Genomic DNA, 249,391 nt, shown 5'->3' with positions numbered 1-249,391 from the left:
CCTACTCCAGGGGATCTCCCCAATCTAGAGATCTAACCCGCATCTCTTGTGTATCCTGCACTGGGAGGCAGATTCTTTACCGTTGTGCCACCTCGGAAGACTGAACTCTTTCTTACACTCTCTTAAACCAGGGTAGATTTGCAAAGGTATGACAGAAGTTAAAATTAAAGCAGTTGGGAAGAAACATCATTATTAATCATCAATGTCATATCATTTCCTCCAGGATAGAGTAATGGCACATTGAGAATGCCAAGGTCACACTGCCTAGTGGAATTCTGTGCCCTGTGAGGATTATGGTAACATTTGGGTAGGGGTGCAGGGTGCCAAGGTTGGAGAGTGAATGAATAAGCCCCAGGTGGGGTCACTATGCTTTGGGTCATTAATGTTGACTCTAAAGTTTATTCTAAAACTGCACATTTTCAAAAAATTATACTTTACTTTGTAACAGATTAACAATATTTGCTCATATCATACTAAAATATCTATGGCTAAGATAACAAAGAAGAATAATAACATTATGTTTGCATTTGATGTTAGTTCTCAGTTACTCGCAGCACTATTTCCTTACTCGCAGCACTATTTCCTAGCCCTAAAATTGTGGCATCTTAAGGGTTCTTTAATCACATTAAAGAGTGTTGTGAAATGTTCAGAAATCTACCGAAACAAAATAATTTGGGTTTGCAATCATCTGTGCAATATTTTTGGAACTCTACTAATATTAGGTAGAATCTACAGCTCTCTTTATCTCACTCCTTTGCTACTCTTTTAAAACTTTTAACTTTGAAATGCTTACAGATTCACATATGGTTGTAAGACAAATACAGAGAAACTCACTGTATACTTTTCTTAGTCTTCCCAGTGGTGATATATTTTATTTATGTATCTAAATTGATAAGGGATATTGGTCTGTTGAGTGATATTCCATTGAGGCTTGGACATCTGAGGTATGATGTTGTGAGATTCCAGATCTTACTGAAACCTCCTGTCTTCCTTGATTTGAGGACAGTGCTCCGCCAGGGAGAGCGGTGTCACCCTTCACTTGGTCTCCGCTGACACTGAGGTGGGAGGGGCCCCTTGTTACCGCAGAGCCAGAGCGGAGGCAGCGGTTCTGACTCCCCACGAGGCCTCCACTGGTACCCTCCTGGCCTGGCAGAGAGGGAGTGCATTGTTTCAGCTCTCCACGTGGTCTCTACTGACACCGCAATGGGGAGGGAGCCTTGTTACTGTCAACATCAAAGTCCTGAGCCTCCACCAGGCCACCGCTTCTCAAATCCCAGAGGGGAGAGGAGAAGGTGCCTTACGGCTACTAGGGAGGGATGAAAAGTCAGCTCCCTGCTGGCAGGCAGTGAAGCTGGGGTGCGCTTGTTATGGCCTCGTGAAGGTGGAAGTCAGGGCTTGCCCCTCAGTCTTTTCAGGCGTGGGTCTGGATGATACCACAGTTTTTCCTCTGATGTCTGGCTAGAGTGGAGGCTGCCATCCACACATTTTCTATTTTGCTGGGCTGCCCCTTTCCTGGTCCTTTGGCTCGAGAGAGCTGGCTTTTGTTGGGGCTTTTTTGGTCTGTACACACTGACATTTCTGGATTTTCATCTTCTTCAGCTCCAAGCGGACATATATAAGGCAAGAATAAAGCAAAACAAGACAAAAACATCAGACAAAAAAAAGAAATAAAAGATATCAAAACTGGAAGGAAGAGGTAAAATTATCATAGCATACAGATGATATGATGCTCTATATAGAAAACTCTAAAGACTCCACATGAAAACTATTAGAACTGATAAGTGAATTCAGCAAGATAGCAGGATTCAAGATTAATATGCAGAAACTGGTTGCATTTCTTTACAGTGATATGAACTACCAGAGAGAAAAAAAAAATCCCATTAAAATCCCATTAAAAAAATATCTAGGAATAAATCTAACCAAGGATGTAAAAGACTCATACACTGAGAACTGTAAAACATTGATAAAGGAAATCGAATATGAATCAAAAAAATGGAAAAATAATCATGCTTTTGGACTGGAAGAATTAATATATGTAGTTAAAATGGCCAAACTATCCAAGGGAACTCTACAGATTTAATGTGATCCTTATCAAATTACCCATGACATTTTTTTCATAGAACTGAAACAAATAATTCTAAAATTTATTTGGAAACACAAAAGGCCCAGAATTGCCAAAGCAATCCTGAGGAAAAAGAACAAAGCAAATCTATGGAACAGAGTAGACAGTCCAGAAATAAACCCACACACCTAAGGTCAATTAATCTTCAACAAAGGGGGCAAGAATATAAAGTGGGAAAAAGTCCTTTAGTAAGTGGTATTACAAAAGCTAACAGCCACAATTAGTGAAGTTAGAATACACCCTCACACCATGCACAAAAATAAACTCATAATGGCTTAAAGACTTAAATATAAGACATTACATCATAAAACTTCTGGAAGGGAACATAGGCAAACACTTTCAGACACAAATCATACCAATGTTTTCTTATGTCAGTCTCCTGAGGCAATAGCAATAAAAGCAAAACTAAACAAATGGAACCTAATCAAACTTACAAGCCTTTGCTCAACAAAGAAAATCATAAACAAAATGAAAAGATAGCTTATGGAGTGGGATAAAGTATTTGCAACCATGCAATATGGTTGCAAATTTTATTATTGGTTGGTTAAACCATGTAACCAACAAGAGCTTAATTTTCAAAACATACAAACACCTAATAAAACTTAATTTCTAAAACATATAAACAGCTAATAAAACCAACAATATTACTGGTTGATTAAACCATGCAACCAACAAGAGCTTAATTAATTTCTGAAATATACAAACAGCAAATAAAACTCAATAACAAAAAAAAGAACCATCCAATTAAAAAATGGGCAAAAGACCTAAAGAGACATTTCTCCAAAGAAGACAAACAGATGGTCAAGGAGCACATGAAAAGATGCTCAACATCATTAAATGTTAAAGAAATACATATCGAAACTACAATGAGTTATTACCTCACACCAGAATGGCCATCATCAAAAAGTCCACAAGTAATAAATGCTGGAGGGGGTGTAGAGAAAAGGGAATCCTCTTGCACTATTGGTGGGAATGTAAATTGCTGCAGTCACTATGAAAAACAGTATGGAGCTTCCTTAATAAAATTAAAAAATAGTTACCATATGATCCAGCAATCCCATGCTATGCTGTGCTTAGTTGCTCAGTCATGTCCAACTCTTTGCAACCCCATGAACTATGGCCCACCAGGCTCCTCTGTCCATGGGGATTCTCCAGGCAAGAATACTGAAGTGGGTTGCCACGTCCTCCTCCAGGGGATCTTCCTGACTCAGGAATTGAACCAGAGTCTTCTGCATTGCAGGCAGATTCTTTACCAGCTGAGCTACCAGGGAAACCCCCCAGCAATCCTACTCCTGGTCATACATCCAGGAAAGACAAAAGCGCTAACCCAAAAGATGCATGCACCCCAATGTTCACAGTGATTTTTAGCCAAGACATGGAAGCAAAACAAATGTTCACTGACAGATGAATGGATAAAGAATATGTGGTCAATCTGTATACAAAGGAATATTACTTAACCATAAATAGAATGAGAATGCCATTTGCAGCAACATAGATGGATCTAGAAATCTCACTAATTGAAGGAAGTCAGACAGAGAAAGACAAAGATTATATCACTTACAGGTGAAATCTAAAATATAGTACAATTGAACTTATTTGCAAAACAGCAATAGACTCATAGACGTAGAAAACAAACAATGGTTACCAAAGGGGAAAGAGGGGAAGGGTAGATGTGGAATATGAGATTAACAGATGCACATCACTATATATAAAATAAACAACAGGATCTGCTATAGAGCAGAGGGAGCTATACTAAATATACTGTAATAAATTGTAACAGAAAAAGAATATATACATATATATATATATGCATGACCAAATCACTTTGCCGTACATCTGCTATGCAACATTATGAACTATACTTCAATTACAGAAAAACAAAAATCCCCACAAGCCAAAACAAAAATGAGGAACTCAGCACCACGTCATTCTTTGGATTCCAAGTTCCTTGGCTTGGTTGTCTTCTTCTCTTCACTTCTCAGAGTGTTCTTATGGTTGTTTTAGAAATAATGTTCTGTGTTTCTAGTTGTACTTAGCAGGAGGAATAGGGAAAAACTAGTCTCCTCCATCTTCTTGGAGGTTGCTGCTGGATTTTTAAAATCCATTTTCTCTAATTGGATGCCAAGGCAAAGGAAGATTGTGAAACCAAATGAGCAAATCTTTATATTTGTTCATCAGTAGAAAAAGGGATATGAAGTATTAGATTAAAAGATTTCTCTAAATTAGCTGCTCACTCTCCTCCTCCACACTCTCTCACCTTCTTAGTAACACCTAGTAGATGATAGCTACTTACAAAAATCTATGTTTTTAAATGTAAAATATGCAGGTAGGTGGATATTGCCTGGCCTTAAACTTACTCTATAGTAAAATACGAAGTCAAATGCTGATAATTATAGGGCTTATCAAAATAGAACAATGAGGTGCCACTAAAAAAGCCAGGGTAGGGATTTTGCTGGTGTTCCAGTGGCTAAAACTCCACGCTCCCAATGCAGGGGGGCTCAGGTTCGATCCCCGGTCAGGGAACTAGATCCCTCATGCCACAACTAAGAGTCTGCATGCCACAACTAAATATACTGTATACTGCAACTAAGACCCAGCACAGCCAAATGAATAAATATACATATTTTTAGAGAAACCAGGGTACAAGATCTTCATAGTTTTATCTTATGCTGTATTATACTGCCTTAATTATTCTAACATCTTTTTCTTCCCACTAGACTGATTGCCTTAAAGAAAGCGGATGAACTAAATTTAGTACCCAGCATATTGCAAGCACCTGATAAACACTCTTCTCTACCTTCTCTCCCACTTCTCTTCCACCCCCAGCTGGTTCAGCAATCAACAAAGAAAGCCCAGAGGAGAAACTCCATCCACAAATCATCTGGGCTTCAGGGCTCAGGGAAGACCTCTGATTCGAAATCCAAGCACCATCAATCAGTCCCTCAAACTAAGTCTCGCAGGAAGTGCGGGTCACCTCCCACCCCACCACACACATCTTGCAAGATTCTGACACAACAAGCACTGATGGATTAAAAGGAAAGGGTGACGGATCCTGTCTTCCATGTCCCTTCTCTGAGAGTTCTGACCAGTTTTGTCAATATTTGTTCAATAAATATTTATGGGGGAAGAAAAGGATGGATTTTAAAGAGCAAAGTTTTCCAAACTGTGACCTGAGGAGCCCTACCACGTGCTTAGATAACCAGGCTCCCTGGTCACATCAGTTTAAGAAGTGCTGGCTACAGGCTGCTCTCTCGGAGGTCAGGAGGATACCAACGTTCTGAGAGTTCTATAGTAACAGGTCATTTAGCTTTTTTAAGATGCATTTCTTTCCTCCACTCCCAGACCACAATATCCATTGGAAATACAAAATCCATATTCTCTAATCTCACGCGTGAAGGTCATCTAAAAGAAATAATTCTAAAAGTCCAAAAGCAGGAAATAATACAGAAACAGATAAAGTGAAGAGTGGAGCTGGGAAGGAAGAAGGGATGATCTGACTGAGGCAAAAGGCAGATAAGGGTGTGCTGGGGTGTGTGGTAGAACAGATTAGGTGGGAGTCTAGACTCACAACCGTTATGGAGAAGGTTTTTAGAAAGCAGTCATTATCTTGCCAAGAATGGTGGCTTCTTTTTGAATAGCTGTAACTGTCTTTTATCAGTTGAAGTCCCACAAGGAAAGGCATAGCACACTCTAATTAGGATAATCAAGGCGCATGTAACACAGTGACTATTCACAAAGGCATGAGCAGAACACAGGGTACCGTGGACACACCATGACGGACAGGAAGGACGTTGGGGCCATGAGAACGGGTTGGGGGCTGCTGCCCAGGTCAGCATGGCTGAGGGGAGGGAGGGAGGAGGTACCAGATCACTTACGAATGTCATGTCAGAAAACTGCTCTGAGAAGGGCAGTGATCCTCTCCAACTGTACCCCAGGTTTTCCTTTAGCTGAACCCACAGAAGTCAATCTCCCAGGGCAGAAGCCATGTGGAGAGAAGGGAGGACAGTTAACATACAAGGGCAAAGGGAAGATATCTGGTGCTTGTCTCAAGTAGAAGAATCTGGAGACTGGCGACTCTACCATTTCCTGCCTAGCTATGTCTATTCATGATTCACACAATGCTTTTTTTTTTTTTCAGTGGGTTTTGTCATACATTGATATGAATCAGCCATAGATTTACACGTATTCCGCATCCTGATTGAAGAAGACGTGTACTAGGTCAAGATCCTGCACTGAGCACAGAGAAGATATATAGACGACAAGATCAAGAGCTTGCCGTCAGATATATTAAAAACTGATAAACAGAAGAAAAAAAAAGCAAATAATTAAAACATTGTGAAACATAAAAAGGTGTAGAAAGTATATGGTAGTTTGATGCTGACCTTGCCCTTGATATGCAATGCTAGTATGTAAAATTGTCAGCCAAAGTGGACTTTCTGGCATAAATGCAAATTTTGAGAATCTAAAAGGTACTTGAAATTTAATTCCATCCATTAATAGCCAATAAAAATTTTTGCTTCTCCAAAAAATTGCCTTCAGAATTGAAGTACAGGCAAAAGATTTATTCATGAATTCGAACTTTCATGAAACATCCAATATTTTGTATTGAGCCTCTGACATTCTTAAGTATTTGTTCTCACAGAGGAAATTCATAAAATTGTTTTTTTCATTTCAACCCAACCATTTCCCTTTAGCATGTTGCTCTCCAGGTTCTATTTATATGTACAAGTTCCAGACCTGGGCTCCCTGATTCCAAACAATTTCACACCATTTTTTAAAATTAATTTTTTATTGAAGGATAATTGCTTTACAGAATTTTGCTGTTTTCCGTCAAACCCCAGCATGAATCAGCCATAGGTCCACATACACCCCTCCCTTCTGAAGCTCCCTCCCAGCTCCCTCTCCACCCCACCCCTCTAGGTTGGTACAGAGCCCCTGCTGGAGTTTCCTGAGGCACACAGCAAATTCCCGTTGGCTGTCTATTTCACACAGGGTGATGTAAGTCTCCATAGAGTCTAAGGAAGCAGATTATTGTGGCCTTAGTGTTCCTCAAATAATTCAGGTAGGTTCAGCCATAGCCTGGCAAGAACTGCCAGTCTTGCAGGCAACACAGACCATCCATGGAAAAATGACTTATTGCCTGAGTCATTTATTTAAAGTCTAAAAAGAGTGGGAGCAACAGGGTCATTGCCCACAGTGACAGACATGTTTTGCATAAGAGGGGATTGGATAGGGACAATGAACTCTTTGAAGTGTTAGTCACTCAGTCGTGTCCGATAATTTGCGACCCCATGGACTGTAGCCAGCCAGGCTCCTCTGTCCATGGAATTCTCTGGGCAAGAATACTGGAGTGGGCTGCCATTTCCTTCTCCAGGGGATCTTCCCAACCCAGGGAGTGAACACAGGTCTCCCGCATTTCCAGCGGATTCTTTACGGTCTGCGCCACCAGGGAAGCCCAATGCACTCTTTGGGAAATGCAAAAACTGTCACACTCAAATTCTGACAGAACAGAAAAGCTTCAAATGCCATTGTTTAATGATAAAAATAAATATTAGAAGTATAATCTTGACAACATTGTTTAGTTTTCTCTATCTCTTCACTAAAATGAGAAAAAAAAAGCCCTCTTCCCCTCACCTTGCCTTTCCCCTCCTTCCCGAAAAGAACAGTGTGATTTCTGGCCTGAGATGCTAGGATGCTGTGGCCCCTGATGCTTGTGGGTGAAATATCCCGATAGCAAAAGCGGTCTTGCACGTTACCCACATGTGCAAGGGTAGCAAGCTAGGTCTCTATAGTGTGTTCTTTTCTTCCTTTAGGTAAGGAGTTTGTAAAAGGCTGATATGTCCATCTGCATAACAGAAATCAAAGAAGTTAAATGTGATTTATTTCATAAAATCTCACTGCACAGGTACCCTTGTAGGAATGTGGACACCTGAAAGTCAGGCATATCTCAACACTCTCATTATTGTAAACAAACTACAGCAAGAATAAAAATATATCTATTCTGGGACTTCCCTGGTGGAGCAGTGGGTGGGAATCTACTTATCAATGCAGGGGACATGGGTTCAATCCCTGGTCCTGGAAGATCCCACAAGCTGTGGAGCAATTAAGCCCCTGCCCACAACTACTGAAGTCTGTGTGCCAAGAGCCTGCAAACCGCAACAAGAGGAGGCCCTGCAATCCTAAGTCTACACACCGCAAACAGACAGTAGCCCCTACGAGCCGCAACTAGAGACAGCCTGCACACAGCAACAAAGACCCAGCACAGACAAAAATTAAAATAATAATAATAAAAATAAATAAATAACAGCAATTGTGTCATTAAAAAAATAAAGCATTAAAAAAAAAAACTACACCTATGCTGGCACACCTGGCCCTTCAGGCTCAGTTCCTGACTTCCTAGCCTCATCCCGGTGGTGGCCACCACCCACTGCTCCCAACCCAGCACCTGAAACTGACCATGAGTCACTTCCGACGCAGCCTTCTGGGATGTTTACACCGCTCGCCCTGTGCACAGATTTCCTCCAGCGTCCATCTGACAAGTCGGTGCTCAGTTCTCCAAGAAACTTTTTTAACCCTCAGAGCACTCCCAAGAGAAGTGCTGGCGTTCTGTTTAGTTCCCCAAAAGTCTTGTGTAATGGAACCTACACATTACTAACCTTATTTCCTGTCTCCTTAAACCGTGAGCTCCTTGTCACTGTGCTCCTAATATCTAGCCCATAGGCACTTAAGAAAATTGTTAGGTGAAGAAACACAAAACAGAACTTTCTTTTCATGCAAGAGAACAGGTGGCCTTGAAGAGCAAGAAGTGAAGGCAACCAATATTATTATTGTTTTTGCAATATTCTATCTGATAAGCATTGTCCTAAATATTATAATATCTAGTGTTCAAATAAGCCAGTGAGGTAGCTATTGAAATTCCATAAGGCCCAATGAGGAAATAAAGACTTAGAGACCATCAGTAACTTGCCCAAAGAACGACATATGTAACAAACAGCCAGCCAGGAGAGAAACCCAGGGTTTTTGGCTGGAGAACCTTGATGCTTCTCCACAGAACAACCGACAATCAATAAGAGGGAAAACATTTAAATTGAGCTGCCTAGTACAGAAAGCAAAAATGTTCCATTTCCAATTCAAAGGTCACTTTTCCTTATGGCCTAAACTGGCTCTTTTGAAAGAGTCCTGGTGAAAACATTTCATCATGTATCTTTGCCTCTTGCACACATCAGTAAGCATTCCCGCTTTTCTCTTTGCTATCCTGATTCCTCCCGGCGCCAAGAGCAGAGGTCTTTGACCTTGGTGTTATAAGTTCCAAGTGGGACAAAGGACTACAGCTACAGATGGTGCTCCTGAAAATCTCTTGTCTAATCTCTTTCCTAAGATCAACAGATCTTTTGCTGTTTTCACTTAACAGATATTCTTAGTGAGGACTTCCAATGTGCAAGATGCTGACTGGGGTGTTGTGACAGCCTACAGGATACTTTTGAAGTTTTCAAGAGTTAAGGTAAGTGAAAGTCCTTTATAGGCTTTCCAACTCAGAGGGGTATTACTCGCTCTAGTTATCAATTGGCTTAAAATACTGGGTTTTTAAGACTCAAGGTTCTGTGGATTGACTGGGCATGGCGGCTGGGTCTTGTCTCATGAGGATGCAGTTAGCTGCTAGCTGGAGCTAGTCACCTAAAGGCTTGAGTGGGTTGAAGTCTGTGGTGCCTCCTCACGTGGCTGCCACTTGATAATGGCTGTGGGCTCTGCTGAGTCCAGTCACGTGGCCTGCCTATGTATCTCGGGCTGCTTCCTATGGCACGCTGGCTAGGTGCTGAGAGGGAAAGGCAGTCATAGTTCAAGATCTGATCCTCAGCTTACATCACTCTCAAGCTCCATTCTGTCAGCAGGGCTCCCAGAGGACGCAGGCCAGTGCTCCTGCCTTCATGCCGCCCTCGGCCGCGCTCAGCCAGCTCCAACAACAGTACCCTTCTGTGTGTATTTCCAGTGCTTTTAAGCAGAGGCTGAAAGGCGCTACTGAAATTAGAGTAGACGCTGGGATTCCTCCACCTGAAATGCTGTCCCTGCATCCCCAGGGCCTGTCTTCTCCACTCACACCACTTCTTGCGTAACTCATTTTTCATTTTAGCCCACATAATTAGCACTTGAAGAGCAGCAGATCTTTATGTTTCACCACATGAGTCTATCTTTAACTTTTTGTTGTTAAATAATCATAGACCCACAGCACATTGCAAAAGTTGTAGAGTCCCGTGTACCCCTCATCCAGCCTCCCTAAATGACAGCAGGTAACAACTATAACAGGGCTTCCCTGGTGGCTCAGACAATAAAGAATCTGCTCACAATGCAGAAGAGCCAGGTTCAATCCCTGGGTCAGGAAGATCCCCTGGAGAATATAAAATCAAACCCAGGCGGTGATATTGGTATCATACTGTTATGGGGTTACTCTCACTTCATACAGATATTTTTCTTTTACAAAATTATGGACACAACTCCTAAAAGGCTTCCCCCTTTATTTGGTAGAGTAGGTAAAGCTGGGTCACTGGTCTTATAGTAACAATGGGCTTCCCTCCTTATTTTTTATGTAAAACTATATGGCCTTACAAAAGAGTACTCTTAATGTATCTTATATGAACAAATCACTTTTCAGATCTTAATTTTTGATAAAACTAACAGATAGGAAGGTACATACTAGATTTTTAAAAAACTTAGCAGATGAGCAGACACTTACTGAACCGTACTGAGTATATACTAAGGACACTGCCAGATAAAAGAACAAAGTGATGCAAAGACACAGTCCTTTCTTCAAAAGGTTCATAAACCAGAGACAGGCACCTGAAATGAAGATGTGAGTATGAAAAAGGAATCAAAAATACTTCTTCTAACTGAGACCTGGGAACAAATGGCTGCTGTGTGCATCAGGAAACAGAAACACATTTTGACCTAAATTCAGAAGTCCATTCTGGTGAACAAAAAAATCATCATCATTGTTTAAAGTTGGACAGAGCTGGGTAATCCTAGGATGGAACCAAGAAAATAAAACAGCTGGACGTCAGGTCGCGCCGCCTGGACCACCGAAATGCGCTACCTAGAAGTGCAGTGGACGCCAGCGCTCGCTTCTGTGTGGGCTGTGAGAGTGCTTCTTGGGGTTCGGAGGGGAAGAGGCTTGTAAGGTTCTTGCTTTTCCAAACCGGGAAGAGTGCACAGAGCCAGGGGACATCAGCCATGCTCCAAATCACTTGGCCTCAGCTTGTAAGGTTCTTGCTTTTCCAAACCGGGAAGAGTGCACAGAGCCAGGGGACATCAGCCATGCTCCAAACCACTTGGCCTCAGGAGCCAGTGACCTTTGAGGACGTGGCTGTGTACTTCACCCAGAACCAATGGGCCAGCCTGGACTCTGCGCAGAGGGCCCTGTACAGGGAGGTGATGCTGGAGAATTATGCAAACGTGGCTTCCCTGGTGTCTCCATTCCCCAGACCTGATCTGATCTCCCAGCTGGAGAGAGGGGAAGCTCCATGGGACCCCAATCCCTGGGAAGCAGAGGATTTGAGAGGCATCTGTCCAGGTGGTGAGAGGGGCATCAAGACAGAAGAGCCAGCAGTAGAGCAGCAGGCCTCTGAGGGCACAGAGGCCCACGGCAGGCCCGTGGGAGGGCTTCTCACGAACGTGTCTCAGCACTTGGATTTTGAAAGCAAGGCAGTGTGGCAGACTTTCAATCTGAATCCCAATCTGATACTTCGAGGCAGCATGAAGTTCTACAAATGTAAAGAATGTAGGAAGATCTTCCGATACAACTCAAAGTTCCTTCGGCATCAGAGGAGCCACACTGGGGAAAAGCCCTTCAAGTGCAAGGAGTGTGGCAAAGCTTTCAAGTCCAGCCAGAATTGTATCATACATGAGAAAAATCACATTGGTCAAGGACCCTATGAATGTAAGGAGTGTGACAAAGGTCTGAGTTCCAAAGCCGCCTTGACCCAGCACCAGTGGATCCACACGGGGGAGAAGCCCTATAAATGTACGGAGTGTGGCAAAGGTCTGAGTTCCAGCACTGCCTTGACCCAGCACCAGAGGCTCCACACTGGAGAGAAGCTCTCTAAGTGTAAGGAGTGTGGGAAGGCGTTCACCCAGAAGATCACCTCCATTCAGCATCAGAGAGTTCACACCGGAGAGAAAGCCTTCAAGTGGTACCCCAGCTTTCTTCAGCATCAGAAAAGGCACCGTGTGGAGAAGCCCATCAGGGCGCTCGGGCCGCCCCTGCTGCGTCCCCAGGGCCCCTCTGCACCCTCAGCTCCCGGGCGTCTCCAGGGCCCGGACTCTGCTCCTGCTGTGGCCGTGGCCTTGCCACACGCCATCCTCACTCCTGCCTCCGGGCCCGTGTTCATGCTGCTGCCCGCCGCTGGGGTGCTTTCGTCCCCTGTCCACGTAGTTCTTGTCTTCCAGGGTCTTCCTCCCCCTGTGAAGCCTTCCCCAGTTATTCTGACCCCTGCTCCTCACCCCCCGTGACCTCTGTCTTGGCATTTCTCTTGCTGTTACAGCAGATCTCTAACCTACCTTCAGCTTGATTATACTGTACCTGTGTTCCAGCTATTTGAGCATAAACCCTATTGTAATCGAGATATATTTAAAGACTGTGTTATATACAATATATTCTCTTCTGGGTAGAAAATGGAAACGCTTGACTTTGATATTGGTCCCTTTCAGACTTGAACAGTGATGACCGTATCTGCATCATGGGGCTGCTCGTGGGTGAAGTGCTGGTAGGACGCTGCGGTGAATTACGGACATTTGAGAGAAGATATCCCCGTGTCAGGTCCCTGTGATGTGAGAGAAGCTGCCTGGGAGAAACAGGAGGCATGTGAGATCTGTCAGAGTTTAGAATTGGCCTGAGTTTCCAACCAGGGCCTCTAGAAATTAATGCAGGTGGTTCAGTGGTTGAAGGTTCATGGTGTTTTCATGCAGTTGAAGTTGGGTTATCTTTGACACAGATCATTGAGGATCTCGTACATCTGCAAAAAAATCATGTGAAATAACCAGTTAAAAAACATGTATTGGGCTTCCCTGGTGGCTCTGGGGTAAAGAATTCACCCCCAATGCAAGAGAAACGGGTTCAATCCCTGGTCCGGGAGATCCCACATGCTCTGGAGAAACTAGGCCCCTGTGTTGCAGCTACTGAGCCCACCTGCTTCAGCTGCTGGAGCCCGATTGCCCGAGAGCCCATGCTCTGCAGCAGGAGAGGCCGGTGCCGTGAGAAGCCTGTACTGCAACTAGAGAATAGCCTCTGATTGCTGCAGGTAGAGATCAGCCTGTGCAGTAAAGAAGACCCAGCACATCCAAAAAAAAAAAGAAAGAAAATACGTGTACACAGTGATAGCAATTATTTATATGATTGATAGCAATCATGTCGTGAAAGGTTTTTTTTTTAATCTTTAGTGTTGCTCTTGATACATAGTTGTTTCCTTTTAACTTTGGTTTCCTAAGCACACATACACCAAAGCATTTGTCTTTGCTCCACCTATTGTGTACATTTTTCTTGGTGGTGGTTCTAGTTTGCTGTTTGCAAGCATTGGTTTCTGCATTTCCTTTTCTCCAGATAGCATAAATTATGAGTTTGGCAAATTACTGAAGAAATAGGAGCAGATGATTTGGGGGAAATCTGAATATGCCTGTGTCATGTTTTTAAAATAATTATTTATTAGTTTTTGTTGGCACTGGGTCTTCATTGCTGCACATGGGCTTTCTCTACATGTGGTGTGTGGGCTTCTCATTGCAGTGGCTTCTCTTGTTGTGGAGCATGGGCTCTAAGGTGTGTGGGCTCAGTAGTTTTGGCACATAGCCTTGGTTGCCCCATATTATGTGAAGTCTTCCTAGACCTGGGATCAAACCTGCAGCCCACCAGGCTCCTCTGTCCTCTACTGTCTCTTGGAGTTAGCTCAAATTCTTATCCATTGATGGGTGAAGCTAGTTAACCATCTAATCCTCTGCCTTCTCCTTTTGCCTTCAGTCTTTCCTAGCATCAGGGTCTTTTCCAGTGAGTCAACTTTATATCAGGTAGCTAAATTATTGGAGCTTCAGCTTCAGCATCAGTCCCTCCAGTGAATACTCAGGGTTGATATCCTTTAGACTGGCTGGTTTGATCTCCTTGCAGGTCAAGGGACCCTCAAGAGGTTGTGACAGGTTCGTGAAGTAGAACTTTGGACTGCTCTTGCTTTTGACTTTAGATGAGGTCTTTTATAACTATGCAAAGGACTATGTGAAGTAATTCCTGGGAAAAGAACTTGAGTTATGCATTACAGGCACTCCTTATTTTATTCCACTTCATTATATCTGTTTTGCATATACTGTGTTTTTTACAAATTGAAGGTTTGTGACAATACTGCATTACTGGAAAATGGCTAATATTTTAGCAATAAAGTAATTTTTAATTTAAAAAAATAAAATAAAATAAATTAAAAAAAAGAAAAGAAAAGAAAACAGCTGATTTCAAGCAAACAGCACACAGTGGGACCCATCTGTGTTTAGTTAGTAACCAGAGGCCACACTTTAAAAAACCTTCTACTATGATGTCACCTTCAAGCCATACGAACAAACTGTCTCCATCCGTGTCATAGCGTTTTCCTAGCCAGTTTCTTCCCCTCCTTCCACCATTCATGTCTAGACTCTGGATATTTCTCATAGCCACTGGTTCTTCTCTCTTCTCACTAGCCCAACTCAGAGTCTCATTACCCTTCTTTTTAAAAAGTAAAATAAAATAAAAGCATCATGTTTAGCTTCCCCGATCTGAGGTTTCTATTAGTTTCCCAATGCTACTGTAACCAATTAACACAACTTTGGTGGCTTAAAATTAGGGAAAACAGTGTGAAGGTTTCTCAAAGATATAAAAGACAGGGACTTCCGGGTGGTCCAGTGGTTAAGACTCCACCTTCCAATGCAAGGGACGTGGTTTCGATCCTGGTTGGGGAACAAAGATCCCACATGCCTCGGGGCAACTCAGCCGGTGCACCACAACTAGAGAAAGCCTAAGCACGACGACAGAGAGCCTGCATGCCACGACCAAGACCCAGCGCAGCCAAAGAAACATTTTTAATTAAAACTAGAACTACCACGTGATACAGCAGTTCCACTTCGGGGTGTGTACCTGAAAGAAACAAAATCAGCGCTGCATGTTCATTGTCACATTGCTCACCACAGCCAGAATATAGAGACAACGTAAGTATCCATCAAAGGACGACTGGATAAAGAAAACACAGTAAATACTTACAATGGAATATTGTTCAGCCATAAGAAGGAAATCCTGCCATTTGTGGCAACACAGATGAATCTGGAGGGCATTATGCTACGTGAAAGCAGCCAGGGAGACAAAGACATTTTCTGGTAGAATCCTTAGGGTTTTCTATATGTGTATATGATCATAACGTCTGCAAAGACAATCTAACTTCTTCCTTTCTGATGTGGATGCCTTTTATTTCTTTTCTTGCCAGATTACTCTGGCTAGAATGCCCAGTACTATGTTGACTAGGAGTCGAGGGCGGCGACTCTTTTCTCTTTCCTGATCTTAGAGAAAAAGCTTTCAATCTTTCACCAATGAGTACGATGTTAGCTGTAGGCTTACGACATACGGCCTTTATTCTGTTAAGGTATACTCCCCCTATGGCTTCCCTGGTGGCGCAGTAGTAAAGAATCCGCCTGGAATGCAGGAGACATGGGAGATGCAGGTTCAACCCATGGCTCAGGAATGTGCCCTAGAGGAGGAAATGGCAACTCATTCCAGGATTCTTGCCTGGAAAATCCCATGGACAGAGGAGCCTGGCAGGCTACAGTCCATGGGGTCGCAGATGCAGACACAACTTAGTGACTGAACAACATATTTCCTCTATAAACAATTTGTTGAAAATTTTTTATTATGAAAGGATGTTGTATTTTCTCAAATTCTTTTCTACATCTCTTGAGATTTGATTTTTATTTTCCATTTTATTAATCTTATTTAATAGAATTAATTTATTACTATTGATTTGCCTATGTTGAACTATCCTTGTATTCTATGGATAAACCTCCTTGATCATGCTGTATGATCCCTATAATGTGCTGTTAAATTCAGTTTGCAAGTATTTTGTCAAGAATTTTTGCACCTATATTGATCACACATATTCATCTGTAGTTTTCTTGTAATGTTTTTGACTTTTTAATCAGGACAATGCTGGCCTCATAAAATGACTTTGGAAGTGTTCCCTCCTCCTCCATTTTTTGAAAGAGTTTGAGAAAGATTGGTGTTATTCTTTAAATGTTTGGTAGAATTCACCAATGAAGCCATCTGGTTCTGAACCTTTCTTTGTTGGGAGGTTTTGGTTTACTGACTTAATCTCCTTACTCATTATTTGTCTATTCAGATTTTTGATTTACGATTCAGTCTTGATATAGCGTATGTTTCTAAGAATTTATCAGTTTATCCTAAAGTTATTCAACTTGTTAAGTGTGTAACTGTTGATGGTAATCTCTTATGAAGCTTTCTATTTCTGTGGTATCAGCTATAATTTCTCCTCTTTCATTTCCAATTTATTTGATTCCTGTTTTTACTTCTAGCTAAAGTTTTGTCAACATTGTCACCCTTTGGTGGTATAATGTTTCCTTGATTTTTCATGTCCCTTGAAGTTTGCATTGCAGTCTTCCCATCTGAAGTAATATTCACCTTCTCCTGTCTTTATTACCTGGTTCAGGAGAGAAGTATCTTCCATCAGCCCTGCCAGTGATTCTGAGGCTTTCTGACTTCCTCTGATTACACCTCATCCACATTTCTTTTTTTTTTTTTTCCATTTATTTTTATTAGTTGGAGGCTAATTACTTTACAATATTGTAGTGGTTTTTGCCATACATTGACATGAATCAGCCATGGATTTACATGGGTTCCCCATCCCGATCCCCCCTCCTGCCTCCCTTTCCACCCGATCCCTCTGGGTCTTCCCAGTGCACCAGCCCTGGGCACTTGTCTCATGCATCCAACCTGGGCTGGCGATCTGTTTCATACTTCATCCACATTTCTTGCTCCCTCTTGTGGCAGAACCCTTAGGCTTATCTGCCTTCTCTTGATCAGCAGGGCAGCCGACCATGTACTGGCTGTCTTCCTCCTGTTTTGCCAAAGGCGGCACTAAAGCTCAAGTTTGTGGTTTCTCCCTAGCCGGTAGATTTGGCTCAGCCGTCTGTGTGTGCTCTCCAGTCATCAGCCAGCTAGACCCTGCTCTTGCCACTGCTGTCGGGAGCACGCAGGGGGCTGGCCACAGGGTCAGGGGCTATTTGTGGGCGAGGTATCCTGAGCACTTACGGCTCAGAGGGTAAAGAACCCACCTGCAATGCAGGAGACCTGGGTTTGATTGCAGGAGGAAATGGCAACCCACTCCAGAATTCTTCCTGGGAGAATCCCATGAACATAAGAGCCTGGCAGGCTACAGCCCATGGGGTTGCAACGAGTCGGACACGACTGAGCGACTAAGCACAGCGCGGCATATGCTGAGCACGCAGGAGAGGCATCCCTGCAGCCTGAGGACAAGCCTCTTGAGTGCGGTCAGCTGGACCCGTGTGCCTTCGATGCCCTCTGAGGGGGCTACCTGCCATCTCCACCTCTTCCTGCCTCCCGGTCATGCAGTCCACGTTTCACGACTCTGGATGTGGGGAGAGAGAAATGAGCTTCTGTGGCAGCCTCCCGCATGGACTGGGAAGCCACGTGTCACCCACAAGCTCTCACTTGCCCCGAGAGAAAGTGCAGGATGAGATCTCTCTGGCCCTGGGCTGTGTCCCCTGGGGGCGGGGTGGTGCAAGTCAAGGGAAGCTGCACCTTGCGCTCTCTCAGCGCATCCAGACTCACAGTTTTGGGCCCCAAAGGTGGGCTGAAACTTCTCTTCTGGAAGCCCGGACTTCTCAAAGGCTCTCTGGTCTGTGGGTGACTGTTTTAGACAGGGTTTTCCAGGGGCTACTGGACCAAGGCTGGGGAGGGGGGTGCGGGCTGCTCGAGCCAGTTCACGGGCTATTTCAGGGTCCAGCCAGAGCCCAAGCTGTATCCCTGTTAGTCGCCTTGTGGGGAAGCAAGACTCCTCTCAGGTCCCCTTGGCACAGGGTGCCGGAGGCCACAGCTCCCAGACGGTGCTTCTGTTCGTGGTTCAATGCCAAACTACTCTCGCTGAGGGCAAAACAAAGGACGTCTTATTCTGCCACAAGGCTGACGTCACTATTCAAGGGTTTGTCGTTTTAATCTGCATTGCTTTGAGACCATGCACTTTCTTTCTCCTGCATTTCTTCCTTGGGAATTTCTGGACCATGTTCTCTTCCCATTTTTCCTTGGAGGTGATGGCATTTTTGGTCCTTTTAAAATTCTTCGTGTTTTCAGGATACCAATTGTTCATAATAAATATGGCAAATATTGCTCCCAGCTTGTGCCTTTCAGTCATGTTTATAGTGCTTTTTGGCTTGTCTTTTCATAGTCAGAGCACCATTTTCTGATTGTATTTAAACTTATGGCACATTTTAATCATCTGCCACCAGAAGGATCAATTTGGAAGAGATCAGTTTACTGGGAAGAGTGATTCAATATCAAAACAAAGGAAGAGTTTTATTGTTAAAAGTGCAAAAAGGAACTTCTTGGTGGTCCAGTGGCTAAGAGTCCGTGCTCCCAAGACAAAGGGGCCTGGGTTTGATCCCTGGTCTGGGAACTGGATCCCACATGCCGTAAGTAAGAGTGTGAATGCCACGAACAGAAATCCCACATGCTGCAACTGAGACCCAGAGCAGCCAAATAAATACATACAAATATTTTTCAAAAGTACAAAAAGATGAAAATTCTGTAAAAGCCCTTTATAAGAACAATGCAACAGTCAACATACATGACAGTATATGCTTCACAGCTGTCCATCCTCTGCCCCATTTCAGCCCCTACAATCCTGTTCTGATCTATGTGACTAGTCTGAGAGTCAGCATAATGTGTAAATACAAGAATCAGCAGGATCAAGTTCAAGAAGAACAAAGCCATATGGCTTTGTAGAACCCAATGTGAAAAGACATGTACAACAGGAATTAATACACAGTTTAACCATTCTTACAAAATTAACGGGAGTTTTTAAAGAATCCCTTTTTCTTAAGTGAAGAAATGATCTTCAGTAGTCCAAGTGAGAGATGACAGATTTACAGGCACTTCAGACAAGATGACTCCAGTCATATAAAAGTTTACTTTTATTATAGGCACTATATGCAAACATTCAGTACTTTTTGCTACTTCTATAATCTTTTAGCAGGGTAGTCAGTTACAGTCCGAATAAGAAAATATAAACAAAAATTTATACACTTTATTAACAAAATCTACTTTGAATGATTCTATAACCTTTCTAATGCCATCAAACCCATTGTTTTACGCCCATCGATGATGCTTCTTTCTGTTCTTTCAATTATAAAGTCTCTGAAGACCCAGAACAGAGTGGAGTGGATCTTCCATTGCGGCAGGAAATGTTGAATAAGTAACTCTACATAGTTTCTCTGGTAAGTGTTTGCTTTTTAATTTTGACTAAATGCCACATTTAAACACAAATACTATAAGACACCATTTAACAGCTTACACGGTCACAGCTCACTAGCGCTTCGTTCCGGCCTGGACGCTGACCATGGTGAAATAGATGCCTTTCTGCGCCAGCAGCTGCTGGTGCGTGCCGTGCTCCTTGATTCTGCCGTTCTCAAACACCACGATCATGTCTGCGTTCTGGATGGTGGACAGGCGGTGAGCGATCACGATGCAGGTGCGGCCTTCTCGGGCTTTGTCCAGGGCTTCTTGGACAACCTGTTCAATGACCACACAAATTACCTCTGGTCAGGATAATCCTCCCCCTTGAATTTCTCCTTCATAACAAGCCTCACCGTTAATGTATCCAATGATAAGTGTTCCTTTAACAGTGTCAGTGGAATATAATACATATTTTACAAAGCAAGGGATCTGTTATACTGGAAGATACCAAATCCTAGTTGTGTTACTTCTCGGGTAGGGGCTATCTCCAAGTTGTGACTATAAATACAGCCCCTGTGATCATTTAAAAGCATTCAGTGGTGGGCTTAGCCACGCAGCATCCTTCTGGTCTAGCAATACAGTTAAGTCAGGAAGCCTAGGCATGGGCCAAACACAGATTCTTTGAAATAATTCTCAGTACAACATTATAAAATAACTATATTTCAATAAAAGATTTTTTTAAAAAAAATCTCAGAATGAGTTCATCATTCAGATACCTGAATACTCAACTTTTTCTCAAACTAAAAACAATAGCTAGTATTTACCTTAAGAAACAGCCAGGTTTAAACATTTTTCTGTGCTTCCACTTTTTTATATAGTTGTTGAGGAGATGCTGTCAGGAGAGATGGGACCATGCCTCCTGAATGCAGCTTCTTGGATCAATACAAAATGATCCAGGGCTATTTTTTGGAGCACACATGCTATAAAACTAATCTGCCTCATTTCATCTTAGTTCTCTTGAATGACAGCTACAAAAAGTATTTAAATTCCACTGAAAGTAACAAAATTTGTTATCAGCCTGTATTTTCTTCTCTACTATAGAAGACAGTAGCACAAATTTAAACCATCTAAGGACAGATGCTTCAAGTGTGAATGAGTCCAATTTAAATTCTCACCTTTTCACTTTCTGTGTCCAGAGCCGAGGTAGCTTCATCCAGAAGCAAGATGTGAGGCTGTCTAACAAGGGCGCGAGCTATGGCAATGCGCTGTTTCTGGCCACCAGAGAGCTGAGTTCCTTTGTCCCCTACTCTGGTGTTGTATTTCTGTAAACAGGGTTTTGTTATTATGAAAAGTAGAACTGATAAAGCTGTGAGAAAGAGTCTGCTTATAGAAAATAGGGTAACCATTTCCATATACACGAAAACGTTGAGGTTCAGAAGCTAAGAATGGGTTGATGAGTTTAACAGCAAAAACAGCTCTAAATGGCAGGATTTATTTCTCTTCTTGAAAATAGACACTTGTGTCTTAAAAATTATGTGTTAGTGTGGACAAATTAACCTGAGGAAGACTACTGTTGCAATGTCAGGCTCTTCAAGCCTTTTGGTTTCATTATATGTGGGACAAAGACTGGTCAGAGGAAGGAAATTTGATTTTAACAGGCTATGCATAATAATATAATTGAAGCTCATTTTATTTATAACCAGTAGGTGATGCCCTCTGCATTATTTCAAAAAGTGAGGAAGGGAAGATTCTTAGAATGCTAACCTTTTGCTGTCTGTTTTTATAAGACTATTTCCAAAGCTTCAACAATTTTAATGGATGCTAAGAAATTCTATTTTGCTATCTAACTTGAAAAGCTGAAATTTCCTGATTTACTTTTGTTTTTAAAATTCTCCTGAGATTTTTCACATATTGTTTCCCACAGTAGATAATTAAGTATTAAATATGACGATAAGGACTAGAATTAAATAGGGTAAATAAGTGAGAGCAGAAATGCAATATATAACCTAGAAAACAACATTATCTTTTTCTATTCTCAGATCCTTGGCAGGCTGAAATTTTGTAAACTGTGGGCTCTGATTCTGACATCCAGAGTTTGATTTTAAATCACATCCTACCTCCTACTCTGTTGGTGAGAAGGTAAGCTGGTGCAGCCACTATGGAAAACAGTATGGAAATTCCTCAGAAAACTAAAAATAGAATTAGCATGTGATCTAGTAATCCCACTCCTGGGCATACATCCAGACAAAACTCTAACTCAAAGAGATACGCGCACCCCTATGTTCACAGTAGCACTATTCACAATAGCAAGACATGGACCCAATCTAAATATTCACTGACAGATGAATAGTTAACAAAGGTGTGGTACATACATACAATGGAATATCACTCAGCCATAAAAAAGAATGAAATAATACCACTTGCAGCAACATGGATACAACTAGAGATTATCATACTAAGTGAAGTCAGTCAGAAAGAGAAAGACAAATATCATAAGCTATCACTTACATGTGCAACCTAAAACATGACACAAATGAACTTAGCCGTGAAGCAGAACAGGCTTGCGGACACAGAGAGCAGACTTGCAGTAGCCAAGGGGAGAGAGGTGGGGGAGGATGGAGTGGGAGGCTGGGTTGAAGCGGAAGTAATTACTATATACAGGATGGATCCCCAATAAAGTCCCACTGTTTGACACAGAGAACTAAATTTAGCATCCTATGAAAACCATAAGGAAAAAGAATATTAAAAAAGAATGTGTACATATACAGGTAACTGAATAACTCTGCTGTATGGCAGAACTTAACACAACATTGTAAATCAACTGTACCTCAATTAAAACAAACTCATGTTCTATGCAGGGCTGCCTGTTCTTGCTTGCTATTTCTAGTAACCCTAATTCTGTGGCACTCAACATAGAGCTCTCCACCTGCAGAGGCTGTGAGCGAGCTTGGGGGAGGTTTGGTCAGACGGTTGCAACAGGCCCACCCCAGAGCTGCAGCCCCCGGGGAGCCGATGCACTGAAGTGAGTCCCACGCGGGTGACAGATCCCACTGAGGCAGGTAAACGCAGGACTGTAAACCCTGAGAGAAGGAAACTAGACCAGCCCCGCTGCAGGATGAGGTAACTCCTAGCATGAACTGCAAAGGTGAAGAAAGTAGGACTTCAGGGGTTTTACCTTTTCCTTCCACATGTAGACACTGAGGAAAAGAATTCTGATGTGTACAGGTGTAAAGAGCCCAGAGCCCAGAAACATGGGTCCCTGTGGCAGACAAAGTGAGAGGCGGCAAGATACATTTCATAAGCTGGATGATAATCCCTCTCAGTATTTGCCTTTGTTAACCCCTAGCCCACCGGTTCTCTAACTGCACCTGCATCAGTTATCACCTGCGGTATTAGAACAGAGACTCCTAGACCCCAGATCCAAGTTTCTGGTACAGCAGGTCTGGGGTAGGGCCTGAAAACCTGCATTTCTCACAAGATCCCAGGTGACACGGAGGTGCTGGCCCATGCCCAGACTAACGGACCTCATCAGTAGTGAAGGAAACTAAAGTTATACATTGAATGTTCCAGCCTTGGGAAGGGCCAATTATCCACAGATGGGCTAGAAGGTTAAAGGAGGGGAGAGAGGGGACACTGCTTCTTCCTGGGGGGCTGTAATGTGTGGTGACGGCAGTGATCCAGAGAAGAGCCTCAAGAAAAGGCCGTCTAGGGAGTGGGCTAGGGCCATAGGGCATTGTCATCTTTCCCCACGAGGAGAGGACCTTCTCTGCCGGACTGAAGTTGAGCTTTGTTTTCAGGGGGCAATTCCTTATAATAAAGAACATAACTTGTGATAATGGGGGGCATTAGATAAGACAGGTCTAGTGTATATGTGTTGTCGTGTCTGAGTCTTGCGACCCTGTAGACTGTAGCCCGCAAGGCTCCTTTATCCATGGGATTTTTCTGGGCAAGAATACTGGAGTGGGTTGCCATTACCTTCTCCATACAGTCTGCTGCTGCTGCTAAGTCACTTCAGTCATGTCCAACTCTGTGCGATCCCACAGACAGCCCACCAGGCTCCCCTGTCCCTGGGATTCTTCAGGCAAGAACACTGGACTGGGTTGCCATTTCCTTCTCCAGACAGTCTAGATGCACTTAAAATATAGGACCTCAGTGGCTTAAGAGAAGGTAAGAGGCTCCACTTCTCTAACTTTCTAGGAGGAATTCAGAGGGCATCAAAGGGACAACAGCCCAGGGCAGGCTTCAGTATCAGTCCTGCAAGTGAAGCGTGGGGCCCACGAACGTGCAATGGTGAGAGACGACACCGTACCACGGACACCCCAATAACTCACCCTGCTCAGAGCCTTTTTTCAGAATGGGTCCAGCCCCCTGGCCTGGCCTGACTCCACAGAGAGAGGCTTGAGGCTTGGGGGAGAGCTGCAAGGAGGCGGAGGGAGGAAGGCTGGGAGAGAAATGACGGGGGAGGGTCACGCCTGCTTCTGTGGGCCCCATGCCCTGATGTGGAGGGAAAGGCCCCCAAGACGTGTACTTTTTAGTCAGACTGCTCACAGGGAGTCAGGCAGGTGATTGGGTCAACATGACATAGATGGGGATGGGGAGTGTCGGGTAAACATGACATGGATGGGGATGGGGAGTTTCATATAGACATGACATGGATGGGGATGGGGAGTGTCAGGTAAACATGACATGGATGGGGATGGGGAGTGTCATATAAACACGACATGGATGGGGATGGGGAGTGTCGGGTAAACATGACATGGATGGGGATGGGGAGTTTCATATAGACATGACATGGATGGGGATGGGGAGTGTTGGGTAAACATGACATGGATGGGGATGGGGAGTGTCATATAAACACGACATGGATGGGGATGGGGAGTGTTGGGTAAACATGACATGGATGGGGATGGGGAGTGTCATATAAACATGACATGGATGGGGATGGGGAGTGTCATATAAACATGACATGGATGGGGATGGGGGAAAGTGTCATAATAAACACGAATGGATGGGGATGGGGAGTGTTGGGTAAGCATGACATGGATGGGTATGGGGAGTGTCATATAAACGAGGCATGGATGGGAGGGGAGTCTGGTAAACATGAAACATGGATGGGGATGGGGAGTGTCATATAAACATGACATGGATGGGGATGGGGAGTGTCGGGTCAACATGACATGGATGGGGATGGGGAGTGTCATATAAACATGACATGGATGGGGATGGGGAGTGTCATATAAACATGACATGGATGGGGATGGGGAGTGTCATATAAACATGACATGGATGGGGATGGGGAGTGTCATATAAACATGACATGGATGGGGATGGGGAGTGTCATATAAACATGACATGGATGGGGATGGGGAGGGTCATATAAACATGACATGGATGGGGAGATGCTTATCCACAGCAGGGGTGTGTTTTGGTAGCTCATTTCTCTTCACCTTTGGGATCCAGCCCTTTACAAATCACAACCACAGGCTCCCAGGCACCGCATCTGGTGAGAGACTTACGTCTGGCAGCATCTCAATGAAGGGGTGGATGTTGGCCGCCTTGGCCGCGCGCTCAATCTCCTCCTGGGATACGACGCGGCTGTTGTCTCCGTAGGCAATGTTCTCGCCAATGCTGCAGTCAAACAGAATGGGCTCCTGGGACACGATGCCCATGTGTGCTCGCAGCCACTGGACATTCAGGTGCTTTATTTCCTTGCCATCGACTGACTGAAAACAAGAGATCATGGATCAGCCTCAGAACCAGAACATTTTTGAATTTAGCAAAATTAATATTGTTATTTCCTATGTTAAGACTGCCAAGTTGTTATGAGACTTTTGTTGTTGCTTTTAGTTGGATTGTCAAGGTTAACTGAATCAGGTTATAATTGCATGCTTTGGGGAACCATCATGTTTCTTCTATTTTAACTCTGGCTTCTGATATATGCATCTGGTAGGCAGAATAATTGCTATCCCTTAGACTGCAAGATCAAATTAGTCAATCTTAAGGGAAATCAACCCTGAATCAACCCCTCACCGCCATTGGAAAGACTGATGCTGAAGATGAAGCTCCAGTATTTTGATCATCTGATGTGAAGAACCGACTCACTGGAAACGTCCCTGATGCTGGGAAAGATTGAGGGCAAGAGGAGAAGGGGGTGACAGAGGACAAGATGTTGGATGACATCACCGATGCAATGGAATGAACTTGGGCAAACTTCGGGAGACAGTGAGGACAGGGAGGCCTGGTGTGCTGCAGTCCATGGGGTCACAAAGTCAGACACAACTCGGGGACTGGACAACAGCAACAAGGCATGGTGATGCCCATCTCCTCCATCCAAGATATCCACGCCCTAATTCATGAAGCCTGCTAACGTTATTCACACGCAGAGAGAGAATTACGATGGAAGGTTGCTCATCGGCTGACCTCAAGATGAGGAGCTTATCTTGGATGATCCACGTGGACCCAAGATAATCATAAGCGTCCTTAACTATGCGGGGGTGGAGGGCAGGAGAGTGGGGGTCACAGCGAAGCAACATGAGGAGGACTCGACCAGTCGTTGCTGGCTTTGAAGATGGAGGAAGGGGCCATGAGCCAGAAAGGATAAGCAAGCAGATTCTCCCTAAGGGCCTCCAGAAGGCGCACAGCCCCGCCGACACCATGAGGTTCACTTCGGACATCTGACTTCCAGAATTTGTAAGATAGATTCTGTGGTGTTTGACTCCCCTAAACTGGCTGTAATTTGTTGTAGGTAGCAGTCACTAGAAACTAATAACACATATTCTATTTCTGGAATGTATTCTGGCATTCTTTATTTTTTTTCTTAAATAAGATGACTTTTTCATTTTAGTTTTCTGGCCATACCATATGGCACATAGGATCTCAGTTCCCCAACCAGGGGCTGAACCCTAGTTCAACTGGAGTCTTAACCACTGGACCAGCCAGGGAAGTCCCTCATCCTTACTGCGATGCATTGATTTTTCACAGGAAAAGTAGCCACGATTCGATTGTAAATAAGTAACTGCTATGACCACATAACAGGCCTGGAGGTCACATTTCTGATCTGACCTGTTAGGATCAGGTTTTTGAGGACTCAAATAAAACAGAAGTGAGCGTGGGAGGACGCCGCTCTCTCTCTAAATAGTTGTGGATCTTAGGAAAGTGAGTTAGTATCTCAGTTTTTTGCACATAATCCCTAAACTCCAGAATTGAGGATTAAGTGATGTCAGTATGGACCCCACTGAACACAGTGCTAGGCACAGAGTATGTGAAGGACTGTCTGTGGTTTGGAATGGTGTCTGTGTGATGTACTTGGAACCACAGCAGATGGATAGATGTCTGAGGGGATAAAAGGAAGGACAGACATCTACAGCTGACCTAAAGGAGCAGGAGGGAGAGCCTAGCCTTTCTCTTGGAACCTGGCTCCCCTAGGATCACCCTGCAGAAGCCTGGTGCGTGCCCATTACAGCCTCACAGATAAAAGCCTTCCTCTCTGATGTAGACGTATCTGCCCCAAAGATCTACTTTGCAAGAGAATGCTGGCATTCAAGTGAGAGCTGCCATAACCGCTGAAGACATCAGTGACTCAGCTTCGAGCTTTTCTAATACTGAGGAGTATATCCTGAGCTATAAATATACTCTGAATCCCATGAGCCTGACTGCACGCCTCTGGGAGACAGCTGGCCAAGGACAGGGAACATACGGGCTTTGCTGCAGGAAGACGGCTTCTATTTGTGAAACTAGCAGGTGCAAAGATGGATGGAAAACACAGCCATGACCTTACCAGTACCAAACCCAGTTGCCATGGAGACTATTCCAAGCATCTATGCTCTAGGCTTCCTCATGGTGTTAAGTGAAAGTGGCAAGCAGAGGCTGGAGAGAGGAAGGAAAACCCACACGAGGATGGTTAAAAGCCGTATAGCAGGTCACGTTAGATAGGACACTGCGTACTGGAGAAATGGAGAACTGAGGAAAGAAAAAAAAAATTTTTTTTCCCCATACTTATAGCCCTAAGGGGCTTCCCTGGTGGCTCAGATGGTAAAGAATCTGCCTGTAATGCAGGAGACCCAGGTTCAATCTCTGGGTTGGGAAGATCCCCTGGAGAATGGCAAGTCATTCCAGTATTCTTGCCTGGAGAATTCTATGGACAGAGAAGCCTGTGGGCTACAGTCCACGGGGTTGCAAAGAGTCGGACACAACTGAGCAACTAACACACGCGCACACACACACTGCTAGGGAAAAAAACACACTGTTTAACTAATATAATCAGATGAATATGACTGATCCCTGCAAGCTTCAATGAGTCTTTCCATCAGACATATAATAAGATGCTTAGAGCTCCTCATCCCCACACTATACACAGCTACTGCTAACTATTTAAAACTTTTTTGTTTCCTAAAGATCCTTTCTTGAGAGAAAATATGTTTAAAAGTCCAAATGTAAAAAGATCAATGCACATCTTCTTTGGCTGAGGCACGGGTGATGGTCTGAGGAAGACCAAGGAAATCCAGTGAGTCTGTGAACACTGCTCAAAAGATACTGGCCTAAATGAAAATCTCAAGTAACACACTGGCAGTAACAATGAAAGGCTAAATTAAATGATGAGCCATCCCTATTCTAGACTTAAATCTACTGCCTGATTTCAGTGGCACAATCAAATGTTAAAGATGTATCATTTTCTGGTATGTATTTACTCTGAAATAATCATTTTAGATAAGTTACTGAGCACTGATTATTATAGGTCCTGTGATTAAGTACATTAAGAGTACCTCATGCACTCTCTCATTTCATCTTGACAAAACTTGCAAGATAGGTGTGACTTTAATGCCCATTTTACTGATGAGGACATGAGCAGAGTTCGGTCACTTGTGCAAGGTCACATTCTTAGTGACTGAGGGAGCTCAGATCTGCACACTACAGGTTAGATTTTGGCTACACAATGGTTGAGAATCGAAAAATACTTTCTGTCTTCTTTCAAAAGAACAATGTGTACATCTTAGCCCAGGTACCTAGTGGGTAACAGCCAGACGACAGGCTTCTAGCTGTGTCCTAAGAGGGAGAGAGGACTCTGATGGTGGTGTGTAGGATAGGCAAGGGGAGAAAGAAAAGGTCAGGGGAAGACTCAAGACTCGAGGGAGTCTCAGTGAAGCTAATGAATGCAAGATTCAAGGACCCTCATCTGCAGGCAAATGCTGGGAGTTAAACAATGTCCTGGGTGAGGGGAGGCCAGGCTTTTCTGGGTAAGCCTTCAGGATAACTTGCCTAAAAAGGAGAGGGATCAGCATCCTTAAGGCTTTAATATTTTGTTGTGAATTTTTTTCATTAGAAGCAAATATTTACTCTTGTGACTAATTCTGTATTCCTAACTTTGGACTCTTTCAAGTATAGTCCCTGAAATTGTACCACTTTCAGGCCCCACAAAACTCAGAACCTCTACTCTCTGAATAATCCCATAGCTTCATTTTCTAAGACTTGCCACAATGTGACCTGAAACTTGCAAAGTTACCAGTTCAGTGGTTCTCAAAGTCTGGGTGGCATCAGAATCATCTGGGAAAGTTTAAAAAATGAAAAGGCCGGGTCTTAATCTTTGTGAGTGAGCCAGGGTGGCTGCATTCTTTGTGAGCTCTCCAGGCCATTCTGACCCACACCAGTCTGAGAACCACCGCTCAGGTCAATGTTGCTAAGTGTGACGTCAGGCTTGCTGATGGTCACGAGGATTTCCTGACCTCAGGGTCAAGTCCTTGCTTCAGTTCTTACAATCAAATGATGCTCCAGTCCCGAGACTCATTTTTTTTTTCATGGCAGTAAGACCTAATTGCTAATAACCTATTAGCTTAGTCTTTTTCAAGATCACTAACTGATGTTCATAAACAGAACTTGGCACATTGACTAGCCGTTATTGTGGGCACTTCCACTAAGAAGTCTGGCTGCGGTGTGGCACGTGGCGGTATCTCAGAGCTCCAGTGCAAACACACAGGAGCAGATCACCGTATTCCTCCAACAGATGAGGGCGCTTTGTTTCTGATCCGAGCATCACCACTGTTGTCCGGAGAGGGTTATTCTCCTATGCACACAGCATTCATTTCCATATTCTTCTGTGTCTGTCCTCTCATCTATCAGGGGACTGGAGGACTAAAATCTATTTCCTAGGCTCCCTTCTGGTGCCAGAAGTAACTGAGATTCTGTCAGTGAGATGACCTGTGCAAAACCTGGAAAACAGAAGCTGTGGTAAACTATCACACGTGTTCCGACACAGAGGAGCTTTGCAACCGCCAGATTCTGTTCTTGAGTCTTTAGGTTTGGAGCAGCTGTGACATGGGCATAAGTTCCGGCAACTTCCTGGCCACAGAGTTTTGCTGGGAGCACTGACTTTGACTTCCACTCTTCCAATGATTATGTAAGGACTGAATCCCCCTCATTAAACATGCAGCTGCTTGAAATACCCACAGCACTTGGTTTCCTACACCAAACCATAACTGATACAGTTCATGTCTTTAATTTTGCTCCACTGTGTTAATGTATGTGGAGAATAACCATTTATTTCTTTACGTTCTTGTAGTCTGATTATTTTACTGTTTACCATTATTGCTGCTTTGTTATTAACACTTTGTTATTACCAAGAGTTTTTCCCACTACAGTGACTACAAGTGGTTAGCGGGGCAAGGTGGGGAATGAAAGTTTTTGCCTTTCCTAACTGGGTTATAATGAAACAAGTTTGAGAGTCATTATTCTAATTAAATCTGCTATTTCAATCAACTTATGCTGCATGTGTGCAAGATTAGTTGCTTTTGTTGTGTCCGACTCTCTGTGACCCCGTGGACAGTAGCCTGCCAGGCTGCTCTGTCCATGGGGATTCTCCCGGCAAGAATGCTAGAGTGGGTTGCCATGCCCTCCTCCAGGGGATCCTCCCGATCCACAGATTGAACTCATGTCTCCTGAGACTCCTACATTGGCAGGTGGGTTCTTTACCCACCTGGGAAGCCCAACTTATGTTATGCTACATTAGGAACAAGTCACTCATCAGCTACAGCTCACATTATCTTTCATCAAACAACATCTCAATTGCACACCCTTATAGCCTTATGCCTCTAGTTCTAGTTTTCCCTTAAGAATCAACTCTAGATCTTTCATCTGTTTAAAAAAAAATTTTGGCCACTCTGGGTGGGATCTTGGTTCCCCCACTAGGGATCAAACCCACGTCCCCTACATTGGAAGCATGGAGTCTTAACCAATGGACCACTGGAGGAGTCCCAAAGTCTGTCTTCTTAAGTCATGGAAGGATATGCCCTAACTCTTCAGTTAAAATCTTTAAGCATCCCCTCTAATTCATTAGAGATTAACATATAACACGCTGCTGAATAAATGCCTCTTAAGGACCACGACCACTGTCTCAGAGTCAACATTTCCTCCTCTGACGGCTTCATTCGCCAGGAAGGTCTTCATTGAGTTCTCTGTCCAAACTTCAATCATGAAACTGAAGCATGAAGTCAGAATTCAGAAAATATGTCATAAGGTAGTGAAAATAAGGAACCGAGCTTAAAGAAGAACAAGCATACATAACTGTCACAGAACAGACTCACTAAAGGCACAACTGTCTCTGGATACAGTAAGAAATACTTATGATCATTGTGATCACTGTGAGGAAGTGAAAAGAGCCCTCACCTACAGGAGAAAATTCTATTTCCAGTCCATCATTAATGCAAGTAGGACCCACAAGGAGCTGGCGGGCATCAGTCTCACTGTACAAAGCAGGTGTCCGTCCTGGCTGGGCAGCGCCCAGGCCATTCCAGTTGGTGAATATTTGGATGTCACCCCTGAGTATAACCAATAACTCAAGGCCAACATAATGGAAATGTTTTGGTATAAATTTCACTCCTTCCTAATTTGATTCTTTTCTAGTCCCCATTACAGTCATTTAAAAATTCACTATTTGGGGGAGTTCCCTGGCGGTCCAGTGGTTACAACTTTGTAATTTCACTGCAATGGCCCAGGTCCCATCCCTGGTCAGGGAACTAAGATCCCACAAGCTGCACAGTGCGACCAGAAAATAACAATAAAAAATGTCCCTACTCCTTTCACAACTCCTATCTCGTTCCCAGTACCTAGGATAGTCCCTGACAAGCACTCATTGACAGTTTACTGAATGCCCCATGAATAAATCTGACCCTTCACTTATCCTTTTAGTTTAGAAAGAAAAGAGAATCCCTCTATGTTCTTTATCTGTTTCCCAAATTTGTTGATATCGCTTTTTTTTTTTCTTAGAATGTCATCTGAATTTCCTTTCTCCATCAATGGTTTTATCCCATCTTCAGCCATAAAAACGTTCACGAGTCCCCACGATAAACGCCTTCCCTGAGCTCTGCCCCCTCTTACTTTGCTTCCTTCTCCTCTGATCTGCACTAGTCTACACACACTTCGTCTCCATGTCCCTCCCAACCACACCTCAGCCATGCTCAACGCTTTTCTCCCAGCACCACTTCCCTGAGAAGACTGTGAAATATCAGAAGCAGCCCATTAACTGCCAAGTCCTCCCATGTCTTTTCAGCCTTCATCTTACCCCGTCTCTCCATGGCATCTGTCACTGGTGACCACCTTCTCCTTGCCATCCCTGGCTTCCATCTTGTTTCTCTCAGCATCCCTCCTCTGCCTTTCTGGATTTCCTCCTCCCCCCCGGATCCTCTCATGTAAACTGAGACCAAGGGAAGGGGGACAGCAGGTAAAAAGGCTGCTTGCAGAGGAGTGGAGGGTGGTAGAGCTGAGGGAAAGGTTGGACAAATTGGCTGGAACAGTGGACACAGCTCTGAGACTGTATCAAGGAGGTCAGACTTTAAGTGGAATCATTGTTGAAAGGTTTGTAAAGCCATGGCTTATAGTCGAGAATTAAATACATCTAGGCATTAAGAAGACGAAAAATCTGGAATGAGCTGAACAAGAAAGGATGCTCAGAAGGATCTAGAGATTATTATACTAAATGAAGTAATTCAGACAGAGAAAGGCAAATATCATATGCTATCACTCATGTGGAATCTAATTTTTTTTTAAATTATACACATGAACTTTACAAAACAGAAAGAAGACTGTCAGATTTCGAAAACACACTTATGGTTACCAAAGGGGAAACATGTTGGAGAAAGATAAATTAGGAGCTTGGGATTAGCACACACAACCCTCTCTATATAAAACAGCTAACAGACAAGGACCTACTGTTGAGGGAACGCTACTCAATATTGTGTAACAAGCTGTATGCGTGAAGAACCGGAAAAAGAGTGGAAATATGTATATGTGTAACTGAATTGCTTTGTCGTAAACCTGAAACTAACACAACACTGTAAATCAACTACACTCCACAAAAAAATAAAGAAAACAGTGTGCTCACCACTGTGCCAGCCAAGGGATCGTAGAACCGCTCCAGGAGCTGGACGACCGTGCTCTTCCCGCAGCCGCTGCTGCCCACCAGGGCCAGCGTCTGGCCCTTCTTCACCTCCAGGCTCAGCCCCCGAAGCACTGGGATGTCTGGTCGAGTGGGGTAGTTGAACACGACTTCATTAAATGCCACATTTCCTTCCATTGTACTCTAAAATCAGGACAATAACAGTACATTTGATTGTTGCAATCCTGAAAACTGACTTTAGAGCCAACCCTCTGGACTGCCAGGTATCAGAAGGCAGCGATCTTGGATTCCAACCAAGCTTCAGTTGAAACTGCTAGAAAGTAATACAGATCTAAAAGGGTCGGTGTTTCCACAGCATGTCTCATTAACACAATACAGATGTGATAACCCAAAGCTATAACAGAATAACCTACACATAATAAAACCTGATTCGCAGGATTTGTGTATAAAATGGGCAGTATTCCTATATCCCTGTGGCTTTGTTATATAAAAGTACTAGATGTTAACATGTATAAATATTATCAGCATTTATTAAAATGAACCCATGATCAAAAAAGTTTTATTTTACTACCAGCAAGTAAAAGCACAGCTTTTATTAAGCTTCCACATAGAATACATTCATTCATCAGTTAGGAGCAGATCACAGAATCAAAACATGAAACTGACCGGCTTTAGGCCTTCTGTGCTGTAGCTGTCGATCAGAGGAATTTTTTCAATGATATTGATGACGTGGGCCGCTGACACCTTGGCCTTGGCGTAGTCAGGAGCAAATGAACTGACCTGTCCCACAGCCATGGCACCAAAGACAATAGCTGAGAACACTCTGCCAACAACAAAGACAAACCGCGTTAAGAGTTAACGACTGCAATGCCAAAAGCGTGACACGTCTACAACCTGAGAGCGCTGCCGCGACGAATCACAACATGTTAGTAAAAAAATAAAACAACCGCTTCCTTATAAGTTCATTATCAGTGTGGCTACCTGATTGCAAAATCACCCCCTGCTTCATCTCTCTTTGGGTTTTCGCCTTCTTATAATGTGACCTTGCAGTTTCTCCATAGAAGAAGTGGCATTTGTCTTCCTACCCTTGGAATCTGGGTTGGCTTTGGGACTTGCTCTGGCCAACAGGATGTGGTGGAAGTGACGGTTTCCAGCTCCAAGCCTATGACTCAGGGGGCCTTGCGTGCTCCTGTCTCTCATTCTGCCACAACCACAACCCCGGCTGGCCTGCTGCAGGACAAGGCACAGACAGAAGAGTGTCGTGTGGGCCCAGCCAACCAGCCCACTGCTCATTGCACACACGCGTGAGCCCAGCTGAAATCTACTCTGCCTAGCCCAGATCAGCAGAACTGCCTGGCTGACCCACAGACTTAAGCACCAAGAACAAATGTTCACGACTGTATATTCCTGGGGGTAGTAGGTGGCTGTCTTGCAGCAGTATCTGTGGCCATTGATAATGGATACAGGCAGTTTTGCTGGAATTGGATCAGAGTCTTAGAAAACCCATGAGCCATGCAGCAAACAAGAGAGTTCCTTAAACAGCCAGATAGTATGCTCCTCTCAAGAAGCACTGAGTTCTTTTTGGCTTTTTTTTGGCCATGCTGCAGCTTCTGAGATCTTAGTTCCCCCTAGGGATCCAAGCCAGGCCACAGTACTGAAAGCAACCGAGTCCTAACCACTGGACCACCAAGGAAGTCCCTGCATCACCATTCTTAATCTACAACACGAGAATTATAGCAGCTTCAAGTCGGGAAGGACTTCACAGGATGTCCAGTCCAGCTCTCCAAGTTTGTGCCAGGGCACACACCCCAAGCCAGCTCCCGCCCTTTGTTTTAGGAAGGAGGAAGTTTGCTGGAGGAAGCCTTTTGTTAAAAAGTTCCTTTTCAAATCAAAGAGAAATGTACATCCTTTTGCCTAATACTGCCCTTCAAAGAATTTGAATTATTATTTAAAAAGACCTTTGCATCTTTGGTAACTCCTTTCACTCCCAACATTCCAGCTGCCCTTCTCTGGACACATTGATCAAAATGTCTTTTTAAACAGTGGGCCTAGAACCGATACCACATTGGGGATCTTCCCAGGATAATATCGTGAGCCCATCAGGTCCGTTTCTTTGGGCTCTATGCCTGAGCTCACGGAGCACCCAGCGCTGTTTCTAAACACCTCTGAACAAATCACTCAGATGGTTCATGTGGTCTTCTTATCTAGACCTGTGGGATCTTTTTCAAACATAGCTCTTCAGACAGGTCTCCCCTATCTCCTACTCAGAAGACTGATTTTCCGAATCTAACAATCCAAGAGTCAGCAACTTCCATCAGTTGAATACCTCAACCTCAGAGTAAAGCACTAATTTGGATTCTCTGGTGACTCAGACGGTAAAGAGTCTGCCTGCAATTTGGGAGACCTGAGTTCAACCCCTGGTTCCAGCAGATCCCCTGGAGAAGGAAATGGCAACCCGCTCCAGTATTCTTCCCTGGAAAATCCCATGGACAGAGAAGCCTGGTGGGCTACAGTCCATAGGATTGCAAAGAGTCGGACACGACTGAGCGACTACACTTTCATTTTCAAAGCAATAATTATCAGATAATTATCTAATCAAAGCACCAATACCAGTGATGCCTGAATACAATCTTTTGGTCATAGTTATAAAGAGCACCTGCATATCCTCTGTCAGATAGAGGTTGAGTGGAAATTTTACAGTCTTCTGTTGGGGTCATCCTGAGAACCTGGAATGCACGCACAAATCGGTGTCTAAGTAGGGTGTAAATATTATACTGATACACACTTCCAAGTTTCAGTGATGCTGGTCTAAATGTAAACCTGTGTCACCACTGACTATGGTATGCTATCAAAGGGCAGCTCAGACATCACCAAATCAAGACACTCAGAAAAATTATACTCACTTTTCACTACCAAACCACATATTTTAGTTTAACTGTATATTCAGTATTTTAGAAGGAAGTCCAGGCCTGTCTTCTGATTCAGGTACAGTGTTCTGCATTTCATGGTGATGAGCCAGATATTCTCACAGAGCTTTCCTTTTTCATTCCTCAATTTCTCCAGCTCTTACCTTCTAATTCCTTTTATCAAGCAAAGCAAATGTATCCTAGAATATTCCAGGACTCCCAGAACAGTGCTCCACATCTATTCTTTAGCTGCCCTGTTCAGAATCTTGTCAAAGGAACCAGGTACTTGACTCTGGGTGAGGCTTCTTCCCAAACACCCAGGCCTGCTGGAAACCCCTCGCTGAATCACAACCCCACCTAGCCATGGATTTGAGAAGGTCAAATGTGTGAGTCAGTACTGGGGAGAAGGGCAGATACCAATTCCCCAAGTGAAATGGGATGCTTTCAGAGTAACACACGGAGACTCAGAGGCAAAACGCCAACTTCTGAATCACCAAAATCTCTTCATGAAGCTTCACAGTAAGGCTTCCTATCCAGGCATGAAGCACATGCACCTTGGTTTCATCTCTAGAGCCCGAGTGTCAACAGCCCATACTTACAAGAGAACATCCTGAAACTCCATCATGCCCTGAGCTACTAAGTAGGCACCAAACCGGAAACAGCCAGCATAGGAGAAATACATCATTGCCTGGGTGATGGAAAATGTAATTCCAAAGACATGTGCTTTCCTCAAAGAGTTTCTGAAAAGAAGACATTGTGACATTTACTTGACTTTCATTTCTCAGTCCTTAAAACATAATCTTTGATGCGTTAGCAGTAGGGGATGGTGGCATAGCAGACAAAGTGGGTTTCATTTCCAAAACACTAAGTTTGGTCCTCACATCTCCACTTCAATGGAGAACTAACCACACCTCGAAGTGTTGAGGTCAAGGTAAAATAAGCCAAGGACAAGAAGAACAGTTTGTTTAGGGTTAATGCACTCCTTCCCTTTCCCCCTACCCGTGGACATGTAACATGTATATACTCTACACTGAACAAACGCTCAGCACGTGTTGACCCAACACCCATAACAAGCTGCAGGGACGTGAAGGGCCACGCAGAGGTGCCAGGTGTGTTCTTGTCCTTGGGGACTCAGGAGTTGAGCTGGATTATTCATGCAGTGGAAGATTACCTTATAACATGTTACAGCAAGAAAGGAGGAGGCACTAACCCTCTAGGGGGTTTAGGGAAGGTGCCACCAGGCATTTAACAGTGTGGTTTTGAGCCACATGGAACTGGGTTATGTGGGCGCAGACTGGTGAGTGGGCCTGTTTCAAGCAGGGCAGCTCAGCTTCTGTTTCGAGTACTGGGATTTAAACAATTTTTTTCCTATAAAAAGGCTCTACTATAAGACCCAAATCTGCTCCTTTCATCGTATAAGGAACAAGAGAGTCAAAGAGGTCAGGCCTGCTCGTATCCAGGTCACTTTTTAGAGCACTCACGATGAGTTCATTAAAAGACAAAGGGTCTGCACTGGAGACAGGTAAAGAGAAGAAGGAAGGGAGGGTGTCCTCAGGAAGCACCACCCCCTCAAGCCTCACAGACGCCCCAAATTTCATGTTCCACAAAGAAGTCATTCCCAGCAGGGTCATGTGGTAGGGTCATCACACAAACACAGGGTCAGAGGCATTCTCAATATCCTCACTCCCTCCTCCACCCTCAGATACCTGCTCTCATAGGTTCTACCTCAGAGACATTCTTGCCTTAGGTCAGGTCCTGTGATTCCTCTCTTGGAGAATTACAACTGCTTCCCAATTGGTTCCCTTCTAGAAGCCTCTCCACTTACTCCCTACCTTCTGGTCAAAGTAATTTTCCTGAAAACAAACCTGATGATTGAAAAACTCCCCATACTCCCCTCCTAATCGTCAGTGGCTATTACCTGTATGGTACCTGCAAACTCTGGGCATACATATATTCAAACCTCTCCTCCCGAGTCAAAGAAACAACAGTCCGGAAATTTTCTATCGCTTCGGTGGCAATCTGCAACAGAGAACACTCCGTCACTAAAGGTACAAAAGTAAACAGTGGCAATGAGTTGGAATTCCACTAAAGAGATTAATATTATATATTAAACAATATTTATTATGACCTCCGAGTTTCTTTGCTATGGAAAGAGATACTAAGTATGTTATCAAACTGAGTTTTAGATCTGGAAAGAACATGAGCTAATTTAAACTCCTCTCTGCAGAAAGAGATTCTCAAGTGCAACAGATGAAGGCCCTTACCTAAAGCCACATAGCTTAACTGGAGCAAAAGTAACCTGAGAACTCAGTATTTTACCTCTATTGAAGTGCTCTTTGTTCTATGATGGTCACATTTTAAGTTCATAATTATTATATATAAATTATTATAATATCATTATAATTGCTATTATTAAAAATATGTAATGTTTATATTTTTCTCTGCATAACTGTCATGAGACAACTAGAGAATATTTGGAAAATACTAAAAAGATAAAGAAGGTAATGAAAAGTTACATATTGGTGTATTTTACATAATAGCTTACATGCTGTTTGTTATTTTCTAAAAATATACCTGTTTAACAAAATTGGACTGAAGTTCTATGTTTGGCTTTACAGCCTTATTTTTTACTTTAACAAATATCAAAAGCCTTTTTCAAGGATGTTAAATATATATATTAACAATGGGTTGTTTAAAGGGCCTCTGAAAAAAGCTTTTACAGAACAAAGTTTTCAATTCTTATTAAAAAGAATGCTGTGAAAACATCCTTACACATTTATGTCCCTATTAAATTATTCTTTTAGACATTCTTAAAAGTGAATTAACAAGATCAAAGAAAATAAACTAATTTTTAAGGAGTATAGCATATATTAACAATTTGTTTTCCAGAAAGTTTCTATCATTTGATTATGTTTTAGTTGAAAGTTAACTTCCAACAAGGCTATCTCATTAGGACAAGTACACCATTACCACCTTTTAGAGTCTGGGTAAAAAGGCTATACAAAATACAGAAAACACCAGTGTACAATACAAAATGATATTTCAGCCTGCTTCAGCGTGGGACCTTAAAACATCTCTCTGTCTTGTTCTCCTCATCTATAAAATGAGGATAGACAAGAGGGTCTCTGAAGTCCCTTTTAACTCTAATTTTAAGACAAATAATTTTTAGATTGTAAGTCTAAACTATAAATCACTAAGAAAAATTACCCATATTAAGATGTTCTTCCTTTCTCTGGCCTCTTCCTGGTCAGAACTGACTCTAATACAGGCAAATTCAATTATATGAGAGTGATTTATGGCACAAAAATCACAAATCCAAAATCTCACTTATTCTTTACTGAATCCTACACCAATACCTAACTTCAAAGATAATAGTGAATATTTGATAGGACATTGTTGGTTTTAATGACTAATGCGAAAGAAGAAAGAAATTAATACCATGTTCTTAAAAACAAAAAAAGTATTTAAAAAATACAGTTAAAAATATTATATTCTATCTCAATTACACGAAAAAAATTGTTAAAAATTCAAACATATGGAGGCTAAATAACACACTTCTGAATAACCAACAAATCATAGAAGAAATCAAAAAAGAAATCAAAATATGCATAGAAATGAATGAAAATGAAAACACAACAACCCAAAACCTATGGGACACTGTAAAAGCAGTGCTAAGGGGAAGATTCATAGCATTACAGGCCTACCTCAAGAAACAAGAAAAAAGTCAAATAAATAACCTAACTCTACACCTAAAGCAACTAGAGAAGGAAGAAATGAAGAACCCCAGGGTTAGTAGAAGGAAAGAAATCTTAAAAATTAGGGCAGAAATAAATGCAAAAGAAACTAAAGAGACCATAGCAAAAATCAACAAAGCTAAAAGCTGGTTTTTTTGAAAAAATAAACAAAATTGACAAACCATTAGCAAGACTCATTAAGAAACAAAGGGAGAAGAACCAAATTAACAAAATTAGAAATGAAAATGGAGAGATCACAACAGACAACACTGAAATACAAAGGATCATAAGAGACTACTACCAGCAGCTCTATGCCAATAAAATGGACAACTTGGAAGAAATGGACAAATTCTTAGAAAAGTATAACTTTCCAAAACTGAACCAGGAAGAAATAGAAGATCTTAACAGAGCCATCACAAGCACGGAAATTGAAATTGTAATCAGAAATCTTCCAGCAAACAAAAGCCCAGGACCAGAGGGCTTCACAGCTGAATTCTACCAAAAATTTAGAGAAGAGCTAACACCTATCTTACTCAAACTCTTCCAGAAAATTGCAGAAGAAGGTCAACTTCCAAACTCATTCTATGAGGCCACCATCACCCTAATTCCAAAACCAAACAAAGATGCCACAAAAAAAGAAAACTACAGGCCAATATCACTGATGAACATAGATGCAAAAGTCCTTAACAAAATTCTAGCAAACAGAATCCAACAACATATTAAAAAAATCATACACCATGACCAAGGGGGCTTTATCCCAGGAATGCAAGGATTCTTTAATATCTGCAAATCAATCAATGTAATACACCACATTAACAAATTGAAAGATAAAAACCATATGATTATCGCAATAGATGCAGAGAAAGCCTTTGACAAAATTCAACATCCATTTATGATTAAAACTCTCCAGAAAGCAGGAATAGAAGGAACATACCTCAACATAATAAAAACTATATATGACAAACCCACAGCAAGCATTACCCTCAATGGTGAAAAATTGAAAGCATTTCCCCTGAAATCAGGAACAAGACAAGGGTGCCCACTCTCACCACTACTATTCAACATAGTTTTGGAAGTTTTGGCCACAGCAATCAGAGCAGAGAAAGAACTAAAAGGAATCCAGATAGGAAAAGAAGGGAAACTCTCACTGTTTGCAGATGACATGATCCTCTACATAGAAAACCCTAAAGACTCTACCAGAAAATTATTAGAGCTAATCAATGAATATAGTAAAGTTGCAGGATATAAAATTAACACACAGAAATCCCTTGCAAGTGGTTGACCAGCTTTCCCAGCACCACTTGTTAAATAGGTTGTCTTTTTTCCATTGTATATCCTTGCCTCCTTTGTCAAATATAAGGTGTCCATAAGTTCGTGGATTTATCTCTGGGCTTTCTATTCTGTTCCATTGATCTATATTTCTGTCTTTGTGCCAGTACCATACTGTCTTGATGACTGTGGCTTTGTAGTATAGTCTGAAGTCAGGCAGGTTGATTCCTCCAGTTCCATTCTTCTTTCTCAAGATTACTTTGGCTATTCGAGGTTTTTTTGTATTTACATACAAATTGTGAAATTATGAAACTAGAACACTTTCTAACACCATACACAAAAATAAACTTAAAATGGATTAAAGATCTAAATGTAAGACCAGAAACTATAAAATTCCTAGAGAACATAGGCAAAACACTCTCCAACATGAATCACAGCAGGATCCTCTATGACCCACCTCACAGAATATTGGAAATAAAAGCAAAACTAAACAAATGGGACCTCATGAAACTTAAAAGCTTTTGCACTACAAAGGAAACTATAAGTAAGGTGAAAAGACAGCCCTCAGATTGGGAGAAAATAATAGCAAATGAAGAAACAGACAAAGGATTAATCTCAAAAATATACAAGCAACTCCTGCAGCTCAATTCCAGAAAAATAAATGACCCAATCAAAAAATGGGCCAAAGAACTAAACAAACATTTCTCCAAAGAAGACATACAGATGGCTCACAAACACATGAAAAGATGCTCCACATCACTCATTGTCAGAGAAATGCAAATCAAAACCACAATGAGGTACCATTACACGCAAGTCAGGATGGCTGCTATCCAAAAGTCTACAAGCAATAAATGCTGGAGAGGGTGTGGAGAAAAGGGAACCCTCTTACACTGTTGGTGGGAATGCAAACTAGTACAGCCGCTATGGAAAACACTGTGGAGATTTCTTAAAAAACTGGAAATAGAACTGCCATATGACCCAGCAATCCCACTTCTGGGCATACACACTGAGGAAACCAGATCTGAAAGAGACACGTGCACCCCAATGTTCATCGCAGCACTGTTTGTAATAGCCAGGACATGGAAGCAACCTAGATGCCCATCAGCAGACGAATGGATAAGGAAGCTGTGGTACATATACACCATGGAATATTACTCAGCCGTTAAAAAGAATTCATTTGAATCAGTTCTAATGAGATGGATGAAACTGGAGCCCATTATACAGAGTGAAGTAAGCCAGAAAGATAAAGAAATTACAGCATACTAACACATATATATGGAATTTAGAAAGATGGTAACGATAACCCTATATGCAAAACAGAAAAAGAGACACAGAATACAGAACAGACTTTTGAACTCTGTGGGAGAAGGTGAGGGTGGGATATTTCAAAAGAACAGCATGTATACTATCTATGGTGAAACAGATCACCAGCCCAGGTGGGATGCATGAGACAAGTGCTCGGGCCTGGTGCACTGGGAAGCCCCAGAGGAATCGGGTGGAGAGGGAGGTGGGAGGGGGGATCGGGATGGGGAATACGTGTAAATCTATGGCTGATTCATATCAATGTATGACAAAACCCACTAAAATGTTGTGAAGTAATTAGCCTCCAACTAATAAAAAAAAAAAAAAAAAAAAGAATCCCTTGCTTCCTATACACTAACAATGAAAAACAGAAGAGAAATTAAGGAAACAATATCATTCACCATTGCAACAAAAAGAATAAAATACTTAGGAGTATATCTACCTAAAGAAACAAAAGACCTATACATAGAAAACTATAAAACACTGATGAAAGAAATCAAAAAGGACACAAACAGATGGAGAAACATACCGTGTTCATGGATTGGAAGAATCCATATTGTCAAAATGGCTATTCTACCCAAAGCAATCTATAGATTCAATGCAATTCCTATCAAGCTACCAACGGTATTTTTCACAGAACTAGACCAAAGAATTTCACAATTTGTATGGAAATACAAAAAACCTCGAATAGCCAAAGTAATCTTGAGAAAGAAGAATGGAACTGAGGAATCAACCTGCCTGACTTCAGACTCTACTACAAAGCCACAGTCATCAAGACAGTATGGTACTGGCACAAAGACAGAAATATAGATCAATGGAACAGAATAGAAAGCCCAGAGATAAATCCACGAACTATGGACACCTTATCTTCGACAAAGGAGGCAAGGATATACAATGGAAAAAAGACAACCTCTTTAACAAGTGGTGCTGGGAAAACTGGTCAACCACTTGTAAAAGAATGAAACTAGAACACTTTCTAACACCATACACAAAAAAAAACTCAAAATGGATTAAAGATCTAAATGTAAGACCAGAAACTATAAAACTCCTAGAGGAGAACATAGGCAAAACACTCTCTGACATAAATCACAGCAGGATCCTCTATGACCACCTCCCAGAATATTGGAAATAAAAGCAAAACTAAACAAATGGGACCTCATGGAAACTTAACAAGCCTTTTGCCACTACAAAGGAAACTATAAGTAAGGTGAAAAGACAGCCCTCAGATTGGGGAGAAAATAATAGCAAATGAAGAAACAGACAAAGGATTAATCTCAAAAATATACAAGCAACTCCTGCACCTCAATTCCAGAAAAATAAATGACCCAATCAAAAAATGGGCCAAAGAACTAAACAGACATTTCTCCAAAGAAGACATACAGATGGCTAACAAACACATGAAAAGATGCTCAACATCACTCATTATTAGAGAAATGCAAATCAAAACCACAATGAGGTACCATTACACGCCAGTCAGGATGGCTGCTATCCAAAAGTCTACAAGCAATAAATGCTGGAGAGGGTGTGGAGAAAAGGGAACCCTCTTACACTGTTGGTGGGAATGCAAACTAGTACAGCCGCTATGGAGAACAGTGTGGAGATTCCTTAAAAAACTGGAAATAGAACTGCCATATGACCCAGCAATCCCACTTCTGGGCATACACAGGAAACCAGATCTGAAAGAGACATGTGCACCCCAATGTTCATCACAGCACTGTTTATAATAGCCAGGACATGGAAGCAACCTAGATGCCCATCAGCAGATGAATGGATAAGGAAGCTGTGGTACATATACACCATGGAATATTACTCAGCCGTTAAAAAGAATTCATTTGAACCAGTTCTAATGAGATGGATGAAACTGGAGCCCATTATACAGAGTGAAGTAAGCCAGAAAGATAAAAAACATTACAGCATACTAACAGATATATATGGAATTTAGAAAGATGGTAACGATAACCCTATATGCAAAACAGAAAAGGAGACACAGATATACAGAACAGACTTTGGACTCTGTGGGAGAAGGTGAGGGTGGGATGTTTCAAGAGACAGTATCAAAACATGTATATTATCTAGGGTGAAACAGATCACCAGCCCAGGCTGGATTCTTGAGACAAGTCCTCAGGCCTGGTGCACTGGGAAGACCCAGAGGGATGGGATGGAGAGGGAGGTGGGAGGGGGGATCGGGATGGGGAATACATGTAACTCCATGGCTGATTCATGTCAATGTAAGGCAAAACCCACTGCAATGTTGTGAAGTAATTAGCCTCCAACCAATAAAAATAAATGAAAAAAAAAATTATATTCTGACCCAGCAGGCCAACAAGACTGAACTAAGGTTACCCTAAGCTACTAACAAATACAGGGAAATGTCCAGATTCAATTTATGTTAGAATATTTTATGCAATTATTTACATATTATAAAAATTATACTTATTTTAGAAATACTAACAGTGAAGAAAGCAAAAAGTTAGAGGAAAAAATCTCTCCAGTCAAACCCTCAGAGATAATTGGTGGTAGAAATATTTTCATTTATGAGGCTTCAAAGAAAAGAGGCTTTTTGTGCATTAGTTAAGAAAATTCAGCAAACTTTAAAACTGTCTGCTAAAAAAAAAACAGACCTTACTGTGAATTTCAATGTAATGATTTTAAGAAATATTTATTTTCTAGGCACATTTTTTCTAACGCCAGTGAGTACTGTTTGGTTTGTAACGTCATCACTTTATAGAGTGTGTGGACAGCCCAATAAAAGTGAGAGTTCATGAGTTACACACCTTGAATAGTGAGTAAAACAATATAATCACTGCACAATCATCTTCATCTTGTCACAAAGAAGAAATTAGGAAAAGGCTTAATTAGTATTCTGCATCCTCACAGCTTCATTTACTCCAAATTTTACATAGAGACCCAGTAACCACTATAGGAGAGAGAAGTTGTAATTCAAGAGGAGGAAATCAATAGCACTGGATTTCCCTCAGAAGTCATCATGTACTCAAGAATTTTTAGGAATGCAAAAAATATGCATAGGTTTCCTGAAAAACCTCACACTTCTCTTCCTACCCTTGTAGCAACTCAAGTGTCATTACAATTTTCTTTCTAAAAAAGAAAAAGCATCTATTCTACAAAAATGTTCATTCGTGAATAATGTAACAGAAATCAATGAAGCAGAGATCACGAGCAGTGTAGAGGTTTTAAGAGCTGGCTCTGACATCACACAGTCCTGCTCTGCACTGCTGGACCTGCTCCGTCCTAAGGGAAACCAACAGATATGATACTGGTCCCCACCTTAGTAGGGAAGGTGGTCATTAATCATAAACAAGTGGGAAAGAAACATCAAGTGCTGAAAAGTGTTAGCAATGAACTCGAATGTCAGGAGAGACCTCTCAGAAGAGCTATGAAGACCAGAGGGAACCAGCTTGGAGTTTTCTAGGAACTGAAAGAAGGCCCGTGAGGCCAGGGCAGGGTGGATGAGGGAGACAGTAGTGCAAGACAGGGTCAGAGAAGTCATCATGGGCTGGGTCATGCAGAGTTTTATAATCCAGGGTTGATTTTACTGCCAGTGTGATCAGAAGTCACTGGAGGGGTGGAGGTTCAGTTCAGATCAGTTCAGTCAATCAGTCATGTCCGACTCTTTGCAACCCCATGAACTGTAGCACGCCAGGCCTCCCTGTCCATCACCAACTCCTGGAGTCCACCCAAACCCATGTCCATTGAGTCAGTGATGCCATCCAACCATCTCATCCTCTGTCGTCCCCTTCTCCTCCTGCCCCCAATCCCTCCCAGCATAAGGGTCTTTTCCAATGACTCAGTACTCCACATCAGGCAGCCAAAGTATTGGAGTTTCAGCTTCAGAATCAGTCCTTCCAATGAACACCCAGGACTGATCTCCTTTAGGATGGACTGCTTGGATCTCCTTGCAGTCCAAGGGACACTCAAGAGTCTTCTCCAACATCACAGTTCAAAAGCATCAATTCTTCTACACTCAGCTTTCGTTACAGTCCAACTCTCACATCCATACATGACCACTGGAAAAACCATAGCCTTGACTAGATGGACCTTTGTTGGCAAAGTAATGTCTCTGCTTTTCAATATGCTGTATAGGCTGATCATAACTTTCCTTCCAAGGAGTAAGTGTCTTTTAATTTCATGGCTGCAATCACCACCTGCAGTGATTTTGGAGCCCAGAAAAATAAAGTCAGCCACTGTTTCCCCATCTATCTCCAATGAAGTAATAGGACCAGATGCCATGATCTTAGTTTTCTGAATGTTGAGCTTTACACCAACTTTTCACTCTCCTCTTTCACCTTCATGAAGAGGCTCTTCAGTTCTTCTTCACTTTCTGCCATAAGGGTGGTGTCATCTGCATATCTGAGGTTATTGATATTTCTCCCAGCAATCTTGATTCCAGCTTGTGCTTCCTCCAGCCTAAGGTTTCTCATTATGTACTCTGCATATAAGTTAAATAAGCAGGGTGACAATATACAGCCTTGATGTACTCCTTTCCCTATTTGGAACCAGTCTGTTGTTCCATGTCTTGTTCTAACTGTTGCTTCCTGAGCTGCACACAGGTTTCTTAAGAGGCAGGTCAGGTGGTCTGGTATGCCCATCTTTTTAAGAATTTTCCACAGTTTATTGTCATCCACACAGTCAAAGGCATTGGCATAGTCAATAAAGCAGAAATAGATGTTTTCCTGGAACTCTCTTGCTTTTTTGATGATTCAGCAGATGTTGGCAACTTGATCTCTGGTTCCTCTGCCTTTTCTAAAACCAGCTTGAACATCTGGAAGTTCACGGTTCACGTATTGCTGAAGCCTGGCCTGGAGAATTCTGAGCATTACTTTACTAGCGTGTGAGATGAGTGCAATTGTGCAGTAGTTTGAGCATTCTTTGGCATTGCCTTTCTTTGGGATTGGAATGAAAACGGACCTTTTCCAGCCCTATGGCCACTGCTGAGTTTTTCAAATTTGTTGGCATATTGAGTGCAGCACTTTCATAGCATCATCTTTTAGGATTTGAAATAGCTCAACTGGAATTCCATCACCTTCACTAGCTTTGTTTGTAGTGACGCTTCCTAAGGCCCATTTGACTTCACATTCCAGGATGTCTGGCTCTAGATGGGTGATCACACCATCATGATTATCTGGGTCGTGAAGATCTTTTTTGTACAGTTCTTCTGTGTATTCTTGCCACCTCTTCTTAATATCTTCTGCTTCTGTTAGGTCCCTACCATTTCTCTCCTTTCTTGAGCCCATCTTTGCATGAAATGTTCCCTTGGTATCTCTAATTTTATTGAAGAGATATCTAGTCTTCCCCATTCTATTGTTTTCCTCTATTTCTTTGCATTGATCTTATCTCTCCTTGCTATTCTTTGGAACTCTGCATTCAAATGGGTGTATCTTTCCTTTTCTCCTTTGCTTTTCGCTTCTCTTCTTTTCACAGCTATTTGTAAGGCCTCCTCAGACAGACATTTTGCCTTTTTGCATTTCTTTTCCATGGGGATGCTCTTGATCCCTGTCTCCTGTACAATGTCATGAACCTCTGTCCATAGTTCATCAGGCACTCTGTCTATCAGATCTAGTCCCTTAAATCTATTTCTCACTTCCATTGTATAGTCTTAAGGGATTTGATTTAGGTCATGCCTGAATGGTCTAGTGGTTTTCTCCATTTCTTCAATTTAAGTCTGAATTTGGCAATAAGGATTTCATGATCTGAGCCACAGTCAGCTCCTGGTCTTGTTTTTGCTTGACTGTATAGAGCTTCTCCCGGAGAAGGCAATGGCACCCCACTCCAGGACTCTTGCCTGGAAAATCCCATGGACGGAGGAGCCTGGTAGGCTACAGTCCATGGGGTCGCTAAGAGTCCGACAGGACTGAGCGACTTCACTTTCACTTTTCACTTTCATGCATTGGAGAAGGAAATGGCAACCCACTCCAGTGTTCTTGCCTGGAGAATCCCAGGGACGGGGGAGCCTGGTGGGCTGCTGTCTATGGGGTCGCACAGAGTCAGACACGACTGAATTGACTTAGCAGCAGCAGCAGCATAGAGCTTCTCCATCTTTGGCTGCAAAGAATATAATCAATCCGATTTCAGCATTGACCACCTGGTGATGTCCATGTGTAGAGTCTTCTCTTGTGTTGTTGGAAGAGGGTGTTTGCTATGACTAGTGCGTTCTCTTGGCAGAACTCTATTAGCCTTTGCCCTGCTTCATTCAGTACTCCAAGGTCAAATTTGCCTGTTATTCCAGGTGTTTCTTGACTTCCTACTTTTGCATTCCAATCCCCTATAATGAAAAGAACATCTTTTTTGGGTGTTAGTTCTAGAAGGTCTTGTAGGTCTTCATAGAACTGTTCAACTTCAGCTTCTTCAGCATTACTGGTCGGGGCATAGACTTGGATTACCGTGATATTGAATGGTTTGCCTTGGAAACGAACTGTCTGTCGTTTTTGAGATTGCACCCAAGTACTGCATTTCGGACTCTTTTGTTGACTGTGGTGGCTACTCCATTTCTTCTAAGGGATTCCTGCCCACAGTAGTAGATATAATGGTCATCTGAGTTAAATTCACCCATTCCAGTCCATCTTAGTTCGCTGATTCCGAGAATGTCAATGATCACTCTTGTCATCTCCTGTTTGACCACTTCCAATTTGCCTTGATTCATGGACCTAACATTCCAGGTTCCTATGCAATATTGCTCTTTACAGCATCAGACCTTGCTTCTATCACCAGTCCCATCCACAACTGGGTGTTGTTTTGGCTTTGGTTCCATCCCTCATTCTTTCTGGAGTTATTTCTCCACTGATCTCCAGTAGCATATTGGGCACCTACTGACCTGAGGAGTTCATCTTTCAGTGTCCTATCTTTTTGCCTTTTCATACTGTTCATGGGGTTCTCAAGGCAAGAATACTGAAGTGGTTTGACATTGCCTTCTCCACTGCATTCTGTCAGATTTTATTGCCAGTATGATCAGAAGTCACTGGAGGGGTAGAGGTTAGCAAGATCTTATTTGTGTTTATAAGAGATGACTGTGGCCTCTGTCAGACAAATATAAAAAGTAGACAGACAGACCAATTAGGCTGCTGCTATGTGACTTTGGGCAAGTTACCTGACTCCTCTGAACCCTGAGATTTATGATCTAACAGGGTAATTCAAAAGGGTTATTTAGAGTATCAAGTGAGAACATGTAGCATTCTTCGTATGATGCCTGGTACATAATAAACAATCAATAAATGGTAGCCTGAGAATGATGATCAGATGGGAGCTGACTTTCACTATTTCATAGACTGGTTGGTGCAGCAATCACTTCCCCTGCCTGCTTTTATCTCTCTCACGAATCACCACTGATTTAGAGCATTTAACTCACTCCTGACCTTTATCCAGAAAACCTGCTCTACCCAAACATATTCGTTTCCATCTGCACCCATTCACCTGCCCCACCTCCAACAAATTACCAGAGTCTTAAAGCTAATACAATACTTCGAAGGTGAAAACCTGTGGCTTGCAATGAATCAGCTTCTGACTGCTCATCTTCCTACAAACAACCTAAACCTCCTCTCTGGGACACTTTGAACACCTCCATAAACAATGACACTAGAAGCAGTAATGCACTTTCTTTGTATGCACATTTTTTCATCTTCTCACTAGATGAATCAACACATAGGGGAAAATCCCACAAATTAAAGGATTAAATGAAGTGACTGGTCACAGGATGGTTCTCTGCCAGGGGCCGATGTCACCTGGGCCTGACCATACCCAATGTCTGAGGACCAGCGCCATCCTACTGGACTTCAGGACCAGGCCTCAGACTGCGCAAAGGGAAACCTCACACGAGGACTTTCTCCCCCAGACAATCACCGAGAAGCACTAAAGCTGATCCAAAGAAGTTTCCTGAAGGAATCCCAAGGACACAGAGTACAAAGTCAGAGGAGATAGCAGGGAGGCAATGGAAAAAGTGTGAGTGCTGACACCCAACCAAAAGAACCCCTTTCATCATCCTTATCGGTGAGGTGCCTGGTCCAGAGACAAAGTACCCAAGGCCATGGGATCTGGGCCACTGGATCTGCCTGGGTCGCTGCCTTGACTCTTAGGAACCTTGGAGGGTCCACGGGTAGATGTATCCCTATCCTAGACGGTAGGCCTGGTTCTGAGGGAGCTCGGCTCTGACCGCTCATTTCTGCAACGATACAGATGATGTGATATCAGACTGTGTCCCGCTGTCAGCAGGCCTCTGTTTTGTTTTTTTAGTGGAGGATAATGCTTACACTGCTGTGCTGGTTTCTTCTGTACAACGTGAGTCACTCTAAGTGTACGCACATCGCCTTCCTTCTGAGCCCCCCCTCCCCTCCGTCCTGCTCCTCCAGGTCAGCACGAGCACTGAGTTCAGTCACCTGTGGTAACAGCAGCGTCCCACCAGCTGTGTGTTTTACAGGTGGTGGTTTGTATGTGTCTAAGACCTCTTTGTTTCTTAACTGAGGTACAACTTGGGAGCATGACTGTCTGGGTTTGAATCGAGGCTCTGAAACTTCTGAGCTCTGAGGCACTGGGGGCATTAGCTGCCTGTGCCTCAGCCTCACCTGCGAAAGCAGCTGACAGAGGAACCTCTCTCACAGGTCACCCTGAGGAGGAAAGCAACTGCCGTATACGCACCTGTTCAACAACAACTCTACTCAAAACTCGGTAATAACCTAAATGAAGAAAGCATTTGACAAAGAACAGACACATGTATAACTGAATCACTTTGCTGTACACCTCAAGCTAACACAACAGTGTTAATCAACTATACTCCAATATAAAGTAAAACTTTTTGGGGAAATAGGGGGGAGATTCAAAATGCAAATCAAACAACGATAACAAACAGGCAAGCAAGCAACATGCTCCCCCTACGCCCAGCAAAATGTGTTAGGATAAAGGGTAAACGGGGTTTCCCAGGTGGTTCAGTCAGTGGTAAAGAATTTGTTTGCCAATACAGAAAACATAGGAGACGCAGGTTCGATCCCTGGGTTGGGAAGACCTCCTGGAGAAGGAAATGACAACCCACTCCAGTTATTCTTGCCTGGGAAATCCCATGGACAGAGGAGCTTGGCAGGCTATAGTCCATGGGGTTGCAAACAGTCGGACACGACTGAGCGACTAACAACAACAACAACAGACGGCAAACACAAGTAACATGAAGGGAGGAGGTGTAATGAAAGGGAGACAGCGATAATATTTTAGCCAGGTAGACTGAATACCTTTAAGACTTCAATTTTTAAAAATCTCCCCTCCCCACATCTAATTAAATAGGCCTCCTTTCCTCAATAAAGCAATGGATTTCTGGAGAAAGGGGAAGGAAGGAGAAAAAGTGATATGAAAACAATTGTCTGTAACTAGAAAAGCCCCACAAAATTAGTCGTCAGTCTGTGAGTCTAAGAATTTGTTTTGCTACTTTTCTTCAGATTGCAATCTGCTGAATAAGTGTCAAATAAGACTGTTTTGAGGAATGGTTACAAAAACATTCTCAGGGACTTCCCTGGTGGTCCAGTGGTTAAGACCCCTGTGCTCCTAATGCGGTGGGTCAAAGTTCAATCCCTGGTCCAGGGACTAAGATCCCACATGCTGCAACTAAGTTCACAGGCCACAACGAAGACTCAGCACAGCCAAATAAACAAACACAAAAGCCATCCTCAGAGCATAGAAAGTAGCCACGACTAACAGAACAACACGGCTTTGAATAGTTCACTCTACCCAGGTCAGAAATTTTATCTCATCTGACTCACCTTCCCAGCACCTTCCAGTTCTTTCTTATCTTTCAGGGCTTGTCCAGAGAGCATTTTCATTTCAATAACTCCTGCTACTGCAATGATGGGTACAATTGCTAACAGGAGAAGTGTCAACTGCCAGCCATAGATGAGGGATATAATAATGCCTGTGCCAAGATTTGCAATATTCTGGGTAATTACAGCAAGCCTGGAACCTATAGCCTGCAAAACAAAAACGGAAAACACTGTTAGACGCCTTCGGATCTTCTCTAAAGTTCATGCTCATGTATTTTCTTAGGGACTGTGAAAATTCAGCTTTGTGAAAATCTCATCTCCTCGGTTATGAGCTAATAAGTTAGTAAAAGTTTACATGTAACCTTATTTGGTTTCCCAGATAAGGATTTCCATGACTTCAGAATAAATACAGAAAGTAGGTCAATAATTCAGAGTTCAATTACATATTTCTATCTCATTTGATTTTTTAATACCACAAAACTTTTCATTACACAATGACACCATGATCCCTAATGTAAGCTCTGCAAATTAGCAAGATAAAAAAGTCTGACAATTATGTTCAACTGGGACTGTTGGAAATTTCCAATGTTAGATGCATGACTACCCATAATTTAAGCCTAATATTGTCATTGAGGGTATCCAAATATTTTGTGGCTTATTTGAGATGCTTATTGTGTTTAGATGGCTTGCCAGGTGCTACAGTGGTCAAGAATCCACCTGCCAATCCAGGAGATGCAGGTTTCATCCCTGGGTCGGGAAGATGCCCTGGAGTAGGAAATGGCAACCCACTCCAGTATCCTTGCCTGGAGAATCCCATGAACAGAGGAGCCTGGTAAGCTACAGTCCATGGGGTCACGAAAGAGTTGGACATGACTGAGCTAGAACTAGAGAGACTGTGTTCAGAAAAAATACACAGAGCTGAATGTTATGGAATTTAAATTTACGATACTAAGCAGGGATCAGAACCTTCAGTTTACATGCCAGAAGGAGCCTGAAGCATAACTGTCAGAAGCATTCAGTTATTTCCAACTGAAAAGTCAGAAGTCAAAATACAAAGTCAATTCACTTCACTACTCTACACTTCTCTCCCTTACCCTGGAAACACCCCACAACCTCAAGCCTTTCCAAATTTCTGCTCTGGCCCATGTCTTATCAACTCTCCAAATTTCCTCTGCCTGAGTGGGGCCATTCTCAGGGAAAGATTAATGATGGAGACCAGTCTAGAATGGTCATTTCCACCTCTGGGTCCGGGTCAATATTTTCCCAACCCCAAAATGACTGGATACACTGAATAATAACCAAAGCTTCTGGCGGCCCTGAGTTTTAAGACAGAATTCTTTCCAAGCCCCCTGCCTCAATGTCAACCTTATGAAATCATTTGAAACTTATGTTGGTATAAACACCAAATCAGTAACTAGGGGGAAACAGTATTAAAAAACTACCAATAGCTCTATAATTAAATTCCTTATCAAGGAATTGCACCAGGTCTGCAAAAAACGGCATATATAACAGAACATTTATTTTTATCTGATGCCATCACTGAACTTATATAAAGGGAGGTTCAGCCATATCTGGCATAAGTCAGAGTGGAGTGGCCTTTCAAATCAGCTATGTATTTGTACATTTTCAATTTCAAAGTCAAGGATTATAATCTGAAAAGAGTCTGTGGCGCAGGCAAGATGGAGACTGTTCCTTTTTCAGTATCCACCAGCCCTACTCAGAACTCATTTCCCACAGCACCTGACTGAAAGAAGCACTCAGAACATCCCCCAAGTTCACAGCAGACAAATTACTCCAGTATCTAAGCTTCCATACACATAAATGTTTCACCGAGGATGGCAGCCAAGGCCACAGAAATAAGTAAAATGGATCAAAGATGCTTCTTTAATGTACATGAAAGATGATCCAAAAAACCTAGAACCTTAAGTTGGTGGGGAAGTAAGCCCCTTGGCACAGTATGATTAAATGCTTCCGGTGACACTGCACAGGTTCCTGTTCTTTATTCTAATGACACATTCACCGTCCCAGTATCTATTCCTCATACAGAAAAAGTCTCCAGAACATTCCATGGGAGAGCATAGATTACTAGAAGCCAGAAACTTTTCATTTCAACAATGAGGAGGAGGGTAGGGAACATTCTAAAGCCAGAGCCCAAGAGTGAAACAAAGTTAGGACAAAAATGCTTCAATATCTGAAACTCACAAAGTCTTTCCTCAAAATCTCTCCACCCCACTATGCTATCACATTTTTCTACCCACCTTTTCCTGTTCCTCTCTCTCCTGTTATTTATTTCCTCCTCAGAGCACCATCATATCACTTGAAACCCAATTTTAAAATATGTGAGTTTACTAGGAAAAAAAAAAAAAGCCTATTTCCCGAAACTCCTTTTGAAATTAAGAACATTTCATCTTTCTCTCATTCCCCTTCTCCAGAAATTTTTTTCTAAAATATAGTTTCTTTTGACTTTTGCTGCTGCTACTAAGTCACTTCAGTCGTGTCTGACTGTGTGACCCCACAGACGGCAGCCCACCAGGCTCCCCCGTCCCTGGGATTCTCCAGGCAAGAACACTGGAGTTGGTTGCCATTTCCTTCTCCAATGCGTGAAAATGAAAAGTAAAAGTGAAGTCTTCTGACTTCTATATGGCTCTCATTTTCTTTTTTTCTCAAAATTCCAACCCTTTTATGAAAATTAAACAGCCCACCATTTCACAGGCAAATATTGAGATTTTTGAAAGAAAATAAAAGTTTTCTTCTGATTTATGATTAGCAGGATTAAGCAAGCTACTTACTCAAAAATATCAATACATCAGAGAAAATCATTGATGGTGAAGTTAAATATGAAAAAATTAGATAAACACTAACTATATACACACAGACCTGAGTTTGCCCTGTTTTATGTGGCAATGATTTTTGACAGCATTGCTTGCCTAACATATTTATATATTATAAATTATATACTTATATATTATATAATTATATATTATAAAATATACTACTTTCTACTGTAAAATAGATACACACATGTATATGTATATACATATTCTGAATTCAAACATGCTCAGTCGTGTCCAACTCTTTGCAACCCCATGGACTATAGCCCGACGGGCTCCTCTTTCCATGGACTTTTGCAGGCAAGAAAATTGGAGTGGGCTGCCATTTCCTCCTCCAATGGATCTTCCCGATCCAGGGATCGAACCCGTATCCTTTGCATCTCCTACACAGAAGGCAGATTCTTTGCCACTTGGGCCACCTGGGGAGCCCCATGTGTGTCTGTGTGTGTATACATTTGTACATATAAACACACACATCCACCATCATAAGCAGGTCAGTTGGTGGCATGGAGGGGATTCAACTGTCCTCTCTCAGCCAATTTGTGACAACAGCTATATTTTATTTTGAAAGTTATGGGTATTTGCATTTATGAAATTTTACTTTTTTTTTTTCAACTGGAGGATAACTGCTTTACAATGTTGTGTTCATTTCTACTGTACAATGTGAATCAGCTATCACCTTATGCTAGCTTAAATTAAAAAAATAGAGTAATACTTTACATCTTCTTCCACCTACCATCCCATTTCCCTGCCCCACTTACGAGAAAGTCTTATGATGATTTGTCCAACTGTGTCCTATTCCTCTTTCCCTCTTTGTCTTAAATTCATTCCCATCAGGCTTTCATTCCCGTCACACCATGGAAACAGGTCTTGTTTGAACCATAAGCACTTCCATGTGGCTACAACACTGTACAACATATGCTTGTCTTGCATGCTTATCAGCAGGATTTGAGACCCTAGACTGCTCTCTCCTTAAAATGCTTCCTCATGTTGTTCTAGGATACTGCCCTTCTCCCTCAACAGCCAAGAATTCTTGCTCTTCTTCACTGGGTCATCCTCGTAGCTGTGCTCACACTATTCTCTTTTCTCTATCCACCCTTGCTCCCTTTGCTATCTCCTCCTGACTCGTGGCTTTAAAAGCCACCCATGGGCTGAAAAATCTCCTAATGTTTATTTCCAGGTGTCTCTGCTAACCTCCAGACTTGCAAACCTATTTGCCATCAGGACATCTCCCATCTACTGTGGGCATCTCACATGCACCATATCCCAAACACAACTCTTTTCACAGGTTTCCTGGTTTCATTAAAAAGTAATTCCATTTCTTCAGTTGTGCAGATCCAAAATTTTGGAGTTATCCTTATCTCCTTTCCCTTATATCTCACAACCACATTCAGCCACTCAACAAATTCTGTTGGCTATTTCTTCAAACTATATCCAATTTGATTTTGTCATCACGTCCTCTATGACTATCCTAGTCTAAAACACTATCTTCCCTCCCTCTGGATTACTGCAATGATCCCCCTGTCTCTCCCTGGCCCCTTTAGCCTATCACACAGCAGTCTTCAAAAATTTCAGATCATGTACCTACTATGTTCAAAACTCTACAATGGTTTCTCATATAATTTCAGATATGATGTTGATCTCAACTTATGACATTTCCTTTCACTCCTTTTATTCCCAGCCATACTATCTTCCCTGCTGTTTTAGGACCAGTTGTGGAAATAAAGGCTCCAGGAGCCTCAGGGGCTTTGCCCTTGCTGATCCTTCTGTTACAGAACATGCCACTCTAGACACCTACAGGGCTGGCAAATTTCCTTCCTTCATGCCTCTTGAGTTTGTCACCACATCACTGAGACTGAGGCCTGCCTTCCCTACCATGCCCTAACAGCGTACCCTGCAGCCATTTTTCTCATAGCACTTACGACAATCTGACATCCTGTGAGGACTTCATAAGGGCACGATTATTGTCCGTTTAGGAAGTTCAAAGTTATTTCAAGTGATGTTTACCTTCTGTTCTGTTAGACTCTGTACAGTTTGACCTAGACCTCAATTTCTGTTGATGTGTTTGCTTTAAGCAGAGATCTGTATTAAAATAACAATGCCTTAAGATTTTATTGGGATGTTATAACTCTGTATCGCTTCCACACTCATAACTGAGTTTATTCTTACAGAAGCCCCATGTATTAGTAGAAGAAATGTAATCACAGTACTCTTACAGAAAGATTAAGAGCTAAAGACTGATATGGTTCAAGGGAGGTAAAGCCACGGCAGAGACCACATGCTTCCCCCGCCCAAATCCCACATCCTCCTGTAGATTCTTCCCATAAACAGACCAGGTGGCGCTGGTGGTAAAGAACCTGCCTGCCAATGCAGGAGACATAAGAGATGTGGGTTCAATCCCTGGGTCAGGAAGATCCTCTGGAGGAGGGCACGGAAACCCACTCCAGTATTCTTGCCTGGAGAATCCTCATGCACAGAGGAGCCTGGCGGGCTACAGTCCATGGGGTTGCAAAGACTCAGACACAACCAAAGCAACTTAGCTTCACCCGTGGTGCAGTTAAGGAAGAAACTGTCACTTTACCCACCGATCAAAGCCTGCTGGCTTAACAGTTTCTAGTGTTATTAATTACAGAGATTCATGCAGTAGCAGAACTTAAGCTTTATAGTCTGATAGAACTGTTCCTTTTACCCTTGTTTTAATTTTTTCATACTCTTTTCATTTCTTTCAACCTTTGTCCAGATATTCTTCCCTCCCCTCTGAATTCAGTGCCCCTAAACTTTCTTACAGCAACCACACACACTTTTTTTCAGGAGCAATTACAATTTTCTGGGGATTTGCAAAGCATTAAAACAGACTGAAAAGATTAAAAAAAAAAGACTGGGCTTGCATGATACACTGATAAATACTTTCTTTTTAAATAATTATCCTTCTACATGTATTTAGATAATAGCATGAGTAAGATGGAAAATAACAAACAAAGCTCAAAAGTTATCACTGTTATAGTGATACAGCATATGATATTTAAACAGATAGTATTTTGTCCATAAGGCACATGATATATTGCATAGGTTAAAGGTTTAACATTTTCTAAATGATGATGAAAATTAACTGTGGGGAGAGAGTTTCATGCTCAAATTCTAAATGGCCCATTAGGACAATCGCAGCAGAAAGGAGGCTGTCATACCCCTTTAACTTGAGCGGCGTCATTGGCAAGTCTGGTCGTCAATGCTCCCGTGGTGTTTTTAGGGTCATCGAACCAGCTCACATCCTGTGGCAGAGAAACTGATTTCATTATCTTAAAGCCTGACGCAGGAGACCTTCAGCTCAAGAGCACTGACACGGTGCCCTTATTCTCCTACATTAAGCACTTAGGATTTGACACTGAATAGATAAGAAAGGGACTTAATAAAGTCATAAAGAGATCATGTCACAAAAAAAGTTTTTTGAGTGCCTGCTCTGTTTCAAACATAATTGCTATGTGTTGGACCTATTCAACACTGAACAAAAATGACAGAATTGCTGCTTTCCTGAAGCCCAGATTCCAGCGACAGAAGCCACAAATTAACATACACCATGCCAAGGGGTAATACATGCTAGGAAGAACACCAGAATGGGGTGAGAAGGAAAAAAATGTGGGGGGAGGCACCATGTTATAGATCGGGGAGGTGAGAGAGAAGGCCTTGCTCAGGGGACATTTGAGCAGAGACCTGAGTACAGACAGGGATGAGCGTATCTGGACAAGGAAGGAACAGCATGTGCAAGAGCCCCGAGGCAGAGGCATTTTTGATCTGCTCACATACAAGCAAGAAAGCGTAAAGGTTGTCATCAGCCTTAAAAGCACCTCTATGTAAACGTATGAGGTGAAGCTCTAGGAGACGAGGTCTGGGGAGGTCGTGGGGGCACAGAGTTTGTGACTTTATTGGCAAATGCAAAGATTCCAGATTTGGGGAGTGGCTAGGACTCCACGCTTTCACTGCTGAGGGCCCAGATTCAATCCCTGGTCAGGGAGCTAAGATCCTACAAGCTGTATCACATGGACAAAAAAAAAAAAAAAAACCCAGATTTTACCCTGAGAGATATGGGCAGCTTTCAGCAGCTTTTAAGCAGAGGGATGTGATTTAACTTTTATCTTGGAAGAATGCTTCTGGTTCTTGGGCAATGAAGCTAGTGGACTAGGATAAGGATGGAGGCAGTGAGACGGGTTAGGCGGCTGTTGTAATGTCGGACAAAGGAGAGGGGACAAGGACAACTCCTGGGACTTTAACATGAGCAACTGGCAGAATGGAGGTGCTGTTTATTGATATTGGGGAGATCTAGGGAAGGAGTAAGCCCTTCGGCGAAGGGTGGGAGGGGTGTCCAAAGCTCAGTTTTGGAGACATTTGGTGTGAAATTCTTAACAGACATTCAAAGAGAGAAATAAAATAAACAGCTGACTATGGTTTATGGCCAAATAACTGAAATGGGTTTTAAAAAAAAATCAACCAAAGAAATCTAGATTAAAGTTTAATATTCTACATAAAACAGAATTTTCTTTATAAAACCACTTACACTTTTAAATACAAAAATAGTAAAAACATTGTGAGTTTGAAGTCTCAGTTTGTGTCTGTTACAAAAATAACTAAGGTCCTAAGAAGTTATCTCAACTGTGATTTGCAGTTAAAGCAGCATTTATCAAATATTCAAGAAAAAACTAATTATAACGCATTATAATTTATTATAGTGCATATCCACTTGCTTTTTTAAAACTGTTAAGTGCTTAAGTGTCTCCCCCATTGGAACATAACTGCCATATATACAGGAACCACTCTGACTTGAAGACCTTTACAACACCTAGTATTATGCCTTGTAAGCAGAAGGCGCTTAATGCACGATGGCCGGACTGAATAATTTGTGGAGAGGGTATGACACAAATCCTCAACTCAGCTTCCAAAGTATAAGGGGCCTAGGAGTTGGCCTACGGCCTGGCAGGGGAATGGGGCATTTAGCCCTGGGTCCAGGCCCTGAGTCTAAGTCAGATCTGTTATAAATACTTTCTGACTGAAAACCCTGACAAGAGGCCCTACACCAAACAGGGCTCTCTCACTCACTGGACTTGATCCTGGCTCTGTCAGTCCCACGCCAGCAATCCCCATGATCATGTCTTGGTTTTAAGTGGCAGGGGGTCACCATGCTTATGAGCCAGGGTTCAAATCCCGCCCCATGCCCCCAGATATATCTGAGGCATTCTTCTGAAGCATCACTGTATTAGTGATTTTTAAATGGAAAGTTACAAAGTCACAGGCAAAATGTGCGTGATTGTTAGATACCTTCCCCTTTGAACTGATCTGCTTTGAGTGACATGTCTTGAACCCCCCTCCCCCTTCCCCTAAGAAAACATTCACACCCATGTGTTGTCAAGGTCTGGAAGGTGCCCAGTGTGAGAGACCTAAGTCATTATCAGCTGTAACACTGCAGCTTGAATGAGTCTATCAGTCAAGCCCCAGCAAAGAAACCAAGCAGCAGGAAGTGGGCCACGGGGATGCCTTTTGATCTGTGGAAAGAAAGGGTTCAGAGGGCACTTCTTGGCAGGAATAAACATGAGCATCATGGGTCTCCCGGGGAGAGAAGGAAGGAAAGAGAGGAAAAGGATGTGGGGGCATGGAAGATCGCTTCCATCTCCTCTGCCTACAGCTGCTGAGATGGAGGGTGGAGGTGAACCTGCCTTGGAGACGCCATCTGTCTCGCGGGCACCCTGGTCCCCGCGCGCATCCCCAGCAGAGCACCCAGGGGCTCACTCTACGTCACCCGACAGCAACCCTGCCGCCTCCCCACAGGGCACAGTGCACCCTCCCGGGCACCGTCCCCGACAGACACACCTGTCTCAGCATGGACCTGAACACCATGTACCGCAGCCGCCTGGTGAGGATCTCTCCCGCCTTGCCGAACGTGAAGCCCTGTGAAGAGAGACACGCCACAGGGGATGGGACGGGTCAGAGACCTGGCCGCCGATGACGCCACAGGAAAGGGACTTGGGGGTCAGTGCCAAGGGAGGACACCGAAGTCAGAAAGCCCGATTTCAGGGCTTGGCGGCTCTGTTTCTCAAACAGCATACCATGTGCGTGGCCACACCACCAGCAGAGGTGGGAGGATCTGGTTTTGAAATCGACACTGCTGCTCCCCAACCAGCGGGCGGGCCCATCGCGGATCTACAGGAAAGTGGTTCCTCTGTCTCCCTTCCCACTCCCGCTCCTCTCTCTCAGGAACCAGGGTCTGTCACTCAGGAAGCTGGGGAGTTCTTCCCAAGGCAAGGGGAATTCTAACCCAGGGGTTTATATTATGAATCATCCCAAGCAGGAAATTTTTGAGAGTGAATGGGGGGTGGTGGGTGGGTGGTGGGCACTGGTCACAATTACACGAGACCTGAGGTGCAACCTGGAAAAACAGGAATCTGCAGCCGCTCCAGCCATAAAAGATGCAGAGAACAAAGATATCAAATTCTTTGTTTCCAAGTTAAAAGAAAAGCCAAAGTCTAGGAGAGAAATAGGTTGGAAAGGAAGGCGTACTGGAGAGAGAGTTTTCTACACTGGTCTCCCCCTTTCCCCAACGACATGACCTGGCAGGAGAGAAGAGAGGAAGGTGTGACTGCATGGCCACGCCGGGCCACATCTGGGGAGGAAGGGGGACAGACCCTCGTCCCGGGAGCCTGGGGATATATAGCGCCAGACTGAGGCCCTGCGTCGCTTTCTGTCTGGAGCTCCGGGAAGGGGAAGTTCACACAAGGAGCCTGCCACACAATGGGCCAGGGAGAGCAGAGTGGAAATGGCTGGATGGTGCATTAGAAGAAGGGAAGCCCTAGGAAGAGCCCAGAGTCTCCTGCAGCATCTGAGACACGACAGAAGGCAACCGTAGCTCCTCCACACTCGCAGGTGGCAGGCTGGACATCATCGAGAGAGAGAGGAGAAACACGGCAAAGAGCCCAAGTGAGGAGAAAGCGAGCTCTGCCTCGTGGTCCTGGCCAAGGGGCACAGCAGGCTGGCCCGTGTAACTGCAGCCAGCAGCCCCTCCGGTCACCTGTGTGAAGCGGGGGCGGGGGGCGCAGACCAGCACCCCCACCCAGGGCTTCAATGCTGCGTACCCTCTCTGCTAATACACACCAAGCCAGGGACAGGGGGAGACAGAGACCCTGGATTAACTGAGCTGAAGCCTGCAGTTACCAAAACTATTAACTTGACTAGGAAACGACCAGATGGAGGTTTCCACTTGTTAAACTGAATGAAACCTGAACTATCCTGCCCACTATGAGAATACTACTCTTGTCATTTGGCTGAGAACTAGCCATTGATAAGTATGTCAGGAACATTATCTCTACAAGTCCTCAGGACAAACCTATAATTACCACTTTACAGAAGAAATGGAGGTTGAGGGGGGCTGGGAAGTGGCCAGAGGCTACAGTTCTAAGGCGGCAGACTTGGAATCTGATGTGCATCTAAGAGAACCTTAACCAGAATGAGCACCCAGAGCCTGGGCTGTAATCCCCGGTGAGCCCCTTCCTTGCTTTTCTAAATGAGGGGCCAACTCCATCTAACACCATGTTCTGATCCCACTGCTGGACATGCCACCTCTGCACTTCTGAGGTCCTGAGCTCACAGCCTTTGTTCTCACCTGGGTTTGCCAGGCAAGCCAGGCTCCACTCTCCTGGGCATCACTGTGTGACCAAGGTACCGCTTTAACTGCCTTTGCGTCACCAACTCAGATTTCCAGCTCAAAGCCTATCCCGCTCCAAGCTCCTTAACCAACTGCAGCCTCAGCAACCTCTACATTCTCCCAACTTCTCTGGCATTAATACTTGGTATGACAATCCTGTATACAAGTTAGAGTGTCACATTTGTTCTAGTATGATCAGATTCCCCGAAGAGACTTGAAGGACTCAGTAACAAAAGAGTCCAGGGTTTGGGATCTCCTATCACGTCCAGAAAAGTGTCCTGTCTATGCAAAATATATAAACATGCTCACACCATGCAAAATAAAGAGATCTATTGCGAGTTCTATCTTAAAAAATTACATGTGACTAACCACTCATTCTGGAGAAGGAAATGGCAACCCACTCCAGTATTCTTGCCTGGAGAACCCCAGGGACAGAGGAGCCTGGTGGGCTGCTGTCCATAGGGTCACACAGAGTCAGACACGACTAACGTGACTTAGCATGCATGCATGCATTGAAGAAGGAAATGGGAACCCACTCCAGTGTTCTTGCCTGGAGAACCCCAGGGACAGAGGAGCCTGGTGGGCTGCCATCTGTGGGGTCGCACAGAGTCAGACACGACTGAAGCGACTTAGCAGCAGCAGCAGCAGCGGCAGCAGCAGCCACTCATTCATTTAATAAGTGATTATGTTTATAATCATCTCACACACAACTAGGAATTTACCTCTTTTCATCATCAAGAGTCAGCTACCATTATCACCATTTTAACAGAAGAGGGAACTGAGGCTTACACAGTTTAAGTTATTTACTTGCCCAAGGACACAAAATTAGGAACTGGTGCAACTCACACCTGACCCTACACCTAACACCAAAGCCCATACTGCCTTACCATGTGGAGCTTCTAGAGTGCTTAAACTCCTGGCAACTTCATTCCAGCCAAATGATCTGCAATCTGTAAAATCTGATACTTTACGTATGCTAACTACAGTTTTTGTTTGAAGACTGACATTCTTCCATCATTAGAAAGGTTCCTTCTTCTTCAGGAAAAGAAGGACAAACTCTTCAAATATTTTTAAAATCAGCATGACTGGCTTGTGGGGCTCTAAGGTTTCTTCTTGCTTTTAGAACACTGGGAGATACTCGAGTGTCAGAACTGGATGGCAGTACTTACATATCCAAACATATGTCCACAGCTCCCCTAGATCCCATTTTTAAGACCCCTGCTTTTACTTCTAATCATTGTGTTAGATCAGATACTCTCTGTTCTCTCTGACTTCATGAACATTTCCAGTCAGGGGAGAAGGTGGGGAGAAGGAAGGAAGCAAGGGTTTCTTCCCTTGGGGTGTAAGAGGAAGCCAGAGGAAGAAAACATCTTTGATTTAAGTCAAGGTAACTGACTGCTAAGAGCCCAGTGACTAGAAGAGTGACTCTACTAAAAAGCAAATCACACAGATGTTGAATAAATTCCCCCAGCTGGGTAATGATACATTTCTCCAAATGGAAAAAAAAAGTGAAAATGCAGACACTTACCTGAAGGAAAAATGTAATAAAAGAAATAATTCCAAGGATTAGAAACAACAGTGAAAACAAGTTACTATTCTGTCGTTTGGTTTCATCATCCTCATCTCTGGTGAAAATCTGGCAAAAAAAAATATTTAAAGGGTATTCAGTACCACTGAAGAAACCATTCAAAATCTGACCCATTTTACATCTAGTTATAGTATTTGGGGTCAAGAGGGCCTTAGCATGTGGAGGTCAGGCAGGCTTCCATAAGGCCAGACTTAAATGGGGCAGTATTGTGGGGGACACATCGGGGGGCGGGACAGTTGCCTGGTCAGTGCCATGGGCTGTCTTCCAGGGTCTCATTCCCAGGGCCCGAGGACAGAAACCAACTGACATGACAAAGGGAGTTTTGAAAAATCGGTTTTCCTATCACAAATAAAACTTCCACTCCTACATCTTCGAGCTACTAGATGAAGGTGCAATGCATGGTTTTGTGGCTTTTATATAAATTTACATACACAAACAGTTCATTCTTTAGTCAGGACTCACAGGTAAGTCCCGGAAATGAACATAAACACTTACTCCTATAATCCTTGAAAATATGACTGAGAATGCTGGTTGCAGACCTCCATTTATAATGGCGCAAAATACACCAATCACAAAATAAGGCCATTCAGTTATATTCAGCTTCAGAATCCTCCAAAAGGAAACTGGAGGTACACTTTCATCCTGGAGAACACAAAATATTACAACAAACTAGTTAGGAAAATAACTGATCTTAATGGATTGAACTGATGTACAGTTCTTCTGTATGCACAACAATTTTTAAACAAATATATCTTATTCCTACTTCCTTATCCATTGTTGGCTATGTAACTTTTTTTAAAGAGTGCTGACAGATTCTGTTACATTGTGCCTTCATTTTTAAAGAAATACATGATGAGTCCATAAATATTTAAGTCTCACCTGACATCTGGAATGTGACAAGCGTATTTGTAAGGATGAAAGAACAAAAATGTTTGTATTTGAAGACCCACTATTATCTCTTTACATTATAAGCTCTAATTCTAAAATTCTTATCCTATAAATTACCATTCATAAATTCCACCTTAGAGTTAACATGTTGAGATTTGGGCCTGTGGACCAAGCTAAGGGATAGGACAGGGAATTCTGGATAACCCTTTCTTGCTCCCACTCCGATCCCAGCCTTAGCCCACTGGTAAAGACATCAGTCTGCAGCCTCCTCTGTACCAAAGTTTCTTCTGTACTGAGCTTTCTGTCCTGGCTTTGGGATCCACGGATACTCCTGCGAGTTGATTTTCTTCTGATTAGACTGGATCTTGAATCTTGGAAGGACGTGTACAAGTCATCAATTTCACTTAGGGATTCACCAGGGGTATTTTCTAATTCAAGTTCATTTCCTTTTGTCTAGAATAAACAAGAAATATGCATAAGTTGGTTAGGTGGAGTTAACCAATGGAATCTAATCGTTCAATAGCAGATATCAAGGAAAATGGTAATTTAAGTCCTTATGGGAAAGGATGAAGTGGAACTGCCATTTTTTTGGTGTGATTATATTTGAAAATTAAAACCATTAAATAAGTATCCCCATAAACTATGCTGAAACAACATGGCATCCATTCCAAGTATCTCATCTAGTCACCTCCTTTGTGTGAGTGTTTTTGGCTCAAACAGATTTGCTTTGGACCAGTGACATCAACACAAATAATGGTGCAAGTCATACTGTGAGACACAATGTTTTCAGTAGACATGTCAAAAAAAGTGATAGGTAAAGTTAGTTTTAATTATATATTTTATCTAACCTCAAATGTATTTAAGATTAACCCACTTAATGGTGGGTTAAGAGTATAAAAACTTTTTGAGATAGTTTGCATTTTTCTTTGGACTAAGTCTTTGGACTCTGGTATGCATCTTCAACTTACAAACACTTCAGTTCAGATTAACCACCACTAACGTGCTCAACAGCCGTGTGTGGCGAGCAGCTGCTAGAGCGGATACTGCCGCGGCTGCTGGTTAGTCGCTCAGTCGGGTCCTACTCTTTGTGCAACCCCATGGACTGTAACCTGCCAGGCTCCTCTGTCTGTGGAATTCTCCCAGCAAGAATACTGGAGTGGGTTGCCATTTCCTTCTCCAGGGGATCTTCCTGACCTAGTGACTGAACCCACTTCTCTTGCCTGGCAGGCAGATTCTTTACCACTGAGCCACCTGCGAAGCCCTAGAGTGGATAGCTCACTTGTAAGCCTTTTTAACTTCACCTTTCTCTATCCTTCTTCATTTCTCTCCTTTCAAGAGGGGGAAAAAAATATCTAAATCCTGGTGTGATCCTCAATCCCCGTGCTTCCCACCCAAGAATTTTTTTCCCTCTTCTCAAGATAATTAATAGTAACATACATTTATAGCACCAAATACAGCAAAATCAGCTCATGCCTGAGATACTTGAGGAAACTGCTAGAGTCAGACTATACCTGCATTGTGACAAGTTTGAAGTAAATGCCTCTCTTCCCCATGAGCTCATCATGACTGCCTTTCTCCACAATGACTCCATCATCAAGACCAGCGATGACATCAGCATTACGAACCGTGGACAGACGATGCGCTATCACAATGGTGGTCCGGCCTTCCCTGGCCTAAAGGGAGAAAAATCTCATTTTTGAATACATGAACGATTATATGAAAAAAATTCAGTAATTCAATGTATATTTACTGACCACCAATGCCCTGGACATTGCAAAACTGTGTAAGCTATATGAGGCTGTCTCTGGCTTCAGTACATGTATTGTTAATGGTTTAATATGATGTTTTAATAAGTATAAACACAAATATGACAGTCTCATATTAATACTATGTAAGCCTCTAAGATTTTACTCAATCTCTACTAGCCTAAGTTTATGTAATAATCAAGGGCTTATACAGAGGTAAAACACTCGAAAGCCCAGGAATCAGTCAACTAGAGCAGATACAGGCCCGCTGCTATCCCATGCAAGCCAGCCAGGACCAAGTCCCCCTGAAGTCACTCTGTGCTCTCTCACAGACATCTGGATGACCAAGACAACAATAAATGTGAGGCAACAGAGGCCAGACTTCAGCATCACACTGATCTGAACTCAAATCTTAGTTCTGCTCTATATGAATTCCAGGGTCTTATACAAGTCTTTAAACCAGTGCGAGGTTCAACTTATTCACATATCAAATGGGGATATTAATACAATGCTACTTTCTGGAGTGGTTGTGATATACAATAATGCACAGGTAGCACTGTGATGTACACAGTAAGTGCTTAATAAATGATGCTTATTTCTAGGGAGAAGCATTATGAAAAAACTAAGAAGTAAATGTCTTAAACACCCAATCTCATTTTTATTTTCATATGAAACAAAGCCAGATAACCAGCACGTGTCTGAGATTTCTTTAACCTTTATAACTTTCCCAATGCTTATAATTTTTCCTATTCATATTTCTCTCCAGGAACTAGCAATAAAATTCTCAGAATAAGCTAGCAAAAAGAGGTATAAGGATCAGTATGAAAAAGAGAAGTGAGAAAAAGTCTAGGAAGAGAAAAAAATGCACATCAGAAAAATTAGGTGGAAATAACTAGAAAGCGAAGACAATGGATCAATTCTTTGGATGTTTTCAAAGGATGAGGTGTGGAATGCCCCCTCTAAAATGTGCATTAAAAGGAAAAGGTATTTTTAAATGCAACCTTTCTAAATTCATTTTATTAATAATTTAATACATAGTAACATGGTAGAATAGAAAGAAAACACAGATAAGCAAAGTGAAGAGGGAAAAGCAGACTCAATCGCATCTCCATCTATTTTGGTCCACAAAATTCTCAGGGACCTTTTTTCTTTTTCCTTTCTCAACAATCTGTTACGCACTCTGACAGGATGTTTAGAGAAACAGAGTTGTTTTGTTATTGGAAGAGGGAGAGAGTTGGGGCAGAAATGAGTTAATCTTTTAATTCTACTGGGAGCACAACTCAGAGCACTTATGAGTGAAAAGGTTTCCGCGTTCCGTGTCCTCACAGAGCGAGCCTCGCTGTCATCAGACACCAGAGGCCAAGCGCACAGTGACTCGCATGGCACACGCATCACGTCCATCAGGTGAGTGAGTCACACGGACTCAGGCACTGCAGGAAGGGCGACCTCTGTTGATGGTCAAGGACATTTCATTTCATTCCCAGCGTCATCAACTCTCTGGCATTCTCCTCAGGGTAAGAGGTCTCTCATTTCCCATTGTCTCTGACAGGCATCTGACCTCTTGAGAACTAGATGTAAACCTTCCTCGTGCTGACAACAGTAAGAACTCATAAAACCTAAGTATCAGGGTTATCTCTAAGGCTAAGTTTTTAACATCACAATGAAGACCAACTTTCATCTGAGTCTATGTTTCTCATTGTTTAACTTAAAAAAACGTGCAAGCATCTTTCAGTGAAAGTTTATTCATCTCTACCTAAAAATATACCAGAGAAATAGAAGTTACACAGATCCAGAGAGGCCTCATGGTTCTAATAGCTTAAAGAATTACTTTAGGAGAGATTTCTTTAAAAATAGTATTAAGAAGAATTAACAATGGAATGCTCTTATGCTCATAAACCAGCTAGGATTGAACTGAGGTTCACCCACCTTATCCAGGGCCGCCTGAACCACCGCTTCACTCTCCGTGTCCAGCGCTGAGGTGGCCTCGTCCAGCAGGAGGATCTTGGGGTTGCGAACCAGGGCCCGGGCGATAGCGATTCTCTGCTTCTGTCCACCGCTCAGCTGGGCTCCTCTCTCTCCAACCAGGGTGTCAAATTTCTACAGCACCGAAAACACAGGAGGATGAAACAACAGAATAAGCTATCTCAGCTCAGATTTGTAAGATGGGAAGTAATCCTATAAACAACCCAAACCTCACAGGCACATGGTCCAGTTGTGTGTGTGTGAAGTCGCTTCAGTTGTGTCGAACTCTGTGACTCTGTGGACTGAAGCCACCAGGCTCCTCTGCCCATGGAATTCACCAGGCAAGAATACTGGAGTGGGTTGCCGTGCCCTCCTCCAGGGATCTTCCCAACCCAGGGATTGAATCTATGTCTCTTATCTCTCTTGCATTAACAGGTGAGTTCTTTACCATTGGCACCACCTGGGAGGCCTCAAAAATTGGCAATAATCAACCCTAATCAAAAAAAAAAAAATGTCAGGGCTTCCCTCGTGGTCCAGTGGTTAAGAATCTACCTTGCAATGCAGGAGACACCTGTTTGAACCCTGGTCCAGAAAGATCCCACACGCCAAGGAGCCAATACCGTGAGCCACAACTACGGAGCCTGTGCTCCAGAGCCCAGAGCCCAGAGCCCCAGAGCCCTGGGTGCCTAGAGCCCGTGCTCTGCAACAAGAGAAGCCGCCACACTGAGATGCCTTCGCCCGCAACTAGAGCAGCCCCTGCTCCCCGCAGCTAGAGAAACCCACCTGGCAGCAATGACGACCCAGAGTAGTCAAAAAATAACTAAATATTCTTAAAAAGTATGTCTGCTACTAGTTGATGCTACTAGAGCTTTAAAATCTGGAGTCATCTTGATTTGCCACCTTGGGAAGTTCCTCCAGTTTATATTCCTTTCCTGACTTCTGATGCATCAGGCCAGCATGCCATGACTCTCCAAGCACAACAAAGATGGAGAAGGACTTACATTAGGCAGTTTCATGATAAAGTCATAGGCGTTGGCTTCCTTCACAGCTTTCTGAATCTCATCCATGGTGACATCTTCACGGCCATAGCGAATGTTCTCGGCTATTGTGGTGGCAAACAGCACAGGCTCCTGACTCACCACCCCGATAATCTCCCGCAGATACCTTACATTGATGGTCCTGATATCCTGTCCGTCGATACTGACCTAAAATAAAAAGGAGCTGTGATATGCACACAGCGCAGATTTGTGACGTGTGATCTGCTGAGCTAAGTCAGTGCTGCAGCAGCTGGCTGAACAAGAGTCATCTCACCATGCCCTCCGTGGGGTCATACAGCCTCTGCATCAGCTGGACGGTGGTGCTCTTCCCACAGCCGCTGTTCCCAACCAGGGCCACCGTCTGCCCGCTCCCTACCTTCAGGTTGAGGCCCTTCAAGACCTATGAGAATGAACGAGAAATAAACTTAAACCGCAGATTTCAGGACTACATACATTGCTGAATTGTCGAGTAATCATTTCATTGTACCTTAACTTCACTTCGAGATGGGTAATGGAAGTGAACATTTCTGAATTCCAGATTTCCTTTAATATTGTCGGGTTTGTGCCCAGTCTTTGAATAGCTGTCAATGCTTGGTTTCTAAACAGAATACAATGTCAGAAGGTTATGGCAACTACTAGGTTACAATAAATACTTTCAATTACATTTGTGGAGAGCTGAATAAAAGTGATAAAGAAATGGACTGTTTTAGACAGACAGATAAATGGCCAGCCCAGACTTACGTTATCAATGATCTTGAAGACTTCATAAGCTGCTCCTCTTGCGTTTGCAAATGCCTCAATGTTTGGAGATGCTTGTCCAATACTAAAAGCTCCAATTAATACAGAAAAGAAGACCTGAGGAATGTGAAGTAAAAGCATCGAGTTACTTAGTATTTAGTATGCTTTTTTCATAACTTTCACATCGCTAGTTAAATTTTTACATGGCAAGATAACATATGAATACTGACTATTAAAACTATTTTAAAATTGAAGTACTCTTCAGTTGAGAATGCTGAATTCACCTTACTGGATCCATGAAATAATAAATTCTATACGACTGGAATACTTTCATATGTCTTCAGAGGCCAAGAATTTTGGGTTAGAGCATCAGCAGGGTATAGTGGAGATAAACTCTATTATGAGAGTCAGAAACCTGAGGTCTGAACCCTGGATTAAGCACTAAATGGCTGTATGTCTTCAGGTGATTCTCTGACAGTCTGGACTTCAATTTGTTTATTTGCAAAAAAACAGACAAGATTCTGTTTTCCCTACCAAGCAATCTTAGTGTTGTATCAAGTAGAACGGTACATCGGAAAATATTTTTTAAATGATAAAGCACACATTCTCCATCAGATGGAATCTTTTTATCCCCCTCCACCAAACTCTATTCTTTTTGAAGTCTGATGAACAGATTTTTTTTTCATTTTGCCCAAATCAGTTTCTTATCGTACATTTGACACTGTTTCTCTGCCGGTGTTAAAGAGGGCTAAAGTCACTGTTCATTTCTTTGTAAATCACACAGTAGTTATATTATCCAACAACTTACAGAGAAGAAATTTTGCTAAGTGTTTGTATATTCACTTTCTCGATTAGTCCTTACAACAACACTAAAAGTTATGGCGTCTTACTCCTGTCAATTCCATTTTGCGGAAGACGTAACAGAGTCTTCAAAGGTCTAGGTGGCTGAACCAAATCATACAGTCAGTAAGTGGCACAGCCAGAATTTGAATCAAATTGGCCTGATATCAAATCCCAGGCTCTCACTCACTCTTCTTGGTCATTGTTTAATAGTTATTCAAAAATATATTCTCTAACAGTCAAACCAACACCACTAAATTTCATTGACATTTTAAAGGTGATTCATCTCTTACTATAACATCACTTACCGTGAGCACTTGTCCAATGGAATATTCTTCTGAGAGGACCAAGGAGGTCCCATACCAGAATGCCAGGGCATAGGATGCATAGATCAACAGAAAAGCAGCACCCATAGAGATGTTGGCCGTGATAGCTTTCTTTATTCCAATTCTCTTGGCTTCTTCCAAATTTTTGTTGTACCTGGGAGAAGTAACAAATTATCGCACATGCTTGTAAAATCTTACAAAATGGGTCAATACAGCATGATGGTTGTTGAGTACTCAAGACGCACCAAGGCCTCTGATGGGCACTTCGCATGTATTTTCTCCCTTTGTCCACAGGTTGACCCTACGGTGTTAGTACTATTTTAATCTCTTCTTGTAGAAAAGGAAACTGAGGCCTTATGGAAATTAAGTAATCTGTGGAGGCATGTTCTAAAAGCACCTTCTCTGGCCTTAGCAATAGTGAACTAAAAGAAGTAATACTTAGCACACTTACAGCACTTGCACTGTTTCATATATAAGACAAAACACAAGCTATGAAAACACTTTTGTTTTCCCTTTAAAATCTGCATGCATTTGAAATGTATTAATAAAATGAAGATATAATGCTAGGAAGTCCTCAATACAGATGTTTGTGGAGATGTGGACCTAGAGACTGTCATACAAAGCAAAATAAGTCAGAAGAAAACAAATATCATATATTAACACAAATATGGAATCTAGAAAAACAGTATAGACGATCTTATTTGCAAAATAGAAATAAAGACACAGACGTAGAGAACAAACATACAGACACCAAGCGGGGGAAGAGATGGGGTGGGATGAATTCGGAGGTTTGGACGGACACATATACAACTACTGATACGATGCATAAGACAGACAACTAATGAGGACAGGCAACTCTGCTCACTGCTCTGTGGTGACCTAAAGGGGAAAGAAATTCAAAAAAGAGAGGAAATGGCGGGGGGTTGGTGTCTGTGTGTGTGTATGTCTGATTCTCTTTGCTGTATGACAGAAACTAGCACAACATTATAAAGCAACTATAGTCCAATAAAAATTAACTTAAAACAAAGAAAGTACTCAATACAAGTAAGTCCTTGAAACCTCTGCACATCAAGGATGGAGGCAGTTTGCTCCCTGTCCTGCCTCCCTCTGGGCCTGCTAGAAGGACCATGTGAGAAAAACACATGTGTAGGAGCAATCTGAGTGCTGTGAATTGCCATCTAAGACTTTTTACATGTAAATAAACTGTGTCCTTTGCTAAGTCCTGCCCAACTCTTTGCAACCCTAAGGACTGTAGCCCGCCAGGCTCCTCTGTCCATGCGGTTTCCCAGGCAAGAATACTGGAGTGGGTTGCCGTGCCCTCCTCCAGGGGATCTTCCTGACCCAGGGATGGAACTCAGGTCCCCTGTATCGCAGGCAGATTCTTTACTATATGAGCCACCAGAGAAGCACCCACGAGTAATTCTTACAGCAAATACAGGGCGTTACACGAAAGAGGGCAAAGCCAAGGAAGCAAACAAAGCAAACAAAACCGAAGCAGTGCTGGAGACCATTGATAGACATTTCCCTCTCATTCTAATCACTTAACATAATTTGAGCACTTTTTAAACCCTGGGGAAGTGGTTGATTTCTGATATTCAAGTTAAAGGAGATAGATACATAGCAGACTGTTCCGCTTAAGAAGAGCGATATGGAGGTAAGTGAATGGGGATCAGACTTAAAGAAAAAGAAGGATCTTTGCAGATACAGAACCATGGTAAAACTATCAGAGAGAGAACAGATTGTAACTGAGCCTTAAATCTGTCCTTATTCTCTTAATACAACTCCCTACAGGACGTCAGAACATTGCCTTGCTGAAAGAGGAGCTCATAATTGCTGAAGTGAAAGAATTTATTTCTAATAGGATGTATTTTGAGTTCTTTGATCCATAAACACATCATGGTATAAACATTATACAGCATTATATTAATTTTTTGGAGTATTTGTTCCATTTGTTAGAATGTACAAGCAGAGGCCAAGCCCTGCTCAGGTATGAGCACGTATTCTTTCACGCCCTCATGACATTTAAAACTACTTCAACAATAACCAGTTACCAAACCATGGCATAGCCCAATGAAATTTACATGATTACTTCCTAAAGAATAAATTTAAACAGAACTTTATAGTGATAAAATGGTAAAACATTATTAAAGTTTCTCCCTCCAAAAAATGTAAATCAACTAGCCAGTTATAACCCTTGACCAGAAAATTATTTTTGAGAAATGTCCTTCAGTGGTTGAATATACACGTCTCCCACTTTATGAGCTGATGTGATGTGAAAGTACCACCGGGCATAAATTGCACATGATTACATTTAAGGAACTTTAATGCTTATGACTCACACTTTGTTTTGCCTTTATTTCAGTTCTTGCTTACCGAGACTAATGTAGAAATCACTGTGATATGCTGTGTCCCAAGCAGCCAGAGGAAACTTTTGCACAGGAAGAAGCAAGAAGGAAGAAAATCACTTAGATGCCAGAAAAGATAAATGAAAAAAAGAAGGGGGTAAGGAAGGAGGAGAAGCAAACACTACTCCTTTTGTATAGGCTTTTTGATTAGCTTGTCAACAAAAATGTAACATGTACAAAATCAGATATTAAAATCATCAATTCATTAAAAACTCTAGTATCAAAATGGTAAAGTAGGATTTCCTAAAAGGGGTCAAAGTTACATAACAAAACACTGACAATTAGAAAAAACTATTCTTCTTAAGTAATATGAACACATTTATCAATGACGCAAATAGCCACCTATAGAGCAAGGAAAAATTTCTGCTGTGTGTGTGTGTGTTAGTCACTCAGCTGTGTCCAACTCTTTGCAACCCCATGGACTGTAGCCCGCCAGGCTCCTCTGTCCATGGGATTCTCCAGGAAAGAATACTGCTGTGGATAGCTACTCCCTTCTCCAGGGGATCTTCCTGACCCAGATATCAAACCCAGGTCCCCTGCATTCCAAGCAAATTCTTTACTGTCTGGTCCACCAGGGAAGCCCCATTGTATACTATTGAATTAAATTCACTTTAAATTCTGAGAGAATTTGAGAGATCCTACTATACCTAGATAGCATATTAAAAAGCAGAGACATTACTTTGACAACAAAGGTCTATCTAGTCAAGGCTATGGTTTTTCCAGTGGTCATGTATGGATGTTAGAGCTGGACTGTGAAGAAAGCTGAGCGCTGAAAAATTGATGTTTTTGAACTGTGGTGTTGGAGAAGACTCTTGAGAGTCCCTTGGACTGCAAGGAGATCCAAGCAGTCCATCCTAAAGGAGATCAGTCCTGGGTGTTCATTGGAAGGACTGATGCTGAAGCTGGAATTCCAATACTTTGGCCACCTCATGTGAAGAGTTGACTCACTGGAAAAGACCCTGATGCTGGGAGGGATTGGGGGCAGGAGAAGGGGACGACAGAGGATGAGATGGCTTGATGGCATCACCGACTTGAAGGACATGAGTTTGAGTAAACTCCGGGAGTTTGTGATGGACAGGGAGGCCTGGCATGCTGCGATTCATGGGGTCGCAAAGAGTCAGACATGACTGACTGAACTAACTGACTGACTATACCAGCTAATTTGAAGAGAAAATCAAAGTAAGACCTTAATTACCTGTCTATGTGGAAGCAGCAAAGGGAAGGGTAAGAACTAGAAGGAAAAGTGAAGAATTATATTTGGTCTAAGAATAGCTTTAATAATTCTATTATTGCTATTGTTTTATCACTAAGTCGTGTCTGACTCTTCTGCCATCCCATGGACTATAGTCCACCAGGCTCCTCTGTCCACTGGATTCTCCAGGCAAGAATACTGGAATGGGCTGCCATCTCCTTCTCCAGGGGATCTTCCTGACCCATGGATCAAACCTGTGTCTCTCACATTTTCTGAATTGGCAGGCGGATTCTTTACCACCGAGTCACCTGGGAAGCCCCTTAATAATTTTACTTCCAAATTAAATCCCAAACCCAGGGACTTATCATCCTTCTTCTGGACCACTTCAACGGTCTTCTGAGTAGTTCAAATTTTTGACAGCTCTCATCCATTCACCGGACCAATTAGAGACAGAGAAATGATTTTAAAACATCAAGTAGACAGTCATTCCCTTGCTTAAATCCCTCAACTGCTTCCCTGTGCCCTTGGAGTTAAATCCTGACTCCTTACCAGGACATGCAAGTCCCCATGTTCTGGCCCCCACCCACCCTCAACAGCCCCTCTTCACCTCAATCTCCTCTCACTCAACCGAGCTCCAGTCACACAAGCCTTAGGATATTTTCTAGAATATACCAAAGTCTCTGCCATCTCGGGAAACCTGGAAGACTCTTGTGTCCCTACCCTACCACAGCAGGCTTTTTCTCCTCCCTCAAGCACCAGCCTCCAGGACACCTCAAATGTCCAACACGCATGCCTTCCCCGACCGCCATGGCTAAAGCAGACTTGTCCTGCTCACCCTCATCAGCACATTCTTTGATTCCTTCAGAACACGTTTAAACAGTTCATGGTCTAGTTCATGCCTCTGACGATTTTCTTCTTTCTTCCTGCTCTCCTCCCTCCCTTCCTTCTCTTTTTTCCACCTCATGATTTTGACCAGGGATCATATGAGGGCAAAAAAGGCAAAGTAGCATATCAAGCTGTCGAAAGACATATAGACTTCCTATAACTCATAGCCTGAGGAAATGTGCTAATTCTTTTACAAGGTTCGCATCAAGAGGGAAGGTAAGTGTAGTGTTCTAAATACAAACTGATGAAGCATTAGGAATTATCTGAAAAGTGAAACAGAGGAATATGATTATGACCTGAAACTTCCTTTTCTTAGGTTTTTAACTGTTTAAAAAACTTTTACATTTACTTTTTGAATAATCATTATAAGAAATAGTTAATAGAAACAGCTTTTCAAGGAAATTCTAATATGAATACCAAACAACATCACCTAATGCATAAGTAAAATTAAAATTGAATAAAATTCAGAAAAGTATTTCTGTCATATTCTGGAGGGTTTAACATAATTATATCCACATTTTGAGAAAACATTTCTAAATTTTCATTTTGTTTAACAGACAATTGATTTTTAAGCTTCTTGATGTTAAAAAAAATATCCAGTGAGGTCTACTTTGGTTTTGAAAGTTTATTATAATTTTTGAAGACCTGGTTACTTATTTGTATCAACTTAAAAAAAAACAAAACACTGCTTAATTGAATCAGCTTAATACCAGAATTAAAACTCAATAAGAATGCCAGCATTTAATATGTGAATAATGCTAGAATGTATAAAAAAATCAGCCTGAGCACTGATTAAAAAAGATATTTTTCTTCCTATTTTTTATTCAAAGATTGGAGAAGGAAATGGCAACCCACTCCAGTATTCTTGCCTGGAAAATTCCATGGACAGAGGAGCCTGGCAGGCTATAGTCCATGGGGTCGCAAAGAGTCGGACACGACTGGGCGACTTTCACTCACTGCCAATACACAAGTGAAAACCCAGAGCCTAGCACAGTGCTTGACATGCTGGATAAATTTGCCAAAAGAACTGAACGTTCAAGAAATGGCCAAGCTGGAGAGAACCTTAGGCCATCAGGTTGTAGTCTTGAGTCTACTCCTGATAGTCACGAAAAACTATTTTCCAATAATTCCCAATTTTCCAGGGGACCTTGCAAAGACAGAATCCAATAAACAACATCTTCTGAAGGAATAATTCTACGCATAAAGTGAATCTTTGAATATAACTGTGTAAGCCCATTTGCTTGTTAAAAAGTTGATCACTATCTTCTCTAAAAAACAAAACAAAAAAACCTATATCTAATTTCTTCAGTTCACTCAGTTGTGTCCGACTCTTTGTGACCCCATGAACTGCAGCATGCCAGGCCTCCCTGTCCATCACCAACTCCTGGAGTCCACCCAAACCCATGTCCATTGAGTCGGTGATGCCATCCAATCATCTCATCCTCTGTCATCCCCTTCTCCTCCTGCCCTCAATCTTTCCCAGCATCAGGGTCTAATGAGTCAGCTCTCCACATCAGGTGGCCAAAGTATTGGAGTTTCAGCTTCAACATCAGTCCCTCCAATGAACACCCAGGACTGATCTCCTTTCGGATGGACTGGCTGGATCTCCTTGCAGTCCAAGGGACTCTCAAGAGTCTTCTCCAACACCACAGTTCAAAAGCATCAATTCTTCGGTGCTCAGCTTCCTTTATAGTCCAACTATTACATCCATACATGACCACTGGAAAAACCATAGCCTTGACTACACGGACCTTTGTGGACAAAGTACTGTCTCTGTTTTTTAATATGCTGTCTAGGTTGGTCACAACTTTCCTTCCAAGGAGTAAGTGTCTTTTAATTTCATGGCTGCAATCACCATCTAATTACTTAAATCTAATTACTTAGCTCACTCCATTAAAAAATACTTTCAATTCCTTTAAACTTACAGTGAACCAAAATAAGATTTATCTAAGTTTTTAATATTGGACTTGACACCTTTCCCTCCTTACACCCAGGTTATACATCATAATAGTTTTTCATTGCTAATAATATCTTCTAAAATTATCATGTTCTTCAAATTTTGGATGCCATGAATCTAAGAAGTTTTATAATCGTGTTCTTTTATGCAACATTAATAAAGGAGTTTAACAGAACACTCCGTATACAGCAGGGACCCAAAAGGCTCCAGCCTCAATATAATAAGCATGTGCACCACGGAAAGTGCCAGCAGGGGAACCTGCTTGTCTCAACCTTGATGACAGATGAAGGGGGGGGGGGCAGCGGTGGAAAAACATGTCCCCTGGGAACTGGAACCATAAAAGCCAATGCATATACCGGTCTGAAAAATACAAATTCACCAGTGTGGTTCAAAAACTCCTAGACCAAGAATATAATGTACATGGGCTCAGGTTAATAGTGCCCCCAGTGAGTGGCAGAAGCAAACACAAATCCTTCCTGCAAGAACTCAGCTTCTCAATCCAGACCCACAGCAACTGTAAGATGGCTCTGATTGTAGGATTTGTCTCAATTTCAGAGATGATGAATTGCAAGAGAAAAATGTGTATCCTAGAATTGACGGAATACTACACGTTCTCTAACTGTTCACTGCTGTCCACAGGAATGCCATTTTTACCCCTGGACTGGGTACCCAGAGGCCTGCCCGTACACTGTTGGTCTGCAGATCTTATTACACTGTTACTGGGATTGCTGTGTAGACAATCATATGCTCTATACAGAATGACAGTTTTGCTTTTTGTTTACCAACCTAATAACTTTTCTTTTTTATTATTATTATTCTTACTCTTACTTTTTCCTTAATTTTATTATCTTGTACCAGTACAACCCTAAATAGAAATGAGGCTAGCAGACATATTTGTTTCCTTATTTTAAAGGAATGCTATTAACATTTTACCATTTAATAAAATTTCCTGTAGGTATCTGGTATATCCTCTATTAAATTAAGAAAGTTTTTGTCATGAATCATTTGTAATTAATACTTTTACCTCATCCATCAAAACAAAATGTCTTTCTTACAGTCTACTAGTGTGGTTAATTATATTAATGGATTTCCTAACTTAAATCATCTTTGCACTTATGGGATCAAGCCATCAGGTTCAGAAATTTTTTTAATTTGATGATAGTTTTCACACTGATTCATTTAGCAAATAATTTATCTAGACTTTCTGCATCTATGTTTTAGATGAAACTGTTTTATAATTTTCCTTTCTCATGTACCTGCTATCTTGTTATGATGTCAAGGTTATACTAGCCTCATAAAATGAACTCACAACTTCATATATATATGTTTTTTTCATTCTCTAAAACAATATCTATTAGATGGGGTTATCTCTTTCATGAAGTTTTGGTAAAATCTGTCTGGAAAATTATCTGGACCTGGTGGTTTTTGCATGTTTATGCATGTACATATATGAAAGGCAAAAGATGGAGATTTTAAACTGGATCCAATTCCTTTAATGATTATGGTTCTACTCAAATTTCATCTTAAGTGAGAATTTTAACCTATATTTTTCTGGGACATCATCTATCTCATCAGGGGTTTTTAATTACTGGTATAAAACTGTAATTCTTAAAATAAATTTTTAAAAATCTGTAGCAACGTTTTTCCTTGTTCTCTTTCATTTTGTTCCTGATTAAACCTTCAAAATACTACTTCATTATTTATCTATATTTTCATAAAAATTAATGATTTTTTGTTAACACTTTGCTTCTTTATCTTTATTTTCTATTAAAATGTTTTTGCTCTTAATCCTTTACCCTTCTTATATTTCCTTTTCTGTTATTCTTTTTCCAACTTCTTAATTTAGCTGCTTAGTTCACAAATTTTCAGCAATTTTTAAATTTCTTCTACCAAACACCCTAGTGCTACCACTAGACTCAGTTTCATTTTTAATGTGAAACCCTCAGCTTTAGGAAGAGACAGCTCCCTGGTCCTCAGAGTATTTATTATAAATTCACACTCTAGCAGCACCTGAAGATGAGGCTTGCAGTTTTGATTTCTATGGAGAGATGCTTTCCCTTGGCGCAATAACTAGGCAGAATCAGATAAGATTTGTCACCCCATGTTGGTAAACAGATTCTTTTTCTGATACACCTCTCCATTGAGAAAAACTGGAAATGAACGCCAAGTTCAAAACTTCATTCTGTCTCTACTCAGACATTTACTCAGAAAGTACTTTGTTGAATAAACTCTTGAAATAGTACCCCCCCCTCCATGATTCTAACGGAGTATTTAACTTCCCCAAACAATATTTACCCCAACTGGTACATTAGATATGTTGTTGACCTGTGGTTGTTTGTATCTGTCCCCTCCCCTTGCCAGAATTTAAGCTCCAAGAGAAGAGGGGCTTCATTTGACTGGTTATTTCCCATTTTTTAGTCAGACTCATGCTAAGGCAAAAGCAAAAACCTTAGCAAAAAATGAGATAGAGCACAGATATTGCTTTCCTCTGAACTATGATAGGTACATAGCCATCACAAATTCTCTCAGACGATATCTTTATGGGTATGAAATATATCATATGAGAAAAGTATACTCCAAACACAGTATGAACAGTTTAAAGAATAGACAGTGAGCACTCGTGTAAGCACACCTGAGGTCACGAAATAAAACAAGGTCAGAATCAAGATGCCCCCACCATGTGCCCCACTTTTATCACCAACCCCTCACCTCCCCCAGAAGTGACCATTATTTTCACTTAATGACCCCATCGATCTACAATACTCATTCTTAGAAAATCAAGAATTAACTTGATGGCGAAAAATTATCATCAGAGATATTAATTATGTTTCAGCCTTAAGAAACTATTTTATCTCACTACCCAACCTAGGAGACTCTAGAAAACACTTTGAATTAGCAGATATAAGAAGAATTACAACAATTAGAATGACAACTTTTCCAGAATATTAACTATGCTGTAATATACCCAAGAAGCTATTTCAGGAAACACATACATCAGAGAACACCCTTACAATCATCACCAACAACCTGAAGGGCATTTAAGATGACAGAATTTAACAGCTCTACCAACTTAAAAAAGGAGACTCAAACCTTTCAAGTTCTTTCTTTTGTCCTCCAAATGCAATCACAGTTCTAATAGCCGCTAAGACCTCTTCAGCTACTGCTCCAGCTTTTGCATATGCCAAAAGTTCTTTATCAGTAAATGAAGACAGTATCTGTTTAAAAATGCAATTGCAGATAATTTAAATTTTTTAACAAGTTAATTTTACCTTGTACACAAATGCTGCTGTCCATAGAATACTGTACTGTATATAAATCTTTTACTCGTCTTTGGTTATGAAGTCCTCTTTTTTAGTATACATATTGTAGACATTTCTTTTTGGACGGAGATGGTATATAATAAAGCAAAATTTCAACTTTTTCACTATACCCCATGGGTTCTCATACAAATAAATAAATCTGGGACTTTGGGGGAGATTTTAAATCTTAAAAACAAGTGTATACTCTAAACATCAATAAATAGATCGAAAAATGGGGCAGTATATCAAAAAAATAGGTGCATTCAACATAGCAATTGCTAATTATACTCTGGTTCTGAAATACCAAGGTAGGAGGCTAGGAGAACACAGGGAACCAAGTACTGTGTAGTGACAGGACCTCAAGAAGGTTTCAAATGGCAGGGAGGCAGAGTTCCTTTTACTAGAGTTTCTGAACACGACATTAGGCCACCATGGAGGTCTCTTTTATGGATGCTCTTTGATTTTTCTGTTTGGTCCCTGAACATCTGTTCTGTGGAAGGAACAGTACTGGGTCCTTTATATACACAGGATCTCCTTCACCGATTCTTCTCAAATGTACCAAGAAGTAGGCATTATTTTCCCTGCTCAATACATGAGGAAATGGAACGAGAAAGAGGTCAAGTCAATTGCTAATAAGTGAAATATCCACGATTTAAGGCTTCACAGCATGAATCAACGGCCACTGGAGTGAATCTCTCTCTAAAACCAGCCACTGACATGTGTGGAATCCCAGAGGGCCCTGTGATTGAAACTGAATCAACTGGCATGGGCCAAGGACTACTATTGTTACCTGAAATGCCTGACTAGTCAACCATCTAAATATTGCAAGAATTCAAATAAAATTCTGAGTAAATATATTATACTCTTTCAAAAAATAATTTATAGCATCTGTGGACTTATTTGTATAAGTAATTAACAATCTATTCCTTCTTGTCATAAAAAGTTCTATGTTTTGATTTTAAGAGTGCATTTCTTCTTCTGCTGCGTGCAAAAGTAAAAGGAGCTACGACAGGTGTAGGAATGGGTGGGTGAAGGCAAACGAACCTTTATTAACCAGGTTCTATGTGCAGATGTTGTACTGTATACACCTTCTTCTTTGGTACCCCAACCACCCACCCAGTGATGCTCTAGACCTTCCTGACCTCTCCAAATGACCTGCCCAGGGCTGCCCTATCACATCTGCCACAACTGCTCACAGCGCTGGGCCTGAACCAGGGAGATCACTGTCATCCCTGAACAAACAGGTCTGCATCAGGCAAGAGGCGCATACAATACAGTTTAGCCCTGCTTCTCTGCTCTTGCTGAAAACCTCAACCATCAACCACACCAGAAGCAGCTGACAACAGGAAGATCAGCAGAACTATTTTTGAATGAGGAGTTTCAAAACATGCTATTCTAATTTATTGTTGAAATATCAAGTACCATTCCAACTGATTCAATAAGCCTGGCTTCTCTATGACCTTCCAGAATGATAAGCATATCCTTAGGCAAGACTACAGTAGAATGTTCATGAAGTGTTTTGTTTTTTAACAGATCATGTCTGTTGAAAGAAAAAAAACACTTTCAAATACTCTCAGGGATGTGAAAAGTCAACTTTACTGTTCCTCTAATATAAAATAACAGGATGGTGATACTTCCATTATTACAATCACCCACCTACACGATATCAAATTTCAACTAACTCATCCCTTCTTCCAAAGGCTGCTAATTTTGTTTAAACAAAGCCTAATTGTACTAGTGCCAGACACATGAAATTGTTATTCCTCTAAGTTAAAAGCTAATACAGGCCACTTTATATTGTTCAAACTAATACATTCAGAAGGAATAGTTTTGACCACGACAGATGTTCTGGCCTTCTTCTTTGTCCCTTTTTTCCAGTTCTCAGTGTAGGTTTTTATTTCATTTTGTTTGGGATAATTTATACATGCTTTATTTTTTTAAACTTGTTATTCTGAGATAATTGTAGACACAAAGGCAGTTCTAAGGAAGACAGTCAGATCCCATAAACCCTTTATCTGGTCTTCCCCAAACACCAACATCTCCAACATCTCTTCAGAACAAGATCCCAGCCAAAAATTCAACACTTAACATTAATTCAATGTTATTCAGATTTACCAGTTTTACATGCACTTGTGTGTGTGTGTGTGTTCAGTTCCAAGCAATGTTATCACATTAGATTCTTGTGACGACAGTCACAATACAGAACAACTCCATCACCAGGCCCCCTCAGTCCTACTCTTTGTAGCCACGGCCACCTCCTTTCCTACTCCTCACTTCTCCTCCCCTCCACACCATCCCTAACACCTGAAAACCACTAAAGTGTTCTGCCTGTTATATTGTCATTTCAAAAATATTATATAAATGGAGCATAAGGCATGTGACCTTCTGGGACTGGCCTTTTTCATCAAGTGCAAATCTCTAGAGACTCATCCAGGTTGTGTGTGTATCAGTGCTACTTTCCCTTTTATCACTGGATGCACCACAGCTGCTCAACCAGTGACCCGCTCAAGGGCATCTGGGGTTGTTTCAGTTTGGGGCTACTGCTCATACGGCTGCTATGAACGCCTGAATACAGACTGAGTGAATACATGAACTTAATTTCTCTTAGATAAATGTCCAATATAACTGCTGGACTGTATGGTAATTGCATGTTTAGTTTTATAAGACATCGCAAGCTATTTTTTCAGGTTGAATACCATTTTACATTCCCACCAATAATACATGAGTGACCCGGTTTCTCTGCATCTCAGCAGCATTTGGGGTTTCACTTTTATTTTAGCCATGTTGGTAGACGTATAATGGTATCTCGTTGCAGTTTAATTTGCTTTTCACTGACGACTAATGCTGTTAAACGACCTTTCATGTGCTGACCTACCACCTGTATAACCTCTCTGATGACGTTTGTTTATCTCTTCTGCCTATTCTCTAACTGGTTCATTCGGGGTTTTTTTTCCTTAATATATATTTTTTATTGACGTATAGTCAGTGTCTCAGGTGCACAGCAAGGTGATTCAGTTACACAAAAACACACATTATTCTTCAGATTATTTTGCATTACAGCTTATTACAAGATACTGACTATAGTTCCCTGTGCTATACAGTAAACCTCTGCTGCTTGTGGCATATCTATTTTTCAATTAGAAATCTAGCATTCTATTTATACGAAGTCAAACAAGTGGAATCAAGATGTTACAAATTTTTTTCAGTTAGGCAAAAGTTTATAAATTTTCTAAAAAGTATATATTGTACATACTATTTATATATATGTAGACAAAAGCTTTTCTACTATGCTCAATAAAGGCTTGAGAAAGAACATCAAAAAAAAAAGAGAGAGATGGAGAAATTGGAAAACATAAACTAAATGAAATGCCAGCGCTGAGTAAGAAATAGAAAAGTGAAACAAACTAAGTAAAATTAAAGATCATTATACAGTCCAGTTGTTTTGAAACATGGTTGCTTATTAGGAACATATCTGGAACTCTAGAGAAAAAAAACAATACCTGGGCATTTGTATTTTTCAAAAAACTCCAAGATAATTCAAATATGTATCTGGACTTTAAAAAGTGATTGCAGGTTTTTCTATTAAATAGTAGTTTTGGTGATTTTTTTTTTAACGATCAAATTTTGAGAGTTCCTTATATATTTGATAAAGACTTATCCTTTGTCAGACATGTGACTTGCATGTTACTTTTTCCCAGCTTGTAGCTTGTGTTTTCATATCATTTACATGGTTTTCACAGCACAAGAGTTCCCACTTTTTGGGGAAAGCAGATGAAGTCTTCCTTCTTCTAGGGGAGACTGTATAAAATTGGTGTCAATTCCTCTCTAAACGTCTGGTAAAGTTTTCCAGTAAATGTTGTCTGTGCCTGGAGAATTCTTTTTCAGGAGCTCAGAACTTACAAAATAGATTTCTTTAATCACTATTTCATCTTAGTTGTTCTGGATATCACAATATTCACAGGCGACATAAAAATCTACTGGTATCAACTTTTTACCACTAGTAATTTTGGGTTCAATCACTAAATATGATTTAGAAATCTCCTGGGAAAAGAAAGGCCCAAATTCCTGCTCTTTCTGTTGTTCCTTTTCCCTTGCTGATGCTCCCTCCGATATGCCTTATATCACTTTCCTTCTGTTTGAAGAACTTCATTTAGCCAGTCTTTAATAGGAGGTATGCTAATGGAAACTTCCTCTATAGTCTTCCATGATCTGGGAATGTTTTTATCTCCCCATCATTCCTAAAAAATACTTTAACCAAGTATCCACAGTTGACAGGTCTTTTTTTTAAGCACTTGAAATATAATTTGCCACTTCCTTCTGGTTTTTATGGTTTCAAATAAGAAATGTATTGTCATTCACATTGGTGTTCCCTGTAGGTAATATGCTGTGTAGCTTTAGCCAATTTCAACTTTTTTGTCTTTAGTTTTCAATGACTTAACTATGATGAGTTTTAGCATGGATTTCTTTGGGTTTACCTTGTTTGAGGTTAGCTTAGCTTCTCGGACCTGAAGGTTTGTCTTTCACAAACCTTGGACATTCTCAGCAGTTATTTCTTCCAATAATCCTTCAGCCTTACTTCTCTCCTCTCGTTTGGGACTCTGATGGTCACACATGTTCTACATCGTCCCTGAGGCACTTTTCATTTTCTGTTTCATGGTGGGTGACTTGCATCGTTCTATTTCCAGGTCCACTGACTCTATCCTGTCATCTCCACTCAACGAGATTAAGCCCCTCCATCATGACTTTTGTTCTACTGCTGCACCTTTCAGTTATCTAATTTCATTCTGTCCTTTTTTCTTAATTTGTTTCACTGCTGATATTTTCTATTTCCTTTTGTTTTAGGATAATTTGTAATTGATTAGTGAAGCATTTTCCTGATGACTCTTCCAAAATCCATGCCAAACAATACTGACATATGAATTATATCAGCACTTGTCAATTAAGTGTTTTTTTCTCATTCAAGTTGTGATTTTCGTAGTTCTTGGTATGACAAGTGGTCTTTTTTTAACTATATTCTGGGCCTGGTGTCTATTATGTTAGGAGACTCTGGGTCCTATTTAAAGTCTTTTATTTTAGCAAGCAGTTTCCCTTTTGGGATTTAGCATATAATTCTTAACCTACTTCTGTGAATTGTGGGTCAAGCAGCAGTTTTACATTCAGAGTGTTTGTGGTATTATTTTCATCAGCATGGTTTGTCTGCAGTTGCTGGGACCCCTGCTTCTGCTACCTGAGGGAGTGAAAGTGGTTCTTAAGGTTGGACCACCTCACGTAGGAGTAGGATATGGTAGTTTCCCCTCCCCTTGCCCCCTAGCTGACCCAGTGTCTCTGGGCGGGGTTAGAGAATTGCGTGCAGAGATCAAAAGAGGCTTTCTGGAGTAGGAAGCTTGCTGGGGCCAAGCCTCTTCCTGTTCTGCCTTCTTGCCCCAATGCCTCTGAGTTACAGAAGAGAGCCTCAGAATCACACGGACAAAGCAGCTTCCTCCACCAGGCTTCATTTCTTTTTTTAGAAAGACTGACAACCAGACAATTTAAGGCTCCATTTATTAAATAGTATCTGAAGTAATGCACAATTAATTACTAAAAGAGTAACTTACTGTTTTTCCCCCTAACTTAACTAGAACAAACATCAATACATTTTAGAACAGTTTTTCAGCAAATACTGATATGAAGAATCTGCCACCTGACTTGCCTAACGTGCCAGTAAACAGAAAAATCAATTAACACAAAGGCTTCTGCCAAATATTTCAACAGATGCTCTTTAGCCACCAAGAACACCATTCAAACATTGTGTTAGTCTGAACAATAAATTAATAAGAGTTCTCAGAACTTCAATTTCTTCCTCTGTTAAATGAGATGATGTCTACACTTTACAAGAATATGTATTTCATGCCTTTGAGGAAGAAAATAATATGATGGAATGAGGGGGAAAATATTCTGTAATATTCTACAAACTTGTGCTTCATACGTAGAAAATATTATAGCTAAATATTGCAAAAAGTGTAACTAACATTTACTAATTTGGGGGGAGATTAAGATATGTTGTTATTTTATACTCTGAAATGCCCTGGGATTTTTTAACCTAAAAAAAGTGGAATCTGGGTAACAAGGTCCTATTGTATAGCACAGGAAACGGTATTCAATAACCTGTGATAAATCATAATGGAAAAGAATATGAAAAATAATGTGTGTATATATATATCTGAATTACTTTGCTGAGCAGCAGAAATTAACACACCATTGTAAACTAACTGCATTTCAACAAATATTTTAAAAAAGAGAAAAAAATATATATTTGCCTGACACAGTAGATACTTTAAAAAATGGCAGTTACCATTTATAATAGCAAAACAATATCCATCCTACAGGGTTAAATTTTTTAAATTTCTTAATGCAGTCTGATTTGTTTTGTGTTAGGCTTGGGTTTGCTTGGCCCTCCATTATTTTACATCCTTTTGCCATGTGAATGTGTTGTGCTGTCTCTAATTTCTCTTTTTCTCTAAGAAACTACATACCAGGCCAATCTCTCCACAGCCACCTACACTTACATGAAATCAATTTAGAATGAACACCACACCCAGTCTCAACAGAAAGGCCTCTGTGCAGAGACGGGGAGGGCCATTTGCATTGCTTTGCTTTCGTGACAGGGAACTGCAGACATCAGATGCACATGCATAAGGGGCTGGAAAATACCTTTTTAAAAAATTGTCTTCACACCAATGGACTTAAGTATGTATAAACACAGAGCCATTTATAATGCTCACAAAACTGTTCTGCCAACAAAATAAATAAAATCTACAAAAACACTGACATCAATAATGGTAACTGGATGGGATTTACATGCTAGTCACTGAACGCGAAGCTCTCCTTGTGAACATGGAACTGTCTGCCGGGGGACACAGCTCTCCAAGAGCCAGGCATGCCATTTGCACGAAGGCAAAGAAGAAGATGGGAGAGCTCCATCGTTCCCTTCGCCCATAACAGCACAGAGTCTGGGTGGGGACACCTCAGTGACCTCACATCTGCCTATCCCCACTGATGTGAACAGAAGATTTAACACCAAGATTTATCAGAAGATTTAACGTCAGTGTCAGGGCCATCATGTGACAAAAACAGCCTTCTACTGGAGGAGATGTGGGGTGTTTTTTGAGGGTAGAGACAGTTTAATAGCCTGGATTCACAGGCTTCATACCTACCTTTGCCCAGATAGCAGCTGACAGGCCAAGAACAGGACTGATGGCCAGAATCACAAGGGTGAGCTTCCAACCTTGTGTAAATCCTACTATAAAACCAGTGAAGAATGTTGCCATTGCCTGAAAGAACATTCCAATTTTGTCACCAATTCCTTCATTAATTTTGGAGACGTCACTGAAAGAACAGTGAAAGAACATCAGGATTATGAACACCAGAACTTTCCTCCTGAATCTAGCTGAGCGTGTGTTTGTGTGTGTGTGTGTGTGTTTCAGTGTGGGGTAAGTCAGTTTACACGCAGGATTTTGCTTGGGAACGTCCCAGGCAAGCACCATGCCGCCCTAAGCTCACTCCCACAGGGTGTCTCGGGCCTGGCACGTCCAGCCCCTCACTCACTGCCGGTCATGCGGGACCTCTTCATGCCCTGCCAGGGTTCTGGGAACGAAAAGACGCGTGAGGCACGGTCAAGACTCAGAAGGCATTTAGCTTCAGAATTACTTCTGAGGGATGGGTGCTACCTCTAGGGATTACCTCCTGACAGATTTTATGACCTCGTTTCCATTTTAAAAGAATAAGAAGCACACGTCAGAGTTCAACACACACCCAGGTACTTACTCTGTGAGCCGGGTGTTAAGTTCTCCAACGTCATGCACGTCAAACCAGCCTATCTCCTGTTTCATGATGGCATGAAAAAACTGTTTTCTGATTCTGTGTACTTGTCTTCCAGCGGCCAGACACCAGAACGAGACCTGGATGTAAGCAGCAATAAGCACGCCAGCGCCGATTCCGGAGTAATAGTAGGCGTACCTGGAAAACGACGGGACAGCTGCACGCGCGCCGCTTTCCCGTCAGCGCGCCTGCGCCCAGCGGACCACGCGCCCTGGCTTGTCAGTCACCCGGCAATCCTGCCCGGCCTCAGAGCAGAGCTGAGGGGCAGCATCCAACTACGGCCACCCCGGTAGATGTCATGGTGAAGAGTGTGCTTGCTGTTTGGGCTCAAATCCCAGTTCTTAACTGCTAGACAGGCTGACTTCACCTTTCGAAGTCCCAGTTTCCTAACTGGCAAAATGGAGATAAGAACTGTAACACAGTGGGACTTCCCTGGTGGTCCAGCAGTTAAGACTTCATGCTTCCATTGCCAAGGGCATGGGTTCAATCCCTGATTGGGGAACTAAGATCCCGTATGCCTCGTAACATGGCCAAGAAAAAGAACTGTAACACAGTAATATATAAAAACACTTGCGTCTGCGCCTGGCACACAACTAGCATGTAGAGAATGCCAGTTCTTGTGAAAGACGTGAGTGGTGCCTAAAAGCATCACAGCATTAGGTAAGGTCTACCAGTGTCATCCTGCATACCTGGATTACCCCTGTATCAGCTGATGAACACTTGGGATGGTTTCTGCACACTGGGGAATGGAAAGAAGTGACAGAACTTGCTAGAAAATGAAACCAAGAGATGGGAATGGTCACCTGACCTTTTGGGTTATTAATCTGCCAAGAGACAACTGAGAATAAAAATTGCTTTTATATCATCTGCCCAACTGGCCATCATGAGTTATCCTGAAATGCTTAATGAATCAAGTAGCAGGCCCTCCAGTTTAAAGGGTTTAACAATATAAAAACATGAGCATCTTCTAAAACCAGACCCTTGATCAACTAGAAATGCCAAATTTACATTTCTTTGTCTGAGTCTTCATACAGAAAAAAGCGAACAACTCATGTGCTTCACTAAGCAATTACTTTTCAGGTAAAAACAAACATTCAAAAATGAAATACAGGATTCCAATATTCCCACTTTTAAAAAACTTGCCACCCTCAAAGAAAAAACTTGTATGAATCATACAGAAACTATAAAAATGGTGATGTAACAACCAGATAGTTGCTGATGTCGATGCTCACAGCCTGATGTAAATGTATCTTCCCCAAGTTATACCTGGTAATGTACAATGTATTTATCAGGGAAGATAAAATACTAAATTTTAGTTAATAGATAACTCAATATTTATTATCCAAGTGTTAATGATACAGCAAGAAATAGCTAAAAACAAGTTCCTCATTAACAAGTGGAACGTGTGCTTTGAAAATGAGCTAATGTATTTTAAGCCACTGGGCTATGTTTACTCAGGAAAAAACAGCTGTACTTAAGCATTTATAAGATGATGACGGGCTTCCCGGGTGGTTCAAATGGTAAAGAGTCCACCTGCTATGCAGGAAGCCTAGATTCGATCCCTGGGTTGGGAAGATTCCCTGGAGAAGGTAACAACTACCCACTCCAGTGTTCTGGCCTGGAGAATTCCACAGACAGAGGAGCCTGGCAGGTTACAGTCCATGGGGTCACAAAGAGTTGGACATGCCTGAGAAACTTTCACTTTCAAGATGATTATAAGGCACTGTTTTTCATCAATACGAAAAAAGTGCCTCTCCATAAGAGTTTCTGGAGGTGTTTGCTTCTCAACTTTCAAAATATGGTCAAATATGTCCATTTTAATCAAACCTACTAGAGTACTTACAGGATAATGTGAAATCATTTTCTTCTGAATCACCAACTCATGGCTTTGGACAAGTTTTATAAGCTGTTCTAAGAGCAAACTTCAGGGTAAGTAAATCATTAATAAAGCTTCCAAAGCAAATTAAGGTTAAAAGGACTATATTTATTCTGGAATGCCTTGTTTCATTGTTCAGAATAAGATGCTATATTTTAAAAAATCCTGTTAACTGATCTCATTATATCATGACTAAAACTATCCAAGAAGCAAACTAATAATACAAAGCCATTGCAAATAATGTGATTCTTAACTTCATTTTAAATAAGCTCACTTTGAACCCCTCTAATTTCCCTGCAGATGATATTCTATATTTACCAATGCATACATCAGTCTGATCCAGGCTTAACCTTCACTTTAGAGTGTCTTATGCAGCAAATTCTTTTCTGGAAGAAAAAAACCTATACTAAATCCTCTTAAAAACTAACAATGATGTTGCTCCCCTCAAAACTTTGAATCTTTATCATAATAGTGCAAAATTTTAAACCGTATCACAATTGGATTAAGACAAAAAGGCTTAGCAATAGTAGAAAAATGTCTACTTACGTGGTCATTTCCTTCTCCAGCTTCTTGCCTTGCTCTGTTTTGTCTATAATACCTAGTTCACCACAAAACAAACATACACTATTATGTCTCTTTATTTTCCATTAAAAATATGCATGTAAATAGAATGTCCTCCACAGTCCAGTATTAATAATCTGCTTTCCAATGCAGGGGACCTGGGTTCAATCCCTGGTCAAGGAACTAAGATCCCATATGCTGTGCATGACAACTAAGCCCTCATGCCCTGGAGCATGCATGCCACAACTGGAGAAGCCCATGCACCCCAACAGGAAAAGCCCACGCACCCCCAAAAAATTCCCACATGCCACAACTAAGACCCGACACAGACAAATGAGGAACTTTCAAAAAGATAAGCATGTAAAAATGAATCAAACTTGTGTCACTTAACAACCTACACAAAAACAGGTCGAACTAATTTAATTGCAATTATCTGTAAGTATCAGGGCATCTGTGCAAATCCTTTACTACTGGCTGTGTGCAACCACACACACACTAAATTCAGTGAAGCTTACTTGTGAGAAGAAAGATGCATTGATTAAGGAGCCTGTCAGCAGAGATAACTAGTGTCCCTGCATTAAAATGTTTTATGAAATACCACTCCAAGATGACATGGAGAAAAATCTTTTCTGCGGGCTTTGTCCTGATAAATATCAGTGCAGACTTGACCCTAAACCATTTAGTATTTCAAACTGAACATCACATTTCTTCAGTTTTTATTTTAAAAATTTAAGATACAAAGAATGTAATAAATACCAGTGAGCTCATTATGCAGTATTAGCAAATGTTAACATTTTAGGACAAGGTACATTAAAACTCCTCCCTCCAAACATACATATAAAACACATAAAACACCTCGCTCCAAACACACACACACACACGTGTGTGCATGCACTAGCCACTGTTCATATTCTAGTGTGAATTTTTCTTCAGATTTTCTATATGCAAGTATACACATACATCAATACACATACATGCTTATTTTAAAGGTCAGAATCACAGTTCACATTCAGTGGCCAATTTTCCATGTCCGTGTGTGGGTATATGGGGCCTCCCCGGTGGCTTAGTTAGTAATGAATATGTCTGCAATGTGGGAGACATGCGTTTGATCCCTGGATTGGGAAGAGCCCCTGGAGAAGGGAACAGCTACCCACTCTAGTATTCTGGTCTGGAGAATTCCATGGAAAGAGGAGACGGGCAGGCTATAGTCCATGGGGTTGCAAAGAGTCAGACATGACTGAGTGACTTTCACATGTGTATATGTATGTGTATCTTTATTTTTTCAAAGTTGCATCTATTTCAGTTGCTTCCAGTCTTACTGTTACATGCAATGCTGCATTAAACATACCTGTCCACATATATTATACATGGTGAATATTTTTGTAGGATACATTATCATAATCAAGATGGCTAGATCAATGGGGGGAGCACATTTTAAGTCTTGTAGTCATTCCAAAAGTTACAATGCAACATAAGAGGGCCTAGTTCAGGTGAGTGTGCTCTTGACAGGTATGGGAAAGAAGAGGAAAAGTTTTTCTGGCAAAGAGGACAACATTGCATATGTGAAGAATGAGTAAGCTGCTTTGGCAGGAGTATGGGTGTGTTGTGTGGATGGAAGGAGGTGGATACATGGTTGAAAACATCATCTAGGCTCCCTAGGTATGGTATACAAAAACTAGTAGACATTATGTGAAAAAATAAAAATAAATAAAAACTAGCAGAAATTATGTGTATATGAGTGTGTATATATATATATATGTACATGTATATGTGTGTGTATATATGTGCACATATATATACTTTTCTTCAGATTCTCCAACATACTGAGTGGAGTTCCCTGGGCTACACAGTAGATCCTTGTTGGTTTTCTATTTTTATATACAGTAGTGCACACATGATAATCCCAACCTCCTAATTAATCCCTCCCCAACAAGAAAAGTCAAATGTTTAAGTGTAGCTTTATTTTAATAAAATACTTGCTTAGATTCTTGACCACGTTCTCCTCTGGCTTCCAGAACCTCATTCTCCTGGTCCTCCCATAACGCCGATCCCTCTCGCTTGGTCTCATCCACCAGTTCCTCACGCCCTCGCGTCCCTCCGTGCTGCTGCCTCGCAGAAGGCTGCACTCACCCCAGGGTGGGCTCTACACTCGTGCCGCTTCAGTGACCCCCGATCTGTCTGGGAGCCGCTCAAACCCTCTCCTTCCTCACAGCCAGTGTCTGCCTCAGGTCCCATCACCTCTCACATCTGCTCCAACAAGAGCCTCCTACCTGGCTTTTCTAATCCCATCAAGTCTTTATCTTGCCACCAGATCTTCTTTTGGGGAACAAAAATATTGCCCCTGTTAATAACCTTAAATGACAGTCCACTGAATAAAGGACAAAGTCCAAGAGCCGTAACATGCCCTATTAGTCCCTTTGCAATCTTACCACAATAAGCCACACAATGACTTTGCAGTTTTTTTATCCCCACCCTTTCTCCTCATCCAGTAGTAGGGCACTGTGCAGTCACCATCTTGGGTTGGGGGTCGGGGGCGAGGATACCACAGCATAAAAGGAAGCAGTGCCCAAGTCTGCTTGATCATCATGTTCCTGAAGCCTTTGCCCTTGGGACTGGAGAGGAAACTGGGCACGACAAAAGATGTTGCTTAAATTTCACGAGACTAAACGCTGTCCTTTGAGACTAAAAGCTACTTTCCACATACTAAGATGAGATGGAGAGGAGAAGTGCTGGCGGTTTTCCTCCTCTAAGCCCTTATTCATTCTCCTCTCTCTACCTGGACTGCCTTTTCCTAGTCTTTCTCCTGGAAAAGACTGGGCCTTCATGCATGAGCTCAGTATGACCTCTTCCCAAGTGGCTTATCTCCAGCAGGGTGACTCTCAGGGTTCCAGATTAATCGACACACGATTCACTAAGTCAACCCTAGAACAGACACGCCACTGTTTACATCCACCTCCTCCTCCCATCTCCACTGCTGCGAGCGCCTAGAGAACACGACTGTGTCACTTACCTTTGTGCCCTTGGCGCACACCCTGCTGCTCTGTCTGCTGCCCTGAGCCTGTTCCCAAGATGCTCAGAGATCTCACAGAGCCAGCAACACGCGGACCATTGATAAGAATATTCCAACAATCACTCTATTTTGTACATGTGTCTTGCATATTGTAGGGTTAAACAGAGATACAGCAGACCGCCACCTTACTACCTGGGGGAAGGAAGGCCTTTTCTAAAACCAAGCAAGACTGCAAAGAAACCTGCAACTAAACAGGCTTCTGCCTGCAATGCAGGAGACCACCTGCAGGAGACTCAGGATCGATTCCTGGGTCAGGAAGTTCCCCTGGAGAAGGAAATGGCAACCCACTCCAGTATTCTTGTCTGGGAAATCCCATGGACAAAGGAGCCTGGAGGGCTACATTCTGTGGGGTTAGGGTTACAAGAGTCAGACACGACTTAATGACTAAACCACCAAACAGTGTCTAGCACCACAACTAAAGACTTCATACCATTTTGGAATCACATTTAATTACATTTTTATCTGACCCAAATATCTCAATAAGTTTAGTAGTTTTAACTACTGAACACTTAATAGTATAAATAACAAGTATGTGACATGGATACACTTGTGATTTCCTAACTGGTAAAATCAGATTATGTTATAAAGGTGTTTTCAAGCCATACTGCACATCACGCACTGTTCTAGATACTGTGGGCACAACCCAGAGCCAGAGTGCCGCTTTTTCTAATCTCACTGGATTTCTGTGCGAGTAGGAAATCCTTTCACCATCAGACCCCAAACTCCATGTGATAGGGTACCACTGCTGAAACATTAAGATAGTTAACCTAAGATAGGAACTTTTCTTCTGTTATACCTTTCTTCCCATTTGAGAAGCTGTAATAGCCTGGCAGGCTGCAGTCCACGGGGGTCGCAAAGAGTTGGACATGACTGTGTGACTGAACTGAATTGAATAAACAAGTAAATCAATAAAGCAATAAGATAAGTGTAATAACTCATAAAAGGGAAATAAACCAGTGATGCTACAGTAACTTTGGAGTGGACTAGGGACAAAGGTCTTTCTGAGAAAGAAATAAATGATAAGAAGCTGGGGCAGGTTCTACATGGCCCACAGCCAGGAAGGAAATGAGAGCATTCGTGGAACAGTGAGAAGGTCACTGTGGCTGGGTTGTACTCAGAAAGTAATAAGCAATGAGACTGACGAGGCAGGAGGCGGCCAGATCAGGTGGGCCAGGTAGGCCAATGGAAGACGCATCGAGGCTACGGAAAACCATCGAGGACAGATGTGACCTGCCATGTGTTTGTAAAAGCTCATTCTTAGGGACTTCCCTGGTGGTGCAGTGGCTAGGACTCAGCAATCCCAATGCAGGAAGCCTGGGTTCAATCCCTGGCCAAGGAACTAGTTCTCACATGCAGCAAATAAGAGTTAGCATGCTGCAACTAAAATCCAGAACAGCCAAACAAAGTTTTTCAAAAAAATTTTTAAAGCTCATCCTGAGAGTGTGTGGAGAACTGGATACTAGTGGGTGGGGGTGAGTGGAAGCACAGAGAGGAATTGGGAAGAAAAAGGATGAGTCGGCACAGGCTGCAGCCGGGACATATGTGGTGGCAACATATGCAGCGACTTCAGTACTGCTGCCAGGCGGTAGGAGAGACAATTAGCAGAGATCCTCCCCTCCACCACTTTCAGCCAAGGAAGGCTCTCTTTGAGCTGTTTTCCCCAGGCACCATCTATGACAGACATCATTCACACAGGAAGATTCTCTGATTAAAGACATGAGTAAACCACTGCCTTCAGGGGCCTGTCAGGTCCGTTCTAGCTCAAGAACGCTATGACTCAATTTTTCCCGTCATCTTGTGCAGGAAGCTCCATCAGACACAAGCAAGACGAACTTGGACCTTCTGCTTAGATGGTCACTCCCCTCTGGCACTTGCCTGCCACTCAGGGAGGCCGGGCTCATCGCAGGTGACCGAGGCGACTCTGGGAGCCACAGTCCCTCCCGGCTGAAGAGCGGTACCTCGGGGCTGCCCTGCCTGATACACTAATATGTAAGTCCACAGGATGGCTTCTTAGGGAGAGAAAAGACCAAATGAAAAGTTGGGTTTGAAGCTTTTGCTTCAATTTTAGGCAGAATTTGAAACCACCAAGAGAGTGGGGAAAATACCAGAATAAAAGGCAGGCTTGCTGGCCCAGGAATTCAGCAATGCCCACTAGCAAGCAATTCCATTCTGGCTATGTTGGTTCAACTTCCTGAACACTGGTTTCTATATCTATCAAATTGTGGGTTTGGGCCAGATGACTCTCTGGGCTCCTTTTCACCTATAAAATTCTGTGATTTGGTCTCTCATTTATTCATCTCACTTCTTAAGCACCTAGAACGGGTCACATATTATCTATTTTCACTTTTTGCTGCTTTTTATATTATAGAGTTTACACTGTAACTAACCTACTTTTTAAAAAAGCGTCTCCCCCATAGTAACAAAAAAGAAATCTGTAGTGTAGTATTCTACACTACTACTACTATTCTAGAAAAATTAGACATATTTTAAGTTTTTACTCAAACTTAAAAAATAAACTGCCACACTAAACAACATACTGCAAAATATTTTGCCATTAGTTGGTATTTGATTTTTCCAGAAATTTATCTCTAAGAATTTTTCCAATGAAATAGTTGGGAGCAGAGGAAATCCTTGAGCAAATAAAAAAAACAACCATCATGGAAATTTTTACGAAGTACTTAGAACTGAAATATCAGCTATCATTCTAGTTGGAAGCACACTCATCATGCTGGCCTTGAGGACACTGACCGCAGTGTTTCCTATATTTCCAACACCAAGGACACACACTCAAGATCTGCATATTCTTTATATGTTCATAGTTTAAGCAGAATATAGATATTATTTTGATTACTGGCATTTCACAAATAGTTTTCATGTTCCTCATATGAGTTTTAGTGAGGCAACAGTAGAAATGGTAAAAGATAAATAGAAAAGTAAGTTATTTCTACTTTTTTTTCCTTTTTCCCTGAATTATTAACTTGTCTTAGAAGTTGAGTGTCCCCTGTTCTCCCTTCCTCAGCCCACAGTCTGGTAACCGGAGACTAAACAGAACCAACCAAGACATAGTTATGGAGAAAAAGAAAAGTCATCCATGTACCATCAACTGAACCACCAGAGACAAATAATCAAGAGTTTATTTTAAGGGTACCTCTGGGTGACAGTCACATCAGGAGACATGGCAGATCTCGCCCACGTACTTTCATTTCTGGATTAACATGTAGTCCTCAAAGTGTCTTCCTTTCTGGGTCTCCCACTATCTACCTGATTCCTTGGACTTGGGGCTGGTCTGCATGGGTTCAAATAGTGAGTAACTCTATAACCTCCAGTCAATTAAATATACTCAACGCTCTGAGCCCTGGTTTCCTCATCTGTAATGTATAGATAATAACAATATCAACCTCATGCCCATGAAGAAATAAAGGCGTTATACACATAAAGCATTAAGAAGAGTGCTCAGAAGATATTAAATGCTCAATAAATCTTAGCCCAGGAGACTTATCATCCCTTCAACTCAAGTGATGCCAAATCTCTAGGCCTACTATTTATGCTAAGATTCAGTCTCTCAGCTTTAACTGCCTGGATATCGTTTACACTTGTACCCAACCTGTCACCTTTAACACAACATGTCTAAAAATGACAATCACCTTTATTCAGGCTCATTTTCAGGCAGTGCATAGTCTCATGAGGAAGATGAGAACTCACAGAATACTACAGAACTTCAGCACTGGTTATGCTCTGGTCACACGAGTGGACCAGAGTTCACAAGGCCCAAGTCAACAGAGATATTAAAGCAAAGGCAAAATTTAACAAGATGGAGATGCAAGGGAGTAGGATATCAGGAAATCAGGTCCACAACAAAAAGATAAATAGAGAAAGGTGTTACAAGAAGAGAAAGCTTATAAGGGGTCAATTACAGCACCAGAGAAGGACATGCTCGCTCAAAAGTTTTTATGACTGTCTAGTTAAAGCCTATGTTTATTGTAAAACTCCCAGACTTTCAAGAGCCTTAGCAAATCCAATCTTCCTTAAGCAAGGAATACTTCCTGTCCAACAAGGAGGCTCTGGTACCTAGTCTGCCCCCATGAAGAGGTCACGAGGTTCTACCTGGAGAAGGACAAGAAGAAAGGTCTAAGAGTGCCTGGGGTCCCAGAAGCATCAAAAAGCTCGCTTGCCCTCGTCTTCAGGACCAACATCAAAACCTTTGAAATCCTTCCCATCCAGGCAAATTTCAGGACATCTGGAAGTCTGAATCTGCAAACAGGTTTACAACAGAATACTGACTGTCCCAGGTTAAAAATTACTGTAGAGATAAATCATAAAGACACAGAAGAATATATAACAGGGGAGAGGCAATCAGGAGTCGTGGTGAGAGAAGGGTATTAGCTTTGTTTTTTATCTAACATTTGTTTTTAAATGTTTTCACTTGTTACACAGAACATGTCTACTGTGTGCAGGAGAGAGATACCATCTGACCACACTTGGTTATCACCTCCTCTTGGAAGCCTCCCATGATTCCTAGATGGAGCCAAACACCCATCCTTTCCTTCCCAAGTATTTTGTGTATCACTGTATCATAGCACTACTCATATCCAACTGCACTGGTTGGCTCCCTGTCCATTCCACCCATTATACCAAGTTTCCTGGGGGGCTGGAAATGCTTCTTTAGGACACATACTGTTGCTGGTACATAGAGCACTCTGTCAACTTTTTAAAAAATGCACAAGAGAGTTGTGAGCTAAGTTTTATTTTAGGCAAAATGAGGGCTATAGTCTGGGAGACAGCACCTCAGATAGCTCTGAGAAACTGCTCCAAAGAAGAGGTGAGGGAAGTACAGTATATATTCAATTTTGATAAAGGGGGAGTTCATGCAATCAAGCACTTATCTTTGCAAAGGTTTTCTGCTAGTCAAGAGGAACTAACGTTACCATGAAGGAAATAAGTGCTTTTCTAGATATGAGGAGATGCAAGAACTGGGCTCCTCAGATCAAATCCTGAAAACATGTATCTGAAGACCTGTTCTGCCAGTTCTCTAGAGCACAGAGTGCCTCATTTCTGATCTCCATCTTAAACTCCCCTAAAGGGAGTAGCCATAAATAGTAAAATAATGTCTGTGGCTTCCATGAAAGCAGCCACAGATAATATGCAAACAAGCGGGCATGTCTGTGTTCCACTAGAACTTTATGTACAGATACTGAAATTTCAATTATTTTATAATGTGTCACAAAATATTTTTCTTTTTTCCCAGTGATTTAAAAATGCAAAAATCATTCTAAGCTCACAGATGGCATAAAAAGAGGCAATAGGCCAGATATGGCCCACGGGCCATAGTTTGAGGTTCTTGCCTTCCCTAAAAGGCATGGCTAGCAGTCCACAGTTACTAAGGAAATGCACCTGAAAAGGACAACTTCACGTTGATGACAGGTGCTGAGTGACTTGCAGTATGCCTTCCAACAACTATAAAAACTGAGTTAGTGTCACAGAGTTCTGAAAAGATAAGATGAGACAGGGAGCCATATCACTGCAAGTTATGAAGGTTCATTTGCGAGGAACATGGAAGCATGAGCTTCTTGTTGATCATTATAACAAATATTAACAATTATTGAGCACTTTTTTATTACTAAACCCTCTTCTGTGAGCCTTAAGTGAGGAATCCATTTAATTCTCACAATCCTTCTATGAAGTAGGTTCTACTGCTATCTAACTGTTCCAAAGATGAGGAAACTAAAATATGAAAATAATCCCCCAGTCTTCTTAACTAAAAAGTGACAGAGGTGGAGTTTCAGAGCCAGGCAGTCCTACGCTCCAGGGCCTGCACTTAATACAGCTTCTCCTAAGAAGGCAGCAGAGACAGAGACAAAACATCCAAATAGTTCTCTAAATTTCCCCAAGACTGGAAGAGGGAGCTGAATGGGAAGGACTGGCAAGGAATGCAACATGAACTACATCCCCAGGTGGAAACTCTATGATCTGAACATCTCTGAAGACGCATGCCGAAGAGGAGCATGTCTCCACAGCTGGGCCATGTTGAGAACCTATATATGCTACTAGGTAACTAAGTCAGGTTACTGTCCATCTCACATGTAAATATGGACCAGGTAAAGCCAAGACACAGTAATGGTTAGTACTCCTACTTAAAGAGATCGATTATTTTCTTATGAAAGTAAGGGCCAAGTAATTTTTCAGTGATCGAGATTAAAATGTATATAAATGTTAATGCAGTTTAAAAAAAAAGACCAGTTGAACACACATCCCAATGTTCATAGCAGCATTATTTGCACTTGCCCAAGCTATGGAAGCAACCTAAGTGTCCACTGACAGATAAATGGATAAAGAAGATGTGGTGTATATACACATATACAATAGATTACTACTGAGCCACAAAAAAGAACAAAATCTTGGCACTGGCAGCAACATGTGTGAACTTCTATGGCATTATGCTAAGTGAAATAAGTCAAAAACACAGACGAATACTGTATGATATTATCAATTATATGTGGAACCTAAAAAAAACCCAACAAACTAGTGGACATAATAAGAGACGCAGACTCACAGATACAAAGAACAAACTAGCGGTCACCGGAGGAGTGGGGGAGAGTAGGGGAGGGGCAACATAGGGATTGGAGGGGGAGGTACAAAACTCCTGGGTGTAAGACAGGCCACAAGGGATGTAGTGTACAACACAAGGACTACAGTCAGTATTTTATAATAACCGGAAATGGAAAACAACCGTTAAACATTGTATAAAATAAATGTACACAAAAACGTTTCAAAAAATAAAAATAAAATTTGAAAAAGACCAATCCACACAGTTCAAGGTGAGTTTACTGTGGCCCATGCGAGCTCAGCTCTGCTAGCTTCAGGTAGCCATGTAATAGTCCACTCTTCCCAGACGGGGCCAACCTTCAACAGTTGTGTTAACAGCCCAATATTTCCTGATTAACACAATGAGTTCAGCACTGGCCCTCCATGGAGTACATGCAGGTCACAGAGTGGTAAGTAGAACACCTCCCAAAGTTAGATCAATGTGTGTGTCTGGACTCAATTAAAAAATGAGTAAGATCAAAATGGGTCACAGATGTACATATAAAGTCGGCTGAGCTACCACAGAGCACTGGAAGATTCTAGCATTGTAAGGTGGTAACACAACTCCAAAGAATACTGCTAAATTACAGCATGCATGGGCACCAATGAACACAGAAAGCCCTAAACATTTCCTTTTGGTGACTGGTATGAAAGAAAGGTACCAGTCCAAATGCGATGCAACATCTTCTGACTGGTCCCTTTGAAGGAGCTTACAAACACAAGAGGATTTTACAGAGCTCAGACACACAGTAAGATTCTCTAGCCCAACTCGTTATCGGCGTTCACATAAAGTGAAGTAGTCCAGCCGCAGGGTAAAGAATGTGCTCTTCAGGATCACACACACACAAAAAAGTTCCTAGGACCCACAGACAGGTATCAGAGGATCCATAGAGACCCCCAAACAGCATGCATATCTATGTGCTTATTTCTGGGGGAAAAGATTCATAGCAATCATCAGAGACTTAAAGGTCCTGCAAAATCTATGTCACTAAGTCCTGGAATGCACAAACAGGCCTCTTCAAGGTTTCCATGACTTGGGTGCACATCAGGCTGTAAGTCTTTGTGCATTCTAGTTGAAATCAGCATACACTTGACCAAAGGTGACTTGGGAGCTCACAGTTATGAACCAGTTTCTCCTCAATCAAGTTCAAGGATGTGAAAGTGTGACACCCTAGTCCACTCACTTTCTCACTCTGCTAAGAAACCTGTTTTAGTGTTTTTTTGGCCATGCCATGCAGTTTAGGAGATTTTTTTAGTTCCCTGACCAAGGATTCAACCTGGGCCCTCAGCAGAGAGAGTGTGGAGTCCTAACCACTAGATGGCCAGGGAATTCCCAGAACTTATTTTAGGTTTCCTTTCTTGATCAGCCAAATGTCTTGCTTCCTATTTGACTGAGAAGACAGATTCTACAAATCCTCATGTCCAAGTACACCAACCTTTGGGCACTGACTTTCAAATACTCTGTCTTCTCACCCGTTATTATTGGTGAACTATTCATGCCTGTACTTCAAGCAAGTATTTCCTCTTAAGCATAAGTTTCCTTCCTTTCTTAAGGACAGCACTCAAACCAATCTCTCTCCTCTCCCCCAAAGCATCACTTTCTCTTCTATCCTGGATAATTTCTATTAGCATACTAACAAGCTGTTCTCCATCCTAAACACACACACAGCTTCTCTTGTCCCCATTTCTCCATTTTCATGTTTCCAAAATGCCCAACCTGTGACAATGCCCAAAATTAAATTTCTGGTATTTACTGCCAAAACTGATCTCCCTCTATCTTCCTCACCTCAATTGACAGTAACTGCATCCAGCTTATGCAGTTTCTCAGACTAAAACTTTAGAATCATCTTGGATTCCTGTCTCTTATACCCATAATCAATATGTCAGGGAACTGCGTAACTGATTCCTACTTACTATTCAAACACCAGATTAAGTTCCAATACCTTTTCCTGAAACTGCCTGGATATTTCTGACTTCACAGAACTCTCTTTTCCCATCTATCTCTACCTGCACTTCCACTGTATGTTCTAATGACTGTGAATATCATCTTCTCAAATTCATTACAGATATGAACTATAGCTCAGACCCCTCCATCTCCTGCAGCACTAAACATATTAATGCATACTTAGTGAGGACTCCACAAACCTCACTGTGAGTCAATGACTTTTCATCAAGCTTTCAAAAAAATCAGTACCACAAACAACACTTACTTGTATTAGTCGTGTTTAAAAAAGTTATGTTTCCTAAACTTCCAGCACCTGCAAAGCTATCCGTCATGTCTCCAAACACCAGCATCATGAGGGGGAGTCCAGCTCCATGGATGATGGCAGCCAAAGTCCCCAGCACCATATACAACCTATCGAGCCAATTTGAATAGCGAAACTAAAAAAAGAGAAAATACAGAAAATAGGAACAATTAGCACGATGTCATGGATGGTTAACCTTACTTTCCAAATGTATCCAAAATCTAAATAGTTAGCTCTCAGCCTACTATTGCAATCACCTTGGCCTAATAACCTAAGAGAAACAGGCAATTGCTGCTGCTGCTTTTTTTTTGAGTTTTGACCTTCTTCTTTATATTGGACTCAGTCTATCCACTTATAAAAAATTAAACTACAGTTGATTTACAATATATTAGCTTCAGCTGTACAACAGTTACTCAATTATGGATTATACTCTAAAGTTATTATAAAATAATGGCTATATTCCTTATGCTGTACAATATATCCTTATAGCTTATTTATTTTATACAGTTGGTTTATACCTCTTAATTCCTACCCCTATCTTGCCCCTCCTACCTTCCCTTTCCCCACAGATAATACTCTTGATCTCTGTATCTGTGAGTCTGTTTCTGTTCTGTTACATTCATTTATTTTTCAGATTACACATATGATAACATACAGTGTTGGTCTTTCTCTGGTTTATTTCACTAAGCATAATACACTCTAGGTCCACTCATGTTGTTGCAAAAGGCATGACTTCATTCTTTCTATGGCTGAATAGTATTCCATTGTATGTATATGTGTGTGTATACTACATCTTCTTCATCCATCTGTCGATGGACAATTAAGTTGCTTCCACATCTTGGCAATTGTAAATAATGTTATTAAGAACACTGAGGTGCAGAGATCTTTTTAAATTAATGTTTTCATTTTCTTTGGATCTATATCCAAGAGTAGAAGTGTGGTTCTGGTTTTATTTTTTTGAGGAACCTCTATACTGTTTTCCATGCTGGCTGTACTAATTTACAGCCATGCCACCTTGAACGTGCCTGATTTCATCTTCTTTCTTCTCTTACATACGAGGGCTTCATGAGATGCACAGGACATTCTGGAACATTACAGAGATCTATAACGGCTCAATATAAGAAACATAGTATTTGTGACTCTGATTCCCAAGAGTGGAAGCCACTTTTCAGATCAAGATTTTTCTTGGTTAAAACACCATCACTGCCAAAGGTCCCTCTGAGAACACCATTGAGGAAACATGTTTTGCTGCTTTCAGAAAGTGGCTTGGGTCAAATATCTGCTGCCTAACAGCACTAGCATAAATGTTAAGTGGTATTAATGTAATTAGGCCTCCATGCCTGCATGCATTCTCAGTCATGTTTGACTCTCTGCAACCCCACAGAATGTAGCCCACCAGGCTCCTCTGTCCATGGAATTCTTCAAGCAAGAATACTGGAGTGGGTGGCCATTTCTTTCAACAGGGGATCTTCCCAACAGAGGAACTGAACCTGCATCTCCTGCAGCAGCAGGCGGATCCTTTACCACTGAGCTACCTGGGAAACCAACTAGGCCTCCATAGTGAGAAGGAAAGGGAAAGCAATGAGTTATATACATGCTTCCCAAAGACCAGAGCAGATCTGCATATACTCTTTAATTGTAGGCAAATCACAAGAAAGAAAGAGTGAGCTCTTGAGACGCAAACCTGATGGGAAGAGAACACAGTGAGGGGAGTGGGCGTGGGGCTGTGACAGGCCCACCTGGGAAGCAATGAATACTTCTCCCATATGGGAGGATCTTCCTGACCCAGGGGTCGAACCCGCATCTCCTGCACTGGCAGGCGGATTTACCTTCTATTAAAAACCATACAGTGGAAAAGTATCAAATTCCTCAATAGAGGAAGAAAAGATAATTGATATACAAGGATTTCCCTCATCACCACTCCCAAAGTACTGTCAACCTCAAAAACTAATCACTGGCTGGAATAAAAGTAAGTGGGCCATGAATATAAACATTTACTAAATGCTACTCAATGACTGAAGAAATCCAGTAATAAATACCGAAAATACAATTCAAATTAAAAAAAAAAAAGGATATTCAGTATATATTCTGCATGCCTTGACAGCAGGGTATACAGAGTGGAGAAGACACAAACGAACGAATGGGTCATTCCGTCCTTTGTGAAAAAGCTTCATAAAGAAGGTGATGCTTCCTCCCAGATTCGAAAGCTTACCACGGGTTGAAAAGCAAGGAGGGGGACTTCCCTGGTGGTCCAGTAGTCTAGCAAGAAATAATGCGTGTGATTAAGAATAATTTGGAGACCAAGTAATGCAGATAGCATGTGGACCATTGTTTTATGACCTTAAGACAAAAGCGACAGAGATGATGGTTACTAGAGAGGGTTGTAATGCCAAGGGATAACTATTTAGAGAAATCTTCTTGGAGAAGGGAATGGCAACCCACTCCAGTATTCTTGCCTGAAGAAGCCCATGGACAGAGGAGTCTGTTGGGCTACAGTCCATGGAGTCTCAAAGAGTTGGACACGACTGAGTGACTAACACACTACCTGGAAACCCCCCGTGGTCTCCAGACTTTCCCGAAGATCCTTCATTTGTCAAGGCACTGGCTACAAGGCCTTTTTGGAGGAACTCACTTCTGGGAAAGTTTAATATTCCCAGCATCTTCTGTGCTCAGTTTCCTCATCTTTAAAATAGTGCTACTTGTGAGGATGAGTGAGTAAATACTTGTGAAATGTTAAAAAAAAAAAAAAGAAATCGTCTACATGTTTGTAGGTAAATGAATCAAAGAGAGCATTGGTGAAAATACAGGAGGGAAACTGAGATGCAGCAATGTCCCAGAAAATAAGAGAAATAACTACTTTGAGAACCTGGAGTGAGGGATCATCAGCAGGCATGATAACTATTAGGAGAGACAAGATATTCCCTGATGCCCAAGACCCCTCATATCTGCAAGGGGGTAGAGCTCCTTCCACAATGGAGGAATCCAACCTGTCATCACCTTAATCAAGCGATCAAACTCGGTACCATAAAAAAGTAAAATACACTGACATTTGATGTTTCCAGGTGTGATGAGACATGAAGTACACAGCATTCCCTATGCAATTTTCTTACCAAAACTACTTAGCAGGAATGTATTAAAATCTTTAGACTTAACTCTCAGTTATAGGGCTTCTCTGGTAGCTCAGATGGTAAAGAATCTGGCTATGCCCTGGGTTCCATCCCTGAGTCGGGAAGATCCTTTGGAGAAGGAAATGGCAACCCACTCCAGTATTCTTGCCTGAGAAATCCCATGGATAAAAGAGCCTGGGCTACAGTCTATGAGGTTACAACAGAGTTGGAGATAACTGAAAGATTTATACTTTTTTTTTTAGCATATAAGAAATGCAAGATGTGGAATAATAAGTTAAATGACACCAGAACAAAGTGATAAAAATTGTCCAGAAGGTGAAGCATTCAATAGGAAAATTGGTACCATATTTTCAACACGTCAATGTTATTTAAAAAGAGAAGAAAACAGAACAAATCAACTGGAAGACACACTTAGCGGAGCTAATTGTGAAAGTTCAAATATGAACTATTACATAATACTGAGGAATTAACATTCATTTTGTTAAATATAATCACTTATTATGTTTTAGAGCAAAATTTTTGGTAGGAAAAATTTTTAAGAGACAGAAATGGAGGTACTTAGAAAATATCATGAAATCTATAATTCCAGGTGAAATGTATGTAAAAAATGTTAACAACTACTAGTTATAGACAATGGTTATATGAGTATGCATTTTCTATTTCACCTTTCTACGTGGTTGAAAAATCAAAATAAAACTTTTTAAAAGGAGAAAAGGTTCTCCAATAGGGAAAGGTATGTCTCTTCGTCTCAGGCTAGAAGGAATGAGCTAAAAGTGAGCACAAATACAAACAAGTGTCTGAGAATGAGGACAAAGTTGAAAAAGTACAAAACCTCATATTTATTTGTGATGTGAGGCAAGACTGATTTCTGGAGGGCATGTGGTAAGAAGATTTTGAGAGGGTAACAGGCAGGAAGGCCAGGGGTCTCAAAATGGAGGAAACAGGCTGCAAGTGTCAGACATTTTTTCTCTCTCTCTTAAGCAGCAGGAGGAAGCAAACAAGTGTTGGATTTTTTCCCCTTCTCTATGCACATTTAGAAAGAGGTTTCTCTTAAAATTCTGTGTTGCCATGACAATACCTGGCTCCACCTGAGCTTAACTTTTCTCAAACTTTGAGCTAACCAATGGGTTTTTCTTACGGAAATGTTTGTCTTAAGCTATGTTAATGGACTATGCATTTACCCTAGACTCTGTCTTCCAGTCTTTTCTGCCTAAGACTCAGAACCACCTTGACAAACTCACGCAAAAGTTCTCTTAAGCTGTGTTGATGAGACTGTATTTGCTTGGAAACCTGCCTTTCTTCAAGATTCATGTCCATCATTTTATGGCCGGGAAAACTCACCTCATGCCAGTGTTATCTCAAACTGCATGTTGTGGGTGAGGGGCCTGGTGCCAGCCTCTGAGTTTTGAGACATTTCCTTTCTCTAATTAGCAGACTGCTCCTAGCAATCTAGCATCCAGCTAAAGACTAGCAGCAGGGCACTCTTTCTGCCCCCTTCTGATGTCTATGTTAGAAGCTTTCTATCTCATTTATTCTTTAATAAAACTTTATTACACAAAAGCTCTGAGTGATTAAACCTTGTCACTGGCCCCAGATTGAATTCCTCTCCTCTGGAGGCCAAGAATTCCGGCATCTTTCCCGGCTCAGCAACAACCTTTCAATTTGAGGGCAGCAGTAACACTGCTGAATAGGACAAAAGCCTCAGGGCAACGTCCCACCTCTGTCATTTACTCAAAAGGAGACTTTGAAGGGAAAAAAATCTCTTAATAACCTTGACCTTCAGTTTCTACATTTATGAAATGAGGAAAATACTCATATACAGAAAGTTTCACATAGCTGTTATGAGACTAAAACCAGTACTTCATACTAGAAACATTTATTAGGCATATGATATAATACTAATATACAATATAAGCAGGTACTCTCATCGGTTTTAGAAATATAAAATAAGATTCTTTAGGAATTTACAGTAAGGGATCAAGTAGACCAAAAAAAAAAAAGTAGCACATAGGGTGAAATGTAGGAAAGTGAAAGTGAAGTCGCTCAGTCGTCTCCCACTCTTTGCAACCCCATGGACTGCAGCCTACCAGGCTCCTCCGTCCATGGGATTTTCCAGGCAAGAACACTGGAGAAGATTGCCATTTCCTTCTTCAGGGAAATGTAAGACAGAAGTTTATTTACAATTAAAGCCCTTTAAACAAGGAAATGAAAACTGTTTGGTCAGACACTTATAGGGAAGAGAGAGGGGATGAACCAGAACCACATGGGAGACAGGATGATCAGCACTGAAACTCAAGGGGTTGACTTCCCAGGGCAAAGAAGTAGAAGGTGCTGGCAGGGGAGAGGCTTAGGTAATATCCAGCAGGCAAGATGGCGAACATGATCTTACCATGGTACCTGGCTGGAGGCCAAAGTCAATGAATTCATTCATTCATGCATGCATTCATTCAACATTCAAAAAATATTAAGCACCTAGTAAGGCTCAAGCGTGGGTCTAGGTACTAGCAAAAGTGACTAAGACAAGCTATCTCTCCTCATAAAGCTTATATTTTACTAATATGCAAATAGTTAGAGAGAAAATAGACATATTTAACAATCATTCACAATATTCAACATTCATTCAGTATGTAAGTCCCTATTAAAGTTCCAGGCACTGTTCTAGGATCCTGGAGCACAGCAATGAAGAAAACACACCAAACCCCCCTGCCCTCAAGGAGCTTAGATTCAGGGAGAAGACAAACATAAACAAGAAATCAGACAGTGGTTAATTACTCAGGAGAAATATCACACGGAGTGAGGTGTCATGGTGACAGGTAGCTGGCTCAGATTGGTGGGGCAGGGAAAGTCACTATGAAAAGGCAACATGTGAGCTGAGTCGTCAGTCATAGGAAGGAAAAGGTCACGTGACAATCTGGGAACAGAGGATTCCAGGCAGAAAGAACAAACACAAAGATCTTGGGGTGAATACAAGCCCTGTGTGTTTCAAGGACCAGATATGATGACCACTGTGGCCAGAAGGTGAAGGAGACCTGTCTGACGTGAAATTAGAGATGAGACAGAGGTCAGGTTACAGATGGCCTTTGATGGCCAGAAGAGGGAGTTTGTTTTTATGCTAAACCTCCCATCTGAGTGTAAAAGAAAGGCCTTCCTTAGAGGGTTTTCAGGCAGGAACTGAGGTGACTTGATGTGACTACTATGGGTAGGATAATTTGTAGAAGAGCTAATGTGGAGGAGGGTGACTAGGAGGTAGAGAGTGGTTGACAGAACCAAGTCCAGAGCAGGAGTGGGAGGCAGAATAATGCCCCACCTCCCGAGCTTGACCACATCCTAATCGCAGGAACCTGTGAATATGCTTCCTTCCATGATAAAAAGGACTTTGCAGACATTAAGGATACTGAGATGGGGAAATTATCCTGGATTATCCAAGTGGGCTCAATGTCATCATAAGGATCCTTACAAGAGGAGCCAGGGGGATCAGGGTCAGTAGTAGGAGAAATGATGAGTGAAGTAAGGAAGGGGCCCAGAGTCCAAGAAAGCAGGAAGCCTGTAGAAGCTGAAAAAGGAGGGAAACATTCCCTCTTGGAGCCATGAGGAGAATCCAGCCCTGATGGCACCCTGACTTCAGCCCAGTGAGACTCTGAGCCCCAGAATTATATGACAATACATATGTGTTGTTTTAAGCCACTAAGCTAGTGGTACTTTGTTCCAATAATAGAAAATGAATGCTCAAAGTAAAAAAAAAAAGGATGATACGGGAGAATGGCCAAGTGAGAAGGATCAGAAGTAGTGGGGGGAGCGGGGGAAGAGGTTCATCTGAGTTTACAGCAGCAGAGATGGGAGTCCACCCAGATGATAAACCAAAGGTCTTTGTTCACAGTGTAATTTACTAAAGGAAGGTAGGGATGTGGCAGGTAGGTAAAGAATGTGGCACCTAGGAGACGTTAATAAGGTGACCAAAATAAAAGAATGAAGAGAGCATAGGTGAAGGAAGGAGAAGCAATCAAATGCCAAGGTTCTCAATGGAGAAGCAGAAGTGACTAGAAATCATTAGAATTATCAGTAGAATTATCGCTGCCAATGGACAGAAGGTATTATAACTGTGCAGAATGAAACAAACATGAAAGGAGCTCTGCATGAAAATGATTTCGAAATGGCCATGTGAAACTAGAGAAATGCCAACACCACCACTGACTCCAAGGACTGAGGGTGGAGGAGCTCTAAGTCACAGGCAAAGGCGACACAAGAAAAGAACCAAAGACCTGGAGGAAAACGAGCAGACTCCGGCATCGCAGAAGCAAACAGGAGGAATGGATATGGCGAACAGCGTCAAGTGCTCCTTAAACGTCAGCAGAGACTGTCCACTGAATTCAGTGAGTGGTGGAGGCAGAGCTAAATTAGAATGTAAGAAGTGATTTGGAGATGAAACAGACAGAAAGCAAAGTCACCTCTTATTTGTGAAGCAAGCTAGAGGAGGCTTAGTGAAATGAAGGAGGGCATTGGTAAAATTAAAGGTAAGTGACATGTAAATACCAATCGGAAAGACCCAGTTGAGAGGGAGAGATGGAGGATACAGAAGAGAAAGGATGATAATAATAATGTAAGGGCCTTGAGAAAGTAGAGGATACAGGAGCCAAAGCACAGTGTACAAGAGGGTGATTAAAAAACCAAATGCTTCCTCTGTTATAACAGGAGGGAAGGAGGAAGCAATTGACCTGGGTACCCGTGTGTTTGTAGACTGGGGGGTAAGAGCTGAGGAACTTCTGTCAGGTGGCTTCCATTTGGTTTGTGAAATTAAAAAAAAAAGGTGGGGGGGTCATCCACGAAGAGCTGGGGCTTGTGGGGAGACATGGGAAATTTGTAAAGGGCTTAACATATGCAGTGAGAAGAAGAAGAGTAGTATTTCTGTGTGGGATACATGCTGCCATGAGGTTTTTCTCCAGCACCCATCAGATGTAGGGGTTCAGGCACCAAGAAAGCAGATGGTCGATCTGCCTGGGCTGGGCTTGACAAGTGACAGGTGAAAGGAAGTCTGCAGCTCAGGCAGGAGCAAAACCAAAGTGATGATCATTGCTCTAAGGTGATAAGAGAAGGGAAACAAGAAGGGGCTGATGGGAAATTGACAGGTCAGTGGGCTCAGGATCCAAGGGAAACAGTGAGCAGGTTGAAGACAGAGGAGATAGCTGGCTAGTTCTATCTAACTGCTTCATAACAGCACTTTGGATGTAGAACAGTTTCAAATAACAAAATCTAGGATCTAAGTGTGTGCGTGCGTGGCTGGAATAAAGGAGAGGGAAAGAGTGGTTATCCTTATAACACCATAAAAGTCACCCAAGATAGCAGGAGCACCAGGGGCAGAGAGGGAGACACTGAGCCAGATGGTAAAGTCTCCAATGAAGAATGACCAGGTGGCCACAAGGTAACTGCATCAAAGAACCTTTCAATTCCAAGCAAATAAAAATTTAACCAATCACATATTATCATAAATGATTAAAGCTGTTAAAGGCTCTGGCTCTAATGTAAGCAAGGCAACCCACTCCAGTATTCTTGCCTGGAGAATCCCATGGACAGAGGAACCTGGTGGGCTATAGTCGATGGAATCACAAAAGAGTCGGGCATGACTGAGCGACTAAACAATAACAAAATGTTGCAACAAAGCCTGATAGAAAATAAAGGCCAGCAGAAAAATGTGAATCTATTCCTTACCTCTTTGTCATCATTTTCTCAAGACTGCTAAAAAAAAGTCTTCTACTAGAAAAAAGTTAACAAGGCTGGTGTACAGAAAACAGTTAACACTGCAAGTCTGAGACTGCATTCAAGGTTAGCCCTTGGCTGGCATCTAGAATTTGGATTTTGGGAAGAGTAACCATCACCCTAACTGATAGCAGTGTCCAAACGATTTGTACAAACAACGTGCTTTATGCTGACGGTCTGCCTTCCTTCTGTGAGTCTGGAATTTTGGTACATGCTGTGCCTACATCATCAGCTCCCAGTCAGAAACCCTCGGGCACTGAATCTCTACTGAGCTTCCCTGACAGCATTTCACACAATGAGCTGGCACAACTCATTGCTGGAGGAATCAAGTTGACCCCACTACACAGGACACTGGGCGCTTCTCTTGTACCTTTCCCTCCTTCCTTTGCCCACTGTTGATTTCGCTTTCTGTCCTCTTGCTGTAATAAATCTTAGCCATGAGCATGGCAATAAGCTGTGTCCTGTGAGTCCCCCAAGTGAATCATCGAACCCGGGGTTCTTGGAAACTCCCAACACACATGAGTTTTTATCTTAGCTGGAAATTTTTAATTAATCAACAATGCTAATGAAAGGTTGTTGCTGAACCACGAAAGACGCCAGGATTCTTGGCCTCCAGAGGAGAAGAATTCAATCCGGGGCCAGAGACGAGGCTTGATCGCTCAGAGCTTTTGTGTAATAAGAGTTATATTAAAGTATAAGAGAGACAGAGAAAGTTTCTGACACAGGCATCAGAAGGGGGATGGAGACTGCCCCCTCACTAGTGTTAGCAATGGAGTTATATACCTTTTAATTAGTTATTACAATGAATCAAAAGAAATGTCTGGAGGTTGTAAAGATCTTACTGGACCCACTCCCATAGTTCACATTTTAAGATAACACGATTAGCCAGAAGGTTTTCAGGAAGGAGAAACTGTCCTCAAGCAGGATACATTGTTGTTGTATAATCCCTAGTGCAGAGTTTAAACTGAATTGTGTAACTGACTAAGACTAAGGAATGTAGACAAAAAAAGTTTGTCCTTTCCTCCTCCTTGAGAATTCCAGACCCCTCTCTTCATGGGGACCCCCGGATTTCTTACCAACCTGCCTAGGAATTGACTGTGTCACTAACAGCATCAGCATTTTACTGTCAAACATTCTTAGTATGTCCCTGTCTATACAGATTTTACGCATAAGTTCAGTTTTCTGTGTCAACCCCTTTAAGACAAAGGCATGAGAAAAAGCCACATAAACATTTATTTCTCTGCCTTTTCATCTTGTTTAGGTTGCTGTGTTTGGAGTGGCCTTTCTGTATTCTGGTGGTCTGTGGCTCCTTTTTATTGTGGAGGTTTCTCCCAGTGGGTGGGGTTGGACGACTGGCTTGTCAAGGTTTCTTGGTCAGGGAAACTTGCGCCAGTGTTCTGGTTCGTGGAACTGGATTTCTTCTCTCTGGAGTGCAATGGAGTGTCCAGTAGTGAGTTTTGAGATGGGTCTTATGTGTTTGGTGTGACTTTGAGCAGCCCGTATGTTGACGCTCAGGGCTATGTTCCTGCATAGCTGAAGAATTTGCGTGGTATGTCTTGCTCTGGAACTTATTGGCTCTTGGGTGGTGGTTGGTTTCAGTGTAGGTATGGAGGCTTTTGGATGATCTCTTATTACTTAATGCTCCCTGCAGTCAGGAGTTCTCTGATGTTCTCAGGTTTTGGACTTAAGTCTCCTGCCTCTGGACTTCAGTCTTATTCTTCCAGTAGCCTCAAGGCTTCTCCAACTATACAGCATTGATAATAAAACTTCTAGGTTAATGGTGAAAAGATTCTCCAGTGAGGGACACCCAGAGAGGTTCACAGAGTTACATGAAGAAGAGGAGAGGGAGGAAGGAGATAGAGATGAGCAGAAGAAAAAGGGGGACTCAAGAGGACAGAGACAGATCTACGCAGTACTCTGTTCCCTAAGGGTTCTCCATAGCCCAGACACCCACAGAGAGTCACAGAATTAGATTGAGAAGAGAAGGGGGAGGGAGGAAACAGAGGTGATCTGGGGCAGAAAAAGGCGAGTCAAGAGGGGGAGAGAGTAATCATCACACTCCTGAGTAAAAATGGGTACTGAATATTGGATTCTTAAATGTCCAAAATTGATATCAAATGCTCCTTTCGAAGACGATGGGCTGCTTTTCTGGGCGCCTGATGTCCTCTGCTAGCGGTCAGAAGTTGTTTTGTGCAGTTTGCTCAGCGTTCAAATGTTCTTTCAATGAATTTGTAGGGGAGAAAGTGGTCTCCCCATCCTATTCCTCTGCCATCTTCCACATAAACATTTAGTATAGCTTTCCATCAAAAAGCTAAGAATATATTCCTTCCTTCCTATGCCAACCTGAGCACTATGATTTACAGTGTGAATTTCTCAGGTCTGAACCTTGGCCCTGACGAGTATTCCTGGGCAAGTTAGTAAGTCTCACCTCCCTTTCTTCACCTACAAAATTAGAACAATAATAGTATCTAGCTCCAAGAGAGTTGTAAAGATTAATGCATTCACATAGAAAGTATTTATTGCAACCCATGGCATAAAAAGCTATATTTGTGTTGTAATTACTACCTGGCCTTCACACTTCAGATTTTTATTCTTTGGTGGCCTGAATTGGTTTAATAGTCTTACCTCTATATATTAGGTCTGTTAAATTTTCTAAAACGTAAGACTAATTTTTTCAATTTAACTTACTTATAAAAAAATGAAATTACAAAAGACAGAAATATTCTAGTCTCAAAATGACAGAATTGGAAATTAAATCTGGGGAATAAACCCTATTTTAACACCCAAGCTCCTTTTAAGATAAGAATATAAAATGAAATGTAAAACAAAAACTGTCTCTTGGTTATTTCTGAGAATAACCCGAGTAAACAGTCTCATTTCCCCAAAATTCCAAACAGAGTAGAGATGGACTCAAAGGTGGAATTTTATCAAGAGCAAGTGGAGGGTGAGAAGATGAAGTTCATATAAGATCACTGGAGTGTAAAAGAAAGCTCTTTTTTATGCTTGTAACCATACTTAATATTCAATTTTACTAACATTCATTTTATAATTAGCCTATCCTACACACATACACAAATTTTATAAGTGTCTGGTGCATTATGCCTGAATTACAAAGTGTATACTATAAGACTTAATTGGTTCAGTAAGTCTTCCAGGTTCTAACTGCATTCTCAGGAGAAAAAACAAAAACGGATACAGGTAAAGAGGGTTCATCAACCAGCCTGTCTTATTCCAAATCTGATTAAAGAAAAGCTTCTAAGTGGCCACCATGAAACCAGAAAATAAGACAAAGAAGTATATTAAGGTTTTCAAATTCCAGATTTTCAGTTATTCAGCACAGAAGCATAGTGACAGGTACTAAGTCATAGTAATTAATAACCCATTGCTAACTTCTGAGTGCCTGGGACCTTGACCTCAAACCTGCCAGGATTAGAGCCCTTGGCGACAGCGTACCCCAGGTTTTGTTTGAACCACACTCCATGTGGCTGGTTTCCTGTGTCTAGGACTGAGGCCACCAATGGGAGAAGAGCTTGTGCAGCTGACGTATCACTGGTGACGTAACTGGCTAGGAGAATACTGAAACCCAGGCCAGGACAGGGAACTCTGGAGGCTCACCGCACACAGTCTGTGTACAATGCTCATCACTCCCCGAAAACGAGCTAAGTTAAGTGAGTTCATTTCACCTCTTCATTAACATCTCTCCAGGAAAATATTATACTAGATGAAATACCTCTTTTTTAGATCAAGAGAAGTCACAGCACTTTTTCTTCTGTTTTGCTTTGTTTTCATTGGAGTAAGATTGGTTTATAACCTTGTGTTAGTTTCTGGTGTACAAAGTGAATCAGCTCTGTGTGTGTGTGTGTGTGTGTGTGTGTATAGAATAGTGAATACATTCAAACTCACCATTGCAAAAGTACTGACAGTTGGTCTCTTTTCTTTCTTCTCATCTTTTTTACTGAAAAACCTAGCAACAGAATTACATAAAACTTTAAAAACTATGTAAATCTATATCAATCAACGTAGAACTTATATTTAGCAACAAACAGGACAAAGAAACATGTCTACAATGTCAGTAAAAAAGAAAACAGGTTATAATATGATCCCATTTATCAAGTTTAAGTATGTTTATATATACCTAGAAATCTGTGCATGGGGTTATCACTGAGTGTTGAGATTTCTGTCACGATTTCAAATTATTTTCTTCCTTGTACCTCTGGTATTTCCTAATTTTCTATGATGAACACACAGAGACACACAAATTTGGAATTACAAAAACTGACACTGAAAAAAAGAGAGCTTTCTGTCTTTCTTGTACTTAGAACTCACTCATGCTCCCCAGAGTTAATCCCCTTAATTATCATCTCGGTGATTTTAGCAACAGATAGACTATCCTTCTATCTACCTAGATATTATTCCTTTACCTCAGGGAGAGTAGTGGCAAACAGATGCAGGGCATAAATTATCCTAAGAAAGAAACATAATTCTATCACTCTCCATGAGCAAATCTAATTCTGAAAAGATGTCTGGAGCCCTAAATGGGCCATTGTGGCAATACACACAACCTAGAAAAAGCACCATCAGAAAAGATGGTTTGTAAACTGCAAAAAAAAAGGTGTCCTCATGCAGAGAAAGGTCAATTATTTCAAGCGCAGATTCAAAACTCTCTAACTAGTGTTCTAGTCTAACTGCCATCCAGCATACAAGAGCAACCTCCGCATCTGTATTTTCGTATTTATAAAACAGAGACTATCTGAGGGAAGAAGTACATTCTTTTTACACAGCTTTTCAAGTTCAAAAAGTAAATTCATCTGTGTCTTTGTTCTTTATGCTAAGCAAGGTCAAAGAGTTGAAGAAACTTCTAAAGAAAAAAAAAATCCAGAGTCTACTCCATATTTGGCTTTGGAGCAACGTTCCATGACTGAAAAACAGACAAAATACACAAACATAACTCTTCAGATTCGGTTCCACCCAGGCATGGTTTCAGTATCCCTGGAAGCAGGATGAGAGGAGAAAAATAGCCATCCAGAATTGAGTTTTAGCTCTAAGCTTTTTATTTATTTTTTCATTCTCCAAAACTGCGGCTACTCTGAAGAATTTATAATGTTCCAGACACCGGCTAAGTAAACACTTCCCATACAAGACCTCATTTCATCTTAATCTCTGTGAGGCAGGCACATTCTTACCCTTCCCTTACAGAGAAGAGAACTGCAGGTGAGAAGAGTTAACTCACTTGTCCAAGGTCACACAGTTAGAAAGAAGCCAAGCTTTCCATGGAGAAGTCTAACTCCCAGACACCAGGCTACCTGGTGCAGTGTCAGACTTCTGAAACACTGCCCTGCGGGGAACACTGATTGTCACCCCTCTTAGAAGACTCATCTGTCCCCATTTGCTCCAACACAGTGCGGACAAATAGGAAGTTGCTTCTCAAATCGCATTTTAATAAACAATCTTATTAAACCTCAAAAGAAACATTGTTTTCAAAATATGGGCTCTTACAGAAGAATAAATAAGTAAATGTCCCACAAATATTTATTGAACACCTTTTCCAAAAAGGTTCAAAAGGGAGGGGACATATGTATACCTATGGGTAATTCATGTTGATGTTTGGCAGAAACCAACACAATATTGTAAAGCAATTGTCCTTCAATTAAAAATAAATATATTTGTAAAAACTAAGGTGTAACTGACATACACTCTATTAGTTTCAGGTGTACAGGAGAATGATTTGATATTTGTATATATTGGGAAACCATCACCACGAGTCTAGTTAACATCTGTCATCATACAAAGTCACAGAATTTTCTTCCTTGTGATGAGAACTTTTATGATGATGAAGATTTACTCTTAGCAACTTTCAAATATGCAATGCAGTGTTATTAACTGGAGTCACACTGCTGTACATTACACCTCCATGACTTATTCTATAACTGGCACTTTGGACCTTTTGACTCCCTTCACTCGTTTTGTCCCCTTTCCTCCACCTCTGGAAACCACCAATCTATCAAATTTCTTTCCTTCCACATAGCCTTAATACTTCTTATTTCAATGACCCTAAGTGTTTGCATCAAAAAACACGTATTTGTTTAAGGTACCAAGTTTAAAAACTTAAAAACAAAAACGGATGTATCTACCTTCCACTCTATATAATCTATTTTATGAGAATTTATTATGAAAACCTTCAAACAAAAAGAATACTGACTACCCATTAAAAATTCACCTAGATTCAGCAACTGTGAACATTTTGACCATATTTTCTTTAATGCATAAGGAACTTTATGACTGTTAATCGCCAAACTATTTGAAAATAAGCTGCAAAGATCATGGCGCTTCACAGTTTTCCTACCATTATCACATACAATAAAATTAATAGCAATTTTAATATCAATCCACATTCAAAATTTCCAAGAATGTTTTCTACAGGTTTTTCCTTTTTAGAACTCTGATGTAACTAAGGCTCATGTATTACATGTGATGGTTTTGTTTCTTGTTGTTTAGTCACTAACTCCTGTCTGACTCTTTCGCCACCCCACGGACCGTAGCCCGCCAGGCTCCTCGGTCCATGGGATTTCCTAAGCAAAAATACTGGAGTGGGCAGGCTGCCATTTCCTTCTCCAGTTGTCTCTTTAGTCTCTTTTAAATCTAGAAATTCTTCTCCCCACCTACCTCCCGCCAAACATTGACTTTTTAGAGAAACAAAAACAGGTGTCTTAAAGAATGTCCCACATCTTGGATATGTCTGTTTCACACTTTGTCCAAACTGTGCAGTTAGGTGTGAAATACAGATTTGAGGATGCAGTATAAAAGAGAATGCAAACTATCTCATTAATAATCCTTATTACATGTAGAAATGATAATAGCTTAAATATACTTGGATCCTTAAAATGTATTTCCAACATTAATTACACCTGTTTCTTTTTACTTTTTAAAAGTTGCTATTAGGAAATTAATACTTACAAGTGTGGTTCACATTATATTTCTATTGGACAGCATTAGTCTGAAAGCTTGATAAGTTAGATTCACTAAATGATTTTGCAAACATACTTCCTAGGTGGTGTCATGTCACTAACGCAGTCTATTCCACCAGGAGCCAGGCCAGGTATGATCACTTGGTTAAGGTGGCGAACTGCAGTATCTTTCCACTGGAAAAATCACATTTTCCTTTTTCCAATAAAGAATTGTGGCTAATTCATAGATTCATCCTTTCTCTGAGTGGTTTAGGATCCATTAACAACCCTTGCCTGAACCAATTATAATAATGCAGGTTTCAACGTTTTTCTGTGAAGGTTCTCCCTCTCTCTCCATCTCCCTCCTCCTCTCAGAATTTTATTAAAAATTAATTTACTCAGTATCTCACAATCAAGTATAGTCATTACTCTTGTTGATGCTCAAACTGTTCCAGATTTGGGCCAGTGAAAGCCCCTTCAAGCCAGCCCCTGTGTCCTTTTGATAATCGTCCTTCGCCTCTTGTTTTCCGGTACCACAAGATACTCCAAGCTCAGGCTCAATTGGCATTAACCCTTTCTCTATGGGGTGCAGATTCCTTTTTCGTAAGGAAGGATACTGAGAAACCAAGATTGACAGTGAGTGTGCTCTTTGCCACTCACTATCCATTTCAATGGACAGAACCTGACCTACTAAAAAAAATCATGAAATCACATTCAGATTCAACATTGTTTTTAAAATGTCTACTTAATGTCCACACTTGTATGTCTTTTCTCTTACACTGAAAAGCTTGGTTTCTGATAATATTAATATCTTTACTAATTTAATTTTACCATTTATTACTAACAAAGAGCTTACTGAGTGAAATTAAAAATTTCCTGTACAGATAGTGCACTGTGATCAAAATTTACTTAAGATAATTATTTTTCCTATGTGATTACAGAACCAATTCTATATACAGTCAGGATAATTTTACAGCATTCTAATAATTCTTCGGTAGTACACTCGCCTCACAATTACTTCTAACAGAGTCAGACACTCACTGCCTTAAAAAGAAAAAAGAATACTTAGAAGTAGTTGTGGCCTTCTGTCCCATCTACTGCGTGCCACAAGCATGCAATGTTCGTGTGACTGTTTTACCAAAAGGAACAGACTGGACCACAAGGCAGAACAGAAGCAGCGCACGGTTCTGGCTCATGCAAGATCAACATCACACGTGAAGCAGAAGGTTATAAAACACACGAAAGGAAATGAGCCTTGGTCTGTGTGGGACCAGAAACCTGAGGAAGAAGCTCACTGTGCAAATGCTGGGCTCAACTCAAGCCAGCGAACCTCCGCAACTGCCTGCATTTAAGATAAAAAAAAAAAAAAACCATCACCACCACCATCATCAGCTCATTTATTTCAGAGTTGGAGGCCAGAAACAAATCTCCCAAGTTTCTCAAGCCATGTAAAGTATGAAAGTGAAACAAACTACCTTTTTTTGTCCCTTTTCAAGTTCTTCCCCCCTGCTCTTCCATTGCGGCCGTCTTCAAGATCCATCGCGACCTGAGGAGCAATCCCAGCCAGTCAGTCAAACCTAAGATCCCCAGATGGCTAACGTGAAACTGAACTTCGGTACAGCGCTCCGGGCAGAAGGGCGGAGCGCTCGCCCTGATGCACCAGCGGCTCGTGGCCGCGAGGGTCGCCGCAGGGACATGCCTCAGCGCCAGGCATCCAACCTCCGCACGCGAGCCGAGGGGCAGGGCGGCGGCCCGGCCCGAACTTTGCCCGCCTCCACCGCGGCTTCTGCCTCCCGGTTCCCCACGCCATCCATCTGCCCGCGGGCTCAGCGCCCGGCTGCCCGCGCAGCGCTGGCTCTGCAGGCTCGGGGCAGCAGACTCCAGGACGGATAACTAGCGCAAAAAAACAAACAAACAAACAAACAAAACCTAGAGACTGGAGTGCCTCAAGGGCTCCCCGACTGAGAATAAGTCTCACCCCTTTTAGTCCCCTTGGACTTGCCAATTGGAGTCTCCCCTTCCCTCTCCTCCTAAGCCCTCCGCCCCAGGGGACCCAGCTCAGGAAATTAGAGAGCCCACCCATCCTCCCCCCGAACCTTCTCCGTCTGGTCCCCAGCTCCCCGCGCCCTACCTCGGGCTTTCTCTCGGAATGTTCACTAAGGTGTGAATCTTGGAAGCAGAGATTCACACTCCAGCGGAAAGACGCGCCGGATGCGAACAGCGGTCTCCGTTCCTCTGAGTTTCGAAGAACCGCCGCTCAAAGGCGCCCCGGCTTCCCGTGGCCCTGGGAGCGGGGAGCGGGGAACTTGCGCAAAGCCCACGCCCGTGCTCTGCGCTCGGCCAATCAGCCGCAGGCTCGGGACAGCTGCCGGCCGGTCCTAGTGAATCCTGATTGCGCCAAGTTACCGAACAGGTTGGAATTGTGGGAGGAATGTCCTCGCTTCTGCTGCCCCTCAGTAAAAGGGCGAGCAGGGGAACGCTTATCAGCTGAATCACCGAGGACTTTTATTTATAGAGCCCTTGTACAAGTCCACGAAATTATGAATATATAGAGAGATATAAATGTCACTATACAATTCGCTTCTTGTGACTCGAGTAGATAAGGGAAATTTTTTTTGATATCGCATCCAATGTATTCTAATAAAACAATCTCCGGCCTTGCCCATTCTGTAGTTAAAATTGCCTTCCGCTCTCATATTTTGTTTTTCATTCCACATCGTTTGTTACTTGTTTTTTTTTTAAGTCATATATTTTTGTCTTTATAACAACAAATTAGATATGGTGAAAAAATAAAATTCCCCTCCAAGCAGCATTTTTAAAAAGGCCAGGTGAAATTTTTCTGCAAGTGTTTTTTTCAGTATGTTTGACAGTTTCTAAGGTGTATATGTTTATCCTTATTTGAAGAGACATACAAATAAATGTTCTTCCCTGGTGGCTCAGATGGGAAAGAACCTACCTGCAATGCAGGAGATGGGGTTCGAACCCTGGGTGGGGAAGATCCCCTCGAGAAGAGAATGGCAACCCACTCCAGTATTCTTGCCTAGAGAATTCTATGGATAGAGGAGCTTGGTTGACTGCAGCCCATGGGTTGCAGAGTCAGACATGACTGAGCGACTAACACTTTCTGCTTCAAGAAATAAATAGGAAAGGTTTTTTCTTAAACGTATAAATGGAAATGGACATTTCAAGGTAGAAATGTATGTAAAAGAGTGTAATATTTTGGTGTTTTAGCCATCAGGTGAAAGCCCTGTTTTTCTCAAGGCATTTTAAAACATATTTTTATTTGGATTCTAAAAGTATTGTGTATTTTAACATGTTACTTTAGTTGTAATTTAATGCCATATCTACTGTTACCATTTACAGGTTTTTCTGATCCTCTCTTTTCCTCAAATTGATGAAAAGTAAGTGCAATTGTGAGGACAATTCGAATTCATAAAGCAGCATTAACTCACATCAAAGCTTTTCATACGTGTCAACCCAGGGGAAATGGATGTTTTTGTAACCTTTTGTCTGCGTTCTCTGACTTAGAGGAGTTACCTCTCAGCTCACTGCAAAAGTTTAAAAGAAGAAAATCTTTTTAGTTTTTACTGCATAGTGTTATTTTCTGTACTTTAAGTAACTCATATTTCAAAACCATAGTTTTCTTTCCTTCTTTTATTCCAGATTTTCTTTGCCTTGATGTTTTTTTTTTTTACTTAGCTATACAATTAGGTTTCTTTCTTTAAAAACTGTTAATTAGCCTTTCTAACAGACCATTCATATTCTCTGTGTTCTAATTGGAAATGTGTGTGTACAGCATCAGCCCAACCATTTAAAGGCTTAACACCAACCCTTTGTTCCACCTGGGGCAAATGTATAAGGCTTTCCCACTTTTCCCTTAATCTGATCCATGCTTCTGTTCTTTTTTCCAATTTTGTTTTACCTTGTCCCTCATTTAGTTTATGTGATCTTGTCATATATTCAATATTTTATGTATCCTTGAAAAATGCCCTATATGCTCCCTAAAACAATGCAGAGTTTTTTTTAAATTCAAGTATAGTTGATTGTCAATGTTGTGTTAGTTTCAGGTGTGCAGCAAAGTGATTCGGTTTTATTATTTTTTTCTATTTTAGATTTTTTTTCATTATGGATTATTATAAGATATAGAATATCGTTCCCTGTGCTATACAGTAATTCCTTGTTATTTGTTTTATATATAGTACTGTACATATGCGATTCCCAAATTCCGAATTATCTCCTGCTCCCTTTCCCCTTTGTTAACTAAAAGTTTGTTTTCTATGTCTGCAACTCTATTTCTGTTTTGTAAATAAGTTCACTTTTATCAGTTTTTTAGATTCCACATAAAATTGATGTCATGTGATATTTGTCTTTCTCCCTCTGACTTACTTAGTATGATCCTGTCTAGGTCCATCCATGTTGCTGCAAATGGCATTATTTCATTCATTTTTATGGCTGAGTAACAGGATATTTTTCAAAGTATAACATATATTTTGTTGATTGCACTATTTCTACAGGCTTGCGCTACAACTGATAATCTCTATCAAGGAGTACATGGTTTAAGGATTAGAATAGCCCACAGAATTTTCAATAAAGCTCTTATATATATATATACATATATATATATATTAGTTGTTTTGCTCCACTGGCATGAAGATATGGATATAGAATACAATGGACCTAAAACAATGGACGGTCCTAGCTCCTCCCAAGCCGTAACCATTGATGTTCAAGGCTGACTCCTGTCTCACATCGCTGCAGCCACTCCTGGTAATACTGAACAGCCGGACTGGGCACTTCCGCTATGAACCTCATTAACTTCCGGTGAAACCCTTTGGCGAGCAACCCCTTTGCAAGTCTTGACTCATTCACCTTCATTCGAGCAGCTGTGTTTCCTTTTGAAGTGTGCTTCCCCATAAGCTGTACCTTCCTGTCTTCCACTGGCTTGTCGTCCTTTCACAGGCTTTAATGTACTCTCCCAGCATTCAAGATTAGCATCCCTGCCACAGTTTATTACATACCTGCGGGAATAATAACACATACCTACGGGAATAATAGTAACTAGCATTGACTATGCACTGGCTGTGTGCCAGGAACTATCCCAAGTATTTGAAAGAGATTAAATCTTTTAAACCTCACAATTATCCTCTGACATGTGTAATTTTATTGTTACTCCCATTTTACAGTCACAGAAACGGAGGTTTGACATTTCGTGCCCAAGGTCACACAACTGGTGAGCAGCTGACCCATGACTTGAGAGCAGTCCCGCTCCCAGCCCTCATAACTGCACTCGGCCACTTGCCTGCAATGGTGCGCTATTGTAGCACACTCTCCTCACTGCCTTTTCAAGCCCCGTGAAACATTTTCATCTATGACTCTATCTTAGAAATCATGCAACGGCTCCTTCCCACCAACTGTATCGTATCTGAGAGTTTCCACTTGACTTTTAAGGGCTGTAACACACCATGTCTCTCTGATCATCTTCATCCACCTCGCTTCCTTACACTCTCTCCCTCAACCCCAACACATACAGGAGTGTTCACTCCATTTTGGCCCAACTCACCTCTCAGATGATTTGCTTTTTTTCCTTCTGTACCATTCCACGTGTAAATCTTTAATTTATAGCAATTTTCTTTTTCAGTACCAAACTCCACAAACAGCTCGAACTTAGATTCAGCTACTGCATGCATGCTAAGTCGCTTCAGTCACGCGTGACTCTTAAGCGACCGTATGGACTGTTGCCTGCCAGGCTCCTCAGTCCATGGGATTTCTCAGGCAAAATACTGGAGTCGGTTGCCATGCCCTCCTCCAGGAGATCTTCACAACCTGAAGAGCGAACCTATATCTTGGGTCTCCTACATTGGCCGGTGGGTTCTTTACCACTAGCACCACCTGGGAAGCCCTTTCACTGTGTAAGTTTGAACAATTCATAATTTACTTAACTTTTCAGTCCTTGAGTTGTCTCTTTGGTAAAAGGAGATAATAATGGTACCTTATAGAGTTATTGCAAGATTAAGTGATTTGTATATTGAAAAGGCTTGTACAGTGCCTGAAACACATTAAGCACTCAATAATTGTTATATATTAGTAATAAAACCCCCTTCTGAGTCTATTTTTGCCCTTCCTTGCTATTCTTCACCACTCATGTGTGTAGCTACATTTATGTATTCTCTGTTACTTTGAACAAGCTTTCCAGGTGACTCAGTGGTAAAAATCTGCCTGACAACGCAGGAGACACGGGTTTGATCCCTGGGTTGGGAAGATCCCCTGGAGAAGGAAATGGTAAACCACTCCAGTATTGCTGCCTGGGAAATCCCATGGACAGAGGAGCCTAGTGGGCTACATTCCCTGGGGTCACAAAAGAGTAGGACACGACCAAGCCACTAAACAATAACAAGACTTTCAACAGTCATAGAGGTGCTAAATTATAGTGATAGATAGTATAAACATTAAATTCTGCCTTCAGGAAGATTGTAGATTGTTTTATTCATAGAAGTTCTTCTGGCCCAAATAGACTGGGATTGCGTGTTTTATTATTTGTTTTATTATTTGTTTGTATTATATGTGTTGCAGTTCATATAGTGCTGAAAAGTACAGTTCTTATAGTACTGTACTGTCTGTGGTAGAGATACCATAAATGCCATTGTCAGAATAGTTTCCCTATTTTCTTTGAAACTGTTTGCCATTCAAAGTAACATTAACCTCTTCTGAAACACACCTTTCTACCCAATGTCAAGCAAAACTAGTATGCGATGGTCTACCAAAAAACTCTTTTTATTGAGATATAATTGATATACATTGCAGGGAGCCGGCCTGAATGTACAGGCCCGTTACGGCCCTAAGAGAGAACAAAGGGTCGCTCTTTGTCCTGCCACCCCTTCTTGTTAAAAGTATGGACTGGCATTTGTCTCCTTCAGGGAAAAAACACACCGGTGACCTTTTGCCTGTTTTTCTGGTGCTGATAAACTCATCATGCTCAAAACCTGCTTTCCATCTAGATAATGTTCTATTGATGAAGCCTGTTTTCTATCTAATGTTCTATTGATCTTAATCATGTTGGGCGCTAGGGTAATTAATGCTTTACTGATCTTGAGTGTGGGAATTTAAAACATCTGTAGCTCTGCACGTATGCAAACCCTCGATCTATTCTTAGTAACTCCTGTTAGCGTATATATAAGCGTGGTATTCTCCAATAAAGTTGGCGGAGTCAGACGCAAGCGGACTCCGTCCCTCTCAACCCCAGCTTTCTGAGTCTTATTTTCCTAGGTACTCTGGTAATTGCGTTCTCGACCAGTTCGTTTGCTGGCAGGCTCCGGCAATACATTATTGTATTAGTTTTGGGCTTCCCTGGTGACTCAAATGATAAAGAATCTGCCAGCAATGTAGTAGACCTGGGTTCGATCCCTGGGTTGGGAAGATCCCCTGGAGGAAGAAATGGCGACCCACTCCAGCATTGTTGCTTGGAAAATCCCATGTACAGAGCAGCCTGATGGGCTACAGTCTGTGGGGGTCACAAAGAGTCAGACACGACTGAGCAACTAAGCAGCAGTATTCATTCTAGGTGTACAACATAATGATTCAATATTTGTGTATACTCTGAAATAATCACCACCATAAGTCTAGTTAACATCCGTCACTATGTCTAGTTATGGAGTTTATTTTCCTTGTAATAACCACCTTTAAATTTCACTCTCTTAGCAACTTTCAAATATGTTATTCAGTATTGTTAACTTCATGCTGTACATTACATCTTCATGACATTTATTTTATAACTGAAATGTTGTACCTTTGACTCTCTTCAGCCATTTGTCCCACTCCCACTTTCCACCTCTGGCTACCACCAGTCTATTCTCTGGATCTATGAGCTTGTTTTGTTTTTGTTTTTAAGATTCCACATATAAGTGAGATCAGATTGTATCTATCTTTCTCTGTCTGAATTAGTTCACTTAGCATAACGTCCTCAATAATGCCCTTAGCATAACATCCATCCATGTTGTTGAACATAGTAAGATTCATTCTTTTTATGGCTAAACAATATTCATTTTATGTATACATGCCACATTTTCTTTATTCATCTGTCAGTGGACACTTAGGTTTTTCCATATCTTTGCTATTGTAAATAATGTTTCGATGAACATGAGTACTCATATATCTTTTAGTGTTGGTGTTCTTGTTTTCTTCAGGTGAATACCCAGAAATGGAGTTGCTGGACCATATAGTGGTTCTGTTTTTAATTTTTTGAGGAAACCTGCATACTGCTTTCCATAATGATAGTACCAATTTGCATTCCAGCAAGTAGTGCACAATAGTTCCCCTTCCTCCATGTCCTCACCAGTATGTTCAGATGACTCAAACTTAAATGTAAGGGGTATTTGCCATGTAAGTCCCATAAGTGGTGAGTTTCACTCAGTGCATTGAAAAATTAGATATTATATGTGGAACCACCAGCACTTTAACTACTTTTATTTAGTTGGCTTTATCTTACAGCCTATTAAACTATTCACAAATGAATCTTAATTCCAACTCCTTGCATTTTAATTTCTGTAAATGTGTTGTTAATAAATGTTTTTATTTCTTTAATGTAGAATTTTCAGAAGTTTTGAATTCTGCCATTAATAGAAAATCCATTACATGTGTTTTTATCAACTAACAAGCACTGACTAAAAATGGATTCAGAAGTATGAACAGGCTCTCTGGTTGTATATTTAGATGACTATTTATATCCTAGCTCCCTCAACCCTTCATTACCTTTTCAAGCTACTCGTACAATTTATTTTTTATGCTCTCACCTACTTTCCTTCTTCTCCTAAGAAGAGAATTTTTTATTCTTCAGGAGGTTCTTCTTCCCATGACTCTTTTGTGGTAAATCCTGTGTATTTCTTTCCCTGGTCTCTCCAATAATTCATTTTCCTTATTTCTCCTACTTCTATTTAGCCAATCTGAGTGTGAATTGAAGATTCAATATTTTAAAAAAGGAATGCAAATTCACACTGATGAACTCTGCTGACCTGAGCCAGAGAAAGAACACACCGGAAGTTTCAGTCCAAAGAGCAAGACAGATGACAACTGTGGCAACAACAGTCAGGGATCCACACACCCTCCACCCATTTATGTGTAATTAATTTTATGTACAAAGGATGTGTGACTATCTTGATGACAGGGGACATTAAATGACTGTACCTGAATTCACGTTGGATTATATCAGATTGCTTCTATGCACACACGCACTTTAAAAAAGAAAAACTCTTCACGTAAGCACATTGCTCCCCAAAGAGTTTATTTCTCTTGACATTGTTTAACCAGTGGATGCAACAGCCTTGACTTGGGTGAAATGGTGATCAGAAGATAACAAATTGACTTATTCTAAAACTAAGTGATTAAGCCATGTATCCAAAGCGAAAGTCGCTCAGTCATGTCTGACTCCTTGTGACCCCATGGACTATACAGTCCCTGGAATTCTCCAGGCCAGAATTCTGGAGTGGTAGCCATTCCCTTCTCCAGGGAATCTTCCCAACCCAGGGGTTGAACCCAGGTCTCCTGCATTGCAGGCGGATTCTTTACCAGCTGAGCCACCAGGGAAGCCCAAGCCATGTATCCAAGTCAATGACAAATAGAAGTCTGAATTCTACTCTTCTGTGTATCCTTCTCTGTCTATACTAGCCAGGAGTGACTCTTACCCACCCCCACCCCCACTGCTAATTATCTGTGTCCCTCATTTGGTATTTATTATTACTTTTTATATGATTAGGAATTTCTTTCTTTTTCTTTCTTTTTTTTTTTTTTTTGCCACACTACAAGTCATGTAGGATCTTAGTTTCCCAAACAGGGACAGAACCAGTGCCCCCTGCAGTGGAAGCACAGAGGCTTCCCCTGGACCACCAAGGAAGTCCCAGAAATTTCTATTTATATTTTAATAACACAGCACATTAGATAAAGATTCAACACAAACTTGTTGAATCTGTTAAGCACTGAGTCTGATGTCAGAGACAGCTTTATAGAAATTAGACCAGTAGACCAATTGCTCAAGTCAGTGCTTTGAGAGTTCTATAACCTTTATCCACCTCTCGTAGCATCTTGAATACTCCAATAGCGAATCATCCCTCTGAGTAAATCACTGTCTTCTATTAAAATAAATCTACCATAGTAGCACAAGAAGATTTTTAAAGTAAATCACAGAATTAATAGGAGAGAGAATAAGGCAGTAAGAACAAGGAAAAGAAGAGTATGAAGTGAAGCTTGGTGGTGGGTGGTCTAGTTACTAAGTCGTAGCTGACTCTTGTGACCCCATGGACTGTGGCCCACCAGGCTCCTCCATCCATGGGATTTTCCAGTCAAGAATACTAGAGTCAGTTGCCATTTCCTTTTCCAGGGGATTCTTTACCACTAAACCACAAAGGAAGCCCTAAAGTGAAGCTTAGGAGGCTTTGAATTTTAATTGCATCATTTATTGACTGAATCATTTTGGACAGGTTACTCCAACCTTGTTTTGTCCACTGTTAAAATTGAGACAATAGTAGAATCCACCTAAGGTTTTTGTAAGAAGTAGATTGGGTAAGACTTGAAAAGTGTTTGGTGTTGAGTAAGTAGTATTATTACCCAGTTAGCCTAGTAAAGATGATGAATGGAATGTCAGGAATAAAAATTAAATACAAGAATAAAAGTGTCTGAAAAGGACTGGTGATGGTCATTGAAAGTAAATAATCATATGGAAAATATAAATAATTATTTGAAATAAAGCTAAAAAGAAGGCAAAACTTATCTTGAATAAATTTAGATTTAGAGGCAACAACTAATCAAATAGTTCTTCATTGTAAATATCATGATGGATTAATATTCTTAATATTTAAATGGTTCATGTGAGTGTAGAAGAAAATTCAAAAGCCCAAATAGAACTGGGCAAAGTACACAAATAGATAATTCACACACAAAAAAGCAATAGTATTCTGGTCAAGAAAGTAGGATATAGTGAAATGTTCACACTCACAGTACAAAGAAATTCAAATTAAAACAGCAAAGACATTTTGAAAAATGAGACTATCAAGTGTTCACAAGAGTGAAGTAAAATAGGTGGGAAGTGAAAATTATTAAGATGAATAAGGAAACAATGTTTGGCAATATATACTTTAAATGTTGGACTCAATCCAATATTAGGAATTCTGTTCTAAAGATATAATCCAAAGAACAGGAAAAATGTCAGGCACAAAGACATTCATTGCTGCTTTATTTGATAACAGTGAAAAATGAGAAGTAACCTAAATACATAGTCACATATAAATGGCTGAGAAAGTTATGATGCATGCATTCAAAGAAAATATATAAAATGTACTGTGAACTTCATATTCAACAGTAAAAAGCTATAAGTATTTCCTCTAAGATCAGGAACAAGACAAGGATGTCCACTCAGACAGAGAAAGACAAATACTGTATGATATATGGAATCATATATCTTGTAATTCTAAAAAAAACACATGTGAAATCTAAAAAGTATAACAAACCAGTGAATATAACAAAAATGAAGCCAACTCACAAATATAGAGAACAAACTAGTGGTTATCAGTGTGGGGAGGAGTATATATGGGATGAAGAAGAACAAACTATTAGGTGTAGAATAAGCGACAAGGGTATATTTGAACAACACATGGAATATAGACAATATTTTATAATTACTGTAACCTTTAAAATTGTGAATCACTATATTGTACACCTATAATATGGTACAGCAACTATACTTCAATAAAAGTAATTTTTTTAAAAAGGAAAAATGTACCTTCAAAGAATTTGCAATAATACTGGAAAATACCTATGTTAATATGCAAGGAAAAGGACAGGGGAAAATTATGACAGCATGATTTAACTAGGGTAAAAGAAATGAATTGATGTAATATTAGAAAGAAATATATCGAGAGGTGAAGAATGGTTGTTTTTCAGTGAAGAAAGTTATGTCAGTTTTTTCTTTAAGCTTTTCTGTATTTTACAAATTTCCCATATTAAAAGTGTAGAGAATTCCCCGGTTGTCCAATAGCTGGGACTCTGTACTTCCACTGCATGGGGGTTCGGGTCAATCTCTGATCCAGAGGAGAACCAAGATCCCATAAGCTGCTTGGTGCAGCCAAAAATAAAGTGTATTATTTTTACAATAGAAAAAGTGGTGTTTTGTGTAGAGCATGGAGATGGCCATAAGGAAAAGGTTTCAGGACCCTGGTTACTGTTATCCACGTTTCAGTTTCAGTGGGGTTTGCTGCTTATTAAGGCACAAAGGGCCATGTTTAGTGAGGGGCAAAATTAACTGGCTAAAGCAGGTAACATGGAGAACTTCCAATATTCTACATTTCTTCAAAAATTTGTATTTCTGAAAATTCCTTTAGCATGGTTTTTCAAAGAAGAGAGAAAGGAGCAAGGAAGAAAGACAGAGGTAAAAATAGAGCGATGTCTCTTTTAAGTGATAAGAAAACATATGGTAGACTGAAATACTGATTTTTTAGTTTTGCCAATTCACTGTCTGGGTGACATGGCTACATTTACCTCATTGCTGCTTCCCTATCAATGCCAAAGTGTCATGGAATAGATCAAAGACTAGAGGTACTTTTCCTGAATAACTATGCCATACCTCCCCCTGAGGAAAGTAATAAGGAGGAGGAAAGACCAATTAGGGACTTCATTGTCATTCCCCTGAAGAGTAGAGCTCCATGATGGTAGAAGTCTTGTGTTTTTTTTTTTAACTGAAGTGTAGCTGATTTACATTGTTGTGCCACTGTCTACTGTACAGCAAAGTAATTCAGTTATACACATATACACATTCTTTTTACGTATTCTTTTCCATTGTGGTTTATGACAGGATATTGAATATTGTTTTACGCTGTGCCGCTGGGGCCTAGTACAAAGCACAGTGTAGATCGTAGGTACTCAATTTCTGTCTGTTGAACGGACTTAGAGAAAACCCATTAACAGCATGATTTGACTTTTTGGTTTCGTTTTTTGTTGTTTTTAATTTTTGGCTGTACTGCGTGGCCTGTGGGATCCTAGTTTCCTGACCAGAGATTAAACTCGTGTCCCCTGAAGCGGAAGGGCAGAGTCATAACCACTGAACTGCCAGGGAAGTCCGTATTTTCCATTTTAAAGCATATCCAAACAAATACAGATGGATTTTCACCAGAACAACTAGGTCTTTCTTGAGTCTTCTTTTCTTAAACTTTGTATCGAGCGCTGTGTGGCCAGGCACCTGCTAAATGCTGGCAATGGGAAGAGGAAGGAGCACAAAGTCCCTCAAGTTGTGTGCATGTGTTTCCAGGGGTGAAAATTATTAGTATAACTTTAGTAGACACAACAGATGTTTTGTTCGTGTGTTTTAAAAACAAAACCGAACTTTTACATCTAAAATGACCACTATCCTCTTCAAAGTAAATACCCAAGAAAATTATGAAACAATTTCAATGGTGCCAAGAAATAAGGTTGTTAGAACTTTGGCGGGGATTTGTCTTCAGATTCTACTGACATATGTTTTGAACGTCCTCAGTGTTAGCAAGTATTGCCTTATGTTGATAAATTTAAGTTTTAGAAACAGGTCATTTGATTTTAGACAATGTATTTATTCTTACTGCAACAGAAATGTCTCATTTTTAAAATTAGTGAATGTAGAGCAGTTAGCTTAGTACCTGGATGTCTAAGTTTTGAACATTTACATCTGTTTTCTCATTATTAGTAGTAGGCTAGGGGCTGACTACCTTGAGAGAACTTTCAGCTAAAAATGAAATATGGCTAGAACGTAATGAGCCCAATTTTCTTGTGGGCTTAGCAAATTTGTTCTGAAGATTATTCCTAGAGGGAAATCCCTTCAATATTCAATGTTTATTTACTTGAATCACTCCTAGTATATATCCATTTAATCATTTTTTTACTTTATAGCCAAACCTTTTGCCCTCAGACATCAGCAGTGAGGAATTCCTAACACAATAACAGTGTTACCTTAAATGGTTTTTGAACTTGCATAGTTCATAAAAAAAAAATAACACTTCCTTTTTGGTTTTTAATTGTTTTATGATTCATTGACTTTGAACTTGCCTGATCTTAAATGAACTCTCTCCTCAGAACAAGGTCAAATCAGTTCACCAAGCTGACGTTTGCTCACTTATTTTTTCAAAAAGGTTTTGTATTATTTCAAAAGACAAATCTACTTAAAGTATACTTCCATGTGGAAGAAACATTGTGCTAATAGACTGATGCGTAGTCGTTAGATCTGATTTTATGATTATAACTCAAGTTAGGAAATGCTTCACTTTATATTTATATTGGAATTCATTCATGCATCCAGTCAACAATATTAATTGAGCACCTTCTCTATGTCATGTGTTATTATATGTCCATTGGCATTTGTCCATGAACAACAACAATATCTCTGCCCAGGTGAAACTTACATTTGGTGGTAGGGTAGACAGATCAACAAAAGCATAGAAAATCAGTGATTTAGTATGTTAAAAAATGGAACATGCTCTGGGGAAAACAGCAGAGGAAGAGGACTGTGCCAGTCAGGAAAGATTGCAATTTTAAGTAGGATGACCCCATGTGACCGAGACAGGATGGAGCTGAGGAAGGTTATCAGTTATGCAGTTAAGATCTTGGGAATTCTAGATCCTGTCTCGGTCACATGAGGTCATCCTACTCAAAACTGAATATAAAAACTTTTAAAATTATTTCTGTAAAATGGTTTCTGCTAAAGGGTAATTCTCACGCTCCAGTGTTTCCTTCTAGATTCATTGATGTTTACGCTTGTATGAGAATTTAGAGGTCAATGTATGCAGGTCTTTTATTACACCAAGTCTCTGAAATGCTAAGTCACTTGACTGAAGGCCATATAATCAGCAAGGGTCGAGTTAACAACACAGATTTTTCTGACACTGAGTTTGCTGTTCTCTCTATCATACTGAGAGGGATCCTAATGGTGAAGATTTCAGATTTGCTACTGTGGGGTGTGCGTTAGGGGCACAATCAGACTCTCTAGCTGTTTTATGTCACCTTTGTGGCAAGTTTCTCGCACTTGATTTTGTTTTTGCCCTTGGTCAGTTACATTACTGACTAGGGTTCTCAGCCTCCTTAATCAGTTGAAATTGATGAGAGGCCAGTCAAGAAATTTAGACAAGGTGTTATTCCCGGGGCTCATGCAACTGCAAAGAGGAGGGAAAACAAATAACAGGTTCCCTTGCTTGCTCGCTTGCTCCCCGAGGTGGGGCAAGTTGGTTCCTTATATGGGGTGACAGTAGGGGTGTCAGGAAGATCTCCTGGAGAAGGAAATGTCAATCCACTCCAGTATTTGTTGCCTGGGAAACTCCATGGACAGAGGAGCCTGGTGGGCTGGGCTATTATCTAATGGATCGCAGAGAGTCAGACAGGACTTGAAGGACTTGTTGTGACCAAACAACAACAAGGGGAGGGTCCAGGGCTCAGGCTGGAGGGGTGGCTTAGGCAGTTTGCCCCCTTCTTTGGTGATATTGCGTGCAGGGGGCTTGCACAGTACCTTGCTTTTGCCTCCCGCTCTTCAAAAGTGGCAGTTAGGTTTTTGGTCTCTTCATATCATGTTGTCCATAATTTGCCCCAACCACACATGCACATGATTATTTGTAGTTTCTTATACTTTGTTTTCATTTTGTTACTCAAGGGGATATTTGTCCAGATGCAAGCACTGCAACAAATGGTCCCGGCCGTAGGTCCTAGCCTGCCTCATTTAGACTTGCCTGTTTTAATCACCATTTTTCAGGACCCAGGAGAAGGGCTATAGCTCGAGGGTACACTCTACCTTAGTAGTGCCTGAAGTCCAATTATCTGGAATTCTAAAGCTGGCCAACTGAGACCTGGGGTTTATTTTGTTGTGCATACTTGTGCATGAAAGAAATATTGCTCATTACAAGTTGCATTTTTGTTGTAGCTCAAAATTAAATTATGTATTAAAATACTTTAAATGACATTAACATTTCCAATATTATTAGAAAATGAGGACATAATGCTAACTACAGTAGTGTAAAAGAAATTGCGAAATTTGTCATTTATCGAATGACCCTTTCTTGAGACACTGATGATTTCCGATTCTTTTAGTTCGTTTCCCTTGTGTTAGTCCTTCCCAGTGAGGAATTCCGTAGTTGACCGAATTTTTGACTGCATTGTCTCTGTTACTTGACATAGCTTGCCATGACCTTGTAGCTCTTGTGTTGCTTCTAATTACTGTCATATTGCATGTTCTTTTCCAGGAACTGGAAATTTAATTTGCAGTTAATATTCTGCTGTCACATCTAATTTTATTCCTTTTATTTTGCTGATTATTATGCATTACAGTCAAATAGTGCTCCCTCAAGCCAAGTATATTGGGGCTTCCCAGGTGTTGCTAGTGGTAAAGAACCTGCCTGTCAGTTCAGGAGATGCTAAGAGATGTGGATTTGATCCCTAGGTCAGGAAGATGCCCTGGAGGAGGGCATGACAAACCACTCCAGTATTTTTGCCTGGAGAATGCTATGGACAGAGGATCCGGGGGGGGTGGGGGTGGCCACAGTCCATGGGGTCACAAAGAGTCAGACACAACTGAAGCGACTGAGAACACAAGCCAAGTATATTATCTTATTACCATTTCATCACATGACAAAGATGAACCTTCTTGCTATTCTACAGTCTAGATTTTCTCACTCTCTGTTATCTTTGTTACTCTTAAATACAGTAAATTCCAAAGATCATGCTTTAAAATTACCACCTGGGTGGCTCAAAGCATCTCACATTGAGTATTGGACTTTTTTTTTTTTTGCTTTTTTCATCACTTATTTATTTATCTGACTGTGCTGGCTCTTTGTTATGGCATGTGGGATCTTTATCTGGGCATGTGAACTCTTAGTTGCAACATGTGGGATCTAGTACCCTGACCAGGGTTCAAACCTGGGCCCCCTGCATTGGGAGTGTGGAGTCTTAGCCCCTGGACCACCAGGGAAGTCTCCAAGCCCTGAACTTCTGATCCTGTACCTGATTGGCTTCTCTTTCAGTTGCATATCTGAGTCAGCACCATCATTTACTTCATGTCAGAAACCTGGGGAAAGAGGGAGTCAATCTAGGCACCTGCTTCTCCCCTACTTTCTATGTCAGACTTGAATCCATCTTCTCCTCAACAGTGATAATAGCCTTGAAATCCCTGGAGAATGGAAGGTCAACCCACTCCAGTATTCTTGCCTGGAGAATCTCGTGGACAGAGCTGCCTACCTGGCTTCTCCATATCCATTCTAGAACGCTTCTAATGCACTCTCCAAGGCAGGCAAAGTATCTTGTAAAAATGCACATATGGCCACGTCACACCCCCAAGTAGACTTGCAATGCCTTTCCGTTGCTCTCAGGTTCAATTCCCAATTCCTCTCTCTAGCTACAGGCTACTTCTCTCTTTGCTCCTTCATGATCCAGGCACGCTGGCCTCTGTCAGCTGCTCAGAGCTTTACTGTGCGAGGTGGTCCTCTTGCCCACTCTCCTGGAGAGATCTTTCTCTACCCACCCGCCCCTCGCCTACCCCTTACACTTGGCCAACGTGCATTTGCATGGACACACACACACACCAGCAGGTGGCTAATTGATTCCTTCTTCTGGTTCAAACATCAGTTCCTCAGAGAAATATTCCCTATGCTTCCGAGTTAGATTTTGTCATCTTGATAGTAGTTCACAGAGTATATTGCACTTTTCTTTCCTGTTAAGCATCACAATCGCAATTTTTGCTCATTACAAAATGTGTCTTTCCCATTGAGATATAAACTCTGTAAGGGCAGCCCATTTCTGCTTTGTTCTTCTGTTTCCCAACAAAGGGAGGATAGTGAACACGGTGAATATCTACTGAATGAAGGAATGGCTAAATTAATATTGTTGTTCATCCCCTTGCTTTTTCCTCTCTTTATACTGGGCCTTCCTCGTTTTGCATCATCATTCCACATTTGTAGAACAAGTTTCAAAGATCTTAGCTGATTAACATCTCTACATTCATTTAACATTCTTAGATTCCTTTAAAGATGAGGAGACTAAGACTCAGTGAAGCTAAAAGATTCCTGTCTTTCTGAGACCATGAAGGAAAAGACATGTGTGCTAGTGTGCCCAGTCATGTCTGACTCCTTGTGACCCCATGAAATGTAACCCACCAGGCTTCCCTGTCCATGGGATTTCCCAGGCAAGAATACTGGAGTGGGTTGCCATTTCCTCCTCCAAGGGATCTTCCCGACCCAGGGATCGAACTCGAGTCTCTTGTGTCCCCTACATTGCAGAGAGACATTTTACCCACCAAGTCATCGGAGATGCCTTTATGAAGAAAATAGGGCAGGAATATATTTTTTTAAATGCTTAGGGCATGTCTGAAATTCTTTGAACTATGTATCGAAATCAATAGATTTGATTTTCAGTTTTGTGTACATTGCAAATAAAAATCAGGGCATATTGTATTCATTTACTTATACATAAAATAATTATTCACAAAAGAATAATTTTTGATTTATGCCTTTTTGTATATAAAAATGTTATAAAAGGGGAATTCCCTGATGGTCCAGTGCTTATGACTCAGCACTTTCACTGCTGTGGCCTGAGTTCAGTCCTTGGTCGGGGAATTAAGATCCCACAAGCCATGTGGTGTGGCCAGAAAAAAAAAATGTCTAGTTACACATAGAGGAAATCACCTTTACTGAATAAAAAGACTGGGAAATTTCTGGAGACTGTTAAATGTTCAAGATTTGTGACTAGTACTGGAAAGGATTTTCTGCTCTTTGCCACTACCTGCTTTACCCTGGTAATCTGGTGCCACAAGAAATACATTATTTACAAGATTTTTTATAGCAGTGCTCCAGATGGATCTCTCAGACCTAAGAATCCCATAACAACAAAACTTAACAAATATTTATTGAGAGATTGTACTGAACCTCTAGGTGTAAAGAGAAATGAGTTAACCTTTGCCCTCAAAAGAGCTCCTAATGTATCAGAGGAAAGAAGGTAAAAATAATAACTAATATTTATTAAGCTGTAAATCAGATGTTTTTACACAATGCTGACACAATTAGGGCTATCATTATATTTATTTTTAAAGAAAACTAAGACTCAGTGATGTTTAAAAAAGCTATAAAAGAACACCCAGTCAGTGACCAATAGGACAGAAATTTGCATTCAGGATCCCATACAGCAATTTGAACTTCGGAACCCACATCTTTAACCACTTCTCTGTGTTTCCCCAGGTTCAAAATGACAGAGTGTTTAAAAAGCAGAACTGAGATCTTTTCTCAGGCATCTGTTGTGCTCCTTAAAGACACCCTTTTTTTATTTTTGAGAGCTTATATATCCACATTTGACCTTTTCCACCCAAAAAATCACATAGATTAATGCTATTATTAGAGAGCTGTATTAGAGAGGATGAATATTTGAGGTGTATGTTTTGTTGTTGAAAGGGTACTTAAAATAGTCTCCATCTGTGTGCCAAGGAAAGCAATTCAAATTCATGAAAATGTAAAACCAACCTGCGTCAACAATTGTTATATATTTTCAACAGTTTCTTATAAGTAAATTCAGGCCTGTTAAAACTACTGGAGTATGTTTGAACGATTTAATAGGTAGTTTTCAGAGCTAGTTTCTGAATGAAATAGCTCTCTGCATAGCCTTGAGACATGGAAAGATTGGTAATTAAATCCAGAAAGGTGTTGTCATGGGCTCAATGGGTGGAATGTGTGTGAAAAGAATTTTTTAGTATTCGTAACTGATATGAGCTTGGGAGTGATAGCAGGAAGCCGAGTTTACGTGTCTGGATTGTATGACTCCATGTGTTCCTTGATTTTTTTCCACTTCCATTATGCTTTATTAAAGGATATTGAATATAGTTCCCTATACTATGCAGTAGAACCTTGTTGTTTACCTGTTTTTTTTTAATTTATTTTTCACTAGAGGATAATTGCTTTACATTGTTGTATTGGTTTCTGCCAATCAATAACGCGAATCAGCCGTAAGTATACATACGTCCCCTCCCTCCTGAGCCTCCCTCCTCTGACCCCCTCTCCTATCCCACCCCCTAGGCTGTCAGAGCACCGGGTTTGAGCTCCATGCGTCACACAGTAACTTCCCATTAGCTACCTGTTTTAAATACGGTAATGTGTATGTTCCAAAGCTCCTCTCTCGGTCCATCCCACCCTCTCCTTCCCCAGTTGTGTCCCCACGTCTGTTCTCTACGTCTGTGTCTCTCTTCCTGCCCTGCGAATGGGCTCACCAGTACCATTTCCCTTGCTGTTGCCATTTAGTTGCTGAGTCATGCCCGACTTTTTGTGACCCCATGGACTATAGCCTGCCAGGTTCATCTGTCCATGGCATTTCACAGGCAAGAAGACTGGAATGGGTTGCTATTTCCATCCCCAGGGGATCTTCCTAACCCAGGGATTGAACCCGCATCTCCTGCATTGGCAGGTGGATTCTTTATCACTGAGCCACCTGGGAAGCCCACCATTTATCTAGATTCCATATATACGTGTTAATATATGATATTTGTTTTTCTCTATCTGACTTACCTCACTCTGTGTAACAGGCTTTAGGTTCATCTGCCTCACTAGGACTGACTCAAATGTGCTCCTTTTTATGGCTGAGTAATATTCCACACTGTGTATGTACCACAACTTCCTTATCTACTCATCTGTCGATGGACATCTAGATTGCTCTCATGTCCTAGCTATTGTAAACAGTGCTGCAATGAACATTGGGGTCTTTGTCAATTACAGTTTTCTCAGGGTGTATGGCCAGTAGCGGGACTGATGGGGCATGTGGTAGTTTTATTCCTAGTTTTTCAAGGAATCTCCATACTCTTCTCCATAATGGCTGTATGAATTTACATTCCCACCAACAGTGCAAGAGGGTTCCCTTTTCTCCACACCCTCTCCAGCATTTATTATTTGTAATTTTTTGATGATGGCCATTCTGACCGGTATGAGTATAGTAGTTTGTATCTGTTAATCCCATTTCAGAATTTATGTAATTTCCTTTAAAGTAAGCAAAGGAAGTATCCAGGGAAATGGGGATAATTGGAAGAATGAATAAAATTATGGAATGGGAAAGCATGGCTGCATAATATTAAGATCTTTTCTCTTTTTTCCCCCTCAACATTCAGACATTCCTTAAGCCCATAATTTTCACTTAAAATTTGGTGGAAGACAATGCTTTTACATACTACAGTGAAGATTATCACTGTCCTAAGCATGTCGTAGAGTAAGAAGGAAAATCCCAGCCAAAAGTGTAGATCTTTTCTCAGGATAAGTGTGCACACACACACACACACACACACACACACACACTCATGTATTTGGGCTTCCCAGGTGGCACTAGTGGTAAAGAGCCCTCCTGCCAATGTGGGAGATGTAAAAGATGTGGATTTGATCCCTGGGTCAGGAAGATCACCTGAAGGAGGGCGTGGCGATTCATTCCAGTATTCTTGCCTGGAGAATCCCATGGACAGAGGACCCTGGTGGGCTACAGTCTATATGGTCACAAAGAGCTGGACACGACTGAAGAAACTTAACACACACACACACATACATATATATGACTTCTCTGATAGCTCGGTGATAAAGAATCTGCCTGCCAACGCAGGAGATGTGGGTTCAATCTCTGGTCCGGGAAGATCCCCTGGACAAGGAAATGGCAATCCACTCCAGCATTCTCCAGAATCCCACAGACAGAGGAGCCTGGCATGCTACAGTCCATGGGGTTGCAAAAAGTCAGACACAACTCAGCAACTGAACAATAACAATGTATACTCCTGGAAACTGGTCTTAGAAAAATAATTCCAAATACTAAAAGCTTTATGACAGAATTGATTATTACAATGTTGTTTGAAATACAAATGATACACTGGAAAATAATTATCCAACAGTACAGAAACAAAAGTAAATTATGATTTGTGACTACTTTCATTTGTAAGAGGACTGTGGAGTAATATAGCAAGAGTTTATCATGTAAATAAGTAAAAACACAGGATACAGGATGGTTTTTACCATACGATTGCAATTATATAATACTGCTTGCACGTAATGAAAAGCCCTGAATATCTGGGTAAAGAAAATGTGAATTATTATTTCCAAAATTTACAAATATATATGTTCTATTATTCTGTAAGTAGCATGATGTATTTCTGTAAGTGTGACATTTTTGTGTTTTACAAACTATTGAAAATAAAACTTGGGCTTTTAGTTTTTGACTTCTATGGGTTTTATCCGATTACAAGGAATTGTCATTTAGAATGAAGAATTTGTATGATAATGTCATTTTCTGTTTAAATATTTAATTGTATGTTATGTGCAAGGCATTGTGCTATGTGGCACAGCTTCTGTGGCAGATAACAAACAAGGAATAAAAATTTGTCCTTGGTGTGAAGAAATTCACAATTAGTGAATACATATAATCTTGCCATACAATAACATTTTTATAGTTAAATTTAGCACAGATTGTTATATTATGGACAATTCAGATAATGAATTTGTCTGATAAAGAAAGATAGATATTCTGTTCAATATGGAACTGATACAATTCTGTGTTGAAAAAAAAACTCAATGTTAAAGTCAAATTTATAAAACTCTTGCCAAGCCAAGTAACAGAAGTTTGGAGAAACTGGCTGAATTCAGGTTTGATGTTCTGGTACCTACACCAGGAAGAACTATTAATAATAGTAGCTTACACTTGTTGAACAATTACTATACATCACACCCTATTTTATGAGCTTCTCTTGTTTTTCACTTAATCTTCCCCCAAACCCTATGAAAAAAGTGCTGTCATCATCATCCCATGTTTAGAAATCAGAGAATAGAAGTATTTAGAAATTATGTCATTTTCACAAGTCACATAATATTAATACATGAAGGACCCTGCCGAGAGCAGGGTTTGATCCCTGATCCGGGAAGAGCCCACATGCTGTGGACCAACTAAGCCCGTGTGCCACAGCCATTGAGCCTGTGCTCTAGTGCCCGTGAGCTGCAACCACTGAGCCCATGGCTGCAACTATTGAAGCCCGTGAGCCTGGCGCCCGTGCTCAGCAACAAGAAAAGCCACCACAATGAGAAGCCCATGCACTGCAACTAGAGAGTAGCCCCCTCTTGCTGCAACTGTCGGGGGAAGCCTACTGACTGAAACGACCCACCTTGGTCAGGCACCATAGTAACTATCTGCATGAGTTGTTTTATGACAGGAAATCCTAGTAAGGAACACGGAACTAATAAGCCACCATCAATCAGAAGAGTTTGGGAAAGGTCAAAAGGAGACACCATGTTTCCGACCATCTCCTAGAATCCTTCTCTCTGGCATCCATCTTGGCTGAGCCAATGCGTGTGCCGCCAGGAAGGACTCTGAGTCAGAGTGACTGGCCAAAGACAACCCAGAAACTAATCCCATTACCGTAAAACCTGAGACGTGAGCATGTGGCAGGGCAGTTCTCCTGGATTCCCCTGCCCTACTGCTCTTCACCCAGATGCTTCTTCCCAATAAAGTCTCTTGCTTTGTCAGCACATGTGTGTCCTTGGACAATTCATTTCCGAGTGTTACACAAGAGCCCACTCTTGGGCTCTGGAAGGGCTCCCCCTTCCTGCAACAAATGGTGACTCTGGTGGGATTCTTCTTCACTGTGACTGACATCCTGACCACTCGGGGTACTCAGGGTCCAGTTTGCCCGCTGATGGAACAGACCCAGCGGCCACAACCAGGACCCTTTAGTCCCTGATCTCCTCCCAACACAGACAACTGGCCAGAGTGCCCTGACTGCATAAGGAAGAAGAGACTTTATGGACCTCTCTCCCCTTCCCTCTCTCTTTTCCCTTCTTAACCCTTCCTATCCTACCCTTTTTTTCTTATCCTCCAGTCCTGGGCACAAGAATCTAGTCAAAGGACCTCAGCCTGAGCTGAGAGTTGGAGGAATATCACCTTGGCTTGGCCAAGAATTTGAATTCTGGTTCTGTTTTGGTCTGGTTTCTGATTTGGACTCTGGTTCTGGTCTGGTCTGGTCTGGTTCTGATAGGGCCAAGTTCCAGTCCTCCCTTCCTTGGAGGCCCAGGGTAAAGTCCCGTAATGCCTGGGTATCTGCAGATGGCAAAAGAAGTCTGTAAGGCCACCTTTTTTACCCCTCTCTCCCGCCTCCTTCCCCCTCTTCTTTCAACCTGGTCTCTTTTCTTCCCTTTGAAAATTTTGAACACTGAGATATTTTCATTTACTCTATTAGCACTCGGATCTGAAGTTCTGTGTCTCAATAGGAGGTTTTCTGAGAGACTGTAATCTTTTATTTAAGGGAGTGTTTGATTAGGATGTCTGGGTCTATGTATGTGTTTTATACTCTGTGATTTGTGTTGTGATTTGTGATGGCCATTTTGCTTTGTGTGGTCACCATTTTGTTTAGACCTCAGAGAAAGTTGGTTTAGGTAAAAGTCTTAAAAATCAGTTCCAAAATGGGTTCTTTTTGCATATACAGTTAGTAAAAGCAAACTTGATCAAACAACTTATTGGAATTCTGACACTGAGGTCAGAAAATCAAGTAGAACTTGTTGATTTTCTCTCCCTGTGCCTTGAAACCAGGACTCTCAGGAACACTTATCTAGACCATCTCTAACTCCTGAGATGGAGGGGAAAACAGGAAGATGCCTTTAAATTTTTTATTTATTTCAACTTTTCTTTATAAACGAGTGAATTTTATATTGTAATATCTGATTAATGACTAAGTTTAGAAAATGAAACTAGATCTCATGTTCTGTCTGTCTGGATATGTGTATGTCTTGGTACATGTTGTGTCTTTGTCTCTGGATAATACTGTTGAGATTAATTTGTAAATGAGTTCTATTTAACTGGCTTAAGGAAAAATAAGTGCTTACAAATGAAACAATTCCAGATTAAGCTAAATAAATTCCAGGTTCACACGAACAGGAAATATTTGGTATTAAATTGATATCTGGTAATATAGACGTGTCTTCAGAACCATCAATAAGTATAATACTTCTGTTGTACCTAGGATTACTAGAGGTCAAATGAGACTGTATTCTATCTGTACAAATTTGTCAACAAGAAAAGGAATTTCATGGGAAAAAAGTTTTAAGGGAAGTGTTTTCAGTAAAAGAAGGTGTAAGAAATGAAAAAGTACTGAAATGTGTCAGTTATGCATGATCAGGATTTTCTAAAATTAGATTGCAATTAATTGGGTAAATGGATTTTGTTAGAAATGACTCAGCCATAGGAAAACTGCTTAGAACCAACTAGGTCCAAGATGGTAGAATCAACTTTCACTAGACCTTGGGCTTCGGTATATACACCCATTATAAACTATCAGCAAGTTAAATGATACAGCCACTTCTGCTTCTAAGTCGCTTCAGTCGTGTCCGACTCTGTGCGACCCCATAGGTGGCAGCCCACCAGGCTCTGCCGTCCCTGGGATTCTCCAAGCAAGAGTACTGGAGTGGGGTGCCATTGCCTTCTCTGGATACACCCACTAGTATTGGCTAAATCTAAGTGTTCTAGATCCTTTTGATTTTTTGGACAAAATTTCCTAAATAAAATTCTATTAAAGCTCTTTTGACTTCAACTAACTTTGGGATGCTACAAAGGGCCCCTGAAACATTCCAAAGAAAGATACTAAACTAGGTTCATTTGGTATATAAAATTATGTGGGAAATATTATATTATCAATGAGTAATACATCCTTTTAGGTTATATTTTATGGTAAATGTTACTAATATAGATATCCTAGAAATTACATGGAGTTCCTAAAATTCTGATATGTCCTGGTATTCTAATGGGAAAATTGATGACTTCACAAAGGTTAACAAAAGGACTGAATTAACTAGTTAATATGCTTATAACTTCTATGGTTTCTATCTGAAAAAATTACTAGTTGGAATGTGTGTTTTCCAGGAGTATGGAAAACCTTCCCTTCAAACTAATTATGACAGTAATATGGTCAAATTATACTATATAGACAAATTGAAATATTTATCTTTTCTCTGTATATGACCCCTCCAAAAATTGGAAACTCTTAGGTTTCCAATAACTTTATCAGATAAATTAGGAAGATTATCTCATTAACAGGTACAGAAATCTCAAGGAATTTTTGAGACCCTAAGAAGCGAGGAAATTCACCTAGATTTATTGGGCAAAATCTATGATAAGCCTTTGGCATGACTTTCTTAGCTATGAAATATTTTATTTTAAACGTTCAGTCTGGAGAATGGATAAGGAAGTTGTGATACATATACACAATGGAATATTACTAAGCTATAAAAACGAATGCATTTGAGTCAGTTCTAATGAGGTGGATGAAACTGGGGCCTATTATACAGAGTGATGTAAGTCAGAAAGAGAAACACCAACACAGTATATTAATGTGTATATATGGAGTTTAGAAAGATGGTAATGACGACCCTATATACAAAACAGCAAAAGAAACACAGATGTAAAGAACAGACTTTTGGACTATGTGGGAGAAGGCAAGGGTGAGATGATTTTTCACAATAGCTTTGAAACATGTATGTTACCATATGTAAAATTGACGACCAGTGTAAGTTCAATTCGTGAAGTAGGGCACTCAAAGCCGATGCTCTGGGACAACCGAGAGGGATGTGGTGGGGAAGGAGGTAGGAGGGGGGTTCAGGATGGGGGGATACATGTACACCCATGGCTGATTAATGTTGATGTATGTCAAAAACCACCACGATATTGTAAAGTAATTAGCCTCCAATTAAAATAAATGATTTTTTTTTTTAAAGTTCAGTTTGAGACTCTATAGAAGTTTCAACAAAGCAAAAAGTCTGTGATCAATTATGGTTCCATAAATCATCAGTCCAAGTTTATTGAGACCAGATCTATTTCATAAACAAACTAGTCCTAATTTGGTTATATTTGGTTAAAATGAGGGTGATTTTAGGAAGAAAATGATGTTTCAATGAACACTAAATCCCCGTTTGTTAATGAAGGCCTGTATTTACTAAGACTCATTTTCTGGATAGTTCTTTGCTGTTAGGGTATAGTAATGTAAAATTTAATTAAATTATTAGAAGACACCCTAAGTTTGTTTCTAAAGCTGATCTCAGTAATCCATCTTTGAACGAAGATCAGGTGCCTCACGACCTGCAACCAGAACTGGAAAATGACATAAGGGACTGTCTCCAACATGGATGGAAGAACCTTTTTATCAGGTACTCTTAGCTAGCTCATGCACAGTGAAATTAAAGGGGAAATGGCTCGTAGATTAATTCCCACTTCCAAAGGCCCCTACACTGGACTAGTCTATAGAGAGACTGCTGACCTGAATTTATCTTAAAAAGGTGGTCAAGCAGAGGAAACTGTACTATACTAGGACGAGAGGAAGATGACATCAGAAGTAGACAATTTGCCCAAGATGCTGGACCTGATTCGTATGATCATTTATAATGCTTTCTTAACTTCTTGGACCTTTACGTATAAACCAAATGTTTTTCTATTATAGACACGATCCTGTGTTAGTTTTAGAAATCAATCCAATTGTTGGGTTTGTGGCCAATTACCTGTGTCTAACTCTGGGTTACCTTGGTGAATTTCTCTACTCCAAGGCTCTAATTGGTTGGACGTGAGCAAATTTACTTTAAAAGGAAAATTATAGTCATGTTCAGGTCACTATTGATGTTGCTAGATAGAATCACCTCACCTGGCCAGTTAATAATGCCTGCTCTGACTCTGGCCATAGGTTTAAATTTTTTTTCAGGGTCACTCAGATTCATTCAGAATGATGAGCTAAGTCTCAGCCAAATCCTCTAGTCTATTAAAAGGAAATCTCCCACAAGTATGGGATGGATTTATATAGATAACACCAGGCTATGATAATTTAAGTTTAAAATACCCTCTAAATGGTCATGAAATGACCCCCATAACAATCAAGTTATGACCATGAGGGGACTCTGCCAACTAGAAACTGGTACTTGCAACCTACCTCTACAAATATTAAATCATGGCCACTGCTGCTATTGACCTTCAACACCCCCGAAAGGAGTGCAAGGCGGAGATCAGGAGCGAGGCACTGTGTGCTCTGGGAAAAACTGGCAGAACAGGCTTTCAGATAGTTAGATATTTTCAGGAGGAGATTTTATGAGCCCCAATTCTTGCATCTTCTCATACCTAGAGAAATACTAACATCATTATTAACGTGACTACTTTGGCTATTAAGGAGAATATTACAATTAAAAGTAAAAAAAAAAAAAGATTGAATAGCTATGGTTCAGACATCCAAGGAAATAACTAGGTGATGCTATGGTATAATTTCGGACTAGTCCTTGTAGTGCTAAGAACTTGAGCTTTCTGAGTTGAGTCAGATTTGGATGCCACTAGACATTCTCAAAACAATGTCTGCAGGCAGCTAATAACTGCAAACTTGATAAAACTAAACTGGCTACCAGGCTACATGTCTTCTCAAAGTGCCAGGTCCAGATAGGGTTTCAGGCCTACTTTTCTGAAAAGAAATGAGATTTTATTTTGTCTATTAAAATTCCAGTTGTCACTCCTCCAACTACTTCTAACTGGGTCTGTTACATCAAAATGACAGATCAAAGGATTGAGATTTTAATCTTACAAGACTCAGATCTAGGACTTGGAACTCAGAAATACTTCCAGTTCAGTGTCTATTCTCCAAACTGACGCAGCCCTATGCCCTATTTGGCAGGAAGCTATCAGAGCCATGGTTGCCCAGTTCCCTGAATTAAAATTGAGCAGGAGTCTGGGGTCTTGGGGTCTTTCTGTGCCTCCTGCTTCCTGTTTGTAGGATATAGGCTTTATTCAGCCTTCTTGACATTCCCTGAGTTCCAAAGGGCAGATTCAAAGAGTTGATAATAGGGGAAGGAAGGGAATGGTGGCTTAGTGGTAAAGAATCTGACCAACTAAGCAGAAGACTGAGGTTCATTACTGGGTGAGGAAGATCCCTGGAGAAGGAGACGGCGACCCACTTCAATATTCTTGCCTGAAGAATCCCATGGACAGAGAGTCTGGCAGACTACAGTTTATGGGGTCGCATAGAGTTGGACGTGACTTAGTGACTACATAGCAGCAGCAGGGAAGGCAGAAACAAAGGAGGAACCCTCAAGAAACAATAGTACAGCAATAAAGCAGGGTCCTGGTTCCTCCTCAAGGATATTAACAATACCTTTGAGCTTTTCTGCAGGAACTAAGGCCCCCACTCAAGTGGAGGATGATTACTTCATGCTAAGCACAAGATTCTTAGAACTTCACCCTGTTACTTCACCACCAACCAATCAGAAGAAAGTCTGTATAGAGTGGAGAATAATGAAGACTTTGAACCCCTCCCCAAATGATTCTCTTTTAAAACACTTTTATTGTTGAGCTGGATCTTCAGTTGGTTTTTGGACACAAGTCTACCTTCTCCCCAGGTTGCCAGGGTATAAAGAAAATTTCTTTTCTAACCAACACTTTTCTCTTGAGTATTGGTTTTTGAGTGGTAAGCAGTCAAACCTCAGTTCCTTAACAAAATGATTGATTTGACCCTGAAAATTCAAGGGGGCAGTCATTACTATCATGGTCTTTTTGATATATTTTAAACATGTATATGCAAAATTCAACTATGGGCATAGTCAAGTGATGCCAGATGTATTTTAATTCTCTTGACTTTGAGAATCTCTCTAGGAGAATTTTCTTGAAAATTGTTTTAAGCTTAAGCAGTCTCATTTACTCTATCTGCAGAAAGAATTAAAGCAATATATATATATATATATATATATATACTTGACATCATGGCTTAAAATCCTTTTTGGAAGTTTGCGAGTAACCCATTTCTCACTGATGTTTAACTTTTGCCAAATATCCACAAGATGATTATTTTGAAAAACTTTACATTTGAATAAGTTGGCTAAGATAACTTACAGAAAATTGTTTTGTAGAATTGTCAGTCACCCAGTTATAGCTATAAAAATGAATTCTTGATGTTAAAGAGATTTGTGTGTTACTTTACTAACTTTATTATTAATCTTTCTGTTTTTGAGCTAGTATCTTACTGTCCTATAGTATGTTTTTATATACTTTACAATAGATTTTATTATCTGATAAAGCAAGTCTTCCCTGTGATCTTCCCAAGATCACTCTTGCTTTACCTGGTGATCTAGGCTACATTTGCATGTTTATATGATTTACATGTGAAATTTAGAACAATTATGCCAAGACCCGCAAATGTAAACTTGTTTACTTCGTCATGGACAATTTAATCATTCTAATAACCAATATAAATAATAATAATCATAATAATTATGTCTAATGTTCATTGCATACTTACCAAATGTCTGTCAATATTATAAGCGCTACAGGAGTAAACTCAAGTGATATAATTGTTTACCTGAAAACTAAGAAAATTGACTGAAAATATATTAATAACAATGTGTGTGTGTGCGCTAAGTCACTTCAGTCTTGTCCGACTCTTTGCGACTGCATGGGCTGTAGCCCTCCAGGCTCCTCTGTCCACGGGATTCTCTGGGCAAGAATACTGGAGTAGGTTGCCATGCCCTCCTTCAGGAGATCTTCCTGACCCAGGGATCAAACCCACATCTCTTATGTCTCCTGATTTGGCAAGCGGACTCTTTACCACTACCACCACCTGGGAAGCCCATTAATAACAATAAACACACTTAAAAAGATAACTGTGCAAAAGGAAGTATATTTACTATGAAAAATTATAACCATTAATAGTTAGACATGCAATGAAAGTAAAAAGCCTAGTCATCCTATGAATGGAACTTTATAACAAAAACTCCACCGAGTGAAATAAAAGAATATGCAAGGAATTTAAGACACATACCATGGTCTTAGAACATTGCAAATATTGCAGAGATGTTTATATTTTTAACCTAATCTATTAATGCAGTGCATTTTCATCAGAATCTCCATAGCTTTTTCTGGGGAAGAATGTGTCAAAATGATTCTAATGTGAAGAATAGACACTCTAAAGTTACTTAAGAACTTTCTGAAAGAGTTTAATTAGGAGATAAGCCCTACTTCCCTGGTGACTCAGAAGGTAAAGAACCCGCCTGCAATGTGGGAGACCTGGGTTTGATCCTTAGGTCAGGAAGATGCCTTGGAGAAGGGAATAGCAACCCACTCCAACATTCTTGCCTAGAGAATTCCATGGACAGAGAAGCCTGGCAGGCTACAGTTCATGGGGTCGCAAAGACAGACACAACTGAGTGACTAACACACAAGCCCTACTAGATAGTTAAAAAAAAAAATTATAAGGCTTCATTCAATACTTATCAGATTTTGGTACCACTAGCTTACAAATGATAAATCTCTGGATCAGAATAGAAAATCCAGCAATAGACTCAAATATATGTAAATATTTAGAGCCTAATAAAGGTAGAATTTCATGTCCACGGGAAGGAATGCATTATTTAATACCAGTGTTAAAGCGTCAGTCACTTGAACAAGTTAGGCTTTTTCATCAATTATTTCCTACAGCAAGATAAGGTGTATAAGTATCAAATATATAAATGCAAAAAACAAAAAGGAAAAACACGTTACAAAATGTTAATCATTTTTATAATTGAAGCATAAATAAGTTTTTCTAAGCATGAAAACACACAAAAAACATAAAAATAAAAACATATAAATTTGACTGCATAAAAATACAAAGCTTTTAGAAGGCAGAAAATGTAGTAAACAAACACAAATAGTGACAGGTAGTGAAAATACATATTGACTGTGTATAGCATGAGACCATCTGGGTAAAATTAAGTACATTTATCTTTATTTTGTGTCTGGAGAGATATCTCGAAAAAAGTTGCTGTGAAACATTTATGTTCATTGTCTCTGTGGATTTATTATCATGAGCACATATATTTACTGCAAATGTAAAATCACTATTAAAATTATTCAGTTCAGTTCAGTCACTAAGTCATGTCCGACTCTTTGTGACCCCATGGACTGCAGCACCCCAGGCTTCCCTGTCCATCACCAACTCCTGGAGTTTACTCAAACTCATGTCCATTGAGTCAGTGATGCCATCCAACCGTCACAACCTGTTGTCCCCTTTTCTTCCCTCCTTCAATCTTTCCCAGCATCAGGGTCTTTTCAAATGAGTCAGTTCTTCACATCAGGTGGCCAAAGGATTGGAGTTTCAGCTTCAACATCAGTCCTTCCAATGAATATTCAGGACTGATTTCCTTTAGGATGGATTGGTTGGATCTCCTTGCAGTTCAAGCTGCTCTCAAGAGCCTTCTGCCACACCACATTTCAAAAGTATCAATTCTTCAGTTCTCAGCATTCTTTATAGTCCAACTCTCACTTCCATACATGAATACTGGAAAAACCATAGCTTTGACTAGATGTAACTTTATTGGCAAAGTAATGTCTCTGCTTTTTAATATGCTGTCTAGGTTGGTCATAGTTATTCTTCCAAGGAGCAAGCGTCTTTTAATTTCATGGCTGTAGTCACCATCTGCAGTGATTTTGGAACCCCCGAAAAATAAACTCTTTCATTGTTTCCATTGTTTCTCCATCTACTTGCCGTGAAGTGATGGGACCAGATGCCATGATCTTAGTTTTCTGAATGTTGTTTTAAGCCAACTTTTTCACTCTCTTCTTTCACTTTCATCAAGAGGCTCTTTAGCTCCTCTTCACTTTCTGCCATAAGGATGGTATCATCTGAGTATCTGAGGTTATTGATATTTCTCCCGGCAATCTTGATTCCAGCTTGTGCTTCATCTAGCCCAGCATTTCTCATGATGTACTCTGCATGTAAGTTAAATAAGCAGGGTGACAATACACAGCATGGACGTACTCCTTTCCCTATTTGGAACCAGTCTGTTGTTCCATGTCCAGTTCTAACTGTTGCTTCTTGACCTGCATACAGATTTCTCTGGAGGCAGGTCAGGTGGTCTGGTATTCCCACCTGTTGAAGAGTTTTCCACAGTTTGTTTTGATTCACACAGTCAAAGCTTTGGCATAGTCAATAAAGCAGAAATAGACGTTGGCAAATTTAACATTTCAAATCAGTAGGGAAAAGATTAATCATTTAATAAGTAAACTTAGACAAATGGCTAACCACTTGGAAAAAATAAACATATGTCCTAATCTCACACATTCATATATTCCATATAGATTAACTTTTTATTTAAAAATATTTTATGATATTAAAAACAATGTGGTAGATGTTAAATGTAATGAAAGTGAAATCTGTCTTCCTGGAGCCACAGCACCTATAAATTTTTACAGAAATAAGTTTTTAAATGAAAAAAAAAAAAATAGATTGACTGTTTTTTATATAAAAAAGAAACCATAAAATTTTGTATAATCTTGGGAGTGGCAAAGGCCCTTCTAAAACGACCCAGGGAAAGACCAATAAGGGAAAATAATGATAACTATAATTTGAATAAAACATTTTCAACATCTCTCTATACCATAACTCTATAGGCACTATAAACAGGGCAAGAACAAGCTGAAAAAAGATCATCCAGTCCTTTGATCTTTCTTTTCTACCCCAACCCATCGTTTCTCTCTTTTCATCTTTTCCTCTGTGTCCGGTGTAAAATGCTTGAAGAATCTCTTTAGAATCATACTGTTAATATCCCAAGTTTCCTTGTATTTGTCTTTTCCTCTTACGCTCTCATGAAAATCTCATTCCTGCATAAAACCAACATTTCCCTTATGACTTCCATGCCAGCAGCCTAATCATCTGGGCTGAACGTTGTGTCCCCCAAGACTCATACACTGAGGCACTACCCTCCCAGTGTGACAGTGGTTGGAGATGGAGCCTCTAGGAAGTTACTAGGGTTAGATGAGGTCACGAGGATGGGCCCTAATGATGGATTAGTGCCCTTCTTTAGAAGAGACACCACCAAAGAATTTGCTCTCTCTCTCTCCGCTACCCCACCATCCGCTACCCCACCATCCGCGCACAAAGAGGTCTTGTGAGCACACAGGGAGATGGCGCCATCTACAGCCAAAGAGAGTTTCACCAGGAACCAAACGGACTGGTACTTGATCTTGGACTTCTCAGCCTCTGTAACCTTGAGAAAATAGATCTGTATCATTTAAGCCTTCCAGACTATGCTGTTTGTTATGGCAGCCTGAGATGACTACGAAACTAACAATATCAAGGAAAATCACGCAATAGGATAGATTGGTCTCACTATAAATTCATCATCATGAACCTTAAAAGAAAATATATTAGTCATTCAGCTGTGCCCAGTTTGGAGTCCCCATGGACTGTAGCCCGCCTGGCTCCTCTATCCATGAAATTCTCCAGACAAGAATAGTGGAGTGGGTTGCCATTCCCTTCTCCAGGGGATTTTCCCAATCCAGGGATCCAACTGGGTCTCCTGCATTGCAGGAGATTCTTTACCATCTGAGCCAACAGGCAAGCCCTCATCAATCTTAAATTGGTCCTCAGACCCTGACAAGGAGTCCTAAATTTCTTTAGTCAACTTATTTCACCATTCACTGTAAGATGGACTGTTTGAATTTTTCAACCAGTGGCTTTGTCTTCCATTTTGAAGTTAAAACAGAAGTTACCAGATAGGAACTTCCTCATCTTTCTAATTGTAAGAGCTTAAAATTACTTATGTTTGCACCTGGGCTCCCACATTTCTCTATGGTTACAACTGAGAATTAATATCTTTAACCAAAGCTCAAACCATCCACCTATGCGTTGGATCCCATTGCTTTTCCATATTCTTACTTCTGATCATTTTTTCTCTCTTGCATTGCTAACATTTCCTTGCCAGTGGATTCATTCCATCAGCTTTAAAATGTGCTCACGTCATTTCCATGAAAACAAACAACACAACAGTAGGGACAGAATACCAATATCACTTTACTCAACATTTCCCTATGTCACTCCCCCCTTTTCTCCCCCATTATGATAACCTTTAAAAAGAGTTGCGTGATTCTCAGTTCCCACTCTTTCAGTCTCCTACTTGGCTTCCACCTTCCTTATTCTACTGATACAGTGCTTATTGATCTGCAGGAATGTTGTGTATAAAAGGAAATTAGCTTTTTGTCCATGATATGAATTTCAAATATGTTTTCCCAGTCTGTTACTTTTCCTTTGTGTTTATGATGAAACTTGCTTCATAGATTAAAAAAAGTTGTATCTTCAGTTTTATCAATCTTTTCTGTATGGCTGCTGGGCTTGGATATACATAGAAAGTCCACTTCTTTGAGATTATAAATGATAATTTGGTAATCTCTTTGGCTTATAATATTTTAGATTTGAGGACATTTCACGTGTTACAATTGTAATTTTGTCTTCTTAAAAATTTTTTTTGTCTTTTTTGATGGGGACAACAAGGAGATTGGGGAAATGATGAATGAGTATAATCTACCCATTGAGTTCTATGGAGTCCTTGTAGGTTAAATTCAGCACTTACTATTCTCATTATTTTTACTGTGACTTTCTACATCTCTGAATAACTTTTGTGCCAATTCTTGGATTAATAAAGAATTGCAATAGGTACCAAAATAGGTCAAAACACAATGTGAAAACTCGTGCTTCTATAGTACTATCGTACTTTGCACTGGAATATAATTGATTCATTATCTCCCAGATTAGTGATCTGAAGAAAGAATGAGACCCACAACATATAGTTCAAGGTAATTAAGAAAAAAGCTTTATCAAATAAGGCCCCCATGTGGCAGTTTAATGACACGCTGGGCATAGAAAAGAAGAAGGTTTAAGGCGAAATCTTGTGCAGCAAGTGCCGTCAACTGAATCCCAGTAAAAGTAGCATTGAAAATAATATTATTACCTAATCATGTAAGATGGAGTTTTACTAAGTCTCCAGTCATAACTGTAAATTCGTAGTACAAGTAACATGAAAATGTACTTGAAAGGCTAGGAAGCCACTTTTAAGAATAACGACATCTCACTTTTCTCTGTTTGATGTGACCACTCAGTTTTGTCTTCCTGATAAGTGTTTCAGACATGTGTGTTCTCTCCCTCCTGCAGAACAAACCAGCATGGAATTTTCTTGATAACTGATAGCTTCCTATTCTTTTCTCTATGCAGTTCTCACCTGTATTTAAATAACAATTTCGATTTGAGTAAGATAAAACTTCCTTGCAGGCCTCTATGTCATTCATCACAGAGCAGACAAGAAATGTTTGGCAACCAGTGCACTGACCTGGAAAAAACTCCTACTTTTATGTGAAAGATCATGTTTAAAGTCTACATTGTTTTATTATAATTTTAATGTCTGAATATTTATTGTAATAAATTAGTTGTGAGTTTTTTTCTTCATGGTATTTTCATTCTATTAATACTGTGATTAAGTTGAGTGGCTGAAAGGGCTCAGTCTTTGCCCTGATGTTTCAAATAGAGATTAAAAATTTTTTACAACTTTGGAAATTAGTAATTTACAGCTTTAATATACAAAGCTCTGTTTTAAAAGCATTCAATATACAGTAACAGTACCTCCTGTAGTACTTTGTTTAATATACAAGTAGAGATACCTACACTGTATCCATATATCTATTCTATAATATTCTTTGACAGAAATGTCAACACTAGAGGTGAAAGTTTAATGGATTTTGGAGCCACCAAAACTCTAAGATTAGAGTAAAATAATGTCAAATGCGACTTCAAGTTAAATTTAACAACATTTATTGAAAACCAGCTTTCTGCACAGCAGCGAGCTAGGTATCCTAGGGACAGCTGTGAGTAAGGACTTCACTCTAAAATCTGGGCATACTGATGCAAAGAGAGATGAATGGCCAACCTAGATGAGCGCCCGGGGAACTCGGGGTCAAAGCCAGGACCTCCCTGTTGGTAAGGTCAGGGGTGGAGAACCTTTGGAAAGTGGGCGCTAGGTTCCCGACAGTCGCGCTGTGGATAGCACTCCTTGCCTCATCTATGGGAGCAGCCCAGCCGAGCCAAGGCCGAACTGCCCGGAGGCTCGCCGCCCCCCGCTCCTAATTCCGGGGCACTGCCTAGGACCGGAGAAGCGCGAAAGATGCAGTGTACACTTGCGGCGCACTTCTGTGGGCGGTCACTCCGGGCTGCACGCCATGCTGGGGGCTAGGACAGGAGCGAAGTGGCATCAAATCTCACCAGCAGACGCCCCAGCAGGGATGTTCTGCGGGCAAGTTCCCTCCTTGGGCTATTTGTAGTTGTCCATCAGGCCAGGGGAGGGCGTTAGCGCGCGCGCGCACACACACACACACACACACACACACACACACACACACGCCACCACCAACACCACCAACCCCCCCGCGCGCACACACGCACACCACCACCAACAAAATCCGCTCCCTTCCTGGAAGTCAGGCCCTGGGTCAGGTGAAGGAGGGGGAGCTAGTGCAGGCTCGGCGTTGTAGCTACGGATGCCACTAGGCTGCGGAGTCGGCTTCCGGCAATAGGGTCAGTCTTTAGAGCTAGCGATGCCAGCCATTGGCTGGGCCCCGGGAAAGGGTCGACAATGTTCCCGGGGCACACGTGAGCACCGCATCCCACAAGCCCCAGGCCAGCTGCGGCGCAGCTCCCCAGTGTGCAGACTGCCTGCAGCACTCGGGTGGCGAGCGCTAGGCCGGCCTCTTGACAGCTGCCCACGCGCCGGGGCGGGCGCTAGCAGGTAGCTTTAAAGGTCCGCGCGGCGGCCCCGCCCCTCGCGTGCCGCGATTGGCTCCAGCTGGGGCGGCATTGGCTCGATAGGTGCAGCGAGGGCGGGGCTGCGCGCGCGAGGCCCGTGGCTCCCCGTGGCGTCCGCCGCTGGGTGCGAGTGGCTGCTGAGTGCGGGTGGTTGGGCGTGCGGGGCCAGCAGGCACGCGCGTGCGCGGCGCCGAGATCCCTGGGGAAGTAGGGGAGCGGCCGACGCCGAACCGCACGCACAGGCCGGCGGCGCGCGCGAGGGCGGGGGTGGTGCGTTCGTGTGTGCGCGTGAGTGTGTGTATGTGTGTAGAGCTCTGGTGCGGTGCGCCAGCCGCCAGTGCCCGGGTGCGAGTCCCCCCTTCGTCTTCCACACCCTCCCTCCGTCCCCGTTCCTTCCCTGCCACCCTCCCGCGCCCCCACGGCCGCAAGCCGAGCAGAAGCCCAGGGAAGCAGGTGTGGGGGGGCGGGCGGGGTCGCACGAGACAAAGGGGCCCCGGGGTCAGCCCGCCATGGCCGCCCGGAGCCTGGGGGGCCTGGGAGGGAGCCGCGGCGGGGGCGGCGGCGGCAAGAAGAGCCTGAGCGCCCGCAGCGCCGCCGTGGAGAGGAGGAACCTGATCACGGTGTGCAGGTACGGCGCGGCCCGCCGCTCGGGGACAGAGGAGGGGGCCGCCGGCGCCCGGGCTGGGGAGAGCGCTAGCCCCCGGGGTCCCGGAGACAACCCGCTGGAGCCCCGGCCGCCGCCGCCGCCGCGCCGGGCGTGTCCGCGGCGAGCGCGTCCCGAGTGGGGCCGGTCTGGGCTCCGCCGAGGCCGGGACTTTCCGTCAGTTTCAGTGCTGGGAGCCGCTGAGCGGAGGGCTTGGGGCGGGGCTGGGGGAGGGTTTGTTTTCAGGGTACAGTCTAGCGTCTGAGTAAAGAGGAGGGCGGGGAGGAAGAGCTGTTTCCTTTTGGTGCGCGTTAAGCGGTCAGGCAGCTTTTCAAGTAATTGTTGCTGTAATTGTTGGCTGTGTTGCCTCAAAATCGGAGTGCGTTTTGTTTTCTGTGTTTGTTTGCACATATATTGTCGTTTCGTGCCACAGATAGTGAGTGCCTTCTACATGCTAGCCGCGTGTGGATGTTTCCTTGTCCTCTGCACTCTAAATTGCGGTGTTACTGGTATTTCTGCAGTTGATACCGAGAGTAGGACTGTGGAGGATACCTAGTCGGTGATTTATTTCAAGTTTTGCCTTTCTTTGTTTTGTAACTATAATCGTTAGCATTCCCTTACTTTAAAAATGTATTTAAAAATTACTTTCAACCAGCCTAGTATTCAGAAATCACTGACTTTTAACATGCTGACATTTTGTTTAAGTCTTGTTTCTGGGTATTAAATCCATGGTAGTCCTAAGCATTCATTTCTTAGGAACGTCATTGAGCCATCAAGTTGTTGTACAAGTACTTTGTTCCATGAAACTCTTCCTCAGCCATCAAAAATCCCGTTAAGAATAAGAGAATGAGGAGACCTTTCCCTCCTTTACAATTTAATTTTTTTTCTTTTCATTGTGTAAAAATGTGTCTAGCATCTTAAGCAGAATATAGATTTTTATACTCGGACTTGTATTCAGTAACTTTGAGCAGTTTTTTTTTTTTTTAAATTGCTTTGGACTTAACAGCTGTTCACCCCTCTGGTAGGAGGACCTGCCTCACTGACTTTTATGGCACTTGGAGTTATAAACAGTAAAATATTAATATGGAATCTTTTGAATTGACATTTGTGCTGTTTAGGTTGCAACCTTTTGAGGAAGATAGGTTGTATGAAATTTTTTTTACATCTAGGCAGTGTTTTTTTTTTTTTTTTTTTTTAGGCAGTGTTTTTAAGTTAGGTAAATAGAACAGTAAGCAGGGCTAACTTTCTTACAGTTTTGGTTTGGGAAAGTTTTGTTACCTACTGTCTCAGCTGAAGAGTTTTGTTACCTACTGTCTCAGCTGAAGTGGTTTTGAGTGTTTGTAGGATGATGTTAATTACCCAAATATTTCAACCTGGAACTTTAAACACCTGTGCTGACATAAATTGCTCTCAATCATTGTGGCAGGCTTCAGAACGGTGGGTGTTGAAGATTTGGGGTAAAACACTGAGAGGTTTTATACTAATTTTTAAAGACAATAAAAACAGATGAATAAAAAATCAGTGGAGGATGCTGTTTTGCATCTCCATTTTTGTCATTGCAGCAGAGGCAGTTCAGGAAAAGAAAGGGACAAATCTGAACCTTATTTAAGTTATGTGTTTAAGGAATTTCCGTCACATCACACTGATTTGTGTGGACAGTTGTTACAGGTTAGAATTTTTGTTGTGTTTGTCTAATTCTTTTCTACTCTGGAGTGAGCATACATGCTGACTTTAGTTACAGTTTACGATAAATTTAGTACTGTAGCTAAAAGAAATTTCATTATCGTAGCTATAATAAATTTCAGTTTCTGGCTTAGATTTCAAGTTGAGTATTTATTTATGTGGATAATGTTACTAACACCATTCTTCATGTTCAAATAGTTGGTGTGTATCAATTATTATCCTTTTCTAGTAATGAAACCTATTTGATAGATTTTGTCTAAAGGCTTTTGGTTTTTGGGGAAAAGTCATTGTAGGCCATTTGGGTGTGTTAAGTATACCCACCTCGAATTCTGCAAAAGAAACATATCAGTATTTGTGAATTTCTGTTGCTTTTCTCTCTCTCAGAATTACCAGAACCTGAGTATCTCACCCACATCTGTTAATTAATTTATTTTTAAATGTTTATGTAGCAGATCAGACGCGATTTTGTATTTAAGTTGGGAAGAAGCTGGTTTAGTGAAAATATAATTGAGATCTAAGTTTACTTTGTCATTAATTGTGTCCTTAAAAAAGTCTGTTTTTCAATTTTCTCATCTGTAAAATAATCTTGGACAGAATCATTGGTGATTTTCACTGACAGCCCTAAAACTAGTTAAAAAAAAAAAAGCTAGAACTCATTCAAGCAGAATGGGTTGGTTCATACTTAGTTTGGAATTTCTCCAAACAGGAACAGGGTAGTGGTGGACATATGCTGAATGGTAGCTAGATGAGGCATGTGCTTTTTTCTCTGTCAACAAAAACATTTTGAATTGTGCCTTCTATATTGTGATAGCTTGATTCTCTACTGGTATTCTGGAAAAATGGAACAGTATAGAAAGCCGAACCAAACCAAAACAAACTTCCCCCCCACCTCTGAGTAGCATTCTGGTATATGTGTTAGTTGAGGGTGGGAAGATATTTTAACCTGTTTAAGTTCTTTTGCAGGTTAATCAGTACAGGTGATATGCATCAATACTTATATAGTAATGCTTTTCATTACCCCTTAAACAGTCTAGGCATACTCGCAGTTTAGGTTTACAGCCCTATTACATAACTACACAATTCTTTTGGTTTAAAAATAGCTCATATTAAGAACAGTGTTACAGTTTGAACTTTGGAAGTGAGTTATTTGGTTAAGTAGGATAGTCAGGAATTGAACTTTGGTTCATTGTGACTGTGTAATTATTTCATCAGTTTTTTCTTGAACACTTATATATTGTAGACTAAAAACGCTTAATACCTATCTCAGCAAATAAGTAGTCTTTAATCAATTTTTTTTTTACAGATTGTGATAAAAAATAGATCATTCAAAGTCTCTAAATGTTCCACATTGAACTCTAAAAATATTCATTAACTGACTTATTTCTATGTACAAACTAGTATTTTCTCTACATATTCTCTACCATTTATAAAAATTGTTAAAATGCTTGAGGATTTTTTAACCTGCATTTTTCATCCTAGAAAATCAGGTACTAGTTACATTTTTAAGCTTCATAAGTTATTGAAAAAGTTATGTACTCCTTTGATTTTAGTTCTGGTGACAAGGAAAATTAAAATACAAGATCTCTTTCCGTGGGTCAATAATAGTTTATGAAAAATTATTAAGATATACATTTAAATACAGGTGCATAAATATTTTAAAATAACATTTGACAAACTTCTAAACCAATACATTAAAAGAAACTCCCCACATAAAGCCATAACTTCCCTGTCTTGTGTATGGAAAGGACTAATGAAAGATTGAAGGAGATAGTGTGATGAAGTAAGCATAGTTGAGACAAATGATGATTTTAAAGTACTTTTGATAACATGTACATAGTTCTTAGTTTTCTATAGGTCAAGATACTGTTTCATAACTTGAATGTTAATTCAGATAACCTCAGTTGAACAGTGCCTCATTTTCTCATTGTATTTGGGAAATGAGATGCTCGTATTTTTCTTGTAACTAGTGTTTGAGTTAGAATTCTCCAGTCGACTGCAGTGCTTTACTCAGCATTTTTTGTGGAGTGCAGTCTTCTGTTCAACTAAGTTTATAATCTTAAGTGTTCAGATTTATATTATAATAAAGAATACTATTTTAAGCATTGTGGTTAAACTGCTTTTTAAAAAGCGTTATACGTTTCCCTACCTTATTTAAAAAGACTCTGCATAGACTCCTTAAAAGTGACTTTGCTCTGGGTCTGTGTCTGTGAACATACCCTGTGAGTGCTGCCTCGGAGACTCTGAGGCGCAGAGCTGTTTGATACATGGCCCCATGGTGCGTTTGTTGTGCTTGGTCTGGGTGTGCATTTGCTGGCTCTTCCTACCAAGTTAGCAGTATTTCCTGCCCCTCTGCCTGTTTCTATCAGCTCTTTCCTCTGTGCTTCCCATCCTGACATGCTCATTATAGTTGGTTGTGAACTAGGAAAGCAGATGAGTAAATTTATCCAGTGTTTTTTTTTTTTTAAAAAAGCACTGAGACACCTAAGTTCAGTGAGTGAGCTTTAGCACTCTGTACCTCTTAACGTCTGGTGCTGAATAATCAGGGGGAAAAAAGATATATTCCTGTACTTGAACAAGGTGGTTAAAATGCAGACATGTGAAATGTTACCGAGAATCATTGGTGATATAATCCTCTAAATAACTTTAGGTGCAGTCACTTACTTTCCTTGTTACTATTTGCTTGAGAATGCTTTAGCAGACTGTTGATACCTTGCCTATCGTGATTATATTTTTGGCTGAAGCTGTTTTAATCAATGCTCCACATAGTAGAACTTTGGGTTGGGACTTTGATCAACATTACTTGTTACTGTATGGCTTTGGAGAAGATTCACTTTCATTTCTAAAGAGTCTTAGAGCCCTCATTGTAGGTGATCCCAGTGGAGGTAGGATGATCATCTTCCTAGTCAGAGGTCGGCTTCTCAGCATTCACAGAAGATCCTTATCCCTTCCCGTAGATTAACTGGCTTCATCTTCAACTGATAACGGAGAATAGCTGTCCACTACACATTTATTAGAGGGTGTTGTGTTAATCTCACTGCTGATTGATAAACATCACAACTTGGTTGAGAGATGTGATATTCAGGGGGAAATATGTGAAGCTTATCCACTATCGTATTAGTCTTACAGGTTTATAAACTATGTCTCTGGGTCTGCCCAGAGGGCAGCTGAGTGTGTAGGTTGCATTGCTTTGCCCTGTTCTGTCTCCAGTTGCTTTTGCCCATCTTGCTTTGGTAAGATTCCAGCAGCCTGCATTGAGCATCCGCAGAGGAAGCCATCACAGAGGATCTTCTTGAAATTGTTGTCAAGAACATTGTTTATTATGTCAAAAAAGTCTTCTTTTTGTGAAGATTTCTATGAGAAATATCTGTCTTTTTTTTTAATGTGCCAAGAGTTGTATCTTTAGGCAGTTGATTTACTTATATCTACTGGGCACAAATGAATGTGTAACTGATAACTTCTCTTTTTCTCATACAGCAATTAGAAATCTTAGTGTTAACTCGGGAGAAGGAAATGGCAACCCACTCCAGTATTCTTGCCTGGAGAATCCTGTGGACAGAGGAGCCTAGAGGGCTGCTGTCCATGGGGTCACACAGAGTCAGACACGACTGAAGCGACTTAGCATTCATGCATGCATGGGAGAAGGAAATGGCAGCCCACTCCAGTATTCTTGCCTGGAGAATCCCAGGGACAAAGGAGCCTGGTGGGCTGCCATCTATGGGGTTGCACAGAGTCGGACACGACTGAAGGGACTTAGCAGCAGCAGCAGTGTTAAATCTGTGGCCAACCTCCAAAACATATGTAGAACTATGTAGAACATAGTGATGTATTTAGCCTTGTTTCTAGCTACACTTTGCTTCCATTTTTTAACATAGATTTTTATTGATTTATCATATGCATATAGAAAAGTACACACAGCATAGGTGTACAATGATTTTTTTTGCAAAGAGAACACAGCTTTATATCCAGCACCCAGTTCAAGAAAAAAGCGCATTACCTAAAGGAAACAAAATCTTTGTTTCAGAAAGGTGCCTGCACTTGAATGCTGATTGCAGCATTACTTGGAATAGTCAAGACATGGAAACAATCTAAGTGCCCGTCAATTGATGAATGGATAAAGAAAATGTGATATGTATACCCAACTGAAAATTATTCAGCCATAAAAAAGGGGGAATCCTGCCATCTGCCACAACACGGATAGACCTTGAGGGCATTATGCTAAGTGCAGTAAGTCAGAGAAGACAAGTACTGTGTGATCTCACTTTTATGTGGGATCTTAAAGAAACCATACCCATGGATACAGACAACAGGTTGGTGGGAGGTTAGCAAAAAGGTGAAGGTGACAAAAGGTACAAACTTCCAGTTTCAAGATAATTAAGTTCTAGGACTACAATATTACTAATAGAAGAGAACATTACCCAAAGCCCCAGAAATCTCTTCCTTCCCTTCTTTCAGTTACTACATACTCCTAGCTTTCAACACCATTAGTTTTGCCTCTTTTTGAATTTGATACAGCATTGAACATTAAATTACAGCTATGTGCAACAAAAAGGGTGACTCTCAGAAACATAACATTGAGCAAAGTAAATAGAAAAAGATACGTATTATTCCATTCATTTCAAATTCACACTGAGGCAAAATTCAACAAATCAGTCTGTGATGTGAATATACCACAGTTTATCCATTCTGCCTAAATAGGACACTTGCATTGTTTTCACTCTTTGACTATTACTAATTGAATATTCATGAATATGTATTTTGGTGAATATATGTACCTACTTCTGTCAGATATGGGGAATACGTGTAAATCTATGGCTGATTCATATCAATGTATGACAAAACCCACTGAAATGTTGTGAAGTAATTAGCCTCCAACTAATAAAAAAAAAAAAAAAGATATATACCTAGGAGTGGAGTTCCTGGGTGATATGGTATGTAGATGTTTGGCTTCAGTGGATACAACAGTTTTCCAAAGGCATTGTATCAGGCTGCATAGTAGTGAGCAGTGTACAGTTGACTCTTGAACAATGGAGTAGAGTTAGGGGTGCTGACTCTCAACATGGCCTAAAATCTGCATGTAACTTCACGGTGGGCTGTGACAGCAGTTCTGCATTCTCAGATTCTACCAACTGCTGGCTCTGTAGTAGTGTATTAAGTGAAAAAAGCCTGCATTAAGTGGACCCATGCAGTTCAAACTCATGTTGCTCAAGGGTCAACTGTATAAGAATTCTGGATTCTCTAATCCTCACTAACACTTGAAATTTTTCTGTCTTTACTTTAGCGATTCTGGTGTGTTTGATGGGGTGTCACATGGGGATTTATATAATTTGTATTACCCTGATCTCTGTTGAAGTTAAGCACCTTTCCATTAAGTCTGTTGGCCATTTGGAGAGTCTCTTTTGTGACGTGCCAATTCAAGTGGTTTATCATTTGGAATGTCTGATGTTTTGTTTGTGTAATTCTTTGTATATTCTATGTGGATCTTTGCTGGGTCTGTGTGATGTAAGTATCTTTCCCCATTTGGTGGTTTGATTTTTCATTCACTTTATGTTTTGACAAATAGAAACTCATAATTGTGAAGTAGTGCATCAAAAATTCCCTTCTTGGTTTGTGCTTATTGTGGCCTGCTTAAGAAATTGGTCTAGTACTCCAAGGTAATGAAAATATTCTTCTGTTTTCTTCTAAAAGATTTAGTTTTGTCTCATACATTTATATCAGCAGCCCACCTGTACTTTATTTTTTGTTTATGCTGTGAAATACAGGAGTTAAGATTAAGTATTTTCCTTAGGAAAATCAGTTTGACATGCACTAAATAGCTTCAGTCGTGTCCGACTCTTTGCTACCCAGTGGACAGAGTGCTCCAGGCCCCTCTGTCCATGGGATTCTCCAGGCACGAATACTGGAGTGGGTTTCCATGCCCTCCTCCAGGGGCTCTTCCCTAGTACCATTTATTAAAATGACCATGCTTTCCTCACTACTCTCAGGTGTCACATTTATCATAAGTCAGGTGACTGAGCGACTGAACAAGAACAAGGTGATGGGATCGTTGGTGTGTGTGCTTCTGGATCCCTCTTCTGTTCCATCAGTCTGTTGTCTGTTCTTGAGTTAATGTCATATTGGTTTAATAACTATATCTTTATAGTATGTCTTGGTGTTTGGGACTATAAGTTCCCCAGCTGTGTGTTCAGGACTGTCTTGGCTTTTCTTGGGCTTTGCAAACTAGATTTTAGGATCAGCTTGTCAGTTTCCATTTAAAAAACCTGCTGGAATTTTTTGCATTTAATCTATACATCATCTGTCATCTTGACAAGCCTTAAATGCAATCCATGAGTAAAAAATCTCCATCCCTTCATGTATTTGTAACTATTCTGAAATTTTTCTCAAAGATGTTTCATAGTTTTGAATATATATTTTATCTTTTTAGATTTGTTCTTCCATATTTGATATCTCTGTATTATAATTTTAAAACTTTTTTCTTTGCTGATATATAGACATTGAATTGACTTTTTAAAATATTGTTCTTGTAATTAGCAATTTTACCAGATGTGCTTATTAATTCTAATAGATTTTCTGCAGTTTTGTGTGTGTGTGTTTAGCATTCTGAAAACATTGTCATGTCTTCTACCTATTTTACTTCTTCCCTTTTTAAACGTTATGGCTTTTCTTTTTTGTCTTACTGCACTGCCTAGGACCACAGTATTGTAGAAAGCGTTAACAGTTTTACCACCAAGTATGATGTTTGCAGTAGATTTTTCTTGGTTCTTTTTTACTAATAGATTGCTGAGAATTTTTATTGTAAGTGGATGCTGAATGAGTTTGAGCAAATTCCAGGAGATAGTGAAGGATAGGGAAGCTTGTGAACTACAATTCATAGGGTCACAAAGAGTCAGATACAGCTTAGCAACTGAACAACAGCAAATGCTATCGAATACTTTTTCTATCAAGATGAACATGTGATTCCTCTCCTTTTTTCTCTGTATGTCGTTAATCACATTGACTTTTTGATGCTAACCCACCCTGGAATAAATAAACTGGGTTGTGCTGTATTATCTTTTTTACATATCTTTACATTAAGTGAGGTGATTTTTATTTGGGATTTTTGCACATTTATGAAAGTGGTTGGTCTGTGATTGTTCTTTCTTACAGTGTCCTTGTCTAGATTTGTCATCAAGATTATCTGACTTTACAAGTTGGGAAATGTTCTTTTATTCTGTTTTGTAGGAGAATTTGTGTACAGTTAATATTATTTCCTTCTTAAACTTTTGAAAGAATTCACCAGGGAAGAAATCTGAACCACGAATTGTCTTTGTGGGAAGTCTTTTAGTAATAGACTCAATTTATTTAATAGATAACGAACAATTCAGATTTCCTGTTTATTCTTTTATCATTTTCAGCGAGTTTTTCAAGGAATACACCCATTCAGGTATGTTACCAAATTTCAATCTTCTCTAAATATCCTCGGAATATCTTTTTATCATTTAAAAATCTGGTCATTTCCCATTTTTCTCTCCTGATTTTGGTAATTTCTGTTTTTCCCATTTTTTTCCTTGCTGGGAGTATATAAATTTTATTACTATCTTCAGAGAACCAGCCTTTAGCTTTGTTAATTTCCTCTGTATATTTCTTAATTTGTTGCTTTCTCTTATCATATTTAGTATTTCCTTCCTCCCCCCCCCCCCCTTTTTAAGTTCCTGTTCTTTTTCTAATTTCTTGAGATGGAAGTTTAGATCATTGTTTCTCAGCCTTCCTTCTTTCCAATCTTTGCGTTTTCAGACCTCAGATTGCCTTGTTTGACCTTGCTTTGGGATAGCAAACAAGGGGCTTCCCAGGTGGCTCAGACAGTAAAGAATCTGCCTGCAATGCCGGAGGCCCCGGGTTTGATCTCTGGGTTGGGAAGATCCCCTGGAGAAGGGAATGGCAATCCACTCCAGTAGTCTTGCCTGGAGAATTCCACGAACAGAGGATCCAGGTGGGCTACAGTCCATGGGGTCGCAGAGTCAGACACAGATTTAAAATTTGTATTTCATTATTAATTAGTTTAAAATGTTTTCTACTTTCTGTTGGGATTTCTTCTTTGACTCATTGTTTACTTTAAAAGGTACTGCTTAACTTTCAGACAGTTGAGGATTTTCTATTTTTAGTTATTGAGTTCTAACTTAATTCCACTGTGCAGAGAGTATTTGAAAAGATTTTAAAGTTTTGAATTTTTATCTATGCTTGCTTTACAATGCAACATTTGGTCAATTTTAGTAACTCTTTCATATGCATTTGAAAAGAATATAAACAGTCCTCTGTATTCACCAGTTCCACATCCAGCAATATGGAGGGCCAACTCTAAGGAACTTGAGCATCTGTGGATTTTGGTTTCTTCAGGGTTCCTGGAACCAATTCCCTGCAGATATCAAGGGAGGACTGTATTCTGTCATTGTTGATTTCATGTTTTATAGATGCCATTGTGTTCCTATTTTCTCTGTCCTTCCTAGTTTTTTGTATGCTTAGCCTGATGTTAAGAGAGAGGTGTTAGATCTTTCAGATCTGTCTCTTGAGTGTAGATTTGTCTATTCCTCTGTTTAGTTCTGTCATTTATTTGCTATGAATATTTTGTTGTTCGATTACCAGTTGGGTACGGATTGAGACTTGTGATCTCTTCCTAGTGATTTCATTCCTTTGTTATGAAATGTCCTTCTTTTTCTCTAATAGTGTTCCTACCTTAAAGTCTAGTTTTTTCTGCTATTAGCATAGTTAAAATAGGTTTCTTTTAGTTAACGTTTATATGATATACTTTTTATTCTTAATTTTCAGTATTTCTGGGTCCTTAAAAGTGTCTCTTTATAGGCAGGATAGAATTGTATTTTACATTTCATCTAGTTTTTTATTTAGAGCATTTAGCCCATTTATATTTAATGTTATTACATTTGGATTTATGACTACCATTTTACTATTTATGTTCACTTTTTCTCTTTTCTTGTCTTATGTATCATTATTTTTTGTTATTTCATTTATTCCATTGGAGAAGGAAATGGCAACCCACTCCAGTACTGTTGCCTGGAAAATCCCTTGGACGGAGGAGCAGGCAGGCTACAGTCCATGAGATCGCAGAGTTGGACACGACTGAGCGACTTCACTTTCACTTATTCCATTTAGTTTTCTCTGTATGAACTTGTTGGTTATATATTCTTTTTCATTTTCTGTACAGTTTACCCTTAAATAGTATGAGGCTTAGGGGTGCATACCTTCCACAAGTCAGAAATCCACATTTAACAGTCATGCGTAAAATAAAAAAAAAAAAAAAAAAACAGTCATGCGTATGCAGTCAGCCCTCCAAACTGTGACTGCATTTACAGATTCAACCAACCGTAATCATATACTACTGTAGTGTAAATGGGAAATAAATGGTCCATGTCTAAGTGGACTTATGCACTCAAACTTGTGTTGTTCAAGGGTCAACTCTTTGTATTTTTGATTTCTATCCTTTTGACCTTTGATTTACTGCAGTAAATCCAAATTGAGCTTTTACTGCTTCTCCCGTAATGTTAGAACCATTTGTCTCCCCTCATCCCAAAATATTTTTTAATAAATATGGTGCTCATTCTACTGTAATCTAATTATCTTTTTGTCTTCTATTGGAATGTGCATTTCTCAAGTCCAGGAATCATAGTTTGTTGAGCATCTATTTTATTCACAGCATCTAGTACATAGTAGGGATGTTTGTCAAATGAGGTAATTATGTCCAACTAATGAAGAATAGTAGCAGTGGATATTTCTAAAACAAGGTTGAAGGCAAACTAAAGAACCATTCTCACTCACTTCTTTTAAAAAAAAAAAAAAAAGCCCCCCTTATGAATAATCTCTAATGAGGGGGTTTTAAACATCAAACAGCTTTAGGTTCACAGATACAGAGAGCAAGCTAGTGGTTACCAGTGGGGGGATGACTGGGGGAGGGGTAGTGTAAGGGTAGGAGATTAAGAGGTACATGCTTTTAAAAAATTTTGTTTTTACATATTTTATACTAGGTATAAAATAAACTACAGGGATATATTGTACAGCATGAGGAATATAGCAGATATTTTCTAGTAATTATCAGTGGATATAACCTTTAAAAACAGTGAAAAAAATAAAAAGCATTGAAATTTAAAAATCTAATAGCTTTAGTAGTAGAACTGTCTATCTAGTTTAGTAGATAGCTTGTCCCTATTATTGTTTAGTTGCAAAGTCATGTCTCACTCTTTTTGTGACCCTGTGGGCTGTAGCCTTCCAGGCACCTCTCTCCATAGAATTTCCCAGGCAAGGATACTGGAGTGAGTTGCCATTGCCTTCTCCAGGTGATCTTCCCAATCCAGGGATCGAACCCTCATCTTCTGTGTTGGCAGACAGATTCTGTACCACTGAGCCACCTGGGAGGCCTAGATAGCTTACTTATGTTACAATACATCACTTGAATATTTTCATTTGTCTTTGGACAAAGAAGAATTCCAAAGTGATATGTGATACAGGTGTCCAGTGAAAGTATTCTTTATTAAGCTGATATTAATTGGAAATTATTTCATATAAGAAATCAAATGAATTAATTTAAGATGGGAAATTTTTTTTGTTTGAATACTTTCTAATTTTAAACAAGTTGTGAAAAATTGTCTTGTCTTACACATACTGAAGAAACTAACGAAGACTAAACACAAAGAAAGAATATTAAAAGCAGCAAGGGAGAAGCAACAAGTAACATACAAAGGAAACCCCATACGTTTAACAGCTGATCTTTCAGCAGAAACTCTGCAGGTCAGAAGGGAATGGCAGGATATATTTAAAGGACTGAAAGGGAAAAACCTACAACCAAGATTACTGTACCTGGCAAGGATCTCATTCAAAATTGATGGAGAAATAAAAAGCTTTTCAGACAAGCAGCAGTTAAGAGAATTCAGTACCACCAAACCAGCTTTACCACAAATGTTAAAGGGGCTTAGATAGTCAAGAAATACAACAGAAGAGAAAAGATCTACAAAATCAACCCCAAACAATTAAGAAAATTGCAATAGGAACATATATATCAATAATTACTTGAAATGTAAATGGATTAAATGCTCCCACCAAAAGAAACAGATTGGCTGAATGGATACAAAAACAAGACCCATACATACGCTGTCTACAAGAAACCCACTTCAGACGTAAAGACACATATAGACTGAAAGTGAGAGGATGGAAAAATATATTCCATGCAAATGGGAAGCAAAAGAAAGTATTTTTTACTTTCAAAAGAAAGTTGATTTTTTTTTTTTTTTACTGGAGTATCAATCCTCATATCAGACAAAATAGACCTTAAACTAAAGAAGATTGCAAGAGATAATGAAGGACACTACATGTTGACCAAGGGATCAATCCAAGCAGAAGATGTAATAATTGTAAATATCTATGCACCAACATAGGGGCACCTCAATACATAAGACAAACACTAACAGTCATAAAAGCAGAAATTGACAGCACAATAATAGTAGGAGACTTTGACACCGCACTCACACCAATGGACAGATCATCAAAACAAAATTAATAAGGAAACACAAGTCATAAATGATACATTAGATGAGATGGATCTCATTGATAACTTCAGGACATTCCATCCGAATGCAAAAGAATACACCTTGTTCTCATGTGCACATGAAACATTCTCCAGGATAGACCACATCTTGGGTCACAAATCAAACTTCAGTAAATTTAAGAAAATTGAAATCATATCAAGTATCTTCTCCAACCACAACACTGTGAGACTAGATATCAGTTACAAGAAAAAAACTAAAAAACACAAACCCATGGAAATTAAACAGCACGTTTCTAAATAACCAACAGGTTTCTGAAGAAATCAAAAGGGAAGTCAAAAACTTTATAGAAACAAATGACAATGAAAACATGACAACTCAAAACCTATGGAATGCAGCCGAAGAGTCCTAAGACGGAAATTTATGGCAATGCAATCCTACCTCAAGAAACAAGAAAAATATCAAACAGACAACCTAACTTTACACCTAAAGCAACTGGAAAAAGAAGAACAAAAACCCGTCAAAATCAGTAGAAGGAAACGTAAAGATCCGAGCAGAAATAAATGAAATGAAAGAAACAGTAGTAAAGATTAAAAAAATAAAAGCTGGTTCTTTCAGAAGATAAACAAAATTGACAAACCTTTAGCCAGACTCATCAAAGAATAGAGAAGAATCAAATCAACAAAATTAGAAATGAAAAAGGAGAGGTTACAACAGACAATACAGAAATACAAAGGATTATAAGAGACTATTATGAACGACTATATGGCAATAAAATGGATAACCTGGAAGAAATGGACAGGTTCTTAGAAAAGTTCAATCTTCCAAGATTGAACCAGGAAGAAATAGAAATTATGAACAACCCAGTTACAAGCACTGAAATTGAAGCTGTGATAAAAAAAATCTCCCCCAAAATAAAAGCCCAGAATATATAAGCAGCTTATACAACTCAATAACAGAAAAGCAAACAGCCCAATCAAAAAGTGGGAAAAAGACCTAAAAGACATTTCTCCAAAGAAGATTTACAGATGGTTAACAAACACATGAAAAGATGTTCAACATCGCTCATTATTAGAAGAATACAAATCAAAACCACAATGAGATATCACCTCCTACTGCTCAGAATGGCCATCATCAAAAAGTCTACAAACAGTAAATGCTGGAGAAGGTGTGGAGAAAAGGGAATGCTCTTGCACTGTTGCTGGGAATGTAAATTGATACAGCCACTGTGGAAGATTGTGTGGAGATGTCTTAAAAAACTAGGATTAAAACCACCATATGACCCAGCAATCCCACTCCTAAGCATATACTCTGAGGAAACCAAAATTGAAAAAGACACATGTATCCCGTTGTTCACTGCAGCACTGTTTACAATAACTAGAACATGGAAGGCACCTAGATGTCCATGGGCAGATGAATGGACACAGAAGTTGTGGTCCATATACATAATGGGCTATTACTCAGCCATAAAAAGAAATGCATTTGAGTCAGTTCTGATGAGGTAGATGAACCTAGAACCTATTATACAGCGTGAAGTGAGTCGGAAAGAGATAAATCTCGTATTCTAATGCATATACACGGAATCTAGAAAAATGGTACTGAAGAATTTATTTATAGGGCAGCAATGGAGAAACAGACATAGAGAATAGACTTATGGACATGGGGAGAGGGGAGGAGAGGGTGAGAGGTATGAAAAGAGTAACATGGAAACTTGCATTACCACATGTAAAATAGATAGCCAATGGGAATTTGCTGTATGGCTCAGAAAGGTCAAACAGGGGCTCTGTATCAACCTAGAGGAGTGGGATGGGGAGGGAGATGGGAGGGAGCTTCTAAAGGGAGGGGTATGTGTATACCTATGGCTGATTCATGTTGAGGTTTGACAGAAAACAACAAAAATCTGTAATTTACAAACAATTATCCTTCAATAAAAAAGTTTTAAAAAATGTTTATAAAATTGTCTCATCCTTTTGTTTAAAGATAGTGCTTCAGGTTATTTTTCATGTTGTGCAATCTGTTGTCAGTCTGCTTATGTAGCAATACTAGATGTTAATATGATATCTCAGTCTTAGGTGTTTTGATTAACAGTTCTGTTTTACAAGCAATTTTGATAGTACACATGGGGAAAATATTTTAAAATACACCTCTCTCTTTCTCTCTCTCTGTTTCTCATTTTTTTACACTAAGCAAAATTTAAAAAGAAAAAAATGGTAAACTGTGTCAAAACAGACTTTTGAGTTTCAGGGTATATATTCCAGAGAAGAGGGTTGGAACTTTTTTCTGTGTTTTAATAAAACGTTATAGAAACAGGCAACTGGTTGGTTTTTGCCTGTGGACAATAGTCTCAGGCTCCTGCCAAATGGGTATGTGAAAAGTTTTTTTCTACTTATAAAGGAGATTTAAATTTTAGGAAAGATAAAGGGGGAAATACACATGATTATTGGGAATTCTTAACTGTCATAAGACTTTAAAAGAACTAAGATGAACTGCTGATTCAGAAAGATTTGGGAGGGGTTTCTGGTGTAAAATAAAAGAAATAGGCTTTCCAATGAACAGATACCTGGATACGGTGCTCATTATTATCCATAGTCACTGTTTTACATTTGGGGAGGATTGTATCATATCTCTTGGCAGCCATCTCCTTGTTGATTATTGATAATAGATACAGCAATGGCAGAGGTAGTTACCCCACCCCTTGGTAAGGACTACTTGCAATAATAATATAAGGAATCCTGTAAATTTGGTGTGGTAGTAGTGGAAAGAATTCTCTTACAATTTGGATACTTATGTGACTTTTTAAAATATCACTCATAAATGATTATAGCTTTTCTGAACCCCTTTTGATTTTGAAATGTAATGATTCTATATGCCTTTATGTACTTTGTTTATCTTCAGGTATAATGCCATATAAAGGAATATAAAAATATAGATAAGAAAATCTGATTTTGTGAAATTAATATTTTTCTGATGCATGTTTGACAAATAGTTAAGATTATATAAGCTTGTGTTAAAAGATATGGAAATATATTTCTTTCCTACTTGATTCTTCTCTGTGTATGTGAATACATCTTTGTATATTACTAATACAGGGCCTTTAAATATTAAAGATGAATTTCTACTTTTAAATAGTTTCTTTTCTAATCAAGAGTGAGATATTTCATGAAGTCATTTTGGGGGGACCTGCAATGAGCTGCTTTTTTTATTGCATATAGTTGATTTATAATATCCTGTTAGTTTCAAGTGTACAGCACAGTGATCCAGCTATATGGATGTAGATAGTCCTTTTCAGATTCTTTTCCCTCATAGATTATTGCACAATATTGAGTATAGTTCCCCGTCCTGTACAGTAGGTCCCTGTTGGTAATCATTTTATATGTAGTCGTTTGTATCTATTAATCCCGAACTCTTAATTGATCACTTCCCCATCTTTCCTCTTTAGTAACTTGTTTGTTTTCTATGTCTGTGAGTCTCTTTCTGTTTTGCAAATAAGTTCATTTGTATCATTCTTTTAAAAGTTTCACATATGAATGGTATCATATGATACTTGGCTTTCTGTCTGGCTTACTTCACTGTGTATGATAATCTCTAGATCCATCCATATTACTGTGGATAGCATTCTTTCATTCTTTTCTATGGCTGAGTAATATTCCGTTGTATATATGTACCACATTTTCTTTATCCATTCATCTGTTGATGGACATTTACTTGCTTCCACATCTTGGCTATTGTAAATAGTGCTGCTATGAATATTAGGATGCATGTATCTTTTCAAATTATGTTCTCTGAGGATATGTGCTCAGGAGTGGGATTGCTGGATCAGGTAGTAACTCTGTTTTTAGTTTTTTTGGAAAAGCTATTTTATTTTTGACTTTGTTGTCACATTTTTTGCCTTTAATTATTTGTTGTTACTGTTATGTTAGAAACTTGTTTACTGTGGAATGAATTAATTTAAATGGGTTTAGTGAAGATTTTTTTTTTAAATGTACTTTTGGTAAACATCTTTCTTGATATGTTTCCAAAGGGAAAAAGGTGGTTCCTGCTTTCTTAAATTTGATGGTTTAGTCACAATCACTTTTTTTTTTTTTTACAATCATTTTTTAAATTTCTGAACTAACAAAAATTTTCTTTGGACATTGAAGGTAGGAAAGAGAATCTTTTAAGACAGAGACATTTCAAAAAACAGCATCTAATTAAAAGACCCTTTTATGTAAATTTTTTTCTTTTTAATTCCTATGTAAAAGCTGTTACTTAGACTTGATTTGGTATTTTTAGACATTCATCAAATTGTCATTTCATTATTTTAAAATCAGTACTCTTTGGGAAATAGATGACTAATATTAATGTCATCATTAGCAGGGAATAGCTTAGCATCTGTGTGATATTTTTTAGATGTACTGAAATTCTTTTTACAGGTTTGGTTTTTATAACATGTCTTAGTTACTGGATTTTGGAGGAAAGGATTCTCATTTTCTGGCATAATGGAGCTAGCCGCATAATTCTAGAGAAGTAAATGCTGAATGGGAAGACTTGGCTAGCTAGAAGTAAAAGCATGGATTCTAAAGAACTAATTTGCCTTCTGAAGTTTTGATTTGTGTTGACAGGAGGAGAGCAGGCTATAAATGATGAAGCAATGCTGGGAAACAGTAATTTCTTCATTATTAACCTTGTTATCATAGAAATTATTTGAAATGCTTTCTCAGCCTTAAAATATCTTCCTGACTGAAAATAACATAAAATGTGTCTAATGACATGCTTTAGGATATTTACACTTTGCTTTTGTTTTAGTTTTTAGTCACATATTGACTTACAAGTAATCTGACGCTCCAAGATTTACCATTTTAGATTTTTGTCATGCACATAGTGTCTTCTATAGGAGATAATCTACTATAACAACATGACAGAAAGATTCATATTTTATTGACTATTGATTGATCTGTACAGGCCTCTTGATGCTACAAAAATATATATGTTACTCTCCATGACTTTTCCTTCTCTATTACATTTACAAAGAACATTTGTTAGGTATTTTTATGTTATTCCTGGAGGACAGTAGTGGCTGAAATCTAACCAGGCTGTTACAGGTGGAAATTGAGTTCTAGCTCTTTTTTGGTGAAATAAGCACTCTGTTATTATCTTTAAATATCATTTTCAGTTCATTTCACCTGTGTGCTTACTATCTTAAATGCCATACTTCTTTGAAATTGAGGTAGATTACTGCTACCTTGAATGTGATTGCAGAGTTAGATTTTCCATTCTGTTCTATTAAAGATTAGAAACATTCAGAAGTTTCCTTCTTTTTAGGTCAAAGATGGAGGTGGAGACTATATGGCTTTTGTTTATTCATTTTAGGAACACTTAGCATTTCTTTCTCTTATGGAATAAGATTAAACTTTTCTGTTATTGTTAAAAGTTTAAAAGTTTGCTGAAGATTGACAGCACTTTTCTAGTGTATTGTCAGTGAAAAGGGCATAGGAAACAGAAGTGGATTTCAAGTCCCTGCTTTAATTTGATTTTGGTTTACTTTGTTTTTATTTCTATTCATATAGTGATGCATTACATGTAGTATTTATCTAACTTCCATCAATTACATCATAGTTACTCTTTTTTTGTCTGTGTCTTTTACATAGCGGCTCCTCCATGGAGCTCCAGTTGCTGTAAATAGTACTATAGTTGAACATTAATCTGTCTCAGCCTTTTTTGGTTAAAGTTATTTGTCTGAACCAAAGAAGATTGAAAATAGAGTGACTGGTTTCTCAAGGATGTGTAATTACTACCATTCTAGTTGCATTGTTATTTCATTCCATACAAAGAATACCATGGGCTAGTGGCTCTCAAAGTGTGCTCCTGGACTCAGACCCTTTCAGAGGTCTGAAACATCAGTAATATTTTCTTAACATGTCTGGGATATTATATGCTTTTTTGTTCCCATTTTTAAACAAGTGCAAGTGGAGTTTTCCAGAGACTACATGGTGTGTGATATTAGATAGCTTGAATGCAGAAACAGATGTGAGATGCTAGTTATTGTCTATTAAGTACAACACTAAAGATATTTGCAAAGATTTAAATCATACTATTAGCACTTTTAGTTTTGAAAAATATAGTTTTAATAAAAATATTTATGCTAACATGGAATGGGTTTCTTTGGTTTGAGGACTGTAAGGCAGTCTTCACTTTGCACAGTTCCCATTTGCACTGATTTTAGTTACTAGAATTTAATTTAATAATAGCAGTCCCTGCAACAACAACTCCCTGGTGGCTCAGGCAGTAAAGAAAGAAAGTGAAAGTCACTCAGTTTTGTCCAACTCTTTGTGACTTCATGGACTATGCAGTCCATGGAATTCTCCAGGCCAGGATACTGGAGTGAGTAGCCATTCCCTTCTCCAGGGGATCTTCCCAACCCAGGGATCGTATCCAGGTCTCCCTGGATTCCATTGCAGATGGATTCTTTACCACCTGAGCACAAGAGAAGCCCGCCTGCAATGCAAGAGACCTGGGTTCAATCCATGGGTTGGGAAGATCCCCTGGAGAAGGGAACGGATACCCACTCCAGTGTTCTTGCTTGGGAAATCCCATGGAAAAGGAGCCTGGCGGGCTACAGTCCATGGGGTCATAAAGAGTCAGACATGACTAAGTGGCTAACACTTTGACTTCTATATTAATTGTGAGTAGTTGCATAGAATAAAATTTTGCTGGTAACTCACAGATCGTTGTGTAAATAACAAATGCACATCATGGTTAGTGACCAGTCATGTCATTGCTTCAGAGTCTGTCTAGGATTGGTCACTGTGCATCTGTTACTGGTTCATACACAGAAGTCAAAACCTGCAGGTATGTTGTTTCTTTGTCTCCTTTTTGTAAACCCACACGCCATTGAGTGGAAATACACAATTAAAAGAGGAAATTGGCCAACAACGATGACACTGGGGCAAAGAAACAGAAAGTGATAATGCTGGAAGTAAAACTTGAATGGAACATAAATGGAACCATAGAAGAAACAGTTGATCATTGGAATGTTGATTGAAAGTGATAGTGTTAGTCGCTCGGTTGTGTCCAACTCTTGGCGACCCCGTGGACTATATAGCCCATCAGGTTCCTCTGTCCATGGGATTCTCCAGGCAAGAGTACTGGAGTGGGTTGCCATTCCCTTCTCCAGGGGATCTTCCTGACCCAAGGATCGAACCTGGGTCTTGTGCATTGCAGGCAGATTCTTTTTTTTTTTTTTTTTGCAGGCAGATTCTTTACCATCTGAGCCACCAGGGAAGCCCAAACTGCTGCCATTCAAGAGAATTTAGATAATCAGCCAGAGGAAATTATTGAAGGAAACATTGATATAAATGAACAAAGTGGTTATGACAAAAAGATGTAATAATAGTATTATAGGGCCTCTCAGAGATTCTCACTGCTTTGAAAATTCACAGGGTAAAATGTTGGAACTGATTCAAACTTAGAAAAGCATATGAAAGTTTGCCCAGGCTTAGAGAACATACTCACTCATATTTTAAGTTATACAATGAGAAGAAAGTAAACACTTTTCAAACTATTCTAGATAAGTTTTTTCACAAAGAACACACCCTAATTCTCAGTATTGCTCATGTTTTAAATTACAGTGTACTAAATAATGTTTGACTATTTTTTCCATTTCCCTGTGCATTATAGCCGGCAGAGAGTTTTTAATGTTTTGACAGAAATTTGTGAAGGGCACAGAATAATTGTAATTGTTTCTATTGATTATTGCGATCACACTGCATGATCTCAGTTTGCACAGACATTTTCATGTGCAGAGGGAGGACTGCCTGTGTTTAACTCATAGAAAAAAGTATATTTATATTTGCCTTTATACGTAGGTCTTGTATTTTTTGTCCTGATTGAATGAGCATTGCCAGTAAGCCTAAAACCTAAGGAACAATTTGTACTCCTTTATCTCCCGTGTGTGTGTGTGTGTGTGTGCGCGCGCGTGCGTGCGTGCGTTCAGTCGCTTCAGTTGTGTCTGACTCTCCAAGCCTATGGACTGTAGTCCACCAGGCTCCTATGTCCATGGGATTCTCCAGGCAAGAATACTGGAGTGGGTTGCCGTGCCCTCGTCCAGGGGATCTTTGGGACCCAGGGATCGAACCTGCACCTCTTATGTCTCCTACATTGGCAGACAGGTTCTTTACCACTTGCGCCACCTGGGAAGTCCATAGTTTACCTTTCTAATTATTTAACAGTTCTCATCATTACCCCTTCTCTTCCTACGCTACTGATTGTCTTTACTTAGACACTCACAGACAGCATATTAAAAAGCAGAGACATTACTTTGCCAACAAAGGTCCGTCTAGTCAAGGCTTTGGTTTTTCCAGTGGTCATATATGGATGTGAGAGTTGGACTTTAAAGAAAGCTGAGCACCAAAGAATTGATGCTTTTGAACTGTGGTGTTGGAGAAGACTCTTGAGAGTCCTTTGGGCTGCAAGGAGATCCAACCAGTCCATCCTAAAGGAGATCAGTCCTGGGTGTTCATTGGAAGGTCTGATGCTAAAGCTGAAACTCCAATACTTTGGCTACCTGAAGAGCTGACTCATTTGAAAAGACCCTGATGCTGGGTAAGATTGAGGACTGGATGAGAAGGGGACGACAGAGGATGAGATGGTTTGATGGCATCACCGACTCAATGGACATGAGTTTGGGTGGGCTCCGGGAGTTGGTGTTGGATAAGGAGGCCTGGTGTGCTGCAGCTCATGGGGTCACAAAGAGTTGGACACAACTGAGCGAATGAACTGAACTGAGACACTCACAAATCACCTTTCATAGGGTGTGGCTGTAAAGGGATAGTATCCTTATAAAGGGATCAGTCAGTTCAGGTGCTCATTAGTATCCTACTCTTTGTGACCCCATGGACTGCAGCATGCCAGGCTTCCCTGTTCTTCACCATCTCCCAGAGCTTGCCCAAACTCATGTCCTTCGAGTCAGTGATGCCATTCAACCATCTCTTTCTCTGTCGTCCCCTTCTCCTCCTGCTTTCAGTCTTTCCCAGCATCAGGGTCTTTTCCAGTGATGCAGGGATAGCATGAGGGAAGTGCTAGGGACAACAGAACTGCTCCAGATCCTGATTTTGATTGTGGGTCCAGGAAGATATACATGTTAGAAATCATGAACTTTCTTTTTTGTCTTACGGTGACATTGGCCTTTTTACCGTTCCCTCAAAATAGGTCTTACAGATATATCAAGAGATACTTACAGAGTATATCCTTCAAGTCATTGTCCTATGTGCTAAGGAAGATATAAACACACAAAAGATATGCTTCTGAAGGAATTTGTATTCTAATAAGATAGAGATAGACAACACAAGTAATAGCAGTAAGATAAGTTGTAATCATCTCTTCAAGGAGATACAAACAAGATGCTACTTTGAGCTAGGAATATGTAGAGGTTAAATTTCATTGAGAAGATGGCATTTAAGCTGAGTCTTGGGAAATGCATTGGTATTTGGCAGTCAGAAATAGAGACAAAGGACATTCTGAAGAGAAGGAAAAATATAGTGTACTTTACAGAGTTATAAGTTTTCCTGTTATAGTTCATAAAAACTTGGGATCTACACTTCATGAATACTCAAATCCTATCTTAATCAATTTTGTTCTCCAAAACTCTTAAAAGCATTTTGGTCTGATGCTTAAACTCTTATAAGTTGTATTATGACTCTGGACTTAATGATTTAGGTCATTTTGTTTATTCTGATGTTAATGGCTCTGAGGACAGTGGACTATTTCTAAGTCTTAATGTAGTCAACAGATAGTAAATATATAAGTCAAAAAGGCTGATATTTCTGTAAAATTTTCTGTGTACAGAGTGAATTTGAGTAAATGGAGTTTTCAGACCATATAATCTTATAAAACATTTCTGTACTATTTCTCTAGATTTCTTTCCTCCCATTTTTCATACTCGGTGAATGAATCACATTTACTTAAAAGCAATAATAAATTTTTTCCCCATAGGTTTTCTGTGAAGACCCTGATTGATTGATCCTACTTTAAGACAATTGATGATTCTTCTGAATTTAAGAACTTTGCAGCCATTTTGGAACAGATTCTAAGTCACCAACTGAAAGGTAATAGCACTGATAACAAGCTTGAGATTTTAGAAATTATACGGTTTAGTGTGATTTAGACTGCGGCATCTTGAGAAACAAAAAACTGGTTTTAGAACACCTTATCTTTTGGCTATGTCCCTGGTAAAGAATCTATTCTTGAATTTATACCCATTTCCAGGATGCATTAAAAATGTTGAATATTAATTGCCACATACAAGAAGCAGATTCACTTTCTATATGCAATTAAAATAAAAGCTTAAATTAAAAGGTAACTCATCTTCAGGATTACTAGTTGGCATTTTAATCAGTTTACAGAGGAGCACCAGGCATTGTTTGCTTAATCTTTTCTTCATTAAATTAAAAATCTTTGGGAAATTTTGCAGTAAGTAGATTAAAGAAGAATGATGTAAAAGAGATGCTGGACTTTAAAAAAAAAATCAGTAAATGTATTTATGTCAGAAACAAAAATCTCTTAAAATGTAAAAGAAAATATGAAAACTGTGTTCCTTCAGACATATGATACTTTTAAATTAAAAATATACATCTGTAAAATATAGCTGATAGCATCAAGAAATAGTATGTAGTATATAAATTTTAGTAGTAATAAATGATAACTTTATCACATTAATTTTGTTGCCTAGTTTTCCTAAAGGAAATTTGATCATTGGATATTTTCACTTAAGTTTTTATTATCTTTACAATCTTAATGGTATAGTAATTTCAAATAAGTAATGTTTTGGTGATACAGTTTATGAGCATCTCAAATTTAATCTGAAAGTTAATTCTGTTTTTGCTTTTTAGTGCTGAAAGCATCAAGTTTTAGTATATTGTTTAAATCAGTTGAGCAGTCCTGTAGGCTTATAATAAATGGTTGAATTTAATTAAATGTTAAATGGGGTAACAAAATCTGAATTCATTCAGCTCTTTGCATCTTAAAATGGGATCCATAAAAATCACTGGTACTTTTCTGTTAAAGTTCATCGTTCTGTATTTTTAAAGGGTTTTTTATTTTTCTTATTTTTGCTATTCAATATTTTCTAAATTTTCCACATTACCCTTTATGAGAAAATAAGTTTTTATAAAAGCAAAGTGTCTGAAAATATTTTGAAATATTTTCATAGTTACTATATTGTGTTATTATCATTTTTAAAATTTTATATGTAAATTTACAAATAATATTTTAAAGCATATGAAATACAGTGGTGTTTGCGATATCTTAATGTTCCACAAAGGTTTTATCATAAGACCTCAATTCCCTTAATTTGGTATACCATTTAACATGTAATTTGTTCACAAAATACATAAACTACAAAGAAAACAAACCATGTTGATCTAGCCATGCTGAGTGATGGGGTAGACTCACTACCATATAAGTGGCACATCTCTCTGCCATCTTCTGAATCATGCCTCAGCAAAATACACATCATAGACCTTTAGACTGACTTCTTCACCATAAATGTTATTTCTGTAGAAGCCAGTGGACTGCCATGTTGAGAATACAATCTCTAGTTATTTTATGGATAAGAATTCCACTAGAATGACAGTAAGAAAGATGATTCTGAAATCTGTGAATTTTTTAAGCTTGGTAAGATTAATAATTCAAACATGGTTTTAAAAAACTTCCTGTAGATCAACTATGGTGGTCACTGTTTTTGTATGGATATAAATATGAAATGATCTGTAACTTTCTTGATGTAGTTTATTAAAGATTCAGGTGTCTAGAAAGTTTCATATAGTACTGTCCATTTTTTGCTATTCTAATAATTAACAAATTGCCTTTAATTTTGCAAAAAGTTATATACTTATTTTGATAATATAGTGTGTTCACTTAGAATTTAGTTAATGTAACAACTAATTTTTTTCTATTCTTTCCTTGATAGAAGTACAAGTTTAAAATGTATAATTTCCTGGGTTTACAAGGCTTACTTTTCTGTAGCTACTTTCTATTTTTTGTAATAAAAAGGCATTTAGTTTATCAGTTTTTTTCAGAGGAAAAACAATAATTCACCCCAGGCCCACTATAGGCTGTGCTGATACAGTTAGCAAAGAGAGCTTCATTCACTCTAACAGCCCCATTACAAAAAAAAACAAGACTTTTAAAATCACATATATTAATGTCGTCTGCAGTAATTCTGTAATAAGATGATGATCTTACTTTTCTGGAATGTAGCTGAGAGCTGAGAATTGATCACAGAATGGAAAGTTCAGAGAGGCCTTAGTTCATGTCTTCACTTCAGTCACTTTTTAACTTTCGCTCTAAAGCATAATCCTTTTCTCCAACTCACTTCCACGTCCCCTAATAAAAGCCGCTGCAGATGCTGGATATGTAAGTGGAAGGTCTTGTTGAAGCCGGGTGGGAATATCAGGCATTTTGCCAGCTCAGCAGCAATCACACCCCACCTCCACAGTACCACTTCAGGCAGCACCATTAATCATAGCTTCAAAATCACTAGTCTGTCTCCTACTGAAGCAATCCACCCAGCGATATTTCCAGCTGGTGGACATACGGTCTTCATTTGAATACTTCTGATATCGGGGAACAAAGGATAGTACAGAAGGCCATTATTTTTTAGGCAGTTCAGATTGTTAGAAAATTCTGATGTATAATATAAGAAGTCAGCTTAGGTGACCGTGCTTTTCTGCCTCTTTTTAAAATTGTGAGCCTACTACATGTTGAAAGTTGCTACTACATAATCCTTTTTCCTTAGTTCCCCTTTTCTTGCTCCAGGTGAAGTATCTCTAGTTCTTTCCGTCTTCTGGAACCACTATAGTCTCATTCTTTGGGTTTATCATTGGTTTACTGCATCTTAAAATCTGGTACTCAGAGCTGAGGAAAGTGCTTCAGACAGGCTAATTTCTGTGTTGGTTGGAGTTTGAGATTACAGTGAATTTCTGATTCCCACATCAAACTTTTGTTTATGTTTAAGTAAAGGCCAAGTAAAATCCCAAAGCTTCTAAAAGCTTAACTGTTGCTTGTCTTATGTTTTAGATTCTCTAAATCAGTTGCCAGAGATCACATTTGATAGTGACAAATGAAGTATTATTTTCCTAATCATTCTCTTCATTTATGTTTTAAAAAATACTTATTTATTTGGCTGTACCAGGTCTTAGCTGTCATATGAAAGTGTTAGTTCCTGAGTCATTTGCGACCTGCCAGGCTCCTCTGTCCGTGGGATTCTCCAGGCAAGAATATTGGAGTCGGTTTCCATGCCGTCCTCTAGGGGATCTTCCCCACCCAGGGATTGAACCCAGGTCTCTGACATTGCAGGCAGATTCTTTACCATCTGAGCTACCAGGGAAGCCATTTGCCTTTTTGCAAGATCTTCAGTTATGGCATGTGGGAGTTTAGTTGTGGCATGCAAACTCTGAGTTGCAGCATGTGATATCTAGTTCCTTGATCAGGGGTGGACCCCGGGTTCTCTGCATTGGGAGTCTTAGCCCGTGGATCACCAGGAAAGTCCTCCTCATCATTCATTCTAGAAATAGATGAAGTGGCTATAAAAATAAAATTGAGGAGGATTTCTACTTTCAGGACGATAAAGTGGACATACTTTCCCCTATTTCTCCCATTAAACCCTGGACCTATAAAACACAAGACCCTGAAAGGTAGGGAGAAGAAGTCTAGGGACTTTGGTTCCTTAAGAATGGCATAGTGGCAGGTCTCTTGCATTTTCTGCTTGCTTTATATCCCACACTGAGTACTGGATAAGCCAGTAGCCTGTAGGCATCAACAGGGTGTAGGAGGGTGCCCATACACACACAGTCTGACAAAGATCTGCTGTCTCTAGCTACAAGACCAGGAATAGAAGGAATAGAACAGCCTGGCAAGATAGGAGACTCTTTAGACACAGTCTGCTCCCTTTTAGCCAAATACTACAGAAAAACTGGCATTACCCCAACCTGGACCTGAAGAGGCTGAATGGAGAGCTTAGAATTCATCCTCACGAGAACAGAGCATCTCAGCAGCACCACAGTGTGGTATCAGAGGAGACCAAGCAGAGAGCTGGCGCGTCTTCCGTCCTCGCTGGTTGTGAGCCTCGTCTTCTCGCCTGGATTTTGATCCCCACCCAGCAGCAATGAGGTCGTGTCGGCAGAGGAGTATTAGAGGGTTATGTCTTCGACCGTCGCCCAGCAGTGATGAGGCTGCTCCCAGTGCCTTGTCAGTCAGCCTGTACTCCCACCTCCACCCAAGGCTAATGAGGACTCCTCCCTCAGATGTCAGTGAGGCCCCAGGGAGCTTGGGCTTCTCCCTCCACGTGTCAGCAATGAAGTGTGGTGCCTTCCACCCCGAGCTTCCCCTGCTGGGGCAGGGTCACAGAAAGCCAGTGAAAACAGAGGGTTTCCATAAGATCCATAGTCTGATAACAAAGTATGAACATATCCAGGTTTCATTCGAAGATGGCTTTTCATACCAAGAAGCAGGAAGGTGTGTAACAAAAGGCAATAGATGTCAACACTGAGATGATGAAAGGTGTTAGAATTACTGCTACAGATCACACATCAGTCATGATAAAAATGCTTCACTGAGCAATTACAAATATTCTTGAAACAAGTGAAAAAGTAGAAAAACACTGCAAAGAAATAGAAGATAAAAAGAAGATACAAGTAGAAATTTTGATACAGAAAAGTACAAAACCAAAATGAAAAGTTCTATGGTTAGGCTCAATAAGAAAGTGGAGGGGGAAGAGGAAACAGTCAGTGAACTGGAAGACAAAGCAATGGAAACTTCCTAATTGAATAACAGAGACTCAAAATAATCTAAAGTTAGAAGAGCCTTAAACAAAAAGCCTCAGGGATCTGTGGGATCATAACAAAAGGTCTAAAATTCTTGCCATCAGAGTTCTTGGAGACAAAGAGGACAAGACTGAAAATATACTCAAGAAATAATGACTGAAATTTTCTGAAATTTGGAAAAGATGTAAACATACAGACTCAAGAAAGTTTCCTTTTATTTTGTAGTTTTTTGTTTGTTTCCTCTGCTGTTGGTTTCTCTGTATTTTTCCTATTTCCTGTGAATTGTTTGAAAATTTTAGAATTCCATCTTTATTTATCAATAGTGTTTTTGAGTGTATCTGTTTGTGTGTGTGTGTGTGTATAGTAGTGGTTGCTCTAGGTATTATATATACATAACTTGTCACAGTCTGTTGGTATCATCATTTTCCAGTCTGAAACTTAAAAACTTTACCTTTCTCCATGAACATTACTCTCACCTATTTATAAATTATTTTAGCTATTTCCTATAATACGTTTAGAACCACATTAGACAGTGTTAACAATTATTCTTTCCACTGTCAAATTTAAATGAGAAAATTTAAGAGGAGAAAGCCAGTCTGCTTTTCAGGTTACAAAGGGACTTAACTGCTGTGTCATTTCTTGAGTTCCAAGGTCCCTAGTCGGTCCTTTTTTTAATTCTCCAGCTTCAGAATCTTCTTCGCTTTGTTTTATATATAATGTCAGGGTTTAGGATTGTATTTAGCAGAAGGAAAGTGCATCTACTTTATCTTTTCTGGAAACAGTAGTCTTTAATTGTTTAATGTGAATAATTGCATCAGTAGTTTTTCTAATGTTTATTCATCCATATATCCTTGGGAAAAATCTAATTTGGGCCTCATGTATTATTTTAATATACTTCATAATTTTTCAAATTTAGTATTTTTTTTTTTTTTCCTTTTTGGCTCTGCTGACTCTCGGTTGCTCTGCGGGCTTTTCTCTAGTTGTGGCTGGCAGGGGCTGTTGTTTAGTTGCGGTGCGTGGGCTTCTCATTGCAGTGGCTTCTCCTGTCGGGCTCCCGAGTGCAGGCTTCGGGAGTTGTGGCCCGTGGGCTGGGGAGTTGTGGCTCCTGGCCTCTGGAGCGCAAGCTCAGTAGATGGGGTACACAGGCCTAGTTGCTCTGCGGCACGTGGAATCCTTGCAGACCAGGGGTTGAACCTGTGTCTCCTGCATTGGCAGGCAGATTCCTTACCACTGAGCCACCAGGGAAGCCCTAGTGGTAAGTTTTGGTTCTGAGTTTATGAGCAAAATTTATCATTTTTCTGTTTGGTACTTTTTTTGTTGTTGTTATCAAGATTATATACACCTCATTAAATAAATGAAGGTGTTTTATCTTTTATTATTCTTTGTAAGAATTTTGCATAATCTTGAAATCATCTATTAGGGAGAATTTGCCAGTAAAAACTCTGGGTCGAGTGGGGCAGGGACAAGACCGTGTGCATACACGAATGCAGTTTAGTGGCTAATTTACTTGCTTAATGCTTATCAGTCTATTTAGGTTGTTGATTTCTATATTCTTTTCTACACTTGTCAGTTTCCTCTATATCCTCTTAATTATTTAACCTCTAGTTGCCATTTTTCCTTTCATTGTGACGCACTTAAAATAGATGAATTCAAGTGAATGGTTTAAAAAACGTCAAAGCTCACCGAAGAGATCTAAAGATAAGTCACATGTTCATCCTTGTGGCATTGTTAGAAGCTACGATTCTGCTTTTCAAAAAAACCTACTCCCTCTCTTCATCGTTTACCAGCCATCCCCCTCCTCTGAAGGATATGGTATATAGTTGTTCCTAGAAATCCTTGGAGGATTGGTTCTCAGGACCTCCTGGATACCAAAATCTGCAGATGCCCAAGTCCCTTATATAAAATGGCATAGTATTTACATATAACCTACACACATCTTCCTGTGTAATTTGAATCATCTGTAGATTACTTATAATGCCTAAAACAGTGTAAATGCTATGTAGATAGTTGTCAGCACCTGGTAAATTCAAGTTTTGCTTTTTGGAAGTTTCTGGAATTAAAATTTTTTTTCCCCCATCCATGGTTGGTTGAATCCATGGATACAGAGGGCCACCTGCATTTAATTCAGGTTGCTGTTAAAGAATAAACAAAAGCTCTATTAGTGACTACCTGGTGTTATTTTCTACACAGATGTCCCCTTTTATACCAGTAATATTGATTATTAGTTTTTTCTCTTTTTTCATGAGCACTATTGCAGAGATTTGTTAATTTTATTAGTCTTTCAAGTAGAGTAATAAAACAAATAACTTTGTTTTTGGCTTTGTTGATTTTTAACCTTCTCTCCAAATGCTGCTTTGGCTACATTTAGAAGTTTGGATATGTTTTCTTTTCACTAATATTCATTTTTAAGTAATTTTTACTTTTTATTATTTCTTCTTTAGCATCTGTGTTATTTGGAAGTTTATTTTTAATGTTTCTAAAATAGCTTTTCCATTTTCACTTTTATTTCTATGTTAATTGACTTATGATCAGAGAATTTGGTCTGTAGGGCAGATATTTTTGAAATTTATAAGATTTGCTCAATGGCTTAGTGCATACACTAAGTTTCGATAAATGTTTTATTATTAGTTTCAATAAATGTTCTATATTGAGGAGAGTTTGTATTCTCCCAATTCTTGATTATGTTTTTCAAATACTGGTCACAATTTTGTCAGTTTGATCTGTTAATAGCAGAAGTTTTAAAGTATTATTCTGATGAATTTATTAAGTTATTCTTATAGATATGTCTATTTTTGCTTTCTGTATTTTGAGTCTATTTTGAGGCATTCAGTTTTAGGGTTTTATAGAGTCTCTTATTTTCTGTTTATTTTTCATTTTTGGCCTCTTAAGGATTTCTGTGAGTTTTTTTCCCATGTGTTTGCCATGTTTAAAAGTGTATTTATTATATTTTATCTAGTATTTCTACTTTTGTGTTGGGAGGAGAGAAGATTTTCCTTAAATTCCTGCTTTCCATTCCAAGGACAAATTTTTGCTGTCTCTATGGAGAGTTCCAAACTTTTCTCTTTTCTTCTTTGAGAGTTATCATTATCCTTTGTTGTTGATTTGAGTGAGCAGTTAAACTTAATGGTCCAAGTGTGTGATGTTGTGAGGTAAAGTCTGGCACCAATAGTAAGTATTCATTAGTTCCTTTTACATAGTTTCTATTGTCATGTAGTTAAAAAATACTCAGATCTCTAGAAGAGTCAAAAATGGCAAGACTTCCTCTGTTGGCAGCGATCAAGAAAAAACTTCTGAAAGAGATTTCATTTGAGATGTCTAGGTCAAGATGCAGGCATTCGAATATAAGGAATAAATCACAGAGCTAGGAAATGTTATGTCCAAGAAATACTGAGGAGTTTCTTTTGCTTTGCCCAGGTAAATTCTGTATGTAGAAGGGCAGAGTAAGGGTAGAAAGATAAGTTGGGTTTACTTTTTGAACCACTTTGAATTATGTGAAGTTTAAAGTTGGACAAAATAGTGTCAGAAGTTATTCAAAGTGTTTCAGAAGAATATATCAGCATCAACACATTAATGTGGAAACGATATCTAGACACTTTGGGAGTTAGGAGAGCCTATCGGTAGGGAGTCAGAACTGTTTGTTAAGAGAAGTCTGGTTGAAAGGTAATGATAGTCCGAACTGGATGGCAGGGGGAATGGAAATGAAAACAGAGGTGTTGTGCGAGCAGAGTCTACAGGACTGGAGACTTCACTGGTGGTCCAGGGGTTGGGACAGCGTGCTTTCACTGCCACCGTCTGGGTTTAATCCCTGGCTGGGGAGCTCAGATCCCACAAGCCATGTGTCATGGCAGGAAAAAAAGGTATATGTATCTGTAGAACTTGAGCGTTGCTTATGTGTAGTAATGAGGTTGGAGAATTGAAACGATGGTTTTCAGTTAAAGATGAATAAGAAACAGTGGTGCCAGGGAACTCAGCTCAGTGCTCTGTAAGGACCTGTGTGGGAAAAGGATCTAAGAGTGCGGCTGTGTGTGCAACTGGTAACTGTGCTGTACAGACAGAAACTAAGACAGCACAGTGAATCAGCTATATGCCAGGAAAACTTCTTAAAAGTGAAAAACACTCAGGTGTGTGTGTGTATATATATATATCTGGATATTATATCACATATAATATATAATCACTGTGATATTTAATAAACTCATATTTAGGTAATACAGTATGTCATCTATTATGTAGATCCCCGTTTTTCCGAGTTTCCCCTTTTTTTACACATAAATTCACCCATTTGCATCCTGTAGCCCTGGCTTTTAAGTACTTTTCTGTTCCTGTAGATACAAAGTTCATTTTCTACTTGACAGTGAAGGGTGTTCCTGATTATTACTCACTGAAACTACTAACGGCATTATTTCATTCTTTTTATGACTGAGTAATAGTTCACTGTATACATGTACCGCATTTCCTTATCCATCCCTCTGTCAGTGGATATTAGGTGCTTCCATGTCTTGGCCATTGTAAATAGTGCTGCAGTGAGCATTGGGGTGCATATATCTTTTGGAAGTATGGTTTTCTCCAGATTTGTGCACAGAAGTGGAATTGCTGGGTCGTATGGTAGTTCTATATTTCATTTTTTTAAGGAACCTCCATAGTGTTCTCCATAATAGTTGTATGGATTTATGTTCCTGCCAACAGTGCAGGAGGGTTCCTTTTTCTCCACACCCTTTGCAGCATTATTATTTGTATACTTTTGTTGTTGGCCATTCTGACTGGTATGAGGCTGTCATTGTAGTTTTGGTTTGCATTTCTCTAATAGTGGTGTTAATCTTTTCATGGGCTTTTGGCCATCTGTATGTCGTCTTTGGAGAAATGTCTGTTTAGATCTTCCTCCTATTTTTTGGTTGAGTTGTTTATATTTTTATATTGAGCTGCGTGAGCTGTTTGTGTTTTTTGGAGATTAATCCCTTGTTGGTCTCTTTGAGGGTCTTTTGTATTTCCATACAAATTGAAAACTTTTTTAGTTCCAGTTCTGTGAAAAAATACCACTGGTAATTTGATATGAATTGCATTGAATCTCTAGATTGCTTTGGGTAGTATAATTATATTGACAATATTTTCACTCTTCCAATTCAAGGACATGGTATATCTTCTGTCTGCTTGTCATCTTTGATTTCTTTCATTAGTGTTTCCATAGTTTTATCACTACAGGTCTTTTGCCTCCTTACATAAGTTTATTCCTAGGTATTTTATTCTTTCAGATGTGACAGTAAATGGGATTGTTTCCTTATTTTTCTTTGTGATCTTTCATTGTTAGTATATAGGAACGCAAAAGACTTGTTTACTAATTTTGTGCCCTGCAACTTTACCAAATTCATTGATGAGCTCTAGTAGTTTGGTGGTGTCTTTAGGGTTTTCTGTGTATGCTATCATGTCATCTACAGAAAGTGACAGTTTTACTTCTTCTTTCCCAATTTGGATTCCTTTTATTTCATTTTCTTCTTTGATTGCCATGGCTAGGATATCCAAAATTATGTTGAATAAACATGGTGAGAGTAAATGTCCCTTGTCCTGTTCGTGATCTTTGAGGAAATGCTTTTATTTTTTCACCATTGAGAATGATGTTAACTGTGGGTTTGTTGTATATGACCTTCGTTTGTTGAGGTAGATTCCCTCTGTACTCACTCTCTAGAGGGTTTTTTTTTTTTTTAAACATAAATGGGTGTTAAATTTTGCTAAAAGTTTTTTTCTGCATCTATTGTGATGATCATATGGTTTTTATTCTTCAGTTTGCTAATGGGATGTATCACATTGATTTGATTTGCATATATTGAAGAATCCTTATTTCCCTAGGATAAATCCCACTTGATCATGGTGTATCATCCTTTTAATGTATTGTTGGATTTGGTTTGCTAGTACTTTTTTGAGGATTTTTGCATCTATGTTCGTTAGTGATAATTGGCCTGCAATTTTCTTTTTTGTGGTACCTTTGTCTGGTTTTGGTCTCAGGGTCATGATGACCTTTTAAAATGACCTTGGGAGTGTTCTTTCCTCTGCAGTTTTTGGGAGGAGTTTCAGAAGGCTATTGCTATTGTTGTTTTCTTTTGATTTCCATTTGTATGAAATACCTTATTCTGTCCCCTCACTTTCAGTCTGCATATGTTCCTAGATCTGAAGTGGGTCTCTTGTAGATAGCATATATATGGGTCTGAATGTATCCATTCAGGCTGTCTGTGTCTTTTGGTTGGAGCTTTAATCCATTTACATTTAAAGTAAGTATGTATATGTATGTTCCTATTGCCATTTTCTTAATTATTTTGGATTTGTTTTTGGATATCTTTTTTCTCTTCCTCTTTGTCTTGGCTTCTCTTCTGATTAAATCCCATGGGCAGAGGATCCTGGTGGGCTACAGTCCACAGGGTCACAAGAGTTGAACATGACTTAGCAACTAAACCACCAGCGCTTGTAAATTATGTATCGCTTTTCCCTTGCTGCATTTAATTTCTCTCTGCATTTCATTTGTTCAGTTGGACTAACATGTGTCTTGGCATGTTCCTCCTTGCCTTCATCCTGTATGGCACTCTCTGTACTTTCCCAGACGCGAGTCAGTGTTCCCTTTCTTATGTCAGGGAATTTTTCAGCTATAATCTCTAAAAATATTTTTCTCAGGCCCTTTCTCTCTCTTCTCTTTCAGGGACCCCTATAATGTAAATGTTGGTGTGTTTAATATCCCAGATGTCTCAAAGGTTAGGTTTTACATTGTAATCCTTAATCAGTGACTATAAAAATAGTAAGAGATCTAGAAAAAAATCTAACAGCTAAATTAAAATGGAATGCTGAAAATATTCAAATTATGCAAAAGAAGGCAGGCGGAAAAAAAGGCTAAGAGAAAACAGTCAACTGGTAGAACTAAATCCAATTGTATTATTAATTGCATTAAATATAAATGACCTAGAACACCAATTAAAAGAGATCATTTGGGGGAAAATACTCAACATAGAAAATTTTTAAAAATGTTAGTAATATAGATAGTTTAAAAGTAAAAGATATAAAAAGATATTCCATGCAGAAACTAATTGAAGGAAAGTTGGAGTGACTATTAATATCAGATGATGTGAATTCCAGAACAATGAAAATTGATGTGATTGAATGTGGACATTTACATAATAAAAAGAGAGTCTGTTTGTCTAGAAGACATAAAAAATCCTAAGATACATACAGTTAACAGAACTTCAAAAAGCAAAAGCTGATGGAACTGACCAGGAAATTAAAGATAGAAAAATCTACAGGTAGGGACTTCCCTGCTGGTGCAGTGGTTAAGACTCCATACTCCCATTGCAGGGGGCATGGGTTTGATCCCTGGCCAGGAAAGTGATGTCTCACATGCCTCACAATGTGGCCAAAAAAAAAGAGAGAAAAATCTACAGTTGTACTTATCAACTACAGTGTCCCTGTGTGGATGCTCAATTGTTCACTTGTGTTTGACTCTCTGCGACCCCATGGACCGTAGCCCGCCAGGCTCCTCTGTCCGTGGAATTCTCCAGGCAAGAATACTGGGGTAGGTTGCATTTCCTACTCCAGGGGATCTTCCCGACCCAGGGACTGAAACGCCATCTCTTTTGAGTCTCCTGCTTTGGCAGGTGGATTCTTTACCAACTGTACCATCTGGGAAGCCCCATCAACTACAGCACTCTTTTAATAACCAGTAGGTCAGATAGACAGAATATCAGTAATAGAGAAGATCTGGAGAGCATAACATAACAGCAATAATATAAAACAGCATAAAAATATTACAGCATATAAAGAATAAAAAACAAAGCAGCATGTAAAAATATTATAACAGCAATAATATAGAAGACCTGAACAACTGACTTAATTGACGTTTATGAAACAGTCCACCCAACAGCAGTAGGTTGTATGTTCTTTTCAAGGGCAAATGGAACATTCAAAAAGATCTTATTCTGAGCCATAACACAAACCTTAACAAATTTAAAAGAATTAAAATCATACAAAGTATGTTCTCTGACTCTAACAAAATTAAACTAGAAATTAAGAACAGAAGGATCTGAAAAATCACCAACTATTTTGGAATTTTTAAAAAATCATAAGTAATTCATATTTCAAAGAGGAAGTCTCAAGGACACTTAGAAAGTATTTTGAACTGAATGAAAAAGTAAATGCATCATACCATTTATGGAATGAAGTTAAAGCAGTGTTAGAGGGATATTTAAGGCATTAAATAAGGAAGCTTGTATTAGAAAAGAAGAAAGTTTTAAAGCCAATAATTCAAGATCCCACCTGAAGAAACTAAAAAAAAAACAAGAGAAAATGAAACCCAAAGCAAGTGGAAAGATCAAAATAATAGATAAAGGCAGAAATTGATGAAATTGAAAACCTAAAAACAATAAATAAAACCAATCACATGAAAGGCTAGTTGTTTTAAAACATTAATACATTTTAATTTGATTAACTCTTGGTCCAGAGTGAGCAAGAAGAGGAGAAGACATAAACTACCAATATCTGGAGTGAAAGTGGGCATATCATTATAGATCCCACATTCAAAGGATAAGTAAATACTATGAACCACTCTTAACATAAATTTGACAGCATGGATGAAATGGATCAATTTCTTCAAAGACAAATCCTAACAAGACTTAACAGAGAAATAGATAACTTGCCTAGCCCTGCATCTGTTAAAGAGATTGAATAAGTAGTTGAAAACCTTCCAACAAATGAAACCAATGCTGTCTTTCATAAGGGCCCTAACCCCATTCATGAGGGCTTATGATGTGATAACCTCCCCAGAGCCCCACTTTCAAACACCGTCACACTGGGGATCAGATTTTGGTGTTGGAGAGACACAAACATTCAGTGTGTAGCAGGGATCTGCAGAAGTCTGCAGCAGGGATTCTTAGCCTTAGGATTAGTGACATTGTGGACCTGATAATTCCTCTAAAATTCAATATTGTTAAGATGTCAATTCTCGCTATACTGATCTATAGATCCAGTGTCCTCTCAAAATGTTAGCAGGCTTTTTTTGTAGATATTAAACTGACTCTGTAAATGGCTAGACTAGGTAACTAGAATAGGCAAAACAGTTTCACAAGGGAAGAACAAAGTTGGATGCTCAAAGTCTCTGATTTTGAGAACTTTCAGGAAATAGTGATTAAAGGGTGTGTTATTGGTAAATTACAGTTTCAATTAAATATTAAAGTAAATTAAATATTAGGACTTCCCTGTAGCTCAAACAGTAAAGAAGCTGCCTGCAATGCAGGAGACCTGGATTCAATCCATGGGTCAGGAAGATCCTCTGGAAAAGGGAATGGCAATCCACTCCTGTATTCTTGCTTGGAGAATCCAAAAGACAGAGAAGCCTGGAAGGCTACAGTTCGTGGGGTGGCAAAGAGTCGGACACGAATGAGCAACCAGCACTTACTTACTTACTTACACTTATTGGTAAAGGCTTTTGTATATACATAAATACATAAGTTGCTAAGTCATGTCTGACTCTTTGCGATTCCATGAACTGGCTCCTCTGTGCATCAGATTTCCCAAGGCAAGAATTCTGGAGTGGGTTGCTATTCCCTTCCCAGGGGATCTTCCCAACCCAGTGATCAAACCTGGGTCTCTGGCTTGGCAGACAGATTGTTTACCACTGAGCCACCTGGGAAGTAGAGTGGACTAGAGTCCAGAAATAGAGGCACACAGATACGCTTGATTGGTTTTTTACTAAGATAAAAAGGCATTTCACTGGTGTGAATTGGTCATCTTTTCCAAAAAATGGTGCTAGAACAATGGGATTCAGCTCAGTTCAGTCACTCAGTTGTGTCCGATTCTCTGCCACCCCATGGACTGCAGCACACCAGGCTTCCCTGTCCATCACCAGCTCCCAGAGCTTGCTCAAACTCATGTCCATTGAGTTGGTGATGCCATCTCATCCTCTACCATCCCCTTCTCCTCCCGTCTTCAATCTTTCCCAGCATCAGGGTCTTTTCAAATGAGTTAGTTCTTCACATCAGGTGGCCAAAGTATTGGAGTTTCAGCTTCAGCATCAGTTCTTCCAAGGAATATTCAGGACTAATTTCCTTTAGGATTGACAGGTTTGATCTCCTTGCAGTCCAAGGGACTCTCAAGAGTCTTCTCCAACACAACAGTTCAAAAGCATCAATTCTTCAGCACTCAGCTTTCTTTGTGCTCCAACTCTCACATCCATATACAACTACTGGAAAAACCATAGCTCTGAATAGATGGACCTTTGTTGGCAAAGTAATGCCTGCTTTTTAATATGGTGTCTAGGTTGGTCATAGCTTTTCTTTCAAGGAACAAGCGTCTTTTAATTTCACGGCTGCAGTCACCATCTGCAGTAATTTTGGAGCCCCCAAAATAAAGTCTGTCACTGTTTCCATCATTTCCCCATCTGATTGCTGTGAAGTGATGGGACCAGATGCCATAATCTTCATATTTTGAATGTAGAGTTTTAGACCAACTTTTTCACTCTCCTCTTTCACTTTCATCAAGAGGCTCTTTAGTTTTTCTTCACTTTCTGTCATAAGGGTGGTATCATCTGCATATCTAAGGTTATTGATACTTCTCCCAGCAATCTTGATTCCAGCTTGTGCTTCATCCAGCCTGGCATTTCGCATAATATTCTCTGCATATAAATTAAATAAGCAGGGTGATAATATACAGCCTTGATGTACTCCTTTCCCGATTTGGAACTAGTCTGTTGTTCCATGTCCAGTTCTAACTGTTGCTTCTTGACCTGCATACAGATTTCTCAGGCAGGTCAGATTGTCTGGTATTCCCATCTCTTGAAGAATTTTCCACAGTTGGTTTTGATCCACACAGTTAAAGGCTTTGGCATAGTCAATAAAGCAGAAATAGATGCTTTTCTGGAACTCTCTTGCTTTTTATGTGATCCAGCAGATGTTGTCAGTTTGATCTCTGGCTCCTCTGTCTTTTCTAAATCCAGCTTGAACATCTGGAAGTTCACGGTTCACGTACTGTTGAAGCCTGGCTTGGAGAATTTGACCATTACTTTAACAGCATATGAGATGAGTGCAATTGTTCTATAGTTTGAGCATTCTTTGGCATTGCCTTTCTTTGGGATTGGAATGAAAACTGACCTTTTCCAGTCCTATGGCCACTGCTGTATTTTCCAAATTTGCTGACATATTGAGTGCACACTTTGACAGCATCTTTCAGGATGGAATTCCATCCTTTCAACTGGAATTCCATCACCTCCACTAGCTTTGTTCATAGTGATGCTTCCTAAGGCCCACTTAACTTCTCATTCCAGGATGTCGGGCTCTAGGTGAGTGATCACACCATTGGGGTTATCTGGGTCATGTAGATCTTTTTTGTACAGTTCTTCTGTGTATTCTTGCTACCTCTTGTTAATATCTTCTGCCTCTGTTAGGTCCATACCATTTCTGTCCTTTATTGTGCCCATCTTTGAATGAAATGTTCCCTTGGTGTCTCTGATTTTCTTGAAGAGATCTCTAGTCTTTTCCATTCTATTGTTTTCCTCTATTTCTTTGCATTGATTGCTGAGGAAGTCTTTCTTATCTCTCCTTGCTATTCTTTGGATCTCTGCATTCAAATGGGTATATCTTTCCTTTTCTCCTTTGCCTTTCACGTCTCTTTACTCAGCTATTTGTAAGCCCTCCTCAGACAACCATTTTGCCTTTTCTCATTTCTTTTTCTTGGAGGTGGTCTTGATCACTGCCTCTTGTAGTGTCACAAACCTCCATCCATATTTCTATATGCAAAAAGTGAACTTTGAGTTCTCCCTCACACCACATAGAAGAATTAATTCAAAATGGATCATAGACTAAATGTAAAAACATAAAACCCATAAAAATATAAAACATCTTTGTTATGTTTAATTAGGCAAACATTTTAGGTAAAGCAACAGAAGTGTAATCCATGAAGGAAAAATAATGATGTGTAGACCTCAGCAAAATTACTCACTTTTGTCCTCCTAAAGACATTGTTAAGAGAATAACACAAGCCATAGGCTGGGAGAAAATAGTTGCTAACCACATGTTTGACAAAGGGCTTGTATCCAAAATATGCTAAAAACTATGAAAATGTAATAATTTGAAAACATCTAACCCAATTTAATAATGGGCAAAAGATTTGAATAGACCCTTCACCAATGAAAATATGCAAAAGGCATGTAAAACACATGCAAACATGTTCAGTATCATTAGTTACTTGGGAAGTGCAATTAAAACCACAGGCACTGCTGTACTCTATACCCATTTCTAGTAGGGATGTGGGGAATTTGAAATATTGATATATTGCCGGTGGGAATGCAAAATGGTTTCCCAGAAGCTAATTCCTTTACTCAAGAGAAATGGAAATTTATCTTTACACAAAGATCTATTTATTATAGCTATATTCATAATCACTAAAAACTAGAAACAGCCCAAATGTCCTTCATGTGATGACTAATTAAACCAACACAGTCCATACAAACTGAGGGAAAAAAAAGGGGAAAAACATCTTCTCTGTATACAACAACCTTTATGAATCTCAGATGTATTATGCTAAGTGAGAGAAGTGAGACTCTGAAGGTCAGATACTGTATGCTTCCATCTGTATGACATTCTAGAAAAGACAAGACTGTCGTGTCAGAGAAGTTTAGTGGTTATCAGGGGTTAGTGATTAAAGATGTTGATGTTCATACTGTCAGCATGAAGGAATTTTTTTGGGTCATAGAACTATTATGTATTTTGTGATCATGGTTACATGATTGCTTGCATTTAAAAAATGCAGAGAACTAGGCTTGCCAGGTGGTGCTAGTGGTAAGAACCCACCTGCCAATGCAGGAGATGCAAGAGATGCAGGTTCTATCCTGGAGTAGGAAATAGCACCCCACCCCAGTATTCTTGCCTGGAAAATTCATGGGCAAAGGAGCCTGGCAGGCTACAGTCCATGAGGTCACAAGCAGTCAGACACAACTGAGAGACTGAGCACTCTGATACCAACAGCAAACTTACTGTACATTAAAATATATATTTATAACTTCCTCAAGTTCTATCAGTTCCCATTAAAACATTTGAAAGTGGCAAAGACCTCACTGTTTCATTGTAATACTTAAAATTACCACTCCTTGATTCTTGGTTACCTTAGGGAGTTAGTAAGTTTCCTAACATAGTAGAAAGAAACCCCAAGGAAGATAGCCATCACCCCTTCACATTTTTCTTGGCTAAATGTAAGTCTTTATTTTTCCTCTGTTTTGGCAACAAGTCATAGTGTGAGTTCCCTATACTTTTCCTGGAGCACATGCTTTAAACTTGACATTGCACATATGCCTTCGTCTTTTTTTCTTTTTCCCCGTAATCTTCACACACACACACACACATACAATGCATACCCTATTTATACCATTCACTCTCTTATTTAAGAATCCATCTAGATCCTCTTGCTACCATATGGGATACAAAGATTAATAAGGCATGCTTTCACCTGAAATCAGTTCTGGAGGGCAAAGGGAAGGTACATTAACAAACGATGTAGATTAGTGTCGTTGAGTCATAGTAGAAGTATTAACAAGCGTGATGTAGCACAAAAGAGTGAATAATCCTTTCTGCCATATTGGGTCAGAGAGGGGGTCCACACAAGAAAGACATAAAAGTGCCTCAAATAAAACTTAAAATTTCATTTTTAAAATGTCATCTGTGACTTTGACTGTGGTAGTGTATTGTAGACTGGACAGTTTAAGAAAAATACGAAATTTACCAGTAAAGTGGTCAGAAACAATCTTGAAAAAACATCTTGAAAACTTCAACTAGGTGATATGGGGATGGGATACAGTGGTGAGTTTTGTAAAGGATATATGAAAAATAACTGATTAAAATGAAAAAGCTCTGAGTATCATAGAGGATTAAAGCCTATCAGTGAATTAATTGAAGAAAAAAGGAACAAATATAATGAGATACTATTAATACATCAAATGGCAAAATATAAGAAGATACTATTGATGTATCAAATTTCCTATGACTTAATCTGCTAATTAAACTCCCTCACATTGGTCTTGCTGACTCGCTTTGAGCTTAGACTGTGCCTCAGTTCCCAGCATTGTTCCCTAGTTACACTGTGCACAGAGAATCCTCTTTCTGTTTGTGAGTTGCTGTGCTCTAGCCTTATTGGTCTTCTCCTTTTTCTTGAGGAACCAGACGCTGCTATCATAGAACACCGTTGCACATCTCCATCTGAATGGTTAACTCTCCCAGTCTGTTTCAAAACTGTTCATTGAAGCGTAAACCCTTCCAGCATATTTTAAATTAGAACTCACCTCACCTCCTTTCACCTGAAGCATTCCAGACCTCTTTTTCCTGTCCTGCTTATTTTTAAAGTCTTAACTTAATGACATATGTGATTTACTCATTATGATGATTATTTATTGTATTCCTTTACCTCTGCTAAAGTATAAGCTTTGATAGGCTAAAGATCTTTGTTCATTGACACCGCCTAGATTTCTGGAACAGTGCTTGGGATATGGTAAGGCACATAGTGAAATTTGCTGGAAAACAGAACTCTTGAGAAATTTCCACTTCTTGATCCCCTGAGTACTAATCTCTGGGCTGGTTTTTTGTGGCTTTTTTTGGTTTGTTTTTCTTTCTGTGATAGCATCTGGATTCAGACTCTGAAAATAAGGTAGAATGTCTGTGACTTGACGTTTTAGAATTTCTGCAATCCAGTTGAACTGTTATGATACCTCAGCATTGTTCAGGAACACTGGCTTGAACCTCAAAGCTCTTCCTGACTTAAATAGTTACCTCCCCATGAGGCCAGCTTTTGAAGTGTGGTGTAAACACTGTTAGAAACAATGGTAAAGATAAACCTCTCCATTTGGCTCTTGAATTTTCTTTGTTCCTTTTTGAATGTTCTCCAACTTTTGATTCTTAGTTCGCACATAAAATGAGACTTGAATTGTTTCTGCAGTAACATTTGAACACAACTCACCCAATAAAACACCTACTCAGGCCAAAAAAACATGATACAATAGAAAAGAAAGTGGCTCTGAAGGTTGCCAAAGTTTGGCTTTTAGACAATGGACAAGGCCACTCTGTTCTTGGAATGTACTTCCATTATATACTTGGAAGTGTAGGAAACCTTCAGCAGATTTCGTATCTCAGAAAATCATAATATTCAAACATTCTTGAAACATGCAGGGTTATATGTAGATGGTTATTTTCGTTCAATGTCTTAAATTGTATGTTTTAGTTGCTAAGTCGTATCCTGCTCTTGTGACTCCATGGACTGTATCCTGCCAGGCTCCTCTGTCCATGGGATTTCCCAGGCAAAAATACTGGAATGGGTTGCCATTTCCTTCTCCAGGGGATGTTCCTGACCCAGGGTTTGAACCTGCATTGACAGGCAGATTCTTTACCACTGAGCCATGGGGGAAGCCTCTTCAATTGTATAGGAAATAAAATTAACCTCTATGTAGTGTAGTCAATTTAAAGTTCAAGTAGTAAATAAGCAGCTGTGTAGATTCTAAAAACAGAGAACTTCAGTTTGTAAGGCAAATATGGTTAAAAAAATATAACTGGAAACATTGAAGTATCACTCAAGTTTCCTATTCTTCATATATCTTTTTTGATTAAAATCATATTCCTATACTTTTATGTAATCCTAAGCTTATAACCCTTAATCATTTCTTGTTTTTCTGATGCCTTTTGAAAAACCTCTTTCTTCATTTTAAGATTTTATCACATAAAGGCCATTGGACTATTTGACTTTGTTTATATTCTTGTTAATGTTCTGCTATGTTTTTCAAAAAAGGAAAGAAAGGAAGAAAATGATAAAGCTCTAGCGCGATTCCTTAATTTAGCCCCTTTCTGTATATTATACTTTCATCTTCTTGGACCATCAGTTGTTTTCTGCCTTCCCTTTCACTGCTAATCCATGTAAAAATGACGAGGGGTTCACATATAAAACCATAGAACTATTAATAAAACCTTCCAGAAATCCCAGATATAATTGCAGCTAGCAACTTTTGTATATCTATCACATCTGAATATGTATACATAGGCAATGTGTGTATTTTCTTTGTTATGACCTGTGTTTTGCCCTTAGTCATACTCTATTTTTCTGTTTCATTTTGTCTTGTTAGCATTTTGAGACTTGAGATTAAATTCATATAACAAAGTTCACTGTTTTCACCACTGTAAAGTGCACAACATGCTGGATTCCAGTATGCACAGTGGTGTGTGACTCTCACTGCTCTCAGCTCTCGGCGATTTTCATTATGTTGTAAGGGAACCTCTGTGTCCACTGAGCGGTCACTTCCTTTTCTCTCCCCGCCACCCGCCCCATTTCCTAGAAACCACTGATACACTTTTGGTCCTTATGGATTTACTTCTGAACATTTCATGTAAATGAAGTCGTAAATATATGGCTTTTACGTTTGGCTTCTTTAATTTAGCGTCTTTTCAAGGCTAATTCTTCTTGTACAGGTACCAGAACTTCATTCCTTTTAATGGCTGAATAATGTTCCATTATGTAGATACACCACATTTTGTGTATTCATTAATCATTTAATGGACATGTAGATTGTTTCCATTTTTTTCTACAGCAACATTATAATAGTACTGTTATGAAAAGTCATGTACAGGTTTCTGAGCATCTATCTTCTGTTCTCTTGTTTATATTTCCATTTCATTTTAAACAAATATATAATATTCAGTTGTATAAATGAACCATAATTAATGCCAGATTATGACTTTGTTTTGTGGAATGAATTTTTTAATTTTGTCTAGAATAAAAAAGAATTAATTATGTACATTATGTGGAACTCATTATTTTATAGCCCATTTTGATCAATAGCTTTTTTCTCCCTTGATGTTAGTCTTCTTATATAATTATTATTGGTAGTTTATTATTTTATTCTTATGTTTCACTTGAAAGTTTATTTCTGTTTTGAAACATCTGAAATATTTTTCTTGTCTTAGTTTCACATTGTATATGGTTTTTTTTTTTTTTGCAATGCAAAATTATCTCACTCAAAGAGTGTTTAATAATGTGGATGCCAGGAATTACAAGCAATTTTCAAAAGCAAAGACTCACATTCATAAAACTTTATACATCATTTGAACTAACAGATATTTATACTACTAGGATCAAATGTGCATCACTTTCATTCTTGTATCATGATTTTATATATTACATTATTTATCACCATTCTCTGTCACTACACATATTTTATCATACACTTGCACCATTCTCCTTAGATTTCTGATCTTTATCTTCATTCCTCCCATTATCCTTCTTAAGAACAGTGTGGATTTCATCCATTACTGTGGATAAGTTTCTGATTGTCTTATTCAGTTGGTTTTCAAATTGCAAATTCATGTTTTCTGAAATCTTCAAGTTTTCTTGTAACTAAGGTCCTTTTTAACTTCTTTAAGTTCACCAGAGAGGTTTTTGTTAGAAAGCTCCAAATTTAATATGGTTTTTTCATCTTTATCTGTCTTTTCTTGTAGTAACTGCAGCTTCTGTTCCACTTCAGCTCGTACTTTTTCACTCTTTTCCAATTTTTGCAAGAGGCTTCCTACATCAACCATTGCACCATTGTACACAATAAGGCCAACATTTTCTTCTACATCCTTTGACTCCTGTTTCACTATTGGTGTTGGAATTAACAATCTGTTTCCTAGTATATCTTCCTGCACTGCTTCAGATTCTTCATGGTTTTCTTCATCTTTTGAGGTGTCTGTTAATTTCCGGTAAAAGCAAGATTCACGGAGTACTACTTTATTAAGAAGCTTCTTTACTTGAGCCCAAGAAAGGTGTAATCCAAGAGTATAAAATATTTCTTCCAAATCCTTTTCAAGAAAGTAACCACAATGGCTTTGATCAAAGTAAACAAATGCCATTAATAGATCTCTGTTAATCATGATCATCTGAGTCTTCTCTTTTTCCTTATCTTTAGAGGGCCTCTCCTTGCAGTACCTATTAATATCTCTTTTGTCATCTCGTTTGTTTTCTTCCTCATCTCGATCATCTTCTTCATCCTCAGCTTCTTCTGCTTCCATTGGATCATATTCATCTTGATTATTATCTTCTTCAGTTTCATCATCATCTTTAGTATCATCTTTTCTTTTATCTTCTTTCTTCCTTTCATCCCTATCTTCTTTTTTATCTTTATCATCGCCTGATTTTCTCCGTTTGGGTTTTGGCTCATCAGTTTCATCATCTCTTTCTTCCTTTTTATCTTTTCTCTCATCTTTTTTGCTTTTCTTTTCCTTTTCTTTTTTATCCTCTTTCTCAGGAAGAGACAATTTGTATATTCTGACACCAAAATCTCTTTGAAGCATTTCATTGAAAAGCTCTGCAAATACTGAAACCTCAAATGAATGTTCTTTATTATCCTCTAATCTGTAGTCCAAGAGTACACTCAAAGACATGATGCTACAATCAAACTTGCCACTTTTTGCAGCCCAGTTTGGATGTACAACGATAGCCGGCTCATCAGGCAAAATATATCTTCTTTCCCGACGCTGGCGTTCCAGTTCCTCTTGACGTTTTCTTTCTTCTTCCTCTTTATCATCTTCAGATTTCCTATCATCCTCCTCTTCCTCTTCTTTCTCAGATTTCTCTAATTCCTTTTGCTCTTCTACTTTAAGCTGTTTTGTCAGTCGGGCTATTAACTGGGATTTTAAGCCTTTGGAACTAAGAGCTCAACTTTCCAATTCTTTTCGGAGATCATTTACCTTCATTGTCTTTGGGTCAAGTTTAGACCAATGGATAGGAGTGGAAATTTCTTTAGCTTCACCATCATCCTTCTCTTCTTCATCCTGTTCTCCATCATCCTCCTTGCGTTCACCCTGAAGCTTCTCGATCAGCTGCTGCTTGTATCCTCGGGAGAGGGTTTCCCACTCTGAGCGGGTGGGAAGGCAATGCCAAACATCCGGGAAAAATAAAACCACTGTTTCCACACGAGCTGGAACTGTACACCCCTTGTGGGTCTCCTCAGGGCGATGGTAGTGAATCTCTGCAAAATGGTACCATTGTGTGCATACACTTAGATCAGTGCCTGTCAGAGCCTTACAACAATGAATAGCAGTCTTAATCAACACAAAAGGGTCTTTTTCTGGGTCTGGTCCCTCCAACGAAATAGACCAATGGCCTCCAATGGCCATGGCTTCATCCTTGCCTTTCATGCCCACTAAAAACTTAACGAGTCTAGCAGGATGCTGAAATCCATCTCGAAGTTCTTGTGGGTCTTCAGCAAGAGCACATGACTTATGATACAAATCTTCCATACTAGGGCTAGCCATCAGCATTACCTTTGCACTGTATAAATGGTCAGCATCTGGTGGATCAAGAATGGCCATATTTTTTTCTAAAGACTCTACTTCTCTGTGCATTACATAGAAATTGCAGTAACTTCCCAGCTGAGATGGTCTTGACAAAAGGGAAAGCATCCACCCATGTAAACTGAGCATCAAAAAAGTCACTAGGTATATATAAATTCTGATAACGGCGCCTTCGTTCCATCATGTCACAACTAGGACAATCTAAAGAAAACTTTGAAAACTGAACTGCGTAACGTGGGACAACACGTCGGACTCTCCGAGGTGACCGTTCTCTCTCTCTCCGAGATCTCTCTCGGGAACGTTTTCTCTGAGGAGATCTTTCTCTGGATCTACGTCTTTCTCACTTTCTTTCATGACTTCGGTCATCCTTTCTGTTGGGCACTTGATCCCCTCTGTCATTTCTTCCTGAAAATCTGGATGGTGGATCTAACCTTCATGCTGGCTGTGGCTGTGAAACGATACGGACAGGAGGCTGCAATAAACCAGCTTTCTGCTGTGGCTGCTGTAGTAAAGGCTGCGGCTGAGTCTGAATAGTGGTGTAATAGAAGCCTCTGAAATCTGTGCCTGCAGCAGGGGCTGGGGCTGGGGCTGAACACCAAACGTTGTCTGTGGTGCAGTTGGCTGAAGTACGGCAGGAGGGGTCTTCAGTAAAGGTTGAGTTTGGGATTGATTCTGATTTGGTAGTGTTTGGATTCTTTGTGCATTCCATTTAAAAGGCATATTGGGATTATATGTAGCTTCAACCAATACTCTGTCACCCACTTGGGGGGTTTTCCCTTTGACAGCACTAAGCTGAAAGAATACATCTTCATCCACAAATCCAAATGTATCGTGTAGTTTTGTGACCGCCCCTGTAAAAACACGCTGTTTCTGAGGTTGTGTTTGTTGCTGACTGGACCTTGGTGTTGGATATGATGCAGTTATCCGAGCTGCAGGTTGAGGAGCTGACAAGCTCAGGCTTGTAGGGAGCCCAGCAGCTGGCTGTGTTAGAGTCTGCTGAGGTTGCTGTAACTGTTGCTGACACTGTACAAGGCCTGCTGAGGTGTGAGTATTGCTGTGGCAGCGCAGCTGCTCCAGCTGCGGCTCGCTGCAGTGCTGCAGTCTGAGTTAGCTGATAGTTTGCTGGGGTTTGTGTAGTCAGGCCTGCTGCTGCCAGGGCAGTTTGCTGTGTATAAATGGCAGGAGATGCTGCAAGGAGAGATGGCTGCTGAACACCCAATGCAGCTGGCTGAGGTACCGCAGTGGCTGTAAACTGAGTAGCCCATGGCGGATTCTTCTGTCCTCCAAACTGAGCCATGACAAAAGGGGAGAGGGGGGCCTTCGCTTGTTTGTCTTCTACAGCAGCGATCTTCACCTGAATCCGCTCCTGGTTAACACTGAAGCCATTTCAAACCCCTGTATATGGTTTTGAATGTTTAAAATTCTGAAACACACATACAAGTGGCCACATCCTTGGTGATTAGCTCCTGTTTGAAGCTGTGTGATTGTTATACTACTCGTAATTAGTGTTATTTGTTGTAGGCGTTTTTAGGTGAAGAGCAAGAAAGATATCTCAAGTTTTTATATTTATTTGGAGATAGGAACAAAACAGTTTTTATATTTTAGAACCAAACCATAATTTTCAAGGAATTTTTAATCTTCACATTTAAGCATTTTGTTATTTACAGAAGGAGAGGTTTATTAATGGTTTTAAACCTGGTTACCCCTGGAGAGTTTTTAAAGTTTATTTTTTGTGAACCTCCCTTCAAAAGTCCTTCAAATTAAAGAATTACAATTTAGAGTTGGGTTCTGAGAAGGGAGTACTACATGGAGGAAAGCATTATGAAAAGACTTATTAAATAATAGCTACTATTGATGAAGTTGCCTAGGATATTTTGTGCTGTTGTTTTTTTTTTAATATATGATAGAGTTTAAAAAGTTTGTGATTCTATTAGGTAATCCAGTTCTTGGAGTTAGCGGGAAATGATGGTTTCTGATGGTAATTTATGTTTGTGTTTGTTTGCCTGTGTCTGTAGCCCTTTGAGTCTCTGCCAGAAACATAATAGGACATTCCCAGTTTGATCTTATGATTTTTGCAAATTAGCATAGAGCTACTTACAGTACTTGTAATTATCAAGTCGTATTTTGTTTCTTTTCAGTAATGGAAAGTTTTTTGTTGGTAAAATTTTTGTTACATAACTTCAACAGTTTAGATCACTTAATGCTCAAATATTGCTCATTTAAAGGAAGTAAATATTTCTCATAGAACAGGGAAAAGGTTGCACAATTTAATGGACTTTCATTCATTTTTGGAGAGCATAATTTCAGTTCCTATATTTTTGATTTTCTCATTTCAATGGGTTGTTCATGCATATGATCTAATATTTTTATTTGGTTAAAATTCTTCCTATATTCTTTTTCTTTAAAGTCACTATGACTTATCAAATGTAAAGTATTTGCATGATTTTGGTGCTCAGTTTTTAAAAATTGTTGAATCAAATAACCAGGTACTGTTTCTAATGTACCTACATTTACCTGTAAATGGCATTTTAAAGCAAAATTTAAGAAGTTTAAGATAAGTTATATATAATATATTAATTGTAGAAGCTACTAAAACATGGGAAATGGCTACATAGAAAAGATACTGTTTCATTGTTAGCTGAATTACAGTGCGTATTACAGTTATAAATATTGCTTCACTGAGTGATTTTTCTCTTACATACAAATATATGGTTAAAGATTCAAAATTTCAAGCAATACAAACTTGAACATTATTAGTATTAATGACAGAATAGATTATATTCTATCTGGTATTCCCAGTTTAAAAAGAGAACTTGTGAAAATTCTGACTTACTATCTGATCATTGATTATCAGTCTTATTTGCCTTATAAATGGCAATCAGTTTACAAATCTATCTAGGTATCTTTTCAGGAATCCATCTTTAATTACATAAAAGTAAAATCATCTACTTGTAGCCTTATTAGAAAAGTATACATGCACAAAGAGAAAATAAGACTAAATACAGCGGAGGCAAAAGGTTCATGTTTTACAAAGTTTTTAGCATTTATCAGACTTTATCAATCATGATAATGTAACTCAGTCATCAAAGGAATCAAAATAAATAGAAAGCTAAAGTTGTAACAAGGGCTAACATGAAAAAAAGGGAAGAATAAATGTATTTATGGATTCGTATTATATCCAGTCTTATCACCAAGGCTGATCGATTTGTTTAAAGCAGTAGTCTTTTCTGTATGGTGGCCATTTTGCACGTTAACATAAAGATTATAAAGTTGATTTACTTACAGCTATTTGTTTTTGAAAATTATCAACTTTCCAAGTCAGAAAATACTATATCTTCAGTATAATTAAGCATTCTTTTATTGCATATCCATTTCTGAGTGGATTCTTCTTTTGGATAAAATTTTAGAAACTAGCATGTAATATCCCCATATATTATATAATTATAATGGTCCATTTGAATGACTTTTGTTCTTGAACAAAGCATTTTCAGTTTGTTTGGTTTAAATATTTGGTCTTGTCTCATCTGTCCTAACATTATATATTTAATGTTAAATATATAACATTATATGTATGTAATAGATTTGAATATATAATATTACATATTAATTACATATGAAATGTGTAACATAAATTACATGTGAAATATGTAAATAAATGTTAAGTATTTACATATTAATATACCTATATTCTTGTCCAGGTATATTGTGTATGTATTATGTCTTTTATATATTATAAATAATTTAAACAAAATATATAAATATTATTGTATACTTTAAAACAAAAAGTTTTAATTTCAATTGAAAATGAGAATGTTTTCTACCAACAAGCCACTCCTTGAGCCGCTTTGAAATAATGTAAGCTTTGCCATTCATATATATATATTTTTTTGGCACCATCTAAGCTAAGGATTTAAATTTTATATGAAAAATATTTACCCCATTCACACTCTGTGTTTACTGCCCCATTATTTTTCCCATTTATGAGACTGTAGTAAGAACTCATGTTCAACCAGGAAAGCCAATCAACTGATTCTCTCATCTGTCAGATCTTGTCCACATCTGAAGGAGTAGATGAACATGAGGATGCAGGGAACAGAGATGTGCTGGGTCTAGGTGGGCACTCTCTGGGCCTCACCTTTCCATCTATAGAACGAGAGGGGTGCTGAACTATGACTACAGATAATTGGAATCTGGTGGATTGTCTTTTGGTCTGGACACTTCTGGTTGCTTGTAACTGACCTCAAGTGAGATATTAAATTATGATCAAAGCAATTAATGCCTACAAATAAGTGGAAATGTTTTAGTTCTTAATATTTTCAGATGGCGTTCCACAGCCAGAATCAAAATATTACGCATAACCAGGTCATAAAGGCTAACATGTTAACAACTGAAAAAACCCTAAAGTATAAATTGAGCTTCATAATAGATTCAGTAGTTGTTTCCTATTTTGTACCAGGAATTGATTAAACCATGACGTAAATCTGAACATGATGAATCTTATTCGAGACTTTTTTTTTAAGTAAAATTACTTTAAGCACAGTTTTCCTGAAAATTGTTTTTACTTTGATAACTTTTTGATTATATAAATGACTACAGGTAAGATTACTACTACTTTTAAGGCAGAGTTAGTAAACGTGGTTTAACATTAAAAATTGGTGTTCTTAACATTTTCAACGAAAAGCATTCTGTTCTGATTTACATTTAATGCAGAGAGATTTTCATTTTGTTTGTTATAGAAAGAGCATTCAATTTTAATATGGGCTTCAACTAGGGTACCTTTTGGTTATGGACTCTTTTGGATCAGTTCAGTTCAGTCGCTCAGTCACCTTTTGGATATGTGTTTCCAAATTTAATATTTGTTTGCAATGATGCAAATGGATGTAGGAGGATAGAGCTGAATAGTAGAGATATAGACGTAGCCAATAGCATAACTATATATATCTCCTTTCTTTTATTTTTTTATATATTACTGACCGTGTTTGGTTGGTTGATTCTGTTTAGTTTCATAAAAGGTCTAAGTATTTGGAAAGATGTGGGACCATGTCCTATTGGAATTTCAGTGTTTGCTTATGAAAGAAGATACCATCTGTGGGGAGTATTGACTTCAGAAATTTGACTTTGGAGTGTTCCTGTATAATTCTACTGGGAATTGCCAAAAAACATAGGCAAGAATTTATAGTACTTTTCCAGAAGGTGATTGTTAAACAATAGTTGGAAGCTGGGAAAAACAGTGTTTTTGCATAAAGTAGGCATTTAGTCAACATTGGTTAAGGATTATTTTACTAAATAATTAAGTGCTGATCTCATGATTCAGAAAAAATTATGCAGACTTTAGCTCTTCTTAAACCAATAAAAGAGAGAACTGCTCCTTAAAATGAATTTTATAACTTTTTGAAAAGTTTAACAGTAAAAAAGAACATTTATTTTTAAAGTTAACTTTCTGAGTCTTATAATTCAATAAGTGAGCAACTTTCCTAGCCATTTGTATACATTCTGAGGTGCAAGGTTAGCAAATTCAGCAGGCTTCTTGTTCATTTTGCATTCTTTCATTATCAGCTTATTATGTTTGGGGAGCAGTAATGGAGATGAAAATAAACAGGGAACAGTAGCTTCTCTCTTTTGTAACTTAGACACTCCAGCCTCTCCAACAGGATAGACTACAAGAGACCAGTTTGATTTCCATGCTGAGTAGAGCCCATATTCATCTTAATTGAGTTCATCTTATGTAATAGATGCAAGTGGTGTTTACTGCATCAAGATTATTTGTAGCTATGTTATTGGGGCTGTTCAGTTTGCTTTTGTAAACTTCATGTCAGGTTTCTCAGATATCTCTGTGTTGTTGTTTATTTTTTTTAAAGAGAGTTCCCAAAGTTGCTGATGGCTGTCTCATCTGCAAATACCTCTCCAAGGTACTCTGTGCTGGTGATGTCTCCCGCCTCTGAGCTGCACGGGAGCATGGAATTGACTTACGGGGGAGGGCTGTATCAGTTAAGTGATCTTTCTTAGTACATTGCATGGGTTTTGCAAAGCTTTCTGCTTTTGTTAATCCAGAGGGCAGAACTATGCTTACACTGATTTTTAAATTAAAAGCGTTTTGTTAACCCACACGATATAACACTCCATTTACTCTCCTACATGACCCCTTCTATATTTCTATTAAGTTTCCTGGTTTTAAGCACAATTTATTAATCATGCATATCTGTGTTATTTATATTTTACTATAACTTACTAATATAAGACTTACTGGTTATTGTCTCAGTTTGTAAGTGTCGTGTAGTAATATTTGAATTACATGCAGCCTGGGGCTCAGGGAAGCTGTGAATTTTCCAAAGTTACTCAGTAAAACATACATGGGTGCTATCAACAGTCACTACTGGTCTTAAACCACTACTGGGAATGTATTCCTTAGTTTCCTTTCTTCAAGGTAGAATATATGCCTTCTCACTTATTAGAAACATTTTTTATTGTGTTCCTGCTGTATACAAAGCACTGCCAGACCTCATGCTAATGACCTGGCCTTTTATTATATTTTTCACTTAGGAAAGAAGTACATAGTTGTTATTTTTAAAGATCACCTACAGTAAGACAAATGGCAAACCACTCCAGTATTCTTGCCTGGAAAATCCCATGGACGGAGGAGCCTGGTAGGCTACAGTCCATGGGGTCTCAAAGAGTCAGACACAACTGAGTGACTTCACTTTCATTCTATAGTAAGACAGGTAGAAACAGAAAAACAATATGTTCTTGTTTCCTCAATCCTGATCGCCTCAATCACTTTAAACTTTAGGTCCCTTATGTATAACCTTCAGTTCAGTTCAGTCACCCAGTTGTGTCTGACTCTTTGCGACCCCACGAATAGCAGCACGCCAGGCCTCCCTGTCCATCACCAACTCCTGGAGTTTACTCAAACTCATGCCCATCGAGTCGGTGATGCCATTCAGCCATCTCATCCTCTGTCGTCCCCTTCTCCTCCTGCTCCCAATCCCTCCCAGCATCAGGGTCTTTTCCAGTGAGTAAACTCTTCGCATCAAGTGGCCAAAGTATTGGAATTTCAGCTTCAGCATCAGTCCTTCCAATGAACACCCAGGACTGATCTCCTTTAGGATGGACTGCTTGGATCTCCTTGCAGTCCAAGGGATTCTCAAGAGTCTTCTCCAACACCATAGTTCAAAAGCATCAATTCTTCAGCGCTCAGCTTTCTTCACAGTCCAACTCTCACATCCATACATGACCACTGGAAAAACCATAGCCTTGACTAGACGGACCTTTGTTGGCAAAGTAATGTCTCTGCTTTTTAATATACTGTCTAAGTTGGTCATAACTGTCCTCCTTCCAAGGAGTAAGCGTCTTTTAATTTCATGGCTGCAATCACCATCTGTAGTGATTTTGGAGCCTGAAAAAATTAAGTCAGCCACTGTTTTCACTTTTTCCCCATCTATTTGCCATGAAGTGATGGGACCAGATGCCATGATCTTAGTTTTCTGAATGTTGAGCTTTAAGCCAACTTTTTCACTCTCCTCTTTCACTTTCATCAAAAGGCTTTTTATAGTTCCTCTTCAATTTCTGCCATAAGGGTGGTGTCATCTGCATATCTGTGGTTGTCACTGCTAAAACATTGCACTCTTTTTCTTCAGGCCTATGCTTTGATATGTGACTCTGTGTGGATGTCAGCCTTCATGCTCTTATTTCAGTCTACCAGTGTTCTCAGCCTTATATTAAAAATGCTGATGGAAGAAGAAAGCAAAACCTTTGTACTATGCTTTGAAAGATAGTAAAATTACTAGGATGAAAAAGCCTATAAGTCAAATTCAGTTTTCAGATTTCTGGTGAACCTGATTATCTTCATTTTCTTTGTTGTTTTGGGAGATTAAGAATTGGAAAATTTTTATGGTATAAACTGTGGTATAGTTTAGAAGTTTGTTGTGATAAATTCCTTACCAGTGAACAAGACATTGTCAGTACCAAAGGATAGTGATTACATTTTATAGATTGGTAACTGTGATTCATAGTTGCTGAATGATTTACTTGAGGCATCTTAAAAGTAACATAGAGTTAGCGGTATAAGTACAGTTGAGTATCTCATCTAGACTCAAACTTATTCACATCAGCTGAAAGTGTAATTAAAGTTAGTAAGTGTTTATATTTGTTCTTTTTTTTTTTTTTTTAGAACATTAACATGAAACTTTATCTCGAAAATTAATCAAGGTCACGATTGTACTTCAGTACTGGGTGGTCTAATAAATGTGAACTTCAAATAATAGTAGTGCCCTTTTTTTTTAAAGGACAAGATTCTGATCTTTTTCAGAAATGGGAACTTTCTCTGTTTAGAAAATTTTAAACTAATTTTCATAAATTAGCAGGAAGAAATTTAAGACTCTTGCTTCCCTGACAACTCAGTGGTAAAGAATCCGCCCGCAGTGCAAGAGACACAGGAGACGTGGGTTCAATTGCTGAGTTGGGAAGATCCCCCCAGTAGGAGGAAATGGCAACTCACTCCATTCTTGCCAGGAAAATCCCATGGACAAGGAATCTGTGGAGGGCTACGGTCCATAGGGTGCGGAGGGTCGGACACGACTGAAGCAGCTGAACACACCCACACTGTAAAATTTACAGTGCAAAGGTAAAAGTCTAAATATATTGGCAACAGTATAAATCCACAAGTGATTAGTTTCCTTTAAGTATCTGAAACTTTTGCAGTGATATTTTTGTTGTTCAGTTGCTCAGTCGTGTCCAACTTTTTTGACCCCATGGACTCTAGCACGCCAGGCTTCGCTGTCCTTTGCTGTCTCCCAAAGTTTGCTCAAACTCATGTCCATTGAGTTGGTGATGCCATCCAACCATCTCATCTTCTGTTGTCCCCTTCTCCTCCTATCTTTAGTCTTTCCAGCATCAAGGTCTTTTCCAGTGAGTCGACTCTTCATATCAGGTGGCCAGTGAATATCAGGGTTGGCCAGTAAATTGGCTCTTCGCATCAGGTAGCCAATGAATATCAGCTTCAGCGTCAGTTCTTCCAATGACTATTCAGGCTCAGTTTCCTTTAGGATTGAGTGGTTTGATGTCCTGCTGTCCAAGGGACTCTAAAGAGTCTTCTCCAGCACCACAGTTTGAAAGCATCAGTTCTTCAGCATGCAGCCTTCTGTATGGTCCAGCTCTTACATCCATTCATAACTACTGGAAAACCATACCTTTGACTATGTGGACCTTTGTTGGCAAAGTGATATCTCTGCTTTTCAAAACAGTGTCTAGTTTTGTCATAGCTTTTCTTCCAAGGAGAAGTGATATTAGAATGGCTTTTTAAAATTTGATGGTGCTTTTATCGCTTGTCTAGATAAATGGCAGGTCCAAGGTAATAGTCTTTGATGTCATCATCCAAGTGATGTATTGTGGCACTAACAAAACTTCAACCTGTGAGACCAGCTCTTCACATAACTAAGTACAATACAAAGAGTGGAGAAAGAAAGTCATTTAACAGATTCATTTATATATTACCAAAAGATGATGTGTTGTCATCCACTACTAAATAGAGAACCACTTTGGAAATTTTGGTTTTTAGAAGGTCTCATCTGGCCATAAAATAACATAAAAGCAAAACACAAATATACTGCATGATGTGAGTATCTACATTATTCAAGTTAGGTAATATAAAAGAGCAATTAAAAATAATGTTAGACCTTAGAGATCACAGGCCATTATAAGGTGTTTGAAAATAGGCAGTTTAGTGGGAAAGACATCATGTAGCTGGTTAGTAGCAGATCACCTTTTAGTCTAGCAAACTTTCACCTCTTATTTCTGTGCCTGAAATGAATTAGATTCAGATCAATGGGTTGGAAATAAGTATTGAAAAGTTTGTTTAACTTTGGTAAAAAGTCAACTTCTAAAAATACATATAAAATTGAAAGCATTTTATATACATCTGTACATGTTGCCAACAATAAAAAAGAAAATTCAGTGATAGCTGTTTCTTCTCCTGAATAAAATTTCTTCAAAATATAGGCTAGTTGGTTCCTTGCTATGTGATTTGATTTTGTGGTTATTTTTAAAGGAAATGAGAATATCTTTGGAGTGATTATTTATTACCTCAGCAATTATATTTAAAGGCATGGTCAGCTTGTACCTTTGTTTTTTAATTTTCCTGTTGAATATAGGTTTTATAGACTAATAACCCCAAGTACATCTTTTGCTCACAGTTAATCTGTATTTAAGTACAAGTGATGTTCAAGTAATAATAATTCAGATAACCAATTGAACACTTCTGTTATTCTTAATTAACCTCAACCGTTTTCATAGATGCAGAAATTACTTACTTAAAATCCTACGCTATATGGACAATTTACATGAGAGTTCATTTGGAGTTTCTAACAAATGACCCCACCTTCTCTTAATCAAAGCACATCCTTCTGAATGTGAAAAATTCAGGGTCTTGATTTAGCAAATTCATTTTGAAAGCGATGCACATGAAAGAGTAAGGCAGGCAGAGTCAAGCCAGTCATCCTCTCCTCTAGTTTATTGAGTAGGTGGACGTGTTGTGAAGATACTATTACTGGTATACTTGTTGTTCAGTCACTCAGTCGCATCCAGTTCTTTGCAACCCTGTAGACTGCAGCACGCCCGGCTTCCCTGTCCTTCACCATCTCCTGGAGCTTGCTCAAACTCACGTCCATTGAGTTGGTGACGCCATCCAACCATCTCATCTTCTGTCGTCCCCTTCTCCTCCTGCCTTCAGTCTTTCCCAGCATCAGGGTCTTCTCTAATGAGTCGGCTCTTTACATGAGGTGGCCAGCGGATTGGAGCTCCTGCTTCAGCTGAGGCCCTGCAGGTCATGGTGACGTGTCACTCTGCTAGTTGTTTAGTTTCTCAGTCTCTGTATTCTCTTATCTAGGAATTCTTGGCGTTGTGTCTTGGGTGAAAGTCCTGCAGACAGCATATCATACACATGGCAGGAGTCTGAAGGGTTTAGCGTGCATTCCTTCCCTGCATAACCTAGGCCTAGATACTTAGTCTTTCCGAGCCTTTGTTTCCTCTGCTCCGAAAGGGGCTCTGCTTTCACGTCAGTGTTTCTGGAGTGCAGCTGCTTCACAGCCGTGTTGGTGTGCTGCGCAACAAGCAGAATCAGTGCCCGTCTACATGTTCCCCTCGAGCGGGGGTTTCCTTCCCAGTTAGGTGACCGCAGAGCCCTGAGAAGAGTCCCCTGCGCTATTTAGCAAGTTTTCAGCACTTACCTATTTTACACATATTATCGGTAGTATATATATGTCAGTCCCAAACTCCCAATTCATCCCACCCCACTTCTCCCCCCTTGGTGTCCATATGTTTGTTCTCTATGTCTGTGTCTGGTTTGCAAATAAGATCATCTATACCATTTTTCTAGATTGTGCATATATGCATTAATATATGATATTTTTCTCTTTGTAACTTACCTTACTCTGTATGATAGCCTCTAGGTCCATACATGTCTCTACAAATGATCCAGTTTCATTCCCTTTTATGGTTGAGTAATATTCCATTCTCTATATGTACCACAGCTTCTTTATCCATTTCCCTGTTGATGGACATTTAGGTTGCTTCCATGTCCTGCCTATTGTAAGTAGTGCTACAGTGAACACTGGGGTGCATGTGTTGTTTTGAATTTTTTATGGTTCTCTATGGAGATATGCCCAGTAGTGGGATTACTGAGTTATCCCTACCCATCGATAGGGGACTTTGTTACATTTTAAAAAATTTTTCAACAGCTCTGCTTTGAAGCTTCTCATAAATTATTTTCCTCAGCCACATCAAACTTATGAGAAGGTTTAAAATAAAGTTACCAGAGAAACCCTGTGATTCTCCCTACAAGATTGTTTCCAGTGTATGGTACTGCATTTATTGAGAGAAGTGTGCTTGCTATTCCTCATTTTTAAATTGTGGGATGATCTCAATTAATAGAGGTTAAAGAAATTAACCAAGACTAGATTTTAGGGAGGTCAATTTAGGATGGTTGTTGTGGGAAAAGGTTGGATTAGGGAGTAAATTTTAAAGATTTTTCTAGATTCTAAGCATGTAATGGGAAAAACTTCACTGTGCGTTTCATTGCTATTTTGTAATGCAAGGGGAGCTTGGATCTCTTAACTCTTTGTATGATAATAATAATAAAAGTAATACTGGTTGTTAACATCTGTATTAGGCTATATAGTAATTGCTGCACATACATTATCTAATCCTCACAACAGTGTTATCATGTAGATACTACCATTAATATCAGTTTATAGAGAAAACTCATGTTGGTATGGATTGCATTGAGAAGAGAAGGGAGAGGGAGGAAATAGAGGTGATCTGGGGGAGAAAAAGGCAAGTCAAAAGGGGGAAAGAGTAATCATCACACCCCTGAGTAAAAATGGGTACTGAATATTGGATTCTTAAATGTCCAAAATTGATATCAAATACTGAAAAACAAAGATTAAGAATCTAGAGTAGAGGTTAGACTCTTAAAAATACAATATTAAAAACAAAAACACAAAAAATTTAAGAAATATATATGAAGTTCACTTTAAAAATAGGGTCTTTTTTTTTTTTTGAAAGGTTATAGTGAAATGAAAATGAAAATTAAGGCCATATGACCCAGCAATCCCACTTCTGGGCATACACACTGAGGAAACCAGATCTGAAACAGACACGTGTACCCCAGTGTTCATCGCAGCACTGTTTATAATAGCCAGGACATGGAAGCAACCTAGATGCCCATCAGCAGACGAATGGATAAGGAAGCTGTGGTACATATACACCATGGAATATTACTCAGCCATTAAAAAGAATTCATTTGAATCAGTTCTAATGAGATGGATGAAACTGGAGCCCATTATACAGAGTGATGTAAGCCAGAAAGATAAAGACCAATACTGTATACTAACGCATATATATGGAATTAAAAAAGCTGGTAACAATAACCCTATATGCAAAACAGAAAAAGAGACACAGATGTACAAAACAGACTTTTGAACTCTGTGGGAGAAGGCGAGGGTGGGGTGTTCAGAGAGAACAGCATGGAAACAAGTATACTATCAAGGGTGAAACAGATCACCAGCCCAGGTTGGATGCATGAGACGGGTGCTCAGGGCTGGTGCACTGGGAAGACCCAGAGGGATGGGATGGAGAGGGAGGCGGGAAGGGGGATCGGGATGGAGAACACATGTAAATCCATGGCTGATTCATGTCAATGTATGGCAAAAACCACTACAATATTGTAAAGTAATTAGCCTCCAACGAATAGAAATAAATGGAAAAAAAAAACTTCAATGAAATAAAATTATATTCAAAAAATGAAAAAAAAAAAAAAAACTCTGGTTGGTAGAATGAAAAGTCATTTGCTTAAGATTGCACATCTAGAAAGTGATCTGTTCTGGTCCTCTTGACTCAAAAGCCCATATTCTTAACATTAGACAGCCTGTCTCTTCTCCAAATGGCTAACAAATTGATAACATGAAAATTGCCCTAAAAACGGATTATATTGACATCCTGTTCTCGGAACTTTTTTTAACTAAAGAGGGGAAGGAGCAAAGAAAAGTGATGGGGAGAGACTGAAAGAAAGAAGAATATAAATATTCCTATAGATTTCTATCTTTTGGCAGTAAGATTTCATTACTGAAGAGACATTTGAGTTATATAATGATGTTTGAGTAAGGATGTGTCAATGCTTTTGTATTTTTGTAAAGGTAAATATTTTTGTCCAGAATATTTGATGTTTGTAATGTAGCATGCAGACATCTTGATACCAGATTGTCACTGAGCTGTTACTGTAAAAGGATCCTAATTAGACTTTTAAGATTCAAATTTGTATATGTTGCAATTGAGATCTGGTTAGTGTGGATTAACCAGTTGATTTGTTTTAATATTTATTTATTAAATGCCTGCTGTGAGACAAGCACTGTGTCAAGTGCTGGAGGTAGAATTACAGACAAATAAGATATAGTCTCTGCCTTAGTGACCTTACCATCTAACGTGTGAGGCAGTCAAGTAAGCAGGTAACTAAGTGTGAGCTCAGGGTGTTAGGCCAGCTTGTAGGGAGGAGTAACTTGCTGTAGAAATCACATGCGGCTTACAAAAGGAGGAGGCCTTTGAAGTGTCCTGCATGATGAGTAGGGATTACCTGTCGTGACATATGAGCTTTCCCTTGGTTGATTAACTGTATTATTGGAAATACCAGAGGGGTCTTTTTAACAATAGCAATGCCTAGGCCCACCCCCAAAGATTCTGATTATTTAGTTTGGGTGGAGCCCAGACATGAGTACTTTTTAAAAGAAGCCTAGTTATTCTTAGGTGTTGCCGTGGTTGGACACCACTCAGATATTTCAGACATTGTTCCTAAAATGCTGCTTGTGGACAAGAACACTTTTACATTTCTTGATGTTGCTTAGATGTTACTGGGGCAAAGAAAATTGAGATAAATAAATGTTACTTGAAAATAAAGAAGCAGAGGTTTTAAAATACAAACGCTACTGTTTCTTAAGATTGAACAACTTCCATAGGTAAGAATAATTATTTCAGAAAACCGAAGAATACTAAGATGTTTCTCATATCCCATTTAAAAATATTCAGAGTACAAAATTGTTCTTATTATTGGACTTATTACCCAAAGTCCTGAATTGAAATATTAATACACACAAAAGAACATTTGTTCTTGAACACAGACGAAGTTATCCAGGTCTGGAAGATTAGAATGGTAAGTGCCTAAGGACTTGTCATGGGTTGTTGACTAGAAGTGAGCAAGTGAATGACAGATGAAGATTTGGGTAGAATGGTAGTGAATGGGTGGTAATGATTAGTCAATGTATGGTTCCTGCTGTTGATAGGTACTTATGGGCTACACGTTGTTTCATTTCTTTGAAATATCCCTCTGAAGAGGAGAAAAAGTGTTGCCTTTTAAATTTTTTTCAGTTTTTCCAAGAGGAGGAAGGTTTAGGATGCAATAGGTAACATTTCTTTTTCCTTTTCTATGCTCAGGACTACTCAGGCATCACTCAGGCATTGTATTTGATTCAGAGAATACTCATAAAGTGGTTACACCAACTAGTCCCCTTTTAGAGTCAAGAAAAGTGGGGTTCAGAAAGGTTAATTAACTTGCCTGGGGTCACACAGTCAGTAAACGGCAAAGGTGCGATTTAAATTAATGCTTAACTGGAAGCACAAGGACGGATAACTGTGTGCTCTCTGAAAGACTGTGTTAGAATAATAACAATTGTGTTTAGTGTCTAGGCCCTTTTTGCTTCATTTACTTTGACTGTATTGTTGAGAAAACTACGATCCAGATCCATTAAATAAATTGCCCCAAACCACACAAGTAGGTAAAGTTAGAAAGGGACCAGACTTAAGGCTTTTTGACCCCAAGATCAGTGTCCTTTCCACAATCTCAGACTCTAATGCCCTTTATTTTCTTGTTCTTGCATTTTGAGTTACTAGTCTGGTTTCCTTTTTATTTTGTGTTACAATTTGTCTCCTGAAGGTCAAGTAACCTGGTTTGGTTACAGAAGTCCTAGTAGCTTCTGGGACTATATCAGAGTGGCTTGCCGGAAAGTTTCACAGAACTGTATCTGCAGCATTGAAAATATGGAGCATGTCAGTTCCTCCAGAGCTAAGGTAAGACATCAGTAGTAATGTGCAGGCTGTGTGTGTGCTCTCAGCCTAAGCATTTTGACCCAAAGAGAGAATTCAAGCTCCTTGCTGTATACAATATTTCTTTTCTTTGTTGAAATTAAACACTTGACCAAATTTAGTATCTTTTAGAGGTTTATTTTTTTTTTTTTACTAGTTATTTTAGAGTGCTCTTAAATCTTCACTGTTGCCTTATAAGTAGCAAGAAGGCATGAAGCTAGTCACTGTGAGTTTCTTTTTTGAGACGCATGGTGAAACATTTCCCAGTCTGTGAAGTTTCAGGTGTCCTGCACTGGCAGTCCACATGTCAGACTGTGTTCACATAATTCCAGAATGTGATTTGCCTTTTGCACCGGGTTGATATTCGCACTACTGATGCAGAAGCAGTGGTAGGTAAAATTGCTGATGCCTTGGCATAAATTAAAACAGTGGCATCAAACTATTCTAGTAGTCATTGAGTTCTTCCTCGTCATGTACTCAGTCTTAAAAAAAAAAAAAAAAGCCAGTTTCACTTAATGTCTATAATGGTAAACATTATTAATTTAATTAAATCTCAACCTTTGAAAGCCTTTTTAATATTTTGAGTGACACAATGGGAAGCATGCATAAAGCATTTCTGTAGCATACTGAACTATGGTGATTGTCTCAAGGAAAAGTACTCATGCAGTCATTTGAATTGTTAGCTGAACTAGATGCTTTTGTTGAGTAATCGTATTTTTACTTGAAAGAAAAACATTCAAACTATAGCTTTTTTGACTTAGGCAATAGTAGACAGTCCTTAGATAAAGATGAATGAAGTAAGTCTGTTCCGACAAGAAAAACAGCTTGACAATATTTGTTGCCAACATTAAAATTAAAGCTTTCAGGTAAAAATTAAAATTTGGGAAAACATAGAGTGTATGCACAAGTTTGATAGCTTCCTAAGACTTACAAGACTTTTCTGGTAATGTTAACAAAAATGTATTTATCTTGTTTAATGGAATGTGTAATATTTAAGTTAGTGTGTTAGTCATGTCTGACTCTTTGCAACTCCATGGATTGGGGCCCACCAGGCTCCTCTGTCCATGGGATTTTCCAGGCAAGAATACTGGAGTGGGTTGCCATTCCCTTCTCTAGGGATCTTCCCAACCCAGGGATCAAACCCAGGTCTCCTGTATTGCAGGCATACTCTTTACTGTCTGAGCCAATAGGGAATACATTTAAGTCAATAAGTGTCTTCATTTCTAAGTCAACTATGACTAGTTTTTTTGTAAAAAATTTTTTTCTCATAGATGTTTAAATCTTTTTTGTTTCTTTTTTACTTTAGCAGACTTCAATTTTTGTCACAATTGTTATGTTAGTAGTCCTTTGGCCTCCATTTTCTTGAACTATTAAATTTATTCATTTATTTACTCTCAATTGTCTGATTGAATACAGGTTTTAAAAATGTGCCATTTGAATTCTCTTTTGCGTCTTAACTGAGTTTGTATCTTGGCTTCTGTAGGTTAAGATGAAAAGACTTGTTCAGTCGCTCAGTCATGTCCGGCTATTTGTGACCCCATGGACTGCAGCACGCCAGGCATCCCTGTCCTTCACTGTCTCCCAGAGTTTGCTCAGACTCATGTCCATTGAATCAATGATGCCATCCACCCATTTCATTCTTTGTTGCCCCCTTCTCCTCCTGCCCTCAGTTTTGCCCAGCATCAGGGTCTTTCCAGTAAGCTGGCTGTTCACGTCCTATGGCCAAAATATTGGAGCTTCAGCTTCAGCATCAGTGCTTCCAGTGAATACTCAGGCTTGATTTCCTTTTGGAGTGACTGGTTTGATCTCCTTGCTGTCGATGGGACTCTCAAGTCTTCTCTAGCATTAAAGTTCAAAAACATTAATTCTTAAGGGCTCATCCTTCTTTATGGTTGAACTCTCACATCCATACATGATTATTGGAAAAACCATAGCTTTGATTATACGGACCTTTGTCGACAAAGTGATGTGTCTGCTTTTTAAAACACTGCCTAGGGTTGTCATTGCTTTTCTTTCAAAGGAGCAAGTGTCTTTAATTTCATGGCTGCAGTGACTGTCCATAGTGATTCAGGAGCCCAAGAAAATAAAGTCTGTCACTGTTTCCATTGTTTCCCCATCTATTTGCCATGAAGTGATGGGACCAGATACCATGAGATTAGTTTTTTGAAAATGTTGAGTTTTAAGCCAGCTTTTTCGCTCTCCTCTTTCACCTTCATCAAGAGACTCTTTAGTTCCTCTTCGCTTTCTGCCGTTAGGGTGGTGTCATCTACATATCTGAAGTTATTGATATTTCCCCTGGCAGTCTTGATTCCAGCCTGTGATTCATCTAGCCTTGCATTTCACATAATGTACTCTACATATAAGTTAAACAAGCAGGGTACAATATACAGCCTTGAAGTACTTCTTTCCCAATTTGGAACCAGCCTGTTGTTCCATGTCTGGTTCTAACTGTTGCTTCTTCCTGCATACAGGTTTTTCAGGAGGCAGGTCAGGTAGTCTGGTATTCCCATCTCTTTAAGAATTTTCCACAGTTGTTGTGATCCACACAGTCAAAGGCTTTAGCATAGTCAATGAAGCAGATGTTTTTCTGTAATTCTCTTGCTTTTTCTGTGATTCAGTGGATGTTGGCAGTTGGATCTCTGGTTCATCTGCCTTTTCTAAATCCAACGTGTACGTTTGAAAGTTCTCAGTTCATGTAATATTGTGGCCTAGCTTGAAAGATTTGAGCATTACCTTGCTAACATGTGAAATGAGCACAACTGTATGGTAGTTTGAACATTCTTTGGCATTGCCCTTCTTTGGGATTGGAATGAAAACTGACCTTTCCCAGTCCTGTAGCCACTGCTGAGTTTTCCAGATTTGCTTCTGTATTGAGTACAGCACTTTCACAGCGTCATCCTTTTGGGTTTGAAATATTTCAGCTGGAGTTCCATCACCTCCACTAGCTTTGTTTGTAGCAATACCTCCTAAGGCCCACTTGACTTCACGTTCCAAGATGTCTGGTTCTAGGTGAGTGATCATACCATCGTGGTTACCTGGGTCATGAAGATCTTTTTTGTATATTTCTTCTGTGTATTCTTGCCACCTCTTAATATCTTCTGCTAGGTCCATACCATTTCTGTCCTTTATTGTGCCCATCTTTGCATGAAATGTTCCCTTGGTATCTCTGATTTTCCTGAAGAGATCTCTAGTTTTTCCCATTCTGTTGTTTTCCTCTGTTTCTTTGCAGTGTTCACTTAGGAAGGCTTTCTTATCTCTCCTTGCTATTCTTTGGAAGTCTGCATTCAGATGGGTGTATCTTTCCCTTTGTCCTTTGCCTTTAGCTTCTCTTCTTTTCTCAGCTGTTTACAAGGCCTCCTCAGATGACCATTTTGCCTTGTTCCATTTCTTCTTCTTGGGGATGGTTTTTGTCACCACCTCCTGTACAATGCTAGGAACCTCTATCCATAGTTCTTCGGGCACTGTCTATTAGATCTAATCCCTTGAATCTATGTGTCACTTCCACTGTATAATCATAAGGGATTATATTAATAGAAGGTACCCCAGTGATACAGAAACTTTATTTGCTTATTTTCAAATTCAAAGCAGGAGAGATTAACAGGACAAGTGTATTCCAAACCCCTTCAATATAGAGGAGAATATATTTCTATAACTAGCATATACCAAAATACAAAAGGTAATTGAGAAGGTAAGAAACACTAGAAATGTAGCACTCTTGACCTGGGTGGACCAAAGAATCCCAAACTCCAGCTGACCAGCTCTCTTAATAAGCCTTGGGAGTAGGCCCTACACAGCAAGATGCTGCCCAGTAGAGACAGGTTAATATTTATTCTGTAAAAAACTGGTATTGAGTATCAAAACACCACAGAACAATCCCGTTCTAAATCCTGTTTTTATATCTTTGTTTTGCTCAGGCCTCAAACAGAGTCCATCCCCAGGCAAGGATACTGGAGTGTGATACCATTTCCTTCTCCAGGGGATTTTCCCAACCCTGGGATCGAACTCAGGTCTCCCTCATTGCAGGCGGACTCTTTACCATCTGAGCCACCATAGAAGCCTCCATTTATTAATACTTGTGGGGGAGAAAAGATCTACTGCTTGTCTGGAAAAGTCTGCAGGCAAAGATTACACCTGTCTTTATTCATTGTAGTGCAGAGCAAAGTACTTAATCTACTCAGTGAATCACATCTGGCAAGTGTCAGGATTGAAGGGTTAAACAGATGCCTCAGGTGGCAGGTTTCCTGAGCCTTTGAACTGCAGCTCGCAGTGACTGCTAGCGTGTATAGCACTCTTAGCCAGCCTTGATACTTGGGAACACGTGTCAGAACCTGAGCACCAAGCTTACATTTTAAACAGTGTGTAACTCTAAGATCTTCATTTTTGACTTCTATTTAAGAAACCAGATTCATTCTGCTTACACTTTGAGGGTTATGTGAACATTTTAAATAGTGAAAGACAGGATGCCCCGTGGCGCAATGAACGATTCAGCCCAGACACATTCTCTAAATTGATCGATTGAATCAGGATTGCCTGTGTCTTTGTATCACTGTGCAGCTGAGATTCACATTGTAGAAATTTGCTGCCACAGAGATGTGACTTAGTCACCCTAACCTGAGGCCTGTAAAATGTAGACATTTCTTTTCTTTGCTTAGTCTTTGACTAGTTGAGCTCATTTTCCAGGGCCTATTCATAGCCTGTCAATGAAATAGAATATTTGAATTGAAGATTGTGACTATAATCTTTACATCTCAGCCATATTTGCAGCTATTCTTTCTACAGTATACACGGGATCTTCCCTGGCAGTCCAATGCTTACAACTCTGTTTCCACTGCAGAGGGCATGGGTTTGATCCCTGGTCAGGGAACAAAGATCCTGCAGGCCCACCAGTGCAGCCAAAAAGAAAAAGTATAATATGCAGGAATTTGGGGACATAGGATTTCTGTACATCAGTTTATTTAGGTGTCAGGCTAGAATTAGCTTTCTGAGAAAAATAACTTCATATCAACAGGTACCTATTTTGCTTGCTTCTGAACTTATCCATCTTCCCTATCTGCTAATGTTGGCCAATTACTTCTAAGCATAATATTAATACATGATCTTTGACAGAAGGTCCACTGAAATTGGATCCTTAGTTACTTTTGTTGTTTATCTTGCAGATATTTCCATTGGATTTTCTCAGTATCCCAGCTGATTTCAAGTTCAAGATAGCCTTCTTCCCCTTTAGTTAGTTTCTGGCCTTAAAGTATGAACTCTCTACTGTAGTTGAGTTCTTCCTTCTTCCTGCATATCTTGTGTGAATTTTCTTTTCCTTTGTTTTTTATTTCAGGCTGTGTTACGGTTTCCTAATTTGTGGTTGCTTACCCTATTTATTCTTTGCAGCCAAAGATGGAGAAGCTCTATGTACAGTCAGCAAAAACAAGACCAGGAGCTGACTGTGGCTCAGATCATGAACTCCTTATTGCCAAATTCAGACTTAAATTGAAGAAAGTAGGGAAAACCACTAGACCATTCAGGTATGACCTAAATCAAATCCCTTAAGATTAAACAGTGGAAGTGACAAATAGATTTAAGGGACTAGATCTGATAGACAGAGTGCCTGATGAACTATGGATGGAGGTTCGTGACATTGTACAGGAGACAGGAATCAAGACCATCCCCAAGAAAAAGAAATGCAAAAAAGCAAAATGGCTGTCTGAGGAAGCCTTACAAATAGCTGTTAAAAGAAGGGAAGCAAAAAGCAAAGGAGAAAGGGAAAGATATACCCATTTGAATGCAGAGTTCCAAAGAATAGCAAGGAGAGATAAGAAAGCCATCCTCAGCAATCAATGCAAAGAAATAGAGGAAAACAATAGAATGGGAAAGACTAGAGATCTCTTCAATAAAATGAGAGATACCAAGGGAACATTTCATGCAAAGATGGGCTCAGTAAAGAACAGAAATGGTAGGGACCTAACAGAAGCAGAAGATATTAAGAAGAAGTGGCGAGAATACACAGAAGAACTATACAAAAAAGATCTTCACGACCCAGATGATCCCGATGGTGTGATCACTCACCTAGAGCCAGACATCCTGGAATGTGAAGTCAAGTGGGCCTTAGGAAGCATCACTATGAAAAAAGCTAGTGGAGGGGATGGAACTCCAGTTGAGCTATTTCAAATCCTGAAAGATGATGCTGTGAAAGTGCCACACTCAATATGTCAGCAAATTTGGAAAACTCAGCAGTGGCTACAAGACTGGAAAAGGTCAGTTTTCCTTCCAATCCCAAAGAAAGGTAATGCCAAAGAATGCTCAAACTACCACAAAATTGTAGTCCTCTCACACACTAGTAAAGTAATGCTCAAAATTCTCCAAACCGGGCTTCAGCAATACATGAACCATGAACTTCCAGATGTTCAAGTTCATTTTCAAAAAGGCAGAAGAACCAGAGATCAAATTGCCAACCTCCTCTGGATCATCAAAGAAGCAAGAGAGTTCCAGAAAAACATCTATTTCTGCTTTATTGACTATGCCAATGCCTTTGACTGTGTGGATCACAATAAACTGTGGAAAATTCTGAAAGGGTTGGGAATACCAGACCACCTCACCTGCCTCTTGAGAAACCTGTATGCAGGTCAGGAAGCAACAGTTAGAACTGGACATGGAACAACAGACTGGTTCGAAATAGGGAAAGGAGTACGTCAAGGCAGTATATTATCACCTTGCTTATTTAACTTCTATGCAGAGTACATCATGAGAAACACTGGGCTGGAAGAAGCACAAGCAGGAATCAAGATTGCCAGGAGAAATATCAGTAACCTCAGATATGCAGATGACACCACCCATATGGCAGGAAGTGAAGAAGAACTAAAGAGCCCCTTGATGAAAGTTAAAGAGGAGAGGAAAAAGTTGGCTTAAAGCTCAACATTCAGAAAACTAAGATCATGGCATCCGGTCCCATCACTTCAACTGTACTTATACTGCTAGCTCTATGTTACTTATAAGATGCCTCAAGTAAATCATTCAGCAACTATGAATCACAGTTACCAATCTATAAAATGTAATCACTATCCTTTGGTACTGACAATGTCTTGTTCACTGGTAAGGAATTTATCACAACAAACTTCTAAACTATACCACAGTTTATACCATAAAAATTTTCCAATTCTTAATCTCCCAAAACAACAAAGAAAATGAAGATAATCAGGTTCACCAGAAATCTGAAAACTGAATTTGACTTATAGGCTTTTTCATCCTAGTAATTTTACTATCTTTCAAAGCATAGTACAAAGGTTTTGCTTTCTTCTTCCATCAGCATTTTTAATATAAGGCTGAGAACACTGGTAGACTGAAATAAGAGCATGAAGGCTGACATCCACACAGAGTCACATATCAAAGCATAGGCCTGAAGAAAAAGAGTGCAATGTTTTAGCAGTGACAACCACAGATATGCAGATGACACCACCCTTATGGCAGAAATTGAAGAGGAACTAAAAAGCCTTTTGATGAAAGTGAAAGAGGAGAGTGAAAAAGTTGGCTTAAAGCTCAACATTCAGAAAACTAAGATCATGGCATCTGGTCCCATCACTTCATGGCAAATAGATGGGGAAACAGTGGCAGTGACTTTATTTTTTCAGGCTCCAAAATCACTACAGATGGTGACTGCAGCCATGAAATTAAAAGACGGTTACTCCTTGGAAGGAAAGTTATGACCAACCTAGATAGCATATTAAAAAGCAGAGACATTACTTTGCCAACAAAGGTCCGTCTAGTCAAGGCTATGGTTTTTCCAGTGGTCATGTATGGATGTGAGAGTTGGACTATAAAGAAAGCTGAGCACCAAAGAATTGATGCTTTTGAACTATGGTGTTGGAGAAGACTCTTGAGAATCCCTTGGACTGCAAGGAGATCCAAGCAGTCCATCCTAAAGGAGATCAGTCCTGGGTGTTCATTGGAAGGACTGATGCTGAAGCTGAAACTCCAATACTTTGGCCACCTGATGCCAAGAGCTGACTCATTGGAAAAGACCCTGATGCTGGGGGCGGGGGGTTGGGGGCAGGGGCAGAAGGGGATGATAGAGGATGAGATGGCTGGATGGCATCACCGACTCAATGGACATGGGTTTGGGTGGACTCCAGAAGTTGGTGATGGACAGGGAGGCCTGGCGTGCTGTGGTTCATGGGGTCACAAAGAGTCGAACTTGACTGAACAACTGAACTGAACTGAAATCCATGTCTCTATTTTTAACCTATTGAATATCAAGAACTAACTATAGGTCTAATACCTACTGTAATTCAAAGTAGGTCTGGGGGTAAAATGTGTTTCAAGATATCTGTGAAAAGTAGAACATGAAATGAAAATGATCTGGGGTTTCTATTGGCAACACAGTCACAGTTACTGCTAACGCTACAGGGGCTTGTTGCCTGCACTGATAATCGAAGGAAATGCTGAATTTTGGCTAGCGGTTAACAAAATTAAAAGTGTAAAATTTTCCCTGGTCAAATTCCTTAACCAGGGATTATAGGTTGAGTACCTCTGCTCTAAGGGGAGTTGACGGACAAAAATGTATGGGCCAGAACATACCCCCTAATAAAGGCTACTCAACTCTCCAACCAGTTTTCTTTAAATAATAACATACCCTAATATAACTGAAGTATGACTCCATGTAAAATATGTTCTTTTGCCATTCTGCGGGACTCCTGATGCCCCCGCCTCTATGAAAGAGAAATTCTCAGGAAATTCTCTAGCCTTGAAAGCAAAGGTCCCCACTCCCCTCTTTTTCATTCTCCGTTTTTCTATTCCTTAAGTCCTCTTGACAGCCAACCTGTGCCTGGTTCTCTAACCGCTTCCTTTTTCTCTCACTGCTGTTTCCTGCACACAGTAGCCCACACACCTCAGGATGTGAGTGTAATCAGTGCCGCTCCATTAGCTGCAAAAGGCGAGCCATCTAAGCAAAGGTAATTATAGCATGTCCACCAGTGTCCCCGGACCCCGTGTCACTGGGGCAGATGTAAAGCTCCCTGCCCGCACCTTGCAGCCGGGCCCCCTGGGATTCAGCACAGCCCCGGGCGTGGGGTGCTGGCTGTCCCCCCAGGGACAAAGCTCTGCTGAGTCAGTGCCTCGCCCAGCACTGAGGAAAGAGCACCGGAGGCTCAGGTGCTTTCAGTAATTAAAAGATATAATTTTGGGTGGCAGGATGCATTTTTAAAAATGAATAAATTCTCAGCATCTTATTTGGTTAAACTAAAAAAGATATGGTGTTGTTTGTTTTTGTTAGAAACATTCTAATGGATGTGATATTTTCCCTAAAGTCTCATTGTACATCCAGTGGATTTTTTCTTTTCTGACTTTAAGGAGCCAAAATTAAATTTTATATACTCTCTGCATCTATCATGGAATGACAGGCTTAACTGAAATTGATGGAAAAAAAACATGGTTATTTAACAGAACCATTCTAGACATGTGTACCTTCATGTCAAATCCCAGAAGCCAGTAATAACGGATTTTACTAAATATTTAAACTTATGGTAATAATAGAATGAGTGGTATTTAGGAAGAGATTAAATTCTAAAACAATGGCAATAAGAATAAGAATAGGATTTATCAGATTGCCCCAACTGTGTGCCAGCACTGTTCTAACAACTTTCTCACATTGTCTGTCCACCTTGCACCATCTGGCAAGGTGGGCATCAGTACCTCCACTTTGTAATGCCATTTGCAGCCGTTGTGCATGGGCCTAGAGCCTGTCATCCTACGAGAAGTAAGCCAGACAAAGACAGATATCCTACGACAATAGGCAGCCTAAAAAACGATACAAATGAACTTATTTCAAAACAGAAACAGACTCACAGCCATAGAAAACAGACCTATGGTTACCAAAGGGAAAAGGAGGGGGGAGGAAATTAGGAGTTCAGGATTAACATACACTCACTACTCTATATAAAATAGGTAAGCAACAAGGACCTACTTACAGCACAGGGAACTGTAGTCAATATGTTGTAATAATCTGTAAGGTAAAAGAATCTGAAAAATGTGTGTGTGTGTGTGTGGCTGCATCCCTTTGTACATCTAAAACTATCACAATGCTGTAAATCAACTATACTTCAATTTTTAAAAAGTAATTCCATTTTACAAGTGATGAAACTGAAATCTAAAAAAGTTGAATAAGAAACTATATCCCATAAGTAGTGACCTCTTTGTACCCTGTACCCTGGCTTAATCAAAAACAGAACAAAACGGAAACCAAAGCGAAGCAAAAAAGCAAAGACTGGAGGATAAGTACACAAACAGGTAGAATTTGCATCCCTTACCCAATGGGGTCAAGCTTCCCTGGTGGCTCAGATGGTAAAGAATCTGCCTGCAATGCAGGAGACCCAGGTTCAACCCTTGGGTCAGGAAGCTCAATGGCAACCCACTCCAGTATTCTTGCCTGGAGAATCCCATGGACAGAGGAGCCTGGTGGGCTGCAGTCCATGCAATTGCAAAGAGTCAGACATGACTGAGTGACTCACACTTTCCCTTTCACCCAGTGGGACAGCAGAGAAGACAAAGTAGCCTGTCCTGAGAATGTAACTGCTTTAAGAGTCCCAAACAGTGTTTACATTTTGGTGTCACTCCTGGTGGGCGTGGTTTCTCTTCTTCCTCCTTAACCTTGACTTGTGATGCTGGCCATGAAGGTTGATGGTGAGGTTCTCCCAGGGTCGGGCGTTCAGTCCTGGATCAGCTCTGGGAACATTGGTGGGACTGGTGGGGACTGAGGGAGTTGTGTCCAGGCCAGTAGAGAAAAGGCTCAGATGGGTTGTGGTCCAGGCTGACCCTGCACTGGTTCAGTTCCCAGGTAGCTGGGTATCTCCACGGGTTTCTTGTTTGATGACTTTTGTCTCTTAAACTTCTAGCTGTCCAGGAGGGGAATATAGCTAAGATTATGGATTCTTATTATCATATTTCCCCCTTCATTTTCGGGTAGGTATCAGAAACATCTAGAAAATGCCAAAAGGATTGGAATTTAAAAAGTTATTTCAGCGAACATTTCTATGGGCACTGCCTTCCTGCTAATATATGCATCATATGCACTGGCCTTCTGGTATGGATCCACTCTAGTTATAGCCAAAGAATACACTATTGGAAATGCAATTACAGTAAGTCATTTTCCTAATATTTGTGACAAATCTGAAAATATTGTTTATCTCTCTACCTCTTCTTTCATTTTCCTCCTTTTTGAAGGATGAGCCATAGTTCTAACCTTTTTACTTGTGGCAAATCTTTGCTCAGTCCTATGCAGAGCTGGCCTTCTAGAATACACAGAGCGTAACATGTGGTTAGGCCAGTTGAGAAACATGGAGCATATAAAGAAAGATGGAAAGAGTTTATGAATGAACAAATATCAATTGGCACCATCCTCGTTGTGCCTGTGATTTTCATTATATAAGAAAGTAAACATTATTATACATAGATCATAATATGAGAAAACATTAAATTTATATCATATTGGCTATTCAAATACAAGATGAAAAGTGATTTTAGTTTTTTTTCTTCTATAAAATGAAAACAAGTTCATTTTATGATTAGAGAAATTATACATACTAGTTATACAAAAAATTAGAATACTTTTAAAAATGAGAAATTACTTAGAATTACTTATGATCTAAAAATCCATATACACTTAATGATAACTTCTGGTGTGTATCTTCCAGATTATTTTCTGTATATGGGTTTTTTTCTCTCAAAACCTAAATTGTATTATGCATATCTTTTTGTAAATTTTTTTATAAACAAGATATTGTGACCTTCTTTCCATGTCAGTGATGGTCAGGACACCATGTAACCATTCAACTAGCCATGTTTTAAAACCTGCACTTCCCTGTCTTTCTAAACAGAGGACATGGAACACAGTTTGACCCCTTGATGATGACTTAGGGGCATTATGAAAATGTATCATTTCAGAATGTTCTCTAGAGTGGTACCTTCAGACCCCCGTCAAAGTGTTGAGGGCTGTTTGGCTGGATGAGGTGTCCTCACTGCCGAGTCTGTTTTTTCTCATGTTGGTTGGTCCCCTCTCCTTGTCAGCTTGGAAGCACTCCACCTCTCTTCCTCATTTGCTAAATTTTACAAAGCAGGGAGGTTGAGCCCTGACTCTGGCATTCATCCTCTCTGGCCTGGTCTCCCCATTTGTTGGGAGTAGACAGTGACTTCTCCCAAATAGGAGGGCAGAGTGATCCCATGATGCAGGGAGCCCAGTGATGACATCTTCATAAAGACCAAGGACTCGAGTGTGTTAACTTTATGGCATTGCTTCTGGTAGGGACATTGTTTTGCTCTCTTGCTGGTCTTTCTCTGTATGGCAGATAGTAGATAGATATTTGAGTCCTGGTATGTTAAGTGTTTTTGTTTTTTGTCATCTTCTGAGAAAAGCCGAACTAAAAGTAGATGTTTCACCATGCCCAGAGAGAAAGGAGTCATTCTCTTCATTTATGTTTTTCTCAGTTAATGTATGCTAATAACCTGGATTTCTGAAACTACAGTCTTAACTTTTCTGTATCAATTTGTCTTCCTAGTGGAAAAAAAAAATATGAAGGGAAATGTGTTAAGTTTGTGTGCTATAGTACAGACTAATTGTGTAAAGGAATTATTTTTTTTTCCATTTATTTTTATTAGTTGGAGGCTAATTACTTTACATTATTGTAGTGGTTTTTGTCATACATTGACATGAATCAGTCATGGATTTACATGTATTCCCCATCCCGATCCCCCCTCCCACCTCCCTCTCTACCCAATTCCTCTGGGTCTTCCCAGTGCACCAGGCCTGAGCACTTGTCTCATGCATCCAACCTGGGCTGATGATCTGTTTCACCCTAGATAATATACATGTTTCGATGCTGTTCTCTCAAAACATCGCACCCTCGCCTTCTCCCACAGAGTCCAAAATTCTGTTCTGTACATCTGTGTATCTTTTTCTGTTTTGCATATAGGGTTATCGTTACCATCTTTTTAACTTCCATATATATGTGTTAGTATACTGTATTGGTCTTTATCTTTCTGGTTTACTTCACTCTGTATGATGGGCTCCAGTTTTATCCATCTCATTAGAACTGATTCAAATGAATTCTTTTTAACGGCTGAGTAATATTCCATGGTGTATATGTACCACAGCTTCCTTATCCATTCGTCTACTGATGGGCATCTAGGTTGCTTCCATGTCCTGGCTATTATAAACAGTGCTGCGATGAACATTGGGGTGCACGTGTCTCTTTCAGCTCTGGTTTCCTCAGTGTGTATGCCCAGAAGTGGGATTGCTGGGTCATATGGCAGGTCTAATTCCAGTTTTTTAAGAAATCTCCACACTGTTTTCCATAGCGGCTGTACTAGTTTGCATTCCCACCAACAGTGTAAGAGGGTTCCCTTTTCTCCACACCCTCTCCAGCATTTATTGCTTGTAGACTTTTGGATAGCAGCCATCCTGATTGGCGTGTAATGGTACCTCATTGTGGTTTTGATTTGCATTTCTCTAATAATGAGTGATGTTGAGCATCTTTTCATGTGTTGGTTAGCCATCTGTATGTCTTCTTTGGAGAAATGTCTGTTTAGTTCTTTGGCCCATTTTTTGATTGGGTCATTTATTTTTCTGGAGTTGAGCTTCAAGAGTTGCTTGTATATTTTTGAGATTACTCCTTTGTCTGTTTCTTCATTTGCTATTATTTTCTCCCAATCTGAGGGCTGTCTTTTCACCTTACTTATAGTTTCCTTTGTAGTGCAAAAGCTTTTAAGTTTCATTAGGTCCCATTTGTTTATTTTTGCTTTTATTTCCAATATTCTGGGAGGTGGGTCATAGAGGATCCTGCTGTGATTTATGTCAGAGAGTGTTTTGCCTATGTTCTCCTCTAGGAGTTTTATAGTCTCTAGTTTTACATTTAGATCTTTAATCCATTTTGAGTTTATTTTTTGTGTATGGTGTTAGAAAGTGTTCTAGTTTCATTCTTTTACAAGTGGTTGACCAGTTTTCCCAGCACCACTTGTTAAAGAGGTTGTCTTTTTTTCATCGTATATTCTTGCCTCCTTTGTCAAAGATAAGGTGTCCATAGGTTCGTGGATTTATCTCTGGGCTTTCTATTCTGTTCTATTGATCTATATTTCTGTCTTTGTGCCAGTACCATACTGTCTTGATGACTGTGGCTTTGTAGTATAGTCTGAAGTCAGGCAGGTTGATTCCTCCAGTTCAGGAATTATTAACTAATGCACACAGATGTGATTTATAATGTGTGAACTGTTACTTTTTAATGTTAAAAACTTCAGTGTTGGAATATCTGAAGGGGAAAGTGGAACAGTCTCCAAGAAACTGAGGACATGAGAAACAGTAATGGCCATCCATTGATCTTTTAAAATTTTTGTTATAAATTCCAACTTACAGAAAAGTTGCAAGTAAGGAACTCACCTATACTTTTCACCCAGATTTATTAATTGTTTTTATTTTGACCTACTTGCCTTATTATCATCTCTTTCTTACTACATGTTTATGTGTATGTATAAAACACAACACAAACATACATACCGGTTTTTTTCTGAACCTTTGAGAGTAAGTTAAAGATATTATCGCCCCTTGACCCTCACATACATTAGAATATAATTTGATTTTTTTAATGTTATTGGATTATAGGTTGTTTTACAATGTTGTGTTAGTTTCAGGCGTATAGCAAAGCAGAATGTGTTTTCTGAGAAGACAATATTCTCTTAATCACAAAACAGTGTTCAAAATCAGTAAATTTAATATTAATAAATAGGGGCCCACAGTAAATATTCAAATTTCTTCAGTTGTACTGACTTGCAAACATTGAGTTTACCTGACATTGAAATGTATTGTAATTATGAAAACAGAAGTTTACAATTTACACAGAAAAACAAAAAAAAACACAAAAAGGCATTAACATAGGACAGAGATTCTAGGATACACGAATTATTTACTTTCTTTAATAAAATTAACAAAATTTCTTTGAAAAATCTGATATACCAAGTAGGAACATGGGCCCATTCTCATTTCCTAAAGCAAACTCTAGGTTGGTTTAAGTATAAACAATTTTTTTCATTTTTAAAAGAGAGCCTAGTAAATACTTACATTGCGGATAAGTGTTAGAAAACATCTTATTTTAAAAATTACTATTGGAGTAATACATTTTTAAAAGAAAATACATGTCAGCAGGAAAAAAAGGTCTTTAGAAATTCTATAACTCAGAGATATTCACTGTTCAAATTGTGAATTAAGTTTTCTTACTGCTGAAATAATGGAAAAAATGCCCAGTGGTACAGTTGATTGATTCAATTTTCCCTTAAACCCTCTCTCCAATAAAAATCAGTAAAACTATAGTTTAAGAAAGAAAGAAATTGAAATGAAAAATTTATGATACATGGTAAAACTATTATATTACTATTTTATAACTTAATATGAATCTATCAGAGGCTATGGCCATGCATATATCTCTTGAGAATAAATGTAGATTTGTAAAAAAGTTTCAAGAAATGCTGAATTTCACTTATATATGAATTAAATATAACCTACACCATATACTTACTAATTAGAAAAGACATTAATGTGATAAAAGCCAGTAAATTACAGTGAAGCAAATATATATTTGTATATTCCTGCTGACACTGTAAATTATTAAAAATCTTTTTAGAGAGTTTGTTCAACCTTTATTCAGCAAATAATAAATACCCAACATGTGCCAGTCATTGTGAGTTAAGCAATTATTATTGGAGAAGAGAAAATGAAACATACTCTTCAGTCTGGTCATTCTGTCCTTTTACTATGATTGTCCTTCAGTGTTCTTTGCACGAAGCCAAATACTCTGCAGGTGGGAAATGCAGAAGTACATTGTGGTATTGACACATTATGTAGAGTAAAACATCATAAGGCCATCAAAGTGATATGTAGACTAGGCAGGTAAATGGCCATTTTAATTCAGATTTAATAATGGTAAGCAAAAATTGTAGTTATGCCAAAATACATAGCAATATATAATCATTTATGGAGAATATTCCATCCATGAAAAACAGTATACATAAGATAATAAAATCAAAAGAGAGAATAGACTTTATTCTTAGCCTTGCACATTGCTCTTTATTTCGAATTCCCATTTCTAACCACTGAAATAAGTTAAATATTAGCTAAGGTTTTTTTTTTTTCTTTTTGTCTTGTCAGCAAACAGATTTTATTGAGCTATATTCTAAAAATAATATGTCAAGTTCTGATAAAGATTATTTAAAAGATGGTTTCACCAATGTTGAAAACACCCCAATTAAAATAATAGATTCCAGTGTATAAATTGAATGGTAATAATTTAAATAAAAGATTAAAGCATTCAAAATATAGCACCTTTGTAAACACAGCAAGCAGAAATAGCTGATAATCCCACTAAAGTGTCTCTTAAAAGAATAAAGATATAAATCACTGGTGCTGACTTTAATATTATGTGAGTGCTAGTGAAGAAACTTTATTAGCAGGAGTTCCCTGGCGCTCTAAGTGGTTAGGACTCAGCACTTTGACTGCATAGCCTGGATCTGATTCCCTGCTTGAGAACCAGGATCCCGCAAGCCAAGTGGCATGGCCAGAAAAAGGAAAAGAAAAAATTTTATTAGCACCATTTTATTTACATGTCATGTGGTAAAATCATAAATAGCTCATCAGTTTGTATGGATCCAGTGGATTTATTGTTATTTTTTTAAATTGGCGGATAATTCCTTTACAGTGTTGTCTTGGTTTCTGCTCTACAACGTGAATCACACATTAGCTAAGGCTTTTTTGGTGACAAATGCTTTCAACGTCAGATGGTTTAAAAGATTTAATGGAAGTGTCTTGTTTCTCCAGATTATCATCGATGGGCAGGATATTAGGACATTTAATGTAAAGTATCTGAGGGAAATAATTGGAGTGGTGAGTCAGGAGCCAGTGATCTTTGCTACCACCATTGCTGAAAATATCCGTTACGGCCGTGGAAATGTCACCATGGATGAAATAAAGCAAGCTGTGAAGGAAGCCAACGCCTATGAGTTTATCATGAGATTACCACAGGTAAAGCCTCTGTTCATTTGAGTGCCCTCGAACTTCACTCATGCCACCGAGTTCTTTCTTCAAACTTAAGCTAATAATGTTTGAGGTTCCAGGTTGTCCAACTTTGCTAGGTAAGTCCCTTGAGTTATCCATTTGGAGGGTTAAGGAGTGTAGCTTGGTACAGTGACTCATAGGAAATTTTATACAGAGTTTGTGTTAGTAGTTTTTTAGAATGTGACATGATTTATTGTGATTTGTGACTCATAAACGCCCTGTTGTCTTCCATGAATCCCTAGACTCCATAGCTGCTTCTATTTGAAATATTTCAAGAGCTCTACCCTTTAAAAAAAGGAGAATAGAGATTTGGGGCATATTTGAAAACTGGTTTCTTTTCCCCTTACCCTGCTGGAAACAGGAGGGGATTTCTCTCTGATCTTAACAATGAGGATCTGGTAGGGCTCAGGGGCTAAAAGTCACGAAAGCGTGAAGGCCCTGTCATAGTAGCACCTCAGAGGTTTTGATTCTCCAGTTAGTCTACACTGAGCTTCCAGCCATTTGTCAGATATAGCTTGTAGCTTTCCTCTTGGCGCTGGTTCTGACTTTGGGCTTCTGCTCTACTGTGCTGTGAGTGAGTCTCTGTATTTGACAGTCTCTCCAGGCTCAGACAGTAAAGCGTCTGCCTACAATGCGGGAGACACGGGTTCAATCTCTGGGTTGGGAATACCCTCTGGAGAAGGGGATGGCAACCCACTCCAGTACTCTTGCCTGGAAAATCCCATGGATGGAAAAGCCTGGTAGGCTACACTCCATGGGGTTGCAAAGAGTCAGACATGACTGAGCGACTTCAGTTTCACTTAACCAGTGCTCAAGGTAGCAGTTTGACCAGTGACCTCAATTCTCTGATTATCCTAAGAGGAATTGATTTTTCAGTTTGTTCAGGTTTTTTTCTTGTTGTGAGCATAGAAGTGATGCTTCCAAGCTCTTTACATGCAGAACCAGAAATCAGAATTCTTGTTTGGATTTATTTTGGTCATTGCATTCTACTTTCTTAGGTGAAAACATGAATTATTGACTTTAAGCCTTTTCCTCAACTCCACATTTAAAGCTGTGAATTTCCTTCAAAGCACTAAATTAAATATGTCCCCAAAATTTTGATGTTGTGTTTTCATTATCAGTTGAAATATTTTCTGATTTTCTTTGTAATTTCTTCTGCCGTGGATTATTAATTTTCCAATAATTGGATATTTTCCTAGATACCTTATTGTTCCTGATTTCTAATTTAATTCCAATCTGGTCAAAGGAATATACTCTTAAGTTTTCAGACTTCTTTTAATGTATTGAGTCTTGTGTAACAGCCCTATGTATGAGCTGTCTTGGTGACTATTTTGTGCTCTTTAAAGTGTATATTGTATTCTGCAATTGTTGCGTATAGCGTTCTATAAGCCATTAGGTCAGGGTGACTGATGATTTATTTACATCTGCTGAATTCCTGCAGATTTTTAAAAATTATTCTGTTTTTCTCTGATCAGTTCAGTTCAATTCAGTTGCTCAGTCATGTCCGACTCTTTGCGACTCCATGAATTGCAGCACGCCAGGCCTCCCTGCCCATCACCAACTCCCAGAGTTTACTCAGACTCATGTCCATCAAGTCGGTGATGCCATCCAGCCATCTCATTCTCTGTCGTCCCCTTCTTCTGCTCCCAATCCCTCCCAGCATCAGGGTCTTTTCGAATGAGTCAACTCTTTGCATAAGGTGGCCAAAGTATTGGAATTTCAGCTTAAGCATCAGTCCTTCCAATGAACACCCAGGACTGATCTCCTTTAGGATGGACTGGTTGGATCTCCTTGCAGTCCAAGGGACTCTCAAGAGTCTTTTCCAATACCACAGTTCAAAAGCATCAATTCTTCAGCACTCAGCTTTCTTCACAGTCCAACTCTCACATCCATTCCTGACCAGTGGAAAAACCATAGCCTTGACTAGACAGACCTTTGTTGGCAAAGTAATGTCTCTGCTTTTTAATATGCTATCTAGGTTGATCATAACTTTCCTTCCAGGGAGCAAGCGTCTTTTAATTTCATGACTGCAATCACCATCTGCAGTGATTTTGGAGCCCCCAAAAATAAAGTCTGACATTATTTCCACTGTTTGCCCATCTATTTCCCATAAAGTGATGGGACCAGATGCCATATAATAATCTTTAGATATGATTGAGGATATGTCTGTTTTCCTTTTTAGTTCTCTCTGGTCTGCCTCATAGGGTTTTGAACCTCAGTTATTAGGAACATACACATTCACTTGATATGTTTTTTTGATACATCTTTATTATAATGAAATCTCTTTCATTGTCATTGGTAATGTCCATTATCTTGAAGTCTTTTATCTGAATGTAGTATAGCCACCTTTCAGCTTGCAGCTTTTCGCTTTCTCATAGTAGTAAACACTATCTTTTTCCATTCTTTTACCTCAAGATGGTGATACAGTTTTGTCTTGTTCTGTTACCCTCTGTGACCCCATGAACTGCCAGTCTTTTCTGTCCATGGGATTCTCCAGGCAAGAATATTGAAGCAGGTTGCCATTTCCTAGTCAGCTATCTTCCTGACCCAGGAATTAAACCTGCATTGGCAGGTGGATTCTGCATTGGCAGGCAGATGGCTGTTGATGTAGTAACTTTTAATCAGAAAGTTTAGTCCTTTAATATAATTTTTCATATGATTGTAGTATCAATTTATTTTTGTATATTTTTCTAATTGTTTCCTTTTTTTCCTCCTTTTCTGTTATTTGTTTGAATTTTAATAACATTATATTGATTCCTCAGTTCCCGTTTCTAGGCAAACAGTTCTTCAAAAGTTCACATTGGGCATATCTCATGTGCGTGGCATTGTCTGTCCTTTGTTCCTGATCATCTTTTCAAGTATGTTTGGAGAGTGAATGACCTTGGAAGATACAGGCATCCTTACTCCCTGTTGTAAATGATTTGGATCCCCTGAGGTCAGGTGTCCTCTCCTGTGGTGCATCCACTGTGTGCTCAGGTGTCGTCCGGCCTTCGTCACACTGCCTGTGGAAACCGGGGCCCAGGACACAGGGATCAGAATGCCGGTACTCTGGCTGCTGCTGTTGCTGCGATGATGGACTTTATGTCTCACCCCAGAGAGTTTCGTCTTTACCTGGGCTCTCATGATGCCATGCAGGCCGACTTGCTGACTCGCAAGTAGAGTGGATCTCAGGCCCCTCATGTCCTGACGCCCTTACCCCCTCCTCTTCGTCTGTGCTGTTGCCTCACGGATGGCACGTCCTAGTACTTTACAGATGCCACAGTTCACAGTTAGAATTTTCAATTTAAATAGTCTTATGTCTTTTAAATAGTTAAAAAGAAATACATATATTACCTGTAACCACATATTTCCCACCTCTTTTGGCCTTCCTGCCTTTCTGAAGATGGTAGTTACATGGTGCCACCATGACCCTTCATCCTAAGGAACTCATTTCAGCATTTCTTTATTGAAGGTATTTTGGCAGGGTAATCTCCAAGTTTTTGTTCTATAGAAATGTCTTTATAAAGCTTTTTTTTTTTTTAAATAAAGCGTTTTTGACATGTATTTGGCAGCATACAGAATTCTGGCTTGCCTTTTTTTTTTTTTTATCACCTTAAATGTGTCATTACATTGTTTTTTGGCCTTTCATGTGTCTGCTGAGAAGTTGGTCTTCACTTAATCATCTTTCCCTGTATGTATTTTGTCATTTTCCTCTATTGTTTTTTGTTTTATTTCTTTCTTATTCACTTTTTTCTCTTTTTTTGATATTTGGGACTCTGTCAATTGATACCTTTCACTAATTCAGGGAGTTTTTTGCTCATCATTTCATCAGGTAATTTCCTCTTCTGTTTTCTCTCCTTTTCTCTATGACTCCACATAAACTAGTGCTGTACCGCTTGATATTTCCCCTCAGGTCTCTGAGCCTCTGATCAGTTTTCTACCCTCAGGTCTCTGAGCCTCTGATCATTTTTCTAAAGGTTTGGTGTTTTTTTTTTAATTTTCCATGCCACGTGGGTTGCTGGATCATGGTTCCCTGACCAGGGATTGAACTGGACCCTCGGCAGTGAAAGCATAGAGTCTTAACCGCTAGACCACGGGGAAGTTCCCATTTTTCTTCATTATTTTTCTCTTCCTTCTTCTGATTTAATTTTAGATTTGTTTTCAGTGACTCCTTGCTGTCTCCTTTCTGCTGTTAAGCCCACTCAGTTAATTTTTCATTTCAGGTTTAGAATTTTCACTTGGCAGTTTTAACAGTAATTATTTCCTTGCTGAATTCCAAATTTGTCCATGCACTGTGGACCCATCATCTTTGTACCCCTTGCACACATTTATAATAGGTGTTTTGGAGTTCTTGTCTGCAGATAGCATCATCTTAATCATCTCGGTGCTGGTTTCTGATGACTGCTTTTTCTTTTGCTTCTTTTTATGTCTAATGAATTTTGATTGGATAGTGAACATTACGAAGAATGCATTGTAAAGACTCTGGGTTCTTTTATATTCTTTCCAAGAGTCAGTTCTTTTCCAAAAGGCAGTTAACTTTGGCTAGGTTCAGACGTCACACTCAGGCACCACTGTGGTGGGCTGCAGCTGAAATCCCCACCCCGTCTGCCATCCGCGGGGTGTCTGGTTTGTTTTCGTTGTCTTCTCCTGGGGCTGCACAGTTGAGTGGTGAGCCACCTCTTGTGGCTGACTTTGTCTCTAAATTCAAGGCCTTACGTCCTCTGTTTGGAGAAGAAAATGGCAACCCACTCCAGTGTTCTCGCCCGGAGAATTCCATGGACAGAGGAGCCTGGAGGGTACAGTCCGTGGGGTCGCAGAGTCAGATATGACTGAACGACTAAAACAGCAACAACAGTGTCCTCTGTAGCCTCTTTTCCCAGGATTTCCCTTCTGACTTTCTGATTAGTCTACGAGCCTGAACTCTGGTGTTTGCCGTCTCAAGCAAGTAAATGTACTGTTCCTTGCAGCTCCCATGGGCAAAAAGCTGTAAATGTGCAAACCTCATTCATGGCACTTTGACTTTTAACAGTAAGCTTCCCTCTAGCTTCTACTTGCTTTTTGTTCTTCCTCAGAGCTTTCAAATACTGGGTTTAAATAATGTTCTGTCAGATTTCATAATTGGAGAGGAGAGTTATTCTAACTTTCTGCCATCCCTCCACTTCCTTTTTATAATAATCTTCAAAATACATTGCTTCTCAGCCCTAAGTAGAACAATCCCAAGCTGAGTAATATAGGTTTATTTTGTAAGCAGGAACTGTCATTTAGAAATGCTTTATTTGTGTCTGGAAGTTGAGAAACATTCTTTTTTCTCTGTTTAAAGAATGGGCATATATAAATCTGGGAAACTTTTATTTTAGAAATAAATGCTTAAAAGAATCAAATACCAATTATCACTATAAACTTTTTTCTTTATTTTGACCACTTTTTTTCTGTTACAATTTTAGGATGCTTTTTTGAAAATCATTCGAAATGAGGGCATTAAATCCCTGTGGAGTGGCCTTCCTCCTACATTGTAAGTTGAAATTTAGTATTTTTCTTACTTAGTGATGGTGGTGGTTTTGTTTTGCCTTATCAGTATGATGGGACAACATCATGCATTTTTAATATCAGAACTTTTCATTTTCTAGAGCATTGTTTTGTGACTCTCACAACTACCCCACATTTGATGATTTGCTAGAAGGACTCACAGGACGTATACTAATGTCTGTGGTTTGTTACCGCAGAAGGCACGAAGTGGAATCAGTAAGGAGAAAAGGCATGAAGCGAAATCATTGAGGCGAAAAGGCACGAAGTGGAATCAGTAAGGAGAAAAGGCATGAAGTGGAATCAGTGAGGGGAAAAGGCATGAAGCGGAATCAGTGGAAAGGCGCAACAGGAGCTGGCCAGGTGGAGTCCTCCCGAGACCCCCACTTGTGACACGCAGGGCGCATGCGCCTCTCCCAGCCCCGGGCCGCCGCGCAAGTGCAGGAGTTCCGCCTTCCCGGCACTTGAATCTGAGTCTAGGGTTTGCAGTGGGGGCTGATGATATAGGCACATGCTGTGTTCACGACTGGCTGTGGTTACTGAAACTCCAGCCCCCCAAAAAGAAGCAGATACTTACCAAAACTCACATCATTTGCACAAATCAATGCAGGCAAGCTGGTTTAGTGCTCCAGACATACAGAAAAGCCTTGTTACAGGGAGTATTTCAAGGGCGGCTAAATTCTTTGAAGATGACCCAAGGTCAAGTAGACAAATAGGCCCTTCTGAAGATACCAGATTTGGGGCACAAGCATACTTTTATTTTTTCATGTTCAGATATTAAGAAATTAGTGTTCATTTGAGTTTTTATTTTACTAAAATAATGAGAAGTATTGTGCTATTTATACTTCTTTTCGAGATAATTCTATACTAACTAGGTATTAGGTGAATTCATATGGCAAGCTAGTAAGGCTGAATGTAAAAATTCCAATTAATACCTTGCCTTTCTCCACCTCATTTCTTTCTGAATTATCTTGTTATGGAGCACATCAGTCAGTTTTGAGGCACATACTCTAAACAGTGCCTAAGGTTATAAGGTTGGTGATAGATCCCGGAGCAGCAGTCAGTCCTGTTCCTAAGTTCTCATCACCACACTTCACTGTAGAGTATTAGGCATCGCCACGTGTGGTCTGTGATAGTCCTTTGGTTAGACCAGAAACAGAGACTGGTTTCTTGTTGCATTAAATCTTGATGACATGATAGTACCTTCCACTTTGTATTTAATTAATAACTCTGTGTTAATATTTTCATTTGAAAGAATGTCATTGGAATGTATATATAATTCTGGTGACATCATTTTCAGTTATAAGCAGGTATGACATGGTCCACAGCATTTTATAATTGTGCTTGTACTTTTTTACAAGTAAATTTTACAAGATGTTTTACTTTAGTGATTTTCATGTTACCATAATGTATGTAGTTGGGAATGAAGACCAGACACAGAATAAGTCAAGACCATTTATTTGTCTTTTCATATTTACGACCTGACTGGGTGCTCTAAACTTGTCTTCTCTACTACATTACAAATCTCTGGAGAGCAGAAACCTACTTTGCATTTTTTTGTTGTCTAAGTTAAACACTGATAATCGTTAAAGAAAAATTGATCTCATAGCTGATTTCTTGTGGTTTTCAGCTTCTGTAAAGTAGAAGGATCTTCATTTTGTGCTTCCCGGGTGGTGCAGTTGGTAAAGAACGCACCTGCCAGGGCAGGAGACACAGAGAAGTGGGTTTGATCCCCGGGTCAGGGAGATTCCCTGGAGAAGGAAGTGTCAGCCCACCCTGGTACACCTGCCTGGGAAATCCCATGGACAGAGGAGCGTGGCGGGCTACAGCCCATGGGGTCTCAGGGCCTGACGTGACAGAGCACACATGCACCATGCACTGTGTCTTGTACTTAATAATAACTTAAGAATATGTTTAAGCCTTTTGACAGTGTTGTGCAAATCTTTTTGTATGTTTCTAACAGAGTGATGGCAGTTCCTGCCACAGTTATTTATTTTACCTGCTACGATCAATTAACTGCTCTTCTGAGATCTAAATTAGGAGAGAATGAAAGCCGCATACCAGTTGTTGCTGGAATTGTGGCCAGACGTAAGTAATAAATTCACAATATTTTCATTCTGATTTCTACTTAAAGCTTGTTTTAACATTTTTACATTTATAGAGAATTTCAAATAGAGTATTGGTAAAGATTTATTTTGCATTGTAGTTTGTCCTCATATGTTAATACCTACGCTCTAGAGGTCATATTGTGTGGAGACTGCCATCAGAACAGGACAGGATCAACCTATCCCGTTAATTCTTCGGCAGAGTTTTCAGATTTGAGATTGTAGACCTTAGATTCTAGATTTTAGGATAATAACACAGAGTCTAATTAATGCCAGAGTCTTTAATCATATAAACTTTGAGATTCAGAGTTTAATCAGAAGGACATTTTTCTCTGTGTAGTGGAAGTGAGGTTTATAATAGTCCTGGTTGATGTATAATGGCTGTGGAACTGCTCTTGAAAGAGTAAGGTATGTGAAATACCTTTATCAAGGAAAAAAATCTGAGCCAGGATGTTGCCATCATTAGATACTAGATACAGTTTGAAGACATTTCAGAATAAAATTTTAAAATATAAAAATGCATGAAATACTCATTTCTGCATGCATGTCTTCATAATGCATGGCTTTGCTTTTGTTGTATTCGCTTGTTTTGTACCAGTTGGCGCAGTGACTGTAATAAGTCCACTGGAATTGATTAGAACCAAGATGCAATCTAAGAAGTTTTCTTATGAGGAACTACATCGATTTGTCAGCAAGAAAGTATCTGAAGATGGTTGGATTTCCCTCTGGAGGGGCTGGGCTCCTACCATTCTTAGAGATGTACCATTCTCAGGTAGGATTTATCTGCTACATTTTAAGTAGCTTTGTATATACCACTTTTAAATCAAGGAAATTCTAGACTCTTTAAGGCTAGAGGTACGTTACTGTCTTAGGTGATCACACACACCTAGTTCAGTGTGGCTCTCTCAGATCTTGATAAGTATTTATTTAATGAACGGTATCTGTTTGTTTTTTTTTTTTTCAATTATTTTTATTAGTTGGAGGCTAATTACTTCTCAACATTGCAGTGGGTTTGTCATACATTGACATGAATCAGCCATGGAGTTACATGTATTCCCCATCCCGATCCCCCCTCCACCTCCCTCTCCACCCGATTCCTCTGGGTCTTCCCAGGACACCAGGCCCGAGCACTTGTCTCATGCATCCCACCTGGGCTGGTGATCTGTTTCAGCCATAGATAATATACATGCTGTTCTCTCGAAAATATCCCACCTCGCCTTCTCACAGAGTCCAAAAGTCTGTTCTGTACATCTGTTGTTCTCTTTTTGCGTGTATTTGCATATAGGGTTATCATTACAATCTTTTTTCTAAAATTCCATATATATGGGTTAGTATGCTGTAATGATCTTTATCTTTCTGGCTTACTTCACTCTGTATAATGGGCTCCAGTTTCATCCATCTCATTAGAACTGATTCAAATGAATTCTTTTTAATGGCTGAGTAATATTCCATGGTGTATATGTACCACAGCTTCCTTATCCATTCATCTGCTGATGGGCATCTAGGTGCTTCCATGTCCTGGCTATTATAAACAGTGCTGCGATGCCAGCACTGGGCGTGCACGTTCTCTTTCAGAATCTGGTTTCCTCAGTGTGTATGCCCAAAGAGTGGGGAATTGGCTGGGTCATATGGCATTCTATTTCCCAGTTTTTAAGAAATCTCCACACTGTTCCGCATACGCGGGCTGTACTAGTTTACATTCCCACCAACAGTGTAACGAGGGTTTCCCTTTCTCACACCCTCTCCAGCATTTATTGCTTGTAGACTTTTGGATAGCAGCCATCCTGACTGCCGTGTAATGGTACCTCATTGTGGTTTGGATTTGCATTTCTCTGATAATGAGTGATGTTGAGCATCTTTTCATGTGTTTGTTAGCCATCTGTATGTCTTCTTTGGAGAAATGTCTGTTTAGTTCTTTGGCCCATTTTTTGATTGGGTCATTTATTTTTCTGGAATTGAGCTGCAGGAGTTGCTTGTATATTTTTGAGATTAATCCTTTGTCCGTTTCTTCATTTGCTATTATTTTCTCCCAATCTTGGGGGCTGTCTTCACCTCTTATAGTTTCCTTTGTAAGTGCAAAAGCTTTTAAGTTTCATTAGGGTCCTCATTTTGTTTATTTTTGCTTTTATTTTCCATATCGGCAGGTGGGTCATCAGGGATCCTGCTGTGGATTCATGTCGGAGAGTGTTTTGCCTATTTCTCCTCGATTTTTAATAGTTTCTGGTCTTACATTTAGATGCTTCATCCATTTTGAGTTTATTTTTGTGTATGGTGTTAGAAAGTGTTCTAGTTTCATTCTTTTACAAGTGGTTGACCAGTTTTCCCAGCACCACTTGTTGAAGAGGTTGTCTTTTTTCCATTGTATATCCTTGCCTCCTTTGTCAAAGATAAGGTGTCCATAGGTTCGTGGATTTATCTCTGGGCTTTCTATTTTGTTCCATTGGTCTATATTTTTGTCTTTGTGCCAGTACCACACTGTCTTGATGACTGTGGCTTTGTAGTATAGTCTGAAGTCAGGCAGGTTGATTCCTTCAGTTCCATTCTTCTTTCTCAAGATTACTTTGGCTATTCAAGGTTTTTTGTATTTCCATACAAATTGTGAAATTATTTGTTCTAGTTCTGTGAAAAATAACGAACGGTATCTGTTTGAAGCCTGGTTTTCTTTTCTCTTCGTGTTTTCTTTCTTTTTAAATATCAATTGGTGAGTACTCATATTTAGGAAATGCAAACTACCTTTAAAATTATTGTAAAGAAGTCATAATTAATAAGATAATGTAAAGGACTACAAATCAAAATATCATAACATTTAAGACCACCTGTGAATTATATTGACTCCTACTTTTTTCAATTATTAAAAATCTCCCCCACTTGAGTGAGTGTCTTGTAGGAACTATTATAAGTCAGATTCAAGATTGTGCTAACCACTGAATTATGAAAAGGGAGAAAATCAAGAAGAAATACAAAATTAACAACTTATAGAATGTGCATGCTTCAGTAGTACTTCTCTTGTGAATCTGATGTTTCCATTTAAAACCTGGAAGAAATAATCACTGAGAACCATTGTATTAACATTCCACATTCTTTCTCCCTTTGATTTAATCCTTTGCTTGGACTTCTGTTCACAGTCCTGTATCTTTACCTTTCCATTAATGTTTTTCTTCAACTTTTGTGTTCAGCTGTGCTTTTTAGAAACACCATGGCTTCCTAGACCAATACTTCTTCATTTTTTATTTTGATGTTTTATACATAAAAAGTAGTAAGGATATAAATTACCAAGTGTGCTAATAAACACCTGTGACATCACCACGTCTGTAAATGACTTAGAACACGGCAGTTTTTAAAATCAGGAAACCACATGTGTCCCCCTCCATTGTGACATCCTTAGTGGTGACCTCTTACCTGAATTTTTTATCACTTATTTGATTTTAAGAAGTAGTCTTACCACATATGTATTATTGCTAAACGATGGTATTCAGTTTTGCCTATTTTTGAGGTATAAAATTTATTTTACTTGGAAATATTCCTTAAGTTTTGTTTCATATGTGCAGCTGTTTTGATTTCACTCTTGTTTATACATGAATAAACAAGTAAACAATGCTGGGAACATTGTTTAAGTCTCTTGCTGGGTATGTACAAGAATCTGCAGCTTTTAGTGCCTATTTAAAAAAATATATTTAAAAAAGTTTTCCAGGTGTTTGTGGGTGTTGCAATGTGAGTTGATTTTTGTCTGTTAGCTTATATTCAGCTTCTTCTAAAACTGTTATAAATCCTAATTTGTCTGCCTACCTTTTTCCTATGTAGACAATAATGTGTAAATTATAACTATTTCATTTTTAAGTTCGTGATGAATATCCTTTATCCAGTTGAAGTAGCTGCCTTTTATTCCTCGGTTTCTAAGAAATTTCTTTGAATGCTTTTCCTTCATTTTTAGATGATTTTACAATTCTGTTAATGTGGTACACGGTATCTAAAGCATTTCTTATGTTTACCACCACTGTGTTTATCAGATAACCCAATTTAGTCATAGTTGTGATAGTTCATGAAATACTTCAGTTGTTCTTCTTTTGGATTTTTACATCAGTGTTCATGAGATGTGACTCTCTCCTTTCCTCTCATGTTCTTGTTGGGTTTTGAGATTAAAGTCCTACTTTTTACTGATGCATAGTTTTGTTTTTTTTTTTTTCCTTTCTTTTTTTCTTTCTTTTTTTTTT

General features: G+C 39.8%; 3 protein-coding genes, 2 long non-coding RNA genes and 1 pseudogene across 9 annotated transcripts; 4 read left to right on the top strand and 2 right to left on the bottom strand.

The window, feature by feature from the left end:
* Positions 1-11,207: 11,207 nt before the first annotated feature.
* LOC122437760 (zinc finger protein 621-like) lies at positions 11,208-13,014 on the top strand. Its single transcript, XM_043462303.1, has 3 exons — positions 11,208-11,292; positions 11,377-11,684; positions 12,821-13,014. The coding sequence occupies exons 2-3, from the start codon at positions 11,429-11,431 to the stop codon at positions 12,937-12,939; spliced, it is 375 nt and encodes a 124-aa protein (XP_043318238.1). The 5' UTR covers positions 11,208-11,292; positions 11,377-11,428; the 3' UTR covers positions 12,940-13,014.
* Positions 13,015-19,307: 6,293 nt separating this feature from the next.
* Positions 19,308-121,660, bottom strand: ABCB1 (ATP binding cassette subfamily B member 1). 3 transcript variants are annotated; one of them, XM_043462853.1, is made up of 28 exons: positions 121,460-121,660; positions 120,804-120,874; positions 116,288-116,348; positions 103,470-103,641; positions 91,593-91,644; positions 89,117-89,308; positions 88,507-88,678; positions 81,105-81,229; positions 71,558-71,729; positions 70,413-70,526; positions 70,159-70,269; positions 69,946-70,071; positions 69,636-69,839; positions 68,599-68,769; positions 66,439-66,600; positions 65,204-65,380; positions 64,535-64,681; positions 63,980-64,087; positions 60,624-60,701; positions 57,953-58,036; positions 51,940-52,143; positions 37,801-37,901; positions 36,482-36,622; positions 33,643-33,799; positions 32,962-33,159; positions 25,109-25,315; positions 20,768-20,914; positions 19,308-19,928 (listed from the first exon to the last, which is right to left on the bottom strand). In XM_043462853.1, the coding sequence occupies exons 2-28, from the start codon at positions 120,866-120,868 to the stop codon at positions 19,725-19,727; spliced, it is 3,852 nt and encodes a 1,283-aa protein (XP_043318788.1). In that variant the 5' UTR covers positions 120,869-120,874; positions 121,460-121,660; the 3' UTR covers positions 19,308-19,724. The 3 variants fall into 3 exon arrangements, with proteins under 3 accessions (XP_043318788.1, XP_043318789.1, XP_043318790.1); XM_043462854.1 differs by lacking the exon at positions 121,460-121,660 and having other exon boundaries at positions 116,288-116,350; positions 120,805-120,822; XM_043462855.1 differs by lacking the exons at positions 36,482-36,622; positions 37,801-37,901; positions 51,940-52,143; ... (18 more) ...; positions 120,804-120,874; positions 121,460-121,660 and adding an exon at positions 33,958-34,060.
* A 35,048-nt stretch (positions 121,661-156,708) lies between these two features.
* Positions 156,709-225,943, top strand: LOC122437796 (translation initiation factor IF-2-like). Its single transcript, XM_043462329.1, has 6 exons — positions 156,709-156,815; positions 156,912-157,544; positions 180,734-180,846; positions 210,743-210,871; positions 220,357-220,490; positions 225,885-225,943. The coding sequence occupies exons 1-3, from the start codon at positions 156,709-156,711 to the stop codon at positions 180,759-180,761; spliced, it is 768 nt and encodes a 255-aa protein (XP_043318264.1). The 3' UTR covers positions 180,762-180,846; positions 210,743-210,871; positions 220,357-220,490; positions 225,885-225,943.
* On the bottom strand, positions 202,563-206,241 carry LOC122438221 (annotated as a pseudogene). Its single transcript, XR_006268485.1, has one exon. The product of XR_006268485.1 is annotated as a cell division cycle and apoptosis regulator protein 1-like (transcript).
* Positions 225,944-225,971: 28 nt separating the features above from the next.
* LOC122438230 lies at positions 225,972-231,487 on the top strand. 2 transcript variants are annotated; one of them, XR_006268491.1, is made up of 3 exons: positions 225,978-226,018; positions 229,363-229,438; positions 231,448-231,487. It is a non-coding gene; the product is annotated as an uncharacterized LOC122438230 (long non-coding RNA). The 2 variants fall into 2 exon arrangements; XR_006268492.1 differs by lacking the exon at positions 229,363-229,438 and having other exon boundaries at positions 225,972-226,018.
* An 8,924-nt stretch (positions 231,488-240,411) lies between these two features.
* Positions 240,412-246,102, top strand: LOC122438227. The gene is made up of 4 exons (XR_006268487.1): positions 240,412-240,431; positions 242,997-243,064; positions 245,039-245,163; positions 245,779-246,102. It is a non-coding gene; the product is annotated as an uncharacterized LOC122438227 (long non-coding RNA).
* Positions 246,103-249,391: the final 3,289 nt, after the last annotated feature.

This window comes from Cervus canadensis, chromosome 3 (assembly GCF_019320065.1).
Source record: "Cervus canadensis isolate Bull #8, Minnesota chromosome 3, ASM1932006v1, whole genome shotgun sequence".
In the NCBI taxonomy this organism is placed as follows: domain Eukaryota; kingdom Metazoa; phylum Chordata; class Mammalia; order Artiodactyla; family Cervidae; genus Cervus; species Cervus canadensis.
This window is presented reverse-complemented; position numbering and strand designations above follow the sequence as displayed.

Coding starts and splice junctions, on each gene's coding strand:
- LOC122437760 (XM_043462303.1), top strand. CDS start 11,429: ATGCTCCAAACCACTTGGCCTCAGGAGCCAGTGACCTTTGAGGACGTG. Junction 11,685..12,820: donor TTTGAGAGGCATCTGTCCAG/GTGGTGAGAGGG, acceptor GGTCCCTTTCAG/ACTTGAACAGTGATGACCGT.
- ABCB1 (XM_043462853.1), bottom strand. CDS start 120,868: ATGGATCTTGAAGACGGCCGCAATGGAAGAGCAGGGGGGAAGAACTTG. Junction 70,072..70,158: donor CATCTCGAAGTGAAGTTAAG/GTACAATGAAAT, acceptor TCATTCTCATAG/GTCTTGAAGGGCCTCAACCT. Junction 64,088..64,534: donor TATTTTCAAGGATTATAGGA/GTAAGTGTTTAT, acceptor TTTTTTTGCCAG/ATTTTCACCAGAGATGAGGA.
- LOC122437796 (XM_043462329.1), top strand. CDS start 156,709: ATGCCAGCCATTGGCTGGGCCCCGGGAAAGGGTCGACAATGTTCCCGG. Junction 156,816..156,911: donor CTGCGGCGCAGCTCCCCAGT/GTGCAGACTGCC, acceptor GTAGCTTTAAAG/GTCCGCGCGGCGGCCCCGCC. Junction 157,545..180,733: donor AACCTGATCACGGTGTGCAG/GTACGGCGCGGC, acceptor TTTTCCCCATAG/GTTTTCTGTGAAGACCCTGA.